Source organism: Solenopsis invicta, chromosome 6 (genome assembly GCF_016802725.1).
Source record: "Solenopsis invicta isolate M01_SB chromosome 6, UNIL_Sinv_3.0, whole genome shotgun sequence".
Taxonomy (NCBI): Eukaryota; Metazoa; Arthropoda; class Insecta; order Hymenoptera; family Formicidae; genus Solenopsis; species Solenopsis invicta.
Genome location: NC_052669.1, coordinates 15,239,482 through 15,527,839, shown reverse-complemented (window position 1 = coordinate 15,527,839; position 288,358 = coordinate 15,239,482). Strand labels below are relative to the sequence as shown.

General features: G+C 36.4%; 6 protein-coding genes across 23 annotated transcripts in view; 2 read left to right on the top strand and 4 right to left on the bottom strand.

The window, feature by feature from the left end:
- The window catches only part of LOC113005309 (DNA ligase 4), a 139,716-nt gene extending 20,843 nt beyond the window's left edge, over positions 1–118,873 (top strand). For 3 of the 8 annotated variants that reach the window (XM_026139981.2, XM_026139983.2, XM_026139982.2), the window contains one exon: positions 593–1,003. In XM_026139981.2, coding sequence (XP_025995766.2) covers positions 593–873 — 281 coding nt within the window. In that variant the 3' untranslated portion in view covers positions 874–1,003. Of the gene's footprint in view, positions 1–592; positions 1,004–4,401; positions 4,502–11,877; positions 12,042–12,327; positions 12,486–12,669; positions 12,951–23,092; positions 23,408–44,110; positions 44,418–44,546; positions 44,677–73,243; positions 73,502–115,582; positions 115,772–115,849; positions 116,150–117,255; positions 117,508–117,592 lie in introns of those variants that run through there. The other 5 variants (XM_039451249.1, XM_039451248.1, XM_039451250.1 and 2 more) reach the window with 4 other exon arrangements.
- On the bottom strand, positions 5,964–6,974 carry LOC105199521. Its single transcript, XM_011166665.1, has one exon. The coding sequence runs from the start codon at positions 6,972–6,974 to the stop codon at positions 5,964–5,966; it is 1,011 nt and encodes a 336-aa protein (XP_011164967.1).
- Positions 118,874–130,467: 11,594 nt separating the features above from the next.
- LOC105199516 (doublesex- and mab-3-related transcription factor 1) lies at positions 130,468–136,418 on the top strand. Of its 7 annotated transcripts, XM_011166659.3 has the most exons (4): positions 130,848–131,809; positions 134,513–134,643; positions 134,741–134,856; positions 135,076–136,418. In XM_011166659.3, the coding sequence occupies exons 1-3, from the start codon at positions 131,377–131,379 to the stop codon at positions 134,813–134,815; spliced, it is 639 nt and encodes a 212-aa protein (XP_011164961.1). In that variant the 5' UTR covers positions 130,848–131,376; the 3' UTR covers positions 134,816–134,856; positions 135,076–136,418. The 7 variants fall into 7 exon arrangements, 6 of the variants coding, with proteins under 6 accessions (XP_039306612.1, XP_011164961.1, XP_011164956.1 ...); XM_039450678.1 differs by lacking the exon at positions 135,076–136,418 and adding an exon at positions 130,468–130,841 and having other exon boundaries at positions 131,412–131,809; positions 134,513–135,008; XR_850934.3 differs by having other exon boundaries at positions 134,513–134,856.
- Positions 136,419–136,579: 161 nt separating this feature from the next.
- LOC105199515 (leucine-rich repeat-containing protein 49) lies at positions 136,580–280,919 on the bottom strand. 4 transcript variants are annotated; one of them, XM_039451244.1, is made up of 9 exons: positions 280,581–280,919; positions 263,235–263,315; positions 262,899–262,991; positions 204,720–204,871; positions 203,962–204,600; positions 139,269–140,584; positions 138,770–139,140; positions 137,187–137,426; positions 136,580–137,038 (listed from the first exon to the last, which is right to left on the bottom strand). In XM_039451244.1, the coding sequence occupies exons 5-9, from the start codon at positions 204,396–204,398 to the stop codon at positions 136,835–136,837; spliced, it is 2,568 nt and encodes an 855-aa protein (XP_039307178.1). In that variant the 5' UTR covers positions 204,399–204,600; positions 204,720–204,871; positions 262,899–262,991; positions 263,235–263,315; positions 280,581–280,919; the 3' UTR covers positions 136,580–136,834. The 4 variants fall into 4 exon arrangements, with proteins under 4 accessions (XP_039307178.1, XP_039307179.1, XP_039307177.1 ...); XM_039451245.1 differs by lacking the exon at positions 263,235–263,315 and having other exon boundaries at positions 280,581–280,918; XM_039451243.1 differs by lacking the exons at positions 262,899–262,991; positions 263,235–263,315 and adding an exon at positions 225,213–225,284 and having other exon boundaries at positions 280,581–280,918.
- On the bottom strand, positions 272,058–277,888 carry LOC120358174. 2 transcript variants are annotated; one of them, XM_039451247.1, is made up of 3 exons: positions 274,046–277,888; positions 273,707–273,912; positions 272,058–273,347 (listed from the first exon to the last, which is right to left on the bottom strand). In XM_039451247.1, the coding sequence occupies exons 2-3, from the start codon at positions 273,777–273,779 to the stop codon at positions 272,074–272,076; spliced, it is 1,347 nt and encodes a 448-aa protein (XP_039307181.1). In that variant the 5' UTR covers positions 273,780–273,912; positions 274,046–277,888; the 3' UTR covers positions 272,058–272,073. The 2 variants fall into 2 exon arrangements, with proteins under 2 accessions (XP_039307181.1, XP_039307180.1); XM_039451246.1 differs by having other exon boundaries at positions 273,707–277,888.
- A 5,612-nt stretch (positions 280,920–286,531) lies between the features above and the next one.
- LOC105201049 (putative GPI-anchor transamidase) lies at positions 286,532–288,118 on the bottom strand. The gene is made up of 4 exons (XM_011168903.3): positions 287,739–288,118; positions 287,050–287,655; positions 286,873–286,983; positions 286,532–286,797 (listed from the first exon to the last, which is right to left on the bottom strand). The coding sequence occupies exons 1-4, from the start codon at positions 287,799–287,801 to the stop codon at positions 286,561–286,563; spliced, it is 1,017 nt and encodes a 338-aa protein (XP_011167205.2). The 5' UTR covers positions 287,802–288,118; the 3' UTR covers positions 286,532–286,560.
- Between the last annotated feature and the right edge of the window lie 240 nt (positions 288,119–288,358).

Sequence of the window (288,358 nt, the reverse complement as noted above, 5' to 3'; positions counted from 1 at the left end):
TAAAAAAAAGTCTATTCTTTTTATAATAGGCGCACTTTAAAAGATTTCACACATTTTTTTTTTTAATAAACGTATATCATTTTTATTAGATTACACAATTTCAAAATAAGTTGCGCGCAACACACATAGGCGCTTTTTTTTACCTTTTTTTGAAAATAGAAATAACTATAATGACATTAGCGAATTAGGTATTACTGATAATGTTTTTTGTGCTATCATTTTAATCGTTTTACACAAATTTACGATAAATTGTTTATTGAGTAGGAAGTAATGTTAGAACCTTCTTAACACGCGCGCGCATTTTTTAGAAAGCATTTATTATATACATATACGAGAGATATTCAAATTGCATAGCCTTCTAATTTTTTCCATAAATAGGAGTATATAAAAACATTTATTTTTACACATAAAAATATATGGGCATTTGTTAAAGATGAGTAAAAAAAATTAGCAGCATTATTCGGTTCATAAAACATTTGTGACACGGTTTACAGATAAAAGTGTTTTAGACACTGAAAATGCGAATCTTATAATTTGAATGTTCCTTGTAGGAATCTTTAATGTAATGATCTTTATTTTTATCTTTGTACAGCGCTAGCCTTCTTCAAGAAATATATGCAATTACGTGGTAAAGAAGGACAACAAGAAAGTTATTACAACGTGGCACGAGCATTTCATCAAATTGGTTTATTACCGTCTGCGATTCACTTTTACAAGTTGGTCCTGAAAGAAGATCCAGGAGATTTAGTAAAACAGCACGCAAATCTTTTGGATTTAAGAAAAGAAGCAGCTTTTAATTTGCATCTCATTTATTTGCAATCCGAAAACCATCTCCTTGCTAGAATGTATCTTGAGAATTATATTACAATATAAATTAAAATTTTAATAATCTATAAAATATGTTTTTGTTTAAAACGTGTGTACATGCGTGCATGTGTGCATAAGTGTGTGTACAGTACAGTGTTATAAGTTTTGTAAAAAATAAAGTTTTTTTATAACAAAACATGTACATGTTTATTTCTCTAAATTTGTGTTACATTTAATTTTACTCGCTTATTATACAATTCTTTTTTTTTTTACAAATTTAATCGGAATTTGTTTATTTTTAAGGTAATTTTGTTTAAACATAATGTCATTTTTAAAGGTATCTTTGCTATCGCTACATATAACTATACAGGGTGATTATAAATGGCTGGTACAGCATTTTTCCTGAGAGCATTTATACCGATGGAACTTGTAATGTATTAAGCGCTCGTTAGCTGCTTCGGCCGGCACACGCGCGCGCGGCCCGAGCAGTGCCGAGTGATACGTACAGGCGTACAGGTCCCTGCTGAAAAATTTTTTTTAGATTACTTTTATATAATTTTTCAGAATATCTGTATAATTTTATAGTTTTTTTTTCAGATTGTTTTATAAGAATTGGATTACTTTTCATAAATACTTTGAATGTCTGGATCTTTTCTCAAAATTTTTAAATGTGTTAACTATGAAGTATCCTAAGATTTCTATTGTTTTTTGTTTTATAATTTTAGATAAAATGTTATAAAATGTAAAATAGTAAAAGTATTTTATAAAAATTGTAGGATGAGAAATCTTAGAACATTTCAGAATTCACACGTATATAAAGTTTAAAGAGAAGATGTACGTTTTCCAAGTAATTCTAATTAATTCCGAAAAATGTTCCAATTTGTATAAAGATTACGAGAAAAACTTTTCAGAGATGTTTTCGGGAAAAATATGAAAAATTCTTATAATTTTGAAATTGTTCTGAGAAGTTATGGTATTTTTCATTTCTTGTTGGAAGATTTAAGAAAGTGTTAGAAAATCTGAAGAATTTTACATAATTTTACACGCGAATATTCTGAGAAATTATGTGATTTCTTATGTTGTGTTTTTTGGAGAAAGTGTGAAAAAATATTAGAAAATTAAAAAATTTTTTTATATCTTTTCATAGGATTGTTTTGATCTTATTGTGATATTATGAAGCTTTATATTTTGTTTTAGTGAAAAATGTGAGTCAATTTGAGAAAATTTTTACATAACTTGACACAATTACTTACAAATTGTTGGCATGAGAAATTAGAACTTTTATAGAAAATTATGTTAAAATTACGTAGATATAAAATGTATTTAGTATAATAATTTACGTTATTATTGTACTATTTTTATTATGTACTATTTTTATTTATTAACCTGATTAATAAATAAAAGTAATAATCTGAGTAATAAATGGAAAATATAACTGAGTACGCACAACTTTCCCTGGAAAAACTTATCATAATTTTCTATAAAAATTTTCATAATTTTTTACAACAATTTGTAAGTAATTGTGTGAACTTATGTGAAAATTTTCTCACATTTTTTACTAAAACATAAAATATAAAGCTTCATAATATCACAATAAGATCAGAACAATCCTATGAAAAAATATAAAAAATTTATAAGATTTTCTAATATTTTTTCACACTTTTCCCGAAAAACACAACATAAAAAATCACATAATTTCTCAGAATATTCGAATGTGAAGTTATGTAAAAATTCTTCAGATTTTTTTAACATTTTCTTAAATCTTTTTCTAACAAGAAATAAAAAATACCATAACTTTTCAGAGCGATTTCATAATTATGAGAATTTTTCATATTTTTCTCGAAAACATCCCCAATAAAAGTTTTTCTCGTAATCTTTGTACGAATTAGAACGTTTTTCGGAAATGATCAGAATTAGAAAGAGTGCATTTTCTCTTTGAACTTTTCATATGTGTGAATTCTGAAATGTTCTGAGATTTTTCATTCTATAATTTTTATAAAATACTTTTAACTATTTTAAATTTTATAATATTTTATCTGAAATTATACAACAAAAAATAATAGAAATCTTAGGATACTTTATAGTTAACACATTTAAAAATTATGAGAAAAGATAAAGACATTCTAAGTATTTATAAAAAGTATTTCAATTCTTATGAAAGTCTAAAAAAACTATAAAATTATACAGATATTTTGAAAAATTATATAAAAGTAATCTAAGAAAAATTTTTTAGCAGAGGCCTATACGTACGTATCACTCGGCACTGCTCGGCGTAGATATCATCTAACGAACCCTAAGTATATTACAGTGTTCTGTCGGTATGTTATCCTCTTAGGGTAAAACGCTACAACAGTCATTAATAATCACCCTGATATATGTGTGTGTGTGTGCGTGTGTGCGTGCGTGCGTGCGTGCGTGCGTGCGTGCGTGCGTGCGTGCGTGCGTGCGTGCGTGCGTGCGTGCGTGCGTGCGTGCGTGCGTGCGTGCGTGCGTGCGTGCGTGCGTGCGTGCGTGCGTGCGTGCGTGCGTGCGTGCGTGCGTGCGTGCGTGCGTGCGTGCGTGCGTGCGTGCGTGCGTGCGTGCGTGCGTGCGTGCGTGCGTGCGTGCGTGCGTGCGTGCGTGCGTGCGTGCGTGCGTGCGTGCGTGCGTGCGTGCGTGTGTGTATATGTATATATATATATAGGGTGTTTCAAAAATTTTTTTTACCTAACATTGAATACACTACAAGATTCTTTAAATAAAAATAAGACAAAAATTCTAATACGAAAATATCGAGGCTATAATACTTTTTAAATGAGAAGTATTTACATTAGGCGAATTATGTAGTCTAAAGATTGCGCACTCAGTGACGGTACAATAACAATGGATGCTCTTGCACTTTTCTAAACTTATTATTACATTGAAGTAATTACGATGATATTAAAATGCTTTATTAATTATATTTAAATATATATTAATATATGCATTATACATGTCATGATCATATAAAAATATTACAGGATATTAAAAATAATTATAATAAATTGTCGAAATTTACGAGATGTCAATGATTCACAGGAAAGTCAACTTCAGAGAAGAGATACATGTATGTTATACAATATTTAATGAAATATGTGTTGATAAGAACGCGAAATTCTTTGACACATAATTACATTTCCATTTATATGAAATGATGTTTTATACTATTACATTATACTACGATATTTATATTTCTCAATAGGCACATTGACATCTCGTAAACTTCAACAATTTATTAGAATTATTGTTAATATCCACTGTTATTGTATCGTCACTGAGCGCGCAATCTTTAGACTACATGATTCGCCTATTGTAAATATTTTTTATTTGAAAAGTATTATAGCCTCGACATTTTTGTATTAGGATTTTTGTCTTATTTTTGTGTAAAGAATCTTGTAGTGTATTTAGTGTTAGGTATTTTTGAAACACCCTGTATATACAGAGTGATCCAGAATAACCTTATGTTCTTGAAGAGACATATTCTTGAGGTTATTCTGAAACAACTTTTCCTTTGGCAAAAAATTGTCCGAAGCTTAGTTTTTAAATTATAAAAAGAAATAGTTATCCAATAACCAGGCGCGTATAGCGGTGAGACAGGACCGGTACAATTCACCGTTCGATATGGGCGATTACGTGACGCGATTGCTATGATCAGCTAACAGCTCTATACGACAAAGTGAGTCGCATGCGTGAGCGCGAGTATTGCCTTTGAATATATGATTGTATTGCCTTGCCAACGTTAAGTGTAACGGGATTTCCACGCAACACACGTAACAGATTAAGATCTTAAATGCAAGATTTATTGCCACAGTGCCAAGTAGATCGATTTACAATGTTTGTTCGCTTGGGTCTCGTTGAAAGCGAGAGTGTTAACGCTTCGAAGTCTGGAGCAGGAGTGAAGAAATTATCGAGAGCGATCACCGGCTTATCTCCCCACGCATCTTTATTCTCGGAAAATGTCGAATTTCCCCGAAACGAGGCGAAGAAAGGGAAAAATGGGATTACCGCGATCGGTGCCCAGCGCTAGGCATTATGCCGTTCGATTACATACCGAACATCCCGCCCCCCTTGAAGGGCATGCCTTCAACGAATGTGATTAGTCATCATAGAAACATGCAAATTGAAATAAAGAAATGTAAATAGAAATTAAAAAACGGAATTATCGCCACAATTTACGACAAGATTGCTTCGTCAAATTGACACAATAAATTATTATAATGTTGATATCTCGCGATCGATCTACTCGAGGTCAAATTGATCAAATGAATTACAAATAGAATATGTGGAGTAGCTTATTGTATCAGAAGGTTCCACAAATGAATGAACGTTATATGTTCACGTGTTCTTTAATAAGATTGCTCTTTGGTACAAATGTATTTTGTGTGTGATCTTTATTCTCTTTGGTAGTGGCTTAGGCGGCGCCCGGAGGCGCCTAAAAAAGTCGGTCAGTTGCCGAATAGGTTACGGATTAGCTTGTCCTTTTTCTTCCTCTTCTTCTCCCGCTTCTCCACGAAAGCGTTCCATTTACGACGACGATATCCAATGTATTGCGATTGTGGAATCCGTCCACAGAATCATCTTTGAGTTCGATACGTTGATCGATGCGTGAATCTTCTCTATCAATTTGGATAGCAGTAATGCAGCGCTTAGTTCTAGACGCAGCAACGAAACCGCTCTAAGCGGTGCTACTCGCAATTTAGAAATCAACAATTCTACGCGGTACCCGTCGGAATCGCGCGTTCTCATGTATACGCACGCGCCGTACGCACGCTCGCTCGCGTCACAGAAGCAGTGTATTTGCAAATTGCGTGCGTCAGCCCGAAATCCGAGGAAGCGCGGCATGCGCAATTTGTGAAGGCGCGCCAAATGTCGCTTTATGTCCAGCTACCGCTGATGCAAATCTTGCGGCAACGACTCGTCCCACCCGACATGAGACCGCCACGTATCTTGCATAATCATTTTTGCCACGACCGTCAGCGGCCCCAGTAATCCCAGCGGGTTAAAGAGACTCGCGATCTCCGACAAGATTGTTCGTTTTGTTATGCTATCCGTCGACGCGCCGCAATTATATTTAAAACGAAACTCGTCACTGAACGGACTCCATGCCACCCCCAATATTTTCGAATCCGCTTCGTCGCTCAACGAAGCTCTACGCTCGCTGTGTCACTGATACCCTGCAACAATTCTCGGCTGTTCAATGCCCACTTGCCGAGCTCAAACCGTCCACGCTTCAATAGCGCTATGACCTCGTCACGAATACGCCTTGCCTCGAGCAATGTATTGGCGCCGGCGAGCAAGTCATCTACATAAAAATCTCGAAGAACGCATTGTGCCCCCGCGGGATAGTCGAGAGCATGTTTTTTTGCCAAATGCTGAAGGCACCTTGTTGCGAGAAATGGCGCTGAGTCCGTGCCGTATGTAACGGTGAGCAGTTCATATGTATCGACCGGCGAACTCGGATTCTTGCGCCATAGTATCCGTTGCAGATGTAGCTGTGACCCGTGGATTAGTATCTGACGATACATTTTAACTATGTCTGCAGTGAAAACGTATGCAAACGTGCAGAATCGAATGAGAATTGATATCAAATCCTGCTGAACCGTAGGACCTATCATTAAGGCGTCATTTAAAGAAATTCCTGTTGTGGTTTTGTACGATGCGTCAAACACCACACGTGATTTTGTATTCCGGCCAATCCCCTTAAACACTCCGTGGTGAGGCAAGTAAACGGATTCCCTGTCGACCGCATGTGTAAGTACGAGCCGCATGTGTCCTAGTGCCAAGTATTCGAGCAAAAAATGGACGTATGAAGTCCTCATGCTTAAGTCGCGATGGAGCTGCTTCTCAAGGCCGAAGAATCGCTTCATCGCTATTTCGCGCGAGTCTTCTAGCTGTTGCAACACATCGCTCTTGATGGGCAACATCACGATGTATCTGTTTTTGCTATTGTTTGACACATTGTTTATGAAATGAGTTTCACATGCGTGCTCGTCCTTGGTATAATTATTTGAATCGCCCGATTCCTCGATCCGCCAAAAACGTTCGATTTGTTTTTGTAGTTCTACATTGCTAATTGCTACGTGAAACGAGTGCAGCCTGGTCGCGATGTACCGACGCATGTGCGCCCGGCCACGATCCACCCCAGACATGTTTTTTGAAGTTTTGGATGACCGACCGTCGCTCGGATGTGCCCCACGCACATCAACTGCCAAAATAGATCGACGCCAATTAATAAGTCGATGTCGGACGACACGTTAAATCGTGGATCCGCCAATCCGACGCCGGGAGGCAGTTTAAATGTTTCATGTCTAATAGTGCTTAACGGAAGTTTGTCTGTGATTTGCTCCGTCACGACACTCGATCTCGGCCGTGAACGCGTTAAATCGTGATTACAATTTGATGTCTACCATTTCGTTTGAAACGGATCCGAGACCATGCCCGAAAACGAAATATTTTCGAATCGCGTCTTTACAACAATAATTACAGTACTTTAATCAGAATCTTAAATTTTTGGCCGAAACCGAAACCGAATGTTTGGTCGGACTCTAGTTATTTTTACCAGGGTGGTACCCGTAAATTTATGTGTGTTTACATGACTGTTCAGCATAGGATGCATAAACTATAGGCTTGTTTTCTATTTCTGCACTAGACTGCACTGAAACGTTCCCTCTTGCTTTCACTAACTTTCAAATATATATTTATTTCATTTTAAGTGCACACTAATTCAGGGAGTTTAGGAACAGAAAACAAACGGCACACCCGTTTGGACACAGCTTGATTGGACACCAAGCAATCATCTTGACTTATCTAAGTCAACCAACGGAAAAACTCTATGCATCAGCCGCTGTGAGTGGTGGTGTCTAATCGGTCCTGTGTCCAAACGGGATCTGCCCATAAACCATATTTATTAATATTATATTATTATTAGCTGTGCCGTGCCACGCGTTGCTGTGGCTCACAAGAAAAGTTCGGCAAGTGTAAAATTAAAAAAAAAACTGAAACTTTGTATAAGTTTAGAGTAGACGGATGCCATGAGCTTACACCGTGCAGATAATCCGCACAGCATGCGTGCTCTGTGAACTCATTATGCTTGCATTTTGTTATCTGGGTACGTTTTCAAGCGAATATTGCCGAAATAATGAGAAATATAAAAAAATATTTTCAGCAAAAACTTTATGATTTTGAAAGCTCTTTATAATGCATGATTAAATTTTTCAAACATGTTAAATTTTTTAAAATATCCCCATCACTTATCTTTGTTTTTATTATTTAAATTGTTCTTGCAACTAAATTAAAATTTATATCACACCAAATTCAACCATAATAAAGTTGCGATCGGTAAACGTATTTTTGAGAAATAAACTGATTTGTGTGAACATGTGAAAAAAATTTTTTTTTAATTTTATTCGAAGCTTCTCTAATAATATTATTTTAAATAATTACGATATAAATTTACGAAATAACAGTCTTTGGCACACCATCAATTTTCTTCTCCAAGATTTCGAAATTTATTTAAATATAGTTGGTATAAAAATGGCTATTTATCAATACGGCCTGAAAAGTTTGAAAATCCAATTAATTTCTTTTAAAGAAGGAAAACATATAACGAAATGCAATATTTATGGCAAAATGGCTTTTATACGTTGTGCATGGTGCAAAAATTACTTTTGTTTTGAGCATTTCATTAAACAATATCATTATTGTAACAATTATATAGAATAAATAATATTTTATTTTTGTAAAAATAAAATATTAAAGCAAGAACAATTTAAATAATAAAAAAAGATAAGTGGTAGGGCTATTGTGAAAAATTTACCATTTTCGAAAAATCTGATCATATAAAGAGCTTTTGAAACCATAAAATTTTTGCTGGAAACATTTTTTTATACAGGGTAATTTAGAACAACCGTTTGTCTTTAAAGTATCGCATAGCTGAGTCAATTTTGAGACGATTTTTCTTTTGCCAAAATTGTGTGTGATGCCTAGTTTTTAAATTAGAAGCAAAAATACTTGGCGAATGACAGGCCGCATACGGAAAATAGACAGGGGCGGCGCGCTCACCGCCCGACGCGGGCGCTTACGTTGGATACTAGTGGCGATCAGCCAATTACTCTCTAATGACAAACGATGTTCTGATACATTTACATAAACTACACACATGCACACATACTCTTTCTTTCTCTCTCTTTCCACTTCTCTCTCTCTTTCTCTCTCTTTCCTCTTCTCTCTCTCTTTCTCTCTCTTTCATTTGATTATTATCTTGTAGTAAATCGACTCTTTTACACTGCTGTAGCTTGATGGATGAATAATTTCACAATTATGGATAAGCCACAAAATCACACGTTACGTTCCCATGTGATGACTTATTACCGAGTAATAGTCACAATTTATTTTCGTTTATAAATGTATCACGTATCACACGTTATCAGATTTATTCACGCACTCGAGGCATTTATCTTGTGGCTTATCCAAAATTGTGAAATTATTCATCCGTCAAGCTACAGCAGTGTGAAAGCATCGATTCACTACAAGGTAATAAGTGAATAAGAGAGAGAGAAAGAGAGAGAGAGGGAGAGGTGGGAGAGGAAAGGGAGGGGGGAGGGAGGAAAAAAGTGTGTGCGTGTGCGTGGTTTATGTAAATGTGTATCAGAACACCGTTTGTCATTAGAAAGCAATCAGCTGATAGCCACTAGTACCCAACGTAAGCGTCCGCGTCGGGCGGTGAGCGCGCCGCCCCTGCCTACCTTCAGTACGCGGCCTGTCATTTGCAAACTATTTTTGCTTCTAGTTTAAAAATTAGGCATCGCACACAATTTTGGCAAAGGAAAAATTGGCTCAGAATTGACTCAGGTATACAATACTTTAAAAACAAACTGTTGTTCTGAATCATGCTGTATTATTGTTTTGGCGATATTTGCTTGAAAACGTAAACACCGATTTTATTCAAGGGGATGCTGCACCCCTAAAACCGAATATCAGCAGCTAAAAAAAAATTGTTTTGTGATTAGGTCCATCTACTCTAAACTTATCCAAAGGTTCAGATTTTTTTTTAATTATACATTTGCCGAACTTCCCTTGTCAGTCTGGTTAAATAGAACAGTAAGAAAAGAAAAAGCGCGGTGTACAATTTCGTGGTTATACAGTTTTTATATAAAAAACGCGCGTATTTGAATACAACGTTGTGTCAACATTTTAAAGCATTTGTTGAAGAACTTTCGGAGATTTAAGATTTTGAACAAACAAACATTTACATTTTTATTTATATAGATTAGTTAATAATTCAGATTAATATTTGTATTGCAGAATGCTGTTGAACAGTTTTTGCAGCGTAATAATTATTAATATAGATCCGACTGTAGTGAATACTACTGTTTCTTTTTTCCTTGAACAAATTTTGACCAATAGAGCAAAGGTAGAAAAAGAGGCTACATTTTACTTTTTTATCTTTCTTTTAATAAATCTCGGAGCAATTTCGCCGAATTCTCCGTCCAGTAACTATATGTCGATGATTTATCTCCATGAGTCGGTACATTAAAACTTTTTAACTTGGTTGTAACAAAGAGAGGTGGCCTCTCAGATTGACTCTCTCTCTCTCTCTCTCTCTCTCTCTCGGCACGCTTTCTAGTTGTCAGTGCTTATTTCAATATTATGGGCTTATCCAAACAAATTTGCATAGCTGCATAACTATATGCATGAGCATTGATTTTTTATGCATGTGCTAATGAATATTTTTGGAAAGATTAAGAAATATTTTTTGGAAAAGTTTTATAATATTGTTTGTTGTATGGGATAGCTATTTTGATTTTTTGAAAAACTGGTGGAAGATTTTGTTTTAAAAATGATATTAAACAAAAAGTGTATATTAGCAAAATTATTTAGCATAAGTTTTAATTAGGATATTTTATTTAATAAAAATAAATCACATTTTGTTCTACTTTAGCAACAAATATAAGAGTAAAAGGAAAAGAGAAACAGAAATGAAAGAAATAGAAAAAAGACTAAAAAAGAAACTAATGGTAATGCGTTGAAAAAATCATTTGTAACAAAGAGATTTATTGCAAAAATCATATTAATATTTGAAGTACCAAGGATTTTGATTACAAATTTGGCAAATGGGATGCTCACAACAAAATTAACATCTTTTAATTCCTTAAACTTTGGAACATTAAACTCTTTTTTGAACCATGCATAGCTAAATATTAATATGTTGGAGATCGAATTTGTTAAATTTGCTTGTGTTAAAAAATTATGTTATTAGAAACAATTAAATTGTTACGATATTCAAATTTTTGTTAACGCATTTCAAGAAAATTTCATAGACGACGAGCGTATTAATCTTACAATACGCGCCAAGAAGAAAGTTTTTCTTTTGAAGATTTCATTTGTCAGATTTTCTAATCAAAATCCTACGTGCGTTAAGTGTTCCTATATGATTTTTCCACTAAATTTCTTTGTTACGAGTGCTTTTTTGAACGTTACCAGTATTATTAGTTTCCTTTTTAATCTATTTTTATTTATTTCCATTTTTTGTTTCTCTGTTTCTTTAGACCCTTATTTTCGCTGCTAAAATGAAATAAAATGTGATTTATGTTTTATTAAATAAATTATTCTAATTAAAATTTATATCAATAATTCTGTTAATAGAGAAACTTTTTGTTTAATATAATTCTTAATGCAAAAGCCTTACCCAGTTTCAAAAAGTCAAAATAGCTGTAGATATTGTAAGAAATTAGCGAGGCAGCCGACCAGTGGCGCCAGCGTGCAGTTGCGCGAGCTTGCGATTTAGCGTGGAGCGCTGCAAGCGCCTTACATTTTTAGACTTTATGTTATCTGAAAATTTATATTAACAATCACAAATTATTCATAATCATAACGTCATTGTTCTTCACCACCACAAATCCGAGGCCCCTTTGGTAATTATAAAAATTATCCAGAGTCAACGGTCTTTTATAGTATCTCGTGATATCAATAAATTTGTATATAAGGATAACTGCTTCAAAAGATTAAGATATTTTATATTAAAGTTTAATCAATTTAAATTTTTCTTTACAGTAATGACTGATTTAGAAAGTAAAATTGAATTTAAACAGTTATGCGATACATTTGAAGAGATTGCCAAAGCCCATGAAATAAAAAAAAAGGAACAAATTTTGCAAACATTTATTGACAAATGTCGAAATATTAGCGATGAACTAAAAATAGAATACCCTAAATCGGTATGTATACGTGTTGTATGTATATTGTATTGTATTGGATAGAGAAATCGAATGTAGTTTATCCTGATTAAAAAAAAATCGATAGAAAACGATAGAAAGTGCCAAAAACCTGATTCAAAAACAATAGAATTCTATCAAAACGATAGAATCCTATTGTTTTTGAATCAGGTTTCTGGCACTTTCTATTGTTTCAATCGGTTTTTTTTATCAGGATAGTGTAATGATGGGGCGAACGAGATTATAATATTATGGCTTATCACTAATACTCGGTTTAATTTTGTCTTAGGACGTGTCGCTCTATCCCATATTAAGGTTAATTTTACCACATCATGAACGACAGCGTGGGCCGCATAATTTGAAGCAAGCTTCGCTGGCAAAGCTTTATGCTGACGTATACGGTTTTGCAAAAAATAGCGACAATTACAAAAAATTAACTAATTATCGGTTAGTATTTTATAATTATAACTATTGGATATGAGATACATTGCATGTTTGTGGAAAATATCTTATTTGAAATTAGTTCAACGAGTTTGAAGTGAAATATTTTATGTCAAAAGTACAAGTCTAACTATAATGCGTACATTTCCTCGAAAGAAGTTTTCTAAAAAATGCTATTATTATATTTTAGAAAACCTTTGTCGGGCGAATTTCTAGATACAGGAAGTGATTTTGCAGATCGAGCGTATTGCGTATTGCAGAAAAAGTTACCTCGAATTAGTATGGGATTCACGATCACACGTATCAACAAGTTTCTTGATGATATCTCTGAGAGAAATGTAACGAGGCAACAAAAGGTTGAAACGTTTCGTGTATTTTTTCGACAGATTACAGGACTTGAGATGAAATGGGTGACACGTATTATCCTTAAAGATTTACGACTTGGTATAGGGACTCAAAGAATACTGCACAGTGCGTATATATAACTTGCTCACTTAAAAGGAAGTATTTAATTTTAAAATATTAAAATGTTTTATTTCTTTTTTACATAATTACCGATATTACAGAATTACTGACAAAGGAAACCCTCGAGAAACATATCACCGATTTTAATTAAATGTTTTCGATGTACTAGTATTTACTTATACTTTTATTATAGTAAAGCAGTTCATTGCAGATATTAGACATTCTCGAGAAAATGACGATTAAATATTCCCAGCACCTATAGTTATAGCTTTTAGCTTCTTAATAAGGTCTAGACAAAAAAATAATAAAACCGTTTTCACTCGGAGATCGTTGTAAGTATGGCGATTTTCCTAACGCTGGACGCTACGCCGCTGATTTGACAATTGTTTTTTGTAACGGTACTATAGGTGCTGGAAATATTTAATCGTCATTTTCTCAAGAATGCTTAATATTTGCAATAAACTAGTTGGCTACAGTAAAGGTGTGAGTGAATATTACACACCCATATAATTTTATTAAAATTGGTGGCTTGTTTCTCGAGGGCTCCTCTTGTAAATACAAAATTTTCTAAATTAGCTCTGCAGAAATTTTTGCAAGTGTAAAATACATAAGAACAAATTGCAGGATACTCAAATTACGTTTAAGAACAAAAGAAACTAAAAATTATTATACATATATGATAATTTTTGAGTTTTTTTCTGCCCTTGAATTCAAGCTAAGTATCTTACGATTTATTTTTGTGTATAAGTAAAATGTTTCTAATTATTAATTCAAAGATTCTTTGCAACATATTCTTTACATTTTTTTAGAGGGTAAAAGATTTTTACTTCTAGATACTTGTTAGCACCATTTATTATTAAACTAATTTTTAATTTAATAACGTGATATTACTTTTTGTTAAACTTATAACTGTATTTCAAGCAGGGATCTGTACCGAAATGTCATTTCAGTTTAATTACAGTTACGGTCCGAGTCTATTATCTAATTTTTAGTTTCGGAAACTGAAAATCGAATCGAAAATGGGACCAAAAACACTGGAAAAATTTTTGGTCCAGTTACAGTTGCGGTCCATTAGCCTGCACAATATTTTGATTTTGGTTTTGGTTTTGGTTTTGGTCCGGTTAAAATAACGGTTACGATTTGGTCCGGTTATTTGGTTCGGTCCGGATCCTTGGTTTCAAGACTGATAATTTATTCGGCATACAGATTTATGAATTTGAAAGGGTATATAAAATCACATAATATTAGCACTAACATTTAGCTATGATTTGTAAAAAATTTTATTTTGTTATTGAATTTTCATATTATTGTCGATATTCTCTGTTTAAAGAATTTTAGATTCTATAATATCGGTAAGTTTGTTATTTTAGAATCCTTTTAAAAATATTTCAATGTTATTTAAATTCAAGGGGTCTTTATCATTTAGAAGCCTAAAAATGGAATGCTTTGTCAGTGGATTGTGAACATATAACCGATTAAGATAAAATTTTTTATATGTTTTGATAGAAAGTCTAATCTTACAAATTTCAGAGTTCAAAATAGCATTTCTTCTTTTCATCTGTCTGCCTTTCCTAGTTCATTGAATTTGACGTATTGAAGAAAAACACAATTGCGAAAAATTTCCAACGGTCCTATAAGGAAGATATTTAAAAAAATCTTTCTTTTTTCTCGTATTTTACATTATTAAATGCAATTATTGAACCAACATTTGGGTCAAAATTTTGAAATTTAACAAAATGGCGGCAGAACGAGAAAGTGAGAGAGATAAATTATGTTTTAATTTTCGGTATTTTTTGCGCACTTAAAAAAGATAAGTGATAGATACATTGTAGTTCATAAACTGCATAAAAGTCAGTAATAATTATGCAAAATTTTAAATTAATTGGTTAAGCCGTTTTTCCCGCGATTTTAGAAACATGATTTTGAGAAAACCACATTAAAGTTTTAAATTTTTTAACATAATCCAAATGTTCTCTTATCACTTGTTAATTTGCTATTCTAGGATCGTCACAGTAGACCTTCTACTTCTTATAACTTATACGGTATAAGTCATGTAAGAGTCTTGTTTCTCCTTTCTGCGAAATGTTCTATCTTTTTTTCTCTGATAAAGCAGCAAAAATAAAATTCATGTCTTTTTGAAGCATATGCTGATTTCCGGAAAATCTTTATTTTTGGATTTAACTTTTTTTGTCTCTTGCTTCACATTTTATTTTAAAACAATGACAATTATAGTCAAATTAAATGAAACACAACGCGTTTACGATCACGTGCGAAAGCCGATGAAATAACAAGTATTATGGATGTGGAGCTATTTATAAGAGCCAAAGTTAACTTCTTTTTTGATCCCCCAAAGAGGGCCGAATTAGCTCCCAAGCCTAATTTAGACTATTGTCTAGAGGTGGCAAATTTAGAAAGGCGGCATTTTATAAAACTTTTTTTTTAACTTGTAGTGGCTGACGCAATTAATTAAAATTTGTTAAATAAAATACAATTTATATTAACTTTGGGTTGAGCCTGACATTGACAACATGTTACTGTATTAATTAAATATTTTAATAAAACTAAATGAATTGAAAATTTAAATTACATAGTTTTATATATACGCGGTTTACGTTTTAATATTTTACGATTTATAATTATATAATTAATCCTTTGCACTCTTTTACATAAAATAATATAAGAAGAAAGTAGAACCTGCAGAATATAAAATTTGATTAATTTACACTTGAGGGTTGAATAAGGGCGACAAAGATTTAATAGAGAGCGGGGTGGCATGAGTCTTAATCCGACCCTGTCCCCAATTTAAGATTTGCATAATAAATTATAAACCGGTTTTTTTGAAACGCAATACACTTGGCTGTTAGTTTTTTGCTTCATTTTCGTTTTACGCAACGTCAGGAAAATGTCGATATTTTTAAACATTATATATATATTTTTTAAACCGTTTTAGGGATTAATTCTACACACATGTAGATTTAAAAAATGCAATAAAAATTTTTAATTCTATCTGATTTTTTTTACCTTTTCAATGAGAAAGACCCCTTAAAACATTGAAACATTTAAATCTAAACACTGTTAAAAACCAAAATATTTTTAAGTAATAAAAAAAAACATTTTGATATTTTAGAATCTTGAATCTGAACCAAATCACAGAATCAAAATTAAAAATCGAAATTTTAAAACCCTTTTTTACGCAAACCAAAACCAAATTATAAAGTTTATAATATTGAAATTATAACCGAACCAATAAAATTATTTTTTATTTACAGCTTTTTTTCGATTTTTTTCTAATTCTTAATCTACAGGGAGACGTTCCAAAATTTATTTGTCGAGTAGAGTAACTTTGAGTGACCAATCAGAATGAAAAAATCTTATGATTTTTTCATCCTAATTGGTCATTTAAAATTACTTTACCTAACGAGTAGAATTTTGGAATGTACTCCAGGTATCTCAAAAGTTCTGAATGGCCAATTATCTCGAAAATAAACCATTTTAAGAAAAATGCTCTGGACAAGGATTGTAGCGTTCAAAAAGATCTATTCACTGATCTTATAAGTTTACTCTTGGGTGGCGTCGCCAAAGTCAGGACAAGGTCACATTTATTTTTTTTTTTATTGGAAAATCTTGGTTTTGATTTCAGAATCTAATAGTTGGTGTCAAGAGCTTTTCAATACTATAATGAAGTTTATTTTTATTAATCCTTAGGTGGGCGCACTGCGGCACTGAATGGCGCAAAATTTGTTTTTCTGTAAAGTCATTGGTATTACAGTTTTTTCTTCTATTATTGACCTTCTGTATTCCTCATTCTATAAGTTAGACAATAAGCTAGAATAGTTGTCGCATTTTTTCTTATCAAGTAATTAGCCTCTTATCCGCTTTGAAAACATTAAAACACGTTTTGCAGCACGAAGTGCTGTACGCGCTCGCTTACGTAAGTAAAATCTTGCTTATATAAGTAATGTTATTAATGCGAGATGTTCATTCCCTACATTTCAATTTGTTTTTACTTGCATTACTGTTCACATCTCTTTTTCCAGCGTTAAAGTTGAATATATTTGGTTAAAATTAAATTACATTAGATTGTGTTTTAAATAAACATCCCAAACAAAACAAATAAAAACTATTTTAGAGATATCCTAAACAAACCTTTCTTTTTTCCTCATAAGTCTCAAAAATATTCTAAATCGCTAGTAAGTACTTGGATAAAGGAAAGAAAACAACTTTGATTATTTATAATTATATTGTTTTAATTTTTTTAAGAGTTTTAAGAAGTTTATTTTACATTATTATCCAATAATAGCACTGTTATTATTTTTTTACGTTTGATTTTAAATGGATGTGTTTTTATTTTTAAACAATTATCTTATTTTTAATTTTTTAATTATATTTAACCGAATTAATTTCATAAGGGAATATAGACACAAAATTTTAATATAATATTTAAATTTTTACATTGTATCTTATTATAAATATATTTTATTTGCTTTTATGATGATTTTATAATTATTTATCCAATTGTTATAAATAATTTTATAACTCTTTATAAATAATAAATTTATGATGCGGCATTCTGTGCCGCGCGCGTCCACTAACATTCGGCCGCAATTCGTGTCCGCCGAAGGGTAAAGCGGGTAAATTTGAGTAAAATAGTATATAAAAAATCGATTTCTTTTTTTATGTATGTTGAAAGATTGATATCTTAAAAATATTTTCTTAAAATATGTTAATAAAACTCAAAGTAGATCTCGATTCGAGCTATATGATTTTTTCTCGAAATTATTATTTTTTTTAACTGGTAGCGTCTATAACTCGAACAATTTTTAACCTATTGGCCTGTGCTTTTAACAGTAACTTCACAAAATGAATAGTTTCAATTAACCCTTGAACACACCGATCCCATAAAGTACGTAAACACATTTTCGGGCTTGGGAAACTATTTCAACTTTGAGAAGTTATAACTTTGGCTCCGATCCATTTTTCAACAATTTTTTTTTCACATGAAAGTTCAGAATTTCAGAAATGTGACTGCATAATCAGCATTGCCGAAAAATAATTTATTGTTAAGTTATAAAAGAAAAATCATTAAGCAAAAATTAGAAATTGTTCAAAATCTACTTTTCCTTTAAAAAATCATATCTCTGCAACAAAAAACTTTTAAGGACTTTTAAATACGGCGTTTTAAAACTAAAAAGTCATTTCAAAAAAAAAAAAACGCAGAGACGTACTTTTCCTTCCGGCTTTGGTATCACGACGAGTGGAGCTCCCCAGTCAGTTGTATCGACTTTGGCGATAATTCCTTGTGCTACCAACGTGTCAAGCTCCTTGTCTACTTTATCGATGAGTGTGAATGGTATTTCGCGTTTTCTATGGAAAATCGGCGTTGCATTTTGACGTAATTTTAAACTGACCTTCAGATTGGGTATACAACCGATCTTCTCTTCAAATATGTACTTCAGAAAATTTTGTCATCAACTTTTGGACTTCGTTTTTGTCGTTGTTGATTGCATGTATTTTGCTTGACATCGTGTAACGGTCGATGTCTTGAAGGTTGATTCCAAGTTTGCGTATCCAAACTCTATCCAAGTGGCGCATCATGCTCCTCGGGAACAATGTATAGTTCTTCAGTGCTCTTTCTTTCTTGGTGCTTGACTTCGACAACAACTTTCCTATCTGGTGTAAATATGTGGTTTGTATAAGAGCGGAAAACAATAGGAACTGGCAGTAATTGAGCTTGTATTTTTAATTCAGAGAATGTACTACGCGGCAAAAAGCTGAATTTAGATTCAGAATCCACTTCACACGTCACAGGCTTGTCTCCGATTCTCACTTGCGTATAAAATCTCTCGGCTTTCTTGCTAGCACTCTGATTTTGATAAATGTCAACAATTTGATGAGCTCCATAGTCCCTGTTCGAAGTTGGGTACTCAGCAATGTTATGCGTTGCTCCATGGCTTGACTTTGACTTGTTTTCCATTAGCGTCTTGATACACACTCGTATGACGCGTCCTGTTTTACTGCATCCTGAACACTTAAGATGATCTCGGTTGCTTCTGTAATCCTTTGCAGTATGGTTATCTTTCCCGCAACGAAGACAAAGACCACCTAATTCAGTGTAACTCATCCTCGATTTCGACTTGCTTCTGCCTCTTACTTGATTTCCACTTTGTTGCTTACCTCTGCTCGAGTTGTGTTTTCTCGATTTATTATTATGCTTGCTTGATACCTTATTGATGTCGGAGGCCGTTGTTGATACTGTGGCTATTGCACTGGCCTGTTTCTGTGATTTCTTTGGAGTCAATTTTTGATGTTTTAAACGCTATTGCTACGGCTTGAATGTCGTTAAAACTCTTTTTATCCGATTGTAATAGTTTTTTTTTTGTATGCTATTATCCTTGATGCCTCGAATAAATTGTGCCCTCAAGAATACATCTGCTACGGATTTTTTGCATTTACACGTAAAATCACATTCTCCGATGTCTGTGCGTAGTGCTGTTGTGTATTCGGAAATCGACTGTTGTTCATTTTGATATTTACTTAAAAATTGGTGCTGAGCCACAAGCACATTTTTCTATGATGTCAAATGATTCTCGAGTATTTTCACTAACTCGTCGTATGTCAGTTCATTTGCTGTTTTTGGTGCTGCCAACGCTGTCACTGTATTGAAATACGTCGCTCCTATAGAATTCAATAACAGCTGTGCACAGTACTCCTTGTTGTCAAAAATGTGCTTTATTTTCAGATAATTTTTGAGACGCTGTCTGTAATTCCTAAACGTTTCTTTCTTTGTCAAATGCTTCGAAATTTGAGAGTAGCGCGGCATTGATGAAGTTCGACTGTGTATTATCAGCGTCTTTCCTGTCTGCTTTTTGACTGTACTTGCCTGCGCTTGGGCCCACATTGCCTCGATTATTGCTTTTTGCGTCTCCATAAATAATTAAAATTGACGTTCACCTATTTTGTACTTGGATATTTTTCAACGTGCTTGCGAGATGTATGTGTTCTCTCCTTGATCCTTTGACGCTTCTTAAAACTTTTGTTAGAGGTTAGGTTGCTGTGTGCTGCAATCTCTTGAATATATCAAAATAGTTTGACTTTCCCTCAACATGATTAATATTTCATTTTAATCAGCGGTTTTTTTCGCCTTATCGCCAACTTTGTTGTATCGGATGTATTGACGGGAATCGATGGTGAGGTGATTCTAATGAGTCGAGACACGGGCTCCCACGTTCTTCTTGCACATGTATTACTCTCTAGTACATAGGTGGCTCTCGCTAATCATGATACTATAATTTGACAGCAAAATGTCGGCAAAAACCAAGCGAAACTTGCTGACATAATTTGACTGCAAATTGATGGCAAAGACTGAGCAAGGTGAGCCATTAAAATCGACCCCGTATTTAAACGATCATTGCTCGATTACGTTAATAATCTATATTAATTTCAAATATCTATTTGTATTAATTTCTAATCAGTCATTGGCAAGATTTGAGGAAGATGCTGTTGTCTCCGAAATTTCTTCCTTATATACTATTTGTGATCTTTTTAATTTGTGGTTTGTTTGCCATCTAGTTTTTGATTTATAACTTCTATTTCTTTTTTTGTCATATTTTTATGACATAATTTTTATAATTTATTTTTTTTTTCTTGAATTGTGTCCTTTTTTTGTTTTTATAATTTATTTTTATAGTTTTAATTTTATAATATTTTATTTTACGTGTGATTGAAATGATTGCCACATTATCCCCTTGGTTGTAATAAAGCCATTTTATTTGATCTTGAAACGGATAACTGGGCAAGAAATTTGTCCTGTTTTTGTCTTGTTCTCTATTTGTGAAGTTTCTTCCTAGTCAGAAATTGTTCCTCGAAACGATGTCGTTTTGATGTCGAAAATGCAAGTCAAAAATTTTCGAAATTTTTATTAATTTTGATGGATTTTTAACTCCAATTTTGAGTAATTTTTAACTTTATTCGACATCGAAATCACATCACTTCGAGTAGTTATTTTGATGTTTTACGAGAACATCCCGTCAAGCATAAAAAAATAATTTATTTTTTGTTTTTTTAAAGAATTATTTCTTAAGGTAAAATGGTTTAAAAAGGGGGTTGTTTTGATGTTGGTTGAGTTAAAATTGTTATTGAAAGTATTTTTTTTATGAAAAAAAAATGCACACCTTGTTCAGTCTTTGCTATCATTTTGTAGCCAGATAATGTCAACAAGTTTTGGTTGGTTTTTACCGACAATTTACTGTCAAATTATATTTACAAGCTTTGCTCGGTTTTTCCCGATAATTTACTATCAAGTCATGTCTGCAGCTTTGCTTGTTTTTTACCGACAATTTGCGGTCAACTTACATCTGCAAGCTTTGCTCGTTTTTTGCAGAAGATTTGTTATCAAATGTCTACAAGTTTTGTTTGGTTTTTGCTGACAATTTGCTATTAAGTTACTTCCGCAAGCTCGGCTCGCATTTTGCCAAAATTTTTCTGTCATGTTATGTATGAAAAACTATGCTTGGTTTTTGCCGACAGTTTAATGAAAGTTATTAGCCAACTGTGTATGTTTTTTGCCGACATGCTATGTCAACAAATTTTGTTACGTATCTGCTGCTATGTTGTGGTATTATTGAATATAACAAAATTTGTCTGGATTTTGGTGCTCTTTTGCTAAACAGATTTGTATCAAAATTTTACAAAGTTAAACGGAGATAATAGCGGAGATAATGGGGCTAGCTGTAATGATCACAGTAGCTATAATTCTCTTTTTTCCTCTATTATTTGATTAAGCAAAATATATCTTTGATTTATGCGTTATTATTTCCAAGTAACATCGATTTTTGTGATCCTTAAAGAACGTCTCTCCAGATATCATTGTAACACAAAAATCGATAGTACTAAAAAGTAATAACGCATAAATCAAAGATATATTTTTCTTAGTAAAATAATTTATTTTGCAATTTTAAATGACTCTAAAATAGATATTACTATTTGCTGCAAAAGAAAAGTCTCTGAGATTAAAAGATTAAAACTCCACGATTTATCATTCCTGTAGTATTTACTGACTCCAAACACTCTGCAATGCGTGTGCAAGAAATGTAAAGCCGACCAGGTAATCTCCATGTAATATTCTTTAAGTAATGCTAATGCTGCAATATAATTTATACGTTATATGCCAAAGCTTGATGCTTGCATCTACAACTTAAATATGTCGTACGTGTTTCTTATGCTCAGACCCTAACATTCAACTCTCATAACTCGGAAGCACTTAATGAAAATAAACTTTATTATTGTGTTTTGACAATTTTTTGATATCAGCTATTAAATTTTATATTCAAAAATAGGATTTTTTTATTTAAAAGAACGATGTGATTTTGTCATGACTTTGGCGACGTCACACAAACTAATAAGATCAATAAATAGATCTTTTTAAATCTTACGACTATTGCCTAAATTAATCATTTTTCTCAAAAATGCTTTATTGTTAAGATATTTGACTTTTTAGGAATTTTTGAGACATCCTGTTTATAGAGATCTATAATTTTATTTTGTTCTGCTTAGATCTCTATTTTTTATAGCTAATCTGGTTTCATTGTTTATTTTTCTCTTTCCACATTGGAAGAAGAAAGATAAATTTTAAATTAGTGCAGGTAATTTAGTTATACAGAATAAACTTTTTAAACTTAATCTACAGTTGCTGTAAAAATTGAGTTGTAAGGATTCCTCAATTATGATTGGTTAATTTTTCTCTGCTAATATAAATATATTCTAGTAATATATCTTTTAATTTGTATTTCTCTCTCTACATACATTTACAGTTTAATGTTTAATAGAATAAATATAGAAAAAATTGTTTTTTAAATTCAAATTTTTTTCCTACTGCGCGAATAATATAATCTTTAAAAAGACACAATTTTTATAGTTCCAGTTTTCCTCACTGGTTAAGAAACCGAAATTGAAATCGGAACACTTACTCAATGTTTTATATACTCGTAATTGAAAGCAAAGTGAAAAACTCTTTGGTCTCGGTTCTTGTTTAAAATTAAACACTTCTTTTTTGAGCGATAATAATAAAACTTGTAAAGCAATTAATAAGACCCAATAAACATGTTTTATCGATGGTAATCGAATACTAATCGCAATCCGTTTCTTTTAAGTCTATCATCCTGATGCGAATGATAAATTTCTCGTGACGAATGATTTGCGTGAGATTTCTAACCAGTTATATAATCCAAAGATTAAAATGAATTGCAGTCTGCAAATATTTTCGCATTTTAAACCGATGCTCTTAGAGAGATGCAATATCGAGAATATTGGCAAGTTATTTCGGGACAATGACCTGTATTATGTACAAACGAAATACGACGGCGAGAGGTCACAACTCCATATGAAGGATGGAACATTTAAATATTTCACGCGTAGAGGATATGATATTACAAAGAATTCTGGGTACGGAGAAACTGCATCTTCAGGTATGACAACACTTTAATGAAATATTTCAAGTTGAACAAAAATGGAAAATTTATTTTAATTTTCTCGGATCGTTATTAATCCTTACAGAAAAGTAGTACTGAAAAAATAGAAAAGTAACATTACTAAAAAGATATTCTGTAATAAAAATTGCTGTAAGTATTGGCAGTACTTTGGCAAAGCATTAATAGTTCAGAACTGGATATTATTGAATTACTGGTAATAATTTAATATATAAATTTATTTGTGCTGAAGTGCTAGTAATATAATACAGAGAACTATGTGGCGCTCATGATGAGAGCAAATACGTATAGTCGATAGGATTCGTGCCGTTGCCAAACCTCACCTCACCTCACTAATTTACTGTGACAGAGCGACGAACTGAACATTTTATTCTTTTATTTTTACAAAACTATGTTGATGCAACGTACACTAACTGTGTTTACTATTTATATTTTTTTCTCTCAACGGTTATTTTTATGTGATCTAAGAAAACTATATAGCAACATATAGTCAGCACTAATACAGCTATACATGTACAGGCTTGGCGCGGCTCTCGAGAGCACTCCGGTTTGTTTTATCTAATTTATTATTCGTTTAAACTTAATTCAATATAAATAAGAGAAGAGTACGCGTCATTGATCCCGTATACATGGCACCATTAAGGGGTTACATACACCTCCCAAGGAGAAATGATAGGTTGGATCGACGTCAAATTGACGGTCGAAATGAGATCAAATTTCACGTCGACATCGATGTTAAAATGTTCAAATTTTGATGCCATTTCGATGTCAATATCAACATGTATAAAACATTTAATAAATGATATTAACATCCTTTCGGTACTATAACTCAACGAGAAATAACCTATATCGAATCATATCGAAATGATTTTGACGTCAAATTGATGTCAAGTTGACATCAATTTTATTATCATTTTTCAGAAATCGTTTAATGGACTGGAAGGATAGGAAAAATCCTGCCAAAAGTTAAAACATTTGATTAAAAAATACAATATGCCGAAAATGTGCGATTAAAACTGATTTTAAAAAAAGTAATTTGAATCGATTGGGATTTCTGAACCGAAAATACGGTATTAAGATTGATTAAAAATAAGATTGAAACCCAGATAGATTTATTAAAACAGAATACATTAATGTAAACGTAATAAATGTTTAATTTACAAAAAAAATATTCCTTGTATCCTTTTTGTTAAAAAGGATTAAAAAAAGATTAAATTTGAATTAAACATTTAATTCATGTACAAGATTAAATAACAATACAAATTGTTATTTACATGTAAAAATATAAAATTTTATATTGAACGGTATTACACACACACACGTCACGTATAAAAAAAACGAGAGCGAGTATTCGTCTCGAAGTTACAATAAGCAGCTTCTAAAAGTTTCATTGAAGTATGAGTTGGGGAGTCGGCCGCGGTGGCGCCTAGATATAAAGTCTGTGGCCGCATTCGACTTACTCGACGAAAAGATCCACCGCAACGTGGCCGCCTAGCGGTGGTGCCAGCATTCACTTATTAAATCTATTATTTTAATCCGAAATTACAGGATTTTATAAATTATGATTAAATCGAATTTTAATGTGATGTGAGACTGACAATTCTTGTGTGCCATTTTTAAATAAAGAGATATTTTGATGACAACACTATAAATCACATTAACAAATTTGTAAAATTGTCCGAAGGCTATGCTTTTTTGGCAGTTAATAAACAACTATAAAAAAAAAAAAAATAGTTTTTGAATAATTTTACAAATTAGTTAAAATGATTTACAATGTTATTTTATCAAAATAGCTTTTTATTTAAAAATAGCATGCAAGAATTCTCAGCGTCTCAGCGTATCATTTCTCGCTACTAATGTCAGTATTCCTAAGTGTAATCACTGTGAGTATTTAAGATTCTTAATACAACTGATTTAAAATTTTTAAAAATTTTTATATTATGCATTACACTTAAACAATTTATAAAATTAGAAAAATAAAATATAAAATATAATATATATCTATAGATTTTGAAAAATTATGATAGTGTAAATGTTGACGTATAAGTGTTAAATACAGGGTGAGTCATTTTAATCTATGGACCCGAATATCTTCCAAATAACGGTATCTACAAAAAAATGGTTTAAATAAAAGTTGACTAAGACAGAGGGGGTCATTCAATTGTACCATTGGTTTTGACCCTGAGGTCAATTTTGAAGGTTATTTCAAGGTTACGATGGTTTTTTTAAATAGGACACCCTATTTTTGACTACGGATTTCGAAAGAGCGGAAAATTTTACATCAAACTTGTCTTATGAAAAAATTGTTTCTGCGACCTTGGAAAGGTCAAAAATGAAGGTGAAATGCCTGAAAAACGATCTGGTGTTTTTCTGAAATGACGTGGTTTTCTGGGTAACACAAATGTGCATAATGCTTAAACAAAGTCAATGAATTGTAAAAGTGTTATTCACTTTGACTAGCTTGACCTTGAGGTCAATTTTCAAGGTTGTTTGAGGCTCATAACACATTTTTTGATTAGTAAACCCTATTTTTGACCGCAGAACCTGTTTCTTGACAATGGGCTCTTAAACAATGGCACTTTTTACATAGGGATTTTTTAGTTTTTCGACCTGACCTTTTGAAGATCATATCAAGGTCAAAAGCACTTTCATCTTACTTTTAGCGTTACCCGGAAATAACGACGTGGACGTAGTAAGTTCTGTTTCCTTTAGGGTGCTTGATTATCGTGAGTCCCCTTGCCCCTCACGTCGAGGTGCTTGATTATCGTGAGTCCCCTTGCCTCTCACGTCAGGGTGCTTGATTATCGTGAGTCCCCTTGCCTCTCACGTCGGGGTGCTTGATTATCGTGAGTCCCCTTACCTCTCACATCGGGGTGCTTGTTATCGTGAGTCCCATTGCCTCTCACGTCGGGGTGCTTGATTATCGTGAGTCCTCTCGCCTCTCACTGACACTGTAATTTAAATGAATTACCCACGGAGTAATTGATCAAAATTACCTCCGTTGGCTTCAAGGCATAACTGCAATCTGTTTTGAAAACTATCCACAATTCTAAGCAGGGTAGCTCTGGGAATGGCTAACTAAGGAGCGCGATACATCGTCTCAGGACCGTACGTTACGCCGTCCGGCGGCGCCGTTGCTAAGGCGCGAGCGGTGGGAGGGGAGCAATAGGCGTGCATCGAAGAATCCGGCCGAAAGTTGCAAGTAGTAATGTTTAAGCATTATGCACATTTGTGTTACCCAGAAAACCACGTCATTTCAGAAAAAGTACACCAGATCGTTTTTCAAGCATTTCACCTTCATTTTTGACCTTTCAAAGGTCGCAAAAACAATTTTTTTATAAGACAAGTTTGATGTAAAATTTTCCGCTCTTTCGAATTTCGCAGTCAAAAATAGGGTGTCCCATTTAAAAAAACCATCCTGAAATAACCTTCAACCACCTTGAAATAACCTTCAAAATTGACCTTAAGGTCAAAACCAATGGTACAATTGAATGACCCCCTCTGTCCTGGTCAACTTTTATCTAAACCATTTTTTTGTAGATACCGTTATTTGGAAGATATTCGAGTCCATAGATTAAAATGACTCACCCTGTAGATTACATTACATTACATTCTTATTTAAAACAATGCAAATAATACTTTTAAACATTAACTTTTAATTTAACTTGATTTAATATTTTGATGCAATTTTTAATTATTTTATTTTTTATTTAATTTTTAAATTTTATTAAACTTACAATTTTTTATTGATATTACTGCATAATTCAACGAGAAATGACCTATTGAATCAATATCGAAATGATTTTGACATTAAATTGATGTCAATTTGATGTCAAGTTGACATCGATTCTATTATCATTTTATTATAGTTTCTGCAATGCCCCTTTTTTCTGTGCACCCAATAACGGAAAGCTAAACATCTAAATAATTTAAAACATGTTACCATGTAAATAAGTTTTTCTATATATACAATTAAATATAATAATAATAATTTAATTTTTTGTTTTATACATAATTAAATTTTAAATTTTAATTACTGGTAAAAAATTTTTATGTAAAAAATATATATAATTATATATAAAATAAGTTCATATATGTTTTTTTATTGTTTGGTTATTTAGAATAATTTTAAAAATCTAATTTAAAAAAATTACATTCTTATTTAAAACAATACAAATCATACTTTTAAAAATTAACTTTTAATTTAACAATTTAATCTTTTTTAATACAATTTTTAATTAATTTATTTTTTTATTCAGTTTTTAAATTTTATTAAACTTAAATTTTTTTATTGGTATTATTTAACTAAACTTATCAAAGATTGTAAATGTTGTTGATGTCTGATTGACGTCGATGATCGACGTCAAATTGACATCGATGCGATCGACGTCAAATTGTTGGAAAACATCGATGTCGAATTGACGTCGATGTTTTGATTTGGAAACGTTTTAGACGCCATCGACGTCAAATTGACGTCGATTCGACTTATCATTTCTCCCTGGGCTGAGGCATTAAAAATAGTTTTATATTCATCATGAATGTTTTCTCCGAACATATTAGAATTATCAAATCGAAATTTGTACTAATATTTTATATATAGTTTCGTGAATTAAATGTGTAACGATGTACTCCCGAAAATACATCGTTCCCGGCGAACATCAGTCAGGATAAGAGCCACCGGGCTATAACCGTGGGCGCCCATTTTTAAACGACTCCATATTCTCAGCCTGGTAGTAAACACCGCCAGAGGAATCGTGCCGAACCGTCGCACGCGTCAAGTCGGCGCGCACGCGTACTCGGAGAAAGCGGTTTTCCCACTCCAGCGACTCCGCCGTCAAACGCTGAGAAAATAACGGAGGCAAACGGAGTCACCGGGTATAAATAAGGCCGCGTGCTATGAGCAATCCGCCTTTTCCCATCAGCCAGAATCACCACCTGATCCGCTGCGTTGATATTCCGGAAAATCAGTGGTCGAAGGCTCTTGGCCACGGCGGAGGTACTCCACCTTTTCCGACAGCTTCCTGCCTTCCCGCATTCTCGAGAGCCTGAGCACCGGACTCTCAGCCAAGGTTCTTGGTGTGAGGGTCCTTGTCCTGCTCTCGAGCATCGGAGATTTTCTCTCCTCTGAGGAATGCCGGAAAACGGAACCGCCGAGTTTGGGGTTTTGGTCGAGGTACTCGACGCGTTTCCACGGCATCCAAACCGCCATTATTCATCGCACGCACGCGGCCAGCCAGTTGTCCAGCCGATTTGCGCACCACGAGAATCGCGCCGTAGGTTCCTCCGCATCGCAAAAGTCTCGAGACCACGGCCGCGTAACACACCACCTGGACACGCGTTCCGCTAACTGGCGACATCCTGCGGTCGCATATAAATAGGTCTGTTGTAAATATTTGCGTTTCAAGCCTGTTCGCCCGCGCGTTGTAGTTTTTTTGTATCAATTCTCGTCTGTCCATCTGCGCGCATATTACTTTCTGTAATTTTCTCTTTTTTATCTCGTAAATAAATGTGTTCTTGTTACATATCACCGTATAATCACTACTAAACGCACCGGAACTCTTTCCTCTCTCGCGTTTGAACCTTTTCTATCGCACTGTTCCAGCGAACTAGTTCGCGCGAAGAAAAACGGTACATTACAAATGTAATTTTTTTATTTAAAAAAATATTAAAAAATTAAAGATATATTGCCATTGGCATCAGATATATTAACTGCTGTAACTGTTTGCGGTTACCCATTGTGGAATCTACAGTTTGAAATAAACCAAAATTTTTATCGTGCGGAATCAGCTCAGTGCATGACGGACGATAAAAATTAGTTCGAGCGAGAGGAAAATAAAATAACGAGCGTCGAGTATAGTTAAAAAATTAATATGACATTTATTTGATTAATGATAACTAATTACATCAATTGGTAATAACACGGATGATATTGTATATCTAGTCGACGTTTCGGAGATGCAGCTCTTAAATTTCGAAAACGCTACAATTTTGTATACATAACGCGGAATAATATGTATACATGGACGATTTACACGGACAAGTACGTTTACACGATATATACAGACGGATATTTGGTGACAATGCAATCTGCACGATGCGAAGCAGGTTGCAATCGGAACGAAGCCTTACCGGGCGGTGGGCGCGGACTCGTACGCGGGATTTTCGACATGACGTGCGTGATTCTACGAATAAGCGGGATCGCTAGCGCGAGCGCGACCTAGGCTTAATATCTAATCAGAAATGTCTAGTTGATACGACATTGAATCAACGTCGAAAATTGAATGTCGAAATTCTGATCAATTTGATGTCGAAAGCATAACAAATATCAATGACTTCAACTATTGTTTTGACATCGATTCAGTGTCGAAGTAACCCGATGAAAACGGGTACGTGGAATCCACTTGTTTTTCATGTGGATCATCCAAGTGAAATCTATGTAAGCAAAACAATATTTTTGTAATGTTTAACAATTTTCACAAAAAAATTCCATTCTTAGGAATTTTTTTCGGAAATTTGCAAGCGGTCATCCATCCAAGTCGCGACTCCGGTGAATGTTGCTTAGCCCTTAAACACATAAGTGGGTCTGGGAGACCTTCCTGAAAAAACTTTACTTTGGTGCCATTTTATTTTAGTTAAGCAATGAAGTTGGTCAATTGTAGCAGTCGATAGAGGAGACTTCAAACTTTTTTTCTACTTAGCCCGAATTTTTTTTCTTTTTCCGTTTTTACACAGTAAGCGATTGAAAATCTAGGGGAATTTTCAATATGTGTTTAAGGGTTAACCTCTGTGATCGCTGCGGACTGATCCCTTGTGATGAACACTTTGTGCTAATACGTGTATATAACTGGTAGATCAGGTCAATATACGTTGTTGGAAAAATGAAATATGTATAATTAAAGCACATTATTTATATAAACAAATATAAAATTAAAGTTTTTTTACTAATTTTACAAATGCGGAATAGCATTTGAGCCATCTGGAATAACTTTTCTGTTATTTTTTTAAGTAAGAATGACATTAGAAAATATAATATAATGTTAATATAATACAATAATTACATTAAATACGAAAACATTTTTATTAAAAAAAATATTTGAAAAATAATTAAAAAATATTGTTTGCTCATTGGAATATACAGGGTGATTCAAAATAACCTATTGGTCCCGAAGCTGGCACATTTGTAATCGAATCCTGAGACGATTTTTCCTTTTGCAAAAATTTGTCCGGAGCTTAGTTTTTAAGTTACAATAAGAATTAGTTAGCGTATGACGGGTCAGGTACAATGGTAGACAGGGGCGGCGCGACTCACTGTTGCACGCGGGTGTTTCCGTGGGCTACCTCCTGCGCTCAAATGTCTGACAAAAGTACATGGACAGCACATTCCTATTTAAACTTTCTCTCTCTCTCTCTCTCTCTCTCTCTCTCTTTTTCTCTCTCTTTCCCCCCCTCTCTCTCTCTCTGTCACTTTAATTATGCTACATTTAACTTGCCAAATTTCGATCTCTGTTATCCGGCCGACCTGCCGACAAATATCGGGATGAAATCTTCAAGTAAGTTTACATTATTATAATAAATGTACGTCCGCGAATAATAAAATTTTATGCAAATTAGATTACTTAAATGTGCACTTGCAAGTTAAAAGTAGCACTTTTAAAACGCACAAAATGGAAAGAAAGGAGAGAGAGAGAGAGAGAGAGAGAGAGAGAGAGAGAGAGAGAGAGAGAGAGAGAGAGACGGCGGGGGCCTTTAAACAAGTTTAAGCACGTTTACTTACACGCACACAGCGATCAGCTTATTGTTTCCACGATGCGACAGTTCAATTTAAATTTGTTCTTTATCCAGATCTATCCCTCGAAGTTGTTTCATATTTCACCACATTTACACTAGTTACTCTGCACTTGATCGATAAACGCGGAACTACGCGACGAACCGATTGATCGACTTTATTAATTACTATTAATCACTACTCCCATACAGCACAAAGAGATTGCAGGAACATTGCAGAATGATTTCATTGAAACATTGTAATATTGCATTTTGATTGCGAAACATTGCTGCAACATTGCTGGAAGATTGCAGCAACATTAAGATGTCCGCTTTTTGAAATATTGCATTGAAACATTCCATTTTTTCAAAATATTTACATAAATATTATTACATCACGTAATTCCAATAAACAAAACAATATTTGTGTAACATTTTGAAAAACATTTTTCGCAAAAAAAAATCTCGGGAATATTTTTTGGGAAATTTTCAAGTGATCACCCATCCAAGTCGCGACTCCGCTGAACGTTGCTTGACCTCCGTGATCGCTGCGAACTGATTCCTCATGATGACCTATAAACACTTCATACTGATATGTGTATATAACTGATGAATCAGGTCAATATACGTTATCGAAAAAATGAAATATGTATAATTAAAGCACAATATTTATATAAATAAATATAAAATTATAGTTTTTTTTACTAATATTGCAAATGCAGAATAGCATCTGGAATAACTTTTCTGTTATTTGTTTAAATAAGATGCAATTAGAAAATATATATCAATATAATACAATAATTAAATTATATATAAAAAAATTTTTATTAAAAAAACAATTAAAAAATATTGTTTGTTCATTGGGCTGTAGATCGAGGTTTTTTCATATGTGGACCTATTTCATCTATGGATATAAATATTTATGTTTCTTAACAATACTATGATGCACACAACACCACGGAACCGCATGCCTTTTTCTAGACGTCTTAGAGTCAATATTTGAAGGATGTCTGCAGACGTCTATGCACAGTTGATTTGCAGTCAACTTTGAAAGCCTGACTTGGATGAGTCGACTTACAGTCGATATATGGACGGTTGTATTGTTAGGGAATGTAGAGATTCAATGGAAAATTTAGTAACGTCGCCCGACCTTAGTTTGCTAAATGCGGATGAGTAATTATGGATGAGTTAAATTAATAATTAATAATCAAATATATTATTACGCGAATATTCTGTTTTGGCTCTTTATTGCCACTACTTTATTAAAAAATTATGATATTGCAATGTTTCCGGAATATTACAGGCATATGCCATGCGATGTTGCAGGCATATTGTTAATTTATGTTTCTGCAATGTCTCCGTAATATTGCATTACAATCTGCAACATTGCAACGTTGCTGCAATGTTGCTGGAATTTTCTGTGCTGTATGGGCTTTAATCACTACAATCATTCGATGCGTTAAAATTACTCGAAGAAAAACGTGTTTACGTTACGATCACACAACACGTGACGTTAAGTTGACACAGCCACTTCAGCACAATTCAATAAAACATACACAGAAATTTAGTGCTCTTTTGTTGCTAATTTGTTGCTCAATTCTGGATTTGGTTGCTCCAGCCGATTCGGAGAAAAATAGTGGCTGTGCTGACTTAAGATTAAAGCTAGCACAGTCATTTAAAAAAATAAAAAAATAATAAAAAACATTACAAATTCTTTTCTATTAATTTGTTGCTAATTTGTTCCTTATTTTCCAAATATGTTGCTCCACCCCCAACCCCTGAAAAACCACCCCAACAAGTCGTACATTAGCACAATAGAATAAAATTTATATTTAATAAGGTATTTCGAGTGATTTTGTTTCTACGAATTTGTTGCTCGCGATTTTTAATAAATGCGATTTTGTTGCTCTACCCCCAACCCTAAAAAAGCCACTCCGAACAGTCTTACGTGAGCACAATTCTCCAAAATTAATATTTAATGAGATATTTTGACTGATTTGGTGTGTGATTTTGTTGCTTGCGATTTTCGACACATCCGATTTTTTTGCTTCATCCCCGACCCTGGAAAAGCTACCCCAAACAATCTTACGTGAGCACAATTCTAAAGAATTAATATATAATAAGATATTTCGACTGATTTCGACTCTCGGATTTTGTTGCTCGCTATTTTCGACAAATCCGATTTTATTGCTCCACCCTCGACCTCCGAAAAGCCACCCCGAACAATCTTACGTGAGCACAATTCTAAAAAATTAATATATAATAAGATATTTCGACTGATTTCGACTCTCCAATTTTGTTGCTCACGATTTTTGACAAATCTGATTTTGTTGCTTTACCCCCGACTCTCAAAAACTACCCTCTCCGATTTTGTTGCTCGCGAATTTCAAAAAATCGAAAATTGCGAGCAACAAAATCACAAAGACTAAATTAATCAAAATATCTCATTAAATATTAATTTTGGAAAATTATGTTCACGTAACACTGTTCAGAGTGGCTTTTCGGGGGTCGATGGTGGAGCAATAAAATCGGATTTGTCGAAAATCGCGAGCAATAAAATCACACACACCAAATCAGTCGATATATCTCATTAAATATTAATTTTGGAGAATTGTGCTCACGTAAGACTGTTTGGGGTGGTTTTTCGGGGGTCGAGGGTGGAGCAATAAAATCGGATTGTCGAAAATAGCGAGCAACAAAATCCGAGAGTCAAAATCAGTCAAAATATCTTATTATATATTAATTTTTTAGAATTGTGCTCACGTAAGACTGTTTGGGGTAGCTTTTCGAGGGTCGGGGATGGAGCAAAAAAATTAAATTTGTCGAAAATCGCGAGCAACAAAATCACACACCAAATCAGTCAAAATATCTCATTAAATATTAATTTTGTAGAATTGTGCTCACGTAAGATTGTTTGAGGTGGCTTTTTGAGGGTTGAGGGTAAAGCAACAAAATCGGATTTATTAAAAATCGCGAGCAACCAATTCGTAGAAACGAAATCACTCGAAATAGCTTATTAAATATAAATTTTATTCTATTGTGCTAATGTACGACTTGTTGGGGTGGTTTTTCAGGGGTTGGGGGTGGAGCAACATATTTGGGAATTGAGGAACAAATTAGCAACAAATTAATAGAAAAAGAATCTATTGTTTTTTATTATTTTTTTATTTTTTTAAATGGCTGTGCTAGCTTTAATCTTAAGTCAGCACAGCCACTATTTTCTCCGAATCGGCTGGAGCAACAAAATCCGGAATTGAGCAACAATATAGCAACAAAAGAGCACTAAATTTCTGTGTATGTTTTATTGAATTGTGCTGAAGTGGCTGTGTCAGCTTAATAGACGTCAACACGTATTCACTCGACGATATCAAGCAGTCAACTGGATGTTATTGGTTATGTTGTTATAAGAGTGTCGAACAATTAGTTAAAGCCATAAGTCAAAACGCGGCAATTTAAAATGAAAGTATTGGTTAATACAATTTACATTAATACAATTTATTAGAAAAATGTTGCAAATGCATGTTTATCATTATTTGTTAAAAGTTGTATGATAGTGACTTTATCAAGATAATTATTATTTATTCTAAATATTCAAGAAATAATATTATCAAAATCAATTTCTTTTAAATATTATTTTTTATTTCTTATTTTTGAATATTTGCGAAAACTGTAAAAATATTCCTTGAAATAAAATATTTGGTTGCCCTGAAAAGGGCAGATTATCCGTTGCTGCAAGGAGACTTCAAGAATTATATCCTTGACGTTTTTTTTATAATAAATATTCTAAATAATTATCTTGATAAAGTCACTTATGGATCATACAATTTTTAACAAGTAATAATAAACATGCATTTGCCACATTTTTCTAATAAATTGTATCGATGTAAATCATATTAATCAATATTTTCATTTTGAATTGCCGCGTTTTGACTTATGGCTTTAACCAATCGTTCGAGACTCTTATAACGACATAACCAATAACATTCAGTCGACTGCTTGATATCGTCGAGTGAACACGTGTTGTGTGATCGTAACGTAAATACGTGTTTTTTCGAGTAATTTTAACGCATCGAATGATTGTAGTAATTAGAGTAGTGATTAATAGTAATTAATAAAGTCGATCAATCGATTCGTCGCGTAGTTCCGTGTTTATCGATCAAGTGCAGAGTAAATAGTGTAAATGTGGTGAAATATGAAACAACTTCGAGCGATAGATCTGGATAAAGGACAAATTTAAATTGAACTGTCGCATCGTGGAAACAATAAGCTGATTGCTGTGTGCATAAATAAACGTGCTTAAACTTGTTCAAAGGCTCCCCCCCTCACGTCTCTCTCTCTCTCTTTCTCTTTTCTTTTCGTTTTGGTCGTTTTAAAAGTGCTACTTTTAATTTGCAAGTGCACTTTTAAGTAATCTAATTTGCATTAAATTTTATTATTCGCGGACATACATTTATTATAATAATGTAAACTCATTTGAAGATTTCACGGTCATCTCGATATTTGACGGCCGGATGACAGAGATCGAAATTTGACAAGTTAAATGTAGCATAATTAAAGTGACAGAGAGAGAGAGAGAGAGAGAGAGAGAGAGAGAAAGTTTAAACAGGAATGTGCTGTCCGTGTACTTTTACTCAGTCATTTGAGCGCAGGAGACATCTTACGGAAACACCCGCGTGTAACAGTGAGTCGCGCCCTTGTCTACTACTTGTATCCGTCATACGCTAACTAATTCTTATTGTAACTTGAAAATTAAGCTTCGAACAAATTTTTGCAAAAGGAAAAATCATCTCAGAATTCGATTACGAATATGCCAGCTTCGGGACCAATAGGTTATTTTGAATCACCTTGTAGATCAAGGTTTCTTCATTTATCGACCTATTTTGTCTATCAATGATATTTCTCAACAGTACTGTGTTCAAGAAAGAAAGCTTGAACTTTAAAATCAAAAGAGCACAAGCATAAGTTTCTAATAATCATTTTGATGTTGAATCAACCTTGAATCAACATGCTTCGATAAGAAGCGATCAATATTGCAGGAATATCGACTTTTTTATCAACTCAATCAGCTCTCAACCATGTCAATGTCGAATCAACCTTAAATCAAGGTTACCATTTTGACTGGATAGCTACGGAGCGTAAACCCCGGTACCGAAAGAATGGCGGGACCATCGGTTCCTGAGTACCTCAGACGCGATGAGAACTTTGTTTGCGTTTTAAGGTGCCTACTGATGAATGCGGCAAATGCCGCGCGCGGCAACGCGGCATTTCGGAAAGAACTAAATTATAGGGGCTTCTAATATTACCTACTGCCGTCAGCCGCATTAAATTTTGCTCAAATTAATCACGTTTGCGATATTGCAAGTGAAATTGAATTGATCTAACTTCAATGCGGCAACGCAGGAGTGATTCAGAAGTCTCCAGAATCTAATTCTTTCTGAAATGCCGGGTTGTCGTGCGCGGCATTTACCGCGTTCATCAGTAGGCACCTTTACACAGCGAGTGAAGTTGCAAGATAAAATTAACGTCCGAGAACCTTGAAGGCGGTACAATATCTTTACTGATTTACGTGCGATTAAGATAGGAAAGATGTAGACATGTTTTCAGGAGCGATTGGCTGTCGAGAACTTTGACCGTGGCAGAGAATCTCTACCACGAGAAGCCGGTTGCTTTTTGGATTGGGATCGTCGAGAGACCATGGAGGTTCGAGCAGGTCGGTTTCTTGGCGGAGGATGCTGCTGCTGTGCAGATCACTGAGCTATTTATACTCGGCGATCAGCACGTTCGGGCGCTCCGTTCTTCTCCGATTTAGTTAAGTAAATAAAATATAAAAAAATAAATAATCATAAAAATTTATCATAAATATACATATAATAAAATTTTAAGTGTAAAATATAAGCGTAGATTACAAACATAGATTGTAAGCGTATGTTATAAACTTAGATTGTAAACGTAGGTTATAAGCTTAGATTATAAACATAGAATATGATTCTTATTTTTTAAAGAAATTTAAAAATAATGATGATAAATATAAAATAATAAAACGGCATAAAATACAAACAAGCTACAAACACATATAAATCCAAAAAAAGTACACACACACGCACGCACACACACACACGCACACACACACACACACACCACAATTAACTACAAACTATTCTAACGGACAAATCACTACAAACAACTACAAACGATTCTAAAAAAAGTCTGTCGTGCGGATCGGAGGTATCTCGAAAATTGACAAAGTTACAATATTTGTTTATGTAAAAATTGTTGTAACTTTTAAACGGTTCAACTACAAACGACGGGAAAATCACTACAAACAACTACAAACGATTCTGAATCAGAATATATAAGTGTTTTTTCTCTATCTCAAAGTCGGGTGACAGTCATTTTTTTTAAATTTTTATTTTTTAATTTATGCAACTACAAACGAAAATTTTATTACTACAAACAACTACAAACGAAAAACTAACGTTTTCTTTATTGGAATCTTAATTTATTAAAAGTCGGATGCCAAGTTTACAAAGGTCGGGAGCAGTGGCTCGGCGGAGAAAGCGCATTTCTAGCCATTTTGTAAATCGGTCCTGCATGTTCACCCTTACGAAAAAAAATCACTGGCTGGATATTGTAATCCATGTAGTTACTCTAATTTCGCCCGAAATTATTACATATGATGGATCACATATATGTTACTGTACTGTACTGCAAATACTACAGTTGTCAAATTTTTATACTATTCTGTAGTAGGATTATTACGCCATGCCACAGAATGGATCACACGCGTATAATTATTATACTAATGCCGCCCTCATGTTGCCCATGTGACAGGTTTTTTAACCTGAATAGTCATCAATCTCGATTTGTGAGGCAGACAATTTTTCCTGCCGAATTGGTTTGTTTCGTGCAAAAACGCGTTGAGTGAGTCTATAAATAAATACGTACGGTTAAAAATATACATTTTGCATTAACTAGTGTCAATATTATACTCTTACGAATACTACGTATCAAATTTTTTAAGTATTTATGATTTTTCAAATGTTTATGATTGACAAAGTGCACATGAATATTTAACGAAACAAAGCTAATTAGACCGAATGCGCGTTACTAAGTCTGTTTTTGTCTTCTTACCTTCCTCTAATGCATATCTCACTTTTCTCAGGGAAAATGTGCACTTTTTTAAATCTGCCTCTAACAAAGAGTAGGCAAGAACTGTAAAATGCCAAATGAGATGAATCATAGCTCATTCGGGGGGAACAAGTATATTAAAAGTGTAAAAGGGTTAGCGTGAATGGAGCTTACTTTTTAAGAAAATTGCAATTAAAATTTAACATTTGGACGTTTGTACGTTAAGTACTAAAATCTTGATCTACTATCCAAGAGCGTCGTGGCTGAGAAGGCTAAATTCTAGCGTTACATTTTTCCTTTCGTGACGAACCGGGTTCGTATCTCCGCAATATCAAATTTTTTTTTTACTTTTTTTTTAAAGTTTTTGCTATTATATTTTACAATTGCATTATTTTTAGTATTTTTGAAATTAATTAATAATGAATTTATAATTATGCTTTGAGATTTACATTTGTGGAGTTTAACTATTAAATCAAATTAGAACTTAAGATTTAAGCATAGAAACAAAACATTAATATCTACGTAGAGATTTAAGGAATATTTTGAGTGAAAATTGGGAATTGTTTTAAATGGGAATTGCTGTATTAATGTGAAGAAAAAATTTTGATACCAATAATAATAATAATAATAATAATAATAATAAAAATAATAATATTGGGAGCGAGGAGTTGGAACATGAACGGCTGTGATTGCTCATTAGCGATTGATTCTTGGCGAGTTGAATGGAAAATTGAACAATAACCGGAAAAAAGAGCGAAAAACTTAGTTGTGATAGCAGAGAAATGATGTTTTCTGATCTTTGAAGGTTGCTGATGGAGAACGATCTTGAAACTAGACGGTCTGCGTTTTGCGTACAGATTCTAAGTTCAAAACGATTTTAAAATAACGCGCATAGCTTTGACTCTAGACTGAAACTAAGAATAAGAATCTTGGATCTTGAATCTTGAAAAATAATAATGATGATGCCGGAGCGCCAGGAAGTTGCACGTTTTATAGGGTTTAGGAAAGGGCGTGGGGGTGATCAAGTGGGTGAGATGGAGATTTGGTTGGGTGAAGCTTTTTTGAGATTTTTCTCTTCCTTGTAGGTTATTTGTCGTTGAGGTTTTCGAGCTTGTTTGTTGGATATTTCACCAACGCTCTCTACCAATCATCTTTTTGGATGATTTCTCGTTGGCTAGTTTTCCATCTTCTCCTGATTTTTCTTAACTTTAAGAGGGGCGAGCAGTTGCGTCACCTAATTGCTTAAAGGATTCGTTATCTACGATTTTCCTTCCTGGAAGGTTCAACTCTAATTTTTTATATTGCCGCGTTCGTTTGTTTATGACTCGGTTTTCATATGAATCATCTTTTGGTTCGTGATGAAACATGCGTTCAGACAAACAAAGCCAGGGTTATAAATTTTGATTTACAGTTTTATAGTTTTTGTCCAGCGTCGCAATTCAATCTTATCTTTCGTTGTCGCCAGACTTAAATATCATTTAGGTTTTTCTTCTTTTCAAGTCTTGGTTTTGTTCATTTTTATGGATCATTGTTAGAATGGCTAAATATTATTCGTAATTTCGTCATCGCACAATTTCTTCTTTTTTGTTTTTATTTTATTGCTCCGGATATTTGAGCATTATATCTTTCAGGGACAATGTTCAATTTTTTTTTATAATAACCAAGGGGAGGTATTTTTTCTAAAAGAAAAATCGTGGATTGCTCCGGATATGACAATTGAGTGTTGTAAATCTTAAGTACAATTTTTTCTCTTATTTCATATATGCGAAAAGGAAAATTGTGGAATCTTTTGGATGTAACATAGTTATACACACGTATTAATATAAAGTGTTCACAGGTCATCACAAGGGATCTATTATAGTTCGCAGCAGTCGCATAAATCAAGCATCGTTCACTTCAGTTACGACTTGGATGGGTCGCCACTTGGAAATTTTCGAGAGAAAATTCCCGAGACTTTTTTTTGCGAAAAATATTTTTTTAAATGCTACGAAAATATTGTTTTACATTGGAATTATTTGACTTAATCATATTAATATTTACATTTTAAAGAAATTTTTTTATGTGTTGAATAGATATTGGATCAATATTGAACCATTATTGAAATTAATATCTATAAAACATTGATTCAAGGAACATTTTAGACATTGCTGCAATGTCTTATTAATATTGTATTAATATTTTACAATTTTGCTGCAATATTCGCAATCTTGCGATTAAATATTGCTGAGATGTTGATACAATATTAGTGTGCTGTATGGGATGGTTGCCCGCGCTTTGCCACATGTTGCTCACGCGTGTTTTTGATGCGCTTCGTCTTTTCACTCAACGTTTCGAACTGGGCCCATAATCTGTTGAGACTCAGCGCTAATGGAGTGAGAGGACGAGGGAGTAATGCGGAATGAATAACTTAATTATATATTTAAAGAAAACTCTAATCTTTATTTTTTATTGAGATCGCGTTCTTTCGTAAGACAGTACAATGTACGACTAGCGCTTCCTTCGTTTCGTGCTTGCGCGTTGAGTGAAGAGCACGAAATCGCCCGATCCATACCGAGTCGCTCCGAAAGTTTCGCGAATGTCGTCCGCGTTGCTACGGTTGTTTGTACAGCGAGTACTATGTTTACTTGCCGTACAGAAAATGCGAAAAACTAATTTTTAATAACAACTGTAGACGCCATATTGAACTAACAAGGGATGATCGGAACTGTGCCTCACTGATTTTAATGAGCTTTAAATATGTGATAGAGCTTTAAAAAATATTTGACTTATATTCTTTTTTATTTGCTTATCTCATTTTAGAGATTGAAACATTTCCTTGAAAATAATGGATTTTTTCGTTTTTAATGAATATTTTTGAAATTATGAAAATGAAAAAATTATTAATCATCAAAAAATCTAATAAGAGCGAGAATAAATAAGATGTCAATAAAATTCTTTAATTAGACATTTGCATATTGATTAACAATGGGATACATAACATAAGCAATGAAATTGATGACAATCCCATGATGATAAAAAAACAACTATTTCCCCAGATAACCAAGTTAGATTCAGCACATCGGGCAATCTAATGCATTGCATGCATTGTTGTGAATTTGCAGGCTACAAAATTTAACGTAAAACTGAGTCAGCAACAGGAGAGCAAAAAGACAACATCAGTTAATAAAATGTTAAGACCAAACGTTTATTAATAATAACATATCACGTTGACAGCAAACTGTCTGCTCGTCATGAGCTTGCATTCGTATATATCATAATGACAGCAATATGTCATCAAAATGATGGCACGTATGATATCAAAAGTTTAATACAAGAAGTAGAATATTTGGTGAATATTGTTAAAGATTCTAAATTGCAGCTTATTATCGACAATTTGGTGACATGACAATATTCGGTCCCGCCATGTGTAACACCCCACGCGAACAAGTGAGTGCTGGCGCTACCGCTAGGCGGCCATGCCGCGGGGATTTCTCGTGAGTCAAGTGCGGCCACAAGCGTTATATCTAGGCGCCACCACGGCCGACCTCCCAATTTATACCATCGTTCGTACTTCAGTGAGCTTTTAAGAGCTACATGTTGTAACATCGAGACGAATACTCGTTCTCATTCTTTTAAAACATGACGTGTGTATGAGTATAAAACGCTGTTTTACATAAAATTTTATATATTTGGTATAGAAATCTCAATCAATTTAAATTACTTTTTTTTTTAAATTGATCTTAATCGCACATTTTTGGCAGGGAAGTATCTTGAAACTATATTAATATTCTGGTGAAAGAATTTTGCAAATATTGCAGCAGATATATACAAATTTCTTGCAAGAATTCAACTGCAGAATCTTTCAGAAGAATTGAGTATAAGAAAGCAGATCATAACGTTCTGTTCGCAGAATCTTTCAAGAATCTGCTGCAAGATTTACTGCAGTCTTGCAGAAAATTACTACTAGAATAGTAATCAAATTGCTGACAACAAAGCTTCACGTGTAGATATCATGTATGATGATGACTTGCTGACATTTTGATATCAAACACATCAGTTGAATGTAGTGCACGCATGATAACAATTTGCTGGCAATTTGCTGAATTTAAATAAAGACTTTAATGACGTCAGAACAATAGACAGTTTGTAGAAACACCTTGGTTCTATAATAGTTTGATGAAATTGAATGCGGAATAAGTGACAGCAAAATGTCATCTGATTACGGTCATTTGGCTATCAGGGTCTGGTCTAATTTTTCCTTACATACTTACACTACAGATGCGATAACTAATGAACTAGGTCATAATCATTTGATGGGTTACCGCTGTCTCAACAAATTAAACAACATTGTAAAAGTTCATAAAGATAATATTCCGCTTACTAAAAACAACAACATAGTTTATAAAATATCTTGTAAAAATTGCGACGCCACATATGTCGGTTAGTCTAAGAAACAATTAAAAACATAAACGTATAAAAGAACATTGGAAGAATATCAATTTAGACTCCGACAAACATTCTGTAGTCTCCGAACACATAATTTCATGTAATCACACTTTCGACTGGGAATACGTAAGGATTTTAGACAGAGAAACTAATCATCACAAATGGTTTATCTCTGAGATGATACATATAAAAGAGTAAAAGAATAGTATTAACTTAATGAAAGATACTGAATTTCTAGATAAATCTTATTCTAACATTCTTGTAAAGTATGCACAATAAGAATAATAACCTCTCAACCACAACAAGCTATTCGAAAGTCACATACACACTTCAATACATTTACAAGATTTTGAAACCGATACTTAAACTCATTTCTACTATATCTCTCCTCGGAGACGGTTCGTTTGTCATGTGCTCCGTGAATTTGAAAAACTTTGACCATAGATAAGATAACTTATTATATACACACATATCTCATGTAAGTTCTTACTTTTTTCTTCTTTGACCGGATCGCGTTTTTCTTTGAGTTATTTTTACTAAATCTATGTTGATCAGGATAACGATACATGTAACCGTCTTTACGAAGCTCTCGTTTTCATCCAACTATTAGAGATGACATTATGCGGACGACATCACATCAGCGTTCCAACTATTGCGTTCCCATTTACACCGTGAAAGTTTTAATTATGTAAATAATTTTATGTTGATAAGGGGCAAGTTAGCCCGAAACGTCCAGCGTTTTCATTTATGTAAATGTTTAATTAAAGAATTTTATTGACATCTTATTTATTCTCGCTCTTATTGGACCTTTTGATGATTAATGATTGTTTTTACACAAAAGAATACGAACTAATCTATGAATTTTTTATGAAAAAATGTTTTATACAAAAGTTTTATAGTTTTTCATACTTTATATAACGGTGTATTCATTAGTTTGAAAAAAATCAAAATTTAAAAAATCTATTATTTTTTAAGTGTTTTAACTCTTAAAACTCGAAATGAACAGATAAAAAAAGATAAGCCTATTTTTTAAATGTTCTACAACATATTCAAAGTTCATCAACATCATTAAAAAACAGTTCCGATTGTTTTCTTGTATGTAGGTAAAAAAGATCTGAAATTCTTAATTTTTTTTTTCATTTTTGGCATAAACTGGATTGATTTGAACTTACATTGATACCTATACTTTAATTATGGAAAAGGATTTTTAAATCCTTAAATGTAATTTGAAAAATGACATATTGAAAAATTGTTTGAAATTATTTGATTGATAAAATAGAACAACTTTATCATTTCCTTAAAAATCGACTATGTAGCTATTTATTTTATTCGTAAAATTGTAATAATATTTGAATATTTTTATAGGTTTCTTAACCAAGATATTTATGCGACATTTGAATCTTAATTGTCATTCTTTTATATTGGATGGAGAATTAATGGCTTGGCATAAAGAAAAAAGAATATTTGCTACAAAAGGTATGAATCTTGATGTGAAACATTTGTCGGCGAACAGTCATCATCAGCCGTGTTTCATCGCATTTGATATCATTCTGCATAATGATATCTTGCTTGTCGATATACCTTACAAAGATAGACTAAAACTTCTCAATGATATATTTACTGAAAAAGAAGGGTCTCTGGTCATATGTCAGTCTACTTTAATTTCGAATAGGTAAAATATTATGATGTTACAATAAAATTATTGATTCAAAATTAAAGATATGTAAATATGATACAATTATTTTCTTACATAGAATTATTATTTTTTTAAATAAATTATTATTATTTCTTTTTCCACAAGGGAAGAATTGATAGAGGCATTCAATATACGTCTCCGTAATAACGATGAAGGAATTGTTGTAAAGAAATGTAATATGAAATATAAACCAAATATTCGAGATGGCAATGGTTGTTATAAAATTAAGGCAGAGGTAAAAATTTTGTTTCAGTATTGTTTTAAGTATATTATTTTGCGAATTTCTGTATACAAAATTTAATTCATCACAGAAAAACAGGGACAGAGAAAAATGGTCAAACATTTTTTCATAAAATTTCTCATAATATCTCAAATAATATGTTATAATTACTCATAGAATGATCGTTTTTTCATAAATACAATGAATACCCATAAAAAGCAAAAATATGAGTTTTTTTAAAGTTTTTCTCTGATTTATCAAATTTTTTCTTTTCAAATATGTCATGTTTTTTTGTTTTTTTATACAATGTATTTTATTTATCATATTTTCTCACACATTTAATAATAATTTTTTTCATAATTTATCATAAAATATTTCATAACTTTTTAGAAAAAGTATCCTAACATTTTTTAGAAAATGTCATATTTAATCAAAAAATGCACACTTTTTCATAAATACTCATAAAATAAAACAAAATACGAATTTTTTTTACAGTTTTTCCATTTATTTTTTAGATTTTTTTCAGAATATTTTATTCAGTATATTTTACATTTCCCTCACATTTTTCTATTTGCTTACAAAAAAAGGTTATTACTTTTTTTTTCATTTAGCTTTGTAATTTCACGGTCTTTAAGATTCTTAGATTTAAAATCTCGTGAAATTACGATTACAATTATAGATTAAAATTTTAAAAAATGGTTTGGAATATTAAAATGAGAAAATCAAAAAGCATTGCATGTTAAATATTGTAAATTTGATTTTATTTTAATTTTCCAGACTATTTTTTTATTTCTTGTATTTCAGTTGTGTTTTACAAGAAAAGGAATGGAAGTATTCCCCTCCAATTTTAACTAGCTTTTAATCTGTTGTAGTACGGATCAAAATAAGGACCACATATTTTTTTATACGTGCCAAGACTAACTTTTAGGGGATGAAAAACCCTTTTGATAGCTTGCAGGGCATTTTATAAGGAAGGGTCCCAGATGCACACAAAACCAGTCGGACACACGGTGGTCCCAATTGAGCACGATTCCAATTGAACACAAGTTGAAATGGACACACGACGGTTTCACTCAGATAGTGTAAAAGAATTTTTTTTATGTGTCTCCCTTGGGACACGCATCGTCAACCTGCCCAAAGGGCTTTTCGATTATTTAACGTAGAGACAGTGATGTAGGGTGCCTGTACACAGGGTGATTATTAATGACTGTTACAGCGTTTTACCCTGAGAGCATTCATACCGACAAAACTTGTAATATGCTAAGTCCTCGTTAGATGACAGTTGCTTTGGCCGGCACGCGCGCGCGCCGCCCGAGCAGTGCCAAGTGATACGTACAGTGCGCGTCAATAATTTGCTGGGTTATAGTAGGTAGCTTGACTTACCGACACTGAGTCGATAACGATGTACGCCCCCGCGCGTACGTTTATTTGGAAGGGACATAAATAATAAATATTTGGCACGAAGAATATATTTTACTGATTCTCTTAGTTATCCATGAGACATGAGAGAACTAAAGAACAACTGGTTGCACATGCCAAGAACTCGGAAAATTTGAGGCATAAGCCTCAATATTTTGCACATTTAAACGATTTGGTAGAAAGACGATTGCAGCAAGTGGTTGCACGGGAAGGATACTGGACCGACTATTAGCTGGTGTCAGTATTATTTCAAACGGTTCTTTTCAGAACCACCAAATTATTTAACGGTAGAACATTCATCAAGAACGCAAAATTTAATTAAAATAAAAATATATTAAAGAACTAATATATTTTTAATTTTAATAAATAACTTATTTTTTTACCTTTTCCACCTCTTCATTCACGTTTGTTGTTATGTATATCTCTGTCTGTGCAAAAATAACATAATACTGAATCAAATTTATACGGATAGATCTACAAGCGATGTAAACATAACGTAACAGAGGTTATTCTACGTACATTTCAGCGTTAACAATTTTACGTATGTAATTATATGAATACATTATTGTTTATACCCAATAGAAAAAAACATAATTACATTAAACTAAATAAATTAATATTTAAAATTGAAAACAAAGTATCAAAGTCGTGTGTTAAATTTTAATTTTGCTATTTATTTTATTATGCAGCTTAACATATAGACATTTTAACATAAAAAATAAAAATATTTAACCTAAATTAGACTAAGAAGAAAGAAGAGGATAACTAAGAGAATCAGTAACGTATATTCTCCGTGCCAAATATTTATTATTTATGTCTCTTTCGAATAAACGCGCGCGCACGGGCGTTTATCGTTATCAACTCAATGTCGGTAAGTCAAGCTACCTACTATGACCCAGCGAATTATTGACGCTCACTGTACAAGTACCTGCTGAAAAATTTTTCTCAGATTACTTTTTATATAATTTTTCAGAATATCTGTATAATTTTATAGTTTTTTTCAAATTTTTTCAAGAAAATTGGATTACTTTTCATATATATTTTGAATGTCTTTTCTCAAAATTTTTAAATATGTTAACTATAAAGTAAATGAGTTATAAAGTAAACTATCCTAAGATTTCTATTATTTTTTGTTTTATAATTTCAGATAAAATGTTATAAAATGTAAAATAGTTAAAAGTATTTTATAAAAATTGTAGGATAAGAAATCTCAGAACATTTCAGAATTCACACGTATATAAAGTTCAAAGAGAAGATGTACACTTTTCAAGTGTTAGAGTTATGCAGGATACGAGGCCGACGGCTCGATAGAAGACATTGGAAGATTAGGGTTAATCACAATATTTATTCTATTAGGAGTATAAATAAGTTTCCGCCGTTTTTTATCAAAAATTGGACATTTATTGTGAAAGAACGGTACCTAATGTTTTATTCAAAGTATTGTCCATCGCTAGCTACTACTTTTTCCCATCTTTCTGGCAGCATACGGATACCGCGTCGGAAGAATGCTTCATCTTTTGAAGCTACCCACAAATTGACCCAATTTTTTGTATCTTCATATGATGTGAAGTGTTGCTCAGACAGGCCATGCGCCATTGATCGAAACAGGTAGTAATCAGAAGGAGCAATGTCTGGTGAATACGGCGGATGGGGTAAAACTTCCCAATTGAGTGTTTCCGGGTAGGTTTTGACCGGCGCCGCAACATGTGGACGAGTATTACCATGCAGAAGAATAACTTTGTCGTGTCTGAAGTAGTAGTGGGCACGTTTTTCCTTGAGTACTTGGCTCCATCTCATCAATTGTTCGGTAGAGAGCCCCAGTAATGGTTTCATTCGGTTTGAGCAACTCGTAATACACGACACCAAGCTGATCCCACCAAATACATAACATGAGCTTTTTTCCATGAATGTTCGGCTTGGCTGTCGATGTTGAAGCATGGCCAGGTGGTCCCCATGATTTCTTCTTCTTTGGGTTATCGTAGTGGATCCATTTTTCATCACCAGTGACTATACGATGTAAAAAACCCTTTTGTTTATGCCTGGCAAGCAGCATTTCACATGTGAAAAATCGGCGTTCAACGTTTCTCGGCTTCAGTTCATATGGAACCCAGTTTCCTTGTTTTTGAATCATTCCCAATGATTTTAAGCGATGTGAAATTGCTGGTTGAGTCACTCCTAATGTAAGTGCAAGTGCTTCTTGCGTTTGGCACGAATCTTCATCTAATAATGTTTCCAATTCCGCGTCTTCGTACACTTTCGGCTTTCCGCTACGTTCTTTGTCTTTGACGTCAAATTCACCGTTCTTAAACTTGTGAAATCACTCACGGCAACTTCTCTCACCTAAGGTAGCCTCACAATATACTTCTACAAGCAATCGATGCGCCTCGGCTGCACATTTCTTCAAATTAAAGAAGTAAATCAAAAGCTCCCGCAAATGACGCTTATTCGGCTCAAAACTCGACATTTTCGCACGAAAAAAGATATATGATGCTGATACAAAATCGCTAATATTTTAAGGTTATGTTGTTGCCAGATGTCCAACCTTACGATATAACGTTTTACAACAGATAATTTCAACCATAACATACTAGTGGCGCCATTTTTTGTGAAACGGCGGAAACTTATTTATACTCCTAATATAACGCGATACAATTAAGAGACGTGTGCGCGTGCAAAGGCGGGAACTGAGTAAGAGAAAGTAAGCGGAAGTGAAGGGAGCGCGCGCTCTGGTGCGTTGGTTCCTTATGACGGCTCCTCATGTAGGATCTGTTCGTGGATCGTACTTGAGCCTATGATATTTGCGTTAATACCAAGTAATTCTAATTATTTCCGAAAAATATTCTAATTTGTATAAAGATTACGAGAAAAACTTTTATCAGGGATGTTTTCAGGAAAATATGAAAAATTCTCATAATTATAGAATCGTTCTGAGAAGTTATGGCATTTTTTATTTTTTGTTGGAAATAGATTTAAGAAAGTGTTAGAAAATCTGAAGAATTTCACATAACTTTACATGCAAATATTCTGAAAAATTATGTAATTTTTTATATTATATTTTTTTGGAACAGTGTGAAAAAATATTAGAAAATCTTAAAATTTTTTCATATTTTCTTATAGGATCGTTCTGATCTTATTGTGATATTATAAAGCTTTATATTTTATGTTTTAATGAAAAATGTGAGAACATTTTTACATAAGTTTACACAATTACAAATTGTTGGCATGAGAAATTATAAGAACTTTCATAGAAAATTATAATAAAAATTTTTCCAGGGAAAGCCGTGCGTACTTTGTTATATTTTCCATTTATTACTTAAATTACTACTTTTCTTTATTTATCAGGTTGATAAATAAAAGTAATACTTAATAATGTAAATTATTATACTAAATACAATTTATATCTACATAATTTTTATCGTAACTTTTTAATACTTGTAATTTTCTCAATTTAAATATTATTTCTAAAGTACTTTAAATTTAAAAAGTTTCAAAAACGATATTGAAATATAATGCAAAACAATGAAAGCTAGAAATAGTAACGTGAACTTTCACACCACCTTTGAGGTTCCACGCCTTAGGTTTGTTTATAGTGGACCTTTGTCTGGAATCGTATTATACCACATTTTTTGGTACATAAAGTTCAAACAGATATATTGAAGTCATATTTCGTAAGAGCACACGCAGATGAAAAGTTACATTTACGTGTGATCGTGCCCAACATGACAACAATTTATCATATTTTTAGAGCAAGTGCCCTTCTATCTCTTCACAAAGTTGAGCCCTTTTCAAGATTGCTTTATGTACCCGACGCAAGATCTGTGGACTTATTGTACGGCAAGCATTTACAATTCTTTCCTTCAGATCTTGAACGCTTTCGGGTCGTGGTGCATACACTTGCTGTTTAAGATGACCCCACAAAAAGAAATCTAGCGGTGTAAGGTCTTGGTGAATGCGGTGGCCATTTATGAGGACCGCAAAGACCGATCCAATGATTATCGAACTTTCGCTGAATTGAACCTTGCTATTCAATAACTCTCTTGTCTCTTTGGCGGTGTGTGCAGGATGGCTGTTCTGCTGGAACCACATATCAATACATGATTCCAGTGGCACCTCACTCATCAAGTCGACAAATTGGTCTTCAAGAAATGTTCGGTACACATTGCCATCGACCTTATTATTGAAAAAATATACAATAAGTCCACAGATCTTGCGTCGGGTACATAAAGCAATCTTGAAAAGGGCTCAACTTTGTGAAGAGATAGAAGGGCACTTGCTCTAAAAATATGATAAATTGTTGTCATGTTGGGCACGATCACACGTAAATGTAACTTTTCATCTGCGTGTGCTCTTACGAAATATGACTTCAATATATCTGTTTGAACTTTATGTACCAAAAAATGTGGTATAATACGATTCCAGACAAAGGTCCACTATAAACAAACCTAAGGCGCCAAGCGTGGAACCTCAAAGGTGGTGTGAAAGTTCACGTTACTATTTCTAGCTTTCATTGTTTTGCATTATATTTCAATATCGTTTTTGAAACTTTTTAAATTTAAAGTACTTTAGAAATAATATTTAAATTGAGAAAATTACAAGTATTAAAAAGTTACGATAAAAATTATGTAGATATAAATTGTATTTAGTATAATAATTTACGTTATTAAGTATTACTTTTATTTATCAACCTGATAAATAAATAAAAGTAGTAATTTAAGTAATAAATGGAAAATATAACAAAGTACGCACGGCTTTCCCTGGAAAAATTTTTATTATAATTTTCTATGAAAGTTCTTATAATTTCTCATGCCAACAATTTGTAATTGTGTAAACTTATGTAAAAATGTTCTCACATTTTTCATTAAAACATAAAATATAAAGTTTCATAATATCACAATAAGATGAAAACGATTCTATAAGAAGATATGAAAAAATTTTTAAATTTTCTAATATTTTTTCACACTTTTCCAAAAAAATATAAGAAATCACATAATTTTTCAGAATATTTACATGTGAAGTTATGTGAAATTCTTCAGATTTTCTAACACTTTCTTAAATCTTTTTCCAACAAAAAATGAAAAATGCCATAACTTCTCAGAACGATTTCATAATTATGAGAATTTTTAATATTTTTCCTGAAAACGTCTCTGATAAAAGTTTTTCTCGTAATCTTTATACAAATTGGAACATTTTTCGGAAATAATTAGAATTACTTAGAAAGTGTACAGCTTCTCTTTGAACTTTACATACGTGTGAATTCTGAAATGTTCTGAGATTTCTCATCCTACAATTTTTATAAAATACTTTTAACTAGTTTACATTTTATAACATTTTATGTAAAATTATCTTCCTTTCTGAAAAAATGTATTGCATCGATTCTCGAATTATCGAATTTATTGTTGTCGCTTTTCCGAAGTGCTGATTGGTTCTATCGTTGTGCTAACTTCGTGATCGGCTGTCACAGCGAAGATCGTGTTAACAGTAATAGACATAATGACTGTTACATGCATAAAGAGGTTAATAGTGTAATATTATTATATTATTGAATTAATTATTACAAATTTATTTATTGTGTTGGTTCTGTTTTCTGCATCTAAAGATTTTTCTTTTCCTTTGGAGGATTTCATGATTGTTTTAGATAAGTTTTAATAAACATCTTTATTTATAGTTGTAAAAATTATCTTTAGAAGGAATTGATACTTTGTGTTGTACTTTATTTTAAGGTAGCGATTTTGTTTAACATTTATTACATTATTGTTGTTAAAATGTTCTTTTGTATATAAACATTATTATTGTGAGGTTGGATTAGAAAAAGTATAAAAATGAATTAATGATAGAAGGAAGAAGAGTTTTGTGGCACTAATACAGAAAGAAGAAGGGAATTTAACAAGGTGGAGAAGGTAATGATTTAAAGATTTTTAAATAAAGGAACAATGGGTAAATATCATGTGATATTTGATATTTTGTGTTAAAAAAATAAAAATTTTTTTAATAGAATATTATCAATTTTAGTAAATATTTATAAATTTAAAAAAATTTTTTCTAATGAAATTTTATCTATTTTAGTAAATATTCTTAAAAACGTGAAATGATTATAAAGAAGAGAAGAGAAAAGGAATGGAATAGTATTTTATAATATGAAAAAAAAAGAAGGAAGGAGGAAGGATTAAAAGAGTTTAAAATGGAAATAAAATAATTAAAAAGAAAAATGAATTGAAGGTGTTGGAGAAAGTAAAGATTTTTAGAGTTGAATAAAGTAAGGACATCAATTAAACATCAGATTAAGAGTTTTTTTTAATAATAGGTAAATATTACATGGTATATTGATATTTTGTGTCATAAAAATGAAAATTTCTGTAATAGAATATTACGTATTTTAGTAAAATTTTTTAAAAATGAGAAATGATATAGGAAAAAAGGAATAAAAAAATATAAAAAAAGAAGGATCGAAGAAGTGTAGAATGGAAATAAAATTGAATAGAGATAGGAATTGAAGGAGTTGGAGAAGTAAAGATTTCTGAATAGAATAATACGAAAAGGAAAGAAGGAAGAAGGAAAGATCAAAGAAGTTTAAAATGAAAATAAAATTAAAAGTAGAAATGAATTGAAGGTGTAGTAGAAGGTAAGGGTTACTAAATAAAGAATGAATAAAGTAAAGACATCAATTAAACACCAGACTACATGTTTTTTTTTTTTAATATTGGGCGAATATTATATGATATTTTGTATCATAAAAATGAAAATTTCTGTAATAGAATATTTTGTATTTTAGTAAAATTTTTTAAAAACATGACATGAAAATATAGAGAAAAGAGGAATAGAATAATATAAAAGGAAAGATTGAAGGAGTGTATAATGGAAATAAAATTGAATAGAGATAGGAATTGAAGATGTTGGAGAAGGTATAGGTTTTTGAATAGAATAATACGAACAGGAAGGAAGGAAGAAGGAAGGATCAAAGAAGTTTAAAGTAGAAATAAAATTGAAAGGAGAAATGAAGGTGTTGGAGAAAGTAAAGACATCAATTAAACACCAGATTAAAGATTTTTTTACTAAATAAACGATGAATAAAGTAAAGACATCAATTAAACACAAGATTAAAGATTTTTTTTTAATTATGGGCAAATATCACATAATATTTTAATAAAAATGAAAATTTTTCTAATAGATTATTATGTATTTTGGTAAAATTTTTAAAAATGTGAAGTGAAGATATAGAAAGAAATAGGAATAAAATAATATAAAAAAGAAGGATCAAAGAAGTGTAAATTGGAAATAAAATCAAATGGAGGTAGGAATTTAAGGTGATGTAAAAGGTAAAGGTTTTTGAATAGAATATAAAAAGGAAGGAAGGAAGGAAGTAAGAAGGATCAAAAAATTTTAGAACAGAAATAAAATTGAAAAGAAAAATGAATTAAAGGTGTTGGAGAAAGTAAAGATTTTTAAATAAAAGATGAATAAAGTAAAGACGTAATTAAACATCAGATAAAGACTTTTCTTTAATAATGTGCAAATATTACATAATGATATTTCGATATTTTGTGTTATAAAAATGAAAATTTTTCTATTAAAATATTATGTATTTTAGTAAAGCTTTTTAAAAATGTGAAATAAAGATAGAAAAGAAGGAATAGAATAATATAAAAAGGAAGAATCGAAGGAGTATAGAATGTAAATAAAATTGTATGGAGGAAAGGATACAAGGTGTTGGACAAAATAAAGACTTTTGAATAGAATAATATGAAAAGGAACGAAGGAAGGAAGAAGTTTCAAAGGAGTTTCAAATGGAAATACAATATAAAATTGAAATGAGAAATGAATTGAAGGTGTTTGACAAGGTAAAGAATTTTAAATTAAGGATGAATAAAGTAAAAACATGAATTAAACATCAAATTAAAAGTTTATTTTTAATAATGGGCGAATTTTACATGATGTTTTGTTATTTTTTGTCATAAAAATGATAATTTTTCTAATAGATTATTATATATTTTAATAAAGTTTTTCAAAAATATGAAATAAAGACATAGAAAAGAAGAAGAATAGAATAATATAAAAGAAAGGAGTGTAGTATAGAAATAAAATTGAATAGAAATAGGAATTGAAAGTTTTTGAGAAAATAAAGGTTTTTGAATAGAATAACACAAAAAGAAAAGAAAGAAAAAAAAGGATCAAAGAAGTTTAAAATGGAAATAAAATTGAAAGGAGAAATAAATTGAAGGTGTTGGAGATGGTAAAGATCTTTAAATAAAGGGTGAATAAAGTAAAGACATCAATTAAATACTTGATTAAAAGTATTTTTTAATAATACGCAAATATTACATAATATTTTTATATTTTGTGTCATAAAAATAAAAATTTCTCTAATAAGTTATTATGTGTTTTAGTAAAGTTTTTTAAAAATGTAAAATAAAGTTATTGAAAAAAAAGAAAAATAGAATAGTAAGAAAGGGTAGAAAGAAAAGAGGAAAGATCGAAGGAGTGTATAATGGTAATAAAATTGAAAGGAGAAAAGAACTAAAGGTATTGGAGAATGTGATAATTTTTAAATAAAAGACGAATAAAATTAAGAATGCTATTGAATACTGGTATGAAAGTTTTTTTAAATAATAGTTTTTTTAAATATCGTGTAATGTTTTTATTTTTTTTGTCATAAACAATAAAAATTTCTGTATTGGAATATTACCTATTTTGCTAAATTTTTTTAAAAATTACTATTAAAGATGAAGAAAAGAAGAGGAAAAGAATAATATAAATTAGAAGAAAGAAAGGAGGAAGGTTCAAAGGAATTCAGAATGAAAATGAAATTGTAAAAAAAAAAAATTTTTGATGAAGGAGGTAAAAATTTTTTTAATAGAGTAACATAAAAAGGAAGGAAAAATGAAGGAAAAATTGAAGGAGTGTAGAATGGAAATAAAATTAAAAGAAAAAAGGCATTGAAGGTTTTGAAAAAAGTAAAAATTTCTGATTAGAATAATATGAAATGGAAGGAAGAAGTGGGAATGGATCAAAGGAGTTTAGAAAGAAAATAGAATTGAAAGGAGAAAAGAGTTGAAGATGTTAGAGAAAGTAAAGATTTTTGAGTAAAATAATACAAAAAGGAAGGAAGGAAGGAGGAAAGATCGAAGGAGTTTAGAATGGAAATGAAATTGAAAGGTGAAAGTAATTGAAGATGTTTGAGAATGTTAGGATTTTTAATTAAAAGATGAATAAAATTAAGACACGAAATGAACACCAGTTTGAAGTTTTCTTTAATAATGTGCAAATATTATGCGATAATATTTTCGACCAAAAAAATAAAAATTTTTCTAATGGAATATTACATATTTTATTAAAAATTTAAAAAAATGTCAAATAAAGATAAAGAAAAAAAGGCTTATAGAATAATGTAAAATCGAAGGAAAGGAAAAAGAGGGATTCAAGGATTTCAGAATAAAAATGAAATTAAAAGAAGAATAGAATTGAAGGTGTTGGAGAAAGGAGGGTTCCAATAGCGCACATCCTGATAGCCCACCAACTAATCATCTTGACTTATCTAACCCAACCTACGGAAAATCTCTAAGTATCTGCCATTATGAGTAGTTTGTATGCTATTGGGATGTGCGCTATCGGGACCCGCCGGTTGGAGAATATACAGATTTTTGAATACAATAGTATAAAAAGAAAGGATAGAAGGAGAAAAAATCAAAGTAGTTTTGAATGGAAATAAAATTGAAAAGAGAAAGGAATTGAAGGTGTTTGAGAATATTAAGATTTTTAAAAAGAGGATAAATAAAATTAAGACATTAATTAAATACCAGTTTAAAGGTCTTTTCTTAATAATGGGCGAATATTACATATTTTGATATTTTCTGTCATAAAAATAAAAGATTCACTAATAAAATATATATTTAAGTAAAATTTCTTAAAAATGTTAAATGAAGATAAAGAAAAAAAGAGGAATAGAATAATAATAAAAAAAAAGGAGGAAGGATCTAAGGAGTGTAGAATGGAAATAAAATTGAAAGTAGAAAGGTATTGAAAGTGTGTTGGAGAAAGTTAAGATTTTTAAATAAGAAATGAATAAAATTGAGACATCAATTAAACATCAGTTTAAAGCTTTTTTTAATAATGGGCCTATATTACATAATATTTTGATATTTTGTGTCATAAAAATAAAAGTTTTACTAATAAAATATTACCTATTTTAGTAAAAAAAATTTTAAATATGTGAAATAAAAAAAAAGGAGTAATAAAATAATGTAAAAGGGAAGGAAGGAAGGAGAAACGATCGAAGGACTGTAGAATGGAAATAATATTAAATGGAGAAAGGAATTGAAGGTGTTGGAGAAGGTAAAGGTTTTTGTATTAAATAATATAAAAAAGACGGAAGGAAGCAGGAAGGATCGAAAGAGTTTAGAAAGGAAATAAAATTGAAAGAAGAAAGTAATTGAAGATATTTAAGAATGTTAAGGTTTCTAAATCAGAGATGAATAAAATTAAAAATACTATTAAATATTGGTTTGAAGGTTTTTTTTTAATAACGAGTGTATATAATGTGATATTTTTATAATTTTTGTTATAAAAATAAGAATTTCTCTAATATAATATTATCTCTTTTAGTAAAGTTTTTTAAAAATGTGTATTAAAAAGTAAGGAAAGAAGAAGAATAAAATAATATGAAAAGAAAAGGAAGAAAGGAGAAAGAATTGAAAAAGTTCAGAATGAAAATAAAATTGAAGGAGGAAGGAATTTATGGTGTTTAAAAACGTAAATATTTATGATTAGAATAATATCTAAATCAAGGAAGAAAGGAGGAAGGATCAAAGGAGTTTAGAAAGAAAATAAAATTGAAAGAGAAAAGAAGTTGAAGGTGTTTGAAGAGGTTAAGGTTATTATTTTGTTCACCCTTTTTAAATCAAGGGTGAACAAAATTTGGAATTCTATTAAATACTGGTTCAAAAGTTTTTTTTAAAATAATGTGTGAATATTATTTGATATTTTGATAATTATCATAAAAATAAAAATTTCTCTAATAAAATATTATCTATTTTAGTAAAGTTTTTTAAAAATTAGTATTAAAGATGAAAAAAAGTATAGAACTACAATAGAATAATATAAAAAAGAAGGAAGGAAGGAAAAGGATTGAAGGAATTTTGTATGAAAATACAATTAAAAGGAGAAAGGAATTAAATGTATTGGAGATGGTAAAGATTTTTTAATAGAATATTATAAAAAGGAAGAAAGGAAGGAAGGAGGAAGGATCAAAGGAGTTTAGAATTGAAATAAAATTGAAAGGAGAAAGGAATTGAAGTTGTTGGAGACGATAAAGATTTTTGAATAGAATAATAGAAAAAGGAAAGAAGGAAGGAGAAAGTATCGAAGGAGTGTAGAATGGAAATAAAATTGAAAGGAGAAAGTAATTGTTCGTGTTTGAAAAGGTTAAGATTTTTAAATAAAGTATGAATAAAAAAAAATTAAGACATCAAGTAAACACCAGTTTGAAGGTTCTTTTCTAATAATGTGCTACTATTACATGATATTTTGATATTTTGTGGCATTAGAATAAAAATTTCTCTAATATAATTTTATCTATGTTATCTGTTTATTTTGACAAATTGTTTAATTTATTACGTGTATCACGGATCCTGCAATATAGACTCTAATCCAACATGTTTTACGTTGATCGTATTTTTAGTTATTATTCCCATATCTTCTCAAGTTAATCATTTATTTTAAATTATTTATGCCTGTTTATATAAACAACACAAAGATCTCTTTAAAATTTCTGTAGTAATTATCTTCTTAAATAATTATTGATACAATTAATATTTAATATTTTAAAATACTAAAATTATTAAAAAAAGTTTATAAATAATAAAATGCAAGCACCCAAATGTATTAATAAAATTCTAGCTCAATGAGTTCCGAAAACACAAAGATATAAATGGCGAATTTATAAAATCCAATTGAAGAAATATTCAACCATTTTAAAAACCACAAATATTTTTATCTGTATCTTAGAAACAATTAATATGCTATTTTAACTTGCTTAAATTAATTAAAATTTTATAAATTTGTAATTTTTGTACAACACTCAATATATGTAAAATAAAATAATCTTTGAATACCTATATTATATAAAGGTAAAGGTTTGTAAATAAAGAACGAAAGAAATTAAAAATGCAATTGAACGCGAATTTGAGGATTTTTTAAATAATGGTGGAATATCATGTCGTGTTATAAAGTTTTGTGTTATAGAAATGAAAATTTCTTTAATCGAACATTATCTCTTTTAGTAAAGATTTTAAAATATGTGCAATGAGGGTAGAGAAACGGAGAAATATGAAATAATATAAGAAAGAAGGAGAAAGAATTGTGAGTTTAAAATAAGTAAAAAATAGAAAGCAGAAAATAATTAAAGGAGGTGGAGAAGGTAAAGTTTTAAATAAAATTCGAAAGAAATTAGGAATCTAATTTTACACAAATTTGACGGTTTCTTTAATAAAGGATGCATATCATGGTATATTAATATTTTGTGTTTTAAGAATTATTATTTCATTAACCGGACATAATCTTTTATAGTAACAATTTTAAGTGTGAAATAATGTAAGGAAGAAGGAAGAAGAATTGTGAGAGTGTAAAATAGAAAAAAAGTAGAAAGTAGAAAGGATTTAAAGAAGACTGGGAAATGCGAAGATTTTTAAATAAAGGACAAAAGAAATTAAAAATGCAATTGAGCACAAGTTAGAAGATTTTTTTAATGACCACGTATATCTCAGAAAATAAAATTTCAAATGTGAACTTTTCATTGTGATATCTCTGTCCATAGAACACGGATAGAAAATATAAAAACATTTTCATTACAAAACTTTACCTATTGTTTGAGAGTATTTAGAACTTGATCGATTCAAAAGTTATTGAGATATGATAATCTCGTGTGCTTGGAAGTTGATGACTTGTGTATAACATTTGTTTTTAATACAAAAATGCAATCATATCACGTGCTAAGTATAAACGTTATTGTATATTAAATAATTATAAACTAAATAATTATAACATGTTTAAATTTTAAATTTTGTGTAGATTTTAGTTATATAAAAAACATAAAAGAGTTGTACATATGGGTATCAATTACAAGAATGTGATATTAACGTATACTACTATTAATGATAATTTTAGAGACATTTATCCTATCAGGAAACAATATTTTTTAAATATTTAAAAAAGACATTATAATAAAGAATATATATATATATATATATATATATATATATAACATTTAAAAAACATTGTCTACTGATAGGGTAATAATAAATCAAATCATATTCTATTTTTATTTAATCGTAATCTGTCATCAAGAACATGATCTGTTATTTGTCATCGTGAACTGTATTATTCTTAATTATGAATGTGTAATTTTTGAAATTCTTATTATTTATATTTAGTTATATGTAAACATGAAATTAAATAAATGGCGCGCGTTTAGCGCGCGCTTGTGTTATTCTAGTAAAACAAAAAATAATAGAAATCTTAGAATATTTCATAGTTAACACATTTAAAAATTTTGAAAAAAGATGTAGACATTCAAAGTATTTATGAAAGTAATCCAATTTTTATGAAAAAATCTGAAAAAAACTATAAAATTATACAGATATTCTGAAAAATTATATAAAAGTAATCTGAGAAAAATTTTTCAGCAGGGGCCTGTAAGTATCACTTGGCACTGCTCGGGCCGCACGCGCGGGTGCCAGCCGAAGCAGCTAACGAGCGATTAGTATATTACAAGTTCTGTCAGTATGAATGCACTTAGGGTAGAACGCTGTAACAGTCATTAATATTCACTCTATATGTATAAATAAAAAAGCTCGCGCTTGCGAGCCCAGCGATTAAATAATTCTGCCCAATTTCTTGATAAAATTGAAAATGACTCCAAACTTCTTCCACTTTTCATCTTTCAGAATATCAAATACACTCTCAACTCTATCCAGTCCTCTTCTACTTAAAATGTCTCCCATTCTCATTCTCCCTTTGTAGCGATGGCAACGTCACACCACGTGATCGACGTGATGAGTATCCTCATACTCGTATCTGCAATCACATCTTGCATCTTTTATATACCCTTTTTTTGTCAAAGACGCATTTAAATTATAATGATTTGCTCGAATACGATTAATTAAAATTATAAAGTATCTGTCTTTATTAAATGATTGGAACCAGGGATGTTTGTTATCTTTATCATAAAAATTTTCAAAATATTGAATACCCTTAAATGTAGCTTCCCTAATAATTTTAAATTGTGTATCATTCCAAGATTCCTCCTTGAACAAACACCTATAATCGCTAATAAGAATTTCAATAGAAATATCCACAGGCTCTCTAGCACCTGATTTTGCGAGTCAATAAGCAATCTCATTACCCGTAATTTCATAATGAGCTGGGATCTACGTAAATAAAATTTTTTTATGAAAAATGTTTTGAAACGATTATGTACTTTTCTGATTTCAAGTATGTAATTGTTATGGTATGCACTCAGAGTTTTATTAGCAATAGCTTGAAGGACAGATTTTGCATCTGTGAAAGTAATGAAATTATCAAAAGAATTGGTTCTATTCTCAGTAGTTTTCATAGCGGAGAGGATTGCTTTTGCCTCTGCTGTAAATATAATGCATTGTTTAGGGAGGTTAATATAATAGCCTTTATCTTGCTTTTCGATAATAATACCCGTGCCCACTGATTGAGCTTGCGGAGATTTCGAACCATCTGTATATACAATTAATGTATTATCAACAAAATTACATTTATTTTTAACTTTACAAATCAACTTTTTGTCCTTGGTGTCATAACCCTTAATAGAATTAATATCACATTTACGCTATTTACCTGTTGCTGTAATAGAGTGTCCGAACTCAATCTATCTCAATTATGTCAGTAATCGCTCTGTAGTCAAGCTTCGAAATTTCGAAGGTGTCCTGCTTACTGCCCAATTTATTGCCTAGACGACGTATGTATTCCTACGCTTTACAAATTACACTCTTAGTAAAAATTGAGCGTTTCTATATCTTTCAAATATTTTTTTATTTTTTATGGCATCTAAGCTTTCCTTAAGAGTGTTCTCACCATATTTGTATGTTTTACTACAAAAATTTTTTGCTAGTATCATCGCTCTATCTCTTAACAATACAACCTTAGATTCCACGATTATTTGGTGTACTATTTCTATAGCCAAGAGCCGTTCGTATTCCCAGAAATACGCATCTTTCTAGTTTAAGCTAACATAAGTAGATTTTAAATTCGGAAAATAAATGAACAAACCATAGTCCATAACCGATCTTACTAGACTCTTATACAATATTAAGGCAGTATTTACCTCAATTCCTCTCGAAACATTACTGAGATATTTCATCAAATTATTAGCTTTATTAACTCTACCTTTTATATCCATAATATGTTTGTTGAAGTAAATTCTATTATCTAGCCAAATTCCGAAAAATCAGGCTCTTTGGCTATTGAAAATATTTGTATTTTTAATATTGATATAAAGTTTGTTGTCAAAGAATCCTGATTTGGAAAATTCTACCAAATTTACTTTCTGCGGAAACAAACTGAGATTTAACAGTTCCAGATTTTGAGCCACTCTGTTAACCGCCTTTTCCAGATTACTTTTATTATTTAACCTGTTAGCGCATTGTACATAGATCGTAATATCATCTGCAAATTGCACAACCTCATTCCTTAAATTATTTGTTATCTTATTTGTGTGAAGCGCATATAGAATAGGACTCAAGACCGCACTTTGAGGCAAGCTCTTATTGACTAAACTGTTTTCTAGGCACTGATTATTAATAACAAAAGATGTAATACGCGGCTCTAGCTATCTCACAACAAAATTGTAAATGCTAGTTGGGCAGTCTTCCTCTCTTAATTTAGTAATGTCAAAATTCACGTTATCATAGGCTGAAGACACATCTAAGAAAAAGCTCCCAAGGTGTAGTTATCGACTAAATTAGAACTTCTGATATCCGATATCATTTTAGTCAGATTCTCCATGCACGATCTACCGCGTCTGAAACGATTTTGCATGAATAATTTTTTCTTTCTTTCTAGCCACCAAATTATCCTTTCATTCACTAACCTTTCCATTAATTTACCGCCATACGATGATAAAGCAATTTAACTTTTTCTTGTCTAATTTTATCTATAAAAATAACTTGATCATTTTTTCAATCTGACGGGATGATATTATATTTCCAAATTCTATTAAATAAATTCGAAAGCATTCCCCTATCAGCTAAAGACAAATTCTTTAACATCCGATAACCTACATCATCTAATTCAGGTGCTAAGTCTCTTTTAAGCATTCTTAGTGCACGCTGATACTCATTCATATTAAACTCTGAATTCATAGAATTGTTTTCTATTGTATGTTTAGACAGCTTATCTTTAATTTCTAACCTCTACCCATGGAGGGGCACGTTCCTCCATAGTGTTTTTGATTTCTTGTTTTTTATCTTCAGGAATTTGTTGCCAGGAATTCCATGAATTTTTTTCGTACGTTCTTAAATACTTTCGTTAGGTTCTTAAATACTCTCATTGTATTCCATACGTAACTCATACTTGTATGTTTATTTAGACTATTACAAAAACCAACAAAATCAGCTTTTTTTTACTTTTTTGGCCACAGCTCGACATCTTTTGTACTCTACAAAATCTTCGAGACTACCAGTACGTTGCCAGATTTTTAACTTTAATTTTCTTTCTGCTATTACTGCCGAACATTTGTCATCATTTGACTGAGTGTCTGTTATTAATTGATGAATTATTAGTTTGTGATAATTTGTGATTATTTCTTAGAGTCTTTATTGTCAAAACGGCGGTCTTTTTAATAACATCGGTAAAAAAAGAATAATCCTCCTGTACTTTCATTTCATTTATACCGCCAAATCTGTCCTTAATCTTTTCCAATTTTAAGTTTGTTGAAGATGGGTTTGAATAACGTGGATACTTGAAGAAAATAGCACGAGGTCGGTTTCAAATAAGAAAAGCGTGTATTTCAATCTTTGGTCACATGTAGAGAGAGAGAGATCACATTTTTAATCGACTAGAGAGGCGGTGCGGTGATAGCAAGCGCTCACCGTCTACAGCGCCATACGGCGCCACCGCTTAACTGCGTAATGGGGCGTTTACATGACAACACCCCAACTTATCGTGAGTTACAATCTAAAAAAAGAGAACTTAAAGAAACAATGCTTAAGGCACATTAATATCACTGGCCTGATGAGCCCTAGTGACTCATCCAAAGTTAGGACGATGATCAGTTGAAATGAAAGACCGAATTGACTCTTTGGCTCACGATATTCTGCAGACCTATACGTTGAGCGCAGAACTTCTGGCCTGTCACGCCTTTGGTGAGACAGTCGGCCACATTTTCGGCAGTCGGAACGTGCAGCAACTCAATAGTTCCGTCGATCGCCTTTTCGCGCACGTAGTGGTGTCGCGTATCAATGTGTTTGGTTCTAGCCCGAAAACAGTCCGTAGCCGCGATGTCCAGCGCACTCCGATTGTCACATTCAAGGCGGATTGCCTCAACTTCCTTGAATTGCTCGTGGAACTGCTTTAACCAGACCGCTTCCTGCGTGGCCATTGCCATGGCCATGTATTCTGCCTCGGTTGACGACAGAGCCACCGTTGATTGACGTTTGTTGAACCATGAGACACTGCCAATGCTCATCATAAAAACGTATCCGGTGCATGACTGGCGGGTGTACACGTCCGAACCCCAGTCAGCATCAGCAAAGCCATGGAGTTTCAGGTTGTTGGAACGACTAAAATGAATCGAATGATTAATTGTTTCCTTCAAATACCTGAAGATCCATTTGACGGCGGTCCAGTGAGCTTGTCCGTGGTTTGTGTTAAAACGGCTCATGTTCCCAACAGCGAACGCGATATCTGGTCGCGTTCCTTGAACTAGATACAAAAGACATCCTACAGCCTCTTGATAGGGAATGTTGCTTGTGTCTTCCCCTTCCTTCTTCATGTTGGTCGACAGTTTTTCATTTGGAAACGCTGGGAGTCGGCACCGGGTTAGCAAATTCCATTCCGAACCGCATCAACATGTTCTTGATGACGATTGGTCAATCGCTATTCCGTTGTCCACGTACGTTATGTTGATTCCAACGCACGTTCGGGCTTGGCCCAAGTCTTTCATCTTGAAGTGAGTCCCCAATTCAAGTTTCAGGCGGTTCAACACTTCCTTATTCCGCCAAAAAAATAGAAAGTCATCGACGTAGATTGCCACGATGAGTGATGTGTCCTTCGTGTGGTACACACATGGGTCCATTTTCGATTTCTCGATCGCAAAACGTTGTCCAAAGCGACGTTTCATTGACGGCCACTCTGCTTCAGACCGTATATCGCCTTTTTCAACTTACACACACGACCACTTCCGTCATTATACAAAGCCGGCTGCTCGATGAAGATCTCATCTAGGTCGCCTTGGAGAAATGCGGTCACCGCGTCCATTTGGTCAATTTTCATGTTCCATTTTACGGCCAGTGCGATCAAGAAACGAATCGAAGTGTATCGCACGACCGGTGAGAACGTCTTGACGTAGTTTAGTCCGTACTTTTGAGAACACCCCTTGGCAATCGGGCGAGCCTTGTATCGCAACACAGACCCATCCTCGGCGAGCTTTCTCTTGCATACCCATTTGACCTTGAGTGCTTTTCTGCCCTCGGGCAGTTCCTCCAATGTCCACGTTCCGTTGGCTTCCATTGCTTGCATTTCCTCGTCCATTGCTAGCTTCCAGTCAACAGCGTGCGGTCCAGCTAGCACCTCTTCCGCTGTTTCAGGCTCGCCAGAGTGTTCGACCTCTTCCGCTTGGTAGATGACGTAGTCTCAGAGTCGCTCAGGTGGCTTCGGGATTTGCCGCGATTTCCGCAATGCCTCTTCCGCAAACTCGTTGCCTTTGATGTTGTTAACCGGTGTACCCGCAGCCTTACTACCCGCAGCGTTGTTGACTGCGGCCCCAACTGTTTTTGGTTGCTCTTCCGGCTTTTCTGGAATGATCTCGACATCATCATTAATAAAATGTTTGACTATTACCTTTGCTTTCCGAGGTTCCAGGAACTCTACGTCACGGCTCACTAAAATCTTTCCGGTTTTGCCGTCTAGGCACCGCATTGCCTTCTGCGTTTCCGAATATTCGACGAAAACCAACTGCTTCGACTTTGGATCGAGCTTCTTCTGGTAGATCTCGGGGATAAGCACCATCACGGAGTGCCGAAGATTTTCAGATTCGATACGTCAATCCGCTTTCCGCTCTATACTTTCTCTGGGACTTTTCTTCCAAGCGAACGGTTCACCGACCGATTGACGACGTAGGCGGCCATGTTCACTGCCTCACCCCAAAAACGTTTCTCCAATTCCGCATCAATGAGCAGGCACCTGCCACGTTCCACCAGCGTCCGGTTCATACGTCTCGCTGCACCGTTCTGTTGGGGGGTGTAGGCGCATGACGTCTCGTGGACGATTCCAGCATTTTTGAAAAAAGCGTTGTTGGCGCCGTTCACGAACTCAGTTCCGTTGTCGCACCTAATGCGCTTGACTCGTCAATTTGTTTGCTTTTCTACCATCTTCACGAAGGCCTTGATGGCGTCGCTCACCTCTGTTTTCGTTTTCAGAAAATAGACGAATACCTTCCTGGAGAAGTCGTCGATAAATGTCAACAGATACTTGACTCCTCCACTGGATGTCACTTCCATTAGCCTACACAAATCCGTGTGTACCAATTCCAGGTTTTCCTGGCTACAATTGTTCTTAGGAACACAATTATTATGTGGGTATATATGGCACTCCTCGAACTTCTTGAAGAAAATTATACTCTTTGGGATTAAAATTCTTGTAATAATCCACATGTTTTTTTCTATTTGCTGCTAACATTTTTTCTTCTTTATTTTTAAACGATTCGCGAATTTTTAATTTTTCGTTATAGTTTTGTTCACTTTTATAACGAGAAGGTCCAGGTACACTATTCATATTCTCATTTGCTTGATTAGGTTTACTATTTACCATTATCTTTTTTAATTTAGGGCATGCACTCGGATTTGTATATCTGTTGTAAGCTCGAGAAGAATTTTTATCGATCGTTCCTTTTATTAATTTTTCCGCCTCCTTAAACAAAATATTATTATATGCCATAATCACTTTAATTTCTTTGTTTTTTTTTAAATACCGGATCTAATCCCTAAATGTAGATTTGTAGTCACCTTCGTAATTCTTACAAGACATTGATTTAGTACATTCTCGTGACAGTTTTCACCGCATATAATTACTTTTAACTGCATTTTTACAATATGCTTTGATATGACCATAAAACAATTGAAACATTGCGTAACCCGTTCAATATGCGGTCTAATTCTTAATTTACACATAAATTATCGCATATAGTGAATTTATCTTTAAGTTTTACACCCTTTATAGTAATAATAAAATTATCTGTGTTTACAATCTTATGTTTATTTTCAATTTTATCCCACTCTTCTTCTCATCATTTTAAATTTTATAATATCATCCCTGTCAATTATATTATTCCATAATTCCGGTATATTGTAAGGCCAATCGGCAATTACACACCTACAGGTAACTCTCTTTCTATCTATATTGCCCACAAGCCCTTTATCATCCATTTTCTATAACGTATCTAAGCAAACGTTAGCATTTTTTACATTCTTAAACGATAACGCAAGATTAAATTTTTGCATAAAAAGATCTTCAAGATATATTTGGTTTTTATTGCACCACACAAGAATTTTAGTGCGACTTTTCATCTTATTAATTGACTTAGTTTTATCTTTATCTATAACTTTGATTGAAATTTTACAATCTTTTTTAGTTGAAGAATAAAATCTATTAATGCTAATACCGAATAAATTATCCTGTATTGATTTATTCAAAAATCTAGTATCTCTAAGACTACCATTAACAACAAAATATGATTCGTTATTCGTTACTTGTACACAAGATTGATCTTGATCTGACCTCGAAACAATGTTGGTGTTTTCCTTCTTATTTGAACTGTCTTCTTTCGCTGCTCTGTCGCTCTGTAATTGGTCGACTCTGTCGTTTAAATCTTTCGTTCATTCCATAATACTTGAACCGTCCTGTGAACTATTTTCTACAATGACTTTTTTAATTGACTTTGGGTTCTCCGGATGAAATTGTGAATTCGTCTCCAATCGTTTTTCTTTTTCTCTTCTCAGATAAATCTTCTTCCTCTTCCATAATCTCCAGAACTGTCGCAAAATGCCAAGGACTCGTCCAGAACTTGCAACAAGATGATACTTTATTCTTGTAGTGTGGTGCTAGCATGCAAACTTAAAAATTATGTAACAATTCCGCTTTACGCACGGGCGGTAAAATAACGGAGGCGAGAGTGCGTGAGATTGCCAGGAGAAAATTAGTTATCAACTTGATTTTAGGTGAAAATATATACAAGATTTATTGTAAAATAAATCGTAATGGAATACAAAAGAAAAATAAACATAATATAAAAAAAATAACAGAAAGCGGATAAAAGCGAACGCTATAAGAACGGAAAGCCGAACGAACAATTCGCGGAATTATATACAGATGCCCGGAGATTTAAATCCGGAGTTGTTTACAAAGCAGGTGCCTAGCGGCGTTGTACGCGTGCACCGGCAAGTTTGCGTTGTTTGGCGATCACCTGAGAGGCTATAAATAGCCTCACGCTGTTTATACTTCCTGAGCGCTTATAGGCCGGATAGCCATGCGGGCACGGTGGTATCGTGTGTCGCGAAATCAGGCCTGATCGCGGACCGGCGCGACGCATGACAGTTAATACTGCTGATAATTCCGGCGGGTGGCAACGTCCACGCCAAGAGCATTTGGTAGAGGCGCGGAATCCTCGCACCCCTGGTCGTGCAGCGTTGCCGAGAACAGGAATTGGAGCATGATCCTAGGGAGCAGACAAGATTGCTTGCCCGAGCCTAAGTTCGCTTGAACCCGAGATACTTGAAGGAAAAAGCGGAAAGGAACGGTCATGGGCAAAGAATACTTTGCGGAAGCCAAGGCGCTTGACTCCTTTTCTGAACCTGGGTGGCTTCTTTTGATCGAAACGGATCAGGAAAAAGAGAGCCACGAGATGCGCGCTCTCGTGGCTTACATACCCGAGCTCGGTGGTAGGGGAATGCTTGGGAAACGGTTGGAAGCTCAGCGGAGCCAGCATCCCCGCCACTCGAGATCAGGCACGGCGAAGCGGCGTGCTCTCGAAGAGATCGACGACGACTGTGCATGCGCGCTGAGATTGCCGTTGCGCGGATGCTTTGTTCGAACGCGCATCTCGTGGATGTGAAAAAAATTATCGCGCCTTGTCGCTGCTGTCCGGCGGATGTTCGGCCGGATAGCGTGGGACGATGATCCGGGGGGTGGCGACAAGGCGGTTTGTTACAATTATAAAACCATAGTTAAAAACTAGAACTCTCGACGAAACCTATAGAAAGCTTTAGAATTATTGAAAAATGCCAAGAACTTGTCTAGAACTCTCAATATGATGATACTTTACTCTTGTAGTGCGGTGCCACCGTGCCGATTTAAAAATTGTTTAAATATATATATAGGTCGGAACTATTAATGCAATCTACTGAGAATTCTAGAACACTTCGAGAACTATAGAAGTCTATAATCAAAAACAATTTTTTCGAAACTTGAGATGCGGACCAAAAAGTTAAAAAATTTTTTTTTAATATTTAATGACTAGAACTATTGTTTATTCTTATTGAGAACTCTAGAACTCTTTGAGAACTATAAAATTTCATAATTAAAATCAATTTTTTCGAAACTTGAGGTGTCACGCGAAGTTGGCACCTCATATTTTCAAATTATCATTTTTAATGTTATTTCGACGAAACTATTGTTATAAACTATCAGGAACTTTAGAATTATTAAGGGTGCAAATGGAACTTTCATAAAAACTTGCAGTGCAGAAAAATGATGTTCTAACTTCACAGAGACGTTTGTGAGGGTAGGAAATCTGTCACATGGTATAGAGGGACATTAAGAACGTGTAAATAAGGATAGTAAGTCTCACACATACACGCACACACGCGCGCGCGCGCGCACACACACACACACACACACACACACACACACAGGGAGGGGGGGTGCAAGGGGGTGGGCCTACAGTCGGACACTGTGGTGTCCGATTGTTTTTGTGCGCATCTGAGACCTTCCCTGGTCAATCATAGCAAAATCAATCGATAGAGGAGAAACTTTTTTCCACCTAGCCCGAATCTTTTTTTCTCATTCTGTCTTCACACAGTAAGCGTTCGAAATTTTAGAGAAATTTTCAATATGTGTTTAAGGGTTAAAAACTTTGTTTTTTTATAAGCAAAATAAAGTTTATTTTATTACAAATTTTACAATGTACGATAAAGTTATGTTCCGACATTCCCATTTTTTCAAAAATAATTAAAAATGTCAAGTAATTAACTAATAATAGGCTAATAAAAGTAACCGCAGTTGTTGATGTGTAGAAAATAACAATTTTATAATATTAACTTAAAAACGGACGTTTCGACTCAGTTTCGAGTCACCTTCAGTTACAATTTCTTCTCTCTTGAGTGTAGTTACATAAGTTTGCTTTTGCGACGTGCTCCCCGGCTGGGCAATCTATCGGTAGGATTGATTAGGAACCACGAACAATTTTTATGGGAAGATTAATTTTCGGCCACTTCGGTGTCTTTTATTGTAATTAAAAACGTCTCTACATGCACCCGTCCGTGCACTACGGAAGTATCTCTCTTTAATTTTGACGAGTCTTTAATATGTTGTAGTACAGATAAAAATAAAGAATACGTATTTTCTATATGTACCCAATTTCACTTTTAGAGAGTGAAACATCCCTTTGAAGAAAATCTGTTTATTTTTCGAAGCGTATATCGTCAAAACTGTAAGAAATAGAAAAGAATGTTCTAATTCAAAGATTTTGCTCATAAAATAAAATAAAAATTTTCAAAAAAGTAAGTGGTGGGAAAAAGTGTAAAAAAAATAAATAATTTTTTTATCACTGTTATAAAACTCTTCATGCCATTTAACTTTCAATGAAAAAAAATTTTTTTACATTTTTCCCCTTCGCTTACCTTTTTTTCGAAAATTTTTATTTCTTTTTATAAGCAAATTCTTCCAATTAGAATATTTTTTCTCTCAACTATAGTTTCGACGATATACGCTTCGAAAGATGAAAACCGATTTTCTTTAAAAAGGTTTTATCCTCTAAATGAAAGTGAAATTGGACACTTATAAAAAAATATGTGTGCTTTATTTTTATCTGTACTACAACATATTAAAGACTCGTCTAAATCGGAAGGAGACACTTCCACAGCGTACGGACGGGTGCGCGTATCATGCGTATAAAAATGTTTTTAATTATTTTTAAATGGGAATGTCGAAACATAACTTTACTATAAAACGTTAAATTTGTAATAAAATAAGATTTATTTTGTTTATATAAAAAATATAAAAATTGTTATAGTCTAGCTATAACCCGGTGTATAGCAACCGCAAGCAGGTTATCATGCTCCGAATAAAAATACTTGCAAAGCATTTTTGTAACACGAGGCAACTAGAAAGCTCGAAAACCCGAAAACCCAACGGTCTACTGCCGAAATCGTGTTACGAGAACGCTGAGCACGCAGAAATAATTGCTCCAAGCACTGGCTTAGCGCAATCACTTTAGTTACTTTAGTATAAAGACGCCGCTCGACAATCAAGCGACGCAATACCAATTACGCATCTATACGTTACGCATTAATCCGTTAAGCAATATTCAAGAAACAACCAGATACATCAGAAGTCACATACACGAAGAAGCAATATAAGTAATCCAGTCGCACCGACAAGCGTACACTCTCGTTTCGCTCGAGATATCAGCGTTGTAACACGAGCTTACGCTTATGAGTGACATCAGATATTACCGAAATATACACATTCATTCTAATCGGATTCTTTCTTCTGTGAATCTTCTTACCGGTCCTTACCCCCTTCATGGCATCAATCGGACTTAAGTCCGACATCGTACGCGCAGACGTACAACAAAATTTAAAAAAAAAAGGTAAATAGTGGGAAAAAGTATTAAAAAAATTGTTTTTAAAATTTTTCTTTATTACTGTTATAGAATACTTTTCAACTTCAATTAGAACATTTTTTACTATCTCCTATAGTTTCGATGATATACGCTTCGAAATAAGAAAACCGATTTTCTTCAAAGAGTTGTTTCGTCCCCTAAAAGTGAGTTCTGGCACGTAAAAAAAAATACATGTCACTTATTTTCATCTGTACTACAACATATTAAAGGCTCGTCGAAATTGGAAGGAAATACTTCCACCTTTTTCCACGTTAGTATCTGATAAGAGTGTTTTAGATGACTCTCGCATGGAATGTAGAAAGATCCAGATTCGAATCCTGGCCGAGATAATATTTTTTGCTACAAATTCTTTACAGTTTTTAATTCTTTTCAGTTTGGATAAGAAATGGATCATAGAGATGCTTGTATGCATCCAAATTATTAAATTGATTAACAATTTATTTCAATGATATTGCATTTTTGAATTTTGTTTAAAGTTGCGTTTTAAATTCAACAAGTATGCGACGCGTGGGATCTTGTAAATATTTATAAATTTACTTATAAAATTATTATTGAGCACTAATAATAAGATCTGTTTTTGAGCGATATAGCTATTCTCGTTATTTAAATGTGATATATTATACTTTCCAATTATAGGATATTAGGATATCATTTATATTTTTAAAAATTTTTATCTATAATTTACTATTATTTTAAGATTTTAAATCTGTGAATCTAGATCATAAAATTATAGAGTTGGATGAAAAAAATAACACTTTTTTAGGTGAATAGAAAAGCTTAGGACATACATTGTATGAGACCTTCTGAGAAAGTATTAAATTAGAGATATGTTTTTGGACCAATAATGTAACAACACAATGATATAATAAGAAAGCCTTCTTTGGTCGTAGCTAGATCTTATTATCTGCTTATATTTATTCGTGTGATTTTATATACTTTGAATTTAACCAGAATAAGCGCCGAATTGTTTTTTTGGTTGTAACACAGCATGTCGAATAAGAATTAGTAATATCACAATTTTTATTAAATTAATTAATTTAATATAATAATTGATGCTAATTTGCATCTATATACCCATTCCCCTCTGAAAAAAGAAGTGTAAAGAAATTTATTGCGAAAAATAACATCCCACCCAGGGTAAAATCACACGAATAAATATAGGCACTAAGATCTAGCTACGACCGAAGAAGGCTTTCTTATTATCAAAGTAAATGCTGTGTATGATAAAATATGAAAAAGCATATTTGAAAAGAAATATCTGATAAATGAGGAAAAAATTGTAGAAAACTTATAGCTTTCATTACACTTTATGAATATTTATAACTATTTATGAGAAATCAATCATTCTATAAATAAATACGACATATTATCTGAGAAATTATGAGATATCTTTTGACAAATTATAAGAAATTACATGAAAAATTATAAGAAAATTCTTTACTAGACACAAGTTTCCTTGTTTCATGTTTTTTGAGAAAAATATGATCAAATTTGAAAAATTTCTCATAAGTTTTAATGAAATTATTTTGAAAAGTTATGAATTTTTTAATATCTTATTATTGGAAAAAAATGTAAACAAATATTAGAAAATCTGATCAATTTTGCATAATTTTTCATGCGATCATTTTGAGAAATTATGAAAATTCTTATTTTATGTTTTTTTTTAGAAAAGTGTAAGAAAATGTTTAAAGAATTTGAAAAATTTTACATTTTTTATGTGATTGTACTAAGAAATAAGGTTTCTTATTTCATATTTTTGACAAAAAGTATAATAAAATCTAACAAATTTGTTATGCCTTATAAGATCGTTCTAAGATATGAGATTTTGGGAAAAAAAGATAAAATTAGAAATACTGAAGAATTCCTCATAATGTCTCATAAAAAAATTGAAATATAGTGTACATATGTATATTTATTTTTTTTTATTTAACAAGAAAAGTACGGATCAAGCAATTTATAATTAAAATGCTATTGATTGTGATATGGACAAAATCAAAGATGACCATCCAAATATATATATTTTTACAGTATTCTGATAATTTAGTCCAAGATATAGATCTCATTATACTTGGCGGCCATTATGGGGAGGGCAAATATACTGGAGTAATTAAAAGCTTTATGATGGGCGTTGCTGATCTAACGAGCAATAAAGAAGAAAATCCATCTAAATTTTTTTCTGTCGTATCCGTGAGCACTGGAATAGGAAACGAAATGTTGCGAAATATTGAAACAAAACTTACACCATATTGGATCAAGGAACAGCCTGAAAATATTATAGGTCCTAAGGTAATTAATTATTATAATTCATAATCTATACAACATAAATAAAAGTGATTATATAAAAAGCTCTTCGAAATTGCTTCAAATCAATATCAAAATGATGAAATATCGATGTTTTAATAGAAAATTTATAATTTTTTTATTTAAGAGTCGTTAATGAATAGAGGAGAAGAGGGTAATATGGCACTCATTTTTATTTTATTGAATAACTTTGTTTATAATTAATATTTTCTATTGAAACTTGAACGATTACATTTGTTACGTCCAGAATTCTCGAAATAAGTCTCTCGGGTCGGTTGGCAGGTAGAGACTTAGAGAAATAATTCGAGCGAGGTAGGAAGGACGGAACAAGCCTAATCTCTCGCACACATGTCTCCGGGCGAGTGCGACGAGTCGAATGCGTCAGGTGAGTCAGAATGTAGGTCAGGTGTCGAGGATGACGACCTATGACTCTCATTCAGACTCTTGCATTCGTGTAGTCCTTATTTTGCGTAAACGAATCGAATCGCTTTTACGCGGGATCGGACTAAGTGCAATTTTATCGGAGCGGGAATTAGAGGTGATTGAAGTAAAGAAAAATGATTGAGACTAAGAATTACAATTTATTTTAACATAATAAAAGAAATAACCAATTACAATGATAGGTGATGACTAAAAGGATAATTATTAATGTACAAATAATATTTTTGTTAGTAGAAAACATGTATAATAAAAAGAAGAAAAATCTTATGTTCTTAATAACAAAAAAATTGTAATTATAACTTAAATTCTAGTTGGTTATAAGTGTGCATATGTAGGTGTATTTTATGATCAAGGAATTTTTAGTTATCCAGGTAGGCTTTGGAGCGAGTCGAAGATTTCTTCAAATTTATTGAGTACTCTTCGATTCGCTTCGATATTTTCATTTACTATATTCTCTACCTGTTCGGAAGTAAATAATGAATCGGAATGCGGGTTTTCTTGGGGAAACTCTAGCGCGGGGGAATATGGATCTTCCGGAGGTCTTCGAACAGGTGAATCGGAATTACGATAAAAAAAATCGGGGGAAGGTGTAGGAGGAAAGTCTGTAGGAGAAAAGGTTGAATCCCGAGGAGAGGCTAAGGGTTCTGCAAAAGGATCGAAGGTAGAAGACGGTGACCCTGGTGGTTGTTTAAAATCTGGTTCTACATGAGATCCAGGAGAGTAAGAGGGGGAAGGATAACGACAGGGGGAAAAAGAGTGTGATTCAGGGGACGGATTTGAGACTGGCGGAGATGAGTCGGTCGGTTCGTCGGAAGTACTCAAATTAATTAGAGCGTTAGGTAAAACAGAAATTTTTGCTCGCTGTTTGCGTAATTTACCGCAGAGCGACAACGATGCGCCAAGCCTCCGGAGCTTCTTATTTCGGCGATTCCGACAGTTCTTAATGGCTCTTCGAGTTTTATGGTCAGGGACTCGCTTACGCACTAAAATGAATTTGAGAATTGAGGCTACGTTCTCTCTTTCTTATAAAGGGAAATAAAATTTATATTATAACTTCTTGAAAGAAGAAAAAGGGAAAGCAAAAGAAAAAAAGGTTTGAATTAATAAAAGGAACAGAATTCTTCGTTTCCGCTGGAAGCAAAGAAAACTGCGAATTCAATCGAACGGGATTTCGATTGTATCCAGCAGGGAATAAAGAGAGTCGTGGACCCAATCGAAAGAGCTCGATTGTATCCTACGGGAAATAAAAAGAGTCGCGGACCCAATCGAAAGAGCTCGACTGTATCCTGCGGGAAATAAAGAGAGTCGTGGACCCAATCGAAAGAGCTCGATTGTATCCTACGGGAAATAAAAAGAGTCGCGGACCCAGTCGAAAGAGCTCGACTGTATCCTGCGGGAAATAAAGAGAGTCGTGGACCCAATCGAAAGAGCTCGATTGTATCCTACGGGAAATAAAAAGAGTCGCGGACCCAATCGAAAGAGCTCGACTGTATCCTGCGGGAAATAAAGAGAGTCGTGGACCCAATCGAAAGAGCTCGATTGTATCCTACGGGAAATAAAAAGAGTCGCGGACCCAATCGAAAGAGCTCGATTGTATCCTACGGGAAATAAAAAGAGTCGCGGACCCAATCGAAAGAGCTCGACTGTATCCTGCGGGAAATAAAGAGAGTCGTGGACCCAATCGAAAGAGCTCGATTGTATCCTACGGAAAATAAAAGAGTCGCGGACCCAATCGAAAGAGCTCGATTGTATCCTGCGGGAAATAAAAAGAGTCGCGGACCCAATCGAAAGAGCTCGATTGTATCCTACGGGAAATAAAGAGAGTCTGAGAGTAATAGAGGGAGAAAAGGAAGGGTAGTGCGATAATACTGAATATATGAGTGTTTTGAAAAATATAAATCAACAAAACAAATATCTTATGAGAGAGAGAAGGTAGTCTTATGAAGAGTAAAAATAAAAAAATCAAAATAATGGACGGCTGAGACTTACTGTTGGGTGAAGTTTGAAGGTGCGAACGATTTAGTGGTTGGCAGAGCGGATTCAGCTTACAACGGCGGACGGTTGGTCGACGGTTGGCACTCAGAGTGTTCGGATCTCACAATGCCGCGTCGAATTTAAGTACGGTGAATACGAATCCGAACGTCACAAACTCGGACATATAATGTCACGGAATGTGCGCCGGATCGAACTAGAGTGAATCGCGAAGCGAAAAATGAGCGATTGATCAGAATGAAAAAAAAGGTGCGGTATGTGCCCGTAAGTGACTGTAAATGATTGTAAGAAAGTAAGTAAGTAAGTACCCGCGGGCTCCGGAGCTCCTTCCTTTTATACCTGATTCTGCCTATGATTTCTATGGGATTTTAATCCGCAGGTGTACTGCTTCCTATTGTCGTCCGCGCGCTACTTTTTAATTGTACGACAAGTGTTTCGTGTTGATGGGGTCAATCATCCGCCAAAATCGGCACGTGTCAAGGATGGACCAGCCGTATTGACTCGACTTTAGTGTATCTGCGCGGTTAAGGTAGATCATCTTTTCGAAATTTTCGGTTGCTTGGCTGCATCGATTTCGAAAGAAAAGAATTGTTACTCCACAGGACGTAACACATTCATCAGAGTTGTTTAACAGATTCTAGACTCAAATTAATGAAATATTTATTATTTAGGACGTGATTTATACAAATCTAATGCACTGCATAATCGGTGGAGGAAAAAAAGTGGTTGTAATATGGCTATCCATAAAAATAATTTTAAAAAATTGGTTTAGTTTAAAAGAAACACAGTATCTTGTTACAAAATTATATTTTTAATTGTCCATTGACAATTTGTTTAGAATTTTCCTGTGTTCAGAAACTTTAGAAATACCATTAGAAATTACACATTAAAAATATCATTTTATCCCTTGTTTAACATTAAACAACCAGCTAAAATGATGTCTCTAATGTTTCTAAACGCCGCTCTAAACACCAATTTCAATATAAAAATTTTGCTTAAGAGAATGCTAAAGTAACAGAAGAACTTCCTCGACGTCGATACTGCAAATCACTGCAGATTATTTTTCGAGCCAAACCAGGCTATCGCTTTTTGTCCATCACATAAATGTTTTTGTTTTTCGATTATTTTGCCATCTGCAAAAAGACCTATCAACTACTGTTGAGGACCATATTGCTCTGTTTATGACAGTTCAGTTTCGCTGAGCGAAATATTTATGTGGTAAAAGCATCAGCATATCTTTTTTGTTAGGCGTTTAGTCGTAATTTCACATGGTCAGTGTTACTTGTGCATATTTTCTGAAGTGCGCTTTACTATCATTTTGTAAGTACGAGCTACACAACTTCTGTATTAAGATAAAGTTAACCTCAGGTGACGGCTATACGAGTGAATTTTTAAAGATTTATTAATTTTAAAAAAATTAAAAACAAATACTATTTGAAGGCTCTTATGAATAATAATTAAAATAAAACAAGACGAGCTAAGGAGCCGTGCTGGGTGTTGTGCGCCAAAAACAAACAAATGCCAAATAAATGTAAACGTGTCGACCTTTAATCAATGGTCTTCTTCAGTACAAGAACTTAGATTCGAATATGAAAATGCGACATCCGCTTACAAAATTCGTGATATGTTGGAAACGCCGTAGTCTAAATGATAATCTCGAGGACCGTGAATAGATATCGTTTTCGGAACATGATCTATGAGTTCCGAAAACTACATCTTGTAAGAGGTTAATAAGAATGTCACAATACAGTGGGTCACGTCCACCGCGTCGCGAACGTAATGACATGTGGACCATAGACCGCGATCGCACTACATTGCGACCGCGCTTGTATATACATTTCTGTAAGATTGTACCTATTGTCCATCTCGCTATTAAGATAACCAACCGACGCCTAGTAGCACATAGTTCTGTATAACGGTAGACATTATTAAAGAATATATATGCTCTTATTAGAAATCCACGCACATAATATTTCATCCGTACTGACCGCCTTTCCTTCTCCCGCGACGAACCATTTTCTCGGTTTCGCGTCAAGATTCGACGAGTTGATCCGTGCGCGGAAAGTCAGTAAATTACAAATCAGCTAATTGTCATTTTATATCAATGTATCTTACACAAACTCCCGATTCATGAACTTTGCGAATAAAGTTATATTGAACATTGATATGTTTTGTACGTTTATGGAACATATGATTTTCGATTAATGCAATCGCACTTTGATTATCACAATACAAATAAGGTTGTCCCTTAAAACTAATGAGTTCTCTAAATAGTGTCTTTAACCATTTAACATTTTTTGCTCTCTTATTTGCGACGTACTCGGTCTGCTTGGTTGTTAAAGTTATATTATTCTGAAGTCTGCTTGACCAATCGATTGCTTTACCGGTATATATGCTCACTTGTTGTAGACCGATCAGTCTTCCAATCTCCAGCAAAGTCAGCATCAGAATATGTTTTAAAATACTTTCGACAATTTGACTTAAATAAAACAGACCAAAATTTACAATTCCTTGTAAATTGCGGAAAATGTGCTGAACTTACGCCACACTCGGCTTTCAGTTTTTATACAATTTTTTATTTATTCACGTCCCAATATGCACTTGTTCAAGAAAATTTGTACCATGAGTGTTTTTTTGTTTACAAGAAACTGGAGACAATGGTCCTATAATACAGAAAGTTGATGCACTTATTGTCGAATTTGGAAATGTCATCGTCAAATGCTCTTGGTCAGAAAAATTAACTATAAATATTTATAGAGATTTCTTAAAAGAAATATTGAAGATATATGTAATAAAGGAAACCTTTTTATTAATAATAATTTCTTGGAGTGGTCAAACAAGTTCACCAATCCGACACATTTCCAAATTCAACAACAAGAGCATCAACTTATTTTTGTATTATAAGACCAAAGTCTCCAATTTTTTGTAAACAAAGAAACACTTTTGGTACAAGTTTTCCTGAACAAGTTGTAACGCTGGTACTTTTCGGTGCTGCGGGATTATCAGGATACTTTTCGGTGCGGCGGGATATCGTGATCAGTTGCTCGGATGTGCTCGCCGGATGCCAGGGTTTTCGGTAGTAATAAGAACTCTGTGTTTTGGGTACAAAGATACAACCGTAAAAATATATTTGTCAACTGTAGTTTGAATACACAAATAATAATAATACACTAGAGTGTTCGTTTAAATAATGATCGGACCCGCGCAAAGTAAATGAACGACGACTGGTCGGGCCGGACAAAATATAATTCACTACGCAAATTAATACTTAATAAAAAAAAATGGATTCGGATAGCTAGAGAAGCTAACGGACGGACTCGTATTATGCGCTATGCGCTCGGAATTAATAATTGGAATGCTCGGTTAACAGTGATCGGACCCGCGCAAAGCAAATGAACGACGATCGATCGGGCCGGACAAAATATAATTCACTATGCGAATTGATACTTAAACAAAGAACGGATTCGGATAACTAAAGAGACTAACGGACGGATTCGTATTACGCGCTATGCGTTCGGAATTAATAATCGGAATGCTCGGTTAAACCATGATCGGACCCGCGTGAAGTAAATGAACGACGATTGGTCGGGCCGGACAAAATATAATTCACTACGCGAATTAATATTTAAACAAAAGAACGGATTCGGATAACTAAAGAGACTAACGGACGGACTCGTATTATGCGCTATGCGCTCGGAGTTATTAAGCGACGTTGCCGTGCGGCGGCAAACTCCGATGACCGTGAAACGAGCCGTGATTGGCCCGTCCGGTGACCGGTTGCGGTCGCGGTATCGACGGTTCGCGGCGCGACGACCGGTTTTGCGCTACGCGAGGGTTGTCGACGGTGGCGGCCTGAGTGGCCTCATCTCGCGAGGGTGTACACCCCGTGAGGTACGGTGCGCCGGACACGGGGACGGTGTCGGCGGGATTGGTCCCCGAGAATGCCCGGGGACGTGCAGAACGGACGTATCGGATTGGCCGAGCATACCCGGCCTCGGGAACGACGAGAATCCCCGTCGTACGGTGGAGCGGATCAGATTGGCCGAGCATACCCGGCCTCGGGGACGACGAGAATGCCCGTCGTACGGAGGCGGAAGCTGGGATATTCGTGCTCGAGGATGCCCGAGCTAGGAAGCGCCGAGTATGCCTGGTGCTGGAGAGGATCCGTGAGATCGGTTGTTCGGATTGATCTCACTTTGGCTGCTCGCTGCCAGCTTATATATCGGTCCGCGCCGTCGAACGCACCAATCAGCGCGCGCGGTTGGGCCGGCCGGAGTGGGAACGCTTGCTGAACGCGGCGCGCGGCACGCATGATAGCGCGTGATCGCAGCAAGTTTAGCCGAGCGCATGCATGTGCTTGGTCTTACGCGTTGTGTTCGGCGTTTGAACCGGTGTGGCGGTGAGGTGGAGAGGTGTAACGTTACGAAGTTAATGCGTATTGAGCCGTGTATGAGTGAGAACTTTATGAAGACTCTATAATGATACTCTAAGATATTTTCTTCGATTTATTTTCGACTCACCGTTATTACGACTCGACACTGGACAAAAATTAATCAAAAATCGATTGATATATAATGTCCAACCAATGACTCTTTACTTATTCTTGTACAAATAACTCGACTAACGACTAGTTAAAACTAACTATCGGCACGACTCTCGTTCCACGAGAATCTGTTCGCGATGCCGACATTGGAGAGTTCTTTAGACGATCACGTAGTTCTTCTTGATCCTGCTCCGAAAACAATGGAGTTTTTGCCGGCGTATTACTCCGGAAGATTGGAGCGTTCATTCGTAAGTTACATGATTGCGCTTGCTGCTCCGCAGTGTGACAGGTTTCGCACGCTGTAGTTTGGCGCCATCGCGCGATGGATTAGTTAACGCTTTCAGTACTATAGTGCTAAAAATGTTTAATCGTCGTTTTCTCGAGAATGCCCAATATCCACAACGAACTGCTTTACTACAGTAAATGTATAAATGAATCTGAACTACACACCCATAAAAGTTTATTAAAATCGGTAATCCGTATCTCGCAGATTACCCTTGTCAGTGAGTCTTCCAAGATGAAATTAACGAAAGTGAAACTCAGACAAAACTATGACAAACAAAAAATAGTGGTTTCTTTCTTAGGACACACGGATTGCCACTATTCTATTAGAAGATCGCTGCTCTATTAATATTAAAGCGGCGTCTACAATGGAGTCGTAGAGTAACAAAAGTGGTCATAAATTCAAATAAAGTTTCAGTTAATACGCGATATACCATGTTCTTTTGTGATTAGTCAGTCATAGTGACGGTAGTCTTTGAAATTGGAATAGAATCAACTCCGAGCGACTACGACTACGACCGAAAATACAGAAATTTACGATCGCTCTTGCGACTCTTCGAATTTATTGTAAACGCCGTTTAAATGGTATACTATCTTTCGTCTGTCGATTGTGTTCGAAAAAGTGCGTGAGAAACGACTAACCTATGCTATAACCTGCGTTATAGCATCTATGGTTGATCTCGCCTCTCGGAATTCATATTGACCGGGGGACAAGTCGGGACCTTCCCGGGACAAATGCCGGATAATGCGGTTAGCTATAATACGCTCGAAGATTTTATCCGCATGATCCAGCATACATAGGGGTCTGTACGCGGAGGGACTCTCCGCTGGCTTATCTTCCTTCCTGAAGAGGGCAAGCCTGGCCCTCTTCCACCTCCCGGGGAAAGTTCCTTCTCGGAGGTACTTCGTAAACACGTTACGAAGTGCTTTCCTCACGATCGGAGCCGCCCGGGTCTTTTGCATAAATTTCGTCCGGCTCGGGCGCCTTTGCTTTACCTTTGATGCGAGCGAAGGCCGCGACCATTTCGTAATTGAACACCTCCAGTTCACCCCGGGGAAAAGCCAGTCTTTTCCGGAATGTCCCTCCCCTTTATGGGGAACAGTGTGTCCACCACCACTCCGGATTTAGTCGGACTTCTTTTTTTTTTTTTTATAACGGAGAGGAAATGCGTTACTGCATACCCCAGGCCCCGAGGGAGGCCTGATGGTTATGTGGGACTTTTCTCCGCCGACGACGTGTCGGCGGGGACATACCCACTAAAACCTCTCCGGGTGTCCTGCCCTGGTCCGTGACTGGGGGGTTCCGGGAACGCGTGCAGCATACTTCCGAAGCCCCCTGGACCCGGTCGGTCTGAGCCGACTCGGCGCGCCAGGTGCTTCCTGAAGTGGACGCACCTGGCAGGGCTTTAGTGCCTAGTCTGCCCTAGGTCGGGGGAGGGGGCACCATCCCCCCCCGCCTCTTCCCCTGGTATTTCGGAGGTAAAGCCCAGGGTATCCGGCCCCCGCCGTAACCCCGGGCCTCTTCGCGCCGCGCTGACGGCGGCGCGGTCCTCCCTACTACCCTGGGGGAGGAGAGAGAAGATCCTTCCCTCTCCCCCCAACCCGGCGAGGCAGTGGGGGGGAGCGACTCCGCGTTATACCGCAGGGTCGCCCCCTCCCAGACCGTCAGGTCGGATCTGCTTCGCCGGGCTTACCGCCGATGTGAGGGGCCCTCCTCCCGCGGCTGCGCGTCCCAAAGGCGGGGCCGGCAGCCGCTGGGGAGGAGAGTCGCCCCTCTCTATGTTAGCGCCGTCGCTCTCCTCCTCCCCAATTGTGGGTCGGGAGGGGGCAACGGCAATTGATCGCCCGCACCCTCGCCGCCTTTTGGCAGACGGACCACTACGGCCCGAAGGGCGGAGGGCGGGCCTTCTTCGGGGCGGCCGGGGGGGGGCAAGGTGGGTCATGGCCTCCGTCCCCGCCGCCCCTGTCGTCGTTGTTATCGCCGGGGGTACCCGTCCCCCCGGCCTCCTCTCCCTAATAGTCTCGGCCTCCTCCTTCTGCCGCATTACTTGCTCGCAGAAGGAGGAGACCGCGACCCAGGCGCTCTTCCTGCGGACCATTTGGCTAATGATGGCCCGCAGGGAGAGATCGTCGCCGATTTCTCTTCTCAAGACTCCGCGCAGCTCCTCCCACGCCGGACAGTATTCCAACGTGTGCTGCGCGGAGTCCCGATCATCCTCGCAGTGGTGGCACTGCGTCGTCGGCTCCTTCCTTATCGTGCACAGGTACTCCCCGAAGCAGCCATGCCCGGTGAGCACCTGTGTCGTCCGGTAGGACAAGCCGCCCCAAGGGCGGCCCACCCATTCGTCCAAGTGGGGTAGGACGGCCTCCAAGATCCGAGATCCTGCCGCCGGCGGGTCGTTGGCGAGGCTCTCTTGCCACGCTCTCATGGCCCGCCGGCGTGCTCTCTCACGTAATAGCACGGCGACCCTGGGGGTAACCACTTCCCCCTGCAGGCGGACGGCCTTCGCTCTGGCATATGACCATGCCAGAGCGTCGGCCGTGAATTCCGCCGGGGGGATTTAGTCGGACTGGAATCTTTCCGCCGACTTTGGATTACAATTGATTTAATCGGATGCGATTCCTTTTTCACCCAATCAGCACACAATATTTTTAAATGGTTTTTTTAATTTTTATTTAATATTAATTATTTATTGTACAATTCATTATAACAATAATATTTATTGAACATTTATTAAATATTTATTTAACATTAATTAAATATTTAAAATAATGATTTAGAGAAAATTTTAATTTAATATTTATTTAACGTTTATTTAACATTTATATTTCATTAATTAATCATTTAAAATAACGATTTGGGAAAATGTTTATTTAACGTTTATTTAATGTTTATTTAATATTTATGTAACATTAATAATTTATTTGCAATAATGACTTTAAAAAAACATTAATTTAACATTTTTTCAATATTAATTTAATATTTAGTTTACATTAATTTTTTATTTAAAACAATTTTAAAAACATTAATTTAACGTTTATTTAACATTAATTTAATATTTATTTTACATTAATTGTTTATTTGAAACAACAATTTCAAAAACATTAATTTAACATTTATTGAACATTAATTTAATATTTAATTATGTTTTTTTAAATAAACGTTTTTAAACGTTTATTTAATATTGTTTAAGTATTTATTTTTTATGAATTATTTAATTGAAAAAGTGATTTTAGTATTTTTTAAATGTTTATTTAATATTTATTTAATGTTTATTTAATATTAATTTTTTTACTTATTTTTTACGTCTATAAAATTACGTTTAATTATTTAACATTTAAGCTATTTATTTTTCAATTATTATTGATTTTAAAATTTGTTTAAAAAATATCTCAATAACATCTGTGAAAATCAGTAAAAAATTAACATAATTATATATATTTATATAAATAATAATGTCCTGTTACTTCCTCGTGGAGCATAGGCCCTCTACGAACGCCCTCCAGCGCACTTTGTTGTCTGCTAGTTTTTTGATCTCCGGCCAGGTTTGCCACTCTCCACCACCTCCGCCATAAGCGATCTTTTCCATGATGACCTGGATCGTTTCCTTGGTCGACTTCCTTGAGAGTTTCAATCCAGAGCCATCTTATTTATATTATTTATATTATTTACAGGTCGTCTCAAGATGTGGCCGATCCAATGCCACTTACGACGCCTGATCTCTAGACCGACCTCTACTTGGTTGGCTAGTTTGGGTAGGTCCACGTTTGTGACTGTTTCAAGCCAAAATATACGTAAGATTCTGCGTAAACAGCGATTGATAAATACCTGAAGACAGTTTGTTATTTCTTTGGACGTTCTCTATGTTTCACAACCATATAATAGTACCGATTTTACATTGGTATTGAAGAGCCTAAGCTTAATTGCGTTGGCATAATGGGAAGATCTCTATACGCGATGTAACATGCTGAAAACAGCTGAGGCTTTTCGAATCCTGTCGATAACATCAATCAGAGAGCCCTCGTCTCCTGTCACCGTACTGCCGAGGTAGCAAAATTCTTTTACCTTCTCAATAGGCTCGTTATTCATTTGGACGGCGGTTTTATTTGAGGTGCCTATCAGCATCGTTTTGTTTTCTTTGTATTGATGTTTAAGCCCACCTTGGCAGCTTCTTTGGCAATATTGTTGAGCTTGCTTTACATGCCCTTATGAGAGTAGGCTAAGAGGCAGATATAATCAGCATAATCAAGATCTAGTCGGTCATGGAAGCCTCAGTTTATTCCTCGGTTTTCTTTTGTTGCCTTTTTTAGCACAGCGATTAGGGGGAAAACGATACATCCCTGTTTTACGCCGATATGGATTGTTATTTTATCACCACTTTTTCCTTGATGGAGAACTCGGCAGTGGGCCCTATAATATAACTCTTTTATGATGTTTATAATTTTTTATGGTACTCCTTTGTCTTGCAAAGATTCCATATAGCCACCTGTTCAAGGCTATTAAAGGCCTTTTTGAAGTCAATAAATACAAGGTATAGGGGGGAACGTCATTCGTTGGATTGTTCTATAATAATACGGAGGGTGCCTATTTGGTTTATGCATGAGCTTAGTGGCCGGAATCCAGTTTGTTCTTGTGATGGGGGCTCAAAAGCCGGGGAGATTCTAGACAAAACTAGGTAGGCTATGATTTTATTGATTGAGTTTAATAGAGTAATACCTCTCCAGTTATGACAGCATGACCATGACCGATCTCTCTTTTTTGGTAGCTTTATCATGAGGCCCTCCTTCCATTCATCAGGAATTTTTTTCGTTTTCCAGATCTTTTCAAGTATTGGTTTGAGGATGTTGGAGATAGTAGCGACGTTACATTTCAATAGTTTGGAAGCGATGTTATCTGGTCCTGCTGCCTTGTTGTTTTTAAGGTGTTTTATTGTCTTGCTTATTTTCACAAGCGATAGCGGCTGTGAGCTGATTCTAGGTTGAGCCTACTGCGTCTGGGCATCCCGGTCGCTAATGGGAGTTAGTTTGTCGGCACTCTGGTTGGGTTAAGAGCTGAGGGTATCTTTGAAATAATCCGTTCATACACGGAGTTGCTTCTTGGTGGAGCAAGCCAGTTACCCGTTTTTGTCTTTGACGGATTAGGCTTGAGCAAAGTTTTTGTTAGCTAGGCATTTGGTGATTCTGTACAGTTCCCTGGTGTTTTTCGTCCCAGCAGTTGCTTGGGCCCTCTTTTCCAGTTTATTCATTCTTTTCCGTTTATCATGACGCGCTTCACGCTTAATATCTTTGTTTACCCGGGCATAAGTTGCAAGTAGCCGGTTGCGTTCAATGTCCACATGGGCTTGGTTGATTTTGGCTTTAAGTTTTTTCCGTTCTTCAATTAGTTGCCAAGTGTCCTCAGAGATCTAGGATTTTCTTCCATTTGTAGTTTGCCAAGAAAAACGCTACTAGTTTTGTGAAGGATGTTCGTTATTTTCTCTCACGATGTTGAGGGGATTAGGCCATCTTTGTCTCTTTTACTCAGATTGTCTTCGAGTGTACTGTTGAAACTTTCTAGGACCTGTGGGTTGGCAAGCCGATGTAGATTGTATTTGAAGGGTGACACTCTTTTGGACACAGCACGATTGGACACCAACCAATCATCTTGACTTATCTAACCAAACCAACGGAAAAACTCTAGGCATCGGCCGCTGTGAGTGGTGGTGTCCAATCGTGCGGTGTCCAATCGTGCGCATCCCTATTTGAATCTCTTATTGTCAGCGCTTGTTGTGTGCTTAGCTGCAAGTTTCAATCTGAATATCCCAATAAGTAGGTGATGGTCACTACCTACGTCTGCGCCACGTTTGTTATGTACATTTAGTAACGATTCTCGCCATGTCTTACTGATAGCAATTCGATTGATCTGGTTGAAGATACGTTTATCTGATGAGACCCAGGTTGCTTTATGTATGGATTTATGGGGGGGGGGGTAGTTCCACTACTGTGATTTGAACAGGTTTCGACGAGAAGCTTTCCGTTGTTATTCATTGCACCTAGACCATGTTTCCTCATCACCTGTTCATAACCATCATTGTTATTGCCGACTTTAGCATTTAGGTCTCCCATCAAAATTGTAATATCGGATTTCTTCACGGCACTCAATGTCGCAATGAGGGAGGAGAAAAACTCCTCTTTTTCTTGCGATCATTTCAGTTGGAGCATAACATTGTATAAAAGTGATAGGTCTTGCGCGTGTTGCGAATCTCGCTGTGATCAGCCTAGGCGATACCGGTTTCTAATCTAATAGGCTCTTCTTTGTCTTTATTGAAAGCAGAATGTCAATCCCTTGTTTATGGTTCTCGTTTTCCGGTTTACCCAAGTAGACAAGCATCTCTCTGGTTGTAGCGTGGAGTTCTCTTAAGCCATTCCATCTGGTTTCGCTAAGGCCGAGTAACTCCAACTTGTAAGATGTCATTTCTTTGACAATTTGGGCTAAGGGAGAGGTTTCAAACATCGTACGCACATTCCAGCATCCGAATCTAGTCTGAGTTTTCATAGCAAAGGTCGTCAACGCATGGACAGTCCGGCAATTCGTAGAGGTTTCAGTAATGACTAGATCTCGGACATCCGGATTATTAGCCCATAGTATTCAAAGTTTGGTGATGGGTCTCAAAACTCCCAAGCAAGCTTGTTTGCTCCCTTTCTCGTCTGCTCTGACTCGGTTTCCCGCTGGGGTTAAAACCCTAACATTCCATCAAGTTGCTCATATTACCAGGCGGCACCCGTGCTTCACACATCTAGGAGGTGAGAGTAGGAATTAAGCTGGAGAGGCTGAGTGACATTAGCTTGAGATAGCATCATATGATTGCATCCGACTCCTTAACCGATATAACAACAGTGCCCCTATCTATGTTGGGTTCCATTTATATAAATAATATGCTTTAATTATATATATTTCGTCTTTTTGCTAACATATATTGATCTATCAGTGATGTAAATGTATTAGCACAAAGTGTTTACCGATCATCACGAAGGATCAGTTTGCAACAGTCGTAGAGGTCAAGCATTGTTTACTGCGGTTATAACTTGGATGGATGACCGTGTAGAAATTTTCGAAAAAGAATTCCTAAGAAAAAACCTCAATATTAAAAAGTATTTTTTTTAATGTAAAAAGGGCATGAATCTATTAAATTTAACGTTTTCAAAAAATTTTTTATTGCATAAGTTTTTAAAATGTTTTTTTCCTTGAATATTGTTTTGCTCATTTATGCTGCATTAAAAAGAAAGTTTTTTTAACGTTTAATAAACATTTTTTTAATGTTTAAAAAACATTTTTATAACATTTAAAAAACATTTTTTTTTATGTTAAAATAAACATTTTTTTTAATGAAAAAAAGAACACTTAACCCATTCTTTTTAATGTTTTTGTAAATGTTTTTAAAATGTTTTCTAAATGTTTTTAAAAACATTTTAAAAATATTGTGTGCTGACTGGGCATGGATTTACTCGGTATAAAACTGACTCATTCGAATACAGATTTTGGACTAAAATGGATTCAGGCAGATAGAAGTTTTTCTATCCGAATCTCTCGTATATTTTCACCAGGGTCGCTATCGTAATTTTTTGTTCTTTACTAATCATCGTGAGGTCACTCGTGTTTTACGCTTCTATTAAAGAGTACATCGTAATAAGATGGTTTTCAACCGTACTTTTAGTTTAATAAACCTTTCAATACATATACGATTAAAAAGTAAAATGGCAATAACAATTGGTGAAATGGTGTCATTTTGTCAAATATGTGAACAAAGTTACAACAAATGCAAAATAATTTTTGAAAAATTATAATTTTGTTAAAAATCATCGTAGAGAACTGATTCAAAAAAGAAATTAAAGTTAAAGGTCATATTTTAATAAAAAACTGTTTCATTAGTTTGGATTCATAAATGAATGTTAAAGCAATATGAATAATACTTTCTTTTATGATATAAAATTAGCAGATAATATGGAATTTTCAATAAATATAGCTTTAATTCTATGAGTTTAATGAATTTTGTGATTTAAGTATTGAAAATTAAAAATTAAATTTCTATATTTATAGATTTTTTTAAACTGTTAGGTGTTAAACTTAATTCCTGCCGTTTTTTCGTCTATAAAATCGATTTGTTTCCAGGTGTAGATGAATAAATACTTTAATCAAAGTAATTTCCTTCATTTTTTACTACTTTTTCCCATCTCTTCGTCAACAGGGCAATCCCACGAGGGTAGAATGCTGTGTCTTTTGAGGCGAATTATTCATCTACCCATTTTTGGACTTTGTTGTAAGTAGAGAAATGTGTGTCCGTAAGTGGGTATTGCATTGATCGGAAGAGATGGTAATCTGATGGTGCCAAGTTTGGAGAGTACGCTGGGTGCGGCTTTGCTTTCAAGCTCGCGAAATACCTGCTTCAGGCTTTTTGCGACATGCGGTCGAGCGTTATCATCTAACAAAATAACTTTGCATGGATTGTTGACAACGGATGATCTTTTTTGCATCGATACGTCACTCAATCAGTATAATTGCTGTTGATAACGATCAGCTGTAACGATTTCATTTGGACCCAAGAATTCGTAATGCAGCACACTTTTCTGGTCTCACCAAACGCATAGCAAGTGCCCGTGTATATTCCTCTTCGTGTATATTCTGCCTTTGGCGTTGAAGCGGATGGTTGGCCGCGGTCCACTGCTTTTTTCCGCTTGGGATTATCAAAATAAATCCATTTTCCATCGCCAATCACGATGCGCCACAAAAAACTCTTTTTTCTTTGCCTGGCAAGCAAAAAAGTCGCAATAGTCAAACGATTCAAAATTGCATTTTTTGACAACTCATGTGGTAGCCATTTCCCTTCCTTATGAATTTTTCTTATGGCATGCAAGCGTTTTGAGATGGCCATTGGAGTAACATTTAACTGTTCCGACAACTCTAAAAGCGTTCGGGCTGGATTCTCATCGAGCAATTTTTGCAGCTCGACATCTTCAAATTTTTTGGGCTGTTCTGGACGTTCTTTGTCTTACACATCAAAATCACCGTTTTCGGAAGCGTTAAAACCAAACTCTACGTGTTCTTTCCGATGGAGTTTCATCACTATACATTTCGGATAATAAACGATGCGCTTCAGCTGCGGTTTTCTTGAGGTCAAAGTAGTGAAGAAGCACATGTCGGAAAAACAGCTTATCGCGATTCATTTTCAGTTGATTGGAAAATGTCTTTGGCATCGAGAAATCTAATCTATGAGGATTGAATCACTTTCAGCAATGTCTAAACTACAAAAGACATATGACTTCATTGTCGAAACTCGCCAGCGTTGGAGCCAGCACCCTCTAGTTGCGAGCGGCAGGAATTAAGTTTAATACTTAATATATGAGTTCATAGTTAGGTAGGTCAGTCATATCTGATTTTATATGTAATCATCCCAAATAGCATAGGACATTCTATGGACATCCGTTTTAAGTTTATGTTATGTCTGCACGTCCGTGGACATGAAATGTACGTTGATCATATGTCCGATTTTGGACGTCTATTAATGGCCAATTTTTGGACGTCCATAAGATATTCAGATTTGGATATCAATCGGGAAGCACGCTATTACCGCGCAAGCACAATGTTTCATGCGTCTTTTGTCGCAAATATAAAGTACATTTACATTTAGACATTTAACATTAAGAAAACTGTTTTTGACAATATTAAAGTGAATATTTATAAATAAATTTTTTATATTATATATGTTCATATATGTTCATACATGGTCATATAGAGACAAATTTTGTACATGATCATGTATGATAATTTAAGTATGGTCATATATAATTGTATATAAAATTTTTACTCGGGCCCGGGAAAAAAGAATTAGTTCTGACCGGATCAAATCATATCTCCGCAGATCAAATTACATCTGATTAGATATACTCAGATATGACTTTTCATATCTACGCAGATCTAATTATATATGTCAATATATAAACATATGTGACATATATTATACTCTTTGACTGCTTCAATCAGATCATATCTCTTCAGATCTGACAATATCTACAGTTTAATTTCTTCAGAATATCCAAAATCTGACATATCTGTTCAGATCTGACAATATCTGCAGTTTAATTTCTTTAGAATATCCCCAATCTGACATATCTGTTCAAATCTGATATCTATCATTGGATTTCAGCGAAACAGTCCAGATGACTACTGCAATATCGCTGAAAATCAATCAGATCTGTTTAGATATAATCATATTAAACAAATGCGACACAAATTACTTTACATCTGACCATGGTCAGATATGCATATCTCGAAATATTATAAGTAGAACTGAGGTTTAGGAATCCTGACATTAGTAGCGAGAAATGATATGCTGAGACGCCAAGAATTCTTGCATGCTATTTTTAAATAAGAAGCTATTTTGATAAAATAACGTTGTAAATTATTTTAACTAATTTGTAAAATTGTTTGAAAACTATTTTTTTTCTTGAAGGTTATTTATTAACTGCCCAAAAAAGCATAGCTTTCAAACAATTTTACAAATTTGTTAATGTGATTTATAGTGTCGTCTTCAAAATATCTCTTTATTTAAAAATGGCACACAAGAATTGTCAGCGTCTCACATCGCATTAAAATTTGATTTAATTGTAATTTATGAAATCTTGTAATTTTGGATTGAAATGGATTTAACGAGTAAGTGTTGACGCCACCACCTAGATGGCCACGCCGCGGAGGATCTTCTCGTGAGTCAAGTGCGGCCACAGGCATTATATGTATCTAGGCGCCACCGCGGCCGACTCCCCAGTTCATACTTCAGTGAGACTTTTAGGAGCTACTTGTTGTAACCTCGAGACAAATACTCGCTCTCATTCTTTTCTAAACGTGACGTATGTATGTGTTTGGAACGCTGTTTCACATAAAATTTTATATTTTTACATGTAAATAACAATTTGTATTGTTATTTAAGGCTTCTGACTCCTTAGCCGAGAACTCCACGTTGACGGTAGAGACATTCTGTCGCGGACAAAATTAGAACTAACAGACGTGAAACGTGAAAGATTGACGATGAGATGTTGTCGTGCATGTCATTTTGTTATTATTTGTTTTATTGTGAATATATGACTTGTCTCGTATTTACCAAATTTGTAAAAATAGACCGCGAGTAAAATTTCTGTGAATTTTATACATAAAAGTACATTTTTCACTCGTTTCAGTAGCTTCTTTCATCCGTGTATTTTCCTGTCTGAATAGACGTCACTTTATGTGCTTTTTATGACTATTTACTGACTGCTAGGCAAAAAAAGGATAGTCGTGACCGATATTTAGAAGTGTTTTAAAGTCATCTGATTAGTCTGTTTATCCAAATTGGCTTTATTTAAACATGGCACGTCGGACAAAATTACAAGACCGTGTGTTTTTCTGTTTCAATAGCTTCACTTTACATACTTTTTTACGACTATTTACTGACTGTTAGGAGAAAAAAGGATAGTCGTGACTGATATTTAGAAGATTTTTTAAAGCCATTTGATTAGTCTGTTTTATTCAAATTAGCTTTATTTACAAATAGCATGTTCATGAAGAATAGAGATCAGGAGGCCAAACTTATATGGACGATGCGTCAGATTATGAGCTCAAAAGCGATCATCTAAATTAGTTTGAAATGTTAATTGAGATGTCGCTTCCGTTTCACGACACCGTCCTCACGTACACAGTTTGCGTGATAGTGATGGTAAATGGTAACTTCTTTGACAATATAACTATGGATTGCCAGTTGGCAATATAACTATGGATTGCCATTTCACGCTTTCTTCATCATAACGCGCGCCTCCAACGGTTAAATAACAAAAAATTGAAACACGAAGTCGCATTTTGCTGGTAAAATAGGAAAAAAGAGAGAGATGGAATATGACATGACATTGCGTTGTTTTATTATACTTAGCAGAGTTCAAAACCATTGCATTTGTAATACATAAATAAAATCTGCAAAAAAAAGAAATGCGACTTTGTGTTTCAATTTTCTACCATTTAACCGTCGAAAACACAGCAAAGCATTGTGAAAATAAGAAAATTGGAGGTAACTGGCAGTTTATAGTTATATAGTATAGTCAAAAGGTAACTCGAAATCACAGAAATTACGCGTGTGTGCTCGTTTCCTGATTGCAAATCAGGAAATGCAAACGAAAAGAAGAAAATAAATTACATGGTTAGAAGAATAAAACAATGTTTAAATTCTCTCGAACAGTTTGTATTTATATCAATATAAAATTAATATTTACAAGAATAATTCACTTTAAGCATCTAATACTTCTCTATAACAACAAAAACATTCTAGGACAAATTTCCGTTCATTTGACAAATGTGGGAGAAATTATCTATCGTAAAGCTAAAAACAACGAAGTCCTTTGTGAATTTTATTTATACATAAAATACAATATCAATTATACATAGATAGATATTTATTACTTCAGCTTACAAAAACCACGAAGAGACTTTACAATCTGTATCCTTAACTCACGCATCAATCCATACCTACGTTCCGTTCTATATTAGCCTATTTCTGTTTCTACTCTACTCTGTTTTATATGCATTTTTCTCTCTTTTCCTTATGTCTGTGGTGCTAACTATATCTCCCTCTACTTATTCTTTGACCTATCCTTGGTACAGCACGGCGCAACAGTCTATCCAAATAAACAAACACCGTACCATATACAGCAAATCTGTCCACCCGAACGAATCCCCGCACTGCATCACACCTATGTCTATATCTATGCCTATACCTATGCCTAATTCTCTTTCCATCTTATCTGCTAATTTACATTCTTCTTTTGCGTATCCTCATATTCTTCTTTCTTTCTTTGTACCTTCATTGGTTCCTCTTTTTCTTCTTCTCGGTTCTTCTTTCACCTTCCTTTTCTCTCCTCTTTCTTCTCTTTCCTACTTCTTTTCTAAACATCTTTAATAATCTTTTCCAAACATCTTTAATAAACCTCCTTTTTACCCAGTCTTCCAGAGATTATTTAGTATCCCCATGTAGAAATGCAGAAATTACGCATCTTATATGTAGAATTATTCCAATAAAACGTGACAAGAATTACCCACAATGTGAACTTGTTGCTGCAAAAAAGATTCATGGCGCACTGCCGTTCTTTCTACATCCACCTCTGCTGTCTTGTTCTATACAATCCTCCAATCTCTGTAAGCTCAGTCTCCAAAGGTAAAAGATCCGGTTCCGTTTCTCTTTTTTTAACAATCCAACAGCCTCTTTTTCTTCCATTTCTTACTAAAATTCCGGTTTCTTTTTCCTTTCTGTTTACACCTCTGTCGCCACCTTGTCTTATCCCACCAAACACAACATTACATGTAACGTAAATGTTAGTTGTAATTTCCCACTCAACAATGTAACTGTTATATAACGAGTGTGTTATATAACAGTTACATTGTTGAGTGGGAAATTACAACATTTACGTTACATGTAACGTGGTATTTGCTGGGATATATTTATTCTATTTCCTTCTTTTCCTTTTATTCCTATACCTCTTCCTCCATCCTTTATACTTCATAACCTCAATCTCCAACGGCCGGTGATCTGAGTTTCCTCGGTCTTTTTTTTTATATCCAAGCCACCCAGGATCCTTAATTAACAATTACTTATACATTTATCTATACTTTTACATTTCCATTTCTTTTACATTCACAATATCTATATCTATACCTATATCTATACCTGGTCCTATTTCTTATTATATCCTATTATATCTATACCATGGTCCTTATATTCTAATTTTTTTTTGTTACATTTTGTCCTATATTATCACTCTTCTCACCGTTTCCGTACTTCTATACATTCTTTCCAATCTCCTTTCATTCATTCAATGTCTCATTTACAATATGCCATTCTTTCTCCATAAACCATTTTACCTGATTTCTTGCATTATTTTATCGCATTTTCCTTCCTATAGCTGTTTCTGCCTTTATTTCTAGCGTTTTATTTCTCTAATCTATTCTCTTAACACTCTTTCTCTTTGCCTTTTTCGTTTTTCTTACCTTCCTTGTTTAATTCCTACCTTCTCAACTCTCCCGGATTCTCTCGCCTCATTGTTTGCCCTAACCTATTCCTGTTGCTTCTACTTATATCTTTCAATATCTCCACAAATCCTTTTTCCCTACATCTGCCTCCATTATACATCTTCTCTACTTGTCTACCTCTCTAGTTCATACCTCTTTACTTTTTAATACTTCCTAATGTACTACAACATTCACACTCACTTTATCTCCATCCATATGCACACGCCATCGCACCACCTAACTAAGTCCAATATTAATTATACATAAAAATCTTATATTATTTTGGCAAACAGCAATGACAATTTTCGTCTTCTTGTTACTGTCAAAGAATAACCTCTTATGTTTTTAACTATGTCAACTTTTGAGGAGTTTTGCGATTCAAACGCCACCTACCGAACATCACTAATACGACTTCAGAAACCTAATTTTAATCGCATTTCTGAAAGCTTAGTTCGATCCTATTTTTCATGAGCATGTCAGACAAAATTACATGTCATTTCACGTAATTTCTCGCTTCTGACGTCACGTTCAATATGGCCGCGGCGAGTACTCAGGAACCTTAATCTTGTACATAAATTAAATATTTAATTCAAATTTAACCTTTTTTATTCCTTTTTAACAAAAAGGATACAAGAAATAGCTTTTTTGTAAACTAAACATTTATTACGTTTAAAATAATTTATTCTGTTTTAATAAATCTATCTAGGTTCCGATCTTATTTTCAATCGGTTTTAATACCGTACTTTCGGTGCAGAAACCCCGATCGATTCGGATTACTTTTTTTTAATTGGTTTTAATCACACATTTTTGGTAGAGATTTTTTATAACATTTCTTTATCCCTTCGTTTTTAATTATATCTCAGCTGATTTGAATTCAGCAAATAATTATATTTGGTCATATTTGATTACTGTATCTGATCAGATCTTTCAGATCTGCTCAGATAGAAACAAATTGCAAATCTGGCCAGATCTGATAAATCAAATATAATATCTTGACAGATATAATCCTTTTTTTCCGGGAATACATTAAAATCTTTTAAAATTCTATTTAAAAGTCGATAAAAATAGAAGTGTCTGATTTGGATCAAAGGGTGGTTCGATTTGGAACCAGTACTTCTAGACTGGAAAAAACGTTTTTATATTTTCCATTATACAATTTTAACACAAGTAAGAAATACGTCAAAATGATCTGACACAAAAATAAAGAGAATTAAATTATCTTTCTAATAGCACCTCCGATCGGACCTTATTTGCGCCTTATAGAGAGCAAAAACTATAAATATGTTTGACTTATCCCACTTTCCTCTATAGAGAGAAAGAGAGAGAAAGAACCACAGTACCCTTAACCCTTAAACACGTAAGTGGGTCTGAGAGACCCAATATGAACTTTTAAACACTTGCTATGTGAAGACGGAGTGAGATAGGAGGTTCAAACCAAGACGTAAAAAAAGTTTGAAATCTCTTTCGATTGATATGGTTGATCAACTTTTTTGGTCAACTAGAATTCGAATGGCACAGCAGCAAAGTTTTGTTAGGGTCAATGTGACCCATATAGTGTGTAAGTGAAACTTTTTTTGTGAGTATTTTACATAAAAAAACTGGACAAAATACGTTCGAACAGGTCGGTTTGCAGATGTAACTCGCATATACTCTGTCTAAAGTTGGAATACTATAAAATGTTGTAGAAAAGGGAGTTTTTCCGAAATATATCATGAAACACATCAATTTTCAATTTTAGACACGATTTAATAAAAAATACCTCATATTTGCCTTGTTACATAAGTACATTTTTTAATAGAAATGACAATGATATAATTTTTTTTTGAAAGTATGAATCTTTAGCTTTAAAATGCCGTATTGTAAAGTTCCTCAAAGTTTTTTGTTGCAAAGATATGATTTTTTTTTCTAAGTGGATTTTTAAATGCCCAAAAGTATCTCGTATTCTCCATGTTACATAATTATAAAAGAATTTTTAAAAGAAATAACTTCGCCAAATATTATTTTGAAAGTGTGACTCTTTAGCTTTAAAACGCCGTATTTGAAAGTCCTTAAACGTTTTTTGTTGCAAAGATATGATTTTTGAAGAAAAAGTGGATTTTTGACTGATTTCTCATTTTTGCTTAATGATTTTTCTTTTATAACTTCACAATAAATTATTTTTCGGCAATTCTGATTATGCAGTCATACTCCTGAGAGTTTGAACTTTTGTTTTAAAAAAAAATCGTAGAAAAATATTGATTGTAATCAAAGTTATAACTTCTCAAAGTTGAAAAAGTCTCCCAGACCCAAAAATGTGTTTCCGTATTTTACAGGATCGGTGTGTTTAAGGGTTAAGTGTGACCACTTTGTAGAATATACAGAGTCTTCCAAAAGTATGTACACCGTTTAATATTTCGAAAACTAAGCATTTTTGAAAAAATGTTCAGACAAAAATTGTAGAGCTTAAAAAGATCTACTACTACTGACCCTGTTAGTTTGCCCTTGGGTGTCGTCACCAAGGTCAGGCAAAGATATCGACTTTTTTTTAACAAAACGTCCTATTTTTGATAACAGAATTTAATAGCTGATGTTAACAGTTTTTTAAAAGTCTATAATGAAGTTAGTTTTTATTAAGAACTTTCCGAGTTCTGTGGCTTGAAAGTTACAATATTGTAACTTTGAAGTCTCACAACTCACTTAATGAAAAATAACTTCATTATAGTGTTTTGAAATGCTCTTGACATATCAATAAATGAATAATACACTCACCTGCAATAAAACGGACCACCAAATTTTATCACAATTTTTTAATATTTCAAATAGCGATAACTTAACGAAAAAGTATTGGATTGAGATGAAACAGGGCTCAAATTAAAGCGTAAACATTTTTCTTGATAGCTAAGAAAATCAAAATTTAATTACAAACAATTTTCACAAAATGGCGGATATTGAAGACATACATTAAAAAGGAGCAAAAAAATTGAAATTTGAAAAGAGAATTAAAATTTGAAATTCACAATTTAATATCCTTTTTGATCAAGTATTCCATACAATAATTTGTTTCTGAGTTATACTGAGTTTACAAGTAAAAGTTGTCCGTTATGTAACATTTTTTTTAAAAATGCTACAACTTTGTCAAAAAAAAAATCGTAGAAAATTGTTAAAAATATTAGGAGTACAAATTGAAAACCGCCGTTTTTTGTCAAAATTTGAGGATTGATTGTTGAAAAATGGTTACATACTTATTCTTGAAAGTATTGTCCATCGCTGGCCACTACTTTCTCTCACCTTTCGGGCAGCATACGAATCCCGCGTCAAAAAAACTGCTCGTCTTTTGCGGCGATCCACGAATCGACCCAGTTTTTGGCCTCTTCGTAATAATGGAAGTGCTGCTCAGCCAGGCCATGCGCCATTGATCGGAACAAGTGGTAATCTGAAGGGGCGATGTCAGGAGAATACGGCGGATGAGGTAAGACGTCCCATTTCAATGTTTCCAGATAGGTTTTAACGACCTGAGCAACATGTGGCCGAGCGTTGTCGTGCAGCAACATCACTTTTTCGTGTCTTTGCTCGTATTGTGGCCGTTTTTCCTGCAATGCTCGGCTCAAACGCATTAGTTGTGTTCGGTAGCGAGCTCCTGTGATGGTTTCACCCGATTGCAACAGCTCATAATAAATCACGCCGAGCTGGTCCCACCAAATACACAGCATGAGCTTCGAGCCATGGATGTTTGGCTTGGCCGTCGATGTTGATGCATGGCCGCGGTAGCCCCACGATTTTTTTCGCTTTGGATTATCATAATGGATCCATTTTTCATCGCCGGTTACAATACGATGCAGAAAACTCTTCCGTTTTTGCCGTTGGAGCAGCTGGTGCACGCGAAAAAACGCCGTTCGACGTCTCTCGGCTTTAATTCGTATGGCACCCAGTGTCCATGCTTTTGGATCATTCCCATGGTTTTCAAACGATGTGAAATAGCTTGTTGAGTCACGCCCAATGAATCTGCAAGCTCCTGTTGCGTTTGAGATGAATCTTCATTCAGTAATGTTTCCAATTGTGCGTCTTCAAACTTTTTCACCTGTCCGGAACGCTCCTTGTCTTCTACGCTGAAATCACCACTTTTGAAGCGTTGAACCTAACCTAACCATTCTCGACACGTTCTTTCACTAATGGAAGCCTCACCATAAGTTTTTACAATCATTCGACGCGCCTCAGCCGCAGATTTTTTCGAATTGAAGGCAAAAAGCAAAACTTCCCGCAAATGACGCTTATTGGGCACAAATTTCGACATTTTCGATCACAAAAAAATATATAACGCCGATAAAAATTCACAACTGCAATGATAAGGAATTGTTGCCAGATGCCCAACCTTACATTAAAAATTTTTGATCTAACGTTTGGCGCCAGCTGTGGGGATTTCCACCACATTTCTTCCCTAGCGCTGAGCGGTACAAACTAGTTCTAAGGTTGGTACTATGCTGCCTGCGAGCAGCTCTAAAAAGATTCAGATTCTCTCTGACGCTAGTCCTGTACACACGTTGTACCTTGACAATATATCCGTTCTACTAATTACGTGGCGTGTTTAATTGATCAGTCTTCCCTTCCGTACGTCGTTAGTGGGTACGTCTTGAGGACTCGAGCCATCATTCCCCACATTGGTGACCCCGACGTGATCTAAGGAAGCAACTGATTTCGGCCGCCGGCCGATCATCCACGTGTTCCTCGAAACGAGAAAAACTGAGGAAAGGCACGCAGCCACGTGCCCGTCGACTGCACGCCCTTACTTACATCCTAAAGGAGGGCCGTGCACAGAACGAGCGTCACTGCCCAAGGTATTAGTCTCGCCAAGGGCACGACAATAACTGCGATCATCGCAGTAGGCGTAACCGCCAGTAAGTGCGCCACAGCAAAAGGCGTGCGCCGAACGAGACTTCGGCATCCAAGGAGACGTCGTCGCCGTGAAGGCGATTCCACCAGGACCGTCGCCGTGAAGGCGATTGCACCAAGGCACCGTCGCCGGGAAGGCGATAATACCGGCACACGTCATTGTTAAGGCGATCGCACCGTGACATTGTCATCGAGGGTGCGAGCAGACCCGGACATCATCGCCAGGTGCGCGGCTGCACGCGGCATCACCGCTGGAGGCGTCAAGCCGCAGCTGCGGTCTCATCATTGGCATCAGCCGTCGAGGTACCCTTCCGCGCGGCGAAGCGCGCCCATCGTCGGGTTCGTGCGTGTCCCATTCGTGATTCGCGCATCGACCGCCATTACGGCCATTCGTTTTCGCGCTCGCACGCGAGCTCGCGCAACGCCATTTTCGCGCCGTTCGCGCCTGTCTTCTTTCCCGCCGAACGCCATATTGAAATTTATTTGCTTTTGTTCGCTACGCATCGTTTTAAGTCTAACACGTAGCACGTTGCGTTGAGTACGGCGCATGCGTTTCGGCTCAACATTCATGCAATTTAAAATCGCTATATTTCCGATAACCAATACAAGCCGCGAGCGTCGTGGTAAATTAACTCTGTAACGCGTCTTAGTAACAATGCCTCCGCCCACGGTCGAAGAGTTTCAAGTACAATTGGCGCAGATGCAGACCACCTTGCAGCAGATGCAAGGGCAGGCCGGAGTTCCGCGCGTGGATTCTTATTGAATTCCTAAATCCCACCCTTCTTGATCAAAGATCCCGTCATCTGGTTCATTCAGGTTGAGGCGTCTTTTGGGACCGCCCGCATCTCGGACCAAAAGACCAAAGCACATCATGTCATCAGTGCGCTAGATGCCGAAGCAATCGCGTGCTGTCGTGACTTGATCGCGGACCCTGACGAAACAGAACCGTATACCCAGCTGAAAGAGCGCATTATCGAAAGCTTTTCCGCGTCAGCCGAAGCTCAGCTTCGACAATTATTAAAAGGCCAAGTGCTTACTTCCGGAAAACCGTCGCAAATTCTTAGCCGGCTGCGTAACCTTAATGCAGATAAACGTTGCGATGACGCCGTCATTAAAACTATTTTTTGCGAACATTTAACGCCCTACATGCGTGGTATACTTGCGGTTTCGGACTGCGCGGATTTAGATAAATTAGCGAAAATGGCCGATAAGATCGCGGAGACGGCCAACGAATCGGCACAGTGTGCAGCCTCCTCTGCAAAACAATCACAGCCATCGGACCTCGAAAGCAAGGTCGATCGCCTTGCTGCAGAGCTCGCTACCCTCTCGGCTCAACTTAAACGATCTAGCAGGTCGCGAAGCAGAGATAAATCACGGCACCGCGAACGTTTCAACAGTAGGCAGCCTAAAGTCTGTTGGCCGCACAGAACTTTTGGCGAGGCAGCGCGGGCGTGCAAAGGCACAGATAAGTCCCCGTGCTCGTGGAAACAAAACAAAGCCGCAGTTACTGAGAAGGGGGAATAAACAGGTCCACCATTACGGAGGCTAGCATGGTGAACCCCAATTTTTCTAAACGCCTCCACGTGCGCGATCGACTCACAGGAGAGTTATTCTTGATTGACACGGGGGCGGAGATTTCATTGCTTCCCGCTGGCGATACCTCAAATAAAACGCCCGGTAATCTCAAGTTATACGCGGCTAATGACACCGTGATTAACACATATGGGCAATTATTTCGCACGTTGCATATCGGTTTACGTCCACTCACGTGGAACTTTTGTGTTGCAAAGATTCCGTACCCGATCATTGGGGCCGACTTCTTGAAACACTACGGTCTTCTGCCAGACCTCGAAGGTCGCAGACTAATCGACGCGCGCAACAATGCATATACTTCGGGTATTGTTAGGGCAACGCCTTTCCTTAAAGCCAGCACTGTCAATCCAGACACGAAATTCGCGCATATTCTCGCGGACTTTCCGGAAGTCACTGGCCTCAAGCAGGCTACGCTACCAAGTAACAGCGACGTACAACATCGTATCATTACTACTGGCCAACCGGTGGCCGAGCCTCCCAGAAGGCTAAACTCGGAGAAAGTTAACATAGCCAAAAAAGAGTTCAAACGGCTTACAGAGCTGGGCATTTGCCAACCCTCCAGCAGTCCATGGGCGAGTCCCATCCACATGGTGCCCAAAAAAGACGGATCGTGGAGAGTATGCGGTGATTACCGTCGCCTCAATGCCATAACCACTCCAGACAGATTCCCTGTCCCTCACCTACACGATTGTTCCTCCATCCTTCGGGGTAAAAACGTGTTTACCAAGCTTGACCTCTTTCAAGCGTATAACCAGATCCCGGTTGCGCCCGAGGGTGTGCCCAAAACAGCAGTAATTACGCCTTTTGGTCTGTTTGAATATAAATTCATGACTTACGGTCTGAGAAATGCCAGTCAAACATTCCAGCGACACATCTTTCGCGCACTGGGGGATTTAGAGTTCGTTTTCGCGTTTATTGACGACATACTCATTGCATCCTCGTCTTCCGAGCAGCACGAGAAGCATCTGCGCATTGTCTTGCAACGCTTAAAAAACTATAACTTGCGACTTAACGTCGAGAAATGCCAGTTCAGTCAGTCAGAAATGGAATTTCTCGGCTACGTAATCAATAGCGAAGGATGCAAGCCATCCCCTTCCAAAGTTCAAGCCATCGTTAATTTTCCCAAACCGCGTACAATCGTCGAATTGCGTCGTTTCTTAGGTTTAGTAAACTTCTATCGTAGACTTCTGCGTAACGCCGCCAGCGAGCAAGCGCCGCTTAACGAGTACCTCCGTGAGTCCCGAAAAAACGATAAACGTGTAATTGCGTGGACGCCAGAGGCGGAGGAGGCGTTTGTCAAATGTAAAAATAGCCTGGCCAGCGCGACAATGCTCTCGCATCCGGATGAGTCCGCCGAAATGCGCATCATTAGCGACGCGTCGGATTTCTCCATGGGAGCCGTGCTCGAGCAATTGCTTGACGATGCGTGGAAACCCCTCGCATTCTTTACGCGCAAGTTTACGCCCGCACAGTGTAAATACAGTGCTTACGACCGCGAGCTTACAGCAATATTTGAAGCTATCAAGTACTTCCGTCATCATTTAGAAGGTCGTGATTTCAAGGTTGTTACGGACCACAAACCACTCATTTACGCGTTCCTGCAACGCTCGGGAAAAGCGTCACCGCGTCAGCAAAGACAGCTCTCTTTCATTTCCCAATTTACAACTCGAATCGAACACGTCTCGGGTAGCGACAACGTAGTCGCCGACTCATTGTCACGCGTTGAAACCATTCGTTTGCCCACCGAAATCGAGCTCGTCGAACTCGCTGAGCATCAGGAACGCGACGATGAGTTACGAACTATTCGCGAAACACCGGACTTCCCGCTTTCATTAAAACGTATTCAGTGGGGTCCTACTCACACCACGGTATTTTGTGAGATCACCGGTGAGGCCATCCGACCTTACATTCCGAGCTCATTACGAAACCGTGTGTTTAACTTGTTCCACAACACGGCTCATCCAGGCCCAAAAGTCACAGACCGCTTAATAAGACAACGCTACGTGTGGCCAAACATGCACCGCGATATCACCAAGTGGTGTAAGCACTGTATACAATGTCAACAAGCAAAAATTTCGCGGCACGTCCATTCTGTTCCGGAAAAGTTTATCGCGCCGGATTGCAGGTTCGAGCACGTGCACTTAGATTTATTGGGCCCTCTGCCCGAATCAGACGGCTATAAATATTGCCTGACGCTCGTCGATAGATTCTCGCGTTGGCCTGTGGCAATTCCGCTCAAAAATATTGAAGCCCTCACAGTCGCGCGAGCGTTTTACGATGGTTGGATCGCCAACTTCGGGGCACCTCAGACTCTCACCACCGATCAGGGTAGCCAGTTTGAGTCCCAACTGTTTGCAGCGCTCCTCCAGCTAATTGGGTGCCAGCGTATTCGCACCACTGCGTACCACCCTGCGGCGAACGGTCTCATTGAAAGATGGCACAGGAGTTTTAAAGCGGCGATTATGTGCCACGCCGATAAAGAATGGTCGCGCGCGCTGTCAACAGTTCTGTTAGGTTTACGGATCCATGTCCGCCTTGACACTGGCATGTCGCCAGCCGAATTCGTGTACGGTACTACACTGCGGATTCCGGGTGAACTTGTGCTTCCCGAAGATTTCACGCCGAACCCTCATGCGTTCGTGGAAGAATTCCGTGAGTACATGCGCAAAGTGAAACCTGTTCCCGTGGAACACAAATTTAAAAAGCGCGCATTTTGTTTTAAAAATTTAAACTCATGCTCGCACGTTTTTCTTCGCGTAGGAGCCGCTAAAAAATCGCTTGAACGTCCGTACACTGGTCCCCATCGCATAATCAAACGCGTATCCGACCGGATCTATGACATAGATGTAAACGGCACCAAGCGCAGTGTGTCCGTCGAGAACCTCAAGCCGGCATTTTGTATTCGTGACGATCTCACCGACTCTATTTTAAGTAATAATCCAACTTATCAACCGTCCAGCAACGAACGTCCGCTGATAAAAACGTATATACGTCCAAAGAAAAAAGTCACGTTCCAGTTGTAATATCGATATCTAATATAGCATTTATTTACTGTCACTCGGGGGGGAGTATGTGGGGATTTCCACCACATTTCTTCTCTAGCGCTGAGCGGTACAAACTAGTTCTAAGGTTGGTACTATGCTGCCTGCGAGCAGCTCTAAAAAGATTCAGATTCTCTCTGACGCTAGTCCTGTACACACGTTGTACCTTGACAATATATCCGTTCTACTAATTACGTGGCGTGTTTAATTGATCAGTCTTCCCTTCCGTACGTCGTTAGTGGGTACGTCTTGAGGACTCGAGCCATCATTCCCCACACAGCATTTACCGCTGGCGCCATCTACTGGAAAACGGCGGTTTTCAATTTGTACTCCTAATATGGATTTGTTTGGAAATTAATAAGGTTAAAAGCTCATACATTTTTGTGCTAGGCAACCAATTTTCCTGAGCAACGCAATAGCTTAAAGAAAAAAATTTTTTCCTCTTTTTCAATGCCTGTCTTCAATGTCCGCTATTTTGTGAAAATTGTTTGTAATCAAATTTTGATTTTGTTGGCTATCAAGAAAAATGTTTACGCTTTAATTTGAGTCCTGTTTTATCTCAATCTAATATTTTTTCGTTGAGTTATCGCTATTTAAAAATATTAAAAAATTGTGATAAAATTTGGTGGCCCGTTTTTTTGCGGGTGAGTGTAGATAATTTACAAAAACTTCAAATACTTAAAGTTTGTCGCATTCAATGTTTTCAACTTAGGCTAGAACACTAAAGATATAGATATTCCTATGGTTTGCCATTTTTAGTCCTTTCCCCCCAGCCTCTTCACTCCTTGCCATCATCACATGGCAGCGTATGAGCAAGAAGTGAGGAGACGAGGGGGAAAGGACTAAAAATGACGGACCATAGAAATACTTATATCTTTAGTGCCTTACTTAGGCGTTCTTCCCTTAAAAACGGCTTATAAGATCAAGTTGCGGCAGTGATAATTTTTAATCAGCATCACACAAAGTATCATTTGCCAAAGTTTCAGCCTATTTGAGTGAATCTCAATTTCCCTAAGAAGAGTGCGAGGTCCTTTACCTTTATTATTTGATACATTATATTTAATATAATATTGTTAGATGAAAGATTTAATGTGTTAATTTAAACTAAGAAGAATGTGTAGATGTCGCATGTGATTTAGTATTTCCGTTCTTCACTCCATGTTTTCGGTTATTCGTGCTCTCTCTTGCCGAAAGTATGTATGTAAAAGTTATTCACTTTCCTTTTATTACAAATTTGTACCTTATTTTGACACTATCAGGAAGTGTGTATAATAAACAGTTCTACATGGAAACAAGTAAATACCTTGTGCATTCTTCTTTCGTAATTGATTTGAACGCATAGATTAAACGCGTTAAGTTTAACTTCAATAAATATCTTGCACAGTACGTAATATTGCAACAATATTGCGACAATAAATTATTGCAGTAATGTTACAGTGATATTGTAATATTGCAGTGACATTGTAGAATATTAGAGCGCGATATACCACACCGTAATATTGCTATGACATTGCAGCAATATTGCAATATAATATTTCACATTACGATGTTGCAATAATGTAGGATGTTAGGATGAAGATGAGGGTATCGACGAGCCAGAGTTGAAATGTGCTTCTTTATTACAACGGAAAGATTTACACCAACGCTTTTGAGAATTGTCTCTCTCGATCGCTATCGAGCACCCGCATATATACTACGCATTCGGAGGCCCTAACGGCCCCATTGGTCCGCGCCCCGCTGGAGGGGTGCGCTGGACGCACGGTTTCGCGGTTCGCGTACGCAATGGCTCGATCCCGCACGAACGTGTCAGGACATGCTTCAAGGAGTACTTCCTATCCTACACTCGGCCATTCTGCATTGATATCCGACCCGGATATCCATTAGTCTAAATCGTGTGCTTCTTCATCGTTTGGTGAATCATCTATTTCGCTCGCCCATGGCTTAATATAATCGGCGGCTGTGGATGTCTCCCAGGGACCTTCATGGTCGCCCGCCTTTCTGACCATATATCGGTTGTTACGCAATACTTTCACGATTTTGTAAGGACCTAGATACTTATTGGCTAACTTGAGTTCTGGGCCTTGTTGTGTGCGTTTAATCGCCACTAAATCGTTTTCGTTGTAACTCGCCGCTTCTTTCCGCTTTTTGTCAAATCCGCCCTTGTTTTCCTTTTGAATTCTCGCAATGCTTTCTCTGGCGTGGTCTCTAATCTCATCGCGACCTTCTTGAAATTTGGAGATCCATTCCTAGTCTAACAACTCGCGCATTCCGCAAGTGTCTCGCAATCGCGCGTTAGTTCCGAATAATACATTGAATGGGGACGCACCTAAACTTCTATGTAGCGTTGTATTAAGACATTGCTGTGCTAAACCTAAATGCTTATACCACTCTTCTTGCTTCGGATCCGCAAGTTTAGTTAATAAGGGAATTAATGTGCGGTTTACTCGCTCCGCTTGACCGTTAGCTCTGGGTATTCCGGTCGTTATAAGCACATGCTCGATGTTTTCATCCTTACAGTAACTTCGAAAATCATTCGAGGTGAAAGCTGTGCCTCGGTCTGAAATTATTCGACGGAGATTTCCGAAAATTACTGATTGTTTTCTTAAAATATTTAAAACTTCGGCTGTACTGGTAGTTTTAGTCGCGTATAGCCATACAAACTTATAGAATGCATCGACAATAAGAAATATGTGATTGTAACTTTTCTTAGTAGAAGGAAGCGGTCCCAGATGATCAATATGATAGGTATCGAGTGGTACCTCTCCCTTCACAATCGGATTTAAAAATCCCTCTTGTTTACCTTGCTTTCTGTCAGCTAATATACACGGGACACAATTTTTAATAATCTCTTGAATTTTATTTTTAACGCGTGGGATCCAGTACTCTTTATTCAATAACGCGTCAGTTTTCGCAACCGAAAAATGTCCTTTTTCGTGCGTCCGTCGGATAATTTGAGACCTCAACGAGGTAGGTACAACAATTCGCAAATCGTCGTCTATTTCTTTAAAAAGTATACCACCTCTTATCACGTATCCATCAATTTTCCGTATTTTAACAGTATCAAAAATTCTTTTAATGTCAACGTCGTCTTGTTACGCCTTCTCTAATCGCGCTAATAAACCGTCTTTACGAGCTTCTATTAACATGCATCGCGGTAACGGATTGCGACTCAAGGCATCGACGTGTGCCATATTTTTACCCGGCCGATGCTCTATCGTGTAGTCATACTCTTCTAGAAGTAAAACCCATCGAGCTACGCGCACGCATAAATCTTTTTTGTTCATCGTGGCCGCAAATGCACGACAATCGGTAACAATTTTGAACGGTATTCCTAACAGATAGACGCGGAATTTTCTAAGCGCTTTTATGATGGCTAATACTTCTAGCTCGTAGCTTGTGTATCTTTCTTCCGCCGGCGTGGTTTTACCACTACAATAATAAACGGGATGCATCGCGTTATCGTTCTTATTTTTTTGTAAAAGAATCGCACCGTATCCGAGCATCGACGCGTCAGTGTGCAACTTGGTTTCCTCGCCTACTATATACAGATTCAAAATCGGGCTATTACAAAGAATTTCTTTTAGCCGCTCGAATGACTCTCTCTCTTTTTCGCCAAATTCGAATTTCGTCTCCGCTCTTAACAGATTCGTTAATGGGCGCGCAATAGTCGAATACTGAGGGACAAATTTTCTAAAATACCCGCTCAGACCCAAAAAGCTTTGAACTTGTTTAGTTGAACTGGGTTCGGGGAATTTTCTCACTGCCTCTGTTTTGCGTTCCGATGGACTCACGCGATCGTTCTCTATCACATGATCGAGATATTCCACTCGCTGTTGTAAAAATTGGCACTTCTGCCAATTGATCTTTAATCCGGCTTCACCTGCGGCTTTTAATACTTTCCGAAGATTCTCTACTCCCGTTTTAAGGTCAGCGGACGGTATAATCAAATCGTCCATGTAAGTTAATATTATTTTGGCTTGTATTAAATCTCGAAAAACTATATTAATGAATCTTTGAAAAATGGCAGGAGAGTTGCACAAACCAAATGGAACTCGTAAAAATTCGAAATGTCCATCTGGCACGATAAAGGCTGTAAATTTCCGACTTTGTTCGTCCATCGGAACGTGTAAAAACCCGCTCTCTAAATCGATCGTACTAAAGTAATTCGCGCCTTGCAACGAATCGAATTGGTCCTCCGCAAGCGGTAAAGGGTACCGATCTTTGACTATTTTTTTATTTAGTTGCCGATAGTCAACGCATAATCTAATTGAACCGTTTTTTTCTTGGCTAACACGACAGGACTCGCGTATTCTGACAAGGATGGCTGCACAATGCCTTCGCGTATCCACTCGTCTATTTGCGCGTTGACTTGCTCTCTTTCTAACGCTGATAATCGTCTCGCTCTCTGATACACAGGCTCATCGTCTTTTAACAATATTGTCATTTTTAATCCGACTTCTCGCGTTTTCTTTGGCTCATACTCGTCAGTTAGAATTTTAACCGCGTCTCTACATTCCGCATCCGGTATATGCGTTACGTCTATGCTATTTGCTTTGTCGAGATCCAAGCTTATCTGCGATATTTCACTGAATTCTTTATTTATTGAGTCGAGCTCCGGTACATCGAAGACAATATTTCCGGCATTTATCGTAGTTTTAACGGTCTCTAGAAAATCTGCACCGATGAGTAAGCTGTGTTTCATGAGCGTGTCCGAGACGACACGAACAAGCATCGGATATTTTTTATCGTCGATAGTTACGATCGTATTAAACTCGCCTAAAGTTACGTTATTTACTGACCCTACACCGCGAAAATGAATTACACTTTTCTCTAACTTCGGAGCGCCTATTTTAACATACTGATCCGCGCGCATCAAACAAATATCACTTCCGGTGTCGATGAGCGCTTCTACCTTCCGGTCGTTAATTGACACTTCTTTCACATACCTTTTTCGGATGCTTTGCGTAACAACGTCGGTGTCGTTCACCGTCTTTTGCTGCTTGTCGCATTTTGATGCCAGATGTCCGCGTCCGCCGCAACTGAAGCACTTCGGTCCCTCTGCCTTCGTCGGGCAGTCCGCACTCATGTGGTTCCGCTGGCCGCAGTTGAAGCACCGTCTCTCGTTCTGTAGGGCCTCCTTTTTGCCCGCTTTCTCTGCATCCTGGCGACGACTTCCGGATACCTCCATCTTTTTCGCAACATTGGCGGGAAGCCTCTCCTTTAGATTTACTTTTTCGAAGGCTCGTAGCAATGATGCCTTCGACGTAAATCCTCCGACGCGTGCCTGGTCCCTCAAACTCACCACCGGAATGCCGTCGATAATGTAATCTAGCACCTCGTCTTTGTCGACAGGAACTCGATTAGCGAGGATTGACTTCGCGTGGACGTACTCGTGAAACGTCTCACCTCTCTATCAGACTCTCTGCTCAAACGTCTTCCTCAGCTCGATTTTGTTCGGGCGGTGGTCGAACATCTCACGCAGCTCACTTAGCAGATCGTCAACGGCGGACTCTACGCGAGTAGGTTCAGAATGGAACCACTCCAGAGCCTTGCCTTTAAGTCTCATGCTGATCAGAACCCTGGTATAGCCCTCCGTCAGGTCGTACGTCCTCCTCAGCAAGGTCAACTGTCGCTCCCAGTTTTCGTAATTGCCGGTGTCTCCGTTGAAGTAGCCCAGTAGATCTGCTATGGCCGTTATGCTCAGCTTAGCCGACACTGCCTCCCGCTCTACTCGCTGCTCACGGTCGGACACGTTTGCTTGCTGCATGTCTCGCAGTAGCTGCAACTCCGCCCTGGCAAGAGCTAGCTCGCGATCGGCAAGCTCTTTTTCTCGTCGGCACAGCTCGATTTCCCTCTGATAGTCGGCGACGCTTGAAGCCGCCGTGCCCGTCGTGCTCGTCGTGTTTGTCGTGCTCGCCCCTGCAACTTCGGGGGCATCTTGCATCCACGCTCCCGCTGGGTCTGTTTCTATCAATCGGGCGATTAGCTCGGCTTTATTTCCCGCTATGCTCAACCCCAACGCCTTCAATTTCTCCTTTAACTCGATGATGGTGAAATCGCTCGGCTCTCTGACACTCATGTTGTTCTCGCTGTTTCTCGCTATCTCTCGCTGCTTCTCGCTACTTCTCGCTGTCTCTCGCTGCTTCTTGCTGTTTCTCGCTGTCTCTCGCTGCTTCTCGCTGTATTTCAATCTGACTGCGTTGATCCCGGACGAGCCCCCAAAATTTGTAGGATGTTAAGATGAAGATGAGGGTATCGACGAGCCAGAGTTGAAATGTGCTTCTTTATTGCAACGGAAAGATTTACACCAACGTTTTCGAGAATTGTCTCTCTTGATCGCTATCGAGCACCCGTATATATAATACGCATTCGGAGGCCCTAACGGCCCCATTGGTCCGCGCCCCGCTGGAGGGGTGCGCTGGACGCACGGTTTCGCGGTTCGCGTACGCAATGGCTCGATCCCGCACGAACGTGTCAGGACATGCTTCAAGGAGTACTTCCTATCCTACAATAATATTGCAGAAATATTAGAATGCAATATAACGCATCATAATATTGATATAACATTGCAGCGATATTGTAATATGATGTATCGTATTACACTATTGCAGTGATATTACAAAAATATTAGAATGCGATGTATTGAATTATAATATTGCTATGACATTGCAGCAATATTACAATATGATATGTCATATTACAATATTGCAGTGACATTGCAGAAATATTAAAATGTGATGTATCGCGTTATAATATTGCTATGACATTGCAGCAATATTGCAATATGATATACTCAAATAGCACACAATATTTATGATAAATATTAATAAATATTTTTCGTAAATATTTTACGTAAACGTTATAAAAATATTTTATACATATTTTAGGTACATGACAAAAGTAATTATAAAAATCTTTATCGAAAATGTTATTAAAATATTTATAAAATATTTTCTAAAATATTTATAATAAATAAATATAAACATTTATAGTAATAATTTATAAATTTTTTATATTTTATTTAGTTATTGCATTATATTAACATATATATTTTATAATTTCATTTTTATTTAAACAAATAACGTGTATTAACCTGATGTATCAGTTATATACACATATCAGCACAAAGTGTTTACAGGTCATCACGAAGATTTAGTTTGCAGCGATCTTAGAGGTTAAGCAACGTTGACCGGAGTTGCGACTTGGATGGGTGATCGCGTGGGAATATCAATATTGCTGCAATATATTATGTTTGCAAAAAATGGTCACAGAAATATTATTATAACATTTTGATAATTTCGCTGTAACATTGCTGTAATATATTATGTCCGTGAAAATTAGTCACAAGAATATTATTACAATATCTCAAAAATATTACTGAAATATTACAGTGATATTATTGCGACAAATTTTCGCGGACATAATATATTGCAGTCATGTTACAGCAATATTATTGAGATATTGTAATAATATTCTTATGACATTTTTGCGGAAATAATATACTGCAGCAATACTACAGCAATATCTCTGTAATATTCTTTAATATTATATAACATTAAAGAATATTACTTCAATATCTCAGTAATATTACTGCGATAAATTTTTGCAAACGTAATATATTATAGTAATATTATAGCAATAATGTTGCAATATATCCTTATAATGTTATCGCAATATTACAATATTACAACAATATTGTAGCAATATTACATGCTGTGCCGGATATATAAAAGAGAAGAGAGCATTATAGCTACTGTCGACAATATGGCTACCCCTATTATTTCCGTTATTAGGTGACGTATTCTAACAATTTCTTATGAAGTTATTTGTTTAGTAGCCTGTCGTTTTTTAGTAATGCTAATATGCCAATACATAATGACTGATAATTGTTATAAGGTATTTTTACTTTTGAGCACTTTTAAATTTTTTCAAGGTACACTTTTAATTTTTAATTACGTACACTTTCTCATTATTCTTAAACTTGAGTGTATTATAACACGAAGGTACATACACTCGAGTGTTTTTTTGTTACTTAAATTTTTATTTGGCCGTATACATTTTGAGTTATACAAAGTTAAAACAATAACATAGAATTTTGTTAATATGGTTTTTTAAGCGACATTTTTATATCGAAATTGTTACGCGGATTCGCGAGCTTGCGATCCGGGACGTAGATCTTGCTCGTTAGTTAGTTTTGGTTGGATTTTACTTCTGAGATATAGGCAGCTGTCACCAGTCGTGGCTCGGAGTCGTGCGGTAACACGCCCCGACGCACGACAATTCGTTTATGCAGGTACGAGGAGAGATTTTGGGAGGATATATAATATATATATATATATATGTAATTGTGTAATGAATACGCAGTGAATTTGGAAAGGTTTAATAATATTTTACTAAAGTCGAAGGAGTTTGGACATGCGTGATTGAGCTTGGCGTGGGGTTAAATGAATGACAGAGCGTGCATTTGGGGTGAGGAAAGAAAATAGTACAAGCAGCAGTTGGATTAGAAATATAAAATATAGATATATTTACGAATTAGAGAGTACATGAAATTTAATATTCTCTGGGTGAGTTCCGTAGAAAATAATAACCTTATTGCGGCACGAATCTTTCTAATAATAAACATAGGTCCCTTCATTGAGTGAGAGAAGATGGGCGGTCGACGATGATCACATACCCGGTGGAGCCCCTAATTAGTTTGAAGTTTGTTCTGATATCTTCGATGACGCGCGGCTTGGAGCGAGGGGGTGGTTGCTGATTGGTCCCTGTCGACCTCCTGGTCATTGTGGACAGGGGGATCGGGCGCGTGGGGATTCGGATCGGGACCGAATGAGCAGACTCGCACGATAATCGCGTCTGTCGAGCTGTGGGTCTCCGCAAAATAATTGTGGAGGATCTAGGTTCCCGCTCTGGAAGTGGGTGAACGCTCGGTGCCGTCGAGGGAGTCACTGATTCTGACACTGGGTCCCGTTCCGTTTCTAAAGCCTTCCGCACTTCCTCCGGGGAAGGCAGGGGACTCAGACGCGGGGGAGGGAACACGGAAGGGTCGAATTCCTCGGGAGTATGAAACTTGCGCATCAGACGTCTGAAGAACCGTTTACGGCCTCCCGCATAGGCACGGTGGGCCCTGCATTTGCCTTATTTATATTTTCTTGAAGAGAAACATGATAAGTTAATTACGAGTGATTGCCACGTTGGAATATGAATGTGTGGAATAAGAGTACTTGTAAGTCTTACCGTCTTGCCGAAGAAATGGTTAGAGAGGGAAGAGTCAGCGCTAGTAATCTACAATTAATGATTGAAAAGCAATTGAAAAATATGAGTATACGACGTGAGAGACGAATCCGCTGGGTCGGAGTGGACACCCGTTAGAACGCCCCCTTGTAGGTAAATACTATTCGGGAAAAGATTTTGGGTCACCGGGTAGACTGTGAATGCGTCGAGGAGTCGCGCTAGCGAGTCTTCCTCGACGGGATAGGAAAGAAAGAAGGACGGTGTCGAAGAGTCGCGTTAGCGAGTCTTCTTCGACGCCGTAGGAGAGGGAGAGAGGGGAGACCTCCGGAGAGTCGCTTTCGCGAGTTTTCTCCAACGCTCATATGAAAGGGAGGGAGGCAGAGAAACGAGTGAGGCCACACTCTAGCTAATGCTAGGTGTGGTTCAACCCTCGGGATCTCTGATGGGAAGGAGAGAGAGAGAAAGAGGCCACCGATTTGACCGGGGCCACCCCCGAAGACCAACGTCTTCGTCAGGAGTAAAACCTTCCCGTCGCTGCGATCGTACCTGGAGGTCTGAACGTTGGCGGTCGCCGATGGCAGCGATTCTCGCTCGACCAACAAAACTGATCTGAATTTCGAGCTCCGATTTCGCTCCTTATATAAGCAAGGATATGGGCAAGAGGTATCGCGGGACGATTCCCCAGGTTCGCGGAAAATTCGGAGCGATAGTTTTTCGTAACGTGTGGCCCTTAGAAGCCCGCCCCGCTCCGCGACCGCGCGGCTTGCGCCTATAGTTCGCGCGAGCACTTGTAGACTTCTCGGGGGATGCGGGGGCACCGCATACCAAGCCCCGACGCGAAATCCAGTGCTCAGAAAATTAATAGAATTTAGTAAAAATTATATTATAATTGAGAGTGTGCGAGGCGATAGCGCCAAGCACATGTAGTAGTTTTACGTATAACAAGTTAAGGTTTTATTATCATTCGTAAGAGATTAATTGATACAAAATTGTTTGGCATTTTTATCGGCCGCGATTTTAGAGTTGTTTCGATTAGAGTTGCATGGCGCAGCATAGGAAGCGTCCATGAGTGGATCACGTTTCGATAATTATAAATTTACCGTTCCTAATATTTTATATTAAATTGGAAAGATGAATAGAATTCCGAATACGCGCGGAGCTTGGTGGTATTAGAGGGGGTCGCGAGCCGAGGGGTCGGCGCGCACGATGTTTGTTTTGCGCCGATGGACGCTCGCGGGTGTTGCGCGTCGAGGGGGCGGCACCGCGATGTAGCCAAGCCGTATGAGATTTGAAATCGAGCGATATCGATTTATGATACCGATGTAGGATTTATCTAATTGATCGGAGGATGTTTCCGGATTCTAATTAGGTTATTATTAGTACGGATGGCGCGGAAAAATAACTTTCTCGCCAGACGTAACAGAAATATTTTTTTGATAAATCGATTGTCATTTTAAAGAGCGGTGTTTAGAAACATTAGAGACATCACTTTATACTTGTTGTTTAATGTTAAACAGGGATAAAATAATATTTTTAATGAAATTTCTAATGGTATGTCTAAAGCTTCTGAACGTAGGAAAATTCTAAATAAGGAAAATTCTATACAATAGAAAATTAAAAATATATAATTTTGTAACAAGGTACTGTGTTTCTCTTAAACTAAACTGATTTTTTAAAATTATTTTTATGGCCATATTACTACCACTTTTTTTCTTCTACCGATTATGCAGTCTAATAGATTTTTATAAATCACGTCTTAAATAATAAATATTTCATTACTTTGAGTCTAGAATCTGTCAAACAACACTCTGACATGTAGTCGTTCAAGTTTCAATAGAAAATATTAATTATGAAAAAAAATTATTCAATAAAATGAAAATGAGTGCCACATTACCCTCTTCTCCTCTAATATATATTATATAATATATCTTCGAATTAAATTATATACATCGAATTGAGTTTATATATATATTTCTTGTTGTATTATACATATTTGTAGATTATATTCTTTATAGGGAAATCAGCCGGATGTTTGGATTCGCCCAGAACATTCTATAATTTTAACAATACGAGCGACTGAGATGATATGCAGTAATAAATATCCAACAGGATACAGTTTACGATTTCCTAGAGTTATGAATATAAGGATGGACAAACCATGGTACAGTCTATGTACTATTTCAGAACTTCAGTTGTTAGCCAAAGTATGTAAATCTCTGAATAATAAGTTATGCAATGTTACGAAAGCTCACTTATAATTTATGATAATACAATTATTATAGGACAAGGGAATGATCCAAAAGTTAACCAAGCGGGAAGCTACTTTGCATGATATCGACCAAGTACCAGCCTCTAAATTACAAAAAACGGCGAATTCAAGTAAATTGATTGCACGCAACATATACAACGAACAAATAATACCACTTACGCGAATATTAGATGGGAAAGAAATTTGCGTGATTAATGGTACTGATAAATTACCGAAAGAGCGAATTGAAGAAATATTGCAGCAGCACTGCGCAAAAATTGTTCAAAATCCAATGAACACAACTTTTTGTGTGATAGTAGGCAATAATAAAACGGTAATAAATATGAAGTGTCTATAAAATCTGCCATTTTCTATACTTCGGAAATCAGTTCAAAATAATAAAAAATCGCGAAACATGTTCAATTATTTCAAATATTTCAATTATTTCAAAAAGCGGCCTTTATCCTGTCTTAACCTTTTTAATCCTTTAAACCACAGTGTTATATATATATATATATATATATACATGTGTGTGTGTGTGTGTGTGTGTGTGTGTGTGTTTGTGTGTGTGAGTGTGCGTGTGCGTGTGCGTGTGCGTGTGCGTGTGCGTGTGCGTGCCTGCAACGTGCGTGCGTGCGTGCGTGCGTGCGTGCGTGCGTGCGTGAGTGCGTGCGTGCGTGTGCGTATGTATATATTTGACTTTTAAAAGTTTTAAAAATAAAAAAATTGTTTCCTTTATTCTGATTTTTTAAAACTTTTACCTAGGCTGTTCCAATATACACTATCAGTATTGAAAATTTATAGTTCAGTTAGGTATACTGTAAATTTTCAATACTGACATTAAACTTAGCAACACAAACTGAATAAGATTATGAATCGTTGAATCCAAATCTGAGATCAAACAAAATTTGCAATAGTTGGCTTAATATAGCAGTTCAAAGTTTAAATTTTGTATTAAATGTATTATAATAAAAAATTTCCTACGTATTTTCCTAAGTATATTACCTTAAATATCCGATAATATATTGAACTTAATATCCGAATGTTATTGGTCGCTGATTTTAAATCCAAAGTTAAAATCACACAAGTTTTCAAAATATGAGATAGCAAACCAAAAATCATAAAAAATTGTATAATTTATTGATTTTTATTTTTTTATATCTTTTTTAATAATATTTATATCTTATTTAATAATCTTACGACAACAATTATATATATAAAATTCAAGAATTATGTAAACATGTTTTAAAGGGTTAAAACAGTAGATCCTAGAACGCTTATTCGCAATTTTTTTTAATTTTGAACCATTTTCGGAATACGTATAGGAGGTGGGGACAAGCTTTATAAATCCTATATTTTCTGCGTGCGCACTAACAAGCTTGAATACATATAATAATCATTAAAATAGTACAATAAATTACATGCAAACTATTTTTTCAGATGCGAGGGCAGGAAGTAATAAGTGGAAAATACGATGTTGTAACTTTGGATTGGTTTAAACGTATTACTAATAGTTTTAACTGGGTCTCGTTGGATGATTTTTTACCATGGGAATTATTATGCAGTCGAGACATAACTAAACACAAAATTACGAAAAATTATGATGAATATTACGATAATTTTACTGTTTATGCAGATGAGGAAAGTTTGAAGCGTTCATTTGGCAAGATTGGGAAACCAACTATTTTCGAGGTATTTATATAAATCAAATTGTATGTTATATTTATAACCATGTTATATGTATTATCGTACTAATCTAATTTTGCAAATTATTTAGAATGCGGACAATCAGTTTATCATAGAACAGAAAAAGGAAATGGACAAGGAATTGTTTACGAATACATCGCCCTATTCGATATTTCGAGATATAATTGGATTCTTTTATAATGAATCGTGTTATGCTAAATTTAAATTCCGTTTTATGTCAGGTACAGTTAAAGATAAGATTGATAATTCCGTTACGCATTTTTTTGTAGAAGATAATGAGACAAACACAATTGTGAAAAACATAAAAACACAGTTTCAAGAGCAAATATGTATAAAAATTGTTAAATGTAAATGGATTGAGGAATGTTTCCGTGTTGGTCGTTTATGTGAAATTACGGATTATTTAATTGATTATTAAAAAATGTAAATTGCAATCAAAAATGTTCAAAGACAAATATATCAAAAGTTTTATAACGTGGACAAAGTTACATGTGTATTTTCGAAACTTGTGATATATTTATTCGGGATCGTTTTAACTCACATTTTCGTGAAGCACTGAGAAACTAGGTACTAGGCGGAGTGACAGTCAGACAGTTAGCTCATTTAACATCTTCTCGTTTCGAAATATTTCTTCTTGCGAGCCGCATTACTCTTACCTATCTTATTTTATTTCTTCGGAATACGTGCAAAATACGAAAGAGTCTCAGCTGCGACGTTTATTTTATAATACCTGCTATTTAGAAAGATTTCGCATATAAATGCTTTTGTCCACGTTATAAAACTTGATATATTTGTCTTTACACATAATGTCAAATGATCGATGATTTCAATGGAAAGACTTGAGATGCATATATTGAAGAATTATAAGCTAGATTGTATTTTTATCATTGATATTTTATGTAATTTTTAATCTTTATTTTCTATTTTTTTTATTATCTATTTATTTTCAACTTCTAGACTTTTATTCCAAGAATTGTTTTAAAAATAATTTTTCATTAGAATAAAAAAGAAATAAAAAATACTGAATGTATGTTGATAAAATAAATCTTTTTGAACAATATCAATTTTTGCGAAAAGTTTTCAGAAAGATTTCAATATATTGTGTGTGCAGCAATTCTGAAAGGTTTCTGTGAAATAAAATGATTCAGGCTACCGTAATGCTTTAACTTTACGTTCTTTTAATTAAAAAGATTGAATTTTTTAATATAAGAATTTAACTCAAATAAAATATTGTTTCTTATACATATACGCGCGCGTGTACGTGTGCGTGCATGTGTATGCGTGTGTGCAATGCATCTTTTAATTAAACCTTTCAAATACCATATGTACATTTATTATATTAATCAGATTGTAAAAATGTAAATAGTAAGTAAAAGTATACTAAATAAAAAGTACAATAAAAATTTTAGATGTATTTTATAATTTGATTGTAACCTTTTTGTCCTTCAAATAAATTTTCTTTTTTGAATAAATCCTTTAATTAAATTTACATATTTTTGAGAACACTTTAAATTTTGTAAAAATAAAATTAAAATATTTCAGAAATAATATTTAAATTTATTATATTCAGAGGTCAATAATATTTCAAAAAGATTTCCGTTGTTTTAGTAATTTTTTCAGTATAAGAATACATATCACAGGTAATATTTCAGAAAAATTGCAAATTTTTCCAAATCTTTCAATAATTTTTTTATAAGATTTAAAGTGCAAGAATCGTGGACATTATGTTATTTTAAAGCTGTTTTGAAAACGTTGTAGATATATTTTGCGATTTTTTTTTTTTTTGAAAATTTTTTACTTTTTAGTTGAAATATTTCTGTTATATTTCTAAAAAAATTCAGTATGGATTATTAAATACCGTTTCATAATATGAGGAAGAAAAAGAAAAAGAGATTAAGAATATAAATATTTTATATTTTGTTTTGTAAATAACAATATTGGCTTGACTAACGTTGTAATTCGTGGTTGATGAAAAATTTTAAGTATGTTACTCACACGTCACATGATCAAACCAAATGGCTAACTCGTTAGCAACGAGATGTTTCGTGTCTACGAGGTCAGTATAAATAATATACGAATATGACTGACGTTCTGCCCGCGCAGGATCTACTTATAGACTCTTCACCTACAGATGGGACGCGTATTAATCGAGTTTTGGATTTTCAGAACGTGCGACCGGGCTTGTCACTCTCCTACAGTATGTCGAATTTATTCATAGAATTTCTCATTGCTAACTCGCTAGATGCCAATTATACATAGAGATACTTGTAACTGTTACTATCTATTATGTGTTATAGCGTGATTATACGTAATAACTCAATGACTACATGTGACTGTATCTGTTGTATATATATCATATAATTCGGCAAATTAATTGAAATAAATGCTTTATTTGACTATGTAGTAACAGTGCCTTTTGTTCAAAAGCTAAAATATATCTTAGAACTCGCATCATAAATGCAAAATATAATTGTCCCTTACGTGATTTCGAAGAGTTTGTGTGTAATTGAGGTAAATAACATGCTTTTTTCTTATACAATTAATTCGGTAAATTGTAGAACATAAGTCAGTCGTATTTTTATTAGTTTTAAATCATTCTTGTATTTTGTTTCTAATAATTCTACAGATATTACATTTTTATTATTTCACACATTGACGATTGAGTATAACATAATAAAATAATTTTGATAGTAGGAAGAAAACAACTTTGTATAAAAGATCTTAAGAAAGTATCCTTATAGCAAAATTTATTATAAATATTCATAAATATTTTGAAAAGTTCCTATTTGAAAAAGTCCATGTTAAATCGATAGTCGTGCATCTGTCGAAATTTATTGTTGACGCTGTGGTTACTTTTCTTAATGTTGATTGGTTGTTCCGCTGTGCTTACTTCGTGTACTACTGTCATTGCGGAGATTTTGACTACTATGTGTGTCAAGAGTTAAAGTGTGTCGAGTAAATTTGTAATTTGTAAATTACAAAAGTTGTATAGCGCTCGCCTGTTTCCCTAGTATTTTTAAAAAATATGTAATAAAGTCTTATAGAATTTTTTAAATATTTTAAAAATACAAAAATTATTAGTGCAATAAATAAAAAATATATACAGGACGTTAGTCATATTCGTACATTCATTACTTATACCTCGTAGAAACGAGACGTCTTGTTTCTACTGAGATAGCCGTTTGGTTTGATCATGTGACGTGTATACTAGGGTCAGTCAATATATAAGTCGCAAAACTGGATAGAGGCAATAATAATCAAAGTAACTTCCTGACATTTATTTCACTTTTCGACATATTCACCCTGTACAACATACAAACACTTATCTCGTCTTTTTACAAGTCCTTGAAAGCTGGCAACAAAGAAGCCTTTTGGTTACTGTGGCAGCCAACGTGTAACCTCTTAGATTACGGCATCATCAGTTTCAAAATGACGGCCACCCAAATGCTTTTTTAGGTGCCCAAACATATGAAAATCACTGGGGATTGAACGTAACGGGCTGGATCACCGACTGATTTTACTTTGGCTGTATGGATCATTCTCCAATCCTTTTTGAACATAAAAGAGGTGTATAATCCGACCAGGCAACCTCCACGTGGTACACTTCGAGTGATGCTAATGCCAGCGGTACTATAACTTTCGAGTCTTGTAATTCGGAAAATACTTAACGGGAAAACATTTATTTATAGTGTTTTAGAAAGGTCTCTAGATAAGCTATAAGAATATGCAATAAAAAGTAGGCAATTCTATTAAAAAAATTGAAGGTTACCTTTACGTGACCTTCAAACAACTATTCAAGGTCAAATTAATGATACTATTTTATGTCCCCCTCGAAACCATACAACTTGTGTCTGAAACATTTTTGCTAAAAATGCTTCATTGAAGAATTATCGAGGTCCGTTTTTTAAAATAGGACACCCTATATATATGCAACACACACTCACACATATGTACATACGTGTGTGTGCGTGCGTGCGTGCGTGCTGGCATGCGTGCGTGCGTGCGTGCGTACGTGTGTACACACATACACACAGTATACATATATGTATCATATAATATATTTATAAATGTTTATTATAAATTAAGCAAGAATGCCTTCTACGGTCGCAGCTAGATCTTCTTGCTTGTATTATACGTGTGATATACTTTTTTCAAATTCAATAACAGTACAAGCACTATGATCTAGTTGCGATCGTAGAAGGCATTCTTGCTTAATTTGTGTCGTTACAGTAATGGTCAAATATCTCTCTAGTTCATTATAAACATTTTGATATGTAATACATTTTCCGAACATAAGAATATGTGTACAAAATATTTACACATATATATTTATAAAATTTCAAACTTTCCTATAAATATTTTGTATGTTTAAATAGTACATCTCAGGCAAAGGACACTTTATTTGTCTTTCTTAACAAGAATTTCTTCTGATGCAGCAACGACTTTTCGAGTTATACTTCTCATTCTTAGTACAATCATTTGAAATCATTGGTTCCATACCGTCGTTCCGTATCCTAATAAAGAAATATAAAATTTTTTTCACGTAATTTAGCTAATTAATTTTTATGTCATATATATATATATATATATATATATATATATATATATATATATATGTGTATATGTATATATATCGAAGACGTGAAATTATGAATATTATATGTTAAAATTTATATAAATAATCTCTGTTAATTGTAAATTAACTGAAGACTCACAGAACTTACAATCGTTTTGGCTGGTTGCATCCACATAGATAACGTTTGCTTTGCATTCTGCATCGAGTAAAAGAATATAAATAACAAAGTGTTTATATTTAAATAATTGTAGAATTTGATTTGTTTCTGTTTATATTTTCTTCATAAATATTAAAATTTTTGTTTGTTTTCAAAAATAAACTGAGAAAAGTAATAAAAGAAGAATTTTCGAAAAATAAACTGGTACGTTCGTTTAAAATATACTTGTTCAGTTGATACAAATACGAATTTAATAGATTTTTACGTTTTTAAACTATTCATGTTTCTCTTTAATGCAAAAATATAGACACACAGGAAATAATAACATTTTTTGAAATTGAGCACAAATATTTCTACTTAAAAGATCTCATTCACTTATCCTTTTACATATTTGTATTTATTCGGCCGTCTAATGTATTAGGAATTAGTACAACTCGCGTTATATCAATTTTGATAATTCCATTATTATAATAGCGCTGGTCATACGGAACATAATCCTTTTGTGATTTTCACTGATCAAATATTCAATCTCGAAAGATATATTTATATTTCAATATGCTTATCTCTTTTTCTTTTACAAAGTTTAACAAAACATGATTTTTTCAACGTTACAATAATACTAGTTTATTCCTATAACTTTTTGGATATTGAATGTAAATCTGGTTTTAAAATTACTTTATTATGTCATAATTTTTAAATTTTGAGATATTTACAATTAAGATTGTAAACAAGAGTTATTTTCACATAGTTTATTATATTATAATAAAACTATAGTATATGGTATGTTGAAAAAGCTTTTTTGCGATCAAAATTAAATAGTTGTAAGAACTTTCAACCATTAGAAAGAATTTTTGTGTCAGATTAATAAGATATTTATGATTAAATATGGGATACGTAAGTGAAAAATTTATCCTAGGTATTTTTTTTATTAAAATTTAAATTTGAATTTTTATTTTTTATTAACTATATTAATTTCGTCATTTAAAATTTGCAGTAGTATAAAATTCATATTCAGTATTCATAAAAGATTTCTATACATAAAATGCAAAAATTTGAACATATTTTAAATTTTGACATCCGTTATATTAAATTTATTAATTTTAACATCAGATTCATATTCAATAAAAAAAATTTTTTATTTAAAGAAATATACTTAAAAGCGTTTTGATAAATCAGTAATCTAATTCATAGGATTTTTGCAATAGATTCTACATTCAACCATACATACTTTATTAATCATAGCTGGAATAAAAAATTCCTTTTGAGAGTTGAAATATTAACAGTATACTTAATTTTTATTGCAATAAAATTTTTTTAACATGTCTCATAAGATAATTATAATATGTCAAAATATGAAAATAGCTCTTTTTATGTAACTTCAACTGCAAATTTTTCAAAACTATGACATGAACAATTTTAAAATCGAAATCACATTCAGCATCCAAAAAACTACAAAAAATGACTAATCTCGTTCTGATGTTTTTTTTTTGTTAAACTGTATTACCATTATTTTCTATATTATGACATAGTCCATAAGAAAAAAAAAAAAAAAAAAAAAAAATCTACGTGATGATATAAAAATTTTAGCAAAACTCGCGTATATAACCAGCATGACTCACTTTTCGCTTTTCTCTCTTAGTAATTCTCTCGTTGTAGTGTCGCATATGCAGCTTTTCTCCCTATTAAATAAAAACAGAATTACTTCTGACATTACTTAGTCATTTCGGTTTGGTTCGGCTTATATATTGAAGATGCTCACTTTTCTTTTAAAAAACTGACATAAAGAAATAATATTCCGGTGAACCCGATAACAAACTTTCCAAGATACCAAGCGAGATTGATTGTGCAATCTGGCATCTTGAATATCCTGGTACTAGATTTTCAACCACTGATTGTTAGTTAATAAATTAATTTGTTTCATACAAATCAATGTTTAAGTAAAAATGTTACTTCTTTTACTTCTTTGTGATATAAATTTACGTTATACGAAATGTGATTTTAAATATACAAAAACAAATGATTTGTCACGACTTTCAGTATGTGTCAAAAATTTTCAAAATTTACAGACCTTATCTAGTTTATTTGTTATTTATATATTAATTATACATTTGAATGCATTTTTCTTCAATATGCCAACAGTATAAAACAAATCTATAGTATTGTAATATGACCATCAATAGATTTTCAGTATTCATCAATTTCGGAACACAGCTATAATTGCAACATGTTAATGTCAAAAAGTTAATTTGATACAAAGATTATCGACTTTGCATTCCTTCGTCTATCCTATTTATCTGATAATGGAAAACAGACAAAGAATTTGTGTAATTAACATATCCACACAGCAAAATGAAATCTGTAGAATCTTGTTACGATATCTAGTCGGGATATTGCAATATCTCAAAGATATTCTAAAAAGATCTCTATGTAAGAGAGATATTAATAGGATATACTAATGTCCGCACTTAACAAAACGTAGTGATATCACAAGATTAAGTGAAATATATCTCAAGGTTATTTCTGAGATATTTGAGGTATCCCTGAGATATCCGAGATATTCCTGAGATATTGTTCCTAACTTTACCCATACAGCACAAAGAGATTGCAGGAACATTGCAAAATGATTTCATTGAAACATTGTAATATTGCATTTTGATCGCAAAACATTGCTGCAACATTGCTGGAAGATTGCAGCAACATTAAGATGTCCGTTTTTTAAAATATTGAAACATCCCAGCAACATTGCAATGTTATGAATTTTTCCAAAATATTCACATAAATATTATTACACCACATAATTCCAATGAACAAAACAATATTTGTGTAACATTTTAAAAAACCCTTTTCGCAAAAAAAATCTCGGGAATTTTTTTTTCGGAAATTTCCAAGCGGTCACCCATCCAAGTCGCGACTCCGGTGAACGTTGCTTGACCTCCGTGATCGCTGCGAACTAATCCCTCATGATGACCTGTGAACACTTTCTGCTGATATGTGTATATAATTGGTAGATCAGGTCAATATACATTATCAAAAAAAATGAAATATGTATAATTAAAGCACAGTATTTATATAAACAAATATAAAATTATAGTTTTTTTTACTAATTTTGCAAATGCAGAATAGCATCTGGAATAACTTTTCTGTTATTTGTTTAAATAAGAATGCAATTAGAAAATATATATTAATATTATACAATAATTAAATTAAATATGAAAAAATTTTTATTAAAAAGACAATTAAAAAATATTGTTTGTTCATTGGAATGTAGATCGAGGTTTCTTCATATATGGACCTATTTCGTCTATTGATATGAATATTCATGTTTCTCAACAATACTATGATGCACACAGCACCACGGAACCGCATACCTTTTCTAGACGTCTTAGAGTCAACATTTGAAGGATGTCTGCAGACGTCTATGCAAAGTCGATTTGCAATCAACTCTGAAAGCTTGACTTGGATGAATCGACTCTTACAGTCGACGTATGGATGGTTGTGCTGCTAGGGAATGTAGAGATTCAGCGGAAAATTTAGTAATGTCGCCCGATCTTAGTTTGCTAAATGCGGATGAATAATTATGGATGAGTTAAATTAATATATTATTATACGCAAATATTCTGCTTTGACTCTTTATTGCCATTACTTTATTAAAAAAATTATGATATTGCAATGTTTCTGGAATTACTGGCATATGCCATAAGATGTTGCAGGCATATTGTTAATTTTGTTTCTGCAATGTCTCCGTAATATTGCATTGCAATCTGCAACATTGCAACATTGCTGCAATATATAAAAAAATTTCTTTAAAATGTAAATATTAATATGGTTACACCACATAATTCCAATGCAAAACAATATTTTTGTAACAGTTTAAAAAACATTTTTCGCAAAAAAACTCGGGAATTTTCTATCAGAAATTCCCAAGCGGCCATCCATCCAAATTGTGACCGCGTTCGACGCTGCTTGACTTCCAAGATCGCTCGATCCCTCGTGATGACCTGTGGACACTTTATACTAATACGTGTGTAGATTAGGTGAATATATGTCAAAAAGATGAAACATGTATACATGTATATAATTAAAGCATATATATATTTTATATGTGCTCATATAATATTTATATGAGCACATATAAAATTATAGTTTTTTTACTGATTTTCACAAATGCGGAATAACATTTGGAATAATTTTTCTGTCATTCGTATAAATAGGAATACATTTAGAAAAAAGTCAATTTGACACAATAATTAAATTAAATATAAAAAATTTTTTGTTAAACATTTAAAAAGCATTTAAAAAACATTGTCTGTTCATTAAGATGTAGATCAAGGCTTTTTGCCCACAGACTTATTTTGTATATCGATAATATTTATGTTTCTGGATTTACACAGCGTTTTATTTTTATTCTTTACAAAATTAAAAAAAATATCGATAATAATTTGTTCAATGTTGCTTCAACGTTACAGCAACATTACCATTTAATGTAGAAAAATCAATATAGATTCAATATTGAAAAAATATTCACACTTCAACATTTAACATTGCAATGTTTAGATGAGAAGATGTTACGTACTTTCAGTGCACGATACAGATTTCCTTATAATATAAAATGCCTGTACATTAATTTTTATTATTTTATAAGTCCTATATAAATAAAATATCTTAAAGACGTTTGAAAAATATTCTATCTGTTTTGAACATCTTTAGGATATCTCTAAGATTTACTGAACATATTCATTTTTTTTAAGGATAAGATATCTTCTGAATATCTTATATGGGAATAATTACATAATTTATTTATTACGACATACTGGTGATATCTTCAGAAATTGAGATATATTTCGTATATTTGCGATAATTTTAGTATATCCTACAGATCTTCATTGCTGTGTGGGTAATAATCTTGAAATAGTAAAGTAAGGTTGTCAATATTGAAACATCACAACAATTGATTGTGAATTATATTTTCTGAAAACTGTAAAAAAAATTTTTAGAAACTTATATACAAATAAGAAAGTGTCTTTATCAGATATAGTAATTTCTACAAATTTTTAAAATTTTAGAATAATTAAGTTTTAAGTAAAATAAAATAAGCGTCTAATAAGCTCTAAAACTGACACTTCAATAACTATATTGTGTAAATATTGTACAGTATTGTACATGGCATAAATTTACAAAAAATTTGCAATAATTGTTCTAAGGTAATACGTTATAATGCAACGGTTTTGTGTAAATTAATTTTTAAATAATATCGATGAAAAATTAAATAAACCTAAATTTGAGATATAAATATAATTACTTTTGTTACAAAATACCATTCGATTCTTATGTTGAACGTATAATATTTCACGCTGTAATATTTTTACATTATAATTGAGGAGTAATTATGCATTTTTGTAAATATATGTATATTTCAATTAATTATGTTTTTAAATATTTTATACATAATACAGCCAAAATATATTTTTCAATCATTAAACAATTTCTTTCATTTAAATTTAATTTTGCAAATGTACCGTTAAGATGATACTTAATTAATAATTAAAGTACAATATATTTAAATGAAGAAAACTTCATAAGTAATCTGTATTCCATACAAAATTTATCTTTGATCGATTATTTGATGATCAATTTCTGAATCCTTTTTAATAAATAAACCCAAGATAAATAATAACTTATTATGACTAAGAAATGCGTCAATACATTTAAATTGAGAGAAACAGCTAACCAAATTTTAGCGCCCAATAATAACTTTCTAGGTGAATTGTATACATTTATAAGTCTCAAACTGTGCATCGCATATTTGCCAGGCTTTAAAACACAACTGTTAAGTAGGATACAAAATATCACAAAATAAATTGTTAGTTAATTTAATAATATTCATTGCTTATAAGCATCTTTACAATCCTTCCTCTCCAGAAAACTGTAAAGAATATGTTGCGAAAAATATAAACATAAGATAGTTTATCATCAAAGCAATTCCTCAGTTTCTTCATGGCCTCAGCATGCAATTAAGACAAAAAAGATGTTGAATGACCTGTCAACATATTTGCCGTCTTGACAACACCCTTAGACAGAACTGTCCATAAGAGAAAAAAGAAAGAAAAAAAAGCGTCCAAAATGACATCCCTTCGTTCCACGCTCATTAAGATGAATTCCTCGGTGCATGTCACGCATGCTTACTGTGGTACGTGTGTCTATGTGTTTGCGCGCGAGCGCGTGACATAAGTAAATTTAAACTTGTCTAAGCGCATAATTTTAGAAGAAAACATTCCGTAGAAAAGAACGTGTTGTGTATATCACTTTTCATCACTTAACTTGTAATAGAATATTATCAACACAGAATATCATATAGGTATGTATAATTAGAAATATCGCATTGTTATATATCATTTTAATTAACTGCCCAGTAAATGAAAATGGATTATAATCCATTTCAATTCATTTAAATACATTTTGAATTAAAAGATAACAATTAAGTTATTTCAATTCTATGTCATGGTTTAAAATGCATTGAATCACCCGCAAAAACTTATTTTAGATTGAAAAAATAAAAATTACTTTATTTCAATTCCGTTTCATGGATTAAAATGGATTTTATGACTCGCATAATTTTGTTGGATGAAAGAAAATAGAAATTCCGTAATTTCAATCTCACTTCATGTATTAAAACAGATTCAAGGAATTCTTAAACTTTAATTGGATAGAGATGGATTTGTGTAATCATTATCGAATTCAAATTCTTGATTTTTTAAATCCATTTCTATTCATTTTAAATATTTTGAATCCATTTCCGTTTGCTGCGCAAGAAAAAGAGTAATTAATTATTTAAAAAATAGTGAGAACAAAGACTCTCTAAATATAATATACATTTGAATTCAAGAGTTTTTCAAATGTGCTTAGTTTAGAAACTTTACGAATGTAAGCAATATTTTTTCTTTTTTAGAAAAATGAACGTAAATTTCTCTTCACTAGAAGAGAAATCAGTATAAAAGAAATGAATATGTTGCATTGTACGTTATTATATGTATTGTAAATACATTTAATATTGCCAGCAACAATTAGCAGTCATACTCGGTGGCGATTTCCTTCGTTGCCTTGTCCATGGATCGTGTTATGCTCCGCAAAAATAGAAGACAGACAATCTCTCTCTACTAACAACGCTGCGCGCCAGCAGCTGCAACCATATGGCATTCTTTCTGTGATCTTGCTCTAAGAGGTCGTTAATACGATCCTCTCGGATGTTGCCAACACACAGTTAATATTAGTTTCGAGTATGTTTTCTCAATGCATGAGTGACACCGCGGTTTCTTCTTCGATAACCACCTGGATAACATCCCGCTTGCATACTCAATGTTATTTCTGAAAGGATATCGTATCGTGTATTGTCTGCATCACCATATTTTAGTGGCGCTCTCTTTTCTTCTTAAACAAGATGCAATATATTTGGAAAATATCTGTCATATCACAAGATAAAAATTAAATAGTACCAGAAAAGATATAAAAATGAAATATAGATATATAATTATATACATATAGGAAAGCGGAAATTGTATTAAATTTAAAAGTTTATCTTTTAGAAAAAATATTCAAATATAAGATTCTTTTTCTAAACGGTACTATCTAACGGGACTATCAACGGTAATTGAAAGGAAATCAATACAGTTGGATAAGTTATTTGGATAGTATATTTTTTAAATTGAATTTAGTATCTTGAAGTTAGTATCTTGTAAAATTAATTTAGATTTTTTACATTAAAGTTACATGAACAAAAAATTACTTTAATTAAAGTTACGTTAAGATTTAGTCAAATTAAATTAAAAGTTCATTTTGAAAACACTGTTTATATTAAATTAGAAAATTGTAATTTTTTAGTTAGATTACTCTAAACAATTATAATACAGATCATCCAATTAATGTAATATTTTTTTTTATCAAGTTTATATGAATAACAAAGAAATATCGTTTTTTATATAAGAATTTATTTCTTTTTTTATAATTTTTTTGTACAAATAAATTTTAAACTTAGGAAAAGAATTAATAAGTTAACGTTTAAAAATAACTAATTAAAATAAAGAATTATTTCATTTAAAATTAAAGTTAAATTAATTGTTGTTTTTAATTTTATTATTTAATTTTATTATTTAACTTTTTTAACTTAATTATTTAATTTTTAATTTTTTAACTAGTCATTATGTAATCTGAGAATCAACGAATGGACTGTTAATTTAATACCATAATAGATGTAAGAAAATTAAACTTGATCACGCATATATGATGTGTCAGTACACAATGTATATATAAATTAGCTGTCATATCTAACTGAAGGCACTGATACGTTTCCATCATGTAAACTATAATCAAAGGAGGTATCTCCTTTAAATAAAGAATTTTTTTGTAGAGTTACTCGTAACAAGAACGTAAAGAGAAACATGGTTATCCATTGGTTCGCAGTCGATGAAAGCGGCGGAGTTTCCTGAGGTTTCGAGCCAATGGGAGTACGTCGGCTTGCTAAAAATATATTTTGAATCGTAGGAGGAGATGGGATGATACCTCCTTCGTGAGAAACGAGAAATATTCTTACAAGTACGTACCTCTCCACCCAAGTAAGACGAGTAACTCGGTTTCAGTCAACGTGTTTAACAAGAATCAAACAGATACATGCTCGCGGTTTTAGATAAAATTTCTGGATAGACAAACTTTTAGATAAGTTTTATCGAAGAAGAAGAAAGGTGCATGAAAGAAATACATATAATGTATGCAAAGTTTATGGTGTTACTTGAGAAGCGATACAATCGATAATGTGCGTAACGAGAAACGAGATTTACATACAAAAAATTTCAATTTAGAGACGACTGAGAAGACAAGGAATTTTAAAATCCGATGCATTTGCGGGATTTGTTGGACGTGCCAATTATAATATCACAAAGTGCACAATTGCGTACATTGTGAAATAAATGTGCTTAATGTCGACCAATAATATTAAATAATTTAAAAGTAATCCTTTTCGTAATTAGTAACAACTTGAGATTTGATAGAAACTGACATACTCTATCGATTAAATGTATGTACCCTCCTTTCTCTTTCTCTCAGTCTTCCTCAAAATAATATCAAAATCAGAATGAAAACTGACGGAGATACTTCGTGTCGTTTAAGTACAACAAATATGGAACAACGTTTAAGAAGCCCGAAGTGTGCAAGATGTAGAAATCACGGTGTAATATCCGGCTTAAAAGGTCATAAGAGATCCTGTGCATGGAGAGATTGCCGATGTCCTTGTTGTCTTCTAGTTGTCGAGAGACAGCGAGTGATGGCAGCGCAAGTTGCTTTACGTAGGCAACAACAAGCACAAGGCGACAATCTTTTATCTTCGGTAAATAAAATATCAATGGACACTGCAAGTCCTTATTACACTAAAGCAAAACACAACGAATCTGCCTGTGGTAAAAGAAGCAAGAATTTTCAAAGGCATCACGTACATTTCACGCAGACGAGAATCAGCGTAACGCAGGATTTCTACGGATTGAATACCGCACCTAGTTTACCTGGCTCATGTAAGTACATGCAATTCTATAGACCAAAGTTGCCACCCAGTAAACGGAAGTGGATTTAAAAGGATAGAAAATTTATAATCTATTTGGATTTATTTCAATACATTTTGGAATAAAGGATAGCAATTACATCATTTTAATCCTATATATGTCATAAATTAAAATAAATCGAGTGACCAGCGAAAATTATTCTTTTGGATTAAAAGAATTCTTTTGGATTGAAAGAATAAGAATCACTTTATTTCACTCTCTTTATTTCATAAATTAAAATAGATGATATGGCCCGCATAAATATTTTTGAATTGAAAAAATAGGAATTCCATTGTTTCAATCTTACTTCATGAATTAAAATGAATTCGAGAAATTTTTAAACTTTAATTGGATTGAAATTAATACAAAAAGTCAAGAATTTGAATTTGGTAGTGACTATACGAATCTATTTCTATATTATTTCTATATCTACTATTTTAATCTATTTCCATCTGTTGGGTACATTTATTTTTACTTATTTCTGGCCTTTTATTTTTTCTTTATAAATACGAGCTACTGACTTGTTCATAATTGTTACTTATAATTGTTTATATTAAAAGTGTGATTTAATTTTGAGGAGTTATTTTCTCAAAAACTAATTTATTTAAACAAGAATAAAGGAATATTTTAATCAAAATAGTTTCCTTTAGTTTTATAACTTTTTCCTATTTTAATTCTGGCAAGAGATGGATTTCGCGACAATAAAAAGATTCTTCTTTGGAGTTAATCCAATTTTCAACAAATGTTCGCATTTGTTCTTCAAAATTATGAAAGTGTGTATTCTCTAAAGCATATTGTATTGATCGGAACAAGTGATAATCAAATAGAACAATATTTGGAAAATACGCAGGATACAATAAGACTTCTCAGCAAACAAAAACCTATGATAGGCTAAATCCATATGAATCATGTTTTGAATCTGCGAAAAAGATATTGAATTTTATAGAAATTGAGCACACGGAATCAGTTTCCTGTATGTTTAGTTAAATACAATAATGCGGATTCAGGAATGAAAATATGAGTCCGTTCTCTATGCCAGTAATTATCCAGCAAATAAAAATAAATTCGAAAGAATTGAAAGTTGCAATTTATTTTAATTTATTCAAATTCGCATTTTAAAGTTCCGGAGTATTTTTAGATTTACCAAATGACTCAAATGGATTGAAATATAAAACGCGCTGTTTATCATTTTGAATTCAGATGGATTCATGTCCCTATTGTATTATTTTTGTATTCTAATGAATTGAAATACAAAATGAATTATTCATTATGTTGAATTTGGATAGATCATATTACTTTTGGATTTAAATAAATTCAAAAAATCTGAAGTGTGAATTTGACAATGTCGAAATGAATTCATTTCTATTCATTTCAATTCATTTTTGTTTGCTGAGTATATTTACAAAACTGTGGATTCTAGTAGATAGATGTTAAGAATAACAGATTCTATACATGTATATTTGAATACTAATTTTTAAATCAGAAGTTGGTTATTTTATCGGATTTAGGCTGTGTTAAGAACCCAGCAAACAAAAATGAATTAAAACAGATAGAAATAAATTCATTTTGACATTTTCGAGTTCACGCTTCAGATTTTTTGAATCTAAATCTAAAAATAATATGGCGTATTTCAATTCATTTGAATCCAAAAGTAATATAATGGGGACGTAAATCCGTCCGAATTCAAAATGTTCAGTAAATGAAAATAGATTAAAAATTTGTAATCTATTTTAATTTATTTAAATACATTTTGAATTAAAAAACTACATTTAAGTCATTTCAATCTTATGTTATGAATTAAAATGGATGACCTGCGAAAACTCCTTTTAGATTGAAAAAATAAAAATCATTTTATTTCAATCCCGTTTCATAAATTAAAATGGATTATATGGCCCGCATAACTTTTTATAATTAAAAAAAATAAATATCCTGTAATTTTAATTTTATTTCATGGATTAAATAAGATTTACATGATGCAAAAACAGCCGTTGGCGGTTCAAAATGACATTCAAATTGAGTGTTGACAATCAAGTTGAAGATTTGTTTGGAAGTTAACATTCAATTTAAGTGTTATTTCGAACCGCCAATGTCTATTTCTTTCATAACAGGTCAAAGAATTCTTAAACTTTAATTGGATAGAAATGGATTTATGTGGTCATCGCAGAGAATCCAAATTCCTAATTATTTGAATCCATTTCTATCCATTTTAAATATTTTGAATTCATTTCCATATGCTGAATGATGAATATTAGGTTCCCAGCAAACACAAAGTTACATAAATGTTATATAAATGTTAAGTTTAATTACCCAAAAGTTATATAAATGTTAAGTTTAATTACCCAATCTACATTTGTAAATGTTATATAACAAGTGTGTGGGAAATTGCAACTAATATTCATATAACTGTAACTTTATGTTTGCTGGCTTATTTAATATTTCAATCCATTCGAGTTCATTACAAAAATACTTTAGGATTCTGAAGCAAGAACGCGAAAAAATTATTGAAATAAATTGCAATTTTTAATTCATTTAATTTTATTTTCGTTTGTTGGGTGCAATTCATTTCTTGAAATATAACGTTTTTGAGAAAGTGCCTTATTGTTGATGTATAACTATTGATATATAATTGACTAAAAAAATTAAACTTACTCATGATAGATTGCTTGCATATTTCAGTATCAACACACCCGCGTTTATTGAGCACTTTATCTTCTCTGGGATGCAATAGAAAACAAGAAGTTGAACCCACTCTAAAGGTACACTCTTTCCATTCTGCATACCCGACAATGGTTCCATGGTTCAATGAGGTAACGCAATCGTATATTGCGAATGGGGATTTGAATCATTTTCTTTCTACAAGAGATTTACGGAACTGTCCTACTACAATTAATGAACCTTGTTTAGAAAAAAAAGCGCCAATTTCGTTCAGCGTGGAATCTATTATCGGTACAAAATAATGTTCCAATATTCGTATTTTAATCGTTTGAGCAGAGCTGTAACTAGCTTTTCATGTCTCTTGGGTAAGTGTCAAAGTGATTTTCATGTCAAAGTTTTATTCTTAGGCCCTTTTTTGAATGAAACAATAATGAAAACATAAATACAACATAATAATTGTTTAAAGTATTTATAAATAATTTTTGTACGTACAAGAAGTATGAAATATTATTCATGTATTAACATATACAATAAATAACATAAATAAAAATAATTTTAATTTTGCATTTTTTACTTCATTTCAGCAAATTCATCGATTATGGTTGCATTCCGAAATGCACTGCTAGTACTGAAAATCTATAACATACGTAATATAAACTATAAATTTTCAGTAATGGTATTATATGTCGAAAACCTAGATTAGTGTATTTGATTTGCTGACTCCACTTGATTTCGAGTCGGTGGTCTATTCTTTTTAGCTGCATTTCTTGCATAGTTTATCTCTTTTCTAGCTAAAAAAGACAGACTATCAATTTGGTTCGAGTCAGCAAATCGAATATGCTATTAGTGTCAAGATTCGAGCTGTGTTCGAAAACATTACTCGAGTGCCTCCATGTATCATTTTATTCTTTTTATTCATCGTATGTTAAATAAAGATGAAATAATACATAAAGGCACTTTGGTGATATTCCGAAACACAGCCTAGGTTTCAAACTTAAGAACACGACGCGAAATTTTAAATTTGAAAATATTTTATTTTTATTTTTTTAAATTAGAGTTTCATTTTAGGGCTTCCCTTCATCTGTGTCACTAGTTACGGCTCTGTGTTTGAGTTTTAACTACTATTATTCCATACAGCACAGAAAGATTACAGCAATTTTGCGAAAATATATTATTGCAAGATTGCAACATTGCAAAAATGTTGTAAAATTTTTTATATTTTGATGTTTTTGATAAAACTTTAGATACATAATATTAATATATTTTAGCATATACATAACTTCCAGAAACGTCACATATCCGAACACGTACTTTAATTTTTATAGAACTAAAAATTTTACAATCAAAATATATTTCATTTATTTTCTAATTTAAAGTCAATTTTAAGAACTCACCCTTTCAAAGAATCATTAAAATGTAAGTCAAAAATTATGTCTTATATTCTATCTTGTGTGATTATTTAATTACGAAAAGTAAAACTTACGACTGTGTCGCATTATACGGCGGTCGCGTAATACTGCGCGCGAGTGAAGCACAGAACATTATTTTTCATAATATTTTTTAAACATTGTTGCAACATTACTGAAGCAATATAGTTAAAAAAACTTAGCAATGTCTTTGCAACATTGTATTACAATATATTTTGCAACGATATTGATACTGTGCTGTATGAAATGTGTTAATTTTGACGATCTGACAATATAAAAATTACTAACAATACTGCTATTACAGTATGATCGTACACAATAAGTACTTATAAACGTATGAACGAATAGTATAAGTCGCATATTTTTCAGTAATATTGCATAACAAAATTGTAAACAATAGATAGTAAGTAACAATGTTAAATTTTTGAATAGGAAAAACGGAGTGAGATATTGTCCGTATTCAAATATTTGTTAGTGTTCAAACTATTAATCCCGATAAAATAAATAATCTTATATATATATATATATATATAATATATATATATATATATATATATATAATATATATTCGTTTTATATATTTACCATATATATAATATATGTACATTGTAAAGTATATATCATATTTTCGTTGGTTATGTAAAAATAAAAAAGAGAAAAATATTAACAATGTTTATACACAATTTATTGTTTTATACATGAATACAAGTCTAGCAAATGTATTTAATATATTTATAACAATAACAATATAAAATCCTCTTTGCTGTATGTGTACGTATATATTAATTCTTTGTTTGCATAGCAAGCCATATGTTATTATTTCTTGCGACATATAATATAATCAAGTCAAATCATAGATTACGTATATTGCGGTACAATATCGAGGTGTATTACGTTTTGTGATATAAATACGATATTATTTATTGCTATCGAGCATTTTGCTGCAATACTTCATGTACACATCCATTTTAGAAAAATCGGATAAAGTATTATAAACGATTTCATACAGAACGCATGGCCATTGCTTCTTTAGAATTTGTAACTTGCATATAGCATTTATAGTGAGATTGATTAAATTTAGCAAGTGTACTTTTCCTTTGTGTCTCCAGATAAGATCTTCCTATAAACAAAATGTATAGAAATATTTTTAAACTTACTATAAAAAAACTTGGCGATTTATATTATTGTTTATATTTTAGCTATCGTACAATTTAGAATAAAACATCTTGTAAATAAAAAATAGTAGTGTTTGTTTTTATTTTCATTACCTGTGTTACATTTCCTTTTCTCCATTGTAACGCCTCCTTGGCAACAACGCTTCGAAGTGCCGGGTCACAATTAAACAAAAATTGTTTGGCAGTAATTTGTTCCCCGCTTTGTCTCTGTATCTTCTCTAAATGAAGTCTTTGTAACAAAGGTTGTAATAAAGAATCTGGCAGTGAACACATTACTATATCTATAAGCCCTGTATATTCTTGATTTGCAAGCTCCACATCTTCAGTTGTAATCTAAAAAAAATATTGATTTTTTTTATGTAAAGAGCATAACAAATTTATTTCTACAAATTATTCTTAAAAAGAAATTGTTAGAAAGTTAAGGAAATGATAAATGTAGTTTTATGTAGTGTTTTTCATTTCATTAACATGTGGGTATCCTCGCGACACAAAACGTGAACTTTCCATTTAGATCAGAGACGTTTTGGCAATAAAGAAAAATAGTCATGAAGCACTTTTTGATATTAGCCCAATGAGTAGACAATATTTTTTAATTGTTTTCTTTAATGTTTATTTATCATCACTTATGTAAGTATCAGTTCTTAGAAACTGCAGAAGTCAAGTTGGTGGTAATTCAGATTTGGAGAGGTGACTGCTTCGAAATTTCCAAGAAACAAATTTTTTTTCAGAAAAAATTTCTGTGAAGCTAGGATGAAGCATCCTCACAATTAATAAGAATTGGGAATGTAATATAATTTTCTAGCATAGTGCCTAGCTTTACAGAGTACAAAATTCTTTTTTTCTTTAGAAAATATTTTTATTTTATTTAATGTGTATATAAAAAACACATTTTTCATAATATTAAAATAAATACTTTTTTAAGGTAAAAAAAAGAGTTATTCCATTAATTTTAACAATTTTAACAGTTTTTAAAAATATTTTTTTTTATTGCAAAAAATGTTTTTTAAAATGTTAAAAAAATATTGTTTTGCTCATTGGAAAGCATAATTATGTATTTATGCTTGACGTATAGTGCAATATTAATTACGTGAGTTACCAATGGCCCACTCGACGCTGCGATTAGTTTTGCAACTTGAGATGTCAAATACTATCATGAATATTTTAAATTCTTACATTATATAAATTATCAATTAAAATTGGACGATTATTTCTATTGCTATAAAATATAATTATCTTTGGAAACACTCAAATTCTTTTAAATATTATTTTTTGATTATTTTAAAAGAAATTAAAAATTTCTGTTTTATCACACACGAACATCATTATGTACCACTTTAATTATAAAATGTTTAATTAATAATTAAATTATTATTATTAAATATTTATATAAAATGTTAATTTTATAAAATTATTTCAAGTGTTAGTTTTTAATTAAGAAAATATTTAATAAAAGTATTTTTGCTTTGTTTTGCATTATATTTTGTACATTAGACTTTCTTCGTAATACTTTTTTGTAATTTTTTAGTTACTATACACATTTTATTTTACAAATAATCATGTTACGTGGATCATTGGTAACACGTACGGTGGATACTTAAAACACTTAAAATGGCAGTTCAGCACAAACTGTATTAAATGGTTTAACAAATTATATATACAGATCTTTCATATTATACCTCTTTGCCATTGATAATTGCAAGTCCCCAATGAGCTAAGCGAAATATAGCGTACATTTTCCAGTCCTTGGACACAATAGGATTTCCTGCGTCTATTTGTATACTAGTCAATCCCTGTATCTCAGCTAAGGCATTTAGTTGACCAAGAAGATTGATGTTAGTTTCTTTAAATACAAAATGTTCCGCATGAGGAAATCTATTCTTTAATTTACTTAAAATTTTTGCCACATCGTTAAACTGTACATAATTAAATTTTACGACGTTGACATCTTGAGCCTTTGATAAGTCCCAAGTCCTATCTATAAAGCGTAAAGCACCTTGGCCATATATATTTAGGCATCGACCAACGATCTCTATTAAGTAATCCCCGCCTAGAAAGTTGTCTCCTTTTATATTTTATTTTAGACGCACTAATGTGTAAAAGAATAAATTGTTTGCAAAAAGTTTTAACATCAATAAGATATAAGAATAACTAAAAAAATGTAATCTTTTAACTTACCCTGTTCTCTCTCTTTAGGTGGTACTTGTTGAGGAAGTGGACTTGGCGGAGCAAGAGATTTAAATTTTGCTCTAACTGTCGCAGCTTTATTATTTTTATAATATACCATCTTTTTCGTTTGAGCACTTTTAATCCTTCCTTTATCCTTGTCACATTCATGAGATTTGTATGCATTCTTAAAAATCAACGAAACGCTAGAATCCGTTAATAATGATTTACTACTGTCTAGACTATTAGTTTTTGAACTTAAAGAACAATATCCAGAAGAATTTATAGTCGATTTCGACTGGTAATGATTTTGTTCATCTCGATCATAAAATGCTTTTGAATCTTGAAACAATCTATTATTTAAGTCATTGTTTTCGTTTGTTACCGCATCATGATATTTTAAGAAATTTTGGGTCATAGCAAGAGCTTCATGTATATGATTCTCATTATTTTTAACATAATTTCCTGCGGTAATCGAGGATACATCTTTCGCTATAGTAGACTCGTTATAGACTGCAGATTTGTCATAATCTACAGATGTGTCGTACACGTTAGAAGTAAAGAGATGACTTTTTAAACCACTTTTTAAACTTTCATGACTTTGTGAAATCTCTGTCTCGCTATCCGATGCATTTTCAATATATTCATTTTCAAGCCTTTTCTTACTGTTATTTTCTTTATTATTATTATTAGACAATATTCTATTCTCAAATCTATTGTTTGTTAAATTATTTACTATTGAATCTAGTATAGGTGGAAGTTTAAATTCCAAAGGATATGATTTCGATGTATCTTCTAATTTAAATTCTCTTAAATTCTCGCTAGAAGCGCTTCTCCTTTTTATATGTATCTTTCGTGCTTCCATATTTTCATTTATTGCAGTGAGACTACCAAAACCTTTTATTTTGACTTTGTCTAAGCTCTTTGGGTTTACAGTATGAAATTTATTTGCACTTTGTGTACGTAATAATATATTATTGCTTGTATTATTGTTCAATTTAGTGGAACTATCAAGTGAAACTTTAGTTTTAGTTCGGAGAAATTCCCAATTTGTTTTAGCATTTGATATCACTTCTTCTCTACGTACGTTCATACAAACTTGTGTACTAAGATCAAGGAAAGCAGAATTCGATTGTTCCTTTGAGAATCTCCAAGCCATTGCTGTTCTTCGAATTTGTTCGCTTATTTGCATTGTTGATAAAAGTTGCAAATTTGGCAAATACGAAACGAGAAAAGAGATATAATCAGTATTTAAAGTTACTGGATTGCCATCTATTGTTATTTCTTTAATTTGCAAGGCTTTTGCAAGGCTACTCATATCTTCAATACTGAAATATCAAACAAATCGGCGTATACAGAATATTCCAAAATTTCCGCATGTAGAGTATTAGACATGATTCTTTATGATAAAAAAAAAACGACTTTTTCTTTTAGCAAAATTACATCTGGCAAGTATAATAGATTATTGCAGATACAGTCTATTAACTAAGAGCGTGGTCAGCCTTATTCACAACTGATAAGAGTATTGCTCTCAATTTTTTGTGAGTCGATAGAGGAAACCTATGTCTTCGATGCATTTTAAAGAAAGATTCAGTTGCTGTTGCTCTTTTGTAAGAAAAACACATTAAGGATCATAAGTGGCAAATACACGACGCGCTACGAGGCTGTGTTTCTGTGCAGCCATCCGAAAATGTTGCAATCAGCGATTGCTAAATATATGAAGAAGTCAAAACAATTCGTGCAGAAGTGGGTTCGGCAATATAAAGTCACAAAAATTGTCGATGATTTACCGGAACGTAGATCGGAAAATTGAAGAAAAAAGACGATAAAATGATCGTAAATTTGTTTTCGCCGAATCCTGGCCTAATACCGCGTCAAAGAAGCGAAATTGAAGCAAAAAGGTTTAGATATATCGTATGTAACTATTTAAACTCATATCCGTGCTCATGACATGAAATGCCGCAGTACAATAAAGAATATTCTATTGAGTGAAAAACATGTGAAAAAGTGACTCGCTTGGGCGTACGAGAATGATCGAGATTTTAATAACGTAACTTTTACTGACGAATACTCCATGTGGGCACGTAGTAGTCTCAAACCAACTTAATCAATCTCCACCAACAGGCAGCGAATTAAACATGGAACAAAAGTGCATCTTTAGGGCTGCTTTTCAAAGCAAGGATTCGGCAATTTTCATCTGTTTACATATAATCTGAATACCAAAAAAATGTTAGAAATTTGCGAAAAAGCTTTGTTACCGTCTGCCAAACGTTGGTTTACCAATAAAAATGAGGATTGAATTCTGCAGGAGAACAACGATCCTAAGCATCGCAGCAAACTCTGTATCGAGTGAAAGGAGCAATCTAGCATCGTTATATTGAATTGGCCGTCGCAGTCGGATGTTAATCCGATCGAAAATGTGTGGGCATATATCAAGCACAGACTTCAAGGAAAACGTACATACATACTAAAACAGTTATCTCGCGAGATTCGGCAAATTTGGAGGACCTTACCGCTAATATGCCGTCAATTTAATTGAAAGTATGCCAGGCGATTATCGACGCCAAAGGTGACTGGACCCATTATTGAGATAATTACATCGAAGTCCTCGCCGGTGTGAAGTTGGCACCCCATTTTTAGAAAATAAACATTTTAATCACAGTTCCATTTGCACCCATAATAGTTCTACAGTTCCTGATAGATTAAAACAATAGTTCTGTCGATTTGAATAAAAAAATTCAATTTTACAGATATGGGGTGCCAACTTCCCGTATCACCCCAAGTTACGAAAAAATAAATTAAATCACAAAATCCTATAGTCCTATTCTCGAGTTCTATAGTTCTTGATAAATTTTAAGAATAGTTCTGCATATTTAATATTTTTAAATAATTTTTTAATTTGACCACTGGCACCCCAAGTTACGAAAAAAATAAATTAAATCACAAAATCTTATAGTTTTCGAATAGTTCTATAGTTCTTGGTAAGTTTTAAAATTAGTTCTACATATTTAATAGTATTAAACAATTTTCCAAAATCCAAACAAAGACATCTCATTATAAGAGTAAAGTACTACTTTAATGCGAGTTCTAGATCGCTCTTTGGAATTTTCTGATAGTTCTGCGATAGTTCTTAAGCTTTTCATAAGTTTCGTCAAGAGTTTTGGCATTTATATATTTTTAAACAATTTTTAAACCTGAACTCTGGCACTCGACACAAGAATAAAGTACCATTTTAATAAGGGTTCTGGACGGCTCTTTGGCATTTTCCGATAATTCTGCGATAGTTCTAAAGTTTTTTGTAGTGTTCGTCAAGAGTTACGGCGTTTACATATTTTTAAACAATTTTTAATCCCACGTGTTGGCACCACACACAAGAGAAAAATATTATCTTGGAACGAGTTTTGGACGATTTCTTAGATTTACTGAGATTACATAATCGAACTTTGGGATTTTGCACCTCATTTGTGTGTGTGTGTGTGTGTGTTTGCGTGAGCGTGTGCGTGTGCATGCATGCGTGTGGATCCTGCTCTCAGCGTTATCCAGGATCAACAGCGTGGACGTGGCTGGTATCTGATCCCGTGTGTGTATGTTTGTGTGTGGGTGTGTGCAACGGAGATCAGGACCCTTGGAATCGTCACTCCTCCAGTATTTTCTGACTACAAACCCTCTCAGTTACACGTGTCAGTGTGTGTGTGTGTGTGTGTGTGTGTGTGTGTGTGTGTGAGAGAAGTGTGAGAGAGAGAGAGAGAGAGAGAGAGAGAGAGAGAGAGTGTGTGTGTGTGTGTGTGTGTGTGTGAAAGAGAGAGAGAGAGAGAGAAAGAGCTTGCGTGCGCGCGTGCGTGCTTGCGCGTGTGTTTACGCATTCTCACGTGCATATGTCGTTTGTTAAATATATTTAATTCTGTTTGACATATATTATTACGTGTGGACTAATCTCTTCTAAACAATTTGCTATTACACGTTTTTTGTTTAGATCATCATATTTGTACCATCGTGTACCCGCAAAGGCAATGTAATATCCATTATTTTTTTTATCATATTGTATGTAATGGACTACACCTGTTAAAATATAATTTATATCACCTAAAGTGATAACTTTTGCAATAGACTTGAATGTGTGCTTTAAGTCTAGTCGCTGATTATTGTAACGATAATCTATGAAAATAGAGGATCGATTATTATGTGATTACCATAAGAAATGCAATGTTCTTTTATGATACCACATTTGCGACAGATTGAATTCTTATTTCTTGAGTCATTAATTGCACGTTGCATATGTTGCAAACCTTCCTGCGGAAGAATATTAACATTGATATTCAAAGTTATTGTTTGTCGCGATTCTTTAACACCACAAGTATAAGTTGTTGTGATTGTTCAACTAGGCTTATTTTCGAAAAGATAATCCGCTAAATGAGCAACATTACAATTAACATTAAGTCATTTAATACTTCACGTATAAAATTTAATCGAATCGCGAAAAAGGGGTAGATTTTTTAAAAATATTAACTCGTTCATAATAATGTTTTAATGATATTCTACCATCTTCTAAAAGAGATTTTGCCAATCGAAATATATCATCTGAGGAGTCAACTGCATTTCTATACGCGGCATGTGTTGCGATTCCACTTGCAACAAGTTGCAAAAGTGAATCAAATGCGCACGTGTCTTGTAAAGTCATTGTTAACTTTTCTATTTTTACAGGTCCACATTTGTTTCCATTAATGACAAGCGATAAATTAAAGGATTTTATATTTCTCAGATAGTCCCATTTGGGGCATTTGTCTAAATAAGACGGCTTAACTCTTTTTTTGATGGAAACTTTATCAGGTTCGTTGGTGATTGAACTTACTAAGCCATGCCAATTTTCTTAAATGTTCCAGCAATGACTTTTATCAATATCCATTAAATTATTGGAATTTTTTTTGCAGCAGCTACATTATTTGATTTGTGTTTTGCAGAAGAATCTACACCATTTGAATCGCATTCCGTCATAAATGTGCTGTTGCTTATTGCATCAATTTCTAGATTCAAAACAATCTTTATACTAGGTATAATACTCTCAGAAGAATTTATAAAAGATGTTTCGTAGCTTTCATCAGTACAGACTTCAGAAATTTTACGTTTTTATGGAGAAATAGCAGATTTTCTAAGATAGTCTGCCGTTTCAATTTTTATTGCGTTACTATATTGATCAAGTAACAAATTTTTTATTTGACAATTATTTTGCGATGACACATTCATCGGTTATAGGAATGTCTTTTTCATTAGAAGCCAGCATAATTTTTTTATCTAAGAAATTTAAATGCTGGATGACATATTTGTCAACTTTTATGGGAAGTTGGCCTTTAAAGCATCGATTTTTCAAATCTGAAAACTCTGCTTCCATGCAAGAAGACGCAACAATTTCGCTAGATCTTTTAAAGACTGAACGCGTTACACCTGTCCATATGGGTAAATACTGTTGTAAATGTGCCCTAACTTGTTCAGTAAAATCAGGATTATAACAAGCGTTGATAATGCTACCATCTCTCGAGTCTTCGGCAATTTTTTTGGACGAATTCAGAACAGAAATGCTCCATTCCTTCCAATCGGTATCATCTGTTTCATGTTCGGAAAAATCATCAAAACAACGTTCAGTCTCATTATCATTAGGATTTTCATCTGTTTTATTTTCTATTGTTTTTAACATGTCATTAATAGCACTGCTACCTTTAATTATACTACTTAAATATTGCATGCGTACATCGGACCTTAATATCTCCCCATTGCTTGTGGAACCAGTACTTTTACTTAACGCTACACTCAGTAACGATTCCATAAAATACTCTAATTCCTTAAAAAAATCCATGAGGTAAGCTTGACTAATGCATCGGAGATAAAATGCTCGTATTAAGGACTTATCTTTGCCTTTAAGCATTTTCATTTAGAGACCATAGAAATAAGATGACAAAGTCCAATGTGATATAGCAAAATGAAATTAAATCAATATTTCCTAAAACTGCTGCAGCGAAACATTTACGCAAATAATCTTGGAAATTCACACATTTCGCGAAAACGTCAAAAATGGCAATTAAAATGGCCCATCCAAAATCACTTACAACTGTACGCGGAACAGGTACACCTGCGGAAATAATATTGCGTAAAAAGAAAGCGATCATCAGTGCTCTGTGATCGGACAAGATCATTTGAAATACAGGTGTACTACCACTTTTACTAGAACAAGAACACATTGATACAAAAATATCGGTAAATCTTGCGACGATCCGCGCTTAATTATTCCGCCTGTGGCATCGATTGTCAAAAAAATTTCCGCGTCTCTTTTACATCTTTTTGTATGTAACATCTTTTGTTCGGAAGTCCAATATTAGCCCAGGAATTTTAGGATTTTACTTCGGAAAAAATGCCATCTAGCTAAATTTTTGCACACACTTTTATTTAGGCATTATAAACAAGGTGCAAAAAGTCCCCATCGATATCGTGTTAGCTTCAAAAGTTATTCGAGGTCAAAGGTCACAAAAATTGATTTTTTGTGAATATATCGCTTTCTATTAGTCGTACGTCAATTATGGTTATTATAAAAATTGTAGATTGAACTGTTCTCTACAACAAATGTTCTATACATTTTTCATATACGAACAACCGTTTTCACGTTATACGGCCAACAAAGTGTCCGCAGAACACTAATAGCAATACATTTGTTTCCACACCACCTTCGAGGTAGAATATAAGGCGCGTTTTTTTTTTACATGGTTTTCCCTGTAGGCCTAATCCATATTTTCTAAAAAATAAATAAAATCAACTAAATTATACAGTGGATGGAGTATTAATGAAGAATTAAAATTGAAGTCAAGAAGCATAAAAGTAAAAATGCGATATTAATCAAGTTGCGCAAAAGTTGTCATAGCGCAAATAAAAAATGTTCCTCGTGCGTTGCAGTGAATAAATAAAATTATTCTTCCTCATCATTGCTGTGAATTTCAGGCATCTCTTCTATATATACTTCTTCTCCTACTTTGCCTGGCACATTTTTATTTTCCTCTTATATGAAAGAATCTGTGGTGTTAATTTCATAATATTTTTGATTCTTTTATGTTAATATTGTCATCAGAATCGTTATCAGGAGTGACATTCAAGCATGACCACGACAATGACCACAAACTGCAGAGCACGGCAATCCCACTTTTCTGCAGCCACAATTAGACCCACAACCTTTTGTAAAATTACAAACAATTGTGTTGAAAAGTGCATCCGGCGCAGGTGGTAATGAAGTTTTTATGGGCTCCAATAAATAATTATTTATTACCCATCCCCACTGTTCAGGATCTATCTCATTACCTAACCAAGTTTGTACCTGGTAATAGACGCGATATAGATGCTGTTGAGCGGCTGCAGCTGTTGGTGGGAGTAAGGATAATTTGACAGGTGTATTGAATCTTGTCAATTTAGCGAAGCTCAAGTATCGGTAGTTATTAATACAAGATTCTGTGATTGGAGCTCCATACATCGCCAAGAGAAAACGTACTCCATTATCCACAATTACATTTACTGGACAATTTTCCTGATTAAATACTTCTGCTGTACGCTGTAAATCTTGACATTTCTGTAATAACTTCAAAGCTTTTATTTTTCTTTTGTTGAAGAGTGCAGAAGTCGTATCACATCCAGTGATAGCATGTAAAAATAAAAAATGTTCTTTACAATGAGTATAATTGCCAATGCTATCAGAAGAATATATTTGGTTGACATCATGTTTTTACCTTCTTGATGACTTCAATTTTAGCTCTTTATTGACATAATCACTGTATATTTTAATTTTGTTTATTTTTTATAAAATAAGGATTAGGCTACAGGAGAAATCATATAAAAAAAAACGCGCCTTAAATTTTACCTTGAAGGTGAAACGAATATATTGCTATTATTGTTCTGCGGACACTTTGTTGGCCGTATAACGTAAGAACGGTTGTTCGTATATGAAAAATGTATAGAACATTTTTTGTAGAAAACAGTTCAATCTACAATTTTCATAATAACCGTAATAGACGTACGACTAATAGGAAGCGAGATATTCATAAAAAATCGATTTTTGTGATCTTTGACCTCGAATAACTTTTGAAACTAACACGATATCGATGGGGACCTTTTGCACCTTATTTATAATGCCTAAATAAAGGTGTGTGCAAAAATTTAGCTAAGTGGCAATTTTTCCGAAGTAAACCTCTTTTTTGATCTAAAATTCCTGGGCTATATATACAATAAAATGGTAATAAACCGATACTAATAATCGATCCCGTATGAGTACTGCAGTTTGCGCTATTTAATAAATTTAAAACTAGATTGCTGAATACTAATCCATACTGTTTCAATAATCTTTCTTCTTTTGTCTTACGCAAGACAGCAGACGAAGGAAGTATAGGAGGATCTTTGTCTCCGAATATTTTTAAGCATTTTGTTTCTTCTCTACGGAAAGTGACAGCATCTGCACGTTCTTTGATCATTTTATCCGCTATTATTTTACGATGAATATCTTTTAAATGTCTCTTTTTGTTATTAATATGTTTCGTATAACATATATCTTTTACTTTGCATGGAAAAATGACGTTCGTATTTTCAGTTGATTTTTTAAGCACCATGCATTCAATTATTGCATTACATTTTATACGACTATCTCAAAAAAACACGTAACAACGTGCATCGCTACGATGATAAATACGGTGCTTTTTAAATTTAAATACGCAATCCAGTTTTTGTTATTGCCATATTTTTTCAGCTATAATATCGGTCTAACCAGGTTGCAGTACCCAATAAACTCGATTTTTATATATTTTTTTTTATAGACTTCATCCACAGCCATTTATTTGCAGATATAATTATATTAAACGTTTTAGAATGTAACGCAATGGATGATGCATCAGATGTATCCATATTAGTATTTTCAGAATTGCCAGTACTGTCAAGGTTTCTTCCACACTCGACTGGATTCCTAAATGTTTTAATAATATATCTATTGCAATTCTCCTTTATAATCGTGTACACATGTTTCGGGGTAATTTTAGAACCACGTTCCTGCATTTTTTGCGAGATAGTAGTATATACTAATGTATTTGGTGTATAAGGTTTGCCATCATTATCAAAAATACGATATGAATCGTCTAATAAAATTTCCAATAAAATTGTTTTATCATACATTTTACATGTATAAAAATTAGCAGAAAAAGGCGAATTTAACTTATTTGAAGAGAGTAGATAAAACGCAAGACAATGGTCGATCGCGCGATTGACAACGCGTATTCGGCAGCTCAAACGTCAAGCGGTCAGCCTCGTGATGCAGTCATGTGCACCTCCCCACTATCCAATTCACTGCGCAGGCAATAGAATGACGGCGCCATGCGGACGGCTGTACATGTGCAAAGCGACTCCGTCCCACTACCGCCTCCGTAACACCGACCCATGTGACCGGACCTTGCCATATCTTCTCCTTGCCGCTGCTTGCCGCTCAAGCCAGCTCAAGCTTGCTAAATTTTCAGGGTTGAAAGGGTTAATATAAATGCTAGTAAGCATCAAGTATTATTAAATTAATTTTAATTTAATAAAAGTGATATTATTAACTCTTATTTGATTATAAATGTGTTATATGATCGAAAGTAACGGCGCGCAATTTGGTTGAGTCTGAAAAAGTATATAAAATCACACGTATACATAAAGCACTGAAATCCAGCTATGACCAAATAGACTTTCTTATTTAAATTGTATGTTACATGTATCGGTCGAATATCTTTCTAGTTTGAAAAAATTATGTTAGCTTCTAATAAAAAAGACATTCCTATAACCGATGATGTGTCATCGCAAAATAATTGTCAAATAAAAAATTTGTTACCTGATCAATATAATAACGCAATAAAAATTGAAACGGCAGACTATCTTGGAAAATCTGATATTTTTCCAGAAAAACGTAAAATTTCTGAAGTCTGTACTAATGAAAGCTACGAAACGTCTTTTATAAATTCTTCTGAGAGTATTATTCCTAGTATAAAGATTGTTTCGAATCTAGAAATTGATGCAATAAGCAACAGCACATTTATGACGGAATGCGATTCAAATGGAGTAGATTCTTCTGCAAAAGACAATTCATGATGTAGCTGCTGCTGCAAAAAAAAATTCCAATGATTTAATGGATATTGATAAAAGTCATTGCTGGAATTTCAGAAAATTGCCATGGCTTAGTAAGTTCAATCACCAACGAACCTGATAAAGTTCCCATCAAAAAAAGAGCTAAACCGTTTTATTTAGACAAATGCCCCGAATGGGACTATTTGAAAAATATAAAATCCTTTAATTTATCGCTTACCATTAATGGAAACAAATGTGGACCTGTAAAAATAGAAAAGTCAACGATGACTTTACAAGACACGTGCACATTAGATTCACTTTTGTAACTTGTTGCAAATGGAATCGCAACACATGCCGCGTATAGAAATGCAGTTGAATCCTCGGATGATATATTTCGATTGGCAAAATCTCTTTTAGAAATTGGTAGAATATCATTAAAACATTATTATGAACGAGTTAATATTTTTAAAAAATCTACCCCTTTTTCGCGATTCGATTAAATTTTATATGCGAAGTATTAAGCAATTTAATGTTAACGTGGAATTAAAAATTGTTTAAAAATATGTAAACGCCGCAACTCTTGACGAAACTTATGAAAAGCTTAAGAACTATCGCAGAACAATCAGAAAATTCCAAAGAGCGATCCAGAACTCGCATTAAAATAGTACTTTACTCTTATGATGAGATGTCTTCATTTGGATTTTGGAAAATTGTTTAATACTATTAAATATGCATAACTAATTTTAAAACTTATCAAGAACTATAGAAATTTTCAAAAACTATAAGATTTTGTGATTTAATTAATTTTTTTCGTAACTTGGGGTGCCAGTGGTCAAATTAAAAAATTATTTAAAAATATTAAATATGCAGAACTATTCTTAAAATTTATCAAAAACTATAGAACTCGATAACTATAGGATTTTGTGATTTAATTTATTTTTTCGTAACTTGGGGTGATACGGGAAGTTGGCACCCCATATCTTTAAAATTGAATTTTTTTATTCAAATCGAACTATTGTTTTAAATCTATTAGGAACTGTAGAAATATTATGGGTGCAAATGGAACTCTGATTTAAATGTTTTTTTTTTTTTTTAAATAGGGTGCCAACACCGGCGAAGTCCTCATCAAGTAGAATGTAGATATATATTTATATTTAAAAATGTTTTAAATAAATTTTTTTGTAAATTAACGCGACCACGCTCTTACTTAACAGACTGTAAAATGATCGTTTCTAAATTTTTAATTTAAACTTCCTAGCAAATGAAAATAAACACAAATAAATTGTAAATTGTAATTTATTTTAATTTATTCGAGTTTCCACTTTAGAATCTCCGAGTATTTTTGGATTGAAATAGATATATTGAAATACGAAATGCACTATTCATTATTTTGAATTCGGATAAATTCAAAATGATGAATAGTACATGATGTCTCCATTATATTATTTTTCAATTTAAGTAAACTAAAACACGAAATGAGCTATTCAGCATGTTAAATTCATACTATTTTTAAATCTATTATAAATATATTCGAAAAATTTTAAACGCGAATTCGAAAATGTTAAAATTAATTAATTTCTACCCATTTCAATTTATTTTTGTTTGCTGGATTTTATTCGACATATTTTATATACAGTATATCTTGTCAATTGAACAGTTTCATCAACCTCAATAAATTTCATCAAACATGATACAAACGCATCAATGCCTATCACGTAGAAATTAGAAAAAAAATGCAAGAAATTCGTTGAATGCACTTTCCATGTTACTTTCTGTTCAAAATATTGTTTATAAATTAAAAAGTAATTTAGACACTTAAACAAATAAACAAATAATAATCTGTTGAAGAAAAATGAGGAGAATAAAAAGGTTGAAAAAATACTTCAGAAGAATTTATATTTTGCTCATACTTTTATAACTTATTTTTCAACATACGGTCTAGCATTGTCATAAAATAATAATAGACAACGTCTATTTAAACTCTAAGAACCTCTTTGTACCAAAAAACCTAATATCTTTAATTTCCTTAAGCAATGCTATAAAGCAAACTCAAGCGCAGCCATGCGATAAAATGTTTTTGGTCATTTATAAAAATTGAATACAAATTTTTGCAATTATCTACTAATATGTATTTGTCAAAAAATGTATAAAATCTTTCAATTGCACCGATTAGAAAAGAATATATAAATATTTGTTCATGCTCTCGTGGGTTGATAGAGCAAGTCATACTGAGGAAAAAAGACTTTTATAGTTTTTCATTATTTGTAATAGTTACAGAAATAAAAATTAGTAGTTCGGCAAGTAAACGCATATTTTTCCATATTGCCCACCGCACGCTGGGACCGCCAGTCGATTGCCAATCATTGGCAGCCGCGGCAGGCGGCGCGGTGAGGCGGGTAAGACAGCCATTGTTGCTTCTCTCCTCTCACCGCGCTGCCTGCCGCGGCTGATCTCGCACGCACGCACGCACGCACGCACGCACGCACGCACGCACGCACGCACGCACGCACGCCCGCACGCACGCACGCCCGCCCGCCCGCACGCACGCACGCACGCCCGCCCGCCCGCCCGCACGCACGCACGCACGCACGCACGCGCACGCACGCACGCCCGCACGCACGCACGCACGCCCGCACGCGTGCACGCACGACCGCACGCCTGCACGCACGCACGCACGCACACGAAGCCGCGCACGTACGTGTCTTTTGGAAACGCGGAAGAGGTCGGAAAGTGGGCAAAAGGTTTGGGACGCGCTTTGATCGTGCATTTTCCTTGCTTAATATTCGGTCGAGAGAGAAAGCTTGATACGGCGTTAGGGTATGGAGAAATGCGAGCGATATACGGGATATTGCGGTATTTGATCGCGCACTGTTTTAGTTTTTAATTGCATAAAGAAATTTACTCCGATTCGAAGATTCGTTTAAAAAATAATGTAAATAGAATTACGATTGTCAGTAATACATTAAATTATATCATCATGGCAATATTGCTTTAATTTATGTGACTATTCCTGTATGTCAAGACATAATTTTAATTAATTAATGAAACTCATAAATCTCTTTGAATAGATACTTTTTAAAATAATCTGTATTAGAAAATACTTTTAATTCAATAAATTTATAAAAATGTTATTATTATCTGCCAAGCAAGTTTATTTTGTAATTGATATAAAACACAATACTCTGAAAGTGAATCTCGACCCTTATGAAAAAGTATTACGGCCAAAAAAATTACACATAAAAAATCACACACAGAATCTGCTATTTTTTATAATTTTTTTTAGATTATCAGTAATACGGCAGTAATTATTCACTCTCAAAGTATTGTTTACGCCAATTACAAAGTAAACCAGTTTGCCAGATAACGTTAACACTTCTATTAATTTATCGAATTAAAATTATTTTAAATACACATTATTTTAAAAAGTAACTGTTTAAAGAGATTTACAAATTTCATTAATTAATTAAAATTATGTCTCGACATACAGTAATAGTCCCATAAATTAAAGCTTTATTGCTGTGATCACATAATTTTAATTTATTACTAAGAATCGTAATTCTACTTACATTATTTTTTAAACAAATCTTCAAATCCGAGTAAATTTCTTTATGCAATTAAAAATTAAAACAATACGTGACCAAATACCGCAGTACCCTATATACCGCTCGCATTTCTCTATACCATAGTATAAGAAAGAATTCTTTCTTATACTGTGTTCATAACATGACACCATATCATGCTTTCTCTCTCGACCGAATGTCAAGCGAGGAAAATGCGCGATCAAAGCGCGCTCCACCATCTTCTGCCCGTTTCCCGATCTCCTTCGCGCTCCCAAGAGACATGTACACGCGCCGGCAGAAATAGTGTCCCTCCGCGCTGACGCTCGGCTGCCGCACACACGCGAACTACGCGAGGCGCGCACGTACGTGTTTCATGGCAGCGCGGCGGAGGTCGGGGTGCCGGCAGAAAGTAGTGGGGGGCGTTTCAATACCGCATCTTTCTCGCTCGACGCTGGATCGAGAGAGAAGACACGGAATCGAGGCGTTCGAGAAACTAACAAAAATGGTATCCTTTGCGCCTATACGGCCGGTACACGGGATACCGCGGTTTCCCGTGCACTGTTGGAATTTTTAATTGCATAAAGAAATTTACTCGGATACGAGTATTTGTTTAAAAAATAATGTAAATAAAATTACGATTTTTAATAATAAATTAAAATTATGTCATTACGGCAATACAGCACTTACAAGAAGAAAAAAATGTTCTTTATCTAAGCAAATTATGTCTGTTTAAGATCATAAATTCTTCCAAGAAGATTTTATATTGTTGCTTATATATGAAACAATGAATTGTTGAGTTGACATTTAATTAATTTTTTTCTGTACAGTAATAAATTAAAATTATGTCATCATGGCAATATATTTTCGCTTAAATTTGTGGGAATAACAGGGATTTAACAGTTTATTACTCGAAAGTTATTGCAAATATCGTAAAATGGTATTAGACTTTTTGATTTATCTCGATCTCTTCTATCTTATCGATAATATGTATACATTGCTCTAGAACACCCTGTATATATATACATGCACGCGTGCGCACGCACACGCACACGCACACGCACACGCACACGCACACACACACACACACACACATACACACACATAGAGAAGAGAAGAGGGTATTTAGCTACTGTCAACAATATGGCTACCCCTATTATTTTCGTTATTAGATGATGCATTCTAACAATTGCTTATAGAGTTATTTGTTTTACAGTAGCCGTTTTTTAGTGATGCCAATACATAATAAATAACAATTGTTAGAAGGCATTTTTACTTTTGAGCACTTTTAAACTTTTTCAAGATACATTTTTAACCTTTAATTACAAACCCAAGTAAAAATTTTATATATAATTATACACATATGACCATATCTAAATCATCATATATGATCATGTACAAAATTTGTCTCTACCCATACAGCACAGAAAATTGCAGCAATGTTGCAATGTTGCAGATTGCAATGTAATATTACGGAGACATTGCAGAAACATAATTAACAATATGCCTGCAACATCTCATGGCATATGCCAGTAATATTCCGGAAACATTGCAATATCATAATTTTTTAATATTTATATCAATAGAAATAGGTCCATATATGAAGAAACCTCGATCTACAACCCAATAAACAAACAATACTTTTTAATTGTATTTTTAATAAAAATTTTTTTATATTTAATTTAATTATTGTATTATATTGATATATATATTTTTTAATTACATCTTTATTTAAACAAATAACAGAAAAATTATTCCAAATGCTATTCTGTATTTGCAAAATTAGTAAAAAAAAAAAAACTATAATTTTATATTTGTTTATATAAATACTGAGCTTTAATTATACATATTTCATTTTTTCGATAACGTATATTGATCTAATCTACCAGTTATATACACATACCAGCATAAAGTGTTTACAGGTCATCATGAGGGATCAATTCGCAGCGATCATGGAAGTAAAGCAACATCCACCAGAGTCGCGACTTGGATGGGTGACCGCTTGGAAATTTCCGAAAAAGATTCGCGAAAAAGATTTTTTTTTGCGAAAAATGTTTTTTTAAAATGTTACACAAATATTATTTTGTTCATTGGAATTATGTGGTGTAATAATATTTATGTGAATATTTTGGAAAAATGGGATGTTTCAATGCAATATTTCAAAAAGCGGACATCTTAATGTTGCTGCAATCTTCCAACAATGTTGCAGCAATGTTTCGCAATCAAAATGCAATATTACAATGTTTCAATGAAATCATTCTGCAATGTTCCTGGAATCTCTCTGTGCTGTATGGGTATATGACCATGTATGAACATATATGAACATATATGATATAAAAAGTTTATTTATAAATATTCACATTAATATTATCAAAAACAGTTTTCTTAATGTTAAATCTTAAATAAAATAGAAATGTTACTTAAAGTAAAAAAAAATCGGGAATTTTTCTCAAGAATTTTTTTTTCGGAAATTTTCAAGCGGCCACTCATCCAAGTCGTAACCTCGCCGAACGTTACTTGACCTGTAAGACCGCTGCGAACTGATGCCTGGTGATGATCTGTGAACACTTTATGTTAACATATGTATATCGAGTCAATATATTATGTTATTGAAAAGATGAAATATACAGGGTGTCAGGTAACTACCGCCCATAATTTTGTGGATTGATAGATCAAGTAAAACTGAGCAGAAAAGTCCTTTACCATTTTTTAATATTTGCCATAGTTAACAAAAAAAAAAAATTAATAAAGTCTGTGAATAAGCGCGTATCACCGCGCGCAAGAACCGCCCGCCGGTCGCCGAGACGTAGGCAGCCGCGGCTATAGGCGCGGCGCTGTGCGCTGAGGAGGGAAAAGCAATAGTAGCTGCGGCCTGTGAGCGGTGCGACAAGGAGGGAGAAGTAGCAATGGGTACTCGCGAGCGGTGCTAGATCGTCGCTCTGAGCTGCTCGTTCCCTCGTTTTCTTATAAAAATGAAATTTTTTAATACAATATCTAAATATGGAAATGTATCTTTTTTCATTACTTCTTAAATTGCGCGTATCTGTCACGCGTTATTCATGCATGTATGTGTGTATACACACATTTGTAATTTCACAACACATTTGTTTTTCCCTCCTCACCGCACAGCGCCGCGCCGCGCCTACAGCCGCGGCTGCCTACGTCTCGGCGACCGGCAGGCGGTCCTTGCGCGCGGTGATACGCGCTTATTCGCAGACTTTATTAATTTTTTTTTTTGTTAACTATGGCAAATATTAAAAAATAGTAAAGGACTTTTCTGCTCAGTTTTACTTGATCTATCAATCCACGAAACCACGGGCGGTAGTTACCTGACACCCTGTATAATTAAAGCATATTATTTATATGAACATATTATAAATTATACTTTTTTACGATTACGATTTGAATAAGTAACCGTTTAAAAATTTCCAAAAAATATTTTTGAGAAAGATTCTCGATTCCTTTACTTTAAAAAATATTTTTATTTTATTTAATGTTAAGGAAACGCTATATTAAAATAAATATTTATAACTAAATATTTTTTTCGTAAAAAAGTTGTCAAATCAGCGAAAGCAACACGTCATAAGCATACTTAAAAAATTTTGTAAATAAGGTGAACACTTTTAAAATGTCTAAATGTAAGCGTACTTTGTATTTGCGATAGAAAACGCATGAAACATTATGCTTGCGCGGTAATAACGCGCTTCCCGATTGATATCCGAATCCGAATATCCTATGGACGTCCAAAAATTGACCATTAATAGACGTCCAAAATCGGACATACGATGGACATCCATTTCAACCACGTCCATGGACGTACCGACATAAAATAAACTTAAAACGGATGTCCATAGGATGTCTTGTGCTATCTGGGATATGATTATATATAAAATCAAATATGACTGACCAACCTATGAACTCATACCCCAGCAAACACAGAAAATAATAGTTATATAACTTGTGTGTGTCAGGTTATATAACGAATTTTTACATTCTAGCAATATTGTAGTTATTTAAAATTGAATTGTTGATATTACAACACAATAACTTATAACAGTCATATAACTGCCGTTTATCAGGTTTATATAACAAACATTTTATTTTAATAATATAACTGTTATAAAACTGAATTATTAATACAATTCCTTCCTGCCGAAAATGTGCGATTAAAACCGATTAAAACGTAATCCTTTTTAATTGATTTTAATCTGTTGTAATCGATTCAATCCACCAGCGGATTAAAAAGTAATCGGTTTTAATTATATACGAATCGTAATTGATTTTAATATCGCTTTCGTGAATTATTTAAGTGTAATGCATAATATAAAAATTTTTTAAAATTTTAATTCATTTGCATTAAGACTCCTGAATACTCTCAGCGACCACGTTTCTTAGTAGCGAGAAATGATATGCTGAAACGCTGAAAATTCTTGCGTGCTATTTTTTAAATAAAAAGCTATTTTGATAAAATAACATTGTACATCATTTTTACTAATTTGTAAAATTGTTCGGAAACTATTTTTTTCTTGACGGTTGTCAAGAATTATTAATTGCCAAAAAAAAACATAGCTTTCGGACAATTTTGCAAATTTGTTAACGTGATTTATAGTGTTGTCATCAAAATATCTATTTAAAAATGGTACATAAGAATTATTAGCGTCTCAACGTGTCACATCGCATTAAAATTTGATTTAATTATAATTTATGAAATTCTGTAATTTCGAATTGAAATGGATTTAACAAGTGAGTTCTGGCGCCACCACTAGGTGGCCACGCCGTGGGAGATTTTCTCGTGAGTCAAGTGCAGCCACATGCGTTATATCTAGGCGCTATAGCAGCCGACTCCCCAGCTCATACTTCAGTGAGACTTTTAGGAGCTGCTTATTGTAACCTCGCTCTCACTTTTCTCAAACATGATGTGTGTGTGTGTGTGTGTGTGTGTGTGTGTGTGTGTGTGTGTGTGTGTGCGTGTGTGTGCGTGTGTGCGCGTGTGCGCGTGTGCGCGTGTGCGCGTGTGCGCGTGTGCGCGTGTGCGCGTGTGCGCGTGCGTGCGTGTGTGTGTGTGTGTGTGTGTGTGTGTGTGTGTGTGTGTGTGTGTGTGTGTGTGTGTGTGTGTGTGTGGAACGCTGTTCCATATAAAATTTTATATTTTTATGTGTAAATAACAATTTGTATTGTTATTTAATTTTGTATTAATTTAAATGAAATGTTTAATTCAAATTTAATCTTTTTTTAATCCTTTTTAACGAAAAGGATACAAGAAATATTTTTTGTAAATTAAACATTTATTACATTTACATTAATGTATTCTGTTTTAATAAATCTATCTGGGTTTCGATTGGGTTCTTATTTTCAATCGGTTTTAATACTATATTTTCGGTGCAGAAATCCCGATCGATTCGGATTACTCTTTTTTATCGGTTTTAATCGTACATTTTCGGCAGGGCTGTATAACAAATATGATACAACTGTTGTGTAACTGTTATTTTTCTTATGAATGGGAAATTACAACTAACATGGACATTACATGTAATGTCCATGTTATATTGCGTGTTACTTTTGATTTTATTTTATTAACATTGCCGTTATGTAACTGTGTTTGCTGGGACATAATCATACATATTTATATAAAAATCATATGTAATTATATATAATTTCATATTAAAAACCTACTATTATACATGATCATATAAGATTGAATATGGAATCATATATTTACTTATATGGACAAATGTTACTTCATATCAGATTATGCTTGACAATATACATGATAACCCATCAAACACAGCTATATAATAGCAATGTTGATGCAATAAAGGTAACACGCAATATAGCGTGTTCGTTACATGTAATGTTCATGTTAGTTATAATATCCCACTCACAGAACATCATGGTTACATTATATCAACGTAACATGTAACTGAGGGAAAACATTGCTGTTATGTAATAGCAAAACAGCAATTATATACCAATAACCTAGTTCGTCACTTTGTTACATTGATGTAATGTAGCTATTATGTAAAGCTTTAATGTTGTTATATTGCTGCAATGATGCTATTTTATCAATCTCACTTAACCTAATTTGATTCTTGCAAATCTTAATCCCAGAAAAGTTTTCAAATTAATTTTAAGCAAAAGCAAACCAAACAACGTTTGCTTTTACAGAAAATTAATCCTGAGATCTTATCTGGGATAAGAATACTCATTACATATTTCTAGGAAATTATGTTTTAACAAGGAAAGAAAAAAAATATAATTCTTTTATAATTTATTGCTTTATTAATTCTCCACGGAAGCATATAATAATAAATATGACTGCAAAAATGAGTTGTTTCAAGATAGAGAGACTAGTTTTATGATGGTTTTCATTAAAAATCTCTAATAAGGAGATCAAGCCATAAAGATTATAGTATTTTCATAAGTATATATTTCAAACCGTATATACCAAATATAATATAAATGAGTTATTTTAGTAATTCTAGTATTAAACAACCTTTATACACATTAAAAATTTCTGAATTTGTTTAGCTTTCTTAATTATAACATTAACGGCTTTATTTAAACTTCACATTTTTGTAACGCTTTACGCTTTAGCCTATGTGAGTCAAAATCTTAATATAAAGCATATTCAACAAAAGAAAGGTACTCGACTCATTGTCTTATGCTTGGTTATCTATAAAATCTTACACACAATCAAACAACTAGTTATAGCCACGACAAGAGTGGTAAAGACTCACATTTGCAAAAGCAAAATTTGCTCTTACCTAAAAAGTGATATCTTAAACTTAAAAAAAACAGGAAGGTAAAAACAAATTTATTTACAAGTATTTGGTTTTATAAACATCTTGCAATTTATGTGTTCTTGCATAGAACATATTATTTTATTGTAAAAACACTTTAAGATCTGTTACGTTACAAAAGAGCGAATTAATTTGACAACATACTAAAATATATTTTTAAGCACATGGAAACCGATAGTACATGTATTATACATCAGTTACAGCATAAACTATAATTATAACGATGGCTAAAAGGCATTCGACCATGGAATCTGAATGCATTCAAAGCTCTGCTGCTTATTTTGTAAAAATAGTTTGTTGCATGCTAATGCAGCTAACGCGTTTAGCCGTGTTTTGTATAAATTTTTTGAAAGTTGTTGACACATGTTTTTAAACTAATTTTATACAAAAAACACGACCTTCACGTTATATATATATATACACTACTCAAAAAAAAATAGGGAACACTTTCCAGACACCAAAAATTAGGCTATTTTCAAATGACTGTAACTCGGTGAAAAATCATCGTAGATAAAAAATAAAAAAAGCATTTTGAAGCTTGAAGATCGAGCTTTAACGTTCTACCAGCAGATTTTCAAAATTCTTTTAACTTCCTTGTCTTATGCAGTAAAAAAGTACACCTTGTTCGTTAAAATTTCGTATTTTTGACACTTTGCAGATCGACCAACAAATTTTTTTCAAATAATTCAAGTAAAATTTCATAAACTACAACATTTTAGCTACAAAATGCTTCTTTAAAAATTTCTCTACGATTTTTTTTGACCGAGTTACGCAACTTTGAAGCTAAACCTGCATTTTTTACAAATGATATCCGTACTCCGTGAAAAATTATCGTAGACAAAAAATCAAAAAACCATTTTAAAGCTCGAAGTTTCAGCTTTAACATGCTATTAATGGTTTTCAAAAATTTTCTCAATTTCTTAGTACTATGCTCCAAAAAGGTACACTGTTTTTTCCTTAAAATAACGTATTTTTAACAGCCTGTAGCTCAATAAAAAAATTTTTCTCGACAAATCCAATACAAGTGCCATAAAGTATGATATTTTCTCTACAAAATGCTTTTTTTAAAATTTTTTCTACGATTTTTTTTTACCAAGTTACAAGACTTCGAAGATATACATTTTTTACAGTACATTTTTCCGAAAAATGACGTCTACCGCCGACATTAGCATTACCCAATGTGCACCACGTGGAGGTTGCCAGTCGGATTTTTGCACATCGTGTGTGTATATGTGTGTGTGTGTGTGTGTGTGTATATATATCACAACAGAGATAAGGACCCCGCAGTTTGTCACTTTTGCAGTATTTAATGACTCCAAACCCTCTCTGCTGTGTGTGTATGCGCGCGCGCGCATGAGTGTTCAATGGCGTGTATTTCGTGTGTGTTCGTTATATCAACGATATTCTACGACCACACGTTTTGCTATTAAATCGAACCTGTCGGAACTTTATTTTCATGCAGGACAACGCTCGACCTCATACGGTGAATATAACGCGACGTTTTTTTCAACGACACGCAATTAGACTGTTAAATCATCCCACCAATAGCCCGGACTTAAATCCAATCGAGCACATTTGGGATGAAATGGAACGACGATTAAGGCGTCGCAAGGAAGCTGCGAAATTTAGAAAAATTGGGAGAAATTTTAACGGAAATTTGGCACAACATTCCGCAAGATTGTATTGCAAGATGTATAAATATGCGAGAACGCTTGCAAGCAGTAATTGATCAGAGAGGAGGAAATACCCACTATTGAACTCTCATGCGCGCGAGCGCATACACACACAGCAGAGAGGGTTTGGAGTCATTAAATACTGCAGAAGTGACAAACTGCGGGGTTCTTATCTCCTTTGTGATACACACACACACACACACACACACACACACACACACATACACAGTAAAGAGGGTTTGGAGTCGTCAAATACTGCAGAAGTGACGAACTGTGGGCTCCTTATCTCTGCTGTGACACACACACACACACACATACACAGTAAAGAGGGTTTGGAGTCGTTAAATACTGCAGAAGTGACGAACTGTGGGCTCCTTATCTCTGCTGTGACACATACACACACACACACACACACGCACGCACGCACGCGCGCACGCACACGCGCACAAACGCACACACGCACACACGCACGCGCGCGCGCGCGCGCACACACACACACACATACACACACGATGTACAAAAATCCGACCGGCAACCTCCACGTGGTGCACATTGGCTAATGCTAATTAGCGGCGGTAGACGTCATTTTTCGGAAAAATGTACTGTAAAAAATGTATATCTTCGAAGTCTTGTAACTCGGTCAAAAAAAAATCGTAGAAAAAATTTTAAAAAAAGCATTTTGTAGAGAAAATGTCATACTTTAAGGCACTTGCATTGGATTTGTCGAGAAAAATTTTTTTATTGAGCTACAGGCTGTTAAAAATACGTTATTTTAAGGAAAAAGCAGTGTATCTTTTTTGGGGCATAGTACTAAGAAATTGAGAAAATTTTTGAAAACCGTTAATAGCATGTTAAAGCTGAAACTTCGAGCTTTAAAATGGTTTTTTGATTTTTTGTCTACGATGATTTTTCACGGAGTACGTATATCATTTGTAAAAAATGCAGGTTTAGCTTCAAAGTTGCGTAACTCGGTTAAAAAAATCGTAGAGAAATTTTTAAAAAAGCATTTTGTAGGTAAAATGTTGTAGTTTATGAAATTTTACTTGAATTATTCGAAAAAAATTTGTTGGTCGATCTGCAAAGTGTCAAAAATACGAAATTTTAACGAACAAAACAAGGTGTGCTTTTTTACTGCATAAGACAAGGAAGTTAAAAGAATTTTGAAAATCTGCTGTTAGAACGTTAAAGCTCGATCTTCAAGCTTCAAAATGCTTTTTTTATTTTTTATCTACGATGATTTTTCACCGAGTTACAGTCATTTGAAAATAGCCTAATTTTTGGTGTCTGGAAAGTGTTCCCTATTTTTTTGAGTAGTGTATATATATATATATATATATATATATATATATATATATGTATATATATATATATAAATGCGTTAGCACGTGATAAACTAAATTTACAAAATAATGGCCATAACCTCTACGAACAGAGCTTTGAGTGCATTTTGTTTGATTCCATAGCCGAATGCTTTTCAGCAATCGTTCTTTTTGATATTTCATAGTCTCTCGATCTTCTAGATAAACTAAACCCACCTTAGCAGTTATATTCAATCACTATTCAAATGGGGAATCCAAACCTATCACGAAATTTTGGATCGTTGTACAGTCGGATAAGTCGAATGTCAAACGTGAATCGCGTGTCGCAAAATGGCGCTATTAAAAGATATTCAAAATTCAAATATAATTTCAATGTAATAGTTATATCTGAAGCAATATAAATACTATTTAACATTTATATAATGACAATGTAGATAAAATATAAAATCTGTTATATAAGTTTTGTTATGTTGCTGTTATTTCAATATTACAAGAAAATAACAAAAAAATGGAACAGTTGTATAAAATAGTTATATTGTACCCCAATAACATTTTAAATTGCCTTTACATGATTGTGAAATAACATCTGTTACCTCACGTGTTACTCCAATGCAATGTTGCAGCTATATTCTGTGTTTGCTATGAAGATATAATCATACAAAAATTATATATAATTATATATAATTATATATAAATTATATATGTATAATTATATATAATCATATATAAATTATATATAGTGTCATCGAAAAGTATCGGACTTCTTTATTATTTTGGAAACTAAGCATTTTAGAAAAAAGCGTTTCAGATAAAAGTTGTAGGGTTTGAAAAGATCCATTTACTGAACTTATTAGTTTGATCTTAAATGACGTTGCCAAGGTCAGATCAAAATCACATTAACTTTTTTGAATGAAACACCTTATTTCTGATTCCAGAATCTAATAACTGATATCAAGAGCTTTCCAAAACCTTACAAAAAAGTTTATTTTTATTGAGTATCTTCCGAGTTGTAAGGCTCGAAAGCTACAGTAACTTTCAAACGTCATAACTCGGAAAGTACTTAACAAAAATAAACTTATTTATAAGGTTTTAAAAATTTCTCGAAATTGATTATAAGAAAATGTAATAAAGATATAACATTAGAGTATTGGTAGTTTCTTAATTAAAAGGTATCGGTACATTCTATATTTTTTATTGCATTTTCTTGTAGTCGATTTCGAAAATTTTTTAAAATACTATAAATAAGTTGGTAATTGTGCACTATAGGAAACCCAGCTCCAATCATGTTGACCTTTGCATATGTTATAGAGGCAAGGATACCAACTTTTTCTTATAAATTAATTAGCGCTCTTCTACAGATTTCGAATTATACTTCAAAAAAGAAAAAACAATTTTTCTTAATTATTTCAGAAAATATTCATTTTACAAAAAAAATGTGTTGAACAAAAAATAAAGCTTGTGATAAGCTTTACAAATAAGGTTCTATACATATTTTACGTAACTTTAATACTTTAGGAGTTATAATCAAAAAACCATTTCAAAAACTCTGATAAATTCAAATTTTTACATTTTGTACAGAGAACGCGTAGGCGGGGGAAAGGTGGCGCATCTCCCCCTGCACCCCCTCCCCATATTTTTTCTAACCAAACCCACGTCGGTCCACTAATGACGTGGTGAGTGCGGGAGAGGGTGCGCTATAATTTCGAATCTAATGTCGCAACATGATTAATTAGATATCTTTGGCCAAATTACAACTAAAATAGGATTAGGTTAGGTTAGGTTAAAAAAAATACGGGGAGGGAGTGCGGAAGGAGATGGAGGTGGAGCCTCCGTCACCGCCGAACGCCGGCGCTGCTCACGGCGCTTAGGCCGTTGGGGGCGACGGTCCGGCGGGGGACGAGGCCGCCGAGGGGGTACGTCTGTCGCGGGCGGGGTTCCTGTTGATGGGGCCCCATTGGCGGGAGACGCTCGGCTGCCGGGGTCTACCTCGGACTCGTCTGAATCCGGGGAGGAGCCTCCGTCGCCCAAGACACGCGCGGTCGACGAGACCGGCGCCTCGGACGTGATCAGCGTGTTGAGTCACGCTTCCGGGGATAACCTCCCCGTGGCTAGAGTGATTCTTCACCCCTCCCCCCAACTCCCGCAGAGGGAGCGGAGGGGGAGTAAGGCCACGAGGGAGGAGAGGCCCAAGGGAGGCGCGCCCAGTGCGCCCTCCCCGGGGCCGCCCGTCCTCGGCAAGGGAAGCGGCGATAGTGCCGCCCCTCGGGTGCCCGCCCCTAGCTGCCCCTAGCGCTCGGGGGATGCAACGGGACAGGGCCCAGGCCGATGGGGCCCGGCGCTAGGCGAGAGTTTTCTCTCCCCTGGCGCCCGGCCCGGCCACGCTTAGCGCCGTGGACGGGAGAAGGTGGGGCGGGCGGCGGCGACCGCTCGTCCCTGGGCGTGGGGCTCGCACCGGCGATATGTCGGTGGCCCTAAATGGGCGCGGGGGTGCGTGATGCCTCACTCCGCACCCCCGGGGTCGGGCTAGGCCCTACCGGCCGACGTATCTCGGCTGGGCCAGCAAAGCCCGACTCCCAACTCGACGAACTGGCGCGTCGGGGAGCTCCATGCTCCGACCCCCGGTGGAGGGATGTTGGAGAATGCCCCTGCATCCCGGTCCCTCCACGCAATGGGGTGAGATGGGCTCGGTGGGTTTCTAGGCGGGCCGGGCCTCGCCAACTTTCTGCCGCGCAAGCGGTCTGTGCCGGCGAGAGGTACCGCGTCCCGAGTCCCACACTCCCGTGGTCTAGCCAACCCGGGGTGCCATGAGCATTTTCCCCCTGTTAAAAAAAAGGGAGGGTGTGCGGAGGGGGTTCTCCCACGCCTAAGCAGCTACATTTCACGTAAAACTACTCAAAATATTAAAAAAAAATTATTCTAAAACAGTTTTTCTACTATAACAACTATAATATTAAAGTTAGGTAAAATATGTATATAACCTTTTTCATAAAAATTATTACAAAATTCATTTTTTGTTTGACACATTTTTTTGTAAAATAAATATTTTCTGAAGTAATTAAGAAAAACTGTTTCTTCTTTTTCTAAGTATATCTCGAAAACTAGATAAGAGCGCTAATTAATTTATAAGAAAAAGTTGTTCACTGTCTTTGCCTCTATAACATATGTCAAGGTCAACATGATTGGAGCTGGGTCTCCTATAGTGCACAATTACCAATAAGTTTGATTTTATTAACTACTTTCCGAGTTATAACGCTTGAAATTTACAGTACACTGTAACTTTCAAGCCCCACAACTCGAAAAGTATTCAAAGAAAATAAACTTTCTCGTAGAGTTTTGTTAAGCTCTTGACAACAGCTATTAGATTCTGGAATCAAAATAGTGTTCCATTTAAAAAAGTTAATGTGATTTTGATATGACTTTAGTGACGCCATTCAAGATCAAACTGATAAGATCAGTAAATAGATCTTTTGAAACCCTACAACTTTTATCTGAAACACTTTTTTCTAAATATGCTTAGTTTTCAAATCAATCAAAGGTCCAATATTTTTTGATGACCCTATATAATAATATACACGGTAAGGAAAAAATACAGGAACAGCAAAATATCTCGAAAACTAAACATTTTAGAAAAAAGTGTTTTGGATAAGAGTTGTAAGGTTTTAAAAAATCTATTTACTAATATTATCAGTTTGACCTTGGATAGCGTCGCCAAGGTCAGATCAAAATCACATTAACTTTTTTAAATAGAACACTCTATTTTCTATTCCAGAATCTAATAGTTAGTGTCAAGACCTTTCCAAAACTTTACAAGAAAATTTATTTTTGTTGAGTACTTTCCGAATTGTGAGGCTACAGTGTACTGTAACTTTCAAGTGTCATAACTCGGAAAGTACTTCATGAAAAATAACTTCTAATCTACACATAACATCACAAACATCCATTTTGCCATCCTTGGGGAGCGAGAAAAAGGGGGGGAGGGCAAAAAAATCTTAAATGCAATGTGGGATCGTGTGAGGGTTCGTTTGAAAGGGTTTTTCGGGGCGAGAGTAACGCAATTTCGCCGAGGTCTCTACAATTTCTTTTCGTAAAGTTATGATCATTTAAACATTGAAGAGATTTTGCAGTAGCGTAGAGTCCACGACGAGGACGTGAGAAAGACTCTCCGGACTTTCCTTTGCGGACACGTATGGATAAAAGTGCATGTAGGAAAGCATGTGCAATGTGCGTGCTTGTGCAGTAGTTAACGACTCCAAACTTCCTCTGCTGTGTGTGTGTGTGTGCGCGCTTGCGTAAATGTGTTTCACAGGAGAGACAGGGACCCCGTGGTTCGTCAATTCCGTACTAGTTGACTCTGAACTCCCTCGACCGTGTGTTCGTGCGTGCGTTCAAGACCGGGGGCGCGTGTAACCACCTAAGGCAAGTGTTGGAAGGTTTATACAATCAATTGTTCAAAATGTGCACCGTTAACTGTATGACAACAGGTTATCCGATGATAAAATGATAAAACAACATTTTGAATATAATCATGAAAGATAAAAGCAGCTTCTTGAAGAATCCAATTTCGTAATTCATTTAGATTTTGTAGTTTCGTTTTATAAATTCTTTCTTTGAGGTAACCCCACAGAAAGCAGTAAGAGGTGATAGGTCAGGCGATTCAGGAGGCCATTCGATAGCTCCTCTCCTACCTATCGATCGCTCAGAAAACATTGTGCTAAAATAATGACGGACATTCCTTCCGTAATGCGGCGCAGCACCATCTTGTTGAAATCATGAATCCTCAAAATTGTCTTTCACGATTACCTGTATTGCTGGAATTATTTCATGTCTTAGCATACTCTCGTACTTTGCAGCTGTTAAATTTTCATCGATGAAAAATAGACCAATAAGGGCATTATTGAGAATACCTGCTCACACATTTAATTTTTGCGGATACTGTGTGGGTGTTTCTTCAATCCAGTGAGGATTTACTTCAGACCAGAATCTACAATTGTGCTGATTAACGTTGTCATTTATCTGAAATGTTGCTTCATCTGAGAAAACTATGTTTGATAGAAAGTTAGCATCCTCGTCTATTCTTTCCATCATTAAGTCACAAAATTCAATGCGCCTATCAAAATCATCTTCATTTAGCTCTTGCACAAGATGGGCTTTATAGGGATGAAATTTATTATTTTTTAATATTTTAAGAACAAACCATTTATCAATATTATGCTGCAGAGCTACTTTACGGCTTCAATTATGCGGATTTTCGATAAAGGACTGTAGAACGTCTAATGATTTTTCTGGATTTGTTGCTGACTTTGGCCTACCTAATACTGGACGATTTGTAACACTTCCAATTTCGTTGAAACATCTAATCGTTCTATGAACTGTAGGTATTAAAATGGCAGTATCATCATTGCGAAAAATTTCATTGAAAAGCTATCTCACATCATTGTATGATCTCAATCGATCGCCCCACTTTCTAATCATCAAAAGAGATATGCGTTTTCGTTCAGAAAGACGTAACATCATTGACTGAAAGGTAAAAATGGGTCAAACTAAATAAACAAATATTTGAATACTCAAGTGTTAAATGTTATTGAAAAGACAGCGAAGAAAAGAATCACGTGATACAGTAAACTGTAACAAATGTTCAATAAATTAACTCGAGACGCAAAAATGGAATAAAACTTGGGTACGATCTAAGATTAAAATCAAACTGTCTCGTATTTGCAATGCGTATCTGGAGTAGTTATCGCGGTTCACGTAATTCAAGGAGCGGCATCCATTCTTCAATGATCCGTGCTCGCTTATTCGGTCGACCGATAAATCAAAGCAGGAATTATTCCTAAAACCTTAGCACTGCCGTTTATCAATAGCGCACGTGCTCTCAGTTCTTCGTTTCTAAGTTCTTGCTTGAAGTTTGGATCACGAATACTGTTGAAATTTATTTCAATGCCTCCACATTGTGAAATTGATGTAGGGCCTGTAATTAGCACGGCCCTGGCGCGTACCTTCTGTAAAGACTGTAATTTCTAGTCACCGCGGCGCTGGTAGCGAGAAGCCCGCGTGGCGATACCGGCGAGCTTGCGAGCGCGAGATAGATCAAGATCAACCGTGATCCGTGCAGGTGTTTTTTGCAATGTGTATGTGCGGTTAGAGTCTCGTCCTGGCGAGTCGTTAGCCGTGAAACTGTCTCTTAATAATTAGCTCTTATTTTCTCGGCCAGTTAAATAGCGTGAGTGTTCGATCATTAGCCCTCGATACTATCAAAAATTATCCTACAATTGGGGGATCGTCTGGGATAGCCACGAGACATTCGGGGGCGTGTTCGAATACGAGAAATACGCAAGAAGCATCGAGACGTTTCGACGACGTACATAGTTCAGCGGTGCGAGAGTGAGAGGGACAGACGACTCGGGAGAGGTCGGAAGGTTTGTGCGGCAAAGTGAGAGAGACAGTTTTGCTAGCGGATCAAAAGACGGTGAATTGCAAGGTGCAGTCGGCGCAATGAGGGATCCGAGCAAATTCACGGTGGCTGCGTTAAAGGAGTTGGCGGCGGCACGTGGGCTGTCTAGTGTCGGCACGAAGACCGAACTGATCTCGCGTCTGATGGAGGAAGATCCGTCCGGTGGATGGATGGATGACGAGCGGGATGGTGGCGGCGGCTGCGTCGACGATTCGCAGCAGGCCGGTGAGGCGAGCGCGCGGGCGACGGCGAGTCAGCAGCGAGAAATTGAGCTTAGCCGAAGGGAGAAGAAATTGGCCGAGCGCGAGTTGGCGGTGGTGAGGCTCGAGTTGGAGGCGACACGAAGGTTGTTGCAGATCGAGCGGGCGGGGGCGGCGGCGGTGCACGGTGACGACCATGATGTTCCAGCCCAAATCGAGCAAGCAGGAACGGTGACGGTGAGCAGCGGTGGCCATGATGAGTCGGCCCAGAGCGGACGATCGAGTGCGACGACGGTAAACAGCGATGGCCCTGACATTCTGACGCAGGTTGGACCAACGCGAACGACAATAACAGCAGTAGCAGACTTGCTGGGTATCTTCGATGGTAAATCCAGTGCGTACGAGGTATGGGAAAAACAGTTGAGGTTGCTTAAGACGACCTACAAGCTACAAGATGATGCCGCTAGGATACTCATCGGTATGCGACTCAGGGAGAAGGCGCTCGAGTGGTTACACTCAAAGTCAGAACACATTGTGATGACCTTCGATTGTTTGCTGGACGAGTTGAGAGCTGTGTTTTTCCCTCGACAGAGCAGATTGTTGACGCGTAGGAAGTTCGAAGAACGAGTGTGGAAGAAAGATGAGACTTTCCATGAATATTATCATGAAAAAAATCATCTTGGGCAATCGGGTGCCGATTGACAACAGCGAGATGCTTGAACACGTGATTGAGGGCATCCCAGACGTGATATTGCGAGACCAGGCACGTATTCAGCGATTTGTGAGAGCGGATGGACTCTTGGAGGTGTTCGAGAGAATAAGCCTTCGAGACCGAGGTGTCTTCGGCACAGCGAAGTCAGGGTAGGATAAGCGGTTAGGCGATCGGAGCAGAGGCGATCGAAAGGAAGCAGCTGGTAGTGGTGAGAGCAAGAAATTGCCGGATAAAGTCACGCATTGTTTTATTTGCGGTGATCGCAACCATATTAGCGCAAAATGTCCAACCAAAGACCAAGGTGTCAAGTGTTTTCAATGCGGAGAGCGTGGACACATCGCGTCGAAATGTGTAAAGAAAACGAAAGAGAGTTGCGCGGTATCGGGAGTTTCGCGTCGTAAATATCTTAAAAGTGTTTCGGTTAATGATCGCGAGATGGAGGCATTGATAGATTCGGGAAGCGATATTACTATGATTCGAGCGGACGAATATATCGGACTAGGTCTCCCGCGATTGCAGCCTAGTAAACTATTGTTCGATGGCGTGGGTTCGAGCAACAACGCGACGTTGGGGGAGTTCCAAGCTTCCACACTTAAAGTAGATGAATATTTGTATCCTGTTCGCATACATGTGGTGTCGGATACCTTGTTACGACATAAATTATTGTTGGGAACGAATTTCCTAGATCTAACTGATATAAATATCAGGGGTGGCAGAGTGACTGTCCGTCCGTTGTTGCAGGGGACGCGCAAAGACACGGAGAGCGTTGATGTTTTCGAGAATGCTGGCATCGTAAGAAACGCTTGTGTTGTCGAAAGCTCTAGTGTTGCATCGGAAGTAGTAGATGTCGAGGAACGCGAGAATGTACCGGAGATACTTAAAATAGATGTGACTCAGAGCGAAGCGTGTGAGGCGGATTTTGTAGATATTGCGCACATCAAAGATTTTGAACAGTGATTAGCGATAAAAAAATTAGTGAATAATTATAAGCCGAGTAAAACTTGTGAACCGAAAGTACGAATGAAACTCGTACTTAAAGATGAGGAGCCCGTCTGTCAGTCCGCGAGACGATTAGCGGCGTTCGAGAGAGCGAAAGTCAATGCGCAGATTGATCAATAGATTGACGAGGGAATTGTTCAGCCATCTACGCCTGATTATGCAAGCTCGGTGGTACTGGTTCGGAAAAGAGACGGTTTATTTAGACTGTGCGTGGATTATCGCTTAATAAATAAGAAAATCATTAAGGACAGGCACCCACTGTCATTGATCGAGGACCACCTCGATATGTTGCAGGGCGCGCTTATTTTTAGTACTCTTGATTTAATCAACAGATTCTTTCATGTTCGAATGGATCAGTCTAGTCGGAAATATACAGCCTTCATCGTGCCCGACGGTCATTATGAGTTTTTGCGCGCACCTTTTGGTCTGTGTAACTCGCCAGCGGTGTTCCAAAGATTCGTTAATACTGTATTTAGAGATCTCATTCGAGACAAAGCAGTTTTGGTTTATATGGATGATCTGATTGTTCCATCTGACGATATTGAGGGTGGCATAAGGAATCTGAAGAGGGTGTTGATGGCAGCGAGCGAGGCGGGTTTGGCAATTAATTGGAGGAAGTGCTGTTTGTTGCAGACCTCCGTAGAATTTTTGGGTCATGTGATGGTAGTCGTATTTGTTCTTCAGACCGTAAAACCGAAGCAGTTCGAAGATTTCCGGAACCTGCGAATGTAAAACAAGTACAAAGTTTCCTCGGATTGAGTGGATATTTCCGTAAGTTTATCCCTGGGTATTCCTCAATTGCGCGGCCTTTGTCAAATCTCTTGCGCGCTGATAATAAATTTTGTTTTGGAGTGGAAGAAAAAGATGCGTTTATGCGACTCAAAATCATGTTGAGCGAAAAGCCGATATTAAATTTGTACCGAGTTGAAGCCGAAACGGAACTGCATACGGACGCTTCTGCGTTAGGGTACGGTGCGATACTGTTACAGCGGAATAGTGAGGATCAACGTTTCCATCCTGTTTATTACTCTAGCGGTAAAACGACTCCCGCTGAGTCAAAGTATAGCAGCTACGAATTAGAAGTTTTGGCAATAGTGAAGGCACTCAAAAAGTTTCGCGTTTATTTGCTCGGTATTACGTTTGCAATTGTCACTGACTGTCGCGCATTTATGCTCACAATGAGTAAGAAAGATCTTTGTATACGCGTCGCGCGATGGGCCTTATTGTTAGAGGAATTCAGTTATCGTATAGAACACCGTCCTGGGAAAAATATGGCGCACGTGGATGCGCTCAGTCGCAACCCTCTTCCAGTGTGTTTGGTAATTGATGAATCGGAGGCCGGATTAACAGCCCGTCTACGAAGAGCTCAAGAGGAGGACAACAGCGTGGTAAAGCTTCGAGAGCTGGTGGCGCAGAACAAAACACGAGATTACTTGGTGAGAGGCAATCTACTCTACAGGGATTCAGGAGGAGATGTTCAACTTGTAGTGCCAAGAAAGATGCAGACATAAATCATACGGTGGGCTCACGAGCGAGGACATTTTTCTGTGAGAAAAACTGAGGACCTTGTACGTACTGATTATTGAATGCCAAACCTGCGACAACGTGTGGAGAAAGTGGTGCGAAACTGTATCGCATGCATCTTGGTCGAACGAAAGCATGGAAGGCAGGAGTGCCTGTTGCAACCAATTGAGAAAGGAAGCGTTCCGTTGGACACGTTTCATGTCGACCATCTCGGGCCGTTGCCCTCCACGAAGAAATCTTATCAATACATATTTGCTGTGGTCGACGTTTTCTACAAATTAACGTGGCTTTACGCTGCTAAGTCCACGAGTACCGCCGAGGTCTTGGTACGCCTGAAGAAGCAGGCGGCTATTTTCTGTAACCCCCGGCGAATTGTCTCAGATAGAGGAACTGCATTTACTTCGAGGGATTTCAAGGACTATTGCCACGAGGAAGGCATCGAACATTCTTTGATTGTGACGGGAGTTCCCAGAGCGAATGGCCAGGTTGAGCGCCTCAATCGAACGCTTCTACCGCTTTTAACTAAGTTAGCTGTCCCGAGGCCGGGCGAATAGTTTAAATATTTGGAAATCGCCCAGCAATGCCTGAATTCGACTATCCATCGTAGTATCGGCATATCACCATTCCATCTTTTATTTGCAACGCATCCACGACTTAAGGATCGTCCGAACATTCGAGATTGGCTCGAGAAGGAATGGATAGCGTCGTTCAAGGAAAATAGAGACGAGTTGAGAGCTCAGGCCAACGAGAATATACTAAAGGTTCAACAAGAGAATAGGCGAACTTTCGATAAGAAGAAACGTAAAGCTGTGATCCATCGCGAGGGGGATTTAGTTGCCATTAGGCGCACTCAGCAGGGTCCAGGTTTGAAAGTCGCTCATAAATATCTTGGTCCTTACGAGATCATACGTGTTCTTCGCAATCAGCGGTATTTAGTGCAAAAGATCGGTGAGGGAGAAGGTCCTCAGCGAACGTCAACGTCGGCAGATTTTATGAAGCTGTGGGTCAACCATGATTCGTCGGAGGACGAGGATATCGACGAGAACACTCGGGACGAATGTTCGAACAGGAGGGCCGAGTGTAGGGCCTGTAATTAGCACGGCCCTGGCGCGTTCTGTAAAGACTGTAATTTCTAGTCACCGCGGCGCTGGTAGCGAGAGGTCCGCGTGGCGATACCGGCGAGCTTGCGAACGCAAGATAGATCAAGATCAACCGTGATCCGTGCAGGTGTTTTTCGCAATGTGTACGTGCGGTTAGAGTCTCGTCCTGGCGAGTCGTTAGCCGTGAAACTGTCTCTTAATAAATAGCTCTTATTTTCTCGGCCAGTTAAATAGCGTGAGTGTTCGATCATTAGCCCTCGATACTATCGAAAATTATCCTACATTGATTTCACACGATCCCACATTGCATTTAAGATTTTTTCGCCCTCCCCAATTCCTCGCTCTCCCCTCAGGAATGGCAAAATGGGCATTTTTGATGTTATGTGTAGATTGTGTGATACCATTATAATCCTATAAATTTCAATCAGAAGTTATTTTTCATTAAGTACTTTCCGAGTTATCACGCTTAAAAGTTACAGTATACTGTAGCTTTCAAGCTTCACAATTCGGAAAGTATTCAACAAAAATAAACTTTCTTGTAAGGTTTTCAAAAGATCTTGACACCAGCTATTAAATTCGGGAATCAAAAATAGAGTGTTTCATTTAAAAAAGTTAATGTAATTTTGATCTGTCCTTGGCGACGCCATACAGGGTCAAACTGACAATATTGGTAAATAAATCTTTTGAAACCCTACAACCTGTATTTGAAACACTTTCCTAAAATGTTTAGTTTTCAAAATATTTTGCTGTTCCTGTACTTTTCCTGTACTGTCCGCAGCCATGCCTCGCGTGGTTTGAACCGAGATACTCGGGATCAAGTGGCGGGGATGCTGCCTCACACACACACACACACACACACACACACACACACACACACACACACACACACGCACGCACGCACGCACGCACGCACGCACACGCACACGCACACGCACACGCACTCGCACTCGCACTCGCACATGCACTCGCGCACGCGCAGCTGCAGCCGCACCCGCACGCACGCACGCACGCACGCACGCACGCACGCACGCACGCACGCACGCACACACGCACGCACGCACGCATGCACAATATTCTATGTTTTCATTTCATATAAGTAACATGTAATATAGATAAAAATTTAACAAGTTTCATTTTGTTTTCTGCATACTATTAGCATTTTAGAAAATTAAGTATATTTCTTACAGCATAGAAACTTACATTGCAGAAAAATTATAATATTGTAAATTGCACTGCTATATTATTGTCTCCAATAAAACAACATTTATTAAATTATCTAACAAAATCTTACATAAAAATTGTAATCACCAATTATGCAGGTATATTTTAAAAAAATTGTAAAAGTATTGACCTTTTATAAAATGTTTATAATTGTTTGTTCAATTAATTTCAAAGTAGTATTTTGGTAAAACTATAACAATAAAACAAATCATCTTATAGTTAATGATATATTTGCAAAATTAAATTTTGCAAAAAGAAATTATTCAAAACTTAAGAAAAATATTTTTAGCTTGTTATATGTAAAACATTTAGAAATATAATTAATCTAAATAAATGTTTACAAAAATTCACAATTATTTCTAAATTATAACGCAGAAATATTGCTACATAAAATATTACACATTCATCATGGTAATATTCAATATGGTAGTATCTCGAAAACTAGGGTAAGTGCACCTATCATCGTGGCGTTTTCTGAAAATCCCAACTTCAATGCATCTTAAAAAAAAATAAATAAATGAAAAGTTTAAACTTTTTTTTCTTAACGTTTATAAAAAAACTAAAAGAATATATAAATCCATCTTTTATTAACAAAATGCAATTTTAGTAATATTAAAATTAATAAAAACGGAATGCGCTTGTCACCGTGGTCATGTACAAATTATCGTGTACCCGTTTTCACGGATTTACCAATTACCGTGTCCCAAATACCGTTGATGAAAAAAATGGCTACGTTCCGTTTCACGTATGATGCGCATGATCATTTCGTCCTTGTTTAACATTTAGGGAATTACGAGGATAAAATGATGTGCCATGTGCATTATGCGTGAAACGGAACGTAGCCAATGTATTTCGTAATGCTGATTAGTTTTCATGCTGTGCTTACTTCACGAGCTACTGTCATCGTGGAGATCGCGTTTTGACAGTTATCAAGAATTATGTGTATATCAAGTAAATTTGTAATTTATAATATCAAAAACTGTGTATCACGCGCGTAGCGTAAAAAAATGATAGAATGATAGTGAACTAAATACTTATGTGTCAAGTTATTTGCATTTTCACTGAAACGTGAATACCGCGGTAATACGAGTACCAACAACATGCGCATTGCACCTAATTTCGTGAGTAAATTTGATTTACTTATTAAATGTATTAATATTTCCATATTTATTTGATTTTAATTTATTTTACTTTCGATTAGATTAAATGTGAAATAATTTTTTTCTATAGGTACTCTTTTTTTAAAGAGCTATCATCTATTTTCCAAAAACCACGGTAGTAGGGCAGGCCACGATAATAGGTGCACTTACCCTATACGAGATCCACAATTATTTTATAAAAAAAAAATTAATCAGTATCCTCACCTCTATAACATAATATATACCAATGAAATCTGTAAGGTCTAACTTTTTCTGCATATTTACCAAGAATTATTTTATTCCGTAAGAATTCCGTGCAACGAAAACCTACTCATCAAAAAGTGCAGTATTAAAACGAAATTAAATCTAATCAAAGTTATTAATTTCCCACCACACCTCTTTTCCATGATTGTTCCGTTCAGTTATTTCTTTCTTCATCGGGATGCACCCTAAGAATAGGACCATTTATCACATAAAAACATTTTCTTGGAAAATGCCTTCCTCAAATTCAGATTTTTTTTATTAAATTCCTTAATGCTTCTTGCAGCAATTCCACTGTTATGTGATTTATTGAACATTTTTTTCGTAAGCTCTTTGAAAGTGCTTTTTTTCTAAAGCAATTTTTCTCCTTTGATGCTACATCTGCGTATTCAACGTGCTATTTCGTGAAATAAATGCATAAAGTTACAGGTAAACAAACTGACAACGGGAACCTTTGAGAAGTATATCACCAATTTTAATAAAATTTTATGAGTGTGTAGTCACTCACACATTTACTGTAGTAAAGACGTTTGTTGCGAAACTTAGGCATTCTCGAGAAAATAACGATTAAATATTTCCAGCATCTATAGTACCGTTATAGAAGAACAATTGTCTATTCAACTATTAAATAAGCAACGTAGCGTAGGGCGTTAGAACATCGACTAATACGCTTGGGATCTCGGATATGATCTCCACCAATGAGCTTTTTTTTTAAATCTCATATTTTTCAATTGTCATATATAATTTTTAAACCGTTTTTCATTACTTAATATAAAATGTTATAAAAAAAAAATTAAGGAACGTAAAAATACCTTTCTATTATTAATTCAATTATTTCTCATGAACACAAAAAAAATATATTTACAATAAAAATATATTGACTGTTTTAAGAATGTCAAAATAAATGTTTTTGTAAATCAATATACCTACTGTCTCCGAGTAAAACAGTTATTGTTATTGTTCTTTTTTGTTGGTGTAGACCTTATGTTAGCTTGTATACAAAACTTCTTGCTTAACCCTCAGCTGATACATTATATTGGATTTGATATTTTGCCACAGTGTATGTATGTCAACGAACCATTTTCAATTGCGTATATCTCGGTAACTAAAGCATAGAATGTAAACAATTTTTTTTAATCGATACGCCAAAAGGTCAAGAATGAGAAGGGCGCGAGAATCGAGAAATTGAATATATTTGAAATATTCAGGAGAGATAGAAATGTACTCGCAAAAAAACAGTTTTTTTTAAAATAAATTTGTAGTTTCAAAAAGATAATAATTAGAGAGATTTTTCCAACGGATTTTGAAAGGTAATAGAATGTACTTTAAGAAAAATATTGTCATTTCAATTTTTCTCAAAAAGTACATTTATTCTGTAAAGTGAAGTTATGAAATTTTTTTCAACAAAAAAAGATGAGTTGATAGAATGAACCATTTGCTTTCAATTATAAAACTTGAAAAAACGTAAAATATATACAATATACAGATACATTTTATTGGGTTATTATTTATTACATGGAACATTTGCAACAAATTTTTGCTGTATGATGCTTACACATCGGTTTGTCACATTTTAAACATTTATGCATTGTTTTTCGATCAACAGTAGATGGACATAATGAACATCTTTTTGGCTTAGCCATTTTATTGTCTGCCAACAAATTGGCAGGATCTTAATTTTCAGGAATGTCTGTGTACTTTAGTCTATAAAACTGTGTAGTCTATAAAACTTTCGATTTGTGTACGCAATATCGTTCGCAACATTGAAAAAGCAAGACGATGCGTTAGAAATGGCTTGATGAGAGCTGTAATTAGCTCTCATATGTAATCTTTATACTTTTGTATGGTCAGGGTGATGAATTGTCGTCACACTGTGGTTTCGTATGTGAGATCTTTATTGCGATGCTTTCTTGCAATCCACGACAATGCCTTGGAGCCATAGCCCTAAGTCGTACAGACATTGCGATACACTGAATTTCGTTGATACTTTTATACGCTGTCGAGTTGTTGCACAATTAATGATTTGTATTGCTATGTACGGAATGATGATAATTCATATTGCTATGCATGGAATGATGATCTTGTCTCCAACGTGAGAAATCGATTGATTGCTGGATCACTCGAGCAGCCAAATATATACTCTTCCGTGGTTCACGTCTCCCCACCGCTTGGTCATCCACGAATAGCGAGCGGCGGGTCCCTCCGCGAGTCCCAGTGGCGGGATGGTAGGGCATCGATGCGCGCGTGTGTGTGTGAACGCAAGAGTGTATGTGCCCGTGCGTGAGCTGGACTTGTTCGATCATGTACGAACTCGTGCCGTGCACAGCCTTACGCGTATAGAACTTATACGACGAACCAACTTTTCTGGGTTATCTCTTAGTAAATAGTAATTTAAAATGAATTACCGCTAGCTTAGTCTAACATTCCATAAAAATATTGTATAGGCTATCTACGCATTTTTCTAGCTTCGGTAAAATTGTGAGATTTTTTATTAAAACGCAGAACCAGTCTCTCGTTGATCAGAGTATAAAAATAAAGTAAAAAATTATAGAAAATGTTATTAATCAACTTATTTTCGCTTGTTAAAAATAAATTTAATTTTTTTTGACAATACATATATTTCTGACATATTGGGTGTAGTGTACCCATAACTTAAAAAAACACAACTGTATAAAATTTTCAGTCGAATCTCAGAAACTGCTATTATGGGGAATCAGTAGTGGAGATATTGAGAGTAATATTCCCCGATTTTTGTTCTCCTAACCCTTACCGTTTATATATGCCAAGCATTTTTGTAAATAACCCGGATATACCAGACCCAGTGTGTCAGTTGAGAGTTAAAATCAACAATAACAACATAGTCTCGAAACAGTCATCTTTTGGGTCAGACAAATGTAAAGAACGATGGCACTTTAGGGCCGAAATTTGCCCATAACGGGGAACCTGTGAATTTAGTATATTTTTATGTTTTTGGGTCTGCTGAATTTGAATATAAAATTTAAAATTGTCCAAAATGCAGGGAACTTTATGAAAATACGATATTTCTACACAAAAACCTAGTTTTGCGATACATGTTTTCTAATAGTAATTTTGAAAAGACCTTTTTTTATGAATTTCTTTGAAAATGGGTTTTTAAATGACCATATCATATATTCGCATGTTGCTCACATATTACTATGATAATTTGGTTTTTTAGTTACGCGAGATTCCAAGATAGAATTAATAAACCAGGGCTTCATGAAGACAATGTTTTTTCATTCAATTTATAATTGGATGAATCAGAAAAATCAGAAAAAGATTTATAAACATAAAAAAAAATATAATATAATATAATAAAAATATATAAAAAATATAAAAAAATAAAAAAAGATAAAAAAAGAAAATAAAAAAACAATAGAATACCCTGTATGTATCTGTGTATATACAGACATATACAGGGTGATTCAGAATGACCCATGTGTCCCTGTAAAGACGTGTTCTTGGATAAATTCTGAGACGATTTTTCCTGTACGAAAATTTTGTCCGACGCTTACTTTTTGAATAATAAGAAGATAAAGTTAGCAAATCACGGGCCGTGTACACATGGTAGACAAAGGCGGCGCAACTCACCGTCCGATACGGGTAAGCGCCCGCGTCGGACGGTGAGTTGCGCCGCCTTTGTCTACCATGTGTACACGGCCCGTGATTTGCTAACTTTATCTTCTTATTATTCAAAAAGTAAGCGTCGGACAAAATTTTCGTACAGGAAAAATCGTCTCAGAATTTATCCAAGAACACGTCTTTACAGGGACACATGGGTCGTTCTGAATCACCCTGTATATACAGTGGATCAAAAAAGTTTTGGCACACTCACTTTTTTAAAAATATCTTTATTTATTGAAATGATATATTAATACAAAATATGTATTTTCGTGTCTTCTAACATACAGAAATAGTGTATTTTTCCCGAACTCGAAATAATGTGTTTATAGAAAATAAAAAAAAGAAAAACAGAAATTTCTTGCTCAAAAAAGTATTGGCACACTTGTGATTCTAATATAAAGTCCATAGTTCTTTAGAATTGTTAGACAAAGCAAATTGTTAATATTTTGTGTGCAGGCCTTTGGCATTAATTACAGCTTGTAATCGATTTGGCATCGATTCCACAAGTTTTTGTGTTGTTTCCGGAGAAATTTTTGACCACTCTTCTAATAGTACCTTTTTTAAGTCATTCTTATTGCCTATTTTTCTTTTTCGAATTTGTAAGTCCAATATATGCCAAAAATTTTCTATCGGATTAACGTCTGGTGATTGAGGTGGTGTAAAAAGCTGTTTGGGTACGTTTTGAAGAAGCCACTCTCGTGTTTTTTTGGCCGTGTGTTTTGGATCGTTATCTTGCTAAAACTGAAATGTTTCTTGTATGCCTAATTTAATTGCACTCTGTTGTAAATTATCTCGCAACACATCGATATACATTTGAGCATTCATAATTCCTTCGATAAATGCTAAATTTCCAACTCCATTGTACGACATACAACCCCAGACCATTACGTGTCCTCCACCATGTTTCACTGTCGGCTGAATATTCTGCTTTTCCAATTCGGTGTTTGGTCTCCTCCACACAAACTTCTTTCCATCGGATCCAAAAATGTTATACTTGCTCTCGTCAGAGAAAATAACATTCTTCCAAAACTCCATTGATTTATTAATATACGCTTTAGCAAAGCCAAGACGTTTTTGCCTATTTTTGTCGTTTATGAATGGCTTCTTTCTTGCTGTTCTGCCATAAATTTTAGCAGAATGCAGAACATTTCGTACAGTTTGAGCAGAAAGTCTTTCCCGAAGATGTTTCGATATCGGCAGACAAACTCTGAGCACTCACAAATGGGTTTTTTATTACTTGTTTTATAATATTACGTCGCTCTCTTACTGTTAAGACCTTTGGCCGCCCTGATCGTGGTCTATTTTCCGTAGAATTAGTCTCTTCATACTTTTTTATTACATGTCTCACTGTCGAGAAACTTAACTTTAACGTTTTACCGATTTTTCGATAACTCTCACCGCGTTTACGCAGAAAAACAATTTGGTTTCGTACGAACGCAGACAATTCGCTTTTTTTAGCAGCCATGCTTTCTCTACTGAGCGTAAATCTAGACTGACTGCGTAAATCAAAAGAAGTGAGTTATATAAACAAAGTCTGTTTACATCTGTATCCTTACAATGTAAACAAAAGCGTGTAACTGCGAACTTTATATTAGAATCACAAGTGTGCCAATACTTTTTTGAGTAAGAAATTTCTGTTTTTCTTTTTTTATTTTCTATAAACACATTATTTCGAGTTCGGGAAAAATACACTATTTCTGTGTGTTAGAAGACACGAAAATACATATTTTGTATTAATATATCATTTCAATAAATAAAGATATTTTTAAAAAAGTGAGTGTGCCAATACTTTTTTGATCCACTGTATATATATATATATATATATATATATATATATATATATATATATACACATATATATATATACATATATATATATACATATATATATATGTATATGAATATGTGTGTATGCATAATTATAAAGTATATAATGATTTAGTGATACAGTGATTTAAAAGATCCATTTTTAAAGAAATTCATAAAAAAAAGGTCTTTGAGTTCAAAATTACTATTAGAAAACATGTATCGCAAAACTAGGTTTTTGTGTAAAAATATCGTATTTTCATAAAGTTCCCTGCGCTTTGGACAATTTTAAATTTTATATTCGAATTCAGTAGACCCAAAAACATAAAAATATACCAAATTCACAGGTTCCCCTTTATAGGCAAATTTCGGCCCTAAAGTGCCATCTGTTCCGGCCGATTGGTACCGACCGGGTGTAGCTTGTTAGGAGCGACAAGGCGTCGTTAGTGGCGCTAGTAACGTTCAGGCCCCGGCGTTACGAGGGCGAGTAGCAGTAGGTCAGAGACTCTCGAGACACGTGAAGTGCAAGCGAAGGGCACCGTGTACTGTGTTAGATTCGGGCACAATAAAGCACTCTAATAGAATTCACCGTCTGTTATCTGGATCAATCTCTTCATCCCGTCGAACATTCAACAACTAGCGCAGTCGGTAGGACGCGATGGATGCTATCAAGAAACAGAGAAAAATCCAGAGGATGGCCTTCACGAAGGCACTCACGGCTTTTACGACGAAAATGGACAGTGATTGCTCAAGTGAAGACAAGATGATGGCCTTCCAATTTCTCGAGACAAAGATGTCGGAATTAGATACTGTACATTCGGCATATAATCAGGCGCTCTTTCAATCAGACCTGGATGAAGCGGTTATCATCAAGGAGTTGGAATCGACGCATATAAAACGCAGTACCTAACCGCAAAAATGAAGGTAACGTCGAGAAGGCCCGCGATACCGGAAGACGGATCAAGCACGAGGGTAACAAATACTACCAAGACCTCAAAGTTTCCAAAGCTGGAACTGCCGAAATTCAGTGGCAATATCAAAGAATGGCTACCGTTCTGGAACCAATTCAAGAAAATTATGTCAATAAGCAGTGAAGACAAGTTCCAGTATCTTCTACAGGCCACCGGTCCAGATTCCCGAGCCAATGAGATCGTGAAAAGTTTTCCGCCCACGGGCGAGAATTACGTAAAGGCGATCACGAGCTTGAGAAATCGTTTTGGAAGAGACGACATTGTGGAGGAATTCTACGTTCGGGAACTTTTGGGTCTCGTTCTGCAAAACGCCGTGAAAGGAAACAAAAAGTCGTCGCTGGGCAACCTATACGATAAAATCGAGTGTTATATACGAGCATCGGAAACGCTCGGGGTGACGACGGACAAGTGTGCGGCCATGCTCTATCCATTGGTTGAGTCGTCCCTTCCAGAAGAGGTCCTACGAGCATGGCAACGTAGCGGTCAACGAGGATTGGCTGAGGACAACGGTCAACGTGAGTCTACCGATCGACTGGCCAAACTGTTGAAATTCCTGCAATTGGAAGTAGAAAACGAGGAACGTATCGACATGGCGCTAACAGGATTCGGATTATCGACGGAGCAAGACAAAGCGAAAAAGCTGAGAAACAAACCAGAGTCGTCAAAGGAAACGGCCAGCGCTAGCATTCTTCTCGTCGCGAAAGAGCAGAAAAAACCGGTCTGTATTTTTTGTAAATCGAATCACGAAAGCCAACACTGTGAAAACGCACGTAAGTTAACATTAGATGAACGTAAAGATATCGTCAAAAAAGAAAATTGTTGTTACAATTGTTTGATACGAGGACACGCGGCACAAAAATGTAGAAGCAGGTTAAAATGCGATTGGTGCACGAGACGCCATGTTCTCTTAATGTGTCCGGGTATATTTCGCAAAGAGAGCGTTTCCGCGATCAAATCGGACGATAATAAGAATACGATCTCGGATGACAATAAGAAAACAGTCGAAGATTCTAGTTTAGCTACGTTTTGTGAAAGGTATGATGTGTACTTGCAAACACTTCGCGTAAAAATATATTCGATGTCACGGGAGAAAATTGTAACAGCGGTCATTGATACAGCCGCACAACGGTCATATATCCGCACCGATATCGTAAAAGATTTAGGTTATAATTCGCTTGGAGAATTAAAAGTTACACATACGTTGTTCGGTGGAATTAAATCCGAGGTCGAGAAACACGAGATGTTCCGAATACATTTGAAAAGTCTAGATGATTCATACGCATGCAATTTTTCTGCCATGAATACAAACGTTATTTGCAGTACTATTTCGAGCATCAAAAAAGACTCTTGGGTTAACGAACTACGCAACAATAATATTAATTTAACTGATATCGGAGAAGAAACCGGTGCGATAGGCATTCTTATCGGTGCGGACGTGGCAGGCAAATTAATGACCGGTCGAAAATATAATTTGGAAAATGGACTAACAGCATTTGAAACGCTCCTAGGTTGGACAGTAATGGGATTGCCGATGATATCCCGGAGATCCGACACCGCGGTAATGCTTACGACGCTGTTTGTGCAAGAGGCCAGTCCGTCTGATCTGTGGCGTTTAGATGTTATTGGTATCACGGATACAATTGAAAAGATGGATAAATTGGAACAAGAGGAACGAATTCGAGAGTTTCTGCAGGAAACGGCGAAGTTGAACGACGAAGATCGATACGAAGTCAAATTACCGTGGGTGGACGATCACGCTCCTGTTTCCAGTAATTATGATATCGCGCGCAATAGATTAAAGAAATGTACGCAAAAGCTTAAAGCCCAAAATCTGTTCGAAGCGTACGATAGTGTTTTTCAGGAATGGTTGTCGGAAGGCATTATTGAAAGAATAACGGACAGCGAAATTAACGGTTCCGGACATTATTTACCGCATCGTCCAGTAGTAAAGACACACGGCACAACAAAAATCAGACCGGTGTTTGATGCCTCGGCGAGCAGAAAGGGTTATCCGTCGTTAAATCAATGTCTTGAAACGGGACCCAATTTAAGTGAATTAGTACCGTCAGTTCTGAACAGATTTCGAGAAGGGAAAATTGGAGTGGTGTCAGATATTAAAAAGGCGTTTTTGCAAATCTCCGTACACAAAGAAGATAGAGATTATCTACGTTTCTTCTGGATTGTAAATAATGAAATGATAATTTTCCGTCACTGTCGTGTAGTTTTCGGTTTGGCATGTAGTCCCTTTTTATTAGCAACCATTATAGAGTTTCATTTATCGGCATACATTAAAGCTGTAAAGGGAACCGAAACTATAATACAAAAATTGAAAAACGCGTTTTATGTAGACAACTGTGTAGCAAGCGTAAATTCAGAAGAAGAGTTAGAAAACTTTGTACGAGAAGCTACGTCGATTTTAGCGGCAGGCGGATTACGTGGATGGGAAAGCTCGGGTGAAACAATAGAAAATGAATCGAGTCTCGTTTTAGGAATTTTATGGAATAAAAAGGAAGATACAATATCAATCAATCCAGCAGTATTAAACGAGAATTCACCTGATGTCATAACAAAAAGAACAATTCTGTCTGCAACACGTTAAAGTTTTCGATCCTATAGGTTTTACGTGCTCTGTGTCTTTACTACCCAAGCTGTTATTTAAAGAATTTTGGGCGGAAAAAATAGACTGGGATACCGAAATCGAAGACAATCGGGGCAATCAATTTAGAAACTGGCTGAATGACTTAGATAAATTAAACCAGATTAAAATTCCGCGAAAACTGGGCAAAAGAAATCTAACGTTACACACATTTTGTGACGCAAGTGGACTAGCATACGTGGCGGCGGTCTTTGCTAGAGTTAAGGACGGGAATAACACAAGTGTTAGACTTCTAAGTGCTAAATCTCGTATAGCCCTGTGAAAAACTACTATTCCGCGTTTAGAATTGATGGCGGCCACCATTGCAGTCCGGCTAACGGTGTCTAAATCTCTAACGCGAAAAATTTTAAAGACAACGTTTTGGACAGATTCGACGACGGTCTTAGCGTGGATTAAACGGGATACGCAGTGGGGTACATTTGTCTGGAATAGAATAAAAGAAATTCGAACTTTTGCAAACCAAATGATTGGAGACATGTACCCGGAGATTTAAATCCCACGGATCTTCCCTCGCGTGGCTGCAGTCCGGCACAATTAGTGCATTCCGAATGATGGTTTGGCCGAACGTGGCTCTATAAAGTGGAATCCGAGTGGCGCATAACTAGTCCAGACATTTATAGTGAAGAGGAAATAATAAAAGAAGCGAAAAGGTCAATTCTAATACACACATTATAAACTGAGATTTTTAAGTTTAAAGCCAATTGTACTTTTCTTCCTACAGCAAACTTGTTCGATTCTTTGCGTGGATGCTTAGATTTTTTGCTAACTGTAGGAAAAAAGTCAGCAATAAAGAAGTTGCAAAGAAGATTAACATTATCTTTTGCAGAGAGAAAAGCAGCCGAAACGAAACTTTTTAAGCATTTACAAAGTAATATGTTTAACTCAGTATCTAAAACTAAGTTATCGGTATTTCGAACAATGAAAACTGAAGACGCGCTATACGTTTTGAAAACTAAGATTTTTAATAGACGCGATAATCGTAATTTCTTGTGCCCTATTCTTTTATCCAACGACAAAGATATAGTTCCAATGCTGATTCGGGAATATCACGAGTCTATGGGCCACGCGGGGACACAAATAATTATGACCAAGCTACGGGAGAGATTCTGGATTATTTCTGTTCGTAAAATTGTAAGAGCAGTTATCTCTGACTGCATAATTTGTAAAAAACAAAGAGTTAAACGCATGGAAACCAAAACTCCTCCGTTACCTCGCAATCGCATTCAAGATGCCGCGATTTTCGAAATAGTTGGAGTGGATTTTGCAGGGCCACTAATTTCGCGGGAAGGGGGGGGGAAGAGTTGGATCTGTATTTTTACGTGTGCAGTGTACAGAGCAATCCATCTTGAATTAGCATCGACGCTATCAACACAGGGTTTCTTAGAATGTTTGCGCAGATTTATAGCAAGGCGCGGACGTCCAAAAGTTATATATAGTGACAATGGAACTAATTTTACGGGTGCCGCTAACGCTCTGAGCAAGTTAGATTGAGAAAAAATCGGCAAACATAAATCGCTAACTCAAATTGAATGGTATTTCAATCCACCAGCGGCACCGTGGTGGGGTGGTTGGTGGGAAAGATTGATAGGAATTTTGAAAACGTTGCTGCGTAAGATTTTGAGCAAAGCGAGTCTTCCTTATGAAAGCTTATATACCGTTCTATGTGATGTCGAAGCAATAATAAATGGTCGCCCACTCACATATATCTCAGAAGATCCGGACGATCTTAGACCATTGTCGCCTTCAATGTTTTTGCAAGAGATTCGAGAGTACGGTGTTCCAGATTGCGACATGCTCTATCGTAAAAAACTAAATAACAAGTTCAAATACAGACAGAAAATTTTCGAGGACCTTCGGAAAAAATTCCGCACTGAATATTTAGGCCAACTATTGTTAAAAAATGGAAAGAAAGAAACGCGAAAAATCAAAGTGGGTGATGTCATTTTGGCGTCGGCGATGATACACATAGACGCATAAACTGGCCTCTTACACGAATAATAGAAATAATTCCGGGTTCCGATGGTCAAGGCAGAGTACTCACTCTAAAAATTAGGAATGGTGTGCTTAAGAGACCGATACAGAGGATCTATCCGTTAGAGATTTCGCAAGAAAAAAAAAGATGTTGTAACAGATTTACGGGAAAAAGCAAAATCCGGAAAAGTTATGCGTAAAGATCTCAATCGGGAGCCGAATAATTTTAAAACCAATGACACGTTGTTAAGTTATAAACCAAAGGAGCAAGATCCGAAGACCGTTACCACTAGAAGTGGTCGCGTAGTTAAGAAACCGGAACGTTTTGGATGTTACTTTAAGTTAGTTGTAAGTTTTATATGTCCAATTGTCAATGCGTTCGATACAAATTTAAGTAGCGTAATAGTTTATTTTGTAACAGTTTATTCTGTAAGAACATTTCGTTTTCCCACAAAAGGAGGGGAGGATGTTCCGGCCGATTGATACCGACCGGGTGTAGCTTGTTAGAAGCGACAAGGCGTCGTTAGTGGCGCTAGTAACGTTCAGGCCCCGGCGTTACGAGGGCGAGTAGCGGTAGGTCAGAGACTCTCGAGACACGTGAAGTGCAAGCGAAGGGCACCGTATACTGTGTTAGATTCCAGCACAATAAAGCACTCTAAAAGAATTCACTGTCCGTTATCTGGATCAATCTCTTCATCCCGTCGAACATTCAACACCATCGTTCTTTGCAGAAGATAGTCGTGTTTATTTATTGATTATTGACGATATAGGTATTCCGGGACGGTCAATAAACGCTAAAAAGAAAAAGAGCAACAAGATTTTTATAGTAAATCGCTTTTAAAAAGTACTACAAAAATAAGCAAAAAGTTGTTTGTTGAAAAGAATTACATTCCAGAGGAGTCTGTAAAAAAACTTTCATCGGAAAAGGCAATAGTTGTGGGCCATGAAATATATAATCGCATTGTTAATATGGTTGGCATGATTCTCGTTGAGGATAAATAACTAGTGCTTTTACATGAAAAAAATACTGATGACAGTTTCATTGATTGTGCTACAGTGTGTCCATTAGCAGAAGATTTATCATCATCATTATTATCACATTCATCTTCATTTTCAGAAAAGTGGATCAATGTTCCGAAGAAAAAAATACAAACTAATAGATTTGGATCAGAAACGGAAAATTGTAGTCATAGCGAAGGAACATCCTATTTGGTCACTACTATCATTACAGAAAAAAGGAACAAAAAATTTAAAACATTGATGGGTATTTTGGGTATTTTGCAAAAGAGAAATACAACGTGTACGTAGAAAAACCTTTTTACTACGCGAGAGATCTTTTACACACGACTGCTTGAGACAAGCGTCCGAGACAGAGAGAGGTACGGAGAGAGGAGTCTCACCCGCGACATCCACCTACACGTGCGCCATCAGAGCGCCGATTTATAACTAGACGTGCTCGGCAGTTTAGCCAACATTATGGGTTGATCTTCCAACACCCCCCTTATCAACACACTCAGTAAAGAACGGAAACATGAACAATTGCATATAGCGCAGACGAAGATTACAAAATATACTTAACATTCTAAATGGTACGCAAAACTAGCACATATCTCCGAATAATCTAAATTTAACATTTGTATGTATTTTGTATGCTTGTCTCTTGTTAAAGGTTTGGTAAAAACGTCGGCAACATTCTCCTCTGTAGGGATATATTGAACATTAATTAATTTACGTTCCTGCGCTTCTCTAGAAAAATGAAACCTGATGTCGAAGTGTTTACTCCTTTGGTTTGTCATGTTCTCTTTACTTAAAACAATTGCACTTTGGTTGTCGCAAAATACAGGTGTAGCTTTTTTTACATAATATGGGAAACCTATCTCTTCGATTAACTTTCTAAAATATACTATCTCGTTTGTAACATCAGATAAAGCCATATACTCGGCTTCCATTGTAGATAATGCGACCGATTTTTGACGTTTCGAGAACCAATAATTGGTCCTCCCGCAAGAATTAATGTATTTCCTGAATGAAACCTTCGACTGTCAATGTCGCCAGCCCAGTCGGCATCTACGAATGCTTTGAGACTTTCTGAAGTTTTTCGGAAAACAATACCAAAATTTTGAGTCTGTTTCAGGTATGGTAGTACATGCTTGGCAGCTTGCCAATGTTCCTTTTTCGGATTTGCATTAAAATGACTCAATATTCCCGTCGCAAAAGCTATATCTGGTTTAGAAGTATTGGCTAAATAAATTAGGCTACCTACTAATTCACGATATGGTACTTGTGCCAACTCGTCACTTGACATTTCTTTGTCTCCGCATGTGAGTTTAATTCCTGGGATTAAAGGTGTCAAACTTGGTTTACAGTTTATCATAGAGACTCGCTCTAAAATTTCTTTTACATATCTTTCTTGCGAAATTTTAGCGGCTGGGAATACTCGGCCAATCCCATCCCTCGCCTGCGACGGGAATTCTCGTTGTTCCCGCAGCCGGTTGTTCTCGGCCAATAGGATCTGTCCGCCAATTATTTCCGTTCCCGGAAATTCTCGGTCCAACACTGTTGTCGGGGATACTCGACGACGTTCCTTTGTGTCCAGCTCTTAGTAAACCGAATTCCATGGGGTGTCCACACCCCGCGGAGTGAGATTGGATCTCCACGTCGACCACCCTCGCATATCGCGGAACCGGCCTCCGCATCACAAGTAGGCGATTCCGCGGTCGTGACTGGCCGTCGCGCGGGCTAATCACGGCCCGTTTAAATCTTTCGTTAAGTTCACCGCCTCACGGCAACTCCATCTAAGCGCTCTTCGTAAAATTATTTGTATCTTTTATACGAGTCTGTTCGTTTTGATTTAATCACTAGTTTAATCATTTATGCGAGTTTGCGCAATTAGTTACAACGTATACGAGTCCGTTCCTTTTTCCCAGAGAACATTCTGACGTCTAAAAGACGTCTTGTAATTTTTCAAACGTCTGAAAGACGTCTTACAGAAGATAGAAAGACGTCTTTTAGACGTCTATTAGACATCTTATGTCCCGTTTTCTGACGTTACTAGGACGTCTAACAGACGTCTTATTTTTTCCATTTTTGACGTCTGTAAGACGTCTTTCTGACGTCTGTAAGACATCCTTCTGACGTCTAAAAAACGTCTTTTTGACAGCTGAAAGACGCCCTTTTGACGTCTGAAAGACGTCCTTCTGATGTCTGAAAGACGCCCTTCTTACGTTTGAAAGACGTATGATAGCAACATGATGGCAACTGTTGCCATCGGTTTGCTGTCCGCGTTTAACAGCATATTGACGGCATATTGTAAAAATGTAAGATTTTATGTGGAACACCGTTCCACACACACGTCACATTTGAAAAAAAATGAGAGCGAGTATTCGTTTTGAAGTTAAAACAAGCAGTTCCTAATTTAGATTCTCATTGAAGTGTGAGCTGGTGAGTCGGTCGTGGTGATGCCTAGATATAACACTTGTGGCCGCATTCGACTCACGAGAAGATCGCCCCTGGCGTAGCTGCCTTGCGGTGGCGCATGAAACATTCGGAAAAATTTGAAACAAAACGTCTCCAGAATATTAAGAGAATATTGCGAATGTAATATTTAAAGTAGAATGTCTCTAAAATATTTAATTCGCAACATACTAAAACATTTCAAATAGAATATTGCCAAACTATTCTATATGAAACGTTCGCAAAGATTTAAAACAAAATGTATATATGTGGTTAAGACGGAAACACAGACTCTTGTATAACGCACAAAAGAATCAATCAAACAAAAAAATGCAGAAAAAGGAATTAAGAAATAAAAAATTTATAAAATATATATGGGAAATATAAAATATATTAATTTTCAAAAAATTTGACGATATTATTACCTATCATCTGGTGACTAAAGAAATTTAAAAATGTCTTTAAAAAAATGTTTTAATAGACGTCTAATAAAATGACGTCTACCTAACTTATAGACATCTTTACGACGTCTTTTGGACAGGTCTAAAAGACATCAGAAAATGAGACGTCCGTTAGACGTCTTGAAAAAGACGTTTTTTAGACATTGTCTAAAAGACGTCTTTTGGACAAGTCTAAAAGACGTCAGAAAATGAGACGTCTTGTAGACGTCTTAAAAAGAGACATCCTTTAAATATGTCTAAAAGACGTCTTTATGACGTTTTTTAGACATGTCTAAGAAACGTCTTTTTTAAGACGTCTTTCAGACATGTGTTCTCTGGGTTATTATATTCTTAGCGTAATTGTTTATGCGAGTTCAGTCCGCTCAATTTAGTTTGATCTTCAGTTTCATGATTTCGTATAGTATTTATATCTTAGGCAAGTCCGTTCATTTAGTTTAACTTTACGTACAATTTCCGCAAGTTAGCGCATTTTTGTTTAACGTCCGGGCACACCGCTTGTCTGTTACGTTATTCTCTGTAGTTGAGTATATTTAGAAAATATATTTACATTTTTATATTTTTACACCAAATTACGGAATTATTATTTCTAAAATCCTGGCATCCAATGAGCACATCCAAGCAACCAATCCCGATATCCCGCACCAAAAGTATGAGCGTTACATAATTAAAAAGAGTACTTCTCCATATTGCTTGCGTATCTTTCCAGTTTGCGAAAGAAATGGAAAATTAAAACTTTGTGTCGATTTACAACCGTTAAACTCACATATTGTTAAACAATAGTATCCATTTCCAATTATAAAAGATTTTTTTTTCCAGATTTGGAAATCGTTTTGTTCTTACTCTTTTAGATATAATTAAAAGTTTTCATTCAATCGTGATTCACCCTGACTTAACAAAATATTTTTTGTTCGCTACATTGGACGGTTCAAGTATCTCAAGTTACCTTTTGGTTATTCAGAAGCTCCTGCCGAGTTTCAGAAGCGCCTTTCACATATCCTTCAACCTTTGATTCGTGCCAATAAAATCTTGGTTTATATTGATAATATTTTGATTCCGACTTATACTGTCGAGGAAAATTTGGTAATTCTCTCTTAAGTGTTGATGTTACTCAAACTCTTATTCCTTTAATGTTAACTATGACAAATATCAATTTCTCAGAAAGTAGAATTTTTAGAATACTTATTGTTAGTATCAGAGAGTAGTATCACTTTAAGTGATCGTCATATTGACTCGGTTAATAAATTTCCCGTTCCGAAGAACGTTCATGAAGTTCAACGATTTTTGTAATTAGCAAACAACTTTAGAAAATTTGTTTCTGCTTTTGCTGTGAAGGCTAAACCCTTGTATTCTCTTGTCAAAAAGGGTACTACTTTCCATTTCAGTGATGACTGTTAAAAGCTTTCCATTCGTTAAAATAAGCTTTAACTACAGCTCCTGCTGTATTGAGCTTATATAACCCTACAGTCGAGACTAAACTTCATATGGATTCTAGTTTGGTAGCATTTGCCGCAATTTTGTAAAAGCAAGAGTCAAAACTTTGGGCCCCAGTTGCGTACTTTAGTTACCAATGATGCCGAAAGTAGGTATTCATACGAACTCGAAATGCTCGCTATAATCAAAGCCGTTGAGACGTTTCACCTCTACCTCTACGGTCTAGAATTTACCATTATTTCAGACTGACATGCGATCGTCTATGCTGTCAACAAAGCAAATTTAAACCCATGCATTGCTCGGTGGATATTGCGTTTACAAAATTACAAATTTAAATTAATTCATCGTAAAGGTGAGAAAATGATGTATGTTGATGCGTTGAGTCGTATCATTACATCAGTTGAAATTGTTCCTTTAGAACAGCAGTTGCATTGTCGATAGTTGACCCGCATATCCGCGCTCTTCCGTCTCTCAACAACGGTTTGGCAATGAAATCCTGCATTCGCGCTTTCTTGTATTTCCCCATCTCTCTCGACGACGGTTCCCACTCGCGTTTCTGCGCATTTCCCCGTCTTTCTCTTAGTGACGGTTTTGTATTCGCGCTTACGCGCATTTCCCCATTTTTCGACGACGGTTCGCACACATGCAGTGGTGCATCGTAGTGCATAACTACAGACATCCTCGTCTCTCGACAACGATTCATCATTCTGTTTGCCTCGGATTAGCGAAGGACATTTGTCTCCGTGTGCTTGTTACATGCAAGATTGCGTCAGCCATTGTTAGCAATTTCCCGCATTTGCGCGCGTAGCAACAGGCATTGCGTCGCATTTGTTCCCGCCATTTTGTGGTGTTATTCCACCGGCTTCTACGTATAAGAAGATTCCAGTCTTATCAACATAAGGCATAAGGACCTCGAGTTGCTCTCGCTTGAACAAATTCAGAATAAAATGATGAAGAGAGATCTGCCTCCTTCGTTCCTATCCTGACAACTCCCTTTCATTCCATGCGGTCTGCTCCTAACTAGGCGACTACTGGACGGTCCCCGCACGCGATGGGTAAGAAAAGTACGTGCTCGTTTGCCGACTTTACTAATTTTTATCTTGGTAACTATTGCGAATTTTGAAAAAAAAATAAAGGATTTTTCTTCTTTTCTATATGTATATACAGGATATCAGAGTGTTAAAGTTCACTTATGCTCTCGTGAGTTGATAGAGCAAGTCAAATTGAGAAGAAGAATCTTTTACCAATTTTTTCAAAATTCACAATAGTCACCGATAAAAATTAGTAAAATCGGTGAATGAGTACGTATTTTCCCTACCCAAGGCGTGGCAGGAACCGTCTAGTGATCGCCTAGCTAGGTGCTGGCGGCGGGGCGAACGAACAAGGGAACAAACGGCTAAGAACGGGAATCTTACACCGCTGCTGGCTAGTTGCTGCTTCTCCCTCAGAAAGTAGGATAAGGAGACCAAACTTTGGGTAGTAAAAGTAGACCCAAATTCCGTCGTAAAAATGAGTTCGGTATTTGATCACTCGCGTCGCATGATCGTTAGTACTACAGTTTCTGTTGGTTAATAGTTCATAGAACCCGTGATGAGAATATCCATCATGCTTAGAACCAATAGAAATGGTAGTATTAACGATCATGCGACGCAAATGACCAAATACCAAACTCATTTTTACGACAAAATTCGGGTCCACTTTGATTACTCTCTGAGCATGAAGTTCGGTCTCTTTATCCTACTTTTATCCTACTTTATGTTCTCCCTCCTCACCTCGCCGCCACACCACCTGCTGTGGCACCTTAGTAGACCTATTCTTTAACTTCATAACGACAATTTGGTATCATTACAGCGTCGTTGCGCACATATTATACATAATAAAAAAAGCTGCGCAATGACACGTAACGATATCCCTAGCTGTCGTTAAGAGTTACAGAATACGCCTACAGGTTTGGCGATTAACGAGCGGTCCCCGCGTACAATGGACGGAAACTGTATTATCGACCTCGATTGAGTTTGCCTTTCACTTTAGCATCCCCATAAAGATAAAAATTCACGCTTTCGAACGCTGTAAACTATATTTCTTAAATTTCTTACTTCATTTTTAGTGTAAAAAAATCTTCAAGAAAAATCAACTTAAATAATCAAAAGGTTTCGTCCTTTAAAATGTGTCCTGGAAGATCGTTTTACAATTTTTTTTACAGTATTTAAAGTTCAAGTATTGACTTCAGCAAAGATTAAGTGAGCGATCAACAGCAAAATTAAAAGATCATATACAGTTACTCTCCAAAAGAGAGTGTAACATGATAAATCAAATGCTTCAAAACACATTTTAAAGCTTAATGTTTCTACATATTTTTAATATCGACTTTAAAAATATATACTGATTTTTTACGGAGCTGTACCGATAAAAATACAGTTGCAGCAAAATTTATTACAAATTTTGCGAGTTTATCTGACGTGAATTAAAAATCGCACACAAATGCAGTTTACAGCGTTCGAAAACGTAAATTTTTATCTTTAATTTGCGTACTTCTTGAGCGTTATATGATTTTTATTCATCAATTTATTCAACATTGAAAAAAGGAACCATTTTTGCTTTAGTGTTGAATAACTCAGTAATAAAAAATTGTACAATGTTCAACAAATACACAAATTAAAGTAAAGATTCACGTTTTCAAATACTGTAAACTGCATTTGTGTGCGATTTTTATTTCACGCTGTAGTAGTAGGTACTTTATTCCTTGCGGAGTACATTGCAACCTTCCGCTCCGCTTACATAGTTTCAACCTTTTTATTCATTGCTTCTTTTACAACACACGAGAGAGAGAGAGAGAGAAAAATCACTCATCCATCCACACCTCCACACTCATTCTTTGGACATCCGTTTCCGCCGCTTTCTTCCACCCTTTCCTCTCTTCCTTCTACACTCTTATTCATACCCAGCCACCCTCCTCCCTCCCGCATCTCCTCCAATTTTCTCATCCAAACTTCTCCCTCCCCCTCTCACCTAAAACCTCTCCTACCATCTCCTGCCATCCCTTCTCCGTCCCCCAATCCGTGCATTCCTCCCATATATGCTCCCACGTTTCCTCTCCCCATCCACATATCCTACACTTTCTTTTCTCTTTCTCTTCCCAGTATCTACCTCCTCTCATACCATCTCCTAACCTAAACCTCGCAATCCTTTTCCATCTTTCCTCTTTCCAATCCCTCTTCAAGTACTCCGGCACTCCCTTTCCCTTCACTCTGCTGTACCATCTGTTGAACTTCGAGCTCCTAATTTTTTCCCACCTTTCCTCTTCCTGCCGCCTCCTCTCTCTTGCCAACACCTCTTCCCCCCTTAACCCTCCCTCTTCTCTCAACTTTTCTATCTTCTTGATGTTCCAGCTCTTTTCTTCATAGAAACTTCTTCTTTCTTCCTCCCATTTTCCCATCACCTTCCCCTCCTTCGCTCTACCTCTTATCTCCTCCCAACACAACCTTGCCAACTCCCCCCCTCCTCCTTCTCCCAGTTTCTTTTCATAACTCCATGCCCTCATTCCTGCCTTTCCCCTTAATTTTTCCCTCTGCATCTCCTCCCTTACCGTGTACCCCGGTGTGTACCTTCCCACCCCTATTACCCATTTCAAGTACCTGTCCTGTATCCTCTCTACCTTTTCCCTTTCTTTCCACCCCCAAATTTCTGCCCCATAGCTAACCACCGTCCATACCAACCTATCAAATAACCACATCCTTCTAGCCCAGTTCTTTCCAAATTTCCTTTTCCCTATTCCCCATACTTCTCTCATCACCACCGCTCCTTTTTTGACTCTCTCCTCTATATGTTCTTTCTGTCCCCCATTTGCCATCATCATGTAGCCCAAATATTTATACCTTTTCACTTCCTCTATTTCATTTCCTTTCCATTTCCATATTATCTTTTTCTGTCTCCCACCCCCTCTTCTACACCTCAACACTTTTGTCTTCTCCACATTTACTTCTAATCTTTTCTGTTCTACATATTCTTCTAATGTTTTTATTAACCCTTTCATCCCTGCTTCATCCTCTGCCACCACCGCCACATCATCCGCATATGCCAGGGAATAAATTTTTCTTCCTTTCACCTTTACTCCCCCCCATCCCCCCTTCTCCAATTCCTCATCCAAATCCGCTAGTAGTAGTGTGAACATGCATGGGCTCAACGGACATCCCTGTCTCACTCCTCTATTTGTCCAAAAGTTTCCCCCCTCTCTTTCCCCCACCCTTACTCTACTTATTGTTTCCTCCAAAACTTCCTCACACCTTACCACCAGACTCTCTCTCACTCCTTTTCTCCTCATTGTCTGTACCAGTATCTCCCTATCCACCGAGTCAAACGCTGCTTTCATATCCACGAACATAACTACTATTTTGCCTTTTACTTCCGCTATTTTCTTATTTATTAAATAATTTAATACGTATATGTGATCTATCGTTCCTACTCCTCTCCTAAACCCCGTTTGACTCGGTGGTAATATCCCTTTATTTTCTACTTCTTCCCTCAATCTCTCCGCCAAAACCGCCGCGTACACTTTATACGCCGTTTGCGTAAGCGTAACCCCCCTATAGTCTTCTACCTTTTCCCCCTCCTCCTTTTTCACTATCGGTACCACTATCCCTTCTCTCCAATCTTCCGGCCATCCCACTCCCTTCCACACTCTATTACATATCTCCCACAGCCATTCCCTTATTTCTTTTCCCCCATATTTCCATACTTCATTCGTAATCCCATCCCCTCCTGCCGCTTTTCCGTCCCTCAATCTCCTTATCGCCCTACCAATTTCCTCTCTACTAATCTCTTCTTCCTCCTCGACCCCTCTCCCCATTACCTCCCCTCTTATCCTCCACTCTACTCCCCCCAACACCCCTCTAAAGTGTTTTTCCCACTCCCCCATTTCAATCCCTTCCCTGACTCTCTTTCTCTTCCTCCTTCCTTTATTCACTACCTTCCACACGTCCTTTTCGGATCTTATTCCTTCTATATCCCTCTCCCATCTTTCCCTCTCCTTTTTCTTCTTCTCCTCACAATGTTCCCTGTACCTCTTTCTCATTTCTTTATATTTTTTCCCTTCTCCCCCTCTCTTCCTCCACCATTTTAACTCCTCCATAACCTCTCTTTTTCTATCCCTACATTCCTCATCCCACCATCCTCTCCGTTCCTTCTTCTCTTCCTTCTCTACTCTCTCTAATGCCACTTCTACTTTTCTCTTCATTTTCCTCCAAACCTCCCCTACCTCCTCACCATCACTGTCCCTCTTCCCAAGGTATTCCTCAAATTTCTTTTTTCCCTTCTCCGTCCAAACCCCCCTTCTTCCTCTCCCTTTCCTTTTCCCGGTCCTCTCTTCCCTCCGGCCTCCTCCCTCCACCCATACCGTTATCGGCTCATGATCGGAGTCTACCCAATCCTCCACCTTCATCTTTTCCACCTTCCTTCTTGTCTCCTCATTCCCGATCACATAATCTATTACGGTCCCTTCCTTCCCTCCTGTATACGTCCATTCCCCCTCCTCATCCCCCTTTACGCTTCCATTCAATATTGACCATCCCAATTCTCCTATATAACCACATAGCTTTTTTCCCTCTCTATTCATCTTTTCATCCTTCGAGCTCCTCTTTCCCTGTTCTGCTCCTCCCTCTTCATCCTCACCTATTCTTCCCCCCTCTCTCCCCGTCCTAGCATTGAAATCCCCTCCTATTAACACCCTCACCCCTTCCTCTCTGTCCTCCATCCACTCTCCCAGCCTTCCCATTTTTCCCTCCAAATCTCTATTTACATATACTCCTATTAGTCTCCACCACTCTCACCCTAAATTTACTTTTACTGCTTGTAATCCCTCCTCTTTTCTTTCCTTATCATCCTTTTCTCTCCCTATCCCTTCCCTTATCCCCACAATCATTCCTCCCATTGCCCTCCCTTTCTTACTCTTCCTTGCCGCCTCTTGCACTTCCCACACGTATCCTTTTGGCAGCCATTTTCGAACTCTTTCCCATCCCTTCTTCTGTAACCAAGTCTCACTCAGGAACATTACATCCCATTCTTTTAGTCTCTCCCTGAAATCCTTCTCTTTATTTTCCATGCCTGCCACATTCCAAAAGCCTATTTTATACTTTTTGCCATCCTCTTTTTTCTTATTCCTCCTCTTTTTCCTATGCTTCTCATTTTCTATATTTCCAACTATTTCTCCCTCTCCCTCTCCCTCCGTCCACCTCCCTACTAAAAATCCTCTTTCTCTTTTTCCACTCCTCTACCCTTCTCCATCCCCCCTTCCATTCTCTTACTTCTTTTCCGTGCCATTCCCTCAACTCATCCTTAATCTCATCCCATACCCATAATTTCTCCTCAATCCATATTTTCATATAACCTACTCTTACTTTCCTACCTTCCCTCCTTATTCTTTCCGCTTCCTTCCTTATCCACCACTCTATCCTTCTCTCCTTTTCTGTCAGATCATCCACTATCCACTCCCTTCTTTCCCTCAGCTTTGCTTTTCCTTTCATCACTTCAATTTTCTATGCCTACACTTGCTAATCTTACCCATACCATTTCCCTTCCTTCCTTATCTTTTTTCCCTATACTCCTTATCCCTTCCACTCTCGCTGTCGCCCCCGTTGCCCCCACTATCTCTTCTATCTCTTTTCTTAACCCCTCTATTCCTTTCTCCTTTGCTTTCACTCCTTTTACTATTATATTCCTCTTCCTTTCTTCCCTTCTCCTCTTTTCCCCCTCTAACTCTATTCTCTTCATCTTTTCTTCTAATTCCTTCATTTCTCCCTTTCTCCCTCTCTCCATCTGCTTTACCCCTTCCTCTTCCTTCCTTTCCTCATCCCCTTCCTCTTTCTCCTCCCTCCCCCTACCTTTCTCTATCTCTTCCACTCTTTTCTCTAAACTGTCTAATCTTTTCCTCATTTCTTCCATCCATTCCCTCATCTCTGCTTTCCCCTCCTTTACCTCTCTTAATTCCGCTTTAATTTCCTTAAAACCCTCCCTTACTTCCCTTAATATCTCACTCAACCCCCCTTCTTCTTGCCTTTCCAGCTGTTTTTCCGGCGATCTCACTACCTTTATACTTTTCTTAAAGATATCTGCCTGTAATGCATCTATCTCCTTCCTTTTCTCTCCTCTCTTAAACGCCTCTATCAGTGATAAACTATATGCTCTATCCCTCATCCCCTCTGCTTTGCTCGGTCTCCCCACCCTCCTCTTCCTCTGTCCCCTCCTCTACTTCCCTTTCTCTCTCCTTCCTTCCCTCCTTTCCTTCCTCCATCTCGTCTTTCCTCTAACCTGCCTACTTCCTATTCACGAGTTTATTTACTTGCAGTCGGGTTGTAAAAGAAAAACAAAAATTTCTTTTAAGTAATGTACATATGTATTTTTTTTTCTTTCTTTCCCTTCCCCTCTTTCTTTTGTAGAAAATATGACTCTTTTATATTTAAGATGATCACTTTTACTAAAAAAAAAAAAAAAAAAAAAAAAAAAACAATTTAAACAAGTTTTATAATATTTTAGCTTATTTTTATAATTATTATACCGCTGTAGCAAATGCAAAAATATAAAATCATATATTAAGATATTAAATCGGTTACTCAAACGTTACTCTAATTCAAAATTTCCCGCTACTGCACTTACTCTCTCCTGCTCTGCTTCTCACTTCTACCGCCCGATGTCGCTACCCTCCCTCTTTTCTGCTTTCTCTCTACACTCTAAACCTGCTCTCCCGTCTAACCTGCTCTCCCGTCTAACCTCCAAATCCCGTCCCAACCCTACTATCCCTAATGTCTCCCTATTCTCTTCCCCCGGCCCTTTACCCTTATTCACCCTCTGCCACCAGCCCCTTCCCTTTCCCTTCACCTCCTCGCACTCCACCACGTCTCACCCTATCCCCTAATACCTGTTTATCACTCGCACTCTCCACACACACACGTCAGTCACTCTCGCTACCGGAAACGGAAGTCCTATTTCACGCTGTATAACTTGGCAAAATTTTTATAAGATTTTGACATATGTTGGATTTTTTTTATGAACTTAGCAAAGCTCCACGGCGTAAAATAAAAATTTCCCAAAAATGCGGTTTACAGCGTTTAAAAGCGTATATCTTTATTTTTAATTTGCGTACTTGTTGAGCGTTATATGATTTTTATTCACTAAATTATTCAATATTGAAGCAAAAAAAGGCCATTTTTACTTCAATGTTGTTTAATTCAGTGAAAAAAAATCGTACAACGCTCAACAGGTATGCAAATTAAAAGTAAAGATCTACGCTTTCGAATGCTGTAAACCGCATTTGCGTGCAATTTTTATTTCGCGTCGTGAAGCTTTGCAAAGTTTGTAAAAAATTTTAAGATTTGACTCCTTATTTGAATTCGCGTAACTTCGTAAACAATCTGTAAATCGTTTAATGACTTATCAATCTCGAAACTAGAGATTTCAAACTTTAAAATGCTTTGTTTAATATTTTTTACAATCATTTTTGACAAAGTTACATTCTCTTGAATTACGCCTTTTTCGAAGTCAGAATAGGTGATCCCTTAATTTTGCTGTCAAGTGTATATTTTTTGTTCTTATTTTTTAGACCTTTTATTCTTGTTATATATTTTTTGTGTTCATAAGAAATTTTAATTTATTTAATAATAAAAAAGCATTTTTAAATTTCTTGATTTTTCAAATAACATTTTATATTTAAAACGGTTTAAAAATTATATATAACAATTAAAAAATATAAGATTTAAATAAAATAAAATTCTCCGCGGGGATCGAACCTGAGATCCCAAGCGTACCAGTCAAAGTCCTAACGCCCCACGCTACGTGTTGCTTACTCGACAATCGTTTCTCTATAACGGTATTATAGATGCTGGAAATATTTAATCTTCATTTTCTCAAGAATACTTAAGTTTCGCAATAAACGGATTTACTATAGTAAAAATGTGAGTCAATATTACACATCCATAAAATTTTATTAAAATCGGTGAAACAACCGATATTCCGTTACTGTGTGCGCGGACTCAGCTCGCGGTTCGGTTAACGCAATAGGTTCGAGAGAGAGAGAAAATAAATCCGTTCTGACAGTACGTGTTTGAGTTTATTGCTGAATAGTGCGTTTGATACAATTCTATGTTGCAATAATGCAATTAAGAAAAATGAAATAAACGCGGATAGACAGATTACGTTTCGATACAAATATATTTCACGATAGTATAACGAAGGTAGCGCAGAAAAAGAATATTACATTTCGATACGGATATAAGTCGCGATAATACCAGGAACGCAGTGCGGAAAAGAATACAATGGTTTCGGACGGTAGACTATTTACAAGATATTTACAGACGGCCTTGGCCGTGAAGCCGAGCGGGAATCTCGCGATTCTTAGAAGTGGGGTCAGCTTTCTCAAGTATTTCGGCCGGTCGAGTGCCGAGACGCGGTTGCGTTGGTATGGGGCAGGACGCGAGGCGCGCCAACGGCGCGAACGCGTGGGCTAGCCCGACGTGCTTTAAACGTTCGGCGATCGCGCTCGTAGTGCGTTCTCGGCTTAACTCTTAAACACATAAGTGAGTCTGGGAGACTTTCCCGAAAAAACTTTGCTTTCGTGCCATTTTATTTTAGTTAAGCAATAAAGTTGATTAATTGTAGCAGTCGATAGAGGAGACTTCAAACTTTTTTTCCACCCAGCTCGATTCTTTTTTCTCAATCCGTTTTCACACAGTAAGTGATCGAAAATCTAGGGGAATTTTCAATATGTGTTTAAGAGTTAATAGCCGGTGCAAAGTCGCGGGTTTCTTTCTGATCTGGACCGCCCGGAGCCATCAAATACCTTGGTGGCGGCAAAAAACCTTTACCGCCTTCGGTCTCCAGAGTGGTTGTACGAAAGGAAACTACGCTCTCTCGAGCGTTGGCTCTATTGAGTACCTCGATAGCGGCAAAGTACCTTTACCGCTTGTTCTGCCGGAGGAGTTTCAGATCGGGATCAGGATCGCGGAATGGATGCTGAGCGTGCGAGCGGAAGCCTTTTATACCTCCTAGCTCGCGCGCTCGGTCGTTACCGTGCGCTTCCGTTCTTCCTCGAGATTTCATCTCGGGGTTCCCGTTCCTCCGCGGCCGCTGGTACAAGCACGCTTTTCACAGGGATTTTTTCTTGGGGCTGGTCAGCGATGCGCATGCGCGCGGTCTTATATCGCGTACGAGTTTGCCTCGTGTTCACGGCCGTCTTCGGCTGTTAGCGGCGTTGTTTTTGTAGCAGCGTTTAGACAGGCGCGAGCGCGCCTTCTGTTATTTAAAGCCAAACAGCGGCCTGCGGCTGGTGTTCGCCGGGAATGCTACCTGCATGAGTTGTTACATTGGTGATTTATTTCTCAAGGGTTTCCCTTGTGAGCTGAATTGGTCAAGTAAGGTTGATTGCAAATGGCGTCCACAAGTCAGAAAAGATATTCCATTCAGCGGACTACTTCTCAATTAGATATCATAAATCAGGAATGCTTTTTCGATTTGTGCGCTATTAAGTTGAGTCTCCTCCCTTTTTATTTCATATTTTTTATATTTTGAGTAATACAATACAAATAAAAATAAAGAACTAGATATAAGCGATAAAGCTCACGCGCCAACTTGAGCGTCACAAGATTAGCGCGTATTCATTAACTTTAATTTCTTTTCCTACAAAAATTACTTTTCGGACACAATTTTGCTAAAGAAAAACATTGTTTCTTTTAACATGAAGAATCATGTTTAGAACTTCATAAAATTTTTCTTTCAAATAAAATACAATAATTATTTTATTTAATGTAATTTTGTATACCAAAACTTAATTTACATTTAAAATTAATATTTAGATTAATTCACTTGCATAATAAAATTGTAATTTAGAATGTATAAATATTTTGTATAATATTAGTATTTTTAATTGCACACTTATATCCGCGCTAATTCTCATTAGCTTCATTTCCAATTTTTAATTGTTTAAATTTTGAGAAACCTGAATTAATTTAATTGCCATAATAAAATTATCAAAGGAATGGAATATATTCAAATATTTCTCTCATACAGACTTAAAAGTGTAAGAAATGTATTTTTAAATAATAATTTATAGTATGAATGTGTAAACTCAATACTGATGTGCAATATTAATATGCAGATAAAAAATAAAATTACATTTTTTAAAAGTGTAAGCACATCCAATTAAACTAAATAAAAATTTAACTACAACTAAATAAAACTTATCACACTCATAAATCAAGATACTTACTTATGAATATCATTATTATTCAAATATAATTTTTGTAATTGAGGTGTCTCATCAAATCCTAGCAACCTCTTTAGTTTATTCCGACGTAAATTAAGTTCTTTTAATGAGATTAAACCTTGAAAATCATTGCATCCTATAGTTTTGATGTTATTCCCTGCCAAGTTTAATACTTTCAACGACGATAAATTCTCCAAGCCCGTAATTTGTTGAATTTGATTGCCATGCAAATCCAAAACTTCCAATCTCAAAAGTTGTTTTAAACCTTCAATTTTTTTAATTCTATTTTTTCCTAGTAAAAGTACTCTTAGATTCTCTAAAAGATGAAAATCGCATACTTTCTCTATTTGATTATCATATAAATCAAGAAATACAAGCTTTGTTAACTGAGAGAAGTTGGAGCTCTCGAGCTTGGTTAGCAGATTATGTTGAAGAGACATTAATCGCAACTTGGATTCTCCAATGACATTAGGAAATGTTGTCAGACCTCGCCTATCAAGACATATTCTATTAGGATTCTTTTCTCGTTCTGCAGAAGTTCTCGATGCCACGATTGTTTTTGTTTCTCCTGTCCATTGTAACGTAACCACCTCACATCCTTCAGTTTCTGCATGTTCAATTTCAAATTGGGTTCCAGTACAACTGCCAATATTAAACAATTATTTCCAACATAAAAATATATAACAATTCAAATATTAATCAAATAAGCTGACTAATAGAACTTTTCTATTTGTAAGTTTTCTATTCTCTAAAGCAATTACCTAAATGAATTGTAGCAACGCTTTGACAATTTTGGAGGTATCGGCGCACCTGGCAAAATTGGTAGTGCAGCTGCAATTGTCAAAAACTGATTCTCCTCTGAAATGCTGTTTCCAGTTGATTGCTTCTTTGTTTCAAATAATATTTTTTTCGTCTGCAAAAGATGCAACAAACAAATTGCTACGTTATCACAAGAAAAAAAAGAAAAAGACATAGGTCGATATTCATAGTCAATTCTTATTCCAAGATCTTCAATAATGCCATAAAACTGTAATATGGCCTTCTGATGGGTTGATGACAGCTTAAGATGGTATTTAACACGGTCTTAAATATAAGAATTGATTATGAGATCAAATTAAGCTAAAAAAAAATTAAGTCAGAATTAAGCCTAATTTATGGAGGTCGTAAGAAATTAACTAAACACAATCAATTATTTTTCTATAAATTGATTATGATTGGCCAATTTCTTATGGTAACGGCTATTATAAATCAATCTTAATCCTCAAACACATTTTATCCAGAAAATTACATGTTTCTCGTCTGGTTGACCTCACTTAACTTTAAGAAACTATAACTTTGGTCCCAATCAATATTTTTCAACAATCTTTTCCTTTAAATCAGTCCTCGAAGTTAGTTGCTCTAAGTTGCTCATTTCGAGCCGATTCCTGAAGAGTCGTCTACTGTTCCTCCACTACCGCTCGCCGCTTGACGATCGAGTCGACGATCACGCCGCTGGCGCTCTGCATTAGGACCATTCGAGTAATTTGTCGTAAAAAGTTTTCCTTTTTACATAATTTTTATAAATAAAATTTTCTGTTATTTACATAAATATTTTTTGCAAAAATATAAATGACAATAATGTATGATTATTAAAATTAAGATAAATTTTTACGACAAATTTCTTGAATGGTACACTACCAGCGTATTTTTCACTCAGGGACGCTCCTGATGCAGAGCGCCTGCCGCGTGATCGTTGGCTCGACAGTCAAGCGGCGAGCGGTAGTGAGAGGACAGTGGGCGTCGCTTCAAGAATCGGCTCGAAATGAGCAACCAACTCCAAGCACTGCTTTAAATAAAAGTTTAGAATCTCAAAAATGTGCTTACACAATTGACATTGTCGAAAAATGATTTATTGCGAAATTATAAAGAAAAAACAAACAGAAATAAAAAATTGTTCAAAAATCCATTTTTCCTTAAAAAAAAATCATATCTTTGCAGCAAAAAAATTTTAAGGATTTTAAAATACGGTGCAAGCTAAAGAGTGTAACGAACCGCCTTCCGACTCCCCCCCGGACCGCCTAACCGTCCGAACCGTCCGGCCGAACATCCGCCGGACGGCCGTTAAACGGCGCATAGCGCCTAGTAAATATAAGAACACTGGAGCAAACAAGCGATCGCTCCCGCGCTCTCATCTTCGCGCGCACGCGCTCTCGTTCCCGCGCCGTCCGCAACCACGCTATGCGCGCGTGGTCCGGAGCAAGAGACCCGAGATCGAGTGGCGGGGATGCTGCCGCCGGACCGCTCCGCCGTAACGCGCCGCGCATCCCCCTCGCCTCTATTCTCGGGTATATAAGGCGACGTTCGCCGGAGGCAGGGACCTGATCCGCTTCTGGCCGGTCCGCCGAACAGAAGTCTCCCCAGGTTGTTACTGAGATCGAGCGCCTCGGTCTCCGCTTAGTTACTTAGCTGGCAATCGCTCCCGAGCCCGATCCTAAGATCCGCTTCCTGGCTCATCAACCTGGGCTCAAGAACAACTTGGGCCCCGTCAAGCCACTTGACACGAAGGCGATTCTCCATCCGCCCCGCCTCCCGAGTCCGACGCCACCTCACGTACGGGGGTACGGTGCTCCGTGCCTCCACCAAGCGCACTTGGCGTGAGGGGGTGTCCTCCGGTGAACATTTGCGGTCTTAACCGCCTCGCGACGGTCCGCGCTACGAACCGACGAAAAGACACGGATCCGTTTACGAGCCGCGCTCACCGTTCCCCGCGCCGCGTCACCGCCAAGCATCACGGCCATAATAACAAGGCCGCCGAGATTCGCGGAAAAACACGCGACTGAATGCCCCGAATCGCATCGCACGCGACAGGTGAACTTGTAAATAGATTCCCGTGTGTATACACTCTGCCGAGCCGAATTTCTGTGTCACGTCCGTCCGCGCGCCTAACCGATTTAAATCTAGATATCTGTACCGCGTCCGTCCGCGCGTCTAGGCGATTTAAGATTGTATCACGTCCGTCCGCGCGTCTCGTAGATTTAAGTTCTAACTATTTGTACCGCGTCCGTCCGCGCGTTTAGACACAAGTCTCTGTACCGCATCCGTACAACCGCCGATATCAATGTACCGACGTTTAGTGGAATAAACCCGGTGATATTTTCCAACATTCAGAAACGTCTAATTCCTCCAAGCGACCTTTCGCGCCCGATCCTGTACCGACGACCGTCCGTGCGCGAAATAGGGTCGTTACAAGAGTTACAACTTTCAAAAAAATATGGCATTATCATTCCTTTTAAAAGGTATAATTTATATAGCAAGGAGTATATAAATAGTACAAAAGTATTTTTAAGTATTTAAACATTTATTTTTTTTTTTTAATAACAGTTTTGCATCAAAAACTTTTTAAGGACTATGCAAAGTGTAGTTTTAAAGCAAAAAAAAATAATATTTAAAAACAAATTATGCCAATGTCATTCTTTTTAAAAAGTATAAGGTCCGCCACTTAAATCCAGACAAATTTGAATTTGATATTCCCGCTATATTAGAATGCTGCAGTAGATGTCACATGACCTAAAAATAGGTTAGGGACATGAATAAGACGTTAATAACTTCAAAATGGCCGAATCGTTCAGGTCAACGTCGGAATATAACCGAAGAGCGGCAGTTATTGAAGATGTCCGCGCTGGAAGGACGCCAAGCAAAATTATCAAATTCTTCGGATACCCCAGGAGGACGATGTATGACATTGTCCATAGATACGCGGCCTCGGAGGAGTTTGAGGTGGACTCCTGTACTCCGGCGAGAAAAATACACAAAGGGAGAAGGCAACACGGACTTCGAAACTCGTTCAAAAAGCACAAGACCTCATTTCGGAAGACCCAAGAACTTCACTCGCAAAATTAGCGACCATTTTAGGGTGAGCAATACCACCGTCCGTCGGATTGTTCAAGAAGACCTCAAATACAAGTCCTACGTCCTCAACAAGACGGCGCACCTGCTCATATGAATCACTTAGTGCAAAACAGGCTATCGGACAATGTCGACATGTTTTGATCGAAAAATTTCTGGCCTCCGAATAGTCCCGAATGTCCCGATCTGAATCCTCTCGACTACTACGTGTGAGACATAGTCGAGAAGGTTACTAACAAAGCAAGATATTCCAGTGTGGCTTCCGCTATGCCATTGAAGCGACATTCATGAAAATGACCGGGCGCAATTGCGGACAACATGCTCGCGCTTTCGGAACAGGATCAAAGCGATGATCAAGGCGCAGAGCGGTTATATTGAATAAAAAGTCTCAGAAAAAATCTCTTAACTATAAAATAATTTATTTGTACTTTTACACATTTTCTGTAATAAACACCTATTTCGCGAAAAAATTTTCATGTCCGGATTTAAGTGGCGGACTCTGTACGTGTAACAAAGAGAATGTAAGGTATTTTTGATTAATTTAAGGTGTTTAAAATTGAAAATTGACATGTTTCATGATTATATTTCGGACCCTGCGCAGAAGTCCCCTTTTCCACAGCACAGTATTCTAACTTTAGATAGAGTATATGCGAGTAATATACGTGAACGGACCTGTTTGAACGTATTTTGTCCAGTTTTTTTTTATATAAGATTACTCACAAAAAGTTTCACTCATACACAATGTTAGTCCAACAAACGTCAGCAAAACTTTGCTGCCATGTCGTTTGAACTGCAGTTGACCAAAAAAGTTGATCAATCATATCAATTAAAAGGAGAAATTTCAAACTTTTTTTACACCCTGATCCAAACCTGCTATTTCATTTCGTTTTCGCACAGCAATCGATTGAAATTTCATAGAAAAGTTCCCAGAAACCCTTATGTGTTTAAAGATTAAAGGTCTATTTCCTTATGCATGTGCTAATGAACCAATCAATTTCCTTATGCATATGGTTATGCAGCTTTGCAAGTTTGTCTTAGAATGAAGCCCTATTATGATGAATCTACAATGAGTCGGTAGTCTTATAGCGCTTTCAAGTGCAGTAAATTTTAACCAAATCCCAGTCAGGTAAATGACGCTAGAATCATCCAATCAGAACTTAAAATAAAGCAAGTGAGATCATTAATCGGATTAACTTAAAACACATTGCACTCAAAAGCGGTATTAGTGCAATCACATGGACTGATATTTTCCACGTTTCAATCTACTTTTTAAAACATGCTCAACAGAAAACGCTTAACGCCTCTGATTTTGATTACGCAATACGAGGTGTGTTCAAAAAGTATCGCGAATTTTGAATTTTCGCGGGTTACGTATATTCGAATTTCGATCTTTTTGTGGCGTTATGTTGGTACTCATGTCTCTCACTTATGCCGACAAGCTCGGCCATTTTGAATGTTCACTTAATTGTTGACAGCTGCTTTGCTTGCACGTGTTTTGGATCGTCGTCGATTTTTACCTATTCAAAAAAATGGATCAAAGAACCTGTATCAAATTTTGTGTGAAAAACGAAATTAAGTGCGCGGATGCATTCCGAATGTTGACTGTGGCATACGGAGAAGCTACCTTGGACCGAAGCAACGTTTATCGGTGGTACAAAATGTTCTCAGAAGGCCGAGAAGATGTGAACGACGAAGAGCGTGCCGGACGCCCGAGCACTTCAACAACAGACGAAAAAATTAATGAAGTGGAGAAAATGGTATTGGCCAATCGTCGAATCACCGTTAGAGAAGTTGCTGAGGACCTAAACATATCGATTGGCTCGTGCCATTCGATTTTTATCAATGATTTGGGCATGAGACGGGTCGCCGCGAAATTCGTACCAAAATTGCTCAATTGCGACCAAAAACAGCATCGCATGAACATTGCTAATGAGATGTTGGACTCTGTCCGCGACGACCCAAATTTGCTCCAGAGGGTCATAACTGGTGACGAATCGTGGGTTTATGGTTATGACGTGGAAATCAAAGCTCAATCATCTCAATGGAAGCTGCCGCACGAACCAAGACCGAAAAAAGCGCGCCAAGTTCGGTCGAATGTGAAAGTTTTGCTGACAGTTTTCTTCGATTGCAGGGGCGTGGTGCATCATGAGTTCTTGCCACAGGGTAGAACGGTCAATAAGGAATATTACCTGCAAGTTATGCGCAATTTGCGCGAAGCAATCCGCCAGAAACGCCCGGATTTGTGGAAGAACAAAAATTGGCTTTTGCACCACGATAACGCCCCTGCTCACACATCGTTGCTTGTGCGCGACTTTTTGGTCAAAAACAACACACTAATGATGCCGCAGCCACCGTATTCCCCAGATCTGGCCCCCTGTGACTTTTTCTTGTTCCCTAAACTGAAGAGGCCCATGAAAGGACGACGTTACGCTACGCTTGACGAGATAAAGACGGCATCGAAGGAGGAGCTGAACAAGATAAAAAAAAATGATTTTTTGAAGTGCTTCGAAGATTGGAAAAACCGTTGGCACAAGTGTATAATATCTCATGGGGATTACTTTGAAGGGGACAAAATAGATATTCATGAATAAATAAATAATTTTTGAAAAAACACAAAATTCGCGATACTTTTTGAACACACCTCGTACGTATTACGCGGAAGATATCAATCCATGTATCTGTACCCAGATAACAATTTGTGACGGCTCACGTCACCCTCACAGCGTTATATCACGTGTGCGTGCAACATTGCAGAACATTACAGTTACATTGCCCTATCAATGTGATAGCGGCACATGTGCGTGCATAGAAGATGGCATTATGAAGTCATGAGTGAAAAGATATATAAGTGCTCAAAAAGAATATTTTAGATACTCTATCATTATGTATGATTGTGTATTTATCACAATAAATATTTTTATGATAAAAATTTATATCACGCGGACTTTGTGATACTCACACGTGCATGCACCAACGCAATCACTTTACCTTTACAACGTGATAGAATAAAAAATGACCAAAATATTAAACTGTCATGCATTTTACAATTTTATATAAATGTTCTTATTAATACAACAATGTATAAAAAATATATATTTTAGTATAATAGGAAACATTTTATATATGATTTTTATTTATAATTTTTATTGCTACATTGATCAGAAATTATTATAGGACAAAACTAATAAAGTTTCTCTTTTATTATAACTTTTAAATAATTTTTAATATAAAATTTATATGTAATATACATTATATATATATATATATATATATATATAATATAGTTTTATATTATATACAGATAATATGTATAACACCAAATGCATCATCTGTTGCAACAAGTTTCCATAGTTCGAGTAAAGACGTTGGAACTATGTAAGTACTACTTTAATCTGACCTTATTATGATCGATTCTACCAGCGTAGATTAACTTTAATCTTAGTTCAACTTATTCTTCATTCTTTTTTAGTACTAAGAATTAGAAAAAGATAAAGAGTAAGTTAAACTGAAATTAAAGTTAATCATTAGTGGAATCGGTCATTAATGTAACACGTAAATATAACTATAAAATTTTTAAATATGTTTCTAAATTTTGTTGTTCAGAAATTATTTATTTTTTATTACACGTTTTCAGAGAAAAATTGCAACGAGAGTTGGAAGCCATGAAAGAGAAATTTGAAAAATTCAAACAACAAGAGAAATTGAATAGATGAAGTTGCCTTTAAATAATTATTCCAGTGTCATATTTATAAAATTTGTGTGCATGTATTTTATTTGACCTTACGTTTTCAGCAAGAATCTTAAATTGCAAGTGGTTGCAATGGAAAAAAAATTGAAGCAGCAAAAGCGACATTGGTCTCGGGACATTCAACAGTATGAGGCCAAAATGCTCGAAAATTTGGGGAAAGTTTTTACGTCGGGTCAAATACGAATGTTATTGAATCCCAACGTGACACGCGTAGCTTGGTCTTCAGAAGACATAGCGAGTGCTATATCTTTACAATGCGTCAGTCCCAAAGCTTACCGATATATGAGAAATGTAATGAAAATGCCTTTCCCTGGTCTTTCAACGCTAATAAGTTGGGCACGTGACATTAACGAAACCCAATGACATACTGGTAAGTTTTGATGTGGTTTCATTGTTCACAAATGTCCCGGTCCAGGATACGTTGGACATTATCAAAAAGTTTGACAAACTGCTGGCCAACTTCGTCCCACTAATAGAACATTGCCTAACCTCGACCTATTTCCAGTTTCAAGGAGAATTCTTTGAACAAACCTTTGGAGCAGCAATGGGATCTCCTGTTTCACCCATTATTGCAAACATTTTCATGGAACATCTCGAAGGCAAAATTCTGAAAAACGCACCCCTCAAACCTTCCACATGGTTCCGATACGTAGATGACACATTTGTTATATGGAGCCAAGGCAAAGAAACTCTCCCACCCTTTCTCGCTTTTCTCAACGCCCAACACCCAAACATTAAGTTTACAATGGAGGTAGAACAGGAAAACCAAATTCCCTTCCTAGACGTGTTGGTTCGAAGAAACGGAGATGGTACCTTAAGCCATCGGATTTACCGAAAACCAACCCACACTGACCAATATCTTCACTCCCATCACCATCCTTCACAAAAGAATTCAGTTATCAGCTCATTAGTATACAGAGCCCTCACAGTTTCTGAACCAACGTTCCTGGATGAGGAGTTACAACATCTTAATCAGACCTTGATTAGGAATGGGTACAACAGCAAGAATATTAATCAGATAACTAAGAGATTGAAGAACAAGATCTCCAGTCCCAACGACACCGAAAATCTGGATGAAGAAAGAGAAAAGAAAATGACGGCTGTCCTTCCGTATCTTCAAGGTACAACAGAGCGCATAGGCATACTTTTGAGTAAGCATAACATCAGAGTAATCTTCAAATCCCAGAAGAAAATTGCTCAATTCCTCCCTAACCCCAAGGTTCAAAGACCAAGCCTGGAAACTCCAGGTGTGTACAAGATACCTTGCGTTTGCGGAAAAGTGTACATAGGAGAAACCGGGAGAAAGATCAGTATACGGATCAAGGAACACCAGAGGTGTGCCAAATACAGCCAATTTTCACAATCAGCCTTGGCGGAACATTGGATGGAGACTGGACATGCCGTGCAGTATGATAAGTCTACCATGTTGGCCCCGTCACAAGGCTACTTCGCCAGAAAATATCGGGAAGGTCTGGAAATCTTAAAACCTGACAACCTCAACCGTGACAAAGACCTTCAAGTAAATCCTATTTGGCATACCGTTCTCCCGGGTTTTTTAATTGACCGGCCGGTCAATCAAAACGCTCCAATTGGCTGACCAAGTCAAACTCCCCACCCCACCGGGCACAACGGGGATATATAAGGACTACCACAACCGAAGGGAGCTCAATATCGGAGCACTCAGCCCTGATGATGCAAGCTGCAATGTTTGCGAAACGTCGGCAAAGTGCCCAACACGCACGTGGCATCTATCCGGAAACCTTCTCGGTTAACGTGACATTAACGTTGATCCTGGAGTGTTCGATACAATTCTGGACTGCATAAAATGTAAAGGGAAATGCATGAAAACGCATGAAAAACTAGTCATAGTCACATTTGACGATATCCACTTGTGTAATAAAATTGCTATCAACCACAAACTACAGCAAGTTGTTAGGCCACACAAGTCGTGCCAGTGTGTGATGGTCCGTAGTTTATTTTCAAAATGGAAACAACCGATATATTACAATTATGATATGACAATGAAAAAAGATACGTTTTTGTGCATTATTTCACGATTGCATAACATAGATTATACCGTTGTTGGCATGACATGTGATATGGGCTCAACGAACATGGCGCTATGGTGTGAATTAAATCTTGGAGTTGCTCCCAAAAATAATTATTTTCAGCTTCCTATTAACGAAAATCTAAAGATTTTTCTGTTTGCAGACATGCCACACTTACTCAAGTTAGCAAGAAATCATTTTCTTGACAATGGATTTAGTGTTGGGGGACATAGCATGGATAAAAAATGTATCGAACAAATCTTAAGTATTAATGCAAAAGATGTAAAAATCTCTCACAACATTTTCCAATATCACCTTGATGTTCGAGGTTGCAAAAAACAAAAAGTTATTCTTACCGCACAATTATTTTCCAAACAGCTTCAGCAATAAAATGGTATGGACAAAAAAGATATCTTGACAATTTTGATTGGAAGAAAACAGCGTGCGTTATCCGTTTATTTAATGACTGGTTTGATATCTTTAATGCCAGTAGTATGTACGGCAAACATGAAGGCAAAAATGCGTACGGTGTTAATTTAGAAAAGCAAGATAGCATTTTACATGAAACGACCGAACTAATGAACGAGATGACAATTGGAAAACATAAAAGTTTAATTACATTCCAAAAAGGCATTATCGTTAGCAACTGTTCTTTGCAGCAATTTTTGCCATACATTAAGGAAATGTATTCTACCGATCACTTTAATGTGAAATATATAATCACCAGACGGTTAAATCAAGATGTGCTTGAGAACTTTTTTTCATTTATTAGAGCCACTGGTATTGCGTACGACAAGCCCACCGCTCTCGATTTCAAATACAGGCTAAAAAGATATATTTTAGGCAAGCACTCAACCAATCCATTTTGTAATAAAGGGGCTTGTAATGTTTCGGCAGAACCTGATTTACCTTGTGTCCCCTTTTGATACTGGCAAAGCTACTGGCAAAGCTACTATCCGACGAAGTACTAAGTGGAATGCTTAAACCGTATGCGTTGGAGAATTATGAACCACCTTTCAAAGAAGAAGAACTGTGCGCTGAATACGAAGAAAATAATAATGTAATCGATTGCATGCGATTTGTCTATGTTTCATCCGGCTGCGGAAGAAGAGAAACTTCTTGCTTCAATAGATAAAATGGACATAATCGATACTATTGAAGATGAGGGATTAAAATACATTGCTGTTGCCTATCAGTTATGTTGGGGAGGGTTCCGATAGCGCACATCCCGATAGCCCACCAACCAATCATCTTGACTTATCTAACCCAACCTACGGAAAATCTCTAGGCATCTGCCATTGTGAGTGGTTTGTGTGCTATCGGGATGTGCGCTATCGAGACCCGCCGGTTATGTTGCCTATCAGTTTAAATCAAAATATTGTAATTTAGGCATCACAACTCTCGAGATGCCAATTAGAAGCGATGTAGATTGGATTCAGTTCATTTTTCGCGAAAAATGCATGTACCCGACGGAAATTTTGTTAACGACAACGCGAATAATATATATCGAATTTGAAAAATATCATGGATCCCAACTTCGCGAAAACAAATTTATTTTTAAATAGATTTAAGGCCAATAAACGAGCAATAACGGTTGTCGTATATAAAATATTTATTCCGTTATGGAATTTATTAAATTTATTTTTAATAAATTGGCGACAATTGTAGAACAAAAGATACAACCGCAGAAATTACCTCGTGCAATAATTTTGTGCCTTGTTCATACACAAACGTATATTCGTGTTCGTGTAATAAACAGGCAAATAAGCGAACAAAACAAAGATAAAAATAAGAAAAAAAATTGTGAAATTTACTAACAATAAAATATAATACATTAATCTACACATCTCTGTCATTTTTTCTACCTTGAATATATTTTTTCAATCTTCTCACACCAATATTTTCGAATCTACTATTTTTTTCTTATATTGATTTAATTTAAATACAATAAAACATTTCTTATCGTTCACAATATTAAATGCTGTTTTGCATTATATTCTTATATATATATATATATATATATATATATATATATATATATATACGAGGTGTGTTCAAAAAGTATCGCGAATTTTGAATTTTCGCGGGTTACGTATATTCGAATTTCGATCTTTTTGTGGCGTTATGTTGGTACTCATGTCTCTCACTTATGCCGACAAGCTCGGCCATTTTGAATGTTCACTTAATTGTTGACAGCTGCTTTGCTTGCACGTGTTTTGGATCGTCTTCGATTTTTACCTATTCAAAAAAATGGATCAAAGAACCTGTATCAAATTTTGTGTGAAAAACGAAATTAAGTGCGCGGATGCATTCCGAATGTTGACTGTGGCATACGGAGAAGCTACCTTGGACCGAAGCAACGTTTATCGGTGGTACAAAATGTTCTCAGAAGGCCGAGAAGATGTGAACGACGAAGAGCGTGCCGGACGCCCGAGCACTTCAACAACAGACGAAAAAATTAATGAAGTGGAGAAAATGGTATTGGCCAATCGTCGAATCACCGTTAGAGAAGTTGCTGAGGACCTAAACATATCGATTGGCTCGTGCCATTCGATTTTTATCAATGATTTGGGCATGAGACGGGTCGCCGCGAAATTCGTACCAAACGCCCCTGCTCACACATCGTTGCTTGTGCGCGACTTTTTGGCCAAAAACAACACACTAATGATGCCGCAGCCACCGTATTCCCCAGATCTGGCCCCCTGTGACTTTTTCTTGTTCCCTAAACTGAAGAGGCCCATGAAAGGACGACGTTACGCTACGCTTGACGAGATAAAGACGGCATCGAAGGAGGAGCTGAACAAGATAAAAAAAAATGATTTTTTGAAGTGCTTCGAAGATTGGAAAAACCGTTGGCACAAGTGTATAATATCTCATGGGGATTACTTTGAAGGGGACAAAATAGATATTCATGAATAAATAAATAATTTTTGAAAAAACACAAAATTCGCGATACTTTTTGAACACACCTCGTATATATATATATATATTGTCACGTACTTTTCCTGACGCCGGAGAGCAACGGCGAAATACGCGATCAAACAACGGAATGACTCGCGAAACACGCGCGGGAGCGACGAACTAACTGAGAAACACCAAACGCTCGCACCAAATCGCGAGATTGGGTGCCAGACGCGATGATACCGGTCGCGTCTCCGGGTTCACTCTTCAACGCTAAACACGGCTTCACAAGACGCGAGAACGTGTCATGCCGAAACGCGAAATCGTCGCTCGCACGCGGCCAGCTAGCTCCTCTAACCGGTAGAGGGGCGGGGTAGCGGAGACAGGGATGAAGCGGCTCTCTTACGGGAGGCGACGGGTAGGCGAGAAATCAAGTAAAGTCAGGCCGATATAACAGATAGAAAACACATGTATTGCAGTGCATAATAGAGACGGCATACAATAAAATAAGAACAAAAAAGAATAGCGGTTAACGTAAGAAAGAAAGACAAAGAGATAAGGCGTTGACTAAAAAGAAATTAACAAGTCGGACGCGGGAATTACTTCACTCAGACCATGATTACGCTACACGCACCGATCACGACGACTGGTCCCGCGCGAAGCGCGGCAGCCAATCACACGCGCTCCGACCGGCGCGGCAAGAACGCGAACGCAGAGCCTCCGCTAAGGCGAGCCACGTAACTCTGAGACACGAGTGCGTACAATAAAAGCTCCGCGCCGGCGACAACGCAGTCGCCAGAACCGCAATACAAAATTAATAGAACACGCGCGATACACCAAGTCACCGATATCTCGGGCGGCCGTATGATCACGGCCGTAACACGACTCACGCACGTGCGCGAGGGCTTTGCGGTTTCCCGGGAAGCCGGTCGTCCGCGAGCTTCTACGGCGGGACGGCTCAAACACACGCGGCAGCCGACAGCTGGGTGCCTCGACGAGGTCTCGGGCTTGAGGTGGAGAGCCAGCCAAACACTAAGAAGCAAGGTGCGTTCAATCGCCACGCGGCGGACGCACTCGCACACTAACCTAATGGCTCTACTTCAGAACGCGAGCCGGTCGACACCGACAGCTCGTGGCTTTACACAGCGGTTAGACGGGTCACCTCGACTTCAGCACGGTTCTTCCTCCGCTCCTCGATCCGCGGGGCTTGTCCGGGCCTGGCACACTCGACGATAGCCGCTCCCGATATCTCCAGCCTATATCTCGCACGCTCGCTCACGCTTCGCACCGCAGGGATCGCCGGATCGCACGCAAAAGCCGAGAGGATCGCGTTCGATGCGCGATCGATGAGCGCTACCCCTCCCACAGGGTGCGCGATATCCTTGCGCCTAGCGGCGCGGCCTATCAGCGGCCGCCCTTATCTAGCCGTGACGTCACGGCAGCGCAGTGTCGGGTCTCCGCAGGTGTCGTGCGGTCCCCGTCGGCATCCGACATCCTCGTCGTTCTTGTCGTCCTCGCGGACGACAGCAGCAGAATTTCTCCAGCGGCGACTCTTCGCCGCTACCCTCCTCGATGGACAGCCGGCATTCGACAGCCCTGGTCCTGGCTGTTCGTCCGCTCCAGCCTGTCCATCAGCTGTGCCACTCGCGAGCCTCCTTTGCGTGGCGCTTATCTGTCGCCACGTCTTGTCTCGTCCTCCTCTCCGTCGGCGTTTTCCTGTGCGCCGGCCCTGGACGATCGCCCTCTCCCTTTCCTGTCGCGGTCCGTCTCCCTCGCCGCTGCTGGTCCTTCGGCGGCGTTTGTCGAGGTGCCCGCGGTTACATGCAAGAAGCCGCGAATGAATAAATAAAATAACACGCAACGCAGTCCCGCCGGAGATTTCGCTCTCTCGTTGAGTGCCCGGCCCGGTCGTACGCGCCTCCTCGCGCTACGCTTAGGCGGAAGACGAAATGGCGAGGCAGATAAAACTGCCACGTCACAATATATATATATATATATATATTTTTTTTTTAATATTCATTTTATTCTATTCCTCAAATAAACATTTCAAAAAATTAAAATATTACAAAGAGCACTGTAAGTATACTAAATAATACATTCGAATGTACCGCGAAACGATGACGTAACTTGGTGACAATTCTGATTGATCGCTCGGCTGTCACGTGATTTAACGTGCGCAAGAGCATACCCTTGTCTTTGTACCATGCCATGGACAGAATCAAACACGCTGGGTGTACATACACCGCGAGACCGCAAAGGTGTAAAAGTCTATGGTGTGATTATGCGTGATTGTGCGTTAGGATTTTACTGATGCAATATTTGTTAAGTTAACTTTGTAGAGTGGAAGGTTGAAGGAGTTTGTACCAAGAAAAAGAAGAAAGTAGAAAGTTGGAGGATAATTAAATCATTTGGAGGTATGTACATACATATTTATTATATGTTCAAGTAAATGTTATGATTACCACCATCACCTTCAATTTTGACAAAATTAGGTTTATTCGACGCGCTTTTGCACGAAATGAACAAATCTGGCAAAAAAAGTGTCGGACTGCCTTGTAAACCGAGATATCAAGCGTTAAAGTTGACAACTATTTAGATTAGGATACCTCACTTCATGAAAAGTCGCAAACTTATCGTGGAACATCTAAATCGGCTTAATATCTCGGTTCGTGGAACAGTCCAACACGTTTTTTGCCAGATTCGTTCATTTCGTGAAAATGTGTCGAATGAACCTAATTTCGCCAAAATCGGAGATGGTGGGGGCAATCTTAACATTTACCTGAACATATAATAAACATGCATCTACATATCTCCAAATGATTTAATTATCCCTCCAACCTTCCACTTTCTTTTTTTTCTTGGTACGGACTTCTTCAAATTTTTTATATTACGGTAATAATAATAATAATAAGTTCATTATATATTGTAATTATAATATACATATATATATATATATATATATATATATATATATATATATGTATATATATATATACATACTTCGTCAGCCAAACATGAACAAATAGATTATTCGGAGAGTCTGCTATCAATTTCTGTTGCTAGAAAGGCAACAAATTTCATACAGACTCTGCAATATCTGCAGTGTCAGCAAACTGCTATCAGAAATAGGACAGAAACTGTTGGCATTTAATTCCAGCAGAAATCGAGCAAATAGTGTTGACAGGACTGTTGTCAGATTGGCGGCAGAAATCAAGCATAACCTGCGCAACACAATCTGACGCCAGACTGGCAGCAGAAATCAAACACCGCGTGCTGACAAGACCTGACGTCAGATTAGCGGCAAAAAACGAGCAGGATCTACGCGACAATCTGACAGCAGACTGGCAGCACCACGCGAACACGCCGTGCTGCCAGCATCTAATCTCAGATAGACGACAGAATTAGAGCAAGACCTGCACAACACAATCTGACGGCAGATTGTTAGCACAAATCGAGCACCCCATGCTAACAGGATCTGACGTCACGCTGACAGCAGAAATCAAGCAAACCGTGCTGTTTGCATATTTTTAAATTGTGGCTTCACTCTTCATAAATTTATTAAGGGTCTATTCAGACAAACTTGTATAATTGCATGCATAAATAACATATGCATAAAGAAAGTGATTGATCCATTTTCTTACGCATTTGCTTAATTATTGGGCCAATCAATTTCTTTATGCATATGTTCTGTCTGTTTCTGTTTGCATTCTATACGCCGCAATTTATATCTGCACCTGTCCGTGATTGCGTATAGAAATCCTATTCGTATCTATTCGCATGTATTTGTCCAGATTTCTATTTGCATCTACCCGCATATATAAATAATTAAAACCCGTTCCTGGTCATGGTCTAACTAACAAAAATATTCAAAAAAATTGGAATTGGAAATAGGACTAAAACATGAAAAAAACATTACTGATCTAAAAAAAACTTTTCAAAACTCAATTTTGCAAATAATTGGTATAAACAAATTATTAAAAATTTACTCTACAAAAAGAGAACTGATTGCGCCAATCAATTCTACGGGAAAAATTACTAAAGAAACGTTGCAAAAATAAATTTTGCAATTAATTTGTTTATAACAATTAAGAAACTATTATACATGTTTCTTGAGTCATTTTTCCCGGAGAATCGATTGGAGTAATCAGTTTTTCTCTATAGTCAACTTTAGTAATTTGTTTATAACAATTAGTTGCAAAATTAATTTTTGCCAGCGTGTTTTTTACGTCAATAATGTTTTTTCATGCTCCGGTACTATTTTCAATTGTTGTTTTCTTGATTATATTAGTTTGGAATGCGTTTTAATTATTTATATAGTTTATATAGTTTATTTTAAAAATATTTAAAGCTAAATAATTAAAGGGCTAGTGAGAATGTTTGCGCGATACTCAACACGTAACTGTAAGTTTCTTCCTGTTCAAATCAGCTTTACCTCAAATATAATTTTTTATTAATGATATCACAAGTGTACGATTAGCGCAGTGTTAGCGTATTAGGTTATTGTCCCGAAATCTTAGGTTCGAATCCCGCCGGCGCGAATGTGTTTTTAAAATTGTAAAATAATGCGTAATCGTAATTAATAAAATAAAATATATGCAAATTAGATTAATCTATAATAAAAATAAGAATAAAATCTGCAAGAAAACTAAAAAAAATTTTTAAATAAAAATGCTTGATTTTTGCTGCTAGCGTGACATCAGAACTTGTCAGCACGGCATGCTCGATTTGTGCTAGCAGTCTGCCGTCAGATTGTGTTGCGCATGTCATGTTTAAATTCTGCCACTTATCTGGCGTCATGTGCTGGCAGCACGGTATGCTCGCCTGGTGCTGTTATTTTGCTGACATAAAAAATCAACAGGTTCTGTTAACAGAACGTAAGCAGAATTTGAGATCAGTTGAGTTCAGTCTGTCATATATATATATATATATATATATTATATATATATATATATATATATATATATATATATATAGAAGAGAATGGGGCAAATAGTTAGACGGGGTAATTCGATAATTGGAAATATCTTTTTATGGGTACATATTAAAAATTTACTTTAAACACGTCCTAATGTAACGATGTTGCTAACAAAGATTTGTTGGTAATGGCATCATACTATATTGAAGTCGTAATAGTGAAACATGTGTTTTGCGACAGTCGAAATAATTTCTGATAGTCGGCATTTCTTCGAAATTTAAATAAGATAATAAGGCTTTTTAAAAACTTTGAATGTATCGTGTCCAGTTATGTATTTGAATTGAGTTAAATGTATTTAAAACATTTTGTGTTTACTTTTTGCTGTGTGATTTTTATTTTTGTCGATCATACGCAATAATGCGCACAGTTGATGTTGGGGCTATTCGTAATATCGAGCACCGGGACGATTTGTTAATACTGATTGCAGCGCCTAACCTAAGTTGAGTAACCTTAACCCTTCGGCTGTGTTACAAACGTCTGCGCTATGCAGAGTTAAGCATTGAGGTAAAGTTCTTCATTGATTTAGTTCAAATAATATTGTGTATTTTAGTACATAGAACATAAATATAAATATAAAATCGTCGCTCTTAAGCAAGTAAAAAGTTATAAAGCATTAAAGATTGACACTTGTGAGGTTAGAAAATCTGTCTCACCGATAGCATAAAAGAACATGCGAACGTGTATGTTTGCATTTGTTTTTTGTATACCTACTTCCTTTTTTAAATAAAAGAAAGTCTTAACAACAGCTTTTTTACAGACTTTCAACTTAAAATACATATTTCGGAATATTCCCGGACTAGTTACGAATTACCCCGAACTTGGGGCTATTCTTAATTCTTGGCATTGGTCGACATTTTTATATGTACGAGTACTTTAAGAGGATGCTATAGACGGGAATTACCGACACATTAGTGTTCATTAATTTTCGAATTGGCTTTACAGATCACAAAATCCTTTTACAGAATAAAAGTACGCAACAAAACAAAGTGCGGGCTGGTAAATTTTACGAGAAAATGGAACAAAAAGATAAAAATTTATTTATTTTCGGCTCGTGGATCTGTCAACAAAGGTTAACTTTTGTCATTTACTAACGTTCTGTAGCTCATATGTATGAAATGAGACCAGGTCGCACTTTAGAAAACTCTAACGAACAACACTGACTGTGTGTCATTCCAGTCAAAAGCCCAACAAAAAAGTTTAACATGTAAACAGCTGTACGTGCATAAATTTCGCTTAGCGAACGTAAACAATGGCAAGCAGAGTAGTGACTGTAGTTGATAGGTCTTTTCGCAGATAGCAAAATAATCGAAAAACAAAGACAGATCTATGCGTTGGACAAAGAGCGATAGCCTGGTCTCCCTTAAAAAATAATCTGCAATGCCGACGTCGAGGAAGTTCTTCGGTCACTATAGCATCCTCTTAAAGCAAGTACATTTGCATGTTCTATCTATCGTATACCGGCATTGTGAAGGAGAAGGTTTAACCTTTCAAACCGGCTCATGTTTTTTTTTTAATTAATATAGGATTCAGGAGACACAAAAGAAAAAAAGGTCTAACGATTTGCCCCGGTCCCCCCTATATATATACACACACATGGTGTCCCATTTTAAAAAACGCATCTCGATAATTCTTCAATGAAGCATTTCCAATAAAAATGTTTCAGACAAAAGTTGCGTACGTGCGTGCGTGCGTACGTGCGTGTGTATATATATATAACATATATATATATATATATATATATATATATACACGTACACTAATTTTATATATATATATATATATAATTAGTGTACGTTTCTTAAGATAACCTTGTATATAATTTCAATATTTTTATTTATTATTTTATAATTTAATAGTAAAATAGAATTCATGTCGCTCGCACGTGTGTGGCACTCACATACAGGGTGTCAGAAAAAAAGGGTCACATATTTTGATAGCAAGTAATATTGATCAAAACAAAAAGAAAAGGTCTAATTAACATGGGTCCTAAAACTAATATCTTCAAAGATACTAATATCTTCAAAGCTATTTTGTTATTCGAGCTCTTTGTCATTTTCTTATTAATCGTGTCATCTTTAGAATGTTTCCTGATATTTACATTTGCAATAGATACTATAAGTCAAACGACATTGCGTAGGCTTTGACGAATGTGAGCAGCCCTAGTAAACAAAAGAGTGTTTACTACTGTTGCTATACGAGAGTTCGTCAGTACGAGATTAATCGTCTCAGTCAGCATTAAAATTTTTTGTTTTTTGTAAAAAAAGGAGTTTTTATTTTGTTATCATATGTACATACATTTAGTTTCTTTACTTCAGTTTTTTTTATAGAAGATTAATGATTACATTTTATATTAAAATAAAAATTATTTTTTTATCTCTTTTTGTTTATTTTTTATTTTTTAAGGCACCTAGAAAAAAGATATCCCCATTGTACCCCACTCTTCCCTACTCCTTTGTTCATTACATTCTAAAGATGACCCGACTAATAAGAAAATGACAAAGAGCTCAAATAATAAAATAGCTTGTATCTTTGAAGATATTAGTTTCAGGACCCATGTTAATTAGACCTTTTCTTTTTGTTTTGATCAATACTACTTGCTATCAAAATATGTGACCCTTTTTTTCTGACACCCTGTATGTACGCGATATGAATCTCAATTGAAGCACTCAAATTGGATTCATATTGCCCGTATGAATGCGGCATTTATACGTGCGGGCGATATGAGCCTCAAATAAAGACATATCTACATGGTGTTGTGAAGGCATACTGTGACGATTATTACGCACACATGCGCACACCGTGCACTCACTATGCAGGCATTTTGTTATCTGGATACTTTTAAGTTAGTATTGATGAATCGATAGAGTTGGCCAACAGCCATTTTCTACGACTACTGACTATCGATTTCCTTATAATTAACCAATGTATATATATTAACACATTCAAGCAAAAAATTTAATCAATTTTAAAATTATGAAAAGTCTAATTTTAAATTATACTATGATAAATTTCAGAAATATTTCTATTGCAACATTTTATATCATAAGATTGTAGAAACATTTCTGTAGAAGCATTTCTGCAAAATTTTATACGACATGTTGCAGAAACCTTTTAGAAGTGTTGCACATGAAATGTGAAAAGTTTTTGAAAGCCCATGTGAAATCTTTTTGAAAGCCCTCAGCAACAATTGCTGTTGTATAACTCAGCAAGAAATAGTTCACTCATCAAAACAACATTAAATTGATACTGAAATCATCGATATTACATCGTATCAAAATAATGCTCAAAAATTGAAGCTTATTTCAAAGTCTGTGTTTTATAATATTAAAAAAATTATTATTTGTAACACGTGTTCATCAGCAGATTCTTAAACGGGAAAAGAATCTATTTTTTGTTAGGACATCGATATTTCATCATATCCATATCGATTCGAAGCTATTTTGATTAGTATATATCACTTTGTTCGGGAAACTGCCAAACTAGCTGTTCGAGTTGCCCTTTCCCTCGCTTCTCCCGTCGATCTACGTGGATCAAGCAGCGTAGCGCGGAAACTGAGGCGAGGGGAAGGTTGCGAGTTCGTCGCGCAGGAGCTTTTGATTTTCGGCCGTCTGTCGCGTCGAAATTCTGCTCTCTTTCGCAAATCTTGCAGTACGGGCGTTTGCTCCAGTTTTTGAGACGCGCGAATTTTGTGACTTACGGTTCGAGCCTATCTCAAGCCTTAGGACTGACAGTTCTTCTTTTTTGCTTTTTAGCCACTGGGCTACGTTATCTGCAATAGTAACGTTTGTATTTTAAATAAAGTGATCGAAAGCAGTTTTAAAAAGGCGTTTTTTATTTTATTAATGTTCCGGTACGTTTGAACGCGACAGGATCTACACCTTCCAAAAACGCTCGTCACAACGAGTCGAGCTATTGGAAAAAAACCCATCGCGGAACACACTTTATTTATATTATATAGAATACAAATAAATAATTACATTGTTTTAACTGACATAAATAATATTAAAATTTTAAAATTTTAACATTAATAATTATGTTACAATATTAACTTTTAAGTTAACATTGTAACGCATAATTATTAATACTAAAATGTTAAAAATTTTTTATTATTTATATAAAAAATTATATTATCTATCAATACAATATAATTCTTTATTCATATATACAGGGTGTTCAAAAAGTTCCAGGATGGCAAAATATCTTGAAAACTAACAAGGGGAGGATCAGGTGAGAGACCCTGGGATTTTGATCTCAATTTTTTTAATTATTCAGGAGACGAAAAAAAGTTGACATCTCCCGGCGTTTCATCGAATAGGCCTTAGTTTCGAAATAATAAATTTGCAAAAATTGGCCATACCGCGGCGCGCCATATGAGCCTTCCCGGTAACTGTTCTCGCAACCAGTGCAGTTGTCTGCGTGCGTTAGGTGCTTGCTTCACAATCGTATGATCCGGGTTCGCTCCCGAATGTGTGCAATATTTTTTTTTTTTTTTATTTAATAAATGTATTTATTTATCTTGATGATATTAATATAGTATGCAAATTTCTAAAATAGAAAATTTAATTTATTATCATTTTCTAAACTTCAATTTAAATTTAATTTGAAGGGAATTTGAATTCAAGTAATATTTGAAATAATAAATAGGTAATAATAATAATAATATATAAGTTATTTGAAATGGATAACATATAAAAGCAACGTATCTAAATTTTCAAATTGTTTAAATTTAACACTGGTAAAAAAAGCGGATATAAAATGGTAAATAAACGAGAGGTTTTTAATCCCCTTGCAGGTATGTAGTCATTTACATTCACATTCACAATCAGATGTTTGTTTATTATTCTTCTTTTACGATTAATTATTTTAAAAGCTAGAATTTTAAAATACTGTTAATATTATTTCCAATTAAATTTTAAATCAAACAATTTGAAAATTTAGATACGTTGCCTTTATATGTTATCCATTTCAAATAACTTATATATTATTATTATTATTACCTATTTATTATTTCAAATATTACTTGAATTCAAATTCCCTTCAAATTAAATTTAAATTAAAGTTTAGAAAATGATATTAAATTAAATTTTCTATTTTAAAAATTTGCGTACTATATTAATATCATCAAGACAAATAAATACATTTATTAAATAAAAAAAAAGAAAAAAAAATATTGCACACATCCGGGAGCGAACCCGGATCTTACGATTGTGACGCAAGCACCTAACGCACGGAGCCGACTGCACTGGTTGCGAGAACAGTTACCGGGAAGGCTCATATGGCGCGCCGCGGTATGGCCAATTTTCACAAATTTATTATTTCGAAACTAAGGCCTATTCGATGAAACGCCGGGAGACGTAAACTTTTTTTTCGTCTCCAGAATAACTAAAAAAATTGGAATCAAAATCCCAGGGTCTCTCACCTGGTCCTCCCCTTGTAAACATTTTATGAAAAAGTGTTTCAGATAAAAGTTGTAGGGTTTTAAAAAATCTATTTATTGATCTTACAGGTTGACCTTAAAAAGTGTCGCCAAGGTCACATTAAAATAACATTAAGTTTTTTAAATAGAACACCCTATTTTTGTTTCCAGAATCTAATAGCTGCTGTCAAAAGCTTTCCAAATCTTTACAAGAAAGTTTATTGTTGTTAAAGACTTTTGGAGTTAAATACTTTTGTGGGGCTCAAAAGCTACACTGTTAGAAATTTCTGTAGGAATTTTTAGGTACGTGTGACTGAAGCTTTATGCAATTACCGTTTCTCAAATTTACTATATGAAACTGAAAATTTTAGAAACAGCAACCGCATAAAGCTTCAGTCACACGTACCTGAAATTTTTGTTACACTTTATTAATTTTCAGTAACAATGACTAAATTCAACTTCAGACATACATTACTAAAATTTTTTTAGTTTAGAAATTTTCAGTATCTGTAACTGAAAATTTCAATGGATAAAAAAATTTATATCGGTCTATTAATTTTAATATATATGTAGTTTATAATGATATATCTTATATTCTATATATCTATATATAGAATATAAGATATATAATTATAAACTATAATATATATTAAAATTAATAAACTATAATATATATTAAAATTAATAAACCGATAAAAATGTTTTCTTATATATTTCTTATATTTCTTTATATATAATAAATCTAATATTATATATATTATATATCTTGGCACCTAAATAGTAAGATAATATGAACTAAGTATGTTATATACTATGCAAGCCACTGAGTATATGTATTAAATGTATATCAAAAACTATTAATTATGAAAAGTTCTTTTTGAGTGTTCATTTAATGCAATGAGAATATTGTGTATAACATATACACACTTAGTTGTTTGTTTAAACATACTTCGTTTGTATTATATGTTTATTTATGTCAATTATTTATATGTTAAATATTGTTATCGAAATAATAAAAATGGCAAAGGAGATGCGGCAAATAAGTTGCTACACAATTGTTGGCAAAAAAAAACAGCAATCTTATTGCATTTGGTTAGCTGGGAATTATATGTAGTATTTAGCTTCAACTAGTAAAATAAAATATTTTGTCGCACCTTTTAGGTTAGAATCTTCTACGGTGACTAAAAGTTAATTATAAAAAAGACCTATTATACATTTGGTATTAGTTTATATTAAATCAATATTAGATAAAAGTTCAGATCGAATTTACTGGACATATAATCACCCAGGTAACAAAATGCTCTCACGTGTTGAATCCATACGCGAGAAATTACTGATCGAGTTGCTTTTATTCTAGTTGTTAAAGGTTACAATAAAATGTGTATTTACTTTGTGTACTTACTTTGGACGCAGTAAAATTCTGAATAATGACACTTGTTTTTGCACACTGTATCATTCACTGCCACTTCTGGCCACTTCTCACCGCTGTGAGATTGCAAATAAATATGTCTTCCTGCCGATCGCCGAGTTGTACGCGGGAAAAAAGCTGCGCAGAGTACACTGCGCAACTTCATCCAGTCACGATATCTTAAACTTCTATTACCATTTAGTAATTTTAAGAAACCATTTGTAATTCTGAGATAGAGTATCGGAATTTTAAGAGAAATTTAGTAAATTTGCATTAAATGTTACTTAATTTCGTTTTCAGCATCCCAATTTCGGAAAATTAAGTTACTTTAGTAACTTAAATTTGATAGAATTTTACCAACATTTTTAACAGTGTATAATGTACTGTAACTTTCAAGCGTTGTAACTCGGAAAGTACTTAATAAAAATAAATTTATTTATAGTGTTTTGAAAAGTTTTCGAAATCGACTATGTAAAACTTAACCTTATTTTAAATACTCGTGCCTCCCTTCCGGATTGGTTACCGAAATCAAAGAGCTCTTTGAGCCTTACCATTGGGTAGAACCAATATTGATTGTAATTGGCCGCTGCAAGCACCGCGTAGAAAGAAAAGTTGAGTTGATGGGGCACTGTGTGTGGCAATGGCCAAAGACGAGCAGTCAAGTTAGAAACGTTAGAGAGAGAAATAAAGTGTGTGTAATAATAAGAATCTCGGGTTTAGTTTGTGTCATTTGGTGGCGTACCCCTTTTCCTTCAAATCCCAAAGAATCTGCCAACCTGATCTATTTCCGTCCAGGAGGTCATCTAGTATTGAATTCCCCTTCTGTGAGTCTTTCTTAGCAATTTGGTCAATATAAAAATAATTTCCCCGCCTTACAGCTATAGTAAAAAATATCTCAAAAGTGGAATAACGCCATCGCATTTTTGACAAACTCTTTCAAGTCGTTTCCGCGTTTATACGCATCATTTCCGACTTCTTGCACAGTAACGCCCGCATACCGGTGCACGAGGTTGCGTCAGCTGGCCATCATTACATACAGTCGCCTGCATTATAGTTGCGATACATTTTCTTCGATGATTTTTGGAATGTAGCCTTGTTCATCGAGTGGCAAACATAATAGGTTGAATCCACAAGTAAAAACTAATCACGTTCTCAACTCTCGTTATAGTTGCGCATTCAGAAACGCGAAAGAAAAGTGTCGCAACTATAATGCAGGCAACTGTGCATGATTCTAGCAAGTGCGTAGTAATACATGACAAGTGAGCACGCAAAGGACATGCAAAAATATGCAAGGCTAGAAAGTCTGCGTGACAAGCAACTTAAGGACAGACTAAAGGGATTGAACCTCCCGGTGGCGGATTCCTGCTCGCAACGTATCGATGCGTTAGTGGCACACTACGTACGCTATGTTTTGGGCACTACGCCAACAGGAAGTGGTACCTCGGGTGCAAACACGACAAGCGCATCGGATCATGGTTCACAAGATAAAACGCATTCGAATTTATACCATGCCGAGCTGTTATAGGCGCTGAGTGAGATGCGTCTGCAGATGCAGTTCATGGCTCAACAGCAGAGTATGATGCAGTAACAACTGAACAAGCAACGCTTCATTCAAAGTGATACCGCCTTTATACCAGTCGGGGGGGTGCGTCGGCCAAACGTCCTTCGTCGAGGTAGCCAAGAACTCGATCAAAAGCCCCAGACATAGGGGTGGGGGGGAGGGGCAGAGATAACTACCTTAATCCGCCCGGCATCATCAACGGTGCCAACGGCGCAAGCAATCATATTGCTGGCCTCACAGATCCCTGTGGCTCGGAAGGGGCGGATCCCGATAACGCACGGGACCGGTAGCACACCATCACTCACAGCGGCCAATGTCTACAGTTTTTCCGTTGGGGGGAGGGGGGTTAGGTTAGATAAGTCAAGATAATTGGTTGGTGGGCTATCGCATTGTGCGCTATCGTATCCCGTCCGTTCGGAAGACAATGATGTGAAAATTTAGTTACGCAAAGTCGAGCATACCGTCCAAATTCACGGGGTGACACTCATCTGCCGAAGAAAACCAAGGGATTGACTTGTACTTATTGCAAAATAAAGAGACATACGAGAGACACTTGTTTTAAATTGAAAAGAAAGGAGCAGCATTTAGTGTCGACCTTCGCCTCCCCAGCTACATCTGCACTATCACCGGCGACTACGGGTTTGCTTGCGACGGTCGCAGCGACCGATCATTCCATCCCTACGAAGGATTTGTCAACGGCAGAATGCGTCTGCGAGGAAAATTCCAAAAACCTTAAGATAAGTGACTCTGTAAACGTAACATCATTGAATGGCATTAAATGTAATCAAAACGCGTTAATAGACACTGATAGCCCAGTTTTCTTTTTACAAGCATCTGTGTTTAAAACATTTTTTGGGCCAAAGTCTGACATTAATAAATCAGAATTGAACACTATTGAGACCATTGGTGTATCTCAAACTCACGTCATCTAGATGCCTCTGCCAGGAGTAGCTTTAGAGGTTACATTCCAAATTGTTTCTAGTGATTCCTAGACAACCCACATGATATTGGGCAGAAATTTAATATCAGCTAACGGATTGACTTTTCAGTATAATCCTAACAAATTAGAGGCAATGCAAAAAGTTAAACTAATGAATGAAATAGCTTCTGTAAATGCAGTATCACATCCTGAGATGTTATTTGATATCAAAACCGATTTCGATCCGGAAACAGATGCTCAAGTACTTGCGTTAATTAAGTAATAGACACTCCCGTTAAAGAGATAAAGGACGATCATTCAGTCACTGTAACACTTAGAGACAATTCAGTTTATGCATATACCCCGCGACGGTTTGCGCATGCTGAGCGCTTAGAAATACGGAAGATCATTAAAAATCTACTAGAGTGAGGAATTATTAGAGAGAGCGCCTCTCCCTACTGTGCAAGGGTTGTGCCGGTCCGGAAAAAGAACGGACAAATGTGTCTATGTGTCAATTTACGACCGCTAAATAGTCGCATCATAAAACAAAAATACTCATTCCCCACGATCAAGAATTGCGTGTCGCGTGTAGGAGGTAAGAAAGATTACTCACTAAACTGGACCTTAAGGAGGGATTCTATTTAATCAAGATACACCCAGACTAAATATTTCGCCTTTGCCACGCCGGACGGGCAATATGAGTACACCCAAGGACTTTGATTTTGTCCATGAGAAAATTTTCCAAACTGAAAAGTCACCACTTTCTACATTCTCGCAGTTTATGATTAATGAAACAACTAGAGCCTATTGGTCGTTACGCTAATCATAAACTGTAAGTATGTAGAAAGATAGCGACTTCTCAGTTTGGAAAATTTTCCCATGGACAGAATCAAAGTCCTTGGATGTACACCAGATTGCCCTTGGTTACTCTGAAGCTCCGGCAGAGTTTCAGAGGAAGTTGGTTAGTATCTCTTAAACACAAATAATATAGGGTAAAGATTTTCAAATAAAATCTAATGACATGAAACAATAATATTACAGTGTGAAAAAAACTTAAATCTTTAATACAGGGTAATTCAAAATAACCTATTGATCCCAAAGCTGGCATATTCGTAATCGAATTCTAAGACGATTTTTCCTTTTGCAAAAATTTGTCCTGAGCTTAGTTTTCAAGTTACAATACGAATTAGTGTTTGACGGGTCGGATACAAGTGGTAGACAGGGGCGGCGCGACTCACTGTTACATGCGGGTGTTTCCGTGGGGCACTTCCTGCGCTCAATTGACTGACAAAAGTACATGGACAGCACATTCCTAATTAAACTTTCTCTCTCTCTCTCTCTCTTTCTCTCTGTCACTTTAATTATGCTACATTTAACTTGTCAAATTTTTATCTGTTATCCGGCCGTCAAATATCGGGATGACCGTGAAATTTTCAAGTAAGTTTACATTATTATAATAAATGTACGCCCGCGAATAATAAAATTTAATGCAAACTAGATTACTTAAATGTGCACTTGCAAGTCAAAAGTAACACTTTTAAAACGCACAAGGGAAGAAAGGGGGGAGAGAGAGAGAGAAAGAGAGAGAGAGAGTGAGTGAATGAGTGAGACGGGAGAGGAGGGAACTTCAAACAAGTTTAAACACATTTACTCACGCACACGGCGATCAGCTTATTGTTTCCACAATGCGACAGTTTAATTTAAATTTGTCCTTTATCTAGATCTATCCCTCGAAGTTGTTCTATATTTCACCGTATTTACACTATTTACTCTGCACTTGATCGATAAACGCGAAACTACGCGACGAACTGATTGATCGACTTTATTAATTATTATTAATCACTACTCTAATCACTACAATCATTCAATACGTTAAAATTACTCGAAGAAACACGTGTTTACGTTACGATCACACAACATGTGTTCACTCGACGATATTAAGCAGTCGACTGGATGTTATTGGTTATGTTGTTATAAGAGTGTCGAACGATTGTTTAAAGTCATAAGTCAAAACGCGGCAATTTAAAATGAAAATATTGGTTACTACAATTTACATCAATACAATTTCTTAGAAAAATGTTGCAAATGCATGTTTATCATTATTTGTTAAAAATTGTATGATAGTGACTTTATCAAAATAATTATTATTTATTCAAAATATTCAAAAAATAATTTTATCAAAATCAATTTCTTCTAAATATTTTTTTTATTCCTTATTTTTTAATATTTGCAAAAACTGTGGAAATATTCTTCAAAATAAAATATTTGGTTGCTCTGAAAAGGGCAGATTATCCGTTGCAGCAAGGAGATTTTAAGAATTATATCTTTGAAGTTTACTTATAATAAATATTCAAAATAATTATCTTGATAAAGTCACTTACGGATCATACAATTTTTCACAAGTAATGGTAAAAATGCTTTTGCCACATTTTTCTAATAAATTGTATTGATGTAAATCGTATTTTCATTTTGAATTGCCGCGTTTTGACTTATGGCTTTAACCAATCGTTGGACACTCTTATAATGACATAACCAATAACATTCAGTCGACTGCTTGATATCGTCGAGTGAACACGTGTTGTGTGATCGTAACGTAAATACGTGTTTTTTTGAGTAATTTTAACGCATCGAATGATTGTAGTGATTAGAGTAGTGATTAATAGTAATTAATAAAGTCGATCGATCGGTTCGTCGCGTAGTACCATGTTTATCGATCAAGTGCAGAGTAAATAGTGTAAATGTGGTAAAACATAAAGCAACTTCAAGGGATAGATCTGGATAAAGGACAAATTTATATTGAACTGTCGCATCGTGGAAACAATAAGCTGATCGGCGTGGGCGTAAGTAAACGTGCTTAAACTTGTTCAAAGCCCCCCCCCTGGACAGGATCCAATAGCGCACGGTACGATAGCCCATCAACCAATCATCTTGACTTATCTAACTCAACCAACGGAAAAACTCTAGGCATTGGCCGCTGTGAGTGATGGTGTGCTATCGGGATCCGCCCCCCACCCCCCCGGCTCTCTCCTTCTCTCTCCTTTTTTTTCTTTTTGTACGTTTTAAAAGTGCTACTTTTAACTTGCGAGTGCACATTTAAGTAATCTAATTTGCATTAAATTTTATTATTCGCGGGCGTACATTCATTATAATAATGTAAACTTACTTAAAGATTTCACGGTCATCCCGATATTTGACGGCCGGATGACAGAGATCAAAATTTAACAAGTTAAATGTAGCATAATTAAAGTGACAGAGAGAGAGAGAGAGAGAGAGAGAGAGAGAAAGTTTAAATAGGAATGTGCTGTCCGTGTACTTTTGTCAGTCATTTGAGCGCAGGAGGCGCCTCACGGAAACACCCGCGTGTAACAGTGAGTCGCACCGCCCCTATCTACCACTTGTATCCGACCCGTCATACGCTAACTAATTCTTATTGTAACTTAAAAACTAAGCTCTGGACAAATTTTTGCAAAAAAAAATTGTCTCAGAATTCGATTACGAATATGCCAGCTTTGGGACCAATAGGTTATTTTGAATCACCCTGTATATCAATAATTATAAAATTTATAATTTAACGAACAAAGATACAAATAACATTTTATGGATCTACATTAATTATAAAAAATCTTATGCCAATAAATTCAAAGCAAAAAAAAAAAGATAAATATTATGTCCAATGAGAAGTTTGTGTAATAAATCGCTTAATTGCTAATCTTCACACAACCTGTATAATAGTAAAACGTCGGATAAGCCTCAGTCTATTCGAAATACAAATGAAAGATATGTTAATACGTATCGTTGCTAAGGCCAATAACATGAGCGTCTTTTGTAGACAATGGCGTAGGCATGTAGCCCGATACGAGAATCTTGCAGTCTCTCTCTCTCTCTCTCTCTCTCTCTCTCTCCCCTCCCCCCCTCTCTCTCTCTCTCCGTCTCTACAATCGGCAGCTTGCGTCAGGAAGGCTGGATGAAATCGGCAAGCTAATGGCTAAAGACGAGAACCGTGTGTTCTCTCTCTCTCTCTCTCTCTCTCTCTCTCTCTCTCTCTCACTCTGCCCAAACGGCAGTGAACGTCCGAACGGCCACTATATCTATTAAGATATACGAGTGTTAAAAAAATACCGGGAATTTTCGTTTTTTGAAAAAAATATTTATTCGTCTACATTAATATTGTCGCCTTCAAAATAGTCACCATTAGATATTATGCACATATGCCAGCGCTTCTTCCAATCCCCGAAACACTTCTCAAACTCGATCTTTGGGATAGCCTTTAGCTCTTTCAACGATGCGCTTTTAATGTCATCTATGCTTGTAAAACGACGGCCCTTTAAAGTTCTCTTTATTTTTGGAAATAGAAAAAAGTCACACGGAGCCATGTCTGGCGAATATGGAGGCTGGGGCATCATTACAGTATTATTTTTGGCCAAAAATTCACGAACAAGCAATGAAGTGTGAGCAGGTGCATTATCGTGGTTAGAAACGAAAATTTCCGAGCTCATAAAAACACGTGTAACCTTAGCGGCTGCCACAGACAAAGTAAACAATGAATACAGCTCAACATTTCAGCATACTTCAGGGGCATGTATACCAACATAAACAAAAAAAAATTTGACTGTCGGACTCTCCAAACCCGCGAAATTTAAAAATTCCCGTTACTTTTTGAACACACCTCGTAGTACAAAAAACTAGAGCCTCCGCTCTCCTTCACTCTCTGTCCGAAAGACAGCAGCCCACGCCCGAACGGCTGTATATTTTTGCACGTGCAAATCGAAAGAGGACTTGTGTTCTCTCTCACTCTTTCTACCCAAAAGGCAGTCTCCGCCTGATCAACTATATAATTTCGGAACGTATATTTCAAAAGAGAACTCACGATCTCTCTCTTACTATACCCAAACGGCAGAATGCATATACAACTGTATTGCACCACGATAATACCGAAAAAGCTATCACTATTGTTTACAGAGGAAAACTGTTTTCAACCAAAAACCAAGGTCCGTAAATTGGGGTTGGAGAGGAAGGAAGGTCGTTGCATAGCCGCCATTTTCGTGACAGCGAGTCAGTGTTAGTGTACGTAGGTACTACAGTTATTAGTTGTGTGAGTGAGCGAGTGTGCAGTAAAAGTATGGCCGCCGCCATTTTTGTTCCACATCGTTGAAGTGGATACAACGACCTTCCTTCCCCTCCAACGCCAATCCACGGACCTTGCCAAAAACCAACGAAACTAAAGCCCACTCGTCAACAACAGCCTCACGCTTGCTAACCTCATCTCTCCTGGTATCGGCATCGTCATGCAGATCTACCAATCGACCAACCGCACGTACGAAACATGCCACGCGGGAAGCTTAAACAGTATCTTACAACTATTAATTCGGGAAGATAATCATTTATGTTGACAACATCCTAATTGACACGACATCTTAATTACCATTGAAGAGAACTTATCAATTCTCTCACAAATTCTTTTACTTTTGAAACAGTACAACTTCGAAATAAACGTGTCAAAGTGTCTTTTCTTCAAATCAAATATAAAGTATCTTGGTTATATAATATTCCTGCAAGGTCTTACTTTAAGTGAACAACATGTGGAAGCCGGTAAGAAATTTCCAATCCCTGCCAACGTTTGTCAAGTTCAAAGATTTCTTAGCCTGATAAAATTTTTCCGAAAATTTATCCATTGATGTGCTAAAAGAACAAAGCCGCTTTATAATTTCCTTAGAAAACAAAGTGCATTTAATTTCAGCGACAAATGTCTTATCGCTTTTAACGATTTAAAATCAGCCTTAATGTTATTTCCCGTTTTACGGTTATATAATACAAAATATGAAACAAAGCTCCATACAAACGCCAGTTGCGTCGCGATCGCCGCAATATTGGTTCAAAAGCAAGAATGAGGTGCTTGGACGCCAGTTGCTTACTACAGCCAAGCAACAAACAAAGTCGAGTGCCGCTACCACTCTTTCGAGTTGGAGATGTTCGCGGTGATTAAGGCGATCAAAAAATTCCGCATTTATTTCTAATGACTTAATTTTACAATAGTAACAAACTGTAACGCTATAGTATATGCAGTCAATAGGGTAAATATTAACCCGAGAATTGCCAGATGGACATTACGGTTCCAACACTATTCGTTTAAATTAGTTCATAAAAAAAAGAGAAAATAGCGCACGTAGATACCTTGAGCCGCATTGTTGCTTTAACCTAGTGCACTTTTCAAAAAAAAATTGCAATATCGCCATCTACCGAATCCGTATATCCAATCAATTGCTCAAGCGTTTAGAGGAAAAGAGAAAATAATAATTATACGCTAATCGAAGGCCTTGTTTATAAAATGCTACTCCCAACCAAAGTTCTCCGTTCCTAAAGCAATAGTACAAAATGTTATTCGCAATTATCATTCGTGTGCTCATTGCGGTGTGGCAAAAACTGTCAAAGAGTTAACGGAAAATTATTGGTTTTCATCTCTCAAAAAAAAGGTTCAGGAATTTATCAATAACTGTACACCCAATGTGTTTGATTCTGTCTCTGGGGAAATTTTCAAAACTGAGAAGTTACCATCTTTTTACATACTTGCAGCTCATGATTAATGTGACGACCAATAAGCTATAATCGTTATATTAATCATAAACTGCGAGTATGTAAAAAGTGATGACTTTTCAGTTTGGAAAATTTTCCCAGGGACAGAATCAAACACGCTGGGTGTACAACATGTCTGATGGCAAACACCTCTGTAAACGTATGCAAAAATGAAATGTTAACAACTGATATACCAAAGGTATCGTTTAGTGTAATCCATACCGACCATTCTGGCCCCTTAATTGAATCCTACAATGGATACAAACACGTTCTTGCGATCATTAACCCATTTACTAGATTCACGTGGCTATTCCCCGTCAAAACGACTAGTTCATCAAAAATGACTGACCATTTAACATACGTATTCAACGTATTTGGCAACCCTTTGGAAGTGGTGACAGATTAAGGGTCTGCTTTTATCTCGTCTGAATTTGTAACGTTCTGTACAGATCGAAGCGTCAAGCATCGATTGGTAGCTTCACCATGAGCCAAAGGAATGATTCAGAGAGTTAACCGCTTCCTCAAGTCTTTTCTACAAAAAATTGTGGAAGAACAGAAATTGTGGTCTGACAGAATTCAAGACGTGCAATATGTTACAAATAATACTTATCACACTAGTATCAAAGGTTCACCTTCCAAACTGTTGCTCGGTTACGATAAAAGGAATCATCCCGATTCAAAACTAATTAATTTTCTTACTAATTTAGCTAATAAGTCTTTAAGTTCTCTTGGCATTATAAGCGACTGCAAGAAAAATCGTGAAGTAGTAATAAAAACATCAAATTCCCCTTAATTGCGACCTTGTGTGTTATGCAGATAATACACTGGTGGTCGTGGGAAGGGAGGGGACTGGCTGCCGCAAAGGCGAGCTTCGCGGTGGCCAGGATGATAAAAGAAATAAAAAGATAGGATTGGAGTTGGCGCCCCGCAAGACGGAAGCCTTGTTCTTCCATAAGAGGTCGCGCGGGACGCCTCCTGCGACGGACATCGTATTAGACGGGGTTCCCGTGCGGATGGGGTAGATAATAAAATATCTCAGTTTTACCCAGGATAATCATTGAAAGTTCCGGGAGCATATTCGGCTACTTGATCCTAGAATTGAACGGGAAACGGGAGCTCTCTCCGGCCTCTTGCCCAACATCGGTGGTCCTGATGCGAGAGTGCGAGCCTTCTACGCGAATACCATCCTATCGGTGCTCTTTTTCGGGGCACCAGTCTGGACAAACGACCTGACGGTCAATGGACGTACCAGGACGCTGGCGCGCCGCGCATAACAGCAAATGGCTGCCAGGGCCGTTCGGGCATATGGGACGATTTCGTTTGCGGTGTCCACAGCGCTGGCCCCTAGTAGAGCTGCTCTTGAGAGAGACAGCAGATCTCTACTTGGAGAGAAAGGCCCTATGGACTGAGAAAATGGCCAGGGCCGTGGACTTTATGAGGGAGAGGGTGAGGGCCCGCATGGTCGAGAAGTGGCAAAAACTCCTTGATCACCGTACCATGAAGGACTCGCATGAGGTCATCAAGGCTGTCTAGCCTCTTCTAGCCGATTGGGTCAGCAAAAGAAACGGGAAAATGACGTACAAGATGACGCAGGTGCTCGCTAGACACGGGTGCGTACCTGCGCCGAGTAGGAAAAGAAGCGACCATATGCCACCATTTCCCCGCGGCGATCCTAAAGACATAGCGTGGCATACTCTGGCGCGATGTCCAGCCTAGGGTGAGGAGAAGCGTGTGTTGGTGGTGCACATCAGGAAAGATCCCACCCTTTCCTCGCTCTTCGGCCTGTAAGGAGCGAGGAGCGGTGGAGGACGGTCTCCTCCTTCTGCGAAGTTGTTATATCGGAGAAGGAGAAGGCCGAAAGGAGGAGAAGAAAACTGGAGAGAGATAAAGGGGGTAAAGGGTTCGGCGGATCTGCGCAGTGACGGATATGCCGGGCCGCACACCCCTGAAAAAAAGGTGGCTGAAGTGGCGTGTCCTTCTTGGGAGGACATTACGGTGCTATTCTCGGGAGGGGGAGAAGGCAAAAGCCTTCCCCTCCTCGGAGGGGAAGGTCTTTGCGGGAAAACGCTTAGGCCTGGTTTTTCATTCTGCAGTTAACTCTTCTAGTCAGATAACCTTAACCTCAAGATTAACCTTTAGGTTAATTGTCATTGCGTTTCTCAATGTATAATTTGTTTTTGGTTAGTCGACCTTCAGTAACATTCTATTCTTCAACAAATTTCTCATGTTGGCAGTTCTATTCTAGGGGAAACGGTTAGGTTATTTTACTGTTCTTAGCATTTTCTTAAATCTTAACCTGTAAGTATGTATACGTTTGACCTGTGTTTAGTGTATCAGAAAATGTAAGGAATTAACTATAATTTATTTGTATAAATTATTTACAGCTAAATTTTTAGAATCTCAATTACATTTTGATAATTTTAATTTTAATTTATTCTAGTAAATATGGATAATTCTTGCAAAAGAATAAACTTGTCAAGAGATGAAGAACAACTTTTAGTGGCTCTTGTAGAAAAACATAAATCAATTATAGAAAACAAAAAAAAGTAATGCAACTACTTGGAAAGATAAAAAAAAAGCTTGGCACATAATAGAAAAAGAATTTAACTCCAACAGTGGTCAAAATCCACGTAACAGTAAACAATTAAAAAAAAAATATTTAAATATGAAAAAAAAGACAAAACAAAAGTTTGCTATGGAAAAAAGATGTAACAGTCAAACTGGTGGCGGACCACATAGTTCTGTAGACATTATAAATGTAGATATGGCCATAAAAGATATAATTGGAAAACAAATTACTGGATTAAGTAATAATTATGATAGTGACTCACAAATGAATAGTAAGTAGTGTAAATAAGGTTTATAAACATTAACTGTACATATATAACTATATAGTTGACATTTTACATAGTTTATAATGTACATGTATTAAATTAACGTTAAGTTAAAATTATACAAAAATATAATTTTGAAAAACATGTTTCTCAAATAATAAAATAATAAATTGAACATTTTACATATTTTTGTGGTATTAAAGTTGATATAATATATAAATTCATTAAATATGTACATAATTCTTTTATGAGAACAAATTCTGAAAATTTAATTATACTACTTATTATTATAATTATTATTTAATTATATTAATTATTATTATAAAAATTTTATAGCAAAGTAATTAAAAAGAATATGTTGCATTAAAATGTTTTTCTCAGCTTCGTGTACTAATTTGGAACAAAACTACGTAATTACTTTAACTGATTTGGAAAAGAATTTTGATCTAACAAGCCAAACGTCGAACAAATAACAGAAGCTAATATTGAAATAATAACAGAAACAAATAATAAAGAAACGGCAGAAATGGACCTTAAAGTAACAACAGGTACATAAAACAAATACATGTAATGAAATATATTAATGTTTATACGAATAAAATAACAGTTTTTCTTTGATGTAGGTCTAGAAATAAATATTAAAAATAATAAAAATGTTAATAATATTGAAAATAATAACTGGTCTGAAAAGTCAGTAACATTATTAAAGAAATCGGTTAATAAACAATTAAAACCAACTGGTGAGTTATTTAAATGGAAGATAATACATTAATAATTTCAGCTTTTACATTTCGTCGCCAAATCTTTGTATTTAGTTAAAAGGTAGAAAGTGATTTTTTTATACACGTCTCTCTTTCTCTGTCAAGGTTTTTTATTTTACTAGTTAATTCTCATTACACACATTGTAATAATTAGTCTATGTAGTTTTCTTTAAAATATACATGTGCAGACACACACGCACACGCACACGCTCACGCACGCACGCACGCACGCACGCACGCACGCACGCACGCACACACGCACGCACGCATACACACACACATATATATTTCTTTTTTTCAGGCAGCAAATCTTACAAACGAAAAAAATTTGTCCATGTTGATAACACTCCACCATGTAAAAAATACTTTAATCATCAATTAATAGACGAAAAGCTAGAATTTGTTAAATTACAGAAAGATTCATTTATCCAGGAACATTCTCTAAAAATGGAAATATTGGAGTTAACTTTAAAAATAAAAAAAAAAAAATTATCTAATTTGGAAAGCGATTCTAATAAAATATAGATTAGGATAACCTACGCCAAAATTAGAAAAGTTTAAAAACGTTTAAATGTGTAAAATCTTATACGCATTTAAACATTTTTATTTTATTTTTAATTTTTCGTAAGTTTCTTTTGAGTTTTACTTAGCACGGTATTATTTTTACTTTATAGTGTGTTTATTTTATATTTTAACATATATCTATATGTTAAATATGTTATTACTGTTGGAGATATAAAATTATAAAATTAATGCTTTTATCTTTTATTCCTATAATATATCTCGTATAAAGAAATGGTTTAATTTGCTACCAAAGAAAATAATATTTTTTCATTAATATAAATTTTGAAATATAAGAAATATTTTTATTTAGCAATATAAAAAAAATTATTTTTAGTTGAAAATTTTGTGATATTAAAAGAATGTGATATTGAAATTATTTATGTTTTTATTGTATGAAACTATATTTTTATGTAAATGGTTCTAAATATAAAAATTTTTGAGGAAATAAACGTACATATGTATTTTATATATTAATTTTATTGATATTGTGCCTAACCCATACATTTTAAAATAAAATTTTAAAATATAAATTGTACTGTATGAAATTATATTGAAACATAAGTAAAATTATTATATTTTCCATTTCTTTAACTTAATTTATATGTAAAAATATAGAGTAAAGGGAAGATTACATAAAAAATTCACTTTTACTTTAGGAAAATAAAAACTTATACAAACTTATTTTGTACTAACATAATTATTTATAAATTAGCAAAATAATTGTTAATTAAATTGTATCTAGTAATATTATTTATATTCATATTATTTACTTGTTCTGCAACATCATCAAAATTTTGATTTACTAAATTAATCTCATTTTCTTCTCTTCTATTAACTGGTGGTTCATGCTCATTCTCCTTACAAGCAATGTTGTGCAAGACAACACTAGCCACTATTACAGCCATTGTTGTATCTAATTTTAATCTAAGACCAAGAGCTGAGGCAGGAAAGCGTCTTTTCCAAATACCGTAACTGCATTCTACAACATTCCTTGTTCGAATTTGTGACTCGTTAAATAAGTTTTCAGCTTCATTATTAATATTTTGTAATGGCGTTATTAGATATCTTTTTATAGGATAGCCACTATCTCCAACTATTAAACTATCAGTAAATTCTCCATTTTCAAAACGTTGGCAAATCCTTGAATTTCTGAATATGTTTGAGTCGTAAGATGAACCAGGCCAACGACATACAATATCTTGAATTTTTTTATTTGCTTTAGCAATTGTCTGTATGTTAAGTGAAAAAAATCCTTTCCGATTTCTGTACAATTCGGCGTCGTCACCTCCTGGTGATTGAATTCTGACATGACTGCAATCTGTAACTCCTACGCATCGAGGAAAACCAGCTATATCAAAAAATTTTTGTCTTGTTTCCCTTATTTCTTCTGGTGTTTCAGGCATTTTAACATATTGTTGTTGAAGATTCGCTAAAGCTATGTGTTGTGCCCCAGTGATGGCTCCGGGGGACGTCGGTAGGTATATCGGGATCTTTTCGGCGCCTTAGGAGTTAGGACTCGTAGGAAGGGCCGCTCGGTGGTTGAAGATAAAACACTTGCTTGTTCCAACGTTAAAATAATGTATTTCCTTCAGTAGTGCCCTCGTTACACTTGTAGTATGATTATATATGTCGCTCTTTGCTTCTTCTTCTCGGACGGCCCGGTATATATAGGTCGGCTGTTATCTCCGGATTGTGTTACAAGCTCGACGTGTAAGTCACGCACGGCGAGTAACACACCGGTCAGCTGTTTGTCAAACTCTTCCGTCGCTTTTGTCGTGATATTTATACGGAAATTCGTCGTTTGGTTCGGCCAATCGTGTTCCTTGCGGCATGCAGCTCCAACGCTTAGCCGAAATCCGAATACCGGAAAGCGACTCAGCATTAGCTGGCGCGGCGCGATGGTGTTGCGGGCCGGAAGCCCGACAGACCATCAGCGTCTTTCGATATTTCTAGCGTATGCGGAATTCGAGTCCGCTACGCGTATGCATAGCAATAGGAATCTTAATTTCCTGTTGCTATGCGTGTAATTATCGTAGTTGTACAGGGTACAACATATGCTAACATTCCGAACTGTTTTTGAAGCGGTAGATTTTGAAACTCCAGTAAAATCTCCTACCACATTTAAAAATGATCCTGCAGCATAAAACCTTAATGCTAGTAGTAATTGATTCTGGGTAGCTAAGTATTCATTTCCGAAATTAAAAAATTTTTAAAAATAAACTTAAAATTATAAAAGGAGGAAAAAAGTTAAATACCCAGGTAGCAATATGTCAATAGTATGTCAACAAATCGATCATGATTGTAGAGCAGATTTCTATCCATTGTGATGTATCTTCTTAAACTTAGTTTCTGTCATTACAATTTGTCAGTCATTAACAACAAAAATTCAGAAATAGAGCTAGAAATATATCATGACATCGCTTGCTTATTTTTTAATACATTTTTAACAAGATCAGAAAACACAGTAAATTGTGCTCAAATGTTGCTAAATTTCTATTAATATAATATGTAAAAAAAAAAGAAAACATACATTTGCAATATTTGCTCTTGGCAGGATTGGCTATCTGAGTATAACTTTCAAAATTTTATTTATAAAAATAATATATTTATATTACATTTTAATATGTTATCACATCACTGTACTTACCTTTGTGTTGGATATGAAATTTCATCTTCAATTTGTTCTAATATTAGATTTACTGTCCGTTTTGATAATCGAAATTTAGTAAAAAATCATAATTATCTAGTTCTTCATAATAGTTTGGTCTGCAACGAAATATTTTTGGTCTTCTTTCACCCTCTTCATCACTGCTGTATGCGTTTACATCAAAATGATCAAAATCCATATTTTTTTTTATGCAAACGTCAAATGCAATCTATCTTTGTACATAAAAAGTAGGTTATATTCTTTCAGTTAAGCTAAAACCAGAAGTTAACCGGTAGAATATCTGCGAGTAAAAGTTACCGCTACAAAACCATTGGTTTAACGATTAACCAAAGATAGAAAAACGCAATTTTTATATTATCCTTTAGTTAAGTCTAAACCACAAGTTAACCGGATAATGAAAAACCGGGCCTTAAGGGGGTTTACGCGTTTCGTAGAGGGGAAGACCCGTTAATTGGGAAGTCGGCGGTTCCTTGTACTCCCTCAATGGGATCGCGAGTCTAGCGGGAGAGCCTGTGCGCATGCCTCTGGTGAATCCCGCCCTCCTGCGTTACTACCGGGAAGACACTCGTGGAGATTTTAGCAAGTATAGATATCAGGTCTCCTGGCCATGGGGCTGATTAGGGCCTTATGAGCGGACAAAATTGCACGCCTGACATTAAAGTCCCACATAATCGCTTGGACCTTCCCCGAGACCCGAGAGATACCCGTACCAGAGTTTCCTCCACGTCAACAAAAAAAAAGAAGCGTCAAATAAATTGCGCTCGTACAATAAAGTGTACTACAATAAACAACATAAAACCCCCACAAAGTACAAACCCCGCGTTTGTGTTTTAATAAGGGACAGCACAGTGCATCCTGACGAGGACAGAAAGTTAAAAACCGCGTATAAAGGGGTCTATCAAATTGCCAAAACCTTAGATAAAAACCGATATGTAGTTACAGACATTCCCGGCTTTAATGTCACTCAACTCCCATATAACTCTATTTTGTCGCCAAATAAACTAAAACTATGGCAACTAGTAGCTCCCTAACTTCCCGACATAAAGCGTGAGTCGCGTAATATTATTTAATGTTTAGATGGTCATTAAATATGTTAAATTCCTTTTACGTTACGACCACTGTTTTACGAATTATATTTAAGGTTTATGTTCCATGCAATTTTTACGTAGTTATTAGTAGTGTGATCAATTCTTTGTACTTTTATTTTGTGAGGTGCTACAAAAGAGAAAGATAAATGTTTGGGTAACAAACAGCTCTTCAAGATTGGCCAAATCTGTAAGACGTAACCCTATTTTAAGTATTCGCGCCTCCCTTCTGGATTGGTTACCGGAATCAAAGAGTTCTTTGAGCCTTACCATTGGCTAGAACCAATGGAGAGATTGTAATTTTCCGCTGCAAGCGCCACGTAGAAGGCGCGGAGAAAAAGTTGAGTTGATAAGGCAATGTGTGTGGCAATAGCCAAAGGCGAGCGATTAAGTTAAAAACGTTAGAGAGAGAAATAAAGTGTGTGTGTATGATAATAAGAATCTCGGGCTTAGTTTGTGTCATTCGGTGGCATGCCCCTTTTCCTTCATATCTCAAAGAATCTACCAACCCGATCTATTTCCCTCCAGGAGGTTACCCAGTATTCAATTCCCCTCTTGCGAGTCTTTTACGATAGCAATTAGGGTGGTCAAAATAAAAATAGTTTCTCCGCCTTACAATTACAAGAAAATACAATAAAAAGTATAGAAAGTTAGAGAAGTACCGATATCTTTTAATTAGAGAACTACTGATATTCTAACATTATATCTTTTATTGCATTTTCTTGTAGTCAATTTCAAAAACTTTTCAAAACATTATAAATAAGTTTATTTTCGTTAAATACTTTCCAAATTATGACCCTCGAAAGTTACAATACACTGTAGCTTTCAAGCCTGACAACTCGGGAAGTACTCAACAAAAATAAACTTTCTTGTAAGGTTTTCGTAAGCTCTTGACACCAGCTATTAGATTCTGAAATCTAAAGTAGGATGTTTTATTTAAAAAAAGTTAATGTAATTTGGTTGACCTTGGCAACGTCATCCAAGGTTAAATTGATAAGATTAATAAATAGATCTTTTGAAATTCCACAACTTTTACCTGAAACACTTTTTCCTGAAATGCTTAGTTTTTGAGATATTCTGCCGTTCTGGAACTTTTTAAACACCCTGTGTACATATATTGTATTTAATTTAATGTAATCTTTGATATCTTGAGAAAAAATATAGTCTTTACACTTATAATAAAATTTTATTTTACAAACAAAGTAAAACAAAGGTTAAGGCTTTTATAAATAAATTAAAATTAGGGAACAATGAGCTCAAGAGCCACGCAGGATGTCAGACGCAAATAAATAAATCAACGCATAACTCTAATGTCAGGTAACTGTTTTGACCTTTAATGACGGTTTTCTTCAGTACAGATATTACAAGTCTACAAAGTAATCGTACTAATTAAGATATGAATTTATCGAAATAAACAAATAGAGATCAAATATAAAAAAAGAAAACAAGTTACCGAATAAATAGAAATTGTGCAAAACCGAGGTGTACATCTTATTTCAACATCTTAGCATGATAACATTATAAACGACCTCACAAAGCGTGTGCAGAGACAACAGCTTCGTAAAACCACATAAACTGATTGTTAACAAATAAATAAATAAGAAAATAATATTAAAATGATGATTTTAAAACTTGTAACAGACAACAATACAAATTAAGTAGTTAAAAGAAATAAACGGAAAATAAATAAAAGTAAAAATAAATATGAAAGCTGTACAAGTTATAAGATATAAAATTGTAAAAAAAACACATTATAAAAATTATGCAAAAACAAAAAAAGGAAAAAAAATTAATTGAAGCAAAAATTATATACAAAATACCTCTATGCACCAAAACTCTTGTCACAGCCTTGAGATGGGATGTTACATCTCCTCGCCCCACAGTTGGGCAAGAGGGCCAATGCCCTCAGAGGTCTAATGACCAACCTTCGGGGCCCGGGTGTCGGTGCCAGATGCGCGTACATGCACGCAGTCATGTCCGGAGTGCTATATGGTGCCCCGGAGTCTGGTGCGGAGCAGCGAGGGCCAGCCGCAAAATCCTGCAGCACTTGTGTTCTGTGCAGAGATTGCTGGTCCTTCGCATTGTGCGCGCGTATGGCACATCTCCCAGCGACGCAACAATGGTCCTGGCGGGAATTCCGCCTGCGGAATACTTGGCGGAGGCCCAAGCGTGACTATACGCTCGGGTCAAAGCCTCCCGCCTTCAGGGCAACATCGTAGCCTTGAGGACCATGTCGCTGTGGAGAAAGAGAGCCCGTCGGCGAGCAATCGAAAAATGGCAAAATCGTCTTGCCATCGACCCGCCGACGGTGAGCACCCGGGTTCTGGAGGCCGTCCTCCCCCACCTAGAGGAATGGGTGGACTGTCCATGGGGCGGTCTCTCCTATAGAATGACGCAGGTATTCACCGGGCATAGATGTTTCGGTGAATACCTGCGTCGAATAGGGAAGGAGCCGACGACGCGCTGCCACCACTGCAGAGTTGAACTGGACTCCGCGCAGCACACGCTGAAATACTGCCCAGCATGGGATGAGCTGCGCGGAGTCCTAAAAGAAGAGATTAGGGACGACCTTTCTCTGAGGGCCGTTGTTGGTAAAATGGTCCTCAAGGAGAGCTGCTGGAAAGCAGTCTCCTCCTTCTGCGAGCAAGTAATGCTGCAGAAGGAGGAGGCCGAGAGACGGCGCCGACCATGACGGAGCGGCGGGCAGCGACGACAACGTCGCCGCTGTCCCCCCTGTAGCGAGGGGGGTGGGGGCCCCCACCCTTCACGAGGTTGACCAGATCCTTCCGGGGACCGGAGTCCCCATCGGAAACGGAAAAGGTATACTGCCGCTGTACCCCCCTCCCTCCTGACTGTCGAAAAGGAAGGGGGGGGGACGACAATATTCTCGCCCTTAATAGGGGGAACGAGTCTCCCGCCTCCCCTGCTAATGGCCCAGCTTCTCGGAGGCGGGCGAGGCGGGGCCTACTGAAGCTTACACCTGGCGGCGCTGATCCGCCATAACATTAGGGGAGGGGGGGGTCTTCCTCTCTTCTCTCGGGAGGTTAGGTTAGGTTAGGTTAGGTTAGGTTAGGTTAAGTTGAGGAGGCGAAGAAGGGGGGGGAGGCGTAGAAGGTACCTGCAGCAACACCAGCAGCAGGGGCCTCCTCCTCCCCCTTAGACTGTAGTCGTGGGATGTGAACGTGTGTGTGTGGAGGCACGGTGGAGAGGGGGGACCCTCACTGCGCCGGCTAGACCGGACGGGGGGCCCTGCCCTCTCCACCGTTAATGGGAGGGACGGGGGTGGAAACAGGGCTGGCTCCGCCGCTCTTTTCCTGCCCCACCGGGGTTCGCTGGGGGGCCCTCCCGGTGGCGGCGTCATGCGCGTCGTCGCCGGGAGGGCCCGCCGGCGCGGCTGAGGGCTCCCCCTACGGGGGTTTGAGCCGAGCCGAGAAGGAACGGTGGGAAGGGGGGACCCTCACAGCGCCGGCTAGACCGGACAGAGGGTCCCACCCTCCCCACCGTTGAGGAGGTACGCCTCGGGCGGAATCAGCGGCGGGGTAGTTGCCCGGCTGACCCGCCTCGGGGCTTGGGGCGCGGGAGTGCGTACCTAGGGCCCTCTCCCAAGGGGGCCCGACGCACTCCCGGCGTCCCGGTTCGGGCGGCTGGGGCTCGACCTCGGTCGAGTTCTGGCCGCTAACTCCGGAGGGGGGTTCCTGCCTTCGGGCGGGGACCCGTTTGGGCTAGGACGGATCGCGGTGCATGCTTAGTTCGATCCCGCGATCCGTCCCGAGCCCAGATGCCGGAAAAAGTTGGTTTTTAGTGAGTATGTCGGCTAGTCAGGTCGACGAGTCTCACATACCCCGCGTTCCTGTCCCCACAGGACCTGGGACCCATAAAGGCGTTTCCCAACTAAAAAAAAAAAAAAAAAAGGTTAGGTTAAGTTAGGTTGACTCCCCCACCCCCTCGACGGTGATCCACCTTGACGTGGTGAGGGGGCTCCCGTTTCCTTAGCAGAAAACGGGCTAAGAGATCATCACATGTCCCTCCACCGGGAGTGGCATGTTTTTCGGGCAGGTTACGCGTATCCGCGACGCGTTACCCTGGACTCTGAATGAAGAGACCTGGCTGCGTCACGGGCGAGGCGGTCATGGTTCGAAAGGGCGGGCGTAAGCCTCCCGATTAGAGCCAGAGGTAGAGATACCCTTAAGCCGTCTCGTGACTGGACAAGGTTGGTGTCCCCCTTGAAGGAGTCACGCGGAGTGTTAGTTCACCCGCCTAGGCGTGCAATTCCCCGGAAGGGCTGGCCGGAGGATGAGGGACCCATAGCGAAGCGCTCAAGTCCCGAATCTGAAGGCAATCAGTCTTGGTGCCACCGCGTTGGCACCCGGGCGTGAGACTCTTGGGTGTAGCGGCCCTGGCCGGTACTGCACCCAAACGGTCACCACCCCGCTAATTAACAAATCCGACGATGGGAGCTATCCCACGTCGGGGTTACCGGGTAGGATTCCTGCCTTGCAAACCGTTGTAAGGCGGGTACTCAGAGACGGCGTGGGGATTCTCTGAGGCACGGGCTAGGCGGGGGGATGGAAGATGGAGAGGTCACTACCGGGGTGGCCCAAAGCCCAACATCGCTCCAACAGGGATCTGCATTCCCCCTCGTATAAAAACTCGGATGCAGGGACACGGGTAGGTGGAGGTGGATTGACGCGGGCCTCCCACGTGGGAGCGCACGGGTCGCCCACCGGCCAGCAGGGGTCTGCCTTCCCCTAGCTTAAAATACGAAGGCAGGGACACGGGTAGGAGCGGTAGATAGACGCAGCGGTCTTCCGAGATCAAAGGGAGTCGCTGATGTCACACACCGCAAACAGGTAACTTCCTCTGCCTGTATACATAACCGGAGGCATAGAGGGGCGGGGTAGGGGGGAACGTAGCTTCGCGCGCGTTTACCGGGTAGGCGGAGGTGGATCGACGCGGTTCTCACACTGAAAGGGCTGTGAGTTCATGTGTCACACATCGGCCAGCAGGGTTTTGCCTCCCCCTAGTTTAAAACTCGGAGGCAGGGACACGGGTAGGGGCGGTGGATAGACACGGCGACATACACATATCAAAAGTATGCCACTGACGTCACACATCGCCACACAGGGAACGATGCCGCCCCTGTATAAAACACGGCGGCAGGAAACGGGTAGGGGTGCTGGGTGAAGGAGGGACCGGAATCCCGAACTCACGTAACACCAACAGGGGCCCGCCAGTCCCCTGGATAAAAAATCGTCTGGTCGTGATCCGTTTCTTTAGGATAAGATAGCTATGTCTCCACGATGGGAGACCCGGGCAGGTACTTTTTCGCAACCCGTTGCGAGGAAGATGACTCGGTTTCGGCGGGGATTTTGCCCGAGTCGCGGTTCTAGGCGGGGGACGGAAGGTGGAGGTACATAGTCCCGAAGCCTTGCATCTCACCAACAGGGGTCTGCATTCCCCCTTGTATAAAAACTCGGATGTAGGGACACGGGTAGATGGAGGTGGATTGACGCGGGCCTCCCACGTGGGAGCGCACGGGTCGCACACCGTCCAGCAGGGGTCTGCCTTCCCCTAGTTTAAAACACGAAAGCAGGGACACGAGTAAAAACGATGGATCGACGGAGTGACTTCTACCAAACGGGGTCACCGGTGTCACACATTGCAAACAGGTATCGTCCTCTATCTGTATAAAAACCGGAGGAAAACGGGGGGACGGGGGGCTAACTTCGCGCACGCGGAGGGAGAGTGATCACTCGTGATCAGTCTCTCTCCAAGACAGGAGTCTGCTTTTGCTGTATAAAATACGGAAGCAGGGAAACGGGTAGGAGGAAGTGTGTGCCGTTGTACTCGTGGCGAGAATTTTTCCGCTGCGTGTTCATGCGTCACACATTGGCCAGTAGGGGTCTGCCTTCCCTCTAGTCTAAAACTCGGAGGCGGGAACACGGGTAGGTGGAGGTGGATAGACAGCGTCTCCCACGGAAGAGAGTCGTTTGTCACACACCGGCCAGCAGAGGTTTACCTTCCCGTAGTCTAAAACTCGAAGGCAGGGACACGGGTAGGTGGAGGTGAATTGACACAGGCCTTCCTTCATGGGAAGCGCGTGTGTCGCACACCGGCCAGCAGGGGTCTGCCTTTCCCCTAGCATAAAAACTCGAAGGCAGGGAAACGGGTAGGAGAGATGGATGATTGAGAGATCCGGATTCCAAAACCATTCATCGGTAAAAGGGGTTTGCCTTCCCCAACCGTCAGGCAATCGGGTCCAGGGTGCTACTCGCCAATGTCGAGAGCGTCCCTGGGAACTATGGCGTGGCCTGACCTGTGGTTCGGAGTTCGGCTATCGCACGACTCGTCGTCGCACATGAAGGCTCCGGTCGGTCTCCCCCTTGCTGAATCGTGCTGACGATCCCGACCCTGCCCCAACCCGGGGTCGTGGTTTCCAGTTAAACGAGGAAGGCCACACCCATCTGGTGTGCATTTGGTTTATGCACCCATCAGGGTGCATATTATTTTTACTCTGGAAGAGTCGTGCGGTAGGTGCTTCAACTGCCAACACAGGCGTCCGTCTGTGGTGTTTATCTCTAATCCTACTATAAAACAATCGCAGAGCACACGCGTACGGTCTTCCCTGGCCAGAAGAAGGGTGCCGGAATCCTCCTTCTAGCGTAGATAGCGATCAACCGTCCTTTGGTTAAGAAGGGCGGCAGGAGGGGCTGCCAAACGGGACGGAAGCAGGTGGTCTCGCTCGTGAGATCGCCCGCCCTTTCTTTTTTCCCCCTTGATGGAGATCCACCTTGACGTGGTGAGGGGGCTCCCTCTTCCTCAAGTTGCCTGCGGGCGAGGAGAGGTTGAGGGTCCAAGAGATCTCCAACGATGATGGCGTCTGCCTTCTTCGAAGGCTGACGCACCCCCGAGGCGCTTTGCGCGGAGGGGTTGTGGTGAAGGGGGTGTCGGTGGATCCACTGTATCTGGGGACGGCGTCGCTTGCGGCGCGCGTCCTGGCATGGTGGTAGCCAACTCCCTTACGTGAGACAGACGGGCCGGCGGGATCTCAGTTCTACTGAACCCGTCGGGCTGGGCCGTTTCTGAGCTGTCCGGACTTGTCCGTGGTAGAGTCGAAGCGGCGTGGGATGTCCCGGCGCGTGCATCGTGGGAAATTCTCCCCGGTGCATCGGGTCGGGACGGCCCTCGGGCCGCTCGGACATTTCCGAGGCGGGGCCGGGGGCGTGTGTTGTACGGAGCGATAGTCGTTTCCGCGAGGGGATTCGTCCCGGATCGGAGCATTTATCGTTCCAGGGCAGAGCGGACGGGCCGCTGGGATCCCGGTTTTTCCGGACCCAACGGGCTGGGCCGTCTCCGGGCCGCCTGGAATTATTCCGGGGCAGGGTCGGAGCGGTGGAGGACTGTCCAGCGCGTGCCTCGTGGGAAACTCTCCCCGGGGTTGCGGGCTAGACCGGCCCCGAGGCCGCTCGGAAGTTTTCCGAGGCAGGGCTCGGGGCGAGACGTAAGTGTCCGGTGTCTCCGCGACGGCGCCCCTTTCGAAGCGGGACACTGGGCGGTGGTGTGTCTGTCGTGAGGGCCGTGTACCTCACGGCAGACGTGCTGGTCGCCACGGCGGTTAGGGTGCGGAGGGGGCGTCGCCTCCGTTGTCCGATCTGTCCGTGGGGCCCCTCGGGTGGCGCCACCCGTGACGGTGCCCCCACTGTCGGAGGTGGGGGACCCCCGAAAGCCGCGGGAGTCTGGGGCTTGCCCCGCCCGCGGTGAGGCCCGTGCACCGGATGACTAATTCCTGGTGCCAGCGCTATAAGCCGACCCCCGGGAGTACCCGGGACACCCCCTTCCAACACTGTGGGGGGGGGGGAGATACGCCGGTCGGTGCAGCCGTCACGGGCAGTGAGATCAACCTTATAATGAACATTAACAATGGTAACAAAAATCAGGGTGGGAGCGTGAGCACCAACACTTGCGCTGAGGGTGGAAAGGGCGCCTTGGATCCCCCTACGCCCACAGGCTACGATGACGTAGCCCCAGCGGAGGGTAGGGAAGACACCCCCTACATAAGGGGTCCCCACACCGCGGCGGGCGAGCTGGAATATTTCAGCCTGACCCAAAGTACTGACGAGGGCTTTTTTAGGAAGCCGGGACCTAAGTCTGCGAAAGCAAAGGTTCTGAGCTCTGTGAGAGTAACGCCCCCGTACACTTTACGGGAGTATCCCGTGCTTAAAAAGAGGGGTAGTGTAGAGACTTTTCCAACCATTCCAGTTATTCCGGCTGCTACAGGGGATGCGGTACGCATGGTGGTAGAACCAGATCTCCCCATGCACTACTCCGCGGAATACGATGGTGGGGAGTCGGATACCAGCACCGCAACGACGGCCACGGTGGCCAGTACCGCCACGAATGCAAGCCGGAAGAGGAGGGCCAATAAGGGGGCCTCCTCTGATGGGGACAAAAATACCAAAGCGCGCAGGACTATTCCGGCTGAAAACCGCAAGGACGCTCAATATTAAGCAGAGGCCGAGGTGATCTAGAAATGGATGGCCAATAAAAAACAACCCGACGGCTAAAGCCCTCTTAGGGTTAGAACCAAATGCAGGGAAAGATGGAGACATGATAAAAAATATGACTATCCAGGAACTACAAATCCAATTGGACAATGGGATGGCCCGTATTAGGGAAATCTCAAATTATAAAAAGGGGTTAAAGGGTACGACAAAAAAGGCTCTGCGAGAAATCGCGACACTTGCAGAGTCTGTTTTCAAAGAAGTGAGCGAGCGGTCGCGAAACGAGAAGGTTCGCAGGCTGCAGTCTGCTAATAATAAACTCAAAAAAGAAGTTGACCTCTTGAAAGAGGAGTTACTAAAAATAAAGCGACAGCTTGAACCAGCTACGAAAGGGGAAAAAACACGGAAGGCCGTTCCCAACTGTGCTTTCTCAGCGGCGCCCAGCGGATGCCGGTCAAATAGGAGGATACTTAGCTCCTCAGAAGACGCGGAGGCACAAGCAAAGGACAGCGCTGCTCGAAAGCGACGCCTTATACCAACCCAGATGGCCATACCAACCCAGACGGCGGGCGCACAGGCTCCGCCACTACCGACTGCTGAAAACGCCGCTCAGAGGGTGTCGGCTAGTGGCACACCGGAGGGTGCCAACGCACAAGGAAAAGACCCGCAAACCAAGGAGGAGCGCCTCCTTGACTTGCTATTAAGGAAGGTGGGCTTTATGATCGATGCGAAATTTGCGTCGACGAAGAGAGGCTCCTACCTGAGAAATCCTGGAGACCTTCGTTGACTAAGGGTCAAGAAGCCAGAAATAAGGGAGTGAAAGCGTCGACTGATCAGGGTTCGGGGGCACCCCTTTCTCACGGAGCCTCCCAGAGCGCTCTCAGAGGCTCCGGGAGTAGAGGAATAGCTGGAGAAAGCGTCAGAAGGGAACCCACCACTACTTCCGCTCTTACCGTGCCAGTGTCCCCGACCACCACGGCAACGACCAATGCGGGGGCCTGGACAACGGTAATTGGAAGGAAGGAGAAAAAGGCCAAAGCAAAGCTGGCCAAGGAAGGGGCAAAGGCTAGAGCCACGGTGGACACAGCACCAGCTAAAAATGGGAATGGCGGAACCCACAAGGGAAAAACCAAGGAAAATAAAGAGAAGAAACTATCTAAAATAAAGGTCCCCACCAGAGCTGCGGTGGTATTGACGGCGGTGGATAGCGCGAAGGTTACGGTGGCGGATGCCCTTGCCAAGGTCAAGAATAACATTGACCTTAGGAGCATGGGCATCCAGTCGCTACGCCCCAGAAGAGCTCGATCGGGGGCAATCACCTATGAAGTCCCCGGTGAGCAGAGTCAAGAGGGAGCGGATAAGTTGGCAGCCACGCTTCGCGAACACCTTGATGAGAACGAGGTGAAGGTTGCCAGACCTGTCAAGACAGCCGAGCTCCGGCTGTCGGGCCTAGATGATGGAACCGATGCCTTGGCGGTTGCTGAGGCGGTAGCGAGAGTCGGAGGTTGTAAAACCTGGGAAACCCAGGTCGGTGATATTAGGCGCCCAAGAGGCGGATTGGGGAGCGTATGGCTCAGATGTCCCGCCGCGGCGGCTCGTAAGCTGGCGCAGGCGGGAAGGATGCAGGTGGGATGGGTCTTGGCCAAGGTCGAAGCTCTGAGACCCAGACCCGCACAATGTTTTAAATGTCTGAGAACGGGCCACACCATCAGCAACTGTACTTCGACAGTTGATCGAAGTGGCCGATGTTACAGGTGTGGATGCGAAGGCCATACTGCCGGCCGCTGCGAGGAGGAGGAGCCTAAATGCCCGCTCTGTGCCGATCTAGGCAGGCCAGCTGGGCACCGCTTTGGGGGGCCATCATGTAATCCTCCCCCTGAGAAAAAGGAGGGAGGTGGAAAGCGTCTTAAAGGAACAATTCCTCGCAATTCTGACGCGACAATGGAGACAGAGGGTCCAATAACGAACACACAGCGGGCAGGAAGTAGCCAGGAGGAGGCGATGAACACAGCTCGCTAATGGGTCATCGTCTCCTCCAGACCAATATAAACCACTCCGCCAGGGCACAAGACTTCCTGGTCCAGACCATGGCGGAGTGGGACATTGATGTGGCGGTCGTGGCCGAGCCCTACGTCCCCCCCCCCACTGACAACAGGTGGCGGGGCGACACAACGGGTCTGGTTGCGATCGTTGTCAGAGATGCGAACGTGGAGCTCCCGCTCATTCGTGTGTACGGGGGCGAGGGTTTCGTCGCGTGTCGGTGGAGCACCAGGTTCATCGTGGGGGTCTACATCTCCCCCAACATCTCGCTCGAAGAGTATGAAATGAGATTGGAGGAAATTGGGGGAGTCGTCCGCCGGTTGTGCCCGGGTTGGGTGCTGGTGGCGGGCGACTTCAATGCCAAATCTGTTGAATGGGGGTCAACAACAACGGACCCCAGGGGCGAGATGTTGGAGGACTGGCTAGCAGGGCTGGACCTCCACGTCGTAAATAGAGGATCGGTGCCCACCTACACGTCGGCCCGCGGGAGTTCCGTAATTGACGTCACCTTTGGGTCGGCGTCAGCTTACGACGAGGTGATGAACTGGACGGTCTCGGACGAGAAGACTCTATCCGACCATAAATACATTATGCTGGAGATTTCCTCGCCGAGACCTCCAGGTGCAGAGGAAGTCCGACAGAGGGGAGCAACGTACTCCCCCCCCCTGGATGGGCCCTGGGGCGCCTTGACGATGACATGGCCTACACAGCTGCTGTCGCAAAGTCGTGAGAGGCGTCTCCGGAGACGGAGGAAATCGACGTCGAGGCGGAGGCGGAGTGGTTCAGCGAGGCACTCACGCAGATTTGCGACGCCTCCATGCCTCAACGTCGCAGGGGAAAAGGTCCCCGGAAGAAGTCGGTGCACTGGTGGACGCCGAAGATCGCGGCTCTAAGAGAGAGCTGCAACTCCGCGCGTCGCCAGTACGCCAGGTACTGCCGGCGAAGAAGGGTGGACGACGAAGAGGCAGACCGACGATACGCGTTGTATCGTGGGGCGAAGAAGACCCTCCAGGCGGCCATCGCCAAGGCGAAAGCTAAGGCCTGGGGGGAACTTCTCGGGACCCTGGACGAGGATCCGTGGGGACGTCCCTACCGTCTCGTCCGGAATAAGTTCCGACATGCGGGCCCCCCGCGGACGGAAACCCTCGAACCGGGGTTTCTGAGGGACGTTGTGTCCGCCCTCTTTCCGGCGGACGAAGAGGAGAAAAACCGGCCTCGGGATGACCCGGCTGAGATCAGGCGAAGAACGAACTGGTCCGGGGAGCACAGGGTCACTGAGGGCGAGCTCAAACGGACGGTGGACAGAATGATGAAGAAGAAGACCGCTCCGGGTCCCGACGGGATACCGGGGAAGGGGAAAGTATGGTCCATCGCCCTGAGTGTCCTTAGTGACAGACTGAGGCGCCTATTTGACAGGTGCCTTCAGACGGACCAATTTCCGGCCTCGTGGAAGGAGGCCGGACTAGTACTGATCCCAAAGGCCGGGCGACCCGAGGGCGATCCCTTGTCCGAGCGTCCGATATGCCTGATTAGAGAGCTGGCCAAGTTATTCGAGAGAATAATAGCGTCTCGCCTCATGACGCACATGACAGAGGTAGGCCCCGATCTGGAACATTGCCAGTTCGGCTTTAGACCGGGGAGATCAACCGTCGGCGCGATACGACGGTTGAAATTCCTGGTCGACAGAGCGGTCTCCCGGGGCGGGTTGGCGTTGGCAATCAGTCTTGATATCGCCAATGCATTCAACACCCTGCCTTGGGAAAAGATCAGGGAGGGCATCCGCAGAAAAGGGGTCCCTCCCTATCTTCAGGAGGTGATAGGGGCCTATCTCTGTGGGCGCACAACCATCTGCGCCGACCGAGACGGCGGGTGCATGATCGGGGCGGTCAGCAGGGGGGTGCCGCAGGGCTCAGTGCTCGGCCCCATCCTGTGGAACGTGGGGTATGGCCACGTCCTAAGGCTGCGCCCGCCCGCCGGGGTGTCGTTAGTATGTAACGCTGGCGACACCCTGGTGGTTGTCTCGGGATGCGATTGGCGTGAGGTGAGACGCAGAGCGGCGACAGGGCTGCCTCTCGTTCTCCGCAGGATTGGACAGCTCGGACTAAAGGTGGCTCTCCATAAAACAGAGGCCCTCTGGCTTGGGGGGCCTCGTGAGAAAGGGCCACCTTGGAAGGGGATTCCGGTGGATGGCGTGCGGATCGAGGTAAAGTCTCAGCTGAAATACCTGGGGCTGATCTTCGACTCGCACTGGTCCTTCGGGCCACATTGGACGTGGATGGCTGCCAGGTTGGATCTTGCGACACAGAGCTTGGCTCGAATAATGCCCAACCTCGGCGGCCCCGGTGAGGGAGTGCGCCGCCTCTATATGGGGGTGGTGCACTCCATAGCCCTGTATGAAGCGCCGGTGTGGTGCGGCCCCCTGATGGCCTCCACAAGAAGCATGGAGCTGCTCCATGAAACGCAACGCAAAATGGCCATCAGGGTGGCAAGAGCGTACCGCACCGTGCCGCGAGAGGCGGCTTGTGTGCTCGCGGGCTCGGTCCCGTGGGCGTACGTGGCATGCTCCTTAGAGGAGATTTACAACTGGAAGGAGGAGCATGCCCGCAGGATCGGGCCAGCGGCGCATGAGTCGCTACTGGAGAGGAGAGCCCGCGCTAAACGGGGGAAGTTCCAGCACTGGCAGGAGAGGCTCCCTCATGCCAGGGTCGGACTCAGCGTAATTGAGGCCATTGGGCCCTTACTCGAGCAGTGGGTGGGGAGGGGTCGTGGGGGCCTCTCGTTCCACATGACGCAGGTGCTCACCGGGCATGGTTGCTTCGGGGAGCACCCGCACGAAAGGACTGGACGGGAGGCCACCACGAGGTGCCACTACTGTCCGGAGCCCAGGGACACGGCGCAGCACACTCTCGAGGAGTGTCCCGCGTGGGCTAACGAGCGCCGTGCCCTCATGGCAGTGGTGGGGGACGACCTCTCTCTATCCGCGGTGGTGGGACAGATTTTGGAGGGTCCCAAAAAGTGGAACGCGTTCGCCTCTTTCTGCGCTACTGTAATGCTACAGAAGGAGGCGGCAGAGCGGGTGCAGGATGCGCCTGACGCGCCGCCTGAGAGAAGGCGCAGGGGGAGGGGGGAGACGGAGGAAGGTGTACCTGCAGCAACAGTAGCAGACCCTCCTCCCTCTTTACCAACCCTCCAGTGGGAGGACAGGGTAGGAAGAGGGTAGGCTTTGCCGCCCTCTCCCTGCCCACTAGAGTTCGCCGGCGTCCCGGCGACGGCATCTCTCGCGACGAGATTTGTCGTCGCCGGGAGAGCCCGCTGGCGCGGCTCATCGCTCCCCCTCACCAGAGGGATTGAGTCGGGCCGAGAAGGAACAGTGGGGAGGGGGGACTCTCACAGCGCCGGCTAGACTGGACAGAGCCCTACCCTCTCCACTGTTGAGGAAGTACGCCTCGGGCGGAATCAGCGGCGGGGTAGTTGCCCGGCTGACCCGTCTCGGGGCTTGGGATGCGGGAGTGCGTACCTAGGGCCCTCTTCCAGAGGGGGTCCGACGTACTCCCGGCATCCCGGTTCGGGCGGCTGGGGCTCGACTTCGGTCGAGCTCTGGCCACTAACTCTGGAGGGGGGTTCCCGCTCTCGGGCGGGGACCTGTTTGGGCTAGGACGGATCGCGGTGCATGCTTAGTTCGATCCCGTGATCCGTCCCGAGCCCAGACGCCGGAAAAAGTTGGGCTTTAGTGAGTATGTCGGCTAGTCAGGTCGACGAGTCTCACATACCCCGCGTTCCTGTCCCCACAGGACCGGGGACCCATAAAGGCGTTTCCCAACTATAAAAAAAAAGGTTGACTCCCCCAGCTCCGTCAGGGTGAGGGGGCAGAGCGTAATGCTCCTCCCCCCATAAGAGCAAGCGTAGGAACTTGCGCCGTACGGCGCGATTAGACTCGGGAAATTCGGCGGGGGCCGAATTCCCGAGTCTATACCCCCCCAACAACAACAGGGAAAGAGGCGGGGGAGGGACGGTGTCCCCTTCCCCTCGACCTGAGGCAGTCGGCCTCGCAGCCCTGTCGGAGGCCCTACCATAAGGGGTCTCTGGCGAGCTGAGGCGGCGGCCCTCGGCCGACCGGGTCCGGGGGGGCTCCGGAAATATGCTGCACGCGTTCCCGGAGTTCCCCCGTAAGGACCAGAGCAGGACACCCGGAGGGGTTTTAATGGGTAGGCCCCCGTCGACACATAGGCTGTGTTCCGATATAACTGCCAGTACTGGCAGTGGTGAAAAATCCGTTCCGTTATAGGTACGCAGCGCACTGCGACAGCATCTAGTAACATCAATGACGTCATGAATGGTAGCCATATTGCCACTGTGACTACTGCAGCTTCCAAGGTGAGGTAGCTACAGTGCAATATGGCTACTATGCTGTTCCGAAATACGATGCTATAGCAATGCTGGCAGTAATGCAGTAATATTGGAACAGTTGTGACAGTGTACTGTCATGACGTCACATTTATTGCACTGCCAGTAAAAACGGAACACAGCCATAGTCGGCGGGGGGAGAGTCCCATATAACCACCAGGCCTCCCCCGGGGCCTGGGGTATGCGGTAACGCATTTCCCCTCCGTTACCAAAAAAAAAGGATGTTACATCTCAATGAGAATAGATACCAATAATAAGGACCAAAACGGGATAACCTCGGTGGCCCAAACAAAAGGAATAGAAGAAGAGATGACAAACCTAAGAAAGGGAAATACGTTCGAGGATAGAAAGATACGCATACGAGAGGAGATATCGCTTTGTTTATTGAGTCCATGCAATTGATTTTTGATGTGTAACATCTCGGATATAGATCTTTTAACATAAGATGGCTCTTTGTCTAAAATTTCCACGTTCTCCCAATCAAATTCATAGTTTTCCCCAATGCGATGTAACGAAATAATTGAAGGAAAACTGGCTTTCCTAATATCTTATGTTCAACTTGTTTTTAATTGGCGTTTCGTCTGTCCCACGTAAGAAGAATCGCAGTCCTTACAATTAATTTTATAGACCACGTCATTACAAGAAAGACGTTCTATATGGTTTTTGCCAGTAATTATAAATTTATTCAATTTAGAAAAGATCGTGAATGCAACACTGCAGTCAAACTTACATGAGAAAGACGAAAATTTCTCTGATACCGACTCGATGTAAGGGATCGTAAAAAATCTTCTCACGCATTTATCCTCAACGCAGGTGTCATCTTTGGGCGGATCCTGATAGCGCACGGTGCGATAGTCCACATCCCGATAGCACACGTCAAATTTAAAATATTTCCCGATAACCCACATCTCTTTAGCACACGTTCCGATAACGCACGAAGTAAAACACGCTCTTGCCCGATCACACACGTCTCGATAGCACACGTCAAATTTAAATAATTCCCGATAACCCACGTATCTTTAGCACACGTGCCGATAACCCACGAAGAAAAACGCACGTCTCGATGGCCCAAGTCTCTATTACACATGTCTCGATAGCCCACGTCTCTATAGCGCACGTCTCGATAGCCCACGTCTCTATAGCGCACGTCTCGATAGCCCACGTCTCTATAGCGCACGTCTCGATAACTTAAGTCTCTATAGTGCACGTCTCGATAGCCCACGTCTCTATAGCGCACGTCTCGATAGCCCACGTCTTTATAGCGCACGTCTCGATATCCCACGTCTCTATAGCGCACGTCTCTATAGCGCACGTCTCGATAACCCACGTCTCTTTAGCACACGTCCCAATAAACCATGAAGTAAAAAATACGCTAAAGAGATGTGGGCTATCAAGACGTAGGCTATCAAGACGTGCACTATCGAGACGTGCGCTATAGAGACGTGGGCTATCGAGACGTGCGCTATAGAGACGTGGGCTATCGAGACGTGCGCTATAAAGACGTGAGCTATCGAGTCGTGCGCTATAGAGACGTGGGCTATCGAAACATGCGCTATAAAGACGTGAGTTATCGAGACGTGCGTTATCGTCCGTTTTTCTTTGTGGGTTATCGGCACGTGTGCTAAAGTGGGTTATCGGAAATTATTTTAAATTTGACATGTGCTATCGAGACGTGTGTGATCGGGCAGGTGCGTGTTTTATTTTATGCGTTATCGAGACGTGTGCTAAAGAGACGTGGGTTATCGAGAATTATTTTAAATTTGACGTGTGCTATCGGGACGTGGGCTATCGCACCGTGCGCTATCGGATCCCATCCGGTGGACATCATTGAAGACCTTGCACTGCAGGCGAGGAAATCCAGGAAACCTGAGAAGATGGCATCAACGTTTCGGACATCTCAACTTCGCGAACTTAAAAAGCTTAAAGACAAGTAATATGGTCGCAAGTTTGAACCTAGATGCAAAAAATACAAGCGAAGAGTGCGTGGTTTGCGCGAAAAGTAAAATTCAACAACTTCCGTATAAAAGTTTCGAACATAAAGAAAGACAAAAACTCGGGCTCTTACACTTGGACATTTGCGATCTGATAAATACGGAATCACTCAATGGAACCAAATATTTCGCGATGTTTATAGACAATTTCTCGCGTTACACAGAAACGGCAATGCTTCGACAACAATCGAACGTATTGACAGCATTCAAAAATTTCAAAATACGTGTAAAGGAGAAAACCGGGTGTGCAATTAAAAAGTTAAAAACAGACAACGCAAAAGAATATACTTCAAGAGGATTCAAAAAATTTCTTGAAGACGAAGGTATCGCGAGACAACTTTCGGTTGAATACACACCCCAACAAAACGGAATAGCCAAACGTGCGAACCGTACATTAGTCGACATGGCACGGTGTCTCATGCTTCAAGCAAACCTGCCACAGTCACTATGGGCAGAAGCAATCAACGCGTCTACCTTCCTAAGAAATAGATACCCAACAAAATCGTTCATCAATAAAACTCCATACGAGGCATGGCACAAAGAAAAACCATACGTCGGATTTCTACGAATAATAGGAAGCAAGGCAATCGCATTAAATGAAGAAAAGAAATAAAGAAATTCAATCCAAAAGACCTTGAGTATGTCTTCGTGGGTTACTCACACGAATCAAAATCCTATCGCTTATGGCGTCGAGGCACAAAAACAGTGATCAAAGCAAAAGACATCAAATTTTTCGGGACGCTCGACGATGAAACTGCAAATAATAATTTTTTGAATTTTAATCAAAATATTGAATTTTAATCAAAATATACAAAAAAAAAATCAAGTGACATCGAAGCGGATGAAGACGGACAAATCACTGAAGACGACAACACAAAAATACAAGAAAAACAGGATACAAACAGGAACATTGCTAAACGTGGTCCGGGTAGACCAAGAATCATGCAAAGCGAAAATGTTGGAAGGCCGAAGAAGATATATACAACCAAGAGCTTACCATCGAACAAAAATACGGAAGAAAGAAAGGATCCAACATCAGTAAGCAAAGCACTTGAACGAGAAGAAGCCAATTTATGATCTAGAAGCAATGGAAAAAGAATTCAAAACATTAAAAAGAAATGGAACATGGTCGTTGGTCCGTCGACCGAAAAATAAAAAGATTCTCACAAACACAATGGATCTTCAAGATAAAAAAAAGTTCACAAAGACAAATCGAAAAATACAAAGCTCGATTGGTAGCATGAGGTCACTCAAAAAGCAAGAATAGATTACAACGAGATATTTGCGCCAGTCGCACGCTACGAAATAATTCGAACTCTTCTTGCAGCAGCAGTAGAATGTACATACATCAAATGGATGTAGTATCTGCATACGTACAAGGAAATGTATCCGAAGAAATCTTCATGGAGCAGCCGGAATATTTTGAAGATACTTCCAAAAAAGTATGCAAATTACATAGACCACTTTACGGACAACAATCAGGACAAGAATGGTACAGAAAACTGGATGAATTCGTGACGCAATAAGGCGGATATCGGAATGAAATGGATCCATGCGTATACGTATTCAGTAAAACTGAAAAACGCATCATAATGGTAATATACGTAGATGCCCTTATTCTAGTATCAAAATACTTAATCAAATTAAACTTAGTAAAACAAAAATTAAAGTCGGAATTTTAAATCATAGATCACTAACATTTTGAAAATTAATATTGAAAAAGAGAGAGAAACTGGTCGTATCAAGCTGTCACAAAAAAAATACGTGAACAATCTAATGGAAAAATTCAATATGAATTCAGCAAAAACAGCATCTACACCAATCGACTCTAATATAAAAATTACAAAGGACCTAAGACCGAAAGACGACGAAGAAAGAGAGCAAATGAAAAATCAACCATATCGGGAACTCATCGGAGGATTGATCTATCAGACAAACGCAACTAGACCAGACATTATCCACGCAGCAAATACATTGAGCAGATTTTGTTCCGATCCCGGAGAAAGCCATTGGATTTTGGCAAAACGAGTACTCAAAGGAACGACGACATACGGTATAACGGTGTATTATTGTTTTTTTTTTTCAGTTTTTGGCATTGTATTAGATTTATATCAATAGAGAAGATGTTAGAATAGATCGATACCAAATCATACACACAATGCCATCTCTCGTCTTATATATATATTGTAAGTACACATTCAAATGTCTGAAGACATTCAACCTGTTTACGAGTTAGTCTGCCTCAGTCTATCTCTCGTATAAGACTACGCAGTCATTCCTTTGTAATTCACAAATATAAATTACTTTATAGTTTCGCTAACCAAAAACGTGTGAAATTAATCAATCCGATCCTGCTGACAAATAACAAAACTATAAAAATGTTTTATAATATTACATGAATATTAAAGTAACACATTAACAAGAATATGTAAATAAACATGTAACAGTAACAGAATATTTCTGTGATATTAAAAAGTATTAAATAATATTTTTTAAACATTTATACTAATATTATTTTAATTTTTAATAATCTTCATATAATATTCTAGGAATAATAATTCTATGAATGTTCATTCTTTTGCAACGCAAAATGTAAAGAAAATAACAGCCAAATTTAGAAGCAAATTAATTGATCTTGTAAATTACATAAATGTTAAAAATTTATTCTTCTGCGAAATATTAATCTTGGGAAATTAGCAATTCGCGAAGAGTGGCATGCTCTCTCATGCCTGGTGACCAGTTCCGTACGCAAATAATTATTCGAGAAAGGTAACTGTCGCGTTCTCGGACTACGCTGCGAGCGAAGACTTGTGTCAGATGCAAAGAAGTGCCATCACATAGTATAAATATTTAAAAAATATTATATAATATTTTACAGTATTACAGAAATATTCTGTTAATATCACATGTTCATTTACATATTCTTGTTAATATGTTTCTTTAATATTCATGTAATATAAAAATATTCTTACAGTTTTGAGATTTAAAGTAATTAATGTTCCTTTATACAGTTATAATATTAATAATAAATAGTACATTTAAACTCGTTTTTTTGTGTGGTACAAAATTTTACGTACTATATTTGGTACGTAAATATAATTTTATTTTGAGAAAGTACATATTTACATTAATATTTCAAAAATACTATTTAACATAATCTTAATTTAAATAATTTTACATTATAGTACATTATAGTACATTAATTAGAATATTATTTAATGTTCGCAAATCAAGCTTTGCTAGCTCGAATTCGGCGGAACAAACGGCTGATTCCGTTCTGCGAGAACGCAGAATGAGCGTGCGAGAAAGAGGCACTTATGAGCAGTGCAGTTAGAAAAAGAGGAAAACGACTGACTGACTGCAGGCAGGAGAGTGAGTGAGAGCGTTCGGGCAAAGGCGAGGAAACCGCAACGAAAAAGAGAGCAAGCGTGAGGATGAGTGTATATAGAATGAGAAGGTGCGAGAGAAAACAAGAAGCAGCGGTTTGAGAAGATGGAGCGCAATCGACAATGAGGAGTCGACACGGGAGAAATAGAGTGAGAGGTCGTAAATAAATTCACTGAGTCTTTGCACAACAATTAATAGTCTCACTTTATTAAAATGTCAATGATAGTTCAAAACACGCGACAATGTCTGGAGCGTGAACACCGCTCAAATCGATAAAACGTACTCGCGAACGCCACACGGAACGAGATCCCCGATCATCGGCGACGATGCAAAACGTTTGGCGCTCTCAGTAATACGCAGCGTAATCGTTTGTTCACACTGTTTGTTCACAAGAAACGTTGTAACAATTTATGCACAACACGAGTTCGCGTTATCGAGTCCGTTCTCCCGTGACACTTAAAGTTCAGCGCAATCGTTCGCTGACTACCTCGCGGACGCGATCTCGTTCAAACTTCTCTCGAGCTTCGGCCCGGGAATCGGCAGGAATTCGGCTTGCTCCCGAATTTTCCTATCCGAGAAAGGGCAACCAATGTTCTAGATAGTTCGGTCGGAAACCGCTTCACGCCTTTTCTGCGTGCAAATATAGAGTTTCAACACACCTGTAAATATGTTATTGAAATCGGTTTACGTGGGAAACTCATGCGAACAAAACTGATTTCAAACGATTCAATATTCACAATATAAATACGGAGAACGAAACGGAAATAACGCTAAATTTGAAATACTTATTTAATTTTGAATAGGCGCAAACGATTTGCCAAACAGAATTGCAAAGAAGAAAAAATACAAAAATATAATAGCGTAAATCTAATTTGACTTTAATTTGCTACGATTCTTAACATTTAACATTAAATAATATTGCTCGCCTACATATACGCACAAAAGTTTTTCTATGCTGTTAAAAGATTTCGTTTTGATAAGAATGACGGAGGATATTCACGATTCAGAACGGGGGATCATCGTTACACGCCTCTTACGCAGCCATCGTTGTTAAAAAACAACAATTCTCCACGCTTGCAAACACAATCACGCGGTTGAATTTGGCAGCGGGCGAGACTAAATCCGTTATTTTTATTAATTTATAACTCGTTCACTATTGCAAATATCGCAAAATGGTATAAGACTTTTTTAATCCTTTTCATCACCTCTACGTCCCCCATAGCGGAAAAATACGCATTTCTTGGGACATCCTGTATATATTTTTCCGCTTTAAATTTTATTTCATCTGCCTAAACTTCCCTTTCAAATCAATTTACTTGGGTTAATTTCAGAATTCTAATCTTATCAAATATGAAATATTCTGGTAAAATTTTTTTCAATAATTTTATGACTTATTTTCAAGGTTGTAAAAAGAAATTCTACCAAGATGGGTTCTTGTATTCTTAATTTCCTTAGACCTTTCATAAGAGCCTTTCTTTCGTTTATTAATATTGGTTAAGCCCAGAAAATATAATTATACGTCTTGTTGTGGAAATTGCAGGCCCCCGAATCAGCAATTCTAATTTTATTTTTCAGTTTGTTGGTAAATGTATACCCAGAAATAATTCTTAATATTATGCCCTGAGTTTCTTTGTTACATTTGAATTTATAGATATCTCTAAAGCTAAAGTTGTTATAGAATTCTGTAAAATATCTGCCGGGGCTTATAAGATTTACATAATTAATATCTATTGTTTTGTATTCCTCTCTAATTTCATCAAGGCAGTCTTTAAAAGAGACTTTATTATTTAATATAGTACCTGATATTGCACCTAGTTTGACTAGCCTCTTCATTTCCCTTTAAACCTGAGGGACACCATGTAAATCTTATGTCTATTCTACCTTTAGAAATATGTCCTATTATTAAATTATACAAATTTTTCACCGAGTGACTCAACAACTTAGTATGTAAATTGTATACTCCTTTTTCGCAAGATTCCAGTGCTTTCATGCCACTCTCAGAATTAGTAAATATATTGATATATCTCCATCTTGATTTTACGGCAAGATCTACACTTTCTTTTATTGCAATTATTTCCGCTAAAAAAAGAAGTTAATAGGTTTAATTTAACCCTTAAACACACCGATCCTGTAAAATACAGAAACACATTTTTGGGTCTGGGAGACTTTTTCAACTTTGAGAAGCTATAATTTTGATTACAATCAATATTTTTTTACGACTTTTTTTTTTAAACAAAAGTTCAAAATCTCAGAAATGTGACTGCATAATCGGCATTGCCGACAAATAATTTATTGTGAAGTTATAAAAGCAAAACCATTAAGCAAAAATAAGAAATTGGTCAAAAATCCACTTTTCCTTCAAAAAATCATATCTTCGCAACAACAAACGTTTAAGGATTTTCAAATACGGCGTTTTAAAGCTAAAGAGTCACACTTTCAAAATAAAATTTGGCAAAGTCATTTCTTTTAAAAAGTATAATTATGTAACATGGAGAATATGAGATATTTTTGAGCATCTAAAAATCCACTTAAAAAAAAAAAATCATATCCTTGCAACAAAAAACTTTAAAGAACTTTACAATACCGCGTTTTAAAGCTAAAGATTCATACTTTCAAAAAAAAATTATATTATTGTCATTTCTATTAAAAAATGTACTTATGTAACAAGGCGAATATGAAGAATTTTTGATTAAATCGTGTCTAAAACTGAAAATTGATGTGTTTCATGATATATTTCGGAAAAACTCTTTTTTCTACAACATTTTACAGTTTTCCAACTTTAGACAGAATATATGCGAGTAACATCTGCAAATCGACCTGTTCGAACGAATTTTATCCAGTTTTTTTATGTAAAATACAAAAAAATTTCACTTACACACTATATGGGTCGCATTGACCCTAACAAAACTTTGCTGCCGTGCCGTTCAAATTCTAGTTGACCAAAAAAGTTGATCAACTATATCAATTGAAAGAGGAGATTTCAAACTTTTTTTACGTCTTGGTCCGAACCTCCTATCTCATTTCATCTTCACATAGCAAGCGTTCAAAACTTCATATGGGGTCTCTCTGACCCACTTTCGTGTTTAAGGGTTAAACATATACTATAATTTTTTGGATGGAATATATACTGCACACCCCATTGCATTTTCCGTTTCGGCATCAGTGTCTTCCAAATTCCTATCTTCATGGCTCTTTTTAGTTTTTGAACCGTTGGTATAAACTTCTAATTTCATTTTCATCTAGCTTATTAAAAGAGATTTTGCTTTCGAAAGTTTTATTTATACTATTACCAGCTGCCTTGGGACGGATCCGATAGCGCACGGTGCGATAGTCCACCTCAAATTTAAAATAATTCTCGATAACCCACGTCTCTTTAGCACACGTCTCGATAACCCATGTCGCTTTAGCGCACGTCTCGATAGCCCACGAAGTAAAACGCGCACCTGTCCGATAACGCACGTTCCAAAATAGATTTAATTACGCATTCAGCCTAATAAGCTTTATTTCATGTCCATATTCATGTACAGTTAGGAGCTAAAAAGTTGCAACACTTCTTTTTGATGGTTTTAGGAATGTAGACTCGATTAATTAAATCAAGAAACACAACCTGTCAAACTGCATATGAATGATTAAGAGTAAAATATTAGATGCAGCAATATAAATAAACAATAAAAATTAGCTGTCTGATAATCACAGCATATTTATATTGATTCATGTAATGTTAATGTATATTTCACGCTCATGCAGTTTGACACATGTGAGGTTATGAGGTTATGTCCTATGATTGAATTAATGAAAATAATACTGAAACCATATAAAATGAATGTGAGAGTAACTGGAATATCTGCTTCATGTTTTGTAATCAGTTACATTAATGATGCACGTGTTTTAAAAAATGCTGAAAGTGAAATATCATATATTTTACACATATGAATACACGCAACAAATATTCCAATTGTTATGCATGAAGTATATATACATGAATATAGTCATGAAATAAAGTTAATTAGGCCAAATGGGCGTAATTGAATTTGACTTAGGACGTGTGTTATCGGGAAGGAGCATTTTTTACTTCATGGGTTATTGGGAGGTGCGCTAAAGAGACGTGGGCTATCGAGACGTGCGCTAAAGAGACTTAAGCTATCAAGACGTGAGCTAAAGAGATGTGGGCTATCGAGACGGATCGAGACGTGCGCTATTGGGAAATTCGATGGGGGCGTGGTTTTCACATCCCGCCATCTAGCGCCAACGATCAAAGCCACTCCGAGTAGGTAACCTAACCCAACAGGTCCTTTCATTAGTTTGTTGTCATAAGCAGTCATACCAGGTCATACGTGAAGAAATAAAAATGAAAATATCCATAGGAGAAATTTGTATTTTTGGTAGTTCGACACCAACTAGTAAAAATTTTATTGGTGGTGAAAAATTAATTAACGCTGGTCATGTTGTTTTTTGTGGAAAAATGCCAGATAACAATAACGACATTTTTGAGATTACTGCATTTTGTCTCCAAACCTCGGACTTAAAAGGTGCTCCTCATGAAATAAAAGGAAACATAAATAAGGAAGGAAAAGTCATTTCAATGAAATGTTCCTGTAAAGCTGGCTTGGGAAGTGCATGTAAACACATTTTAGCAGTTTTGTTCTACTGTAGCAGGTGAAATCATTTATTACTCTCATTGACATATAAAAATTATTATGTAAAGCTCGGAAAATAATATCAGCGTACAAATTTTCTATACAAATCATATTTATTTATTTCAATACAATAATATATGTTAATATTATGATAATATTATTTACTAATATTATTGTATTGTATTAATTGTAGGTTTGATTTGGAAGATTTAATTATCGTCTCTTGTACGGATAAAAAATGCATGTGGAATGAACCGAATGGAACAGAAATCATCGTTAGAAAAATATGATCCTTGGCCTTTACAACAACACGATTGTTTTTCAATAAAAAAGATGAAGAACCTTGAGAAGCAAAGTAAAGAAAAGAAAGATTGTAAAAAAAATAAAGCTAAAGAAAATTTTTGTTTATTGGAGGAACGGGAGTCACTAATCAGAGACATTATGGTGCAAAATCATCCGTCCTCAGCGCTATCAAAACACATGTAATTTTGATAAACACTTTATACTCATGCTATTTTTGGTTAGCGGTAGTTAACTCATCAATGACTATTATATACATATATATTATCAAGGCATTGGAATCTTGTACATTTTTATACATTAAATATTCATATGTTTATACTTTACATTTTTTACATTTTTTTATTAACGCTAATTAATACATCAATTAATTTATATACATAAAATCATATTAAAGAAACTATTACCTAACTCAATAACAACGACAATAATTAATTAAAGGAAATTAACGTTCAAATCTTTTTATCTGAAATTATTTTCCTTCCTATTTGGTATGTGTTTGTTTTATTGTAGATTTGGAAGACACGAACTCCTTCAAGATTTCAATAAAAATATTGTAGCAAACAATTCTGAACAAATTGAAACCATTTTTGATAATCAGAAGTCTTCTGAGTTTCTTTCAAATTTAAATAAAGTTGCTGTTAAGCCGCTTCAAAAGTGCTGTGAAAAATTATTTAATCACATGCAAAGGGATGTGTATGCTATTTGCACTGAGAGCAGAGAACTTTATTCAGCATGGCTAAACGAAAGACAATTTCGAATAACTTCAAGTAATGCATATACTTTATTTACGTATGGAAAAAACAAAAATCCTGATTGCAAAAAGAAATCATTAGATTATTTTTATGGAAAACAATTTAGTAATTGTTTATACTAAACACGGTTTGGAATATGAACCAATAGCACGGAAGGTTTATGAAGATTTAATTTCATCGAAAGTAGTAGAGTGCGGTCTTATTGTTTCCAAAGAAAATCAGTGGCTTGCATGTTCACCTGATGGAATATTATTTTTAAATAATAAACCATTTAAATTGATTGAAATAAAATGCCCTTACGAAGGTAGAAAAAGAAGAATGAGTGAAGTGATCAATACTATTAAATGGCTCGAAAGAAAAAATGATCAATTGACTTTAAAACAGCGTCATGCATATTATGCACAAATTCAAATAAGCATGGCAATTTTGAATTTGCAGTCAACTGATTTTTTAATTTATACTCCATTTGACAATAATTTAATAACATTATCAATTAGCTTTGATGAGGAATACGCCAAAGATATATTGTGGTCATTAAAAAAGATTTATTTCGATAAGATGATACACTTCATATGTGAAAAGAAAAGAGAAGAAGATTAGACAGATTTCAATTTTTCTATTTTCTTTTTATAAAAATGTTATAAAGTTTATAAGAAAAAGTTTATGAAAATGTTATAATTTCAAAATACATATATAATATAAAGTGTATAAAATATTTTATATAATAATTACTACCAAAGGTTAAGATACTATATTTTTATTTTGCTTTGTGTTGTGAACAAAATTTATCATCTTTAATTATTGGAGCACTCAAATTTACAACAGCACAAATAATATTAAAAATTTCATCAGCTTTACTTATAAGACACGCAGGCATTGTAGATCCTAAGACTTGGAAAGTTTTTAACCTTTGATTGCTTCTTTCAATATGCACTCGTGCTGTGGCAATATTACGGGTTAATATTGCATCTGTTTTTGAAAATTGTTTTTTATCTTTTAGAAAAGGAGGTCTAATAAGTTTTATATCATTTAATTTACAAATATCGTCAATTGGAAATCCTTTATCTCTCATGATTGCGTCTTTTTTATTTAATTTCTGTATGATTTTACTTTGCTCGAATATTGCCTTGTCAAAAGCACGTCCTCCATAACATTTGCTCACAAATAAAATTAAACCAGCTGGTGTTACACCAGTCATAAATTTAATTGTGTAATTACTTTTGTAACGCGAAAAAGTTGCAATCTGACAACATAAATCCTTTGGCTTTTGAATTTTAATTTCAGTACAATCAACTACGACTCGAACATCTTCAAACCCCATAAAACATAGCGAAATATTCTTTAAAATATTGTCTTTGTTTGGCCACAAAATAGCTGGCTTTAAACAAATATATAAAATGTCAAGCATTTGAAATATTTTTTCTTTGCAAGTGTTTGGTTTGCATTTAAATAAAATTGATAGCAAAGCATAAGACATATTTTGTTTCAATTTCATAAAAGTCATTATTATTGTTTCTCGTATATCCGTTTTTGTATTTGCAGTAGGTGTTTCCTTGTATGTAGTTTTTACAAGAGTTTCAATTGTATTGAGCAAACTAAAACTATAAATGCCAGTTAATGTACTTAATTCAGTATCAGAAATAATAATACTTGAAAATTTTACAAAAATATTATCACTTTGAACTTGTATTCCTATATCCTTATTTGTTAAGGAAGTTTTGACATTTTCTTCCACAACTTCTGCAAGACATCCATGTTCATCAATTATTCTAATTGCAGGCAATGCTTTTTCAATTACATTTTGATCAGTTGTTTTATCAGAAACAGTAGTTTGCATTACAATTTCTTTTTCAGGTACATCACAAATATTTTCTACTGATAATTGTTTTACACAAGATCTTTTATGCCATCTTTCTTCTCTGCATTTTGCTTGAATTTTTCTTTGCGGACTAATTTTTCTCGTTGATCCAATTGGTAAATTAAGCGATGGAATGCTTGTTTTCTTTAAATGACGTATATGATTTTTACCTTCTAAAAAATGTGACAGAACTTAGTATTTTTTATAATTTAAAGAATTAAGGAATAACGTTACAAAAATAAATAATAATTATAATAATCAATAATAATAAATCAAACTCGGACTAACAAAATTTAAAACAAACATAGGTTAGCAAGCTTATGTCAAGGGAGAGGGGATTTTGATGCTTCTTAATATTAAACTATTAAAAATATTCTACCTATATGCAATAACTGTGTTTCAAGTCCGACAAAAATGCAGATTGCAGTTCGCATAAGCTAGAAAATTTAAAAATTATTATTCAGCACTAGAATCGCTGCCACTGATATAGGCCTGCTAACCTATATTTATTTTTAATTATAATGATATTTACGTGATGGTATGAAGTCTTCTTTTGTAAAATGAAGAGAGCACACTCTCATAGAAGCAGAAACCTTTTTTCCCATTTTTAATACTTTAATCCACGCTGTTCGACGATCAATTGCTTCCTCTGTATTAAACTTATTTATGAATTTAACGAGATTTTTGCCTTCTTCAAGAAAATGAAAAAATCTAACAGTGTCATTTCTGCGAGCTTGACTAGTGCAACCAAAGACACAACAAAAAAATATTGCTTTTATTTTTTCGCGGTAAAAACTCCATAACTTATTCTATATTGCAATTTGTATTTAAATTCGGCTGATTGCTATATAAACACGACAGAGCTACCTACTAGTGCTAATTCGGATTTCTCCCGCTAGGTAGCGTAGTGACACATCGAATTTCCCAATAGAGACGTGGGCTATCAAGACGTGCACCATAGAGACGTAGGCTATCGAGACGTACGATAAAGAGACGTGGGCTATCGAGACGTGCGTCATCGACCAGACGTACGTTTTTCTTCGTGGGTTATCGGCACGTAAACTAAAGATACGTGGGTTATCGGGAATTATTTTAAATTTGACGTGTGCTATCGAGACGTATGTTATCGGGCAGGTGCGCGTTTTACTTTGTGGGTTATCGGGATGTGTGCTAAAAAGACGTGGGTTGTCGGGAATTATTTTAAATTTGACGTGTGCTATCGGGACGTAAGCTATCGCACCGTGCGCTATCGAGATCCGCCCGCCGGGGGGCGGATGGATGTTCCATTTGTACGTGTGGAAAAAATTTTTTAATTGTTTCCCATCTTTTAATGATAAAGGGGATATTTCTTGCATTTAATTTTCTTCCCATACTAAGATTATACTTGTTCTTAATTTTATTTATTAATTCAAAATTTTTTAGCTAGAAGACTTTAAGAATAAATTTGTCACAGTCTGTTGTTATTGTTCTGGCAGACGTTTTCTGTTTGGACAAAATCCAACTTACATTATTTGATGCAAATTAGGGAGATCTAAAACTCTTTTAAAATTAGATGCAAGGATTTTATCTATTAAATTTAAATAGAAATTAGCAAAGCTCTTGTATCATATTGCCTCCCATCCAATTTATGCCGTGATGGTAGCATTTATAAAATCAAAGCTAGCCTGGGCAATTACTCCCTCCCCCTCCCTCCCCAGCTTCTACCGGTAATCCATTTTAGGATATTTTGGAAACAATATGTTTTATTTTTAACTGCCGCTAGGTGGTCTTTCCACCTTTGTCAAAGACGACCCTCAAATATCTTATTTTATTTAAAATAATAATATTTTTGTTATTAATTTGAATGGTATTAGTTTCATTAAATTTCTTCTTCCAATGAAAATAGCAGATTTGAGTTTTTTCCACAAAGATTTCTAATCCTCGGAATTCTAACCACGTATTAATTTCAGAAAAAGCTCTCTGGATTATTTATCCTATTTAAGTTGCCGTCTGTTGTGAGTATGACCACGTCGTTGGCAAATTAAATAATTTTGCAATTGTGTGGTATATGAATGAAAATGTCCGCTACATAAATGTTAAAGAGTAGGGGGCTAAGAACAGCTCCCTGTGATACTCCCTTATATATAATCCTGTTTCCTTTAAAATTACCGTTTTCAAAAAATTCAACATTTCTTGGTTCCAAAAAGTTTTTAATAAAATATTTGTAACCCAATGGAATTTTCAAATTATTTATCATACTAAAAAACTGACAGACGTCTATGTTATCGTATGCAGTTTTGATATCTACCCCCCCCCCCTCCATAATTTTCCTATTCAAAAAAGCTCTGTAGATTTCTAAATTTAATAAGGCCAGACAATTATCGCATGATTTCTCCTTTCGGAAAGCGTATTGACAACTTGGAATTATTGCATCTAGTTCGACAAAGTACAGGATTCAAGTGCTATTAGTCTAAAATCATTTTTGCCTTTTTTTGGCAATTTTTGCCTTTTTTGGCCTTTTTTGATATCAAAATTATTATATATTTTTTCCAGATTGATGGGAACAAGCCGTCCTCAAATATTTTATTATAACTATCCCTGAACAATTCCAGAGCCGACTCCGGCAGACATCTCAAGATGCCGTAATCCAGTAGGTCGAACCCGGGGCTACTTTTAATTACACTTTTCCCTTCATCACATCTATTTTCTCTCTCACACTCGCAAATCTTACCCATACAATGTGGCCTCCCCCTCTTATTTTTATTCCCTATCCTCCTCATCCCTTCTACTCTCGCACTCATCCCCGTTGCCTCCACTATCTCTTCTATCTTTCTTCTTAACAAAGTTTTGTTGGCAACGGCGTCATATTGAAGTAGTAGCAGTGAAAAATGTGTTTTTGCGACAATCGAAGTAATCTTCGACAGTCAATATTTCTTCAAAATTTAAGTAAAATATATAAAATTCTTTTTGAAAACATTGAATGTATCGTGTCCAGTTGAATGCATTTAAAACATTTCAAGTTTACTTTTTGCTGTGTGATGTTTACTTTTGTAGATACACAATAATGCGCACAGTTAACGTCAGGGCTATTCGAAACACCAAACATCGAATCGTCGTTCGGACAATTTTTTTCTTTCATATTCGCGTTCTATGTAACAAAATACACAATTTAATACTCAACACATGTAATTACATGAAATACGAAGTCCCTGATTTGTTCCAAAAACGCTAAAGAAATAAAATTCTTTAATGTGTTTGTATTCTTTTATTATATGTAAACATTTCTTCATAATATTATATATCCTTTTCTGAATGAAACAAAGTCTTATCAACAGCTTTTTTACATTTTTTCATCTTAAAACATAAATTTCAGAATATTCCCGGACTAGCTTCAAATTACTCCGGGCTCAGGGCTATTCAAAACACTTAGCACTGGACAATGTTTTTATATGTAGTTCAAAGCAAATACATTCCGTCTTCTATTTATAAGGGCATTGTGAAGAGAAAGGTTCAACCTTTAAAACCGTCCAACTTTTTTTTTAATGAATACAAAACCCAGGAAACGCAAAAAAAAGTATTCTGAATAACCTCGGTCTCCCCTATTTAAAAAAAATTATATATTTTCAAAATTTTTCTTTCTTTGTACCGAAACAATTTTTATCTTTCTACAATTTTTTTAATCCTACTGATACTTACAATTAGATAAAAGTTTAAAAGATATGTGATAAAGTTCAAGATAGCAATAAAATTGTTACTAAGATTTTTAATATTTAAGTAATTATAACATTAAAAAAATAATAACTTTGTATAAGTTCTTTGTATTTTTAGTTGTGAAAAAAAATAAAAATCGTATTAGTTCTTGAAGTATTTTAAACATTTCCTGTTATTTTTAATGACTGTTAAACAATAGAATAATTTTTCATCATTTGAGGATTTGTACATACTTAATTAGTAAACTATTCTTTAGGTTTAGTAACACTATTCAAACTACTTATTTATTAATACTATTTAATTATCATACACAACTGCAAAATATTTGGAATAATAGAATATTCGGTTCGCGCAAAGCATGTTACTATTTATACATTTATTTTTATTTTCAGATGGACCTATAAAATTGGACAATTTATTTATTTATTAAGTAAAGAATGAAATTAATATTTATTTTATTTACTTTTCATATTTTAAGCAATATAATATGGAAGAGAAGATTGAGATCCGATATTTATAATTGATTCTTATATTTAAGACTGTCTTATATACAGTCTTATAATGCCCTGAATTAATTATAAACGTATTAATATCTTAAAACATTATTTATAAATAGAGGAGAAGAGGCTACTGTCGACAATACGGTTACCTCTATTATTAGGTATAATTTAACAATTACTTATGTTTAGTAGCCCGTTTTTTAGTAATGCTAATATGACAATAAGTGACAATTGTTACAAGACATTTTTACCTTTGAGCACTTTTAAACTTTTTCTAGGTACATCTTTAACCTTTAATTACTCATACTTCCTCATTATTCTTAAACTTGAGTGTATTATCACACGAATGTACATACACTTGAGTATTTTTTTTTTTTTGTTATTTACCTTTTAATTCGGCTATACACTTTTCAAGTTATACAAAGTTAAAATAATAACATGGAATTTCATTAATATGGCTTTTAAAGCAAAATTTTTATATCAAAATATTTCTTCGATAAATCAATCGTCATTCTAAAGAGCGGTGTTTAGGAACATTAAAGACATCATTTTATGCTTGTTGTTTCATGTTAAACAGGGATAAAATAATATTTCTAACTAAATTTCTAATGATATCATTTCTAAAGTTTCTGAACGCAGGAAAATTCTAAATTAGGAAAATTCTAAATGGAAAATTAAAAATAATTTTGTAACAAGATACTGTGTTTCTTTTAAACTAAACTAATTTTTTTAAATTATTTTTATAGATAGCCATATTACAACCACTTTTTTTCTGCCACCGATTATGCAGGGCATTAGATTTTTATAAATCACGTCCTAAATAATAAATATCTCATTACTTTGAGCCTAGAATCTGTCAAACAACACTTTGACGAATGTAATCGTTCAAGTTTCAATAAAAAATATTAATTATAAACAAAATTGTTCAATAAAATGAAAATGTGCCATATTACCCTCTTCTCTTCTACTACCCAAAAATTAGGAATAAGTGAGGAGTGTAAGGACTAAATGAGTGTGCGGGTTCTTAAGCGCTACATAGATAAGAATGCTTATTCGTTAATTTTAACTAGCTCTCATGCAAAAACTACCAGTCCTACGCAGTTTTCCTAAAAGAAAAAGTTGTTTCTTTTAGTATAAATTATCATGTTTACTCCAAATGTGCGAATTTTCCGTCGACCTAAGCATGTAGTATACGTTGTAGAGAGAAAAGTATAAATTTTCAGTAACCAAAAATTTCAATACAAGTGTACTAAAATTATAATATATAATAAATATTTCCACTGCAAGTACATTTTCATTTTTTTATATCCTAAGTTACTAGTTTAGCATATTATAAATTATTAATAACTAATTATTTTTAGTTAAGTTATTAATTTATTGTTAATTTAAAGTTTAAACACATGGTTGGGGTCTATTGTAACATTATTTGGGGTTGAATGTAACATTACAATCAATCCCGGCTAATGAAATTTCTTTTGTTTTGGGTCATAACAATTTACAATTTTAGATAACATATAAATTTTTTTTATTCTAGAATAACTGGCAGAAAGATTAACAGGGGCAAGAAAGTATATCAGTTTATGAACAGGCATACAAGAATGTAAATATTAAAGTGTAAATATTTTAGTTCATATAAAAAAATTTTAGTTTACATAATTGAACTTTAAGAATTTATTGTGTTTTCCTTCAATAAATACATTTGATTTTTATTCCGATTATGTTACTGTTGCTGACCTTCTGCCGTGTTACAATCAACCATATGTTGAGAGTGGTTGTAACATTTTACCTTGTCTCTATTTTCAACTGAAAATTTTGATCCTATCTATCATGAGACTGAAATGCTACATTTTCCATGAAACGAAATATACATGTTAGCAATAGTTTTTCTCTAGTTGTAATGGTTTTTCCATAATCAAACTCCAAAAATAAATTGTTACTTTTGACCTCTCCTACATAATTAGCATACGCCTCAAGCAAGCTTAGAAAACTTTCGCTCGGCAAAAGCAATATAACAAATTTTCTGGAACATGTTAACAAATAGAAAATTTGTTCTATTTGAAAATTTTAAGAAGTCTAATTTAGTAATTCAATAATTCACATGTAATAGATTTTTAAAATGTTTCTATTGCAACATTTCATATCATAAAATTTTAAAAACGTTTCTATTGCAAAATTTCATAACATTTTGCAGAATTCTCTTACAATGAGAAGCTGCGAGATAGGGATTATCAATTTTAATAAAATTTTATGGGTGTAGAGTATTCACTCACACCCATTTACTGTAGTAAAGCAGTTTGTTGCAAATATTAGGCATTCTCAAGAAAATAATTTTTTTTAAATTATATCTTATATTTTTAAATTATTATATACAATTTTTGGACTATATTTAATTATTTAACTCTTAGTTACTTGCACCTAAAAACATAAGCACACAATGCGCACTGAGGTGATATCCTCCGCAAGTAACCAAGGATTAATATAATGTTATTTAAAAAAATTAAAAAATTAAAAAAATTGTCTCTTATTGTTACATAAATTAAAATTTCTCATAAACACAAAAAATATATTTGCAATAAAAATTTATAATCACTGTTTTACAACTTTTTATAAACTTATTTACAGTTTAATTTTATATTAAATTACTAAAAACAGTATAAAAATTGTATATAACAATTTAAAAATACAAGATTTATTTAAAAAAAAATTATTTTCTCGAGAATGCCCAATATCCATAACTGCTTCACTACAGTAAATATGTGAGTAAATACGACAGACCTTTATTAAAGAACTTTATTAAAATCAGTGATCTCCATCTCGCGGCCTCCTCTTGTTAGAAATGTTGCACATAAAATATGAAAAGATAAACCTTTTTGAAAACTTTCCAGAACAATTCTATATAGGTTGAAATCATTGCGCATGCTCACGTACAACGTTCGGAAACATCACTCTAGCTGCCCCCATGTATCATTTTATCTTTGTTCATCGAATGATACACAAAGATAAAATGATATGACATTCTCGAGTGATATTTCCAAACACAGTGTTAATAGGATAGATTTCCTAACCTGAACCTGAACAATCAGTAATTTTAACTATATCTCACTTCGAGAGGCAATTTTTTCTGCCGAATTCCTACACTTTATGTAAAAACGTGTACCAGCAATATATATGTTGTCATCTAAACTGAATAATTACCCAAAATTAAAAAATTCTTACCCGCCTCGAAGTATCGTTGCTCAATGACATTACATAACCAAACAGAATAAACCGTGTATCTCCTATCAAACGTATCATTTAGCAGCATTTCACATCTTTGCAGTATGTTTTATTTGACAAATATAATAGTTGTCTGCTTAGAGAAGCGAGCTACAATGTTGAAATATCCCTTGCTTGTCGTTGCGTATTCGCATGTACATCAAAATTTATTTTCACTTAAAGTTAACAGCTTCCTAAATTTTCTATGATATGTGTAACGTATCCTATATAAAATATAAGGCAGCTACTTCAAGCGAAAAGGTATTATTGACGCCTAGCGTACGCATCGTAATCATCTATTTCGCGCATGTGCGAACAAAAACAGCATTAAGCTGCCATTTCATGTAGCGAATCTTTGGTCTAGTTTGCACTGATACGCTCAATTCGCCGTTTGTTTTCTGTTCCTGGGTAGAGTCCTATATAAAGAGAGAAGCGACATTGATGTCCGAAGCTCTGATTGGTAATCTGATTGATACTTGATTGGCTAAGCGAGCAGCCATATTGTGACCACAGCTGTTTGCAGAATGATACGAATGGTGTTTGATGACGTTAGCGGTCCCAAAATGGCGGTAGAGGACTCAATTGGATACTGAAGGTTGTGGTGGGGGTTCGATGTCGCTTCTCTCTTTATATAAGACTATTCCTGGGGGTCAATCATGAAACTTTTTCCCTAGGGCGGAAACGTGAAAAGTGAAAATTTTTACCATTGAAGTTAATGGAGAAATTTTTCACTTTTCACGTTTCCGCCTTAGGGAAAAAGTTTCATGATCGACCCACTGGGGGTCTATCATGTAACATTTTCCCTAGGGCGGAAACGTGAAAAGTGAAAAGTTTCACGTGAACTGCACGATCATGTATGTATCCGTTTGTTTTCTGTTCCTGAACTCTCTAAATAAGTGTACACTTAAAATGAAAAAGATAGATGTTTCAAAGTTAGCGAAAGCAAGAAGGAACGTTCCAGTGCAGTCTAGTGCAGGAATAGAAAACAAGCCTTATGTAACTCACTCATGAGCGGAAATATGAACTTTTTCACGTGAACTTTTTCGCCATCAGCCGTGATGGCGAAAAGGTGAAAATTTAGGGAATTAATAAATTGTATGTATTTTGAAATAAGAATGAAAGTGTGGTAACAGTGTGGTAACAATTTGAAGAGGTATTATTGAAGAGGTTAACCTTTTTGGTATTGCATTGCGTTGATAGGATAAAGTAATACATACATAAATAAAAATAATGCTTTTGTGATGTAATTAGGTTTGATATTTATATTTGACAAATTGATATTTTGATAATTATATAGAATGAGGTTTCATCAAATGCAAATTTAGATAAAAATATACTTTAAACGCGTTTTGATACACAATGATATAAGAAAGGTGCGTCTTGTGAAATAGAATATTAATCAATCATGTAAGTGTTTATAACTTATAAATTTGGAAAATACATGTGTGAGCGGAGAATTCAGTTTTGATCAAGATCCGTATTCTAAATTATTCAATATTTTTTAATTAAACAAAGTTAAATTTAATGACTAATGAAATTAATTTACTTTAAAATTTGCACACATAAAAAACTAATTAAAATTAATTTTGAAAAACAATGTTTGAATTAAATTACAATGTAATTTTGAGTATTAGATTACTACATAATAAAATAGTTGTTACAATATATGGATCATTAAAAATAAATGTAATATATATTATATTTGTAAATTAAGTTTATGCAATATAACTAAGAAATATTGCTATTTATTTATGAATATTTTTTTTACAATTTTTTTTATATAATAAAACTTTTACAGTAAAAGTTATACTGTAAAAGCAGGTAGAAATCTTTTTCACGATCGCTTGATAGTTGCAATGACAGAGCCTCTAATGGTAAATTTCGGAACGCAAACTAAACTTCCGCGCATTATTCATACATAATCGCTGTGCGTGAAAAGATTCACGTGAACTCTCTATGAGTGAAAAATGAAAAATGAAAAGTGAAAAGTGAAACGTGAAAAGTTCCACGTGAAATTACATGATTGACCCCCTGGGGGTCAATCATAGGTCTGTTCGAGTTGCTTGAAATCCCCAAAAATTTTTGCACTTGAGATGAGATAAATATATATTCGATCGTAAGAGAGAGACGACAAAGAAATTAATTCAAAAAGGGCAGCAACGCGAACAGGCCTCATGTAATTTCACGTGGAACTTTTCACATTTCACTTTTCACTTTTCATTTTTTGATTTTTCACTCATTTTTCACTATTTATGCTATTGTAGAACAGGCTTAAAGGGCCTCGCACATGAAATGCATAACATAAGCACTACATAAGACCGAAGGGCTAATGAAAATGTTATGTAAATCAATATGGCAACTTTATGTTGGATGCTCATTGGGGGTGACACTCTTTTGGACACAGCACGATTGGACACCAACCAATCATCTTGATTTATCTAACCAAACCAACGGAAAAACTCTAGGCATCGGCCGCTGTGAGTGGTGGTGTCCAATCGTGCGGTGTCCAATCGTGCGCACCCCGCTCATTGGTCCATCGGTCTTATGTTGTGCTTATGTTATGTTATGCATTTCATATGCGAAACCCTTTAGTGTGACAGCTATAAAGTAAGGTTAAATACTTGAACTTATTCATCTTATTCATCAACATATATTCACTCTTTAAAAAGAAAAATGGTTACATGCATAATACCAGGATGTTTCATCACGACAAATTCTTTAGACAAATATAAAAATAAATTTCAGAAAGTCTTGGAACAAAATATAAAAATTAATTTCCACAGATAAAAAATTAGGTAATTATTCAGTTTAGGTACTTCACATCCGATTATTATGAAACTAATCTCATTCGACGCGTTTTTACCATGGTGGAAGGATAACATGGTGTGTGCAGTTCGCGCGTGTCTCTCTCTAAAAATTTGCCCTTTTTGTCTATCGGTGGGTTATAGTTGACCAGACAGCCAACTGTGAAAAGCAAAATTATTTAGCGTCAGCCTGTTGGTATGCCGAGTCAACTGTCTTTGTTTCATGCACTTATTCAAGTATCTGCTTCTCTTTCTATCAGGAACAGTGATGCACATGAAGTGTTACACTAATTTTTGACCGAAGATTCGGTTCATTCGGTTAGTTTCCTCCATTTCCTCTTCATCGCGAGAACACGTGTGAAAGAAATAGGAAACAGCGTAAGAGTGTGCAAGAAATTGACAAGCCTTTAATATGTTGTAAGATAAAAATATGGGACACGTATTTTTATATGTTTAACAGCCCATATGATTGTCAAGAGGATGAAACACGCTCTTGAAATAAATTGATTTTTTAATTTCTGAAGTAATACCGGCAAAATGGTAAAAAATATAAAAAAAAGTTTCAAATAAAAGTTTTATATATTTCTACGTATTTTATAACACTTTGTTTAGATTTTTTTTAATGTCATTTTTTCGAAATTCTCCTTCTCTTCTAAATTTCTGAAAAATTAAAAATTTACTTTATATCAAAACTTATAGCATATTTAACAACAAATTCAAACATGTATGATAAAGTTATAGTTCAAAGACACATTTTTCAGAAATAAACTAAAAATATCTATATCGCTATACACGCGCCTCATCCATATCTACTTTATGGCGTCTATTGTTAATATATATTTAATTTTTTAATGACTACAAGACTTTTTGTATTATTATATTTTTATGTTTTTTAGGTTTAATTTTATTGTCTTTTTATTTGTTTATTTATTTACTTATTTATTTTTTATTGCTAAAAATCTATACAATAATGAGGACGCTCAGAATTTAATTGAGCAAAAATAACTGTATTTGCTTGTCTTATTGTTAAGCCTTTCCAATTTAATATTTAATTTTGATATAACAACAAACTTGTTTAATTGTAAAATATTAAAAAATATCACTTACATGCAAATCACACCTTCCTTCTGACGTTTGTAAATCAAGCCATGGAAATATACATACAAGGATAGAAAGAGAAACTAACATGTGTGAAACAAAGAAGGTAGATCCAACATACCAACAGGCTGACACTAAATAATTTTACTTTTCACAGTTGGCTGTCTGGTCAACTGTAGCCCTTGCAGAGCAAAAGTGGGCGTGGTTTAGCCGAACTGCACACACCATGCTATCCCTTCCACCATGGTTTTTACTCGAAACAAACGAATCTGGCAGAAAAAAGTATCGCTCTGCCCCGCGAACCGAGATATCAAGCGTTAAAGTTGGCGATTGTTCAGGTTACGATACATGTCATCTCGGCGTATTGTAACAAACTGAGCATGTGCTGTGATAGAAATGTGCACGAAATTTGAAATGTTAATCACTGCTACATCTACTACACTTGAATGTATTTGACAAAACACTGTGTTGGATTAAAGAATTTATTAGTTTTTGTGCAATGTAAATTTTTTAATTAAGGCATTAAAACAATTTATTTTATAAAATAAATTAATTTAATTAATAGACACATCCCACGTACAAATAGAAATCTTGAAACGAGGTCTACAGATGTACTGCTCCCTCCATATGAGTTTGCGACTTTCTATGCTAAGGGAGGTCCACCCCATTCCCACCCCCAACCAGCCTACCCCCCGCGCGCGCGGGAGGTGGGTGGATGGGGATGGGAATGGGGTGGACCTCCCTTAGCATAGAAAGTCGCAAACTCATGTGGAGGGAGCAGTACATCTGTAGACCTCGTTTCAAGATTTCTATTTGTACGTGGGATGTGTCTATTAATTAAATTAATTTATTTTATAAAATAAATTATTTCAATGCCTTAATTAAAAATTTACATTGCACAAAAACTAATAAATTCTTTAATCTAATACAGTGTTGACATTTTATTAAACATTTTTATAATATATTTTATAATTAACAGGGGGGAGTGGATAAAATATACATTGCATAATTAAGTATAGTAAACGTGGGAGTGATGTAATTATTAATATGTTATTTTTATTAATATAAAAAATTTTTTTCTTTGTTGATACAATTGATGTACGTGTTTGTTGATGCTTTATTTATTTAAAGCAAAAAAAAATTATTTTAAATAATTTTTTATTTTATTATAGTTGATTTTTTAGTTCGTTTTTATATGTAAAATATTATTTAATATGTTTGTTATACTAGCTTATTACATTGCTAAATGTATTATATGTTATTAAATAATTAAAGAAAAATTTGTAAAAAAAATGGAAAAGATTAACAAAATTTTAAACTTTATTATTCTGTATTGTTTGTTACACATACACTGTATGTACATACATACGAAGTAATGACAAGTAAGCCCAAAACGTTCATATAAATCTTTTTATTACAATTATAACCATCCCTTTGTTTTCTGTTTCTGAACTTCCTGATTTAGTGTGCACTTAAAGTGAAATAGATATATATATTTGAAAGTTAGTGAAAGCAAGAAGGAACCAGTGCAGTCTAGTGCAAGAATGAAAAACAAGCCCCATATATCAACACCTACTCTAGCGCTCTTTCTTGACCTTTTAACAATTTGACATTGTGTATGCATATTTAGAGCTAGAATTATACTTGTTATAAAAGATATCTTACATTCACCGATTTGTTTTCCTCAAAATTAATCGTTATAAATATTGATAAAGAAACGAATAACGATTTATTTGTTGTCAGAGAGACTTTAGCACTACACACTGTCATCATGTGTTTTCAAAGATATTTTAAACCTATTCTTTGCATCTCCTGTTTTTTTAATATACAGCAGATCTAGCGATATTCTAGAAAAAAAATATACATGAAAAATAGTTAATAACGACAAATTTTGTGCAATTACACAAATTAATGAATTGAATCATTCATATCTTTTTATCTTCTATTTTAGTTACTCTCCGTTACTCTTCATCTTATCTATTCAAGCAATAATAATTAAACTACTTCAAACACATTATAAAAAATATTGATTCTTTTATTCATGTGTACAGAGATACATGGGGAAATTGCACAACATAATTATACTTCTTTTCAAATTCCTGAATTTTTGTACAATTAGATTTAATAGGTAAAATATTCATTATGTTCATTGTAAGTTCCACAGGTCTAAGAGAACCAAAAAAATCTGTTACTGGCACTTTATCTGGATCTCTTCTAAATAAATCTCTTCTTACACCCACTGTGGATAGACAATAATCTCTTGGACATACTTTTAACTAAAAAAATATGAACCTCAATTAGATATGGAAAAGAAAACTTTACATTAAATTTAGCATTAATAAGACACTTACAAATTCACCCAATGTTTTAGTGCTAGATGGTTCTACTTTTTCCAAAAAATTTAACGCATAATAAGTATATCGATCTATAATGTAAACACCAATGGCAGGATCCACATGATGCTAAAACATAACAGATCATACAACAGATTATCAATAATTGTGGTGAAATAAATACTAATCACTTACAGAAAGTGAATCTTCTCCTACTAAACTAGAAGCGACTGCTAATATATTTGGAGAATAAAATTTCTCATACATTGAACTCGCTTGACAAGTATCAACCACAAATAAAATTTCGTGGTATCTTCGTTTTTGCCACATTTGCTCCAAAGCATCTCCCAATTCTTGACTAGTGATTTCTTCAGAATCTTGGAACTTTAAAAATCCATTACCACCATGGCCAGTTAAATAAATTAAGATGTTTGAACCTTCATCCGTTAATAGTTTTTTCGATCTTGGGGTTTCTTGAGCTAAGCGTCCAGTCAGTAACCTTACAAAATTTTCTACTGTTACTTCATAACCTCTATAGTCAACTTCAACATCATCACCATAAACATTAATATGCTGTTTAATATTGTTGAAAACAGTTGCTGGTCTAGGATTCCTAGGATTACATGCCATATCATCAGCTATCATAAGAATGATTTGCGAATCTGGTATTCCTAAACGTTTGACACTTCGATAGATGGACAAAACATTGGCAACATGTCGATAGTTGAACCAGAAACGCGATGTATCGACCAAAACTGCCCAATTGTTGGAATGTTCAGTTTTCGCAAAATTATCTGGTATCTAGAAATTTAATAAAAAGCTAAGTTCATAACATAGGAAATGAAAGTTTGCATTTAAGGAATTAAATACAAACAAATACTTACCTCCCACGTATGACACAACATTAAAAGAGAAATCAGTATGGTCGTACAAGATGTCAAGTGCATTTTTAATGTATATTATCTTAATTTTTTTATAGGATTAGATTAACTTTCATTAAACAATTACACAACTAAATAAAGTAGTTGCCGTATACAGATCGCATCATCGTATTTTACAAACAACTCGCGAATCTCTTTTATCTTGAATTATTTAACTACGTCTTACTTATTGCTCCTTTTTTTTAAATGGCTCTAAACTCGAAAGGCTTTCTAAACTCCATATCATCAAATACTTATTGTTCAATTTAATTCAAATAAAGCCAATATCGTTGATATCCATCCCTTGTGGTTGTAGGAGCGATAAGACCACAGAACATATATAAAAAGAAGTGCGAGCTCAGTGTTAAATGAGGGGAGACAAAGTTGATCATCGCGCTCTTGGTGGTTAGGACACGAATTACGTAGTGATATATTGTGGGTGCTTTCAAGGCTGCGTTCAGGGGGTCAATCATGTAATTTCACGTGGAACTTTTCACGTTTCACTTTTCACTTTTCACGTTTCACTTTTCATTTTTCATTTTTCACTCATAGAGAGTTCACGTAAATCTTTTCACGCACAGCGA

Bases quoted from the DNA above. Each gene is read 5' to 3' on its own strand.
- LOC105199515 (XM_039451242.1), bottom strand. From the start codon at position 280,658: ATGATACGTTTGATAGGAGATACACGGTTTATTCTGTTTGGTTATGTA. The intron at 204,872-280,580 runs GTAAGAATTTTT...CATCTTTTGCAG, and splicing joins GCAACGATACTTCGAGGCGG to ACGAAAAAAATATTATTTGA. The intron at 140,585-203,961 runs GTAAGTATCTTG...TTGATATTTCAG, and splicing joins AATAATAATGATATTCATAA to TATTGAAGATATGAGTAGCC.
- LOC105199516 (XM_011166654.3), top strand. From the start codon at position 131,377: ATGAAAACTGACGGAGATACTTCGTGTCGTTTAAGTACAACAAATATG. The intron at 131,810-134,512 runs GTAAGTACATGC...TGCATATTTCAG, and splicing joins ACCTAGTTTACCTGGCTCAT to TATCAACACACCCGCGTTTA.
- LOC105199521 (XM_011166665.1), bottom strand. From the start codon at position 6,974: ATGTCTGGGGTGGATCGTGGCCGGGCGCACATGCGTCGGTACATCGCG.
- LOC120358174 (XM_039451246.1), bottom strand. From the start codon at position 273,779: ATGGGAAAAAAGGTTTCTGCTTCTATGAGAGTGTGCTCTCTTCATTTT. The intron at 273,348-273,706 runs GTAAATATCATT...CACATTTTTTAG, and splicing joins AGAAGACTTCATACCATCAC to AAGGTAAAAATCATATACGT.
- LOC105201049 (XM_011168903.3), bottom strand. From the start codon at position 287,801: ATGCACTTGACATCTTGTACGACCATACTGATTTCTCTTTTAATGTTG. The intron at 287,656-287,738 runs GTAAGTATTTGT...TTAAATTTCTAG, and splicing joins TGTTGTGTCATACGTGGGAG to ATACCAGATAATTTTGCGAA. The intron at 286,798-286,872 runs GTAAGTGTCTTA...ATATTTTTTTAG, and splicing joins CTAAAACATTGGGTGAATTT to TTAAAAGTATGTCCAAGAGA.